This window comes from Haematobia irritans, chromosome 3 (assembly GCF_050003625.1).
Source record: "Haematobia irritans isolate KBUSLIRL chromosome 3, ASM5000362v1, whole genome shotgun sequence".
Lineage (NCBI taxonomy): Eukaryota > Metazoa > Arthropoda > Insecta > Diptera > Muscidae > Haematobia > Haematobia irritans.
This window is the reverse complement of record NC_134399.1, coordinates 220,217,281-220,478,046: the sequence shown is the minus strand read 5'-3', so window position 1 is coordinate 220,478,046 and position 260,766 is coordinate 220,217,281. Positions and strand designations below refer to the sequence as shown.

The window sequence follows — 260,766 nt, the reverse complement described above, 5'->3', positions numbered from 1 at the left end:
GAGATTCCCAAATGGGGGGCGCCCCCCCTAGGGGCACCACGAGGTTCCAGGAGGGGGGGGGGGGGGGCGCAGCGTCATTTTGGTTGAGCAGGTTTTATATCGTTTAATTTGTTAAAACAACAATAATTGTTAAGTTCAACAAAACATCAATAATGTACTAAAAAAATGTATACCATTCGCACATTTCGAAATGTTCATTTATAACCACAGTGGGAAAATAATAGAAGTTACATGCAATTCTATAATTTGTTGTAGGTTTTCCATTATTAGTCGTTGACATTATTTGCAACGGCTAAATTTCATGCTAAAATATCAGAACAAGTACCCACTTTTGTATTCACACATTTTAAAATGTTTGAAACCATTTTCGTCACTTTTAGACATTAAGTCAAAATATCTGCCTTGCCTTCATGTTGAAACTGATTTAAGGCGTACTTTATCAGTAATAGTACCAAATATTAAAAATGTAGCTAATGAAAGGAACAATTGCCAAATTTTCCACTAATTGATAAATATTAAATTTATATTAATATTCATTAAAATTTTTATTTTTAATTATTTAATTAGTTATTGTTAATCATCTTTTCAGCTTCTTTAAATATTTATTTCTGTTTGTTTGGGTAAACAAAATTTGTTTTAGGTTGGGGAAGCGCAACGAAATGGATACATTTTTGGGGGCGCGAAGAAAATTGGGTTGGGAAGCTTTGATGTACGATATGGATGTAAATGAAAAGCAACTTCCAATTACAGAGATCATTTTATGTTTCCTAGAATGTTAGACTAGCAGATGGGATGAATCGATCCATTTTAATGCCTACCAACATAACAATTTTTTTGAAATATTTCGAACAATCGATTTTATTTTTTAATTTTGCTATATGACTATATACCTATATACATATGTCGAATATTGGCAGATTTTTTTTTTCAATAGAAGATACAGTTCCTGTTTTTTTTTCAAAATTTTATATGTATAGAAAATTTTCTCAAAATTTTATTTCTATAGACAATTTTGACAAAATTTTATTTCTATAAAAATTTTGTCAAAATTTTATTTCTATAGAAAATTTTGCAAATGTTTATTTACTATATAAAAATTGTTTAAAATTTATTTCTATAGATATTTTGGTCAAAATTTTATTTCTATAGAAAATTTTGTCAAAATTTTATTTCTATAGAAATTTTTTTCAAAATTTTATTTCTATCGAAAAATTTCTCAAAATTTTATTTCTCTAAAAAATTTTCTTAAAATTTTATTTTACAGAGAATTTTGTCAAAATTTTATTTCTATAGAAAATTTTCTCAAAATTTTATTTCTATAGAAAATTTTCTCAAAATTTTATTTATATAGAAAATTTTCTCAAAATTTTATTTCTATAGCAAATTTTCTCAAAATTTATTTCTATAGTAAATTTTCCCAAAATTTTACTTCTTACTGATGGTCACTGATACTCACTGCTAAGTCGAAAACTTGTAAAAATGAGAAAGCACTATTCCTCTAATACATATCTATCGACTGATGAATCATAAATGAATTGTTGCGAAATTGCCTGTTTGCGAATCTGATTGCTGCTGGTATTGAGTTTCCATATTGATAATTGAGTGATTTGAGGATAAGTTTGTTCATGTTTGATGTTGTTTTTCGATATTTATTGCTTGATGGCGATTGATCCGGTCTGGTGTACGGAACATGTTCTACGTCGGGGTCACCAATTTGTAAGTTCACGTTTTGGATATTTAAAAATCAAACTTCTTTGAGTTTAAAAATGGAATGAAAATTCAATACATAAAAATTGACAAGAAAAAAATTCTATTACAAACATACGTGATTGATTTTAATTTCAAATTGTGTAGTGCAGGTTCAAGGTATATTTTTAGGAAGGTAGTTTCAAGCTATCAGATGATTACAATTTTTTCATTTGAGCAGAACTTTGATTGTCGGTATCTGCTTAATGGCATAGGCGTAGCTAAAGGGGTTTTATGGGTTTATCATCTCCCCCTACCAAATACCATTCAGTATTTCTTCAAATCATGATTATATATCATAGAATTAAATATGGTTTCTTCCCATCTACAAGTATTTATTTTTTCTCTTTTTGAGGTTTCTTCACAATGAGCACACATCGTAGCTTTTACCCCCTACGAAAATGTTGCTAGCTACGCCAATGTTTAATAGACAATTGTGACAAATAAAAATAAAAATTCAAAATAAAATTATTTTATACCAAAAATTTTGAATTTTCAATTTGCTTTAAATTTATGACAGAAAAGTATCGAAATAAATTATCCTCATAATTGATGGTAAGAATTACTTCAATTATTCTTGTAGACCGTATCATATTTCGAAGCATACGTCGATCATTTCCAGATTTTCTCTATTTTAAATTTCCAACTTGTTGAACATATTGCTCAACAAGTGAGAAATTTAATTCAATTTGACTGACAATCAAAGTTTCAATATGGCGACTGACATTTTTGTTTTTGTAATACTAAAACTACCTTACTAAATTTGCCTTGTACAGGTTCGTCGCCACAAAGTCTTAAAAAATATTTTCCAAATCAGGTCAGTTTTAAATGTTGGTTAATGGGAACATAAACCTTTATATAAAGCACTCAACAAATTTGAAGGATTTTAGATTTTATCGAAATGTAGATCTAAATACAAAGTTGTTATTGGTTTTTATATGTTAGTTATTGAGTTTTATATGTAAATAGTATATTTGTATATATCTAAGTTTCTGTCACACAATTCATTCGATAACGATATTTCAATATAAAATGTATATAAATATGTTGTCAACGAGCCTCTAAAATGGCATATGGTCGTTTTGATAAAAAATAAAAAAAATTCTTTGGTCCATTCATCACAATTCGGTTTATTTATTTATTTATTTACGACAATACAATAAGCCAGAAAGGCCAATAATAGCGCATTGCCTCTATAACTAATTAATTATATAAAATCTAAAATAAATTTACTATTTTCTTAGTTTTTATTGGATAATTTGAAGTACGTGAACAGATCTTATGTGGCGACACCAGGTATAAAACCCGTAACGTAGCGTTTGCGTATTAGTAGTTCCGTGGCCGCAGTAACTGGTGTCTAAATTGGCAACCCTTCAATATTCTTCAAATTGATCAAAATCGATGGAAGAAAAATAACATTTCTTTATTCTTTTTTTGCAAATATTTAAAAGTGCCCTGGAGGACTAGTGGTAGAATCGAAAGTATTACCACCGTGTGATATCATACGTGTGTCATATACATTTTTGCAAAACTGAAATTTTGTTTGTGAAACTAGGTATAGTTTCGTTGACGATGGAAAATATTTTGGCAGAGACACCAGAAACTGGCAGCACTAAACCAATTTTACATATTTTGGTTATAGGCTTCCATCACAAGCTTGGATGTCAGGTATGAACGTGATTATTTTGTGCTTCTGTAAAACTCTCTGATTTCATCGGACGAGTAAAAACAAATTATTGCTTAATTTACAGGTCGAGTTTTCATATCCTCCATTAGTACAGGGATCTAGTGGCAAAAATGAATGTCCAAGCGGTTGGAAATACCTATCTACATTGGCCTTGCCCGATGGCTCACATAACTTTGTTGAGGATACTGTGTTTTTCAATTTGCCCAGTTTGACAGATCCAACAGAGAGTGTTTATGGGGTTTCATGTTACCGGCAAATACCGGTAGAAAAGCTAAAAATACGAACTTCCGATGTAACTCGTTCGACAGTTCAAAAGTCGGTTTGCTGTCTGGCACGTTTACCTATATACGGGTACATTGAAGTGAAATTATCCTTAATTGCCGATGCTTTCTTCGAGGAAGGAGACTTTTCGTCGACGGATCTTCTTGTTAAAGCTTATCAGAATCTAAATTCTTGCCTCCTTGATGGGGAAGAATCTAGACGTGGGCTGCGCCATTTCCATGTAGGAATATCGCTTCGAGAAATTGTTTTACAGTGGAAGCATAAAACACTGCAGTTGTTGAAATTGTTTTTGTTACAAAGAAAGGTTATATGTTTTGGGTCACCAGTACGGGGGATGTGTGCTTTGATTCTTGGAATATCTTCATTAATACCACGTTTATTGGAAAAGGGTTTCCAAGAAGTCGCCTGTGTTCGTACATCGAGACCCCTTTCACCAATGCCTGATTATACCGACTCTCTTATAAAATCTGATGAATGTCAAAATATAGTAGACACACCAACAGAGGAGAAAAAATCCCCTGAAAGTCCCGACGAAGTTACTGAAATGGTTGAAGAAACTCTCAGGAAATGTTCAGATGCTTCTTTAAAAAGTAGCGATGTGTTAAGCAACAATAGCAGTTCATCTCCAACCTCAGGAGAGGATGTTGTTGCTCATCCAGATTTAGATTCCCAGCAAGAAAAAAATCTGGAAAGAAGTAGTTCCTTCACCAAAGATTCCAACATGGATGCCACAGGTAACTATAGTTGGGAGATAATGTTATGTAAAGAAATTAATCAATACTTCTTTTAAGCAACCCTTGCATTATTTACTGCTACTAACCCTAACGAATATCGTGCTCCAATCTCAATTTTTGCAAGTGGCAACTTGTGCTTACCTTACCTCTCATTGCCATATATGGATTTGCTTACGGATCCATCGGTTTTAAGTTATGTTATAGGTACATCTAATGTCCTATTTCAACAACGACAACACCTGGCCGACGTTTTAGTTGATATTGAAAATGGAAATTTGGACATACGTGATCCAGAACTAAGAAAGCAATTAATTTTGAGTACTGAGGACTTACGTTTTATGGATTACATTCTTCGACATGTTCAAGTGCCTAAGGAGGATAACGAAGGTGGCAGTGATAACTGGATAAGACAACAATTTCAGGGTTACCTATTGGCCCTACTACGAACCTCAGTTCTTGCCATAACTACAGAGGCGCCATTAAAAGAAGCCGACACTTTCAATGCGAATTTTATGTCTGCTTTTCAGAAAACACAATGCTACCAAGAATGGTTTGACGTAAGGCCAGAAGCATCGTTTTTTGAACCTCTTCCAATCGGTCATCCCTTTGCTGGTACAACTCTTTCAGTTGCAGATGTCAAACTAAAACTAGCACAGTAAGATCAATTTACGTTTTATTGCCGAGTATACATTGAAATATCTAATCGAAATATTTTAGGACAATGCAGAGTACAGAGAGTGGCCGTAAAATAAACCAAGCTGTTAACAACACAAGTAGAGCTCTATCTCAGGCCAAGGGAGCCATCTCATTTTGGTGGTCCTCAATGACATCTCCGCCAGTGGGATCAAGTAATAATACGGAAACACGTTCCTCAAGTTCAGAGCAAGAAACACAAGAAATAATTTCAGTTACATTCCAAAACGCTTCTAGCAGTGAAACTATCGAAGAGGGTATTAGTGTACATACAGAGGAAAGAGTAATTTTCTCTCGTAAAAATGGTCAAGACCATGACGATCTTGGGGACGATAGAAATGGTGATAAAAATGAACAAAAACAGGTGGAGAAGGCTGAAGAAATTATGGAAGGAAAGGAAATGGAAAATACCAAAACACAAGTTAGTGGAATTGTTGAAATCGGCAAAGAAGCCGAAGTACTCAACAAGGAAGAACAAAATGACACTGCACAGTCCACTACTAAGAGTAGTGGAGGCATTTTTGTGGTATAATAAAGTCCAAATCAGCCATAAACTAAAGGTTTACATAATATGTATCTATGTAAGAGTAAAATTGAGTTTATATGTTATTACAAATGCTTGTTCTATTTGAGCAGAGAGCCGCGATGAATAACATTATGGCTCGTTCGAATGGAACACAATTTTACTGTGGTTTACTAAAGAAACTGTCTATGATGGAACATCAGTATTTTAGAAGAACTAGGACAAATTTATATTTCCCATATTTTGTATATGGGACGTGTAATGTTCTATTCTACAACAATAGAAATATGCACATGCGACACATAAACCAAAAACAAAATATAATGTTTATTAAGTATAGCTTTTTATTTGTATATGTCAATTTTGTACGTGTAATCTGCTTTGTGTAATCGTTCGAAATAACAGTCTCTATAATTTTAGTACTTATTTATTTTGTAATATTATTTCTTGATATTAAGTGTTCACAGCCACATATTAATAAAAGGTGTACATTGATTCATTACATGCTCATTATTATCATATTCGGATGTCGACGAGGGTGGTCTGGTACGTACTTATACAAGATAATATAGCATCGAACTAGTATTTTAATTTCTATCACATGTGGGAGCATGAGTATCTTCATATTCTACATAAATGGAAAATGAGATAATTGCGTGCTGTTGGTTTCAACGTGGTCACACCTCGGTTTTCAATTAGCCATGTCCAGATACCCAGAAAGCGGTTACTTCAGAAGAAAAAAATACAAAAATCATCGGTATCGTCAATTGAAAATGAGACTGAGACAATAGACATTTCATATCCAGCGACAAAGGCATGAAATAGCTGTAGGAGCGAAGAGTGCCGCATGTGCTTACTCAAGACAAAAAAACAGACAATAGACCAGATTTTATTTTCTTCATTTTTTCTCAGTTGAGTAAAGAGGTCATCACTGCCACGGAGACCTTTTTTGCAGACTTTTCCTTATACCAATTTCTATCCCACACCAACAAATTTTAATAGACTATAAGAACTAGAACTACAAAGTGGGTACTAAGTTCGAATTTTGTCGCTAAAATCAAAAAAGGGTCTAAATAGTAACTTAACGGGGAATGATTCCAGCCATTTACATTCACTAAAATCAATTATTAAAGAAACGCAGTGGAGGAAGTATAAATATTTTCGCCAACCGGTCTATAAGAGGCAGAACTCTTGTAATTGAGCTTAACAAACTTTTTAAAATTTTGTCAGGTAAGGTATAGTGGATGTCTGTTATTTTATGATCTCTGAATGTTCAGCCCATTGTGACACTACAAGTGGTGAACTCTCTATTCTATGTATATACTCATGTTGCTATTTATGACGAAAATATTCCTGTTGATGTTCCTTCATTTAAGCTTTGGTTAAATAGAAATAGTCAAATGGAAAATATGCAATTGTTATATAACTTACCTCCAAGATTATTCGTCAATGAGAATTTTTTCCTGTTTTTTTAATAGTATGTCTAGCGGAATACCATTCGTTGGAGAACACAAGATATATTCCTCATGTATTACTTTAATACATACGCCAGATTATGTTTTATGTGTTTCAGCCAAATAGTGCGATCAGAAAATACGGCTTGGCACATTTTATTTTTTTATTTTATATATAGCATTTTCACTTCAAATGAAACCTTTTACATTTCAAATGAAACCATTTTCAAACCAAATGAAACCTTTTTCAAATCAAATGAAACCTTTTTCTAATCAAATGAATCCTTTTTCAAATAAAATGAAACCTTTTTCAATTCAAATGAAACATTTTGCAAATCAAGTGAAACCTTTTTCATTTCAAATGAAACTTTTTTCAAATCAAATGAATCTTTTGCAATTAATTGTAGAATATATTTATATTTGACCCAGATTTTTAGTTGAAATCATACTTTAAACCATTGATGGTTAGGGCTTAATTGCTATGTATTAGAGCTCGACCAAAGCATCGGCTCCGTCTTCGGCCAAAAATCGATAATCGGCCACGAATCGGACTTGGGCTTCATGAGGTCGATTAAGCGAAGCCGAAGCTTTTTGAATAATTTATTTGATATTGATTTGTCCAAGTGTTGAATTTATTTCAGTCCAAACACCCAGTACAAATAAAACGTTAAAAAATTATAAAATTTTTTTTTTGTCATAATATCAAACTACTGGACTGAATTGCCATTTATTGTTGTATGTATGCATTCTAAATAATTATTCTAATATTGAATAAAACACATCAAATTTCTTTAATTACAAATTTGAGGAATATCGGCTTCGGCCGATTATTGATTTTTTGTCGAGCTCTACTATGTATACTGTGTATACATGGGAAATGTTGAAAAAAAAAAAATAATTTCGTCCACAACGAAATTTAGACACTCTAATGTCATATGCGATATTTTTTTCGTTGTTAATTTTTTTTAATTTAGAATTTTTCGGTTTTTGCGCGTGTTATATTTAAATATATTTTTATATTTTGACTTAATGTCACCAAACCTATATTTTAAATGTGATTTCAATTTTTTATTATTAAATTTCGTGCGAAAACTGTTTACAATAACTCATTGTGGATTTTCGATTGGTTGATATTTTCGATGATAATATTAGAAAAAGATTATGCGTCTTCAAAAGAATTGTCTTTAAAGTCACCTTCTTGTTGTTGTTTACATAAACCGTTATTTTTCAAAATAGAAACTCATTGGAAAGATCAGCAGCTCTTTACATTGAAAATAAGAAACATTACATTAGTTGCAAATTGATACTACAATGGGTGAGACTGATTTTAGTTCGGGAAGCTCCGATTGTTGGGAGCCCAATCATAGTATGCCAGTCGAATTAGAAAACTGCATGTCTGACGTCGAAATCAATGAAGGGCGAGCAATAGCTGTTCCAAAAAGAAACCCAGGACCCTACTCAAAAATTACAAAAGACACAAAGATGCTTCTTATAAAATTATATGAAGAAGGAAAAAGCATTGGAGAAGCCGCAAAATTAACATCCATTAAAATAAATACAGCTAAAACGATTATATCACGGTATAAAAGAAATGAAGATTTGGTGGAAGCAAGAATGAACTGTGAACGAACAATTCAATTAAGAGAAAAGTATGCAAACGAATTTACACAATGGGTTCCACAGCAACGGGAAAAGTTAATCTTCGTCGATGAGTGTGGGTTCAACCTACATCTCAGAAGATCTCAAGCCAGATCAAGAAAGGGCACCAGAGCGGCAGTTGTTGTTCCAACAGTCAAAGGTCGAAATGTCACATTGATTGCAGCTATAAACAATGTAGGTGTGGTCCACCACATGGTCGTATCCAATTCTACGGTGAATGCTGAACGATTTAAAATGTTTATGACGCAGCTTCTGGAATTAATTAACCCGCAATTGGAAAATTCTTTCATTATTATTCTTTCATTATTTCATTATTGCTAACAATATAAATGTCACATATTAATGCTATTAACCAATATTAATAACTTTCTTTTTTATCGATGGCGTTATTCTGTTCAAATACGAAAATCCCAATTTGCAAATAAAAAATAATGTTAAAATATTTCAATATACATAAATAACATATAAATTATTTTAGTTTGTACATATGCTTCCAACTATAGATTTAATTATAGTGAAGCCAAAAATGGTTCACCGGTAATTGATTTGATTGAGAGCATTTGAATTGGTATTCTTCAGTCCGACACAAGGTAGCCAGTAGCTTTAATGGCAATTCATCAATTCGAATTAAATGACTTTTGTCATTAAACAATGGAAGAAATTCGATGAAATGTTTATTGTTATTCGAAAGAATATTATTTGTGTGTTTTATAACATTAACCGTCAATTATGGACAATGCACGTATCCACAAAGGCCAGGATATCGCAAACATGGTAAATTGCAGAGGATGTATCATAAAGTTTCTACCACCATATTCTCCCATGCTGAACCCCATTGAGAAAGCATTCTTCAAAATGAAATTCCACGCACGTTAAATCCTAAGCAATATAGGAATTGAACTTAACATTGTTAACGTTATCGAGGAAAGTATTCAACAATGAAATCAAACCGATTGCTCAAGTTATGTTATGGACATGGTCTTGAAAATTCCACAAGCCGCAAGCCGACAACCCTTGCACTTAATTAGTTATAAATCATGCTTTAAATTATTACACTGTTTTCTAATATTACATTATAATTTTAATATAACAATAATTCATATTTTGTAAGTTCTTATGAATTAATTGTAGTGAATTTAATTTCTTATAAACTTAAGTGCTAATCAATCGATGAATAAAATGTATGTATATATATTCAATTAAAAAGAGTCTTTATTTAAGAAGGTTTACATTCCTAAAAAACATTGAAAAGAAATTGTTAAGTATACACATAAGAAAATAACGCATAATCCTTCAACAAAATGTTTACAAAAAAGTGTAGTTTTGCTTTTAGTGATATAAAAATTTATCCGAAAATAATTATTGTTGGTTAATTAAAATTCATCCATCAGTAAGCACTCATTTGGTTTTAGAGATTAATTTGATTTGAAAAAAGTTTCATTTGAAATGAAAAAGGTTTCACTTGATTTGCAAAATGTTTCATTTGATTTGAACAAGGTTTCGTTTGATTTGAAAAAGGTTTCATTTGATTTGAAAACGGTTTCATTTGATTTCAAAAATGTTTCATTTGATTTGAAAAAGGTTTCATTTGAAATGTAAAAGGTTTCATTTGAAGTGAAAATGCTATATTTAACTCATTTTACAACCAAGCCGAAATGGCCATATACGGTTACAGAGATACTCATCACAAAAAAAATAAATTTTAGTTTAATAAATTTAAGACACATTTCTTATTGCATTATTAAAGTGATTGTAAAAATTGCAACTTCTCTATTTGCCACATGCCATATTTGAACTATATATCGATCTTTGGAGTAAACGAAAGACTTTCCGTAAAGGTTTGTGATTATTACTACACATTGATAGGTACGCGAACGGAGCTATTCCCAATAAACACAGGATGAGCGTTTTTCAAATGCAACAACTTTTCAGTTTGAGGGTAAATATAATTTTCAACATAAATTCAATTTGACTTGAAATAGCTCATCTTCAATATATCTTCAAATTGTTTGCGAATTACTTCAAATTTGCCAAAATGTTGACGAAATCTTTGAAAAGGGGTTGAAGATAATATGAGAAAACTTCGACAAAACACTACACTAAAATGCAACGAAAAAACCATGTGGTTTTCAATACTTCCCAATAAACACAGGATTAGCGTTTTTCAAATGCAACACCTCTTCAGTTTGAGGGTAAATATAATTTTCAACATAAATTCAACTTGACTTGAAAAAGCTCATCTTCAATACATCTTCAAGTTGTTTGCGAATTACAACCAATTTGGCAAAATGTTGACGAAAACTTTGAAAATGTGTTGTAGATAATTGGAGAAAACGTTGACAAAACACTACCCTGAAATGCAACGAAAAAACCACATGGTTTTTAATACTACTTTGGAAATTTTTTAATAATCAATTGAAATTGCTTATAATAATTGGTAAGTAAAACTAAAACACGAAATGAAAACTTTAAGGAAGTCACTAAACTCAAATCTCTTTGCAGAAGACTAAAATATTTGGATGCTGATTCTTGGACACATTAAGAGGCTGGCCGATGAACAATGGTAGTGGCTTATCGAGAAGAGAAAGTTTCCATAAATCAAAGTGCAACCAAAAAAAACTTGGTATTTATGCTTTTCCATATCAACAACTACTGGATGATAATTCGCATCACATCGATAGTTTAATTTACATCGCATCATCGGTTTAATTTGTTATTTTGTGAATTGAAATTGCTGGAAATTTATTCCAATTATCTGGTCATCAAGTTCCTGAAAATTGCCAGTATTTTAATAACAACAATTTTGTAACACCAACGTTCTTGAGGAAATCACGAAGTACGTGGTCAGTTGGAAGAAATACAAATTGGTAAGTCAAAATAAAAAGTGAAATGAAAACATAATGGAAATCACAAAACTCGATTGTTTTGCAGAAAACTAAAATGATTGGATGGTATATTCTTGGAAGATGTTGGCCGATGAAAAACCAATGAAGGAAACAACAAAGAAAAGTTTTCAGAAAACTTACAAAGTGCAACCAATTAAAACAAAGTGCAACAATTCCTATATCAAGAACTTCTGGATGAAAATGTGCACTACATCAATTTACATCCCGTCATTAGGTTGATATTTTGTGATTTCCTCTTGCTGGAATCTATTCTAACACAAAAGCCAGCAAGTTCCTCGATAGTAATTATTTCAAATTGCCAGCATATTAATTAATAGTTATTTGACACCAACATTATGGAGGAAATGGAATTATACGTGTAAAAATGTTTAAGATATTTACGCTCATTTTCATGAAGCTCCGTTAGTGCTCCGTTAACTAACGGACTTTTAAACCGTATTATGGACATAGCTGACATCTAGCGCATATATCCCATATGCCACTTAGGATCTTAACTGTCAAAAAATTTTCAGTTAAAGTTAACCGGAGAGAAGATATTTGGAATTTACTTTCTGCTAACCGGCAGTTAAAGCCTAACGGAGCTACATGAAAATGACCGTTAAAGTTGTATTCATAGTTTTATTTATTAATACGTTTAATAAGATAATCACATTTTGATTATCATTTTTATATATTATTAATGTTATTTTTAAGATTATTATATTTGTTAACGAAAAAAATAATAAAATTTACAAAATCCCTAGAAATTTAGTATTGACTTTCAGTTAGAACTAGGATTGACTTTCATACAAATTGTGGTTTGAAAGTATTCGCAACAATGCTAATTTTTTATTTTTCTCACGTTGAAAACTGTTTGAGAAATTATTGAGCAGCGGTGCATTTCAATTTGAGGATTACAATTGAGAAATTATTGCTATTGTGTTGAATTTTACTGTTGAGGGTAATGTCTGTTTTTTGTTGAGAACGCGATTTTCTCAACAATTTCTCAACTTGAATATTACCCTAATCCTTTGAAAAAATGTTTGAAAAATTATTGAATTTTAGTATTTTTCAAACGTTTGTGTTTATTGGGTTATTTGTGCAACGAAGTTCGTGGTCAATTGCAAGAAATAACAAATTTTAGACAAATAACCAAATAGTTTATAAAAATAGGTAAGTGAAAATAAAAAATGAAATAAAACTTTAAGGAAGTCACTAAATGTATATCTCTTTGCAGAAAACTAATATTATGGATTCTACGTTCTTGAAAACATTAAAAACTGACCGATGAAAAAATGGTGGACAATTAACTGGAACTGCTTCAAATAGTTTATAATAATTGGTACGTCAATATGAAAAATTAAATCAAAACTTTAGAGAATTCACTAAATTTAAATCTTTGGATGCTACATTCTTGCAAACAATAAGAAGCTGACCAATGAAAAATGAGTGGCTTATCGACAAGAAAAAGTTTCCAGAAACATTACAAGTGCAACCAATTAAAATTGTTAAAAACAACAAATTGTTGAAATCAACAACTTCTGGATGAAAATGGACATCACATCGTCAGTTTAATTCATACGCTTCTGCTGGAAATCAATTCTAACACGCGGTCCAGTACGTTCCTAATTTCAAATTGCCCGCATGTTAATAAAAGGAAGGAACCAAAAGGAAGGAAAACGAATTATCAATGCAAAAGTGTTTACTAATAATGTTTAAGATATTTAAAGTTTTGTTGTTTGTTTTTTTTTTTTTTGTCCTTTTTTGTTGATATGTTTAATAAGATTATTATTTATCAATTGGTATTGTAGTGTATTATGTAGTGTAGTGTATTATTATATATTTTATTTTTTATTTTGATTATACAAAATTCATAGAATTTTGGCTTTAACTTTCAATTTGAAGTGGGGATATCATTCATACAAATTTAGGTTGAAAAGTATTTGCAACGATGTTAATTTTGAATTTGACTCGCATCGAAAATTGTTTGACAAATTATTGAGTAGCGATGCATTTCAATTTGAGGATAACACTTGAGATATTATTGCTAATGTGTTGAATTTCACTGTTGAGGGTAATGTCTGTTTTTTGTTGAGAACGCGATTTTCTCAACAATTTCTCAACTTGAATATTACCCTAATCCTTTGAAAAAATGTTTGAAAAATTGTTGAAATTTAGCATTTTTCAAACGTTTGTGTTTATTGGGTTGTCAATCATGCGATAATTAACTGAAATGACACCTGCGTGAAGATAGCGACCACCAGTGCGTCCAACAGTTTCTGGAAAATTTTGTTCTACACTCGGCGTTTCCCAGATACATGTGGTATACCAAATTGTAGGTATTGATGCTCTCTATCAATATCCGTTGTCACTTTTGTGTACGAAGTCCATTCCTGGCCTCAGCGCTGGAAATACTGTCCTGACCACCAGTGCGTCCAAGAGTTTCTGGAAAATTTTGTTCTACACTCGGCGTTTCCCAGATACATGTGGTATACCAAATTGTAGGTATTGATGTCTTCTACCAAGTTCCGTTGTCACTTTTGTGTACGAAGTCCATTCCTGGCCTCAGCGCTGGAAATACTGTCCTGACCACCAGTGCGTCCAACAGTTTCTGGAAAATTTTGTTCTACACTCGGCGTTTCCCAGATACATGTGGTATACCAAATTGTAGGTATTGATGCCCTCTATCAATATCCGTTGTCACTTTTGTGTACGAAGTCCATTCCTGGCCTCAGCGCTGGAAATACTGTCCTGACCACCAGTGCGTCCAACAGTTTCTGGAAAATTTTGTTCTACACTCGGCGTTTCCCAGATACATGTGGTATACCAAATTGTAGGTATTGATTCCCTCTATCAATATCCGTTGTCAATTTTGTGTACGAAGTCCATTCCTGGCCTCAGCGCTGGAAATACTGTCCTGACCACCAGTGCGTCCAACAGTTTCTGGAAAATTTTGTTCTACACTCGGCGTTTCCCAGATACATGTGGTATACCAAATTGTAGGTATTGATGCTCTCTATCAATATCCGTTGTCACTTTTGTGTACGAAGTCCATTCCTGGCCTCAGCGCTGGAAATACTGTCCTGACCACCAGTGCGTCCAACAGTTTCTGGAAAATTTTGTTCTACACTCGGCGTTTCCCAGATACATGTGGTATACCAAATTGTAGGTATTGATGCCCTCTATCAAGTTCCGTTGTCACTTTTGTGTACGAAGTCCATTCCTGGACTCCACATGGGAAATAGTGTCCTGACCACCAGTACCCAATAATAACCAAGCTAAATATCATTGAACAGGCACATGTGGCACACCAAATTGTAGGTAAAGCTGTTCTCTACCATATTCTGTGTATAAATCGTTGTTTTTAAGCACGGAAATACATAAATTTCATTAAATATTCTGTCTGTCCGTCTTATATTAATTCAGTTTTTGTCGTCTCTGTGTCACCCTGTTATTTTTTCGATAACCCTGTTATCGAAAGTTAGCGACGTCGCTATCTTCACGCAGGTGAAATGACGATGTTTATAAATCAGTGTTATCGAAAAAACAGGGTGACACGCATACTACAAAAAATGAATGAACAATCTATGGAGCCGAGAAACATATTGGAAAATATCATTACCGTACAATTTAACGGGCCCCACGTGACGGCAATCAACCCCGACTAAAGCTATGCAATCTTGTGGTGGTGGTCGTGACACTGACAATGGAATTCACACACAAAACTAGTAACGGAACTTGAAAGGGGCCTGCAATGTGGAGACCTAGATAGTGTTTCTGACGTGGAGATTTCTTGTCTCTAGAGATCATAATTCACAGTATGCTCAAAATCTCGCTTGCTATACAAAAGTCGAAATGTAAAAAATTTGATTTCGTTTGTAATGTATATCGCTTTTTCGAAAGTTCAAAATCACTTTCCCATCCAAACTAGAAATTTCAAAAATTTCGTTAGTAATGATATGTACGGCGTTTATGTTTTAAGCCTAGTACTAAGATCACGTTTTCGCGCGAAAAACTGTTATACTTCATATAAAAAAAGTTAGCGCGGAATAAATGCGAAATCTTTGTTTTGATCATTTTAAAGAACATATTTATACAACCCTGGATTTTTCGCACGAAAAAGTAGCCAGGTATATTATTTCGCATAAATAAGTTAACATATCTGGTTTTGAGACCCTATTAACGGAGATATATGAAGATATTCGTGTTTCGCATAAACGAACTTAGTACTAAGCATTAAGGTCCGTTTTTTGCTTCTCATTTGTTTTTTTGTTTTTGTTTGGTACATGTGTCGCCCTTTAGTTTTTTCGATAACCCTGTTATCGAAAGTTATCTTCATGTAGAATTTGAAATGTAGGAAATGTTCATTTTGTCATTGTGTCATTTTGTCGTCGCAGCTTTTTATCTCGAAATCTAAGTAGTCGTAGTATTATTTAGTATTGACTAATAGACTACTTAGAAATGGGGCAGGTGAGTAAACAATACAAGAACGGATAAGGGAGGGCTATTAATTAATTGATGTGTAATATTTTATTGTTCTTAGGAAGTTAGCCGGACAGATTTCGAATGGGTTTATACAGAGGAACCTCACGCCTCTCGGCGAAAAATCATACTGGAAAAATACCCCCAAATAAAAAAGCTTTATGGCTGTGATCCAAAATTTAAGTGGGTAGCAGGGAGCATGGTTTTGATTCAGATATTATCTCTGTTTATTGTAAAAAACTTCTCGTGGCCACTTTTGATATTAACCGCATATATCTTCGGAGGAGTTATCAATCACTCCCTTATGTTGGCTGTCCATGAGATCTCTCATAATTTGGCATTTGGATTTAGCCGGCCGATGTCTAATAGAATACTTGGATTCATTTGTAACCTTCCTATTGGGTTACCGATGTCAATATCGTTTAGGAAATATCATTTGGAGCATCACAGGTGAGTGGTTTTTATGAAGGGCGTTGTCTTAATATTTACTGAAATCTCAGAAAGCATAAAATTGCCGTATAGACTAAATGCAATCCTTAAGCAAAATTGGGTGCAGAAGTTAACAACATTTTTTTCGGAATCTAATTTAATAATATAAAATATGTCCATATAAAAATAATTTATTGATAGCTTATCTTTAATTTTTTTGTATATGGGCGATAATCTTTTTAAATATAATACAAATTTTTATTTCTCAAGTGTGTTTAATTATATCCATACACTTCTGAATTGTTCGATTTATTTAATTATTTACCTTACCTTCAAACTCTTCTATTGAACGAAATTCAATGAAATGTCCACATTTATAAAGGCGTTGTCTTCATAACATTTACGTAGAAGAACCAAATTGCACGCTTTGCCTAGAAAAAGGGTCGGGCGCAATTCATTCTAGGATGAATTGTGATGTCATTGATATGTAAACAAATATAAATTTTACATACATTCACAAAAGTTTACCCTTTTGTTTAAACTTCTAACAAAAACTCTTCAATTCTAGAATCTTATCAACTGTAGTTGCAAATAGATTGCTTGTTGATAGTAAAGGTACTTTATTAAAAATAACATAGAAAAATAATATCACGTATTATGGTATGGTTATTTGTGAGTATATGTGTGTGTGTGTTTGGTGTGTACATTTGCTAACAATATAAATGTCACATATTAATGCTATTAACCAATATTAATAACTTTCTTTTTTATCGATGGCGTTATTCTGTTCAAATACGAAAATCCCAATTTGCAAATAAAAACTTATTTTAAAATATTTCAATATACATAAATAACATATAAATTATTTTAGTTTGTACATATGCTTCCAACTATAGATTTAATTATAGTGAAGCCAAAAATGGTTCATCGGTAATTGATTTGATTGAGAGCATTTGAATTGGTATTCTTCAGTCCGACACAAGGTAGCCAGTAGCTTTAATGGCAATTCATCAATTCGAATTAAATGACTTTTGTCATTAAACAATGGAAGAAATTCGATGAAATGTTTATTGTTATTCGAAAGAATATTATTTGTGTGTTTTATAACATTAACCGTAAATTCTTCGACTTTTTAAAGGGTACGACTTTTTCATTGGTACAAGTATTTTGAAAGGTAGTCTTAATTCATCAGGAAACTTTAAGAGGCTCAGCAAAATATCTGAACTTATTGTTGTAGTTTTAGCATGGTTTGCAGCGTTGCCAATTTAGCTTTTTTCCCGCTAGATTTGGCTTTTTTTGAAGACGTTTAGCGGGAAAAAAATGCACTTAGCTTTTAGCTTTTTTTCTGGCTTTTTTTCATGATCCTTTTAGCTATTTTTGGCTTTTTTTTCGGCATATTCCTATTGAAATGTGGATAAAACTTCGTTTTTATCTAATTTCTACTTAAAGTCGAGTCTGAATTTGAAAATTTAAGTTTTCGTTAGCACGTTTTTAAAGCACTGTGATAGCTCATGAAGAAAAAGCTGAGAAAACGAATAAATTCAAATTTGACTCGGAATCAATACAAAAATCATTAGTGTACAAAATCTTTGGAACCTAACATAGAAATAATTAAGGAAATAAAGTTTTGAATGTGGTATTATTTTTTTAACACCAAAAAATGCAATAAAAAATTCGTAGTGATAGGATCAAAACAAATCTGCTATTTATTAATGGGATGGATTTACATTTACGAAAATTGGACAACAGTAGGTTTGGGAAATTTTCGAATAAAAGTTATTCATTATAAACTTGCAAGACAGTTATAATGGGTTTTATTCTCTTGGGTAAAATTAGGAGAAGTGTACACGTTCACGAATTTATCATTAATTCAGTTAAAACGAAATATATAGATATTTTCTAATGCAGTTCTATGTGACATTTGCTAATGCAGTTCTATGTGACATGATTAACCAACTGACAATTGCAAGTTCACTGAGAAAAATGTTTTTACAAGGAAATATAAACGAAGGACTTCCAGTAAAAATTTGTGATAGTAATCAAAATGTATCGAGTACGCCAACAGAGCTAATATGACTTAAATTTTCTTACAGTCTCACAGAAATGGAATTAAATTGAATACAATTAAAATATTATGCTTTTTAAGTGAAATAAAGCCTTTAAGTTTGCTAAATTTTAATTCAAAAATGTGACTTTTGATACAAAAAAATTTAGCTTTTTTTCTAGCTATTTTTTTAAATTTTTTAGCTTTTTTTGGCTAGTTTTTTGGACAAATCTAGCGGTTTTTGGTGAAACAATTCTGGCAACGCTGATGGTTTGTAGTAGTAGTAATATTCGCCTTTATTACCCTGTAGGAAATAAGCTTCAACTAACCAAAAGTTAGCTCAAAGTGAGTTAACTTTATGGCCTGTTCCTGTATATCAAACGAAAGCTTTCTTTCGTATTCCAAACGAAAGAAAATTGATTTTTGTTCTTTTATTTCGAAAGGCAAGTCACTTCATATTTTGTTGTCGAGTAATAAACGAACATATACAATAAGTGTCAAGAAAAAAGTAAAAGCATTGTTAACATTTGAATGAATTCTCAGGCCAAAAATTTAAAAATACTCATTTTTAATAATCAATGTATTCTCATACATACGAATCGAACTTTCAAAAATAGAAAAACCCAAATTCATTCGAATTCGAGTGACTGCCTTTCTTTCTAACTGGTTTTCGTTCGATATACAGGAACAGGGCATTAGGCTGATAATATATGAGCATACTATGAGTTAGCTCTTAACTGATTAGTTTATGGTGAGCTATTTGTGGATAATAAAATATTTTGTTTTTGTTTTATTATTTTTGATTCATTCTAGTTTGAATTAATTAAAAATAATAATTCAGATTTTTTAAATTATTTTACAATAAATAAAATATAACGTAACTAAAAATTCGGGTAATATTAGTTTAGTTCATCTTGTCTTGAGTTTGAGTCTTGTCTTAATTTTCTCGTTTAACTCAGAGGGAGTTGTACCTACTTTTGTAATGACGCACACTGAATGGAAGTGGCATTCGTCAGGGAAGTCCAAAAGGCTTAAGTGTATTTCCTAATATCTTCGTCCTCAAATAGCCATTTAATACTTTTAATCGAAGTTTCCATTTATTCCGTCACTGATAATGATGGGTTCTAGTGGAAAAAATTAAAGTTTAATTATTAAATTGCATTTTAATTATGCATTTATATGTTACTTACCGCGATCCGTGGCAAAAAATTACAACAGTTATCTAAAATTACAAGCTAAATTGAAACAAATATAAAAAGCCAAATCTAAATTGACAATTATGGAAGTCAATACATATTTTTTGTTTGTTTATTTGAATTGTTTCCATGACTTTACCTTACTTAAATATGCATCAGCTTAGAGTGAATGAAAAGGTAACTCATTGCTGATCGAGAAAAAGTGAGTTTGGGAAAAATTCAACTGACTCAAGACTGCATAAAGTCGCCTCAAATTAGTTAGTAAATAGTTAGTTTGAGTTCGAGAAATTCCTACAGGGTATTAGAATCAAATTTTACATTTTCAGAAATACAATAATTCATTTATAAATTTTACATGCTCACAATATTTAATAAATTGAAGAAAATATTTATCTGAATTTTGACAATGGCGTGAGGTCGTCTGTCATTTTTGTGCTTTACTATATTGTTTAATTTTTCTATGTATTTTACAATTTTTGTCTTAAATACAATGTGTACTTGTTAGTTATTCAAATTCAATAATAAGAAATGTCCTATATCTTAGTGCCTCTTGAACATATGAACTTATATTATTCCAATCAAAGACAATAAACTTTAGGAAGGAACCATTTATGGTGTTAGTTTCATACTTTTCGTTTATCGAACCAAACGCGTATACGACAAGTATTTACATAGCAGTAAAATGTAAATAAAAAGAAATTAAGTGCACGAAATAAATTTCCATAAAGGGGAAAATGTATTTTTTTTGTTGCCTAAAATTTAACATTGTTTCATTAAGAAAATTAAGTTTTTCATTTAAAAAATAAAAACGGAGAAACAAATAAAAAAATTACAAACATGTATGGAACTAACAAGGTAAATGCAACATTTGGTATGACGCAAGCCAATTTCCTATCTTCCTAAAGTTTATTGTCTTTGATTCCAACTAGCAAATACCTCTCCATTCAAAATATCAATAAATTCTGTTTGACTTAAAATTGGTTTTCCTAAATGTCTGATTCTGAACTATCGCAGTATCGGACTTATATGGCATGGTTTGTAGTTCGACATAGTTCTGAGCTGTTGTATTTTTGGGACACTAAGCGTTGAAGAGTACTTGTACCGTGGACTTTTTCAAAATATGGAGAAATCGAATTTTCGACTTTTCAAAAAATTTTCGTAAAAAATATCCCCTTATCGACATCTTTATTTGAGATGATTAGCCGATTTTGGCCAACATTATTAGTCGAAACAGTTTCCAATCAGTAACATGACAATCCATATTCACAAAAGTTTCAATCTTTAAACCAAACATTAGCAGTATGAAAATGTCTTATTGTCTTGGGAGAATTTCTACTACGTGTTGCATTGTAATGGATATCTAACATTTGAACTGGCCAAAAATTAATTTGTATTAATTCATTTTTGACATGCTTATATTGACCAATATTTGCTAATATTGAAAGGTATATGCAAGTGTATCTAATAGAGGTGTGCACGTGAGTAAAATTTTGCTCACGCTCACGCACACCCACGACGGAGAAATCTTATTCACGCACACTCACACATGATATTTTTTGGTAGGACTCACGCTCACGAAAAGAAAATTTGTACTCACGCACGAAAATCTTTTAAATGTCATGACTCACGAAAAATATCGTGACTCACGAAAAACCTTGTGACTCACGAATAATTTTATGAGTAATTTACCTATAGAACCTGATTGAAAACGTGAGTATGATTAAAATCGAGAGCGTTTTAAAACTCTTTACATCTAGGGTGTCACTAAAATTATAAATGAATTCAACTCGTAAGCATTTTATGTTCGTACGCGGAATAATTTTCGTGAGTGTGTTTTTCCGAAATTCGTTACTCACGCACAATCACGAAGATATAATTTTCGTGACTCACGCTCACGCCGTTGCCGTCAGCGTGAATCACGACTCACGCGTGAGTCACGAACATTTTCGTGAGTAACGACAATTTCGCGTCACGTGCACACCTCTAGTATCTAAGCTTAAGTCCGTCATGGATGACATCTTAGTATATCAAAGAGCTACCAAAAGTACACTACGGAACAAAGTTAATACAATTATGTAGCCATTTTTAATTAATCGTTCAAACCCATTTAGGTTTTCCTAATAGCCCATTCAGATTAGACTCGAAATCTAAGTGTAATGTGAATGACGTATAATGTAATAAAGTGTATTTGTTAAGAAGATATGATAAGGAATTGAACATACAAAAAAAAAAAAAATATATATACCCAAGGGTTTACAATAATTAAAGAAATTTCGTAATGAATTTATCACGAATTTGATATTGAACCAAAATTTGGTGTGACTATAAATCGTGTGCACACAAAGAATTTCGTCATCCAAGACATACAAAAAAGTTTATCAAACTGTAGGTTTTGCTGGATGAAAAAATTAGCTAATAATGTTGGTATCTTATATTAGGTATTTTAATAAATCAATTGTTCCGGCGAATTTGAAATAAACAGTAGAGATTAAAAAATGTTTGAATTTGAATTTTAAGCATATTCCATTTTTTTTTCGAAGTCGAGTATTCAAATTTTATTTTAAATATGTTGATAGCTCAGAAATCCCAATTAATAAAAAATAAAATAACAAGAAAGGTCTTTACGGTAAAATCCAGCACGGTGAAACCTCTCAAAAGTGGGCACCCACGGTCGCCTAAATTTTTTCCACATTTGGAAGGTGTCCGCTTATAAGAAGTTACTTTTAATGTGATAATATATGTCTCACGAAAGTTGTCCACTTTTGAAAAGTGTCCGCTTTTCAGAGTGTCCAAGTTTGAGAGGTTTCGCTATGAGTTTTAATTAAGGGCTTGGGCATTATATGATAAAAAGGTCATTGTCTTTACTTTTGTCTTTGGAATGTTTGGAATTGAAGAGAAAATTTCACAGTTCTAGTTTTAATATCCAAGAGGGAGAGAGTCAAAGCTTTTTTTTTAATAATTTTAATATTTTTTCCATTTCATATTACTATTTTTTAACTTATATACTAAATATTTTTTACTTTTAGGTATCAAGGAAATGAAGTAATTGACACTGATATTCCAACTTTAGTGGAGGCGAAATTATTCAATACAACCTTTGGTAAATTTATTTGGGTTTGTTTGCAACCATTTTTCTACATATTTCGCCCTCTGATAATCAATCCTAAACCCCCAACACGTTTGGAAATAATAAACACCGTCATACAGTTGACTTTTAATTTCTGCGTTGTATACTTCTTCGGTTGGAAAGCTATGGCCTATTTGGTTATAGGTTCCATTTTAGCCATGGGTTTACATCCTGTTGCAGGTCATTTTATATCCGAACATTATATGTTTGCCAAAGGATTCGAAACATATTCGTATTATGGTCCCCTAAACTGGATAACATTTAATGTCGGCTATCACAATGAACACCATGATTTTCCTGCTGTTCCTGGTTCCCGCTTGCCAGAAGTAAAGAAAATTGCGCCCGAATTTTATGACACAATGCCCCAACATACAAGTTGGGTGCGTGTATTGTACGATTTTATAATGGATCCAGCTGTTGGACCATATGCTAGAGTAAAGCGTCATCAAACAGGTCTTAAGACATAAGATGTACCAGTATTTTGTATTTGTGTTTTTTTTTGTATCAATTACTAGTTTTCTTCTATGTCACCGAGAGCTAAAATGATAATCTCAAAATATTGCACTATTAAATAATAACAAACTTTATATTTTGATAAATAACATGTTCCTACATTTACTTGTATTGTGTACTAGGGTACACAGTAAATGCCATCACAGATCAAAGATATTCTATTGTAATGTGGCTTATTTAGTTGCGTGTCAACAATAACCATTATGGCTATATTAAATAATTGACTTTAAAAACACAGTGTACCTCAAAACTAAACATGTTGTTTAATGTACTATATATATATGTATATAATTTAATTCTGGAAAAATGGAATGGAAAAATAATACCCGAAATGGGTATTTTTTGCATAGGCCTTTGAGGACCTTTGAATGTTTAATAATAAAAGAAAGTAATAAATAAAAATAAAACAAATGTATGTTGTACAAGTAAACGTAATGATTTTCAATTTGAAAAAAAAATCTACACAGGGATTCATATAACAAATTAACACCAAACAAAAACTATTTAGCATGTGACATATTCCCAATGGCAATAGTTGTTAATTAAAATATTTGCAAACAGAACTCACACTGCATGTAGATATATACGTTATTGATAGATTTAGTTGATATTGTTCCTAGGTATTGGCATGCAAATTGCCTAATCTATTTCCAAGCTACGTTAAAACTACATTTATATGGGGTACAGGTGCAATGGTTTGCATGCACGCCATGAATATAAAGGATCGCCGGTTTCAACGGTGGTTTGTCCACTCTTGTTAATGCTGGCAACAGTTCTATGTGTTTCAAGGCAATCTCTAAGTGGTTTCAGCGTAATGTAAAACGCTGTTCGGACTCGGCTACAAGTAGATCTCTTTTAATTGAGCTTAGAATCGGGCAGAACTCATTGATAAGAGAACAAGTTTCGTTTCTTGTTGCTAAAGAGCTATCAAAGTAGTCTGCTCCAAAATTTGTAAATATTGAAAACAATTCTAATTAAATTCCCTTGACGAACTGCAATAAGAATGCATGCAACCATACAAAAAAGTCTGCGATCAGCAAACATTTTCTTTGCTGTTATGCCTCAATTTGATAAATATTCAGATTTTTGGGCAAATACCATCGATATTCATAGGATTACGATAGCGCTTAAGTTGACAAAGGGAGCCACCGTGGTGCCATGGTTAGCATGTCTGCCTTGCATACACAAGGTCATGGGTTCGATTCCTGCTTCGACTGAACACCAAAAAGTTTTTCAGCGGTGGATTATCCCACCTCAGTAATGCTGGTGACATTTCTGAGGGTTTCAAAGCTTCTCTAAGTGGTTTCACTGCAATGTGGAACGCCGTTCGGACTCGGCTATAAAAAGGAGTTCCCTTGTCATTGAGCTTAATATGGAATCGGGCAGCACTCAGTGATAAGAGAGAAGTTCACCAATGTGGAATCACAATGGACTGAATAGTCTAAGTGAGCCTGATACATCGGGCTGCGACCTAACCTAACCTAAGTTGACAAACTTAGGGGCTAAAACAGGTTTTGTGTAATCGAGCTTAAAAAATAAAAGACAATGTTTGCTATTTCAGCAAACAGTGACTGCTTTACGTTTTTCAGCAGACATTTTGCTGTTTTAGTGGACTTTTTTGCTGTTTCTACAAACAAATATCATTAGGTGTGGTTATGCACGCTAGCACAAAAATTTGTATTCTGTCATCACTATTGTTAGAAGAGTAATTTTGAAACACCAAGAGTAAATAACTTCCCAGCAAAAAAATTGGAAGTTCTTCTAAAGGTACAACTTTAAAAGCACTTCCAAAAATGTCCTCGCAAAGATGTTCTCTATTTTAACTATACAGGAAGTTCTTTTAATTCAAACAAATATCTTTAGGTGTGGTTATGCACGCTAGCACAAAAATTTGTATTCTGTCATCACTATTGTTAGAAGAGTCATTTTGAAACACCAAGAGTAAATAACTTCCCAGCAAAAAAAATTGGAAGTTCTTCTAAAGGTACAACTTTAAAAGCACTTCCCAAAATGTCCTCCCAAAGATGTTCTTTATTTTAACTATACAGGAAGTTCTTTTAATTCAATTTTTTATAACTCGCTTTTTTCATATTTTTATTCTAGAAAAATTGCGAATTTTTGAAAATATTTGAGGTCAAACGTTTCAGACAAGTGTTAAAATGCATTGAAAATCAAAAAAATATAAAAATTATATATTTGGAAAAATATAACATAATTTTTTATTTCACATCTAAAACACCGAATTCAGATCACACCTTAAGAAGTGATGCATATTCAACGGCTTTTGAAAAGGTGGACATCCGCCCATATTAAATTCATCGCTTCTGCGTCAATTTTGCACCACTTCCGTATCCAAAAAGAACATTTTCACTGCTTTTTCGGCGACGCTTTTTTTGCTGGGTTCCTAAAAAAAATTAGAAAAACTAAAAAATTATTATGCTTAAAAAGGTATTGTCGATCTCAAAGTGGAATAAAGTAGTGGTGGGGATATAAGTGGCGTCAAATTCAAAAAAAGTTGGCAGGGAGGTTATACAATAGAAATACTCCAAATTTTATAAATAACCTTAGATACATAAAAATATTGAAATAAAATAAACAATCAATATCAGTATTACGAATACGATGCCTTATATCATTCGTTATTGCGGGAGACATTTCCACCCAAACCTAAACTTTTTATTCAAAATATACATCAAGACAACTATATATTTATGTTTCAAAATTAATGGAATCAAGAAGTAACCGTGAAAATAAATTTGTTTTTGGCATTCAACGAGATGTGCATGGTTATTGTTTATATCAATAGTATGCGTAGTACTCGTCACCAATCAAAATGGATTAATAATACGTATGCGTTATATTCTAATAATTTAATAAATACATTAATGTACGTACACACATACTTGTCTATTTGAAATACTAGCTTTTCCATGTTATTTGACTTTACGCTTGTTAGTTATTGGCCATGTGTCATCTTAAACATTGAAGTATACATGTATGTATTCGAAAAGCCAAACAAATTTATTTTGTTTTTAGTTCCCACAAGTCATAATAGTTCCAGATAAGAACGATTATTGATACATAACATACATTTTAGGAACAAGTTTTTCCTATATGCTTATTTTTATATTTATATATATATCGGAAAATATCGGAATAATATTATAGGAAATTTAATTTTTTTGATCTAATTATAATCCCTATACTATAACCTAATGTAACCTCAGACTACATTTAGAATAACTTTCAAAAATTTAACAGAGAAGAGCAAAAATAATTGATAATAATTGGTTTTCTTGAACTTACCAAATAAAAGGTAAGTTCAAAGCAGACATATATTAGAAGAATGAGTCTTTTTTTCAATATATGTATAACAAAATATTTTTAATTTGTTTTGAATTTATTTCGGCATAAGCCGGCTATCAATGTAAAGCCTTTTTTCGGAGGGTTCAAGTGTGGTTTATTTTTGGGTTTAATGAACTGCCTGAATTTATTGTGATAATTGTTTGATTCGCTGCAAGTAGAGGATGCTGATGAGGAATGTGGTAATTCCGAAACGTGCGTCCATCCAACCATCTTGCAGTCTATAGGGCTTTGCCCAAATAAATTTGACAAACATTATTTTCCTCTGTTGGTTAAGCTACACTTGTAGTTTAGTCAATGTATGGTTTTAAGCTGCAATAAAAAACAACAACAATTTTTAATTTTATAATTTAATTTTTTAATTTTGAGAAGTGATATCTCTGAAGCATCTATGAAAATAAATAACTATTCAGATATTTGGAAATTTGCTTGCTTTTTTAAATTATAAACAGATCAAAAATTAACATCCTATTGATTCAAGCAGCTGTAAGACTTAGACCGACAAACGCCATCTATTGGGAATTGTTCTACATTGAAACGTATTTAAATGGTTGGCAACAAAGATGAGATACTATGTATCGTTATAAATATTAAATGAAATCGAAATTTTAAATCACCAAAAAATGGAACATAACGAATATTCTATCATAGAACGATTTAATGTTGTTTATATTCTATACCACGTTGTATGTATGTAATCTACAAGATTTTTTTCCTTATTATTTTCTTTATGGAGTAATGGTTTATTTCTATTATTCGATTTGTCGATTTTTTCTTCTTTGCTTGCAATGCTTTTTTTAAGTTTATTTCCATTCCATGTTAATAATGCGTTTATTTGATACAAAGAACATTTCTAAATATACGAAAAAAGAAAACTAAAGTGTTTTATTCTTTTAATTATATTTATTCTTTTAATTATATTTGTTCTGTTTGTAACGCATCGAAATATCGATTTCCGACTATATAACGTACATATATTCTTGATCAGGTAAGACGATATAACGATGTCCGTCTGTTGTAATCACGCTACAGTCTTCAATAATGAAGCAATCGTGCTGAAATTTTGCACAAACACGTCTTTTGTCTGCAGGCAGGTCAAGTTCGAAGATGGGCTATATCGGTCCAGGTTTTGATATAGTCCCCATATAAACCGACCTCCCGATTTGGGATCTTGGGCTTATAGAAATCGTAGTTTTTATCCAATTTGCCTGAAATTGGAAATCTAGAGGTATTTTCGGGCCATAAAGTGGTGTGCCGAAAACGGTGAGTATCGGTCCATATTTTAGTATAGCCCCCATATGACCGATCTCCCGATTTAACTTCTTGGGTTTCTAGAAACCGTAGATGTTATCGGATTTTCCTGAAATTGTAAATATACTGGTATTTTAGACACAAAAAAACGTATATCGGACTTAGTTTTTATCGGTCCATTTGGTAAGGCCTCCATTCTTGAGGGTATAGAAGGCGCACTGATTATGAAAATTGCTTGAAACTGAATTCAAAATTTCGAGATTTTACTTCTCGTAATCATTTAAATAATGGGGGTGAAAATCTACAGATTCTAATCAAGGCGTTATTTCATCATCTCTAAAACTCAAACAAAAATGGTTCTTATAAATCCAGAATCTGATATAGTCTTCATAGGTAAAATCTTTAAATTTATCTTCGGGAAGTGAAATTTCAAATTTCTGAAATTTCAAAGGAAACCCTAATATTTGGTAAGACCCGGCCGAACTTACTCCTGTATATACTTGTTTAGTCACGGCCACGGGAGTATGTGAGTTGTAATTTTTATTTAATATTATCAATATTTCGAGACATACTCCTGTCCTCAGGGAAATTCACAAGAGAGTATATTTATTCTTTTGTTAGCACTTTTCGTTATTTCTTCTTTAAGTTTTGGACTTTTGACTTTTTGGACTTTAAGTTTTGGAATTTTCTACAATTTTCACAATCTCACTAAAATTAAACGGGAATTTGGAATTCTTTTATCCAAATAAACATCGAAATATAATAACAAATAATATAACAAATAAATTTATAATAGAAATATATTTTGTTTTGGTCACTTACAAATTGAGTTGTTGTGTTGATAAGTTGATAAAGAATCTTATTTTTTCTATACGCCACCATTGTTTGGAGCGCTTTTATTTACAATATTTCGCCATGGCATCCGTTTATCGAAGACACAATCCATTGCATATTTTTTAAATAAAGAGCCAGAAACTATGCTACAAAAATCCAATTTAAACGGCAGAAAAAAAACAAACGCAATTATTATCAGACTTAAAAACTCGACATTTAGATTTGTTAAATTTTTTGAAAAATCTATTTTTGACACTTGCTTTTATTGAAAACACGACTTTTAACTTATACAACTTTATGATGAGGTAGATGAACATCTAATATTTAGGTGTTGGCTTGCAAGTGGTGATCTTGAAAATGTATTTTAATTTGGAGTGATATAATACAATTTTTTATACTCAGGAAACATTTGTGAATATATCTCAAAAAGAAAACGACAAATTCCACAAATTAAATCTTTGTCATATTTAAAATTGTTCCCCTCCCATCTTTATTTTGATACATTCTTATTATTATTTTACAGTTTGTAAGAGATTTTACGTTTACCACCTCCTTGATGCCTGTTTTCTTCTAAAACAAATATCTTTAAGCGTAAGTACTAACTGTAAAGCATAGACAGTTACATTATAAATTCAAAATGAAGTTATCTGAATAGTAAATAAGATTAGTCGTACAACCAAATTTACGTTTCATTCAAATCTTTTCAGCTAAATTTTTGCAAAATTGTTTTGATCGATTGCGGTTGGAAGGTTTAAAGTTTCGGATGTAAATCAACATTTTTGGTAATTAGCGGGTAAATTGAGTTGAGGCGGCGTCGACTGACAAAAAATGGCTGTAAGGTAATGCTGAAACAAAATATCTATTCATGCGATTAATTTCTTTTCAATTCGACCATATTGGTAACACTGGTCTTTGCATACAACAATTTAACACCTCCTTTGCTCTCATTAGTTTAGTTCAGTTTGAAATTTGTCAATGAAGGCTGTGGTAAGCTTCAAGTTACTCGCGCTGTTACCGCGACTAAAGTTGTCTGGAAAAGATGTAAGTTATGGTGAAATGCAGATAACCAAGACAAAAGGATTTATCCCTTTTTTGTTTGTTAAAAGTGTGTAAATAACCATTTGCTACTAAGTGTTTTGCCTTTGCAACAATAAAGCTTTTTCAATAGAAATTTCGAAAATATTAAAAGTTGAATGGAGTTTCAAGTGTTTTCTGTGTTAATTTGCATACAAATACAAAAATATAACCAGTGGCCACCACCACCATATAACCAGTGGTAGATTGTATCTTTTTTAACCAAAGGAGATCTATGTGAAAAAGAAAAATATATAGAAACGACACAAGTCATTCCAAATCAGGGGCTGTGTTGACGTTGCATAATTTGGAATATTTAATAAACTGCATTAAAAACAATTATTATGAGTTTATTAACAAAGTATGTATGTATACAAGTAAATTATATAAAATGTAATGATTTGTTGTCATCGAGAAGAAAACATTTGCTAAAAAGCATGGTTTTCTTCATCCATTGTTCCAGTTTGATGTCTAAGGATAATAAAGGGCGTTTTATTTGCCCCCCTCCCCAAGAACTCGTGCAGTGAATAAGGTTTTAGGGTATGTGTTCGCTCATTCTTATATGGCTGATACACAGACGACATTGCTATGCTTGTAGTGGTGAAGTCCATGGTTTTCCACGATTGCCAAGTTGCTAATGTTGTGCTTTTCAAGTTTTCGGGTAAAATCAATAGGAATCTATTTCAAAGTACTTTGTATGTAATTGCAAATGGCAAACAGCAACAACTGTTCTGCTACCAATTGTCAAACATTTTCGAAGAGAGACCAACGCGGAGAGCTAGTGTATTGTTTCGAAGGAGCGCTTGCATTGTGCGTGATATATTAGTGATGTAAAGAGAAACTAGATATATTTTATTGAGGAGAGTGTGTGTGTGTGTGAGAGAGAGCGAGCGAGAGGAAGAGCATAGCTAACATTTGATTTTATATGGTAATGTGTTTTGTGACGTAGTTGAGATACAATGTCCATAAACGTCACCCATTCTTCCATGTGTTGCTAGGATAAGTCATCTAAAACATAAGGCAATGAAACGTGTCACATGACAATCAGCTGATTCAATTAATATGTATGTAGATTAATTTCATGAATTTATGAAATCTTTGGGAAAATCAGTAGTTGATGTAAAAAAAACTGAAACATTATTTTTTTACTAGATTATCTGATATGTATAAAAAGGGGTTGAATGATTAGTCCCTTAATTTCTCTAAATACAAGAAGTGTGAAAAGGCTTTAATTACGTAAAACAAAAAATGGCATATATAACAAAGTAAGTTGTGATTGCATGTAAAAAAACAAAAGAATCTGTAGTATGTAAAGTGAAATCTACTATTTAGACCGAATAAACCGAAAAAGGTGGTATTAATATACGAAGTTTTGGAAAATATGAATATAATTCAGGTCCGAATGCCTTAAACTTTCTCACAATAAGAATGATGACAAATGTTAACAATATGGTACTCAAATGAAAGAAATTGCGATAATGGAAACTGACAAAACATATTTGGTTATTTAAGAGAACATGTCAGAACTCAAATAAAATAAATATGTTATTAACTTACGTTGCCTTTTGTTAATTACACGTGAAAAAAATCCCCACAGGAAGGGACAAACAACTTCGTTTAGCTGTAATGCAGTTTCGTGTACAGAAAATTCGAGAATCGTTTACATTAAATGGATGACATCTTTTTGAGATATTAATAAAGTTGCATCGTTTACTTGTTTTTACAGTTGCATTAAACATAAACAAATTGCCTTATAATTAATATTGCACATCTGGCGCAATTTCTGCAACCCTTAAATATGTCCTCTTATTTTTCATCCCATAAGGCCGGTATGCACCTCCAATGAAATTTTGGCTAGCCATAAGATATTCATTGCTATATCTGCTAAAGAAATTTCCGTGAGCGTTGTTATCGATTCTTTACATTTTGCTCCCATAAGAGATGCATGTAAGCACTGTATTATTGGTATTCCACACGAATTTTCGCAAGAGCTTGATACGGGGTTATAAGTAACATAAGGTAAAACTTTTATTAATGTATAGACAAGGGAACCGGGACATAGAAGCTTAGGCTTGGACACTCTGAGCCGATTGTGGGATTGGACTGTATTGTGCGGGCGTCACTGGAAACAACGTTGTCGGTAAAGAACTTTAAATACAGAAGAGGTGTTTCAAAAGTGGAACACTGTGTAGCATATGTGCTGCCTGTAACAGCACATAAAAGAAAATAAAAAGAAGCGGGTTAGAGTTTACAATGGGTTTTATTGAGACTGTTCATCAGATGCTCACCGTCGTATGTTCTGGATATAAATTCACCCACTTGCCACGAAATATCTTAGAACTTAATTCTAAATAATAATTCACAATAGGACACAAAATTCATTTAATTAGTGACAATTCAAAATAGAACTTAATTCTAAATAATAATTCACAATATGACACAAAATTCATTTAATTAGTGGCAATTCAAAATTAGTCAATGCAGTATCCAGTATCGTATACTATTTCACCAGAAGCATTGTTAGCAGTATATTTATACTTATAGACCAATTCAAGAATGTTTAATAACATTAAATAAAATAAACATAATACAAAAAATAAATAAAGAAGCAAAATATCATTGGCGCCAAATCATGAACATTTTCTTCTGCTTTTGTTTACATTGAACTTATTTGTTGGGAATCAGAATTGTAACCACGGTTAGTTCATATAAACTTGGGATAAGGGAACATTGAACATTGAACTTATTTGTTGGGAATCAGAATTTTGTAACTACGGTTAGTTCATATCAACTTGGGATAAGGGAAAATTGAACTTATTTGTTGGGAATCAGAATATTGTAACTATGGTTAGTTCATATAAACATGGGATAAGGAAAATTGCATTGGACTATGGAAAATTTCCAAAAAATAATATAATTAAGCTAAAACCAAAAATTTTGTTAACTATTTTCTTCTGCTATTGTTTACATTGAACTTATTTGTTGGGAATCAGAATTTTATAACTACGGTTAGTTCATATACACTTGGGATAAGGAAAATTGCATTGGACTATGGAATATTTCCAAAAAATAATATAATTAAGCTAAAACCGGGAGCCACCGTGGTGCAATGGTGGGTTCGATACCTGCTTCGACCGAACACCAAAACGTTTTTCAGCGGTGGATTATCCCACCTCAGTAATGCTGGTGACATTTCTGAGGGTTTCAAAGCTTCTCTAAGAGGTTTCACTGCAATGTGGAACGCCGTTCGGACTCGGCTATAAAAAGGAGGTCCCTTGTCATTGAGCTTAACATGGAATCGGGCAGCACTCAGTGATAAGAGAGAAGTTCACCAATGTGGTATCACAATGGACTGAATAGTCGAAGTGAGCCTGATACATCGGGCTGCTACCTAATCTAACCTAAAACCAAAAATTTTGTTTGCAATGAAAATAAGTTAAATTTCGGAACGAAACCTTTCGTACGAAAAAATCGAAAATCCATTGTTTGTTGGTTATAAATTGAACAGTTTTAAGCATTGGCAAAGTTTGTGTGACTTAGTGAATCTTGCTGTTAGATATACTGAAGAGATTTCCAACGATACTCCCAACCAGGGGAAAATTCCAAATACTGGCAACACTGGCTAGAAGTGCATACCGGAGGAGGAAATAAGGTAAGAAATGTCATCCTACTTCGCGGTTGCCTATCTCGCCGTCGGTAGTCCCTCCTTAGAAACATATAGTAAAACTGTCGCACAATTGGAAGAAGTAAAAATCCTTTAAAAATGTTATCGACTCTGTATGAAATAAACGTTTTTACGTTTAGCAGCACAGAAAAAATTTTCACGAAAAATTTTCCAATTAAAATTTTAATTGAGTTTTAAAAAATATTCAATTAAAAATTTAATTGAATCAAAAAAAATTGAAACAAAAATCAATCACGAAAATTAATAGTATCAATTAATTTTTTAATTGGATCAATTAATTTTTTAGTTGACCTTCAATTAATTTTTTAATTGATACTATCATTTCTGTGATTGAACACATTTCAATTAAAAATTAATTGGATCAAATAATTTCGTGATTGAATCAGAAAATTTTTTTTGTGTGAGTATTACAGGAAAAAAACGGATGTTCGGCTATGTTCCTTAAAGCGTTGTTATTGACTCTCTGTGGACTACAAGTTTTTAAGTAATTATACCCAAGGAAATGCATAGCAAAGATGTCTTGCCGGTATCCAAAATAAAATTTCTTCCTAGCGGGCATCAGGGTACTGTATAACCTGTACACAGACAAAATTGTTCATTCAAAATAATAGTTAATAATTGTCGCAGCGTATTAAATTATTCATGTTGATTTTTACTTTGTTTTCTCACACAGATTTATGAAAATGAATTAATATTTTCATAAATATTTATAAATTTAAAAGTTAACATTTATTGCTTAGTAATCTTTTGAATAACCCATTACTTGTATAACAGAGCTATATATGGTTTGAAAGCTCTTTATCAACATTTGTCTATATTTGTACGTTAATACTAAGCGTATCACGGTTCATCCAAAAGTACATACAATTCTCCCTACATTGTCTGAGGATGTAATGGAGACCACTTTTATCATTATTATAGCATTTGTTTATAACAATGTGTCAACTTATTATTAGTTTAGCTCTTGTTCTTCATATTACCATATGAAGCCCATTTTACACTATGGGGGAAATATGAGAGAATCCTGTACACGCAGAGAAGGGGTATGATCCCCCCAACATGATTCAAGAGCATAATGTTACTTTTTCACGGGTTTGTCACAAAATATATGCGAAATCTTTATTGTTTTGTTTTTGTTAATATTGGTGTCTTCAATCATCATTACTGTTTACAGCTTAAAATAAAATACAAACGTAGCTTAACTAATGTATGTTTATCAAATATAGTTGGGCAAAGTCCTCTGGACTACAAGATGGTTGAATGGACGGCCGTTTCGGAACTACCACATTCCTTAACAGCATCCTCTACTTACAGCGAAACTATAAACCATTATAAATTCGTATAATTCACTAAACCGAAAAAAACCTCCCGAAAAAAAGTTTTTTGATAGTCGACTTTCCTTAATAAATTTGCACACTCATATCAATTTTCCTTTGCCTTTATTCTTAGTATGCAAATAAGATTGCGGCCAGGGGTATATATCAGACTTATTCGCAGTACGCAGCTCTTCACACAAAGAAAACTATAATAAAATTGAGCCAAATCCATTCATGATATTTTGTGGTTAACCATAAAATGTACCCAGCAAAACAAAAATTTGGAAGTTCTTACAAAGGCACAACCTTAAAAGCTCATTCAAAATGTCTTCCCAAAGATGTTCTTTATTTTAACTACACGAATTCGGATCACACCTTAAGAAGTGATGCAAATTCTGAGTAACGTCTGTTGAAATGTTGAACATCCATCACATCACAAGCCCACGTTATATTCTGCGTCAATTTTGCAACATTGTCTTAGCGCAATGTTCATTAAGACGATACTACCGACTGCTTAGATTACCTCATTACATTGCAAAATTGCAAAAAGAATTTTCGCAAGAAATTCGTACCATGCGTAAATGGATAACAATAACCATCATTATCCGAAAACATATTAGGCTATGGTCGCTAACCATTGATGATTTGTATTTTCCGTTTATAATGTCTAATATGCTATCCAAAAATTTGTTTATATTTTTACAACGGAGAATTTTGTTTTCGTTGCGATACGGCAGCAAAGTGAATTTTTATAGAGATAAAATCCTGCTTTACAACCTAGTGCATGCAGTTAAATTCGTTACGCAACATTATGTTATGGCGAGCTGTATTATCGGCATGTAATTCTAATGAGAGCAAAACGACACAAGGTCATGGGTTAGATTCCTGCTTCGACCGAACACCAAAAAGTTTTTCAGCGGTGGATTATCCTAACTGCTTGTGACATTTCTGGGTGTTTCAAAGCTTCTCTAAGTGGTTTCACTGCAATGTGGAACGCCGTTCGGACTCGGCTATTAAAAGGAGGTCCATTGTCATTGACAGCGTTGCCAGAATTGTTTCACCAAAAACCGCTAGATTTGTCCAAAAAACTAGCCAAAAAAAGCTAAAAAATTTTAAAAAATAGCTAGAAAAAAAGCTAAATTTTTTTGTATCAAAGGTCACGTTTTTGATTGAAATTTAACAAATTTAAAGGCTTTATTTCATTTAAAATGCATATTATTTTAATTGTATTCATTTTATTTCCATTTCTGTGAGACCGTAAGAAAATCTAAGTCATATTAGCTCTGTTTGCGTACTCGATACATTTGGATTACTATCACAAATTTTTACTGGAAGTCCTTCGTTTATATTTCCTAGTAAAAACATTTTTCCCAGTAAACTTGCAATTATCAGCTGGTTAATCATCAACAAGTCAAATGTGCGATATATTGCACAATGTCACATAGAACTGCATTCGAAAATATCAACATATTTAATTTTAACTGAATTAATGATAAATTCGTGAACGAGTACACTTCTCCTAATATTTCCCAAGAGAATAAAACCCATTCTAACTATCTTGCAAGTTTATACTGAATACCTTTTATTCAAAAATTTCCCTACAAACCTATTGTTGTCCAATTTTCGTAAATGTAAATCCATTCCTTTAATAAATAGCAGATTTTTTGATCCTATCACTACGAATTTTTTTATTGCATATTTTTATGTTAAAAAAATAATACCACATTCAAAACTTTATTATTTTATTTATTATTATTATATTATTTCTATGTTCGGTTCCAAAGATTTTGAACACTAATGATTTTGGTATTGATTCCGAGTCAAATTTGAACTTATTCGTTTTTTCAGCTTTTTATTCATGAACTACCACAGTGCTTTAAAAACGTGCTAACGAAAACTTAAATTTCCAAATTCAGACTCTAAGTAGAAATTATTCTATGTATACGTTTTTAAAATAAAATGTTGAAAACCCTCTTCTATTTTTGAGCCCTATTTTGGTTTGTGGTCAAGATACAAAAACTCCACAAATTTAAAGATTATTTCATTAATTTTAAGAATTTTGTAGAATTGACCCTAGCCTTCTTTCATGTAAAGATACCCACTTTTAAGTTAAATCAATTAACTATAAGGACAAAACGACTTTATCGGCTTTTGGACAAGGAAAAAAGTTTATATAAGAGAAATTCACAAATGCTATTATAACCAAAATTCGCGTTCGTATTTTAAGGACATGAAATTCACAAATGCTATTATAACCAAAATTCGCGGACGTATTTTAAGGACATGAAATCTTTGCCCTCACGACAATGTTTTTTTAGTGTACAAAGCAATTCACATCTACTATTTTAGTTTAGTAATATCATAATAAATTTAGAATATTATAATAACATAAAAAGGATAAACGAGTCAAATGCTAATATTCCTAATAATTTAATGACAGTTTATATAAGAAATTTGTATGGTAATAGTAGATTTAAAGTTTACGATAACTTTTACGAATACGAGGAAAAAACTTTACAACAAGGTGTATTTGCTCCAAAAATGCCCGGATAATGGCTGGAATAATTATTAATGCTTCAATTGAGCTTCGAATTATTTCATATTTCAATAGGAACATGTCGAAAATAAAAAAGCCAAAAATAGCTAAAAGGGTCATGAAAAAAAGCCAGAAAAAAAGCTAAAAGCTAAATGCATTTTTTCCCCGCTAAACGTCTTCAAAAAAAGCCAAATCTAGCGGGAAAAAAGCTAAATTGGCAACGCTGGTCATTGAGCTTAACATGGAATCGGGCAGCACTCAGTGATAAGAGAGAAGTTCACCAATGTGGTATCACAATGGACTGAATAGTCTAAGTGAGTCTGATACATCGGGCTGCCACTTAAACCTAACCTAACCATGTTTGGCTTATGCATTTCTGTTGAATTTCTGTTAATTGTTGTAAGAAATTAATTTCAAAGGTCTTAAACATCTATATCATTTCATTAATAGGATAGGATTTAAAAGTTTTTTGTTTGTTTTTATTAATATTTTCATTACATTAAAACTTGCATCAAAGAGGTATAATTTTATATATAAAATAAGCGTGTCAAAAAGGTATACCTTTTTTACACGCTTAAGGCGCATTACAGACTATAAGTTTTTCCGAACGGAATGTGTGTGTTTGTAAAGAATCTTACAGTGTGTCCAATCAATACGACAATTCATTGATGACTAAATAATCGGTAAACGTGTTATCGATCCCATAAACAGTAGCAATCTCGATTATGCCTTCGGATTTAACTTAGAATGTGGCCAATATATGGGATATGTTCGACATGACCACTGTCGTCCGGATAATCGCAGTCTGCAAGGCGCATAAAACCTTCGGATCGGTGTTTCCTATTACTATCAGAATTTTTGTAAATATTTTAAACAAAGTAACCTTGAAAGTAAAGTGTTTTACGCTGCGACATAGTGCAGGTCTGTACATTAATTCATAATATCAGTTTATCCTTACGATAATGCACGAGTCAAACTTTTCATCCCAGATGTTGGCCACACCATAATTTGTGTTCGAGGACGTATCGATACGTCCATAACACGTTTATCGATTTTTTTACTTATTGCCGACAATTCTTACAGCTTGGTCACTCTGTAAGATCCTTTACAAACACATACATTTCGTCCGGATAGACTTATAATATTAACGGCGCATTAGAAGCATATGGTACACTGCATTACCGGCACACAAAACTGTCTTCCTGTCCTGCTCAGCTCTATATCATACAAACAAAATGTTTTTTTTTATCCAAATTTTCAACACATATCCCAGATGATGGCCACATCATAATTTGTGTTCGAGGACGTAATCGATACGTCCATTACACATTTATCGATTTTTTACTTATGGCCGACATTTCTTAGAGGTTGGCCATACTGTGAGATCCTTTAATCCTTTACAAACACATACATTTTGTCCGGATAGACTTATAATATTAACGGCGCATTAAAAGCATATGGTACACTGCATTACCGGCACACAAAACTGTCTTCCTGTCCTGCTCAGCTCTATATCATACAAACAAAATGTTTTTTTTATCCAAATTTTCAACACATATCCCAGATGATGGCCACATCATAATTTGTGTTCGAGGACGTAATCGATACGTCCATTACACATTTATCGATTTTTTACTTATGGCCGACATTTCTTAGAGGTTGGCCATACTGTGAGATCCTTTAATCCTTTACAAACACATACATTTTGTCCGGATAGACTTATAATATTAACGGCGCATTAAAAGCATATGGTATACTGCATTACCGGCATACAAAACTGTCTTCCTGTCCGGCATTCAGCTCTATGCTTTAGGAAACTATCTCAGCGCTGTGCTACCGTCATACAAACAAAATGTTTTTTTTCCGAATTGAGTAAACATTCTGATGAGACAACTTTCACCTTTAGTTGCTCAAAGTTCTTTTTATGTAATACACCACCATCAACCAAAACAAAACAAACGAGATGAGATTAACGACCTTCAAAGTGTGGAACGTAGCAACTCCATGGCCACCAATGTTAACCATAGACGCACAAACTTCACATGCAAATGAAAACCGGTAGCTTTTGTTTCGTGGTATTGGTATGGGGCTACATTGTACAGTAAATCATAGTCTGCCCTTATCGATGGCAATTTCGCACAGTTTGATGGTTTGTTTGGTTTCAGTTTGCCTTTTTTATTTTATCGATATTCCGCTTTATTCTTTATAATAAATAGAATAAAACAATAAGAAAAAAAATACCCAAGAGAGGACTGCGAAGAGTATGCAAGAAATGAACACAACAAAAATGTTAAAATACCAGACAGTTCTTTTAGTCAGTCTAACATTCAATTCGCTGAAGTAAAAATGTGGATTTCTTGTTGTTTTGTATTTGCCTCCGTCTGTCGTCCGTCCTTCCACAACGAGTGATTAAAGTGAAACTAAAATTAAACAAATACTATCCGGGATTGTGTATGAAAAAGACCGTATTGTAAATCTCAATAAAAGCAAAAGCCCTAGAAGGTATAAGATAATCTTTTGTATTTTAAGAAATTTAGAATTTCTTGCGGTAGATTCGAACATGATACTTGCATAGACGTTTTTTTTTGTGCGGTACAGTGGTGTGTGCAGTTGATAGCAAATATTACAGATAAAATTTAACATCAAATACAAAGAGTAAATGAGTTGTAATTATTTTTATTCAAAGTTTTCACTTTATTATTGACAACAACAGCAGTCACTGATTGTAATGGAAACTTCGTTGTTACATCGATCCTCTATACACATAAGCATAGACTACCATAAACAGAGTTGCCAATATTTTTTACTTTATTGAAATTCTGAATATACTTGCGAAAAATCCCATTGCAGAAAAAATTATCTTCAATCTCGAAATTAATTAATTTTTAATTGGAATTTCTTCAATCACAGAAATGATAGTAACATTCTACTCGCGCCGAGAAGTTAATTTCCTATGAAATGAAAATGAATTCCATCTCTAGAAGAGTATGGGATGTACATTAAAAGTAATGACTTAGGAAGAAGTTTCAAATTTCTTGATGCGTTGGTAATTTCGTATGAAATGAAAATGAATTCCATCTCTAGAAGTGTATAGGATGTACATTAAAAGTAATGACTTAGGAAGAACTCTCAAATTTCTTGATGCGTTTGTAAAGCAATGATATGTACTGTGTTCGGTATTCGTATTCGGTTTTCGTGATTACTTTTTTAATATTTTTAATTTTAAAACAGATATTTTTATTCAATTGATGAATATGGTATTTTCATCTAGATTTTACCAAAGCACATCAGTAACGTTTATATTTTACTTATACTTATAGTTTTAACTTATTTATGAAAATATTTTATTATTGAAAAATTAACCATGAATATATCGTGTTTTCAACTCGAAACCCGAACAAAAGTGTCCAACGGAGCCATAATAGAAATTCAATCAATATCAATGTGTTTAATAGTAAAGAAAGAGTATTACCTTTTCATTGATCATAGAATCGGACAGCACTCAATGATAACAGTGCATTTTTTATTGTAAACGATCAAAATCTCATATCATATAAACCAACTGAAAAAGACTTATTAATATGTTATGTGTAGTAGTTCATTGGAATTCGCTGAATTCGCCTTCTAAAGGTTATGAATTGTTTAAATGGAAAATAAGGGAGAATTTCACCACTGTGGTCAAAGTAAGCCTGAAATATCGGGCTGCCACTACACCTAACGTAAAGTGGACTATACGCGTTCAAATATCATTAAAATGAACAAGGCTTCATATAAACCAACTTATAATGTAGAAAACAATCTTGAAGCTACTTTTCCATTTTTGACGCTAACCATATCACAAATATCGTGAGGTATTGTCTTTAGAATAATTTATTTTAACATATTGTTTCAACGTTTTCCCCGAAAAGTCAAAGTAAAACTGGAATATCAGGCTGCCACTACACCTAACCTAAATAAAGTGGACTATATGCGTTCAAATATCATTAAGATCTAACTAAGACTTCATATTAAACAACTTATAACCAAGAAAACAATCTGGACGCTACTTTTCCTTGTGTGACGCTAACCATTACACAAACATTGTGAGGTATTGCCTTTAGAATAAATTATTTTAAAATATTGTTCCAACGTTTTCCCCGATGGGGTTCAAAAGCAAAGAAATATGGCAACATTAACTCTCAGGCGTAAGAGAAAAATATCAAAACGCATCAAAATGAAAGAGAGAGTTTATAAAGACATATGCGATTGTAAATCATTTTTTCGCTTTTTGCTGTGCCAGACTCTTTGGGATACCAAAACCATTCATAATTTCTTTTATCGTATAAAGAGCTGTGTATTTTTCGGCATTTGAAAAAATCCTCTTGCATCAAGGAAAAAATAACTTTGGAAACTTAAGTTATTATACAAGTAATACCTCATTCACATTACACTTCCAAAATCTACGTTAACTAGATTTCAACTGTCATTTGCCTTATAAAAAAGGGATTTCAAATCTACTTTTAGTAGATTTCGAGCCTAATGTGAATGAGCTATAATGTAAGATTGAAACACATGTGCATGGTTTTCTGTATCGTTTTTTTAAGCCACAACAAAATTTGTCAGCCACCACAAACTTCCATACTTAAGGTCTTAGACCCAAAAAAATCTCTCATCACTTTACAAAACAAAACCGCCACCCTAGACTATGATATTTAAGAGCTTAACATATTTTTATGTCAAAGTGTGATAACACTACGATCACTGTAACGGTTGCGACACGACAGCAACAAAAACATCGGGTGGCAACTAACTAAGATGTTCAGCAGAAATATCGTACTACAGTGAGTGTAGTGAAAATCGTAGCCATATGTACTTTATTGTACAAAAATAATCTACCAAAATTTGAAGAAAATTTTACGAAAAATCTAGCAAAGTTAAATAAACCGTCCGCCAAAAATATATTTCTAAAGAAAATATTGTCAAAATTTTATTTCTATAGATAATTTTGTCAAAATGTTATATCTATAGAAAATTGTGTCAAAATTTTATTTCGATAAAAATTCTATTTCTATAGAACATTTTGTCAAAATTTTATTTCTATAGATAGTTTTGTCAAAATGTTATATCTATAGAACATTTTGTCAACATTTTATTTCTATAGAAAATTTTGCCAAAATTTTATTTCGATAGAAATTTTATTTCTATAGAACATTTTGTCAAAATTTTATTTATGTTGTCAAAATTTTATTTCTACAGAAAATTTTGTCAAAACTTTATTTCTACAGAAAATTTTGTCAAAATTTTATTTCTATAGGTGCTTATCGCAAAATGTTATTTCTACAGAAATTGTTGTCAAAATTTTATTTCTATAGAAAATTTTGTCAAAATTTTATTTCTATAGAAAATTGTGTCAAAACTTTATTTCTATCGAAATTTTTGTCAAAATTTTATTTCTATAGAACATTTTGTCAAAATTTTATTTCTATAGAAAATTTTGTCAAAATTTTATTTCTATAGAAAGATTTGTAAAAATTTTATTTCTACAGAAAATTTTGGCAAAATTTTATTTCTATAGAAAATTTTGTCAAAATTTAATTCTATATATATAGAAAATTAAAGTACCTCTTAGTTGGAGAGGAAGATTTTGCAAAATCTACCAAAACATAAAAAATCTACCAAACAATAAAAAATCTACCATTTTTGGTTGAATCCTACCAACTGTGGCGACCGTTATGCTAATACCTTGGCGTAAAATGGGACAGTGCTGCCATCGTTTATCAAATTTTTGAACTCACTACTGGGTAGTTTTTTTCGCCTGATCCCGCAGAAATTGAAATAACTGAACAAACAAGACATAACATGTATTTATTCAACTTTAATGTTAAATATTGAAAAATCATGCTATATTGACAAAATCATGCTATATATTACTTGTTCGTCGCGGAATAATGTTTCTCCTACCACCGATATGGTTATATTTACGAACTAAGATTTCTTACAAACACAGACATTTCGTCCGGATAAGCTAATAGTATGAACGGCTCATAACGTCTGATATGACATATAAAATTGTAATAGGAATGAAATTTTATTTATTATTGTTACACCTTAAGATTTATCGTTCAACTTTAAATTTTTATCAATCGGTTGTCTACAATACATCTTGAACAGAGAATGAAGCCGCCGAGTCGCGCCGCCGATTTCAGTCGCCGCCGACCATTTTTTGCCAGTCGACGCCGCCGCCGAATATATTGACTCATCTCGACTCAAATTTAGCCGCCAATTAATCAAAAATATCAATTTAAATCAGAAAAATTTCTATATAATTGTCTTATATTTACCAAAATTTTGAACGCAATCAATCATTTTTAAGCTGCTATAATAATTTTGGAAAAATTTAGCTCAGAAAATTTGAATGAAAGGTAAATTTGTTTGTAATATTGGTTGTACAACTAATCTCATTACCATTCGAATAAGTACAAATTGATTTTATAATGGATAATTGTCCGCAGCCGAATGGACAAATTTATATCGACTCAGCCGTCAAGCCGCCGCCGCCGGAGGCAAAAATTTAGTGTCAGCCGCCGCCGACAAAAATGGGTCGGCTTCATTCTCTGATCTTGAACTTTGAATTTAACAATATTCTTCAAATCCAACAAAATGGATTTGAAGTCCAATTTGAATGTAATATAAAACATATACGAAATATATGCATGTAAATCTATCTGTTAATACAAACGACATCCACTGTACCGGAAAAATATTAATTATAGAACGTCACAAAATGACAAGTTTTTACGACATTCTAATACTTCTGCTTGTATTAACTCATCTATACTTGCATATGTTGATTTTTTACTTTGACATTTTTTCATATCGTTGCGTAGTAGTATTCATTTAGTTTGTAATTTGTATTTTTTTGGTTTTCTTTTTGCAGCATTCAGTTTATAGCAAGTGCCTAAATATTATTTTGCTTTTGTGACTTACGTTAAAATTGTCTGATATTTAACACCAATATGAGAAGACGACAAATTAGTAAGCCTACCATTTTTTTACCTTTTATTTTTGTATATTTAATATATTTAGTTTATAGTAAAAAGTAGGTACTAATTTTTATGCATTAATAATTATCATTTTCATTGTGATTATTAGTCGTGTTTTATTTGACAAAGTGTTGTTTTTGTGCTGTCTTCGTAGCTGAAGGAAAATAGGCACTTAGTCTTTTTTGTTTGTTGTCAAATTTACAATTAAAATGAAGCAATTGTAAAACTCACGGTATGAACACACTGGGCAAATATTTGACAGAAATCAAAAAAGAATTCGTCGCCGATGCCAATCCATCGAACATTTTTAGCTCATATTGAATTTATAGTATAATGGTAGGATTATTTTCCAAACCCGGCATCCAGATATTTCGAAGATGATCCTGGAAAAAAGTTTGGCACTCATTTTGGTCAAATATTTGCCTAGTGTGACCACACTCAAAAAAAGTTTACTTGGATCCAAAGATTTTGACCTTCCCTTAAGGATTTTGTTATTGATTCCGCGCCAAAGATGCGGCTTCTTTAAAATAATGAAATTTTTGTAGCGAACTATCTGGCTTTAAATCTAGGACAAATAATTTTTATTCTCTTTTCGCGATTTATTAATAAAGCTACTCATGTACTCGTACAATCAAATGCCATTTTAAAAATCCAAATTATAATGGATACTTCAAAGTAAAAAATGTCTTCTTAATTCCAAAAAAGCTTTGCACCAAAGACGCTAAATCCTCAAAATAAGTCTTAGCCTATATTTGAAGCGTTTTCATCTTAAATCTAAAGTTTCAATATTTCAGTTAATTTGAGGACAATTTCTTTAAATAAAAAATGTGTTTCATTACTTTAAGGAAAATTAGCCTTACTTCAAAGACATGTGACTTTAACGGAGGGACGAAAATTTACAAAATTTGTGTCCTAAATTTAATAAAAAACATTTTTGAAGCAAAGATTATAAACTTTATTTTAATTAAAATTTCATTATTTTAAATACATTTGTCCTTAATATTTTGTAAATTTCGCATCCTAAAATTTAGGTTGCGTAATCTTTATTATCACGTAAATAGTTTTTTCAGTGCATACCCTTTTAATGTCAATCGTAACTAATATAATGTTAGCTTTGTTTTAAGGTTTTGTTGGGTTTTGATGGTTTCGTTAGGTTTTGATGGTTAACATAAATACATTTTTCATCGTCTCTTATCCCGAAAATAAAAACGTTAAAAGAAAAACTCCGAGATGGGTGAAAATCCCCTATGGAAAACCCCTACACTTCTACACAATTTTTCCTCTCGAGCATCCCTTTTTGATATAATACGCTAGTTGTTAGATAAAACATGACTAATGTTTGCAATCATACACACATAAAATATATAAATTTGCACTCAGTTTGATTAGTTCTATACTCTATATATACACATTTTTATACGATTTATTTCGTTTACATTCATTCATATATATGTAAATTCATAACAGATAAGAATCACATTAAATAATTATTTTATTTATTTTATAAATAATATGCTGCGTCTAGGTTCTGGGATTTAGTTATTTGATACTGCGTATTTTTTGAGAAATGTTGGGAAGATGAATGTATATATGATTAATAATTGCAATTAATTTAATAAAAAAAAATATTATCATTCACAAAGTAATTAATAATATTTAGAGAATACTGTATTGCAAGTAAGTCAAATGTTTGATATATCATCACTTGATTGCTGTGATTTACTCCCGTAAAAAAAATTATATGTGCAACGTGTAAATTTATGTTCTAGTCTTATAAAGAACTTTTATTGAAAACATTTTATTTACACTTTTGTACGTTTCTTAAATACATAAACTAAATCTTTACTTAACGTTTACTTTGACAGAAAATATATACTTAAATTTTTAGTCAGAGAAAATATTTATGTGTGCAAAATTATATTTTAGCTATATGTCAAAAAGATAGTTTAATTAACTAATACGATATAGTATTGCCCTTCTTTATTAGAACTTGATGTAATCGGTGAGGCATAGAACATACCAAGTTTTTCAGAGTTGCCATATCGATTTTTCCCATTCTGTCGTAATTGCAGACTTCAGTTCCTTGGGTGTTGTACATTGCTTGGACTTCCAAATACCTTAGAGGATAATATGCCCCAGAGATCTTCTATAGGGGTTAGATCGGGACTTAGCGCTGGCCAGTCCAGTAAAGGTATATCACGAGACTTAAAAAAGTTTTTTGTGAGGCGTGCAACATGGATGGGAACATTATCTAGTGCAAATCGGATGAAAGATATATATGGGAGCTATATCTAAATCTGAACCGATTTCAATCAAATTTACCAAGCATTGGTAGAATGTCAATTCTACACTCTGTGCACAATTTCACGAAAATCGGTAGTAAACTTTGGCCTCTGTTGCCATATGAGTCTAAATCGGACGAAAGATATATATGGGAGCTATATCCAAATCTGAACCGATTTGGCTGATATTTTGCTCATCGTTTAGCATACCGATCATCTTAGAATTAAATTCTGAGTAGATTTAGGGTTGTCTCTCTGTCCGTCTGTCTGTCTGTTCATGTATTTTTTTGCGCAAAGTACAGGCCGAAGTTTAAGTCCGATCGTCCTCAAATTTGACATAGGGTCGTTTTGTGGAACAAAGACAATCGCTATTGATTTTGGAAAAAATCGGTTCAGATTTAGATATAGCTGTCATATATATTTATCCACGATCTGGTCATAATTGGCGTGTTCATCAACCGATGCTCTTCAAATTCCGTACATCCGAATATGTTATGAGCCTCGAAAAACTTGCAAAATATCAGCCAAATCGGTTCAGATTTAGATATAGCTCCCATATATATCTTTCGTCCGATTTAGACTCATATGGCAACAGAGGCCAAAGTTTACTACCGATTTTCGTGAAATTGTGCACAGAGTGCAGAATTGACATTCTACCAATGCTTGGTAAATTTGATTGAAATCGGTTCAGATTTAGATATAGCTCCCATATATATCTTTCATCCGATTTGCACTTATATGACCTCAAAAGCCGGAGTTTTGCCCTGACTTGCTTCAAATTTTGCACGAGAGGTACGTTTAACGCTGTGGTTATATGTGCCAAATTTAGTTAAAATCGGTTCAGATATGATATTTAAGTGTGTCAAGTTTGATGTAATTTGGTTCAGATTTAGATAAAGCCTCCATATATTCGTTTTTCCGGTTTATACAAATATGGCCAAAATTCCAAGACTTTACACAAAATTCTGTGATGATTTCCCCATATCTTAGTCATATCCTACACACTGTAATGCCAGAATTTCTACAGAACGGTTGAGTTTTAAATAAGGCTCCATGTCGCCTGACTTGACCAACTAATATATCACAACCCACACTTGACCACATATCTTGGCGAGATCTAACCAATATCCTTGTAAAATCGCCACTGATAAGTAGCAAAAATTGTAAATATTACTAAAATTGTCCTATATCTCGAATATATATGTATCGTCTGATAAATCATAAATGCTCTTTTGTACAATTGCATTAAAATTTCTCTCGCTTCATATGTCCCATATTTTTTTCCTAACATTGTGTTTCATCCCAGGGCGTTATCCGATTTAAATTTTGATTATAGAGATTTTGCAAAAAAACAAATTTTCTCCATTAAAAGTATTTGTGTCTGGAAACGCAAACCTTTATATAGCACCCAGCAAATTTGAAGTACTTGAGATGGTAACACAAATGTTTGTCTACATAGTGGTGAAGGGTATAATATAGTCGGCCCCGCCCGACTTTAGACTTTAGTTACTTGTTATTTCCTAACATTGTGTTTCATCCCAGGGCGTTATCCGATTTAAATTTAAATTCTAGAGATTTTGCAAAAGCACAAAAAATTTTCTCCATTAAAAGTATTTGTATCTGGAAACACAAACCTTTATATAGCACCCAGGAAATTTGAAGTACTTGATATGGTAACACAAATCTTTGTCTACATAGTGGTGAAGGGCATAATATAGTCGGCCCCGTCCGACTTTAGACTTTAGTTACTTGTTTTTTACTAACATTGTGTTCCACCCCAGAGGATTAGCCGACTGAAATTTTAAATCTACAGTTTTTTTAGAAGTCTACACCCATAGAAAAAATCATGAACGACGTGGTCATTTCAAAGCGATCCGTTCATGAAAGTGAATCAACACACATGTGTTGCCACACGGAGAACGGACGGGGTCAATCTGACTACGTAAAAATGACACCATGCGTTGTCAAAACAACAACCAGCGTTCATGATCTGAAAACGTAATGGTTACGAATATAAACAAAACTAAAAAAAAGATTTCCGCTACCGTGACTCGAACCTGTGTTGTCTGCACCATAACAACGGCTAGCGACTATTTTAAGACTTTTCATGGTCATAGATAAAAGAATGGCGTTCATAAAATCGTAAACGCCCATGGACCAAATCGTGAATATTCCGTTTTGATTTTTTGTGAACGTTTTCGTTTCATTTTGTCACCGTCCGTTCACGATTGTGAAACGCAATTTTTTGTATTAGTGTAACAAATTTTGTCCAGATCGAATCAGATTTAAATGTATGTATATAGCACCCAACACATTTGACGGAATTGCTATGGTTTCGAAAATGTGGATCTACAAAGTGGTGCAGGGTATAATATAGTCGGTCCCGCCCGACTTTAGACTTTCCTTATTTGTTTTTTTTTTTTTGCTGTTGGCTAACCATTGCTTAATTATAGTTTTTTGTGAATTTTGTTAATGTTTAACATGGTTTCAGTACTATTTTTATTTTGGACCTTATTTTATAATGCTAGATCAGTTGTAATGTTTTTGTAGAATTGGGATCCATGTGCGGGCTTATGGCTTCGATTCGAATAAATAAAAAAGTAAATAAACAACTTTGGTTTAAACAAACTCGTACGGAAGTTCTTTTAGTGGCTTGTAACCAAAAAAAAGTGTTACCCATAAAACAATTTCTAATTTGAAATATATTCATCATCATCATCACATCGGCATCACTTTATGTTAGCTACCTTCCATAATCTTATATATTAAATCGTTAGATTAACTTATTACATTAGAATATTATTCTAGATTTACCCAAATAGACATGTGTCACATACCTGTATTAAGAAATGCCTAAAGAAATCGAAACCAAACTGATATAGTCAAGTTACAGACAATATATTCACACATAGTTATCTACAAATATACCAATGTTAATGTCAAAACGTTGATTCTATAGAATGATAAGTCGACTAACTTGTTTTCTAAAAAAATACTTTTACCAAAAAAAAAATAAAATAAAATAAAATATAATCTTTAAATACAGAATAAAATTTCAATTTTGTTTTTAAAATTTTTTTCTTATAACTGGTGGAAGAATGATACAATGAAACAATTCAAAAACTTTATTTTGATTAAAACTAAATTACTAAAGAAAAGTAACAGTAACGACCATTTAAAAAATGCCTTCATATTCCAAAATCATATCGCCAATACTAACATCCAATGAGCAAATATAATATTTATTCATACATCTCTAAAAAAAAAACAATTTTGAATATTGATTTAGCATATTCTTGCATAAACCTATTAAACTTGTCTTTTGGTTTTGCTTTTCAAATCACAGGCGCATACAGTTCATCTCATTTTGAGATCAGGAGTAAATTTTAAACCTGCAGCCAGCCTCTAACATTTCTCGTTTGTGCTATTTTCAAATCAAATGTAGAAATTAAATGTGAATCGTGTTTAGTGTTAGTCTTAATGGAAGATTCTTCCAAAAACCCCCACGAAATAGCGATAAAAACAAGATTTAGAATTCCAAACAAAGTGGAAGACACAATTTCCATATTGACAAAAGTTCATTGTATTAAATTTGTTAAAATCACTTGTGGGAGAATATTTTCGATAAATGTACAGGTGTTTGAACGTGTAGTGTATGTGTAAATGTTTGGTCCACAGTATTGTGCAAAAGTGAGAAACCTAAAATTTTTCGATGTAGAAAAATAATGCTTTTATAAAAAGTTTAATAAAGATAACGAAAATCAATAGATGTCGATGATGTAAATATTTTACACATAAAATATGTGGTTCATAATTCGCGAGCAAATAACTCCCACTAGCATTTCATAGGGCATGGGTGAAACTCCTCATCACTTATCAATTATTGAAACCTAATTTTTATTTTTGTCATATATGATAAGAAACGTTCTTCCCATAACCGACAACGTAGTGCACTTTTAAAACAGTTTGTAATACACACACCCAGAAAAAGGGGCTCTAATGCCAACTGAACTTTATTTTAGTTCATGAAGATTAGTTGATTTTAGTTAAATTTTGCACAATATGAGTAAATGTTCCTTATTTGAATAATTTTTTGCTAACTTATATTACATGTTAGCCTGATACCGAAACAGGCAATTGACGTCCAAATGCATTATATCTAATTATACAATTATTTTTCGAGCTTTATGGACAGATATAGATTAAGGAACATGGTTAATAGAGCCATTGAAAAGAAAACGCCAGATACCAATCTATACACGCCTGGACTGTACATGTTTCGGTTCGGGCGAATGAACCTTTCCACAGCCTTTAGTATAGATCTGGCTGGGAGAGATAACTCAATTTTGGGCCCTTTATGCTAACTCCTTATGGAGAAAACATTTGGGAAATTTCCTCTTACAAATTGAATCATCTTTTCTCCCACTGTACATCATCTTTTCATATAACTTACGAGTCCCTTAATCTTATTTTTATTTCGTTTTGTTACATAGTAATGCAACTACACGAAATTTATTTTTAGAAAGCTAATTTGTTAGAATTCACCTAAGTGGTGAACAGTCGAACAATGCTTATTGTTTCTACAGTCAACTACAACATATGACAATTAACAGAAACTGGTTTCCAGGATACAACAACAATTCTAACGCGTACATTAGTCGTGTTTTTCCTAGTTTTACGACGGGCTCATCGTTGCTTATTATATTACATGTTAGCCTGATACCGAAACAGGCAATTGACGTCCAAATGCATAATATCTAATTATACAATTATTTTTCGAGCTTTATGGACAGATATAGATTAAGGAACATGGTTAATAGAGCCATTGAAACTTTAATGACGTGAACTAAAAATAAGAAAAAAGTTGTATACAAATATAGTGCTCAATTTTACTACAAAAAAAAAAAAAATAGTTCATATTTTCCTTAAGCAGAAGTTAGCTTAAATTGAGTTCATAAGTCTCTAAAATGAGTAAATTTTACTGAAATTGTACATGTCTTGAACTTCGTACAGCGCTAAAGATATTTTAACAATTTTTAAATCCAATTTTTTCTTTCAACATATGAAATTTTCTTAAGCAACAGAAAAAAATTAATTATTAAAAAAAAAAAAATCTTCAGTTTGACAAACAGTATTAACTTATTTATAACATGTTGCAATTAGAAAACTATTTTAGTTAAAATTTTCTAAAATAAACCTACATTTTCTTCCACGGTGGGTTCACTTTTTTTGTGTGCAGAAAGAGAGATGCCAACTATTTTCTAACTCAACGCATTCCTCCCCTAGAATTCCTACTTTGAACCAGAATTCCCAAATAAAAATCTCTAATAAATTAATGGAAAGTTGATGTGATAGAATAAACAAGATTTGATATCTAAATTTATGAACTAGCATACGGTATACGTTCGAGAAGACATTGCGCCAAGTCTAATAAATTTACACTCAAAAAAAAAAGTGAACTCTCTATTTCACTAAAGCCAATTTAAGTTTATATTAGTTCATGGAATTATTACATATGGAGAATGTTTCCTTTATTCTAATATTTTTTTGCGTACGCTAGTTAAATGAACTAAAAAGCGGGAAAAAATTATACATAAATGAAGTAAAAAGTTTTACTAAATTCTAACAAAATAGTTCATTATTTCTTTAAATTTGTAAATTTTACTACAAATACATCCATCATGAACTTCGTATATCACTAAAGACATTCTTGCAATTTTGAACTCCAATATTTTCTTTCAAACTACACAATTTTCTTTATATGTTATTTGCCCTCTCGATGGCTCTCAATATGTCAAGTTTCGTGCTTACAGAACATCATTTGCGGAAAGCTGGCAAACAGCTGATCCAAAGGCGACTAAGGAAACATTTTTGCACCGCATCGATACTGGTGATGAAAAGAGAATCCAAAGTGAAAAAAATCATGCCCAAACTTCGGCGACAAAACCGAATATCCACACTGAAAGAAGAGTTTTCTTTTCAAACAAAATTTTAGACAAACGAAGTATTCTTTTGACACTAAAAATTTTTTTTTAACGGCAAAAATGGTTGGAGGCAATCGCTGCAACGCCTTTCATAAATTTGGGTTTATTTGCTCTTAAAGAAAATACTTTTTAACAAAGGGAAATTTCGTTTTTCTTTGGGTGCATGGAAAGAAGCTTATGTTTGACTACAAAACCCAATATCCATGGAAAGAGGCTTATGCTTTGTATTTGGTGGGACCAGCGGCATGTGGTGTACAATGAGCTCAAACATTGTAAAAAATCATGCATGTTTAATTTGCGCTCCCAATATTGTTTGTAATTAAAGTTACTCCGATCAGGGTAATATTAATATCAATTAGTATGAAATAAAAAAAATTATTGATCCATTCAAAAATTTAATTGGTTCAATTTATACGAATAAATATATAATTATGGAATATATAATACGAATAAATATATCATTTTTATTTATTGTTTACAATTATTTTTATACCCTCCACCATAGGATATATATTAACTTTGTCATTCCGTTTGTAACACATCGAAATATTGCTCTAAGACCCCATAAAGTATATATATTCTGGGTCGTGGTGAAATTCTGAGTCGATCTAAGCATGTCCCTCCGTCCGTTCGTCTGATGAAATCACGCTAACTTCCGAACGAAACAAGCTATCGACTTGAAACTTGGCATAAGTAGTTATTATTGATGTATCGGATGGTATTGCAAATTAGCCATATCGGACAACTTTTACGTATAGCCCCCATATAAACCGACGCTCAGATTTGGCTTGCGGAGCCTCTTGGAGGAGCAAAATTTATCCGATCCGGTTGAAATTTGGTACATGGTGTTAGTATATGGTCTCTAATAACCATGCCAGAATTGGTCCACATCGGTCCATAATTATATATTGCCCCCATATAAATCGATCCCCCGATTTGGCTTGCGGAGCCTCTAAGAGAAGCAAATTTCATCCGATTCAGCTGAAATTTGGTACATGGTGTTAGTATATGGTCTCTAACAATCATGCCAGAATTGGTCCTTATGGGTTCATAATTATATATGGCCCCCATATAATCCGATCCCCAGATTTGACCTCCGGAGTCTCTTGGAAGAGCAAAATTCACCCAATCCGGTTGAAAATTGGTACATTTCGCTAGTATATGGCGGATTACAACCATGCCATTATTTGGGGGCTATATTATATATAGCCCCCAAATAAACCGATCCCCAATCACAGAAAAATCACGATTGCCACTCGAGCCAAAAATAATCTACCAAAATTTTATTGTCATAGAAAATTTTGTCAAAATTTTATATTTCTATAGAAAATTATTTCAAAATTTTATTTCTATTGAAAATTTTGTCAACATTTTATTTTTTTACGAAATTTTTTCAAAATATAATTTCTACACAAAATTTTGTAAAAAATTTATTTCTATAGAAAATTTTTGAAGCATTTTATAGTTGGAGAGGAATATTTTGCAAAATCTTTCAAAACATCGAGAATTCTACTAATCTACCAAACAGTAAAAAATCTGCCATTTTTGGTAGACTAGTGTTCATAATTGTATATACTCCCCATCAAAAGCGATTCTGGATCTATAATTACCGCATAAAAGTTCATATCGGTTCGTAATTATTTCTTCCCTATATATAACATACCGGTCAAGAACTGAATATACGTATTTAATCGACCTTTCTTTTGTCTACTATATATCCCGCATGAACTAACTTACAATTTAGAAGATGATGTTAAGAAGTTTTAAGATGGCTTGCCATCAGCCGCAACCCAAGTAATTTAATTGTGGATGACCGTTTCTACGTAATCCATGGTGGGGGGTACATAAGATTCGGCCTGGCCGAACTTACGGCCGTATATACTTGTTATTATTTATTTGCAATTATTTCATTTCTTCTTTATTAATTTAATTTACAAATAAAATTGAGTTTTTGAATTGGAAAAATATTTGTGATATTTTTTCAGTGTACGAATTTTCAAATATTTACAAAAATAATATGTTACTCAAATTTTGTACAATACTGTTGGCGTATAAAATAAACCTGTGTTTTGACTCTTCTTTCGGGTGTGTTTTTGAGAATACCTACGTTAAAAACAAATCCAAAACTTGAGCACCCGAAAGAGCAAAAAATTTAAAATCGAAGTTAGAAAAGTGTATATGTACGGGCAAAACAAAATAACAAAATGAATTAATATTTATTTTAAAGTATTTTTCAAAAAGAAAAGAAACAAAAACTCTACTATACACAATCTCATGGAGAATGAGAGAAAGATATTCCCGAGTCATTATATTGTTTAAGCATTTGTTTAAATTTCAATCGATTTATCTCAGTCTGAGGGTGTTATTAAATGACACTAGTGCCTATATAAATACTGGTCAAAATAAAAAAAGAATAAAAATAATAAGAATAAACATTAGAAAAACTCAAAAAAAAAGTAAAATTTCTCTGATAATATCTTATCCATGATAAATAGCTGCTAAGTTAGCAGTTCTTTACTTTCAAATGAATGGATTTTTAGGAATACGTTTTTCCAAAGGATACATCCAGTTGCCGGAATGTGAGGAAGGTAGGATAATCAAGTCCGTCATGTGACCTTATGAAACACTTTTTTTTATTTTTATTCTCACATAAATTTTGGTGATTATTTCTTAGAAAAAATATATATTTATTTAGTATAGCATAAGAGTACGTAATTCACACTCATGACAAGTAAACATTGCGTTTGGTTAATTTATATTTATTCTATTCGAGGAAACGTTTAAAATACTTTTTAATATTAAAACTTAGTTTTTGTTCATTAGAAAAATTTGTTTCTATGAACTAAAACTAAAAATCGTAATTTATGTAATGAGCAAATTCGCCTATGCTATGCTGATGAAAATTATACTGATCGAAAATGTTTGCTTAATTTTAATAAAACGGGTTCTCAGATTTATGAATAAAAAATTCAGTTTATTACTACTATGGATATATGAAGAATTTATTTCTATAGAAAATTTTTGAAGCATTTTATAGTTGGAGAGGAATATTTTGCAAAATCTTTCAAAACATCGAGAATTCTACTAATCTACCAAACAGTAAAAAATCTGCCATTTTTGGTAGACTAGTGTTCATAATTGTATATACTCCCCATCAAAAGCGATTCTGGATCTATAATTACCGCATAAAAGTTCATATCGGTTCGTAATTATTTCTTCCCTATATATAACATACCGGTCAAGAACTGAATATACGTATTTAATCGACCTTTCTTTTGTCTACTATATATCCCGCATGAACTAACTTACAATTTAGAAGATGATGTTAAGAAGTTTTAAGATGGCTTGCCATCAGCCGCAACCCAAGTAATTTAATTGTGGATGACCGTTTCTACGTAATCCATGGTGGGGGGTACATAAGATTCGGCCTGGCCGAACTTACGGCCGTATATACTTGTTATTATTTATTTGCAATTATTTCATTTCTTCTTTATTAATTTAATTTACAAATAAAATTGAGTTTTTGAATTGGAAAAATATTTGTGATATTTTTTCAGTGTACGAATTTTCAAATATTTACAAAAATAATATGTTACTCAAATTTTGTACAATACTGTTGGCGTATAAAATAAACCTGTGTTTTGACTCTTCTTTCGGGTGTGTTTTTGAGAATACCTACGTTAAAAACAAATCCAAAACTTGAGCACCCGAAAGAGCAAAAAATTTAAAATCGAAGTTAGAAAAGTGTATATGTACGGGCAAAACAAAATAACAAAATGAATTAATATTTATTTTAAAGTATTTTTCAAAAAGAAAAGAAACAAAAACTCTACTATACACAATCTCATGGAGAATGAGAGAAAGATATTCCCGAGTCATTATATTGTTTAAGCATTTGTTTAAATTTCAATCGATTTATCTCAGTCTGAGGGTGTTATTAAATGACACTAGTGCCTATATAAATACTTGTCAAAATAAAAAAAGAATAAAAATAATAAGAATAAACATTAGAAAAACTCAAAAAAAAAGTAAAATTTCTCTGATAATATCTTATCCATGATAAATAGCTGCTAAGTTAGCAGTTCTTTACTTTCAAATGAATGGATTTTTAGGAATACGTTTTTCCAAAGGATACATCCAGTTGCCGGAATGTGAGGAAGGTAGGATAATCAAGTCCGTCATGTGACCTTATGAAACACTTTTTTTTATTTTTATTCTCACATAAATTTTGGTGATTATTTCTTAGAAAAAATATATATTTATTTAGTATAGCATAAGAGTACGTAATTCACACTCATGACAAGTAAACATTGCGTTTGGTTAATTTATATTTATTCTATTCGAGGAAACGTTTAAAATACTTTTTAATATTAAAACTTAGTTTTTGTTCATTAGAAAAATTTGTTTCTATGAACTAAAACTAAAAATCGTAATTTATGTAATGAGCAAATTCGCCTATGCTATGCTGATGAAAATTATACTGATCGAAAATGTTTGCTTAATTTTAATAAAACGGGTTCTCAGATTTATGAATAAAAAATTCAGTTTATTACTACTATGGATATATGAAGAACAATGCAATAATAACAAAATGTCGCAAATAACATAAAGTTAACATTTACTCGTATTTGATACCCTGAAAGAAAGGTTTTCTTTTCTGAGAAACGAAATTTTGACGCTACACGCAGAGAAGAAACATGATTGTCACAATCATATTCGAAGAACAAAATAATATGATATGAGCAATTTTTGCGGCGACCATGTAACATTTTAACCTGCAACCATGTTGGCTCAGTGAACATGGCTCTAAGAAAAATGTAATTGTCCTCATCTAAAATGTTATTATATTGTTTGAATGAAAAGACAATGGTCACAATTTAAAATGTTATGGTATTCATTAAAAATGTTTTTCTCCTAGTTAAAAGAACATGGTCACAACCTAAAATGTTTTGATCTTTATGAAAAAACTTTTTTCATCGTCGAGAAAATGACGCAACTTGAGAAAAGAAAAGAAAATTTAACTTTATTTGTGTGTTTTTTTTTATTTATTTATTTATAAACTAATTCATTGTTTATTTGTATTTATAATGCTGTTCAAACAAACCATATATTTTTACACACTCTATTTTATTTCAATTTCAACAATAAGTAATTATTCCATATTTACATCGTGCCCATCAAATGTACAAACGCTGACATCATGTAACGGCAAATAAAAATAAATGATCCATATAGCAAAATGCAGAACATTTTGCTATATGGATCATTCACATAAAACCACGTGCCACTTCTGAATAAATAAATTAACACAAAACACAGTAAATCCGTATTCTCCGTCCATTCCAAGAAACAATCAACACACGACTGAGGCGCAAAATGAAAATCGTGTGTACCTGCTCAATGTTTTTATAAAATTCTTTTCGCTGCAAAAAAGTTAAAAAATTAAATGGTCACGAAAAAATGTAAATGGTCTTTATGGCCATGTAATGGTTCTACACTGTTAGAAAAATAGGTTTTTCATATGTTCCGATATAAACAAAATGTGTTTCGGGCACAATTTTGAAACACAATATATTTAAGTGCGAACATGTAATGTTCCTAAACTAACACTAAATGTTTGGGACATCTATGTTAATATGTTAGAATATATTATGTTTGGGGCATGAATGTTTCATAAAAATCATATGTGTGAATGCAAACATATATAAATTTACAAATTTCGACTAAACATACATATGTTGTGATATTTTATTCAAAGCGACAGAGAGAGTATAGAGAAAGAAATAGAGATGGAAACCGGGAGAGTTGTCGAAAGATATCAACATAACCCAGCAAAAGAATCAAAAGAGAACAATTTCTGTGAAACCGCTTGTATGTTGTTTCGGAAAACAGTTTTATGATAAGGCCAAAAATTTTATATGCTTATCAGTTTTTTGTTACAAAATTGATTTTTATCAAAAAATCAGTCAATTTCGTTTATATCAAGCACTGTTACTGACTATAAATCTTTAATAACCCACATTTCGAAGTTTCATTATAAAAATTTAATATAGTATAAATATACCTGTGTAAATAAAAAAAAAGTTTCGGTCGGAGCAGGGATTGAACCCACGACCCTTTGCATATAAGGCAGACATGCTAACCTCTGATCCACGTGGCAAACAATTGTATGTTTCTGTTAAATAATGTTATGTTTACATGGGCTCGTGGGCGCTGCAAACTATGCTATATAAATGTAACTTATAACGATAATTATCTAATGGTGACTATAACAGCTACGTAGCCCAGTGGATAGTGTGTTGGCTTACAAACGGTATGGTCCTCGGTTCGATTCTCCGTGCAGGCGAAAGGTGAAATTTAAAAAAATTATAAAAGTGAATAATTTCTTCAACATTATTTGTATTACAGAAAAAGGTGCCAAGAACTAAAATATTTCGTGGAAGTGAAAATTACGAGTATGTTAGGGAATGAGCACAATCGTCTTTGGGAAAAATTCTTCCAAGCATATAATATTTTTGGGCTCAAAATGCTTCCAAACATATAATATGTTCACATAAAGCAAACATATTAATGTTTCGGCAGTATCCAATAATATATGTGCTTCCTGCAAAATATGTTTGGAACATATGTTAAAGAAGCGATTTTTTTTGAGGGTGTAGACATGTCTATACTTAACCTATAAAAATACTTTTTTTCCCTGTAAAAAAGTAAAAAAATTGAATGGTCAGGTACATGATTTTCCCGACCATTTAATGGTCCCAAATTCTATCATTTAAATGATAGAACATGTTTGCGGTATTTGAGAAGCATTCAAATGCTTATTACCACCATACATTTTTCTCCGCTCGAAAACTATTTTTACAAAGAAAAAAATACATGGTTTTCGTAATTACATGCTCTAGGTAAGCATTAAATGGATGCGGAAACCATGTCCAAACATGGTTTTTCTGTGCGTGTAAAAAAAAAACAAACAAAAAAGTTTAGAGACACTGCTTGTAACGCATGTCATAATTTAGGATTTATTTGCTTTAAAGAAGGTGAATTTCGTTTGTCTAAATTCTAGTTCCGGAGGAAAGTAGTTTTTCATCGGATGTACCCATGGCATGAATTATGGCCTTCAAACAGGTGACAAAGCCATCACATGCTGCAAGAAAGTGGTTCTGGAGTATTTTTGCACATTGCCGGTAAAGCGCCATCTTGAGATGATCAGCACGTTGGTATTTTTAGTGCCCACCTTACTCTCCAAAATGCCCCAAGCGCAAGAGTACATCGGATTGAGATCACTGTTACCAATCATGCCAAAAATAATCTACGAAAATTTTACCACAAATCTACCAAAAAAATATTATTTCTATAGAAAATGTTGTCCAAATTTTGTATATATAGAAACATTTTGAACACTTTCTATAGAAAATGTTTGTTAACCATCTGTATCATAGTGTAGACTGTAGGCAACTTACCGTTCGAATGCCTCAATTTTAATAGAAATCACTTCTTTAGCTCAATCACGCACTGTATCCCGTGGTTTACATACTGAGCTAATAATCTTGTAAAAATAGAACAATTAGGTGGCACTACTTGCTGGAAATTGGCATTTCTTTATTGACTATTGGTATTTACGAAAAAGTGCCGGTTAGCTGTGACTTCAAAAAATAATCTTGATAAATTGGAGAGGTAAGTGTTTGAGCTTTATTGTAGAATGTTCTTTTTGAACAATTTTTACTTTTTTTTTTTTTGGTGGCAAATAATGTTTGGCAACACACTTAATTTGTGGGAGTTTCTCTTCAAATAATAAAAATAAATGAAAATTAAAAAATACGCGTATTTTATTTTTTTGTTATAATCTCCAATACAAAAAATCATACAAATCGGAGTTCTACAAAAAATTTTTGCAAAATTTTATTTCTATTGAAAATTTTTACAAAATTTATTTCTATTGAAATTTTGTTGCAAAATTGTATTTCTATAAAAAATTTTGCAAAATTGTATTTCTGTATTTTATTTTTGAATTTTATTTCTATAGAACATTTTTTCCAAATTTTATATCCATAGAACATTTTTTCCAAATTTTATTTCTATACAACATTTTTACATTTTATTTCAATCAATTTTTTTTTTTTGCAAAATTGTATTTCTATAGAAAACTTTTGTAAAATTTTATTTCTGTATTTTATTTTTGTCAAAATTTTATTTATATAGAAAATTTTTTAAAAATAATTTGAATGGTTTCTCATCAAAAAAAAAAAAAACAATTTTTGCATAGGGCACTTTCGTCCAAGCGAAGCAACTCCTTGGCTCTTTCCAGTCTAATTTATTTGGTGCATTGCTAAGCTCTTTCACTTTTTGGAACTTTAATGGAATGAGTTTCATCCATTCTTGTGATATTTTCAGCTTACGACCAAGTTTTATACTAACAAATTTCGAACAAATCTGGTCTTCAGTTTTCGGATAATTTCTGGGGTTGTTACCGTTAATTTTTTCACTTTTTGGACCCGATTATAACACAGCCAGTATCGCGGTAAGGACGGTACAAATAATGCTGGAGGGTTGTAATAATATCCACCTGCAAAGAATGAAGCCACCGCCGACCCTTTTTTGCCAGTCGACGCAGCCGCGGAAAATGTCGACTCATATCGACTGAAAGTTAGCCGCCATTTAATCAAAAATATCGATTTAAATCAGAAAAATGTATTTATAATTATTGTATTTTTTCCAAAATTTAGAACCTTCCACCCACAATCAATCATTTTCAAGCTGCTATAATAATTTTGCAAAAATTTAGCTCAGAAAATTTGAAGTAAATGTAAATTTGATTATATGATTGGTTGTACAACTAATCTCATTACCATTCGAATAATCTCAAATAGATTTTATAATGGATAATTGTCCGCGCCGAATGGACAAATTTATATGTTGGTCCTTAAAAATAACTTGAGCGCCATATTAAACCTTAAACTTTTTTCGAATTGTCGTTCGTTAGACTTCAAAGTGCAAAAAAAATATTTTTTTTTTTCATGAGCGCTCAGGTTTAAAATTGATATCTAATAGTACATTATTTACAAATTTATTAACAAAGGGCATGCCATTCCTTTGTCTTTATTTGAAATAGGAGGCCAATTACGAATGATAAAATCAATAAATTAAAATGCCATAAAAGTTATCACCTATCGGCGATAAACATTTAGGCTAGTAGTGACAGTGTTAAATACATGAAACATTCTCTTACCTACTTCCCATGCCCCATAGACAATAAATATTCCATGTCATTTATTCACATAGTGCTAATATATTGTATTTATTAAAGCAAAAAGAAGTGTTAAATTATGAATGAGTATTTCACATGGACTTTAGTTTGTATTTTTATTAATTATTACGTTTTCGTAATAACTGATATCGATACTTTGTCTGAGAAGTCTCAGACACAATTGCGAAGGCATCAGTTTTCCATGCATGCCATCATTACAAAATTGATTTGAGACTGAGATGTTGAGGCAACTGTTTAACTTTGATGTTTCTAAAGATTACGAAATTGTCATAAGTAATATTGATTGTTGTGGAGAATCCAATTTATGACTTTTACCTCATTTTCCTAATATTGACTTGTATTTACAATCTGTTCTATTGCTAATTTATTTATTGTATGACATTTTACATACACTCAAAAAAAAGTGAGCCAACCATAAATGAAAATATATTTTCATTGTAGAAAATTTTAACTAAAATATTTTACTAATTGTATTTTGTCAAATGGAAAAACAAATATTACAAAATTTTTTATTTAAGAAAAATACTTAAAATAAAGGAATTTTCAAAAATGTTTCAAAATTTAACTAAAATGAACAAACTTTCATGAACTACCATGTACACCGGTATGAAGTGAGCGGCAAGATACATATGTCGCGATAGGGAACATTTGTTATGAACGAGCCCTTATTTTTATGTTTGTATGAAATATTTAGTATACATCAAGTCATTGAACATACAACATCATATATTTTCATCGTGTTAACAATTTTGTACCAGAAGGTGGTGATTTGCGTGAAGCATTAATTTTTTGTTTTCGTTTGAAGAAAAATGCTGCAGAGTTGCATCGAATGCTTGTCGAGGCATGTGGTGATCATAATCTATCAGAAGCAATCTGCAATGGTTTCAACGGTTCAGGAATAATGATTTTGTTGTCAGAAATGAAGAATGTAAAGAAGACCACCAAAAAAGTTTGAAGAGCCGAATCGGATGGAGGTAATACTTTGAGTCAAAAGCAAATGGCAGCAATGTTAAATACACTGAAAAAAACAGTGAACCCACCAAGAAGAAAATGTTTGATTAATTTTAGAAAATTTTGAATATTTTTAGAAATGTTTAACTAACCATACTACAAGCGCTGGTACCACGCCGATATCACAAAAATAAGTAAATTTTTTTCGACAAATTCAAGAAAATTTATTAGACGTAGTTTGACGGAAAAAATTGGAGTTCAAAATTGCAAGAATGTCTTTGGTGACATACTAAGTTCATGATGGACGCTTTTGTAGTAAAATTTACAATTTACAAATTTAAAGAAATAATGAACTATTTTGTGAGTAATACGAATTTAGTAAATCTTTATGCTTAATTTGTGTATATTTTTTCCCCGTTTTTTAGTTCATTTATCTAACGTAGGCAAAAAATTATTGGAGTAAAGCAAACTTTTTCCAAACATAATAATTGTATGAACTAAAATATAGTTAAATTGGCTTTAGTGAAATAGAGAGTTCAATTTTTTTTGAGTGTATTGTACAAAAAACAATTTTTGACCGTTTAAAAGCTATGGAAAAGAAAAAATAAATACCATCACTATACACTGAAAAAATATTTACGTGATATTAAAGATTACGCAACCTCAATTTTAGGATGTGCAATTTACACAATATTAAGGACAAATTTCTTTAAAATAATGAAATTTTAATTAAAAGAAAGTTTATACTCTTTGCCTTATTTTTTTTCATTAAATTTAGGACACACACTTTTGAAAATTTGCGTCCCTTCGTTAAAGTTGCATGTCTTTAAACTAAGGCAAATTTTCATTTAAGTAAAGAAACACATTTTTGATTTAAAGAAATCGTCCTTAAATTAACTGAAATATTGAATCTTTAGATTTAAGATAAAAACGCTTCAAATATAGACTAAGACTTATTTTGAGGATTTAGCATTTTTGGTTTAATTTTTTTTTTTGAATTAAGAAAATATTTTTTACTTCGAAGTATCTGTCATAATTTGGATTTTTAATCTGGCATTTGTGTGAACGTGAGTAGCTTTATTAATATACCGAAAATAGAATGGAAATTCGATAAATGAGATCTGTATCCTAATTTTAATTTTATAGATCCTAGATTTAAAACCAGATACACGCAAGAAAATAATTCTTTCCTCCAAAACGAAATTTTAGACAAACAAAGTTCGTTACTAATTTGCTTTTCGCTGTAAGGAAGTTTATTTGGAAGAAAAGTATATAATGTTTGTGATAAACGTTTACTCTTTTCCAGGATGTAAAAACAATTTCATAAATACTAATTCAAAAACCAATCTTTTCTGGCTAATTGCATTTTCCCTCACATCTTTCTCACTTCCACGAGGTTTTTTAGTTCTTTGCGCCTTTTTCTGTAGTACAAACAATGTAGAAGAAATTATACGATTTTATAAATTTTTAAAATTTTACCTTTCGCCTGGACGGAGAATCGAACCGCGGACCATGCAATTTGTAAGCCAGCACACTATCCACTGAGCTACGTAGCTGTTATTGTCATCAATATCTAACTATCCATATAAGTTATATTAATATAGCATAGCTTGCGGCGCCCACGAGCCGATTAAACAAACTTTATTTAACAGAAACAAACATTTAGTTGGGCACCGTGGAGCAGTAGTTGCTACGTCCGCCTTGCATGCCAAAGGCCGTGGGTTCGAGCCCTGCTTCGACCGAACTCCAAAAAGTTTTTGTTTGTTTTTTTTTTTTTACATATATTCCAGATATGTTGAAAAGATTCCGAAAATATGTTCAACATTACATATTACTATATTAAATTTTTACTATGAACTGTAAAATGTGTCTTATTAAAGACTTAAAGTCAGAAAAGAACAGTGCTTGATATAAACGAAATGGACTGCGTTGTTGGTTCAAAAATATTTTTTTTATTGAAAAAATAAAAATTTTGGTACACGTTTTCCAAACGTTTTTTTTTCTTTGCGTGTAGATAGCAAAAAATCCTTATTTTAAAGAACCAGCTTTGGCTGGGAATCAATACCAAAATCCTTAAACGAAGGTCAACATCTTTGGATCCAAGCAAACTTTTTTTGAGTGCAGTTGTGGAGATATTTCCACAATAACACAAACGATTTTAATTCGGCAAAATTTTGTATATTCGTGTGCCCAGAATAGATATGTAAAGGGGTATCAATATTGCTGATTCATCGGCACATTTACCAAAAAAAAAAAAAATATGAAATGCCGATTTTTGTCTGCACACCGTAGATGGCTCTTTTTCGTCTGCAATTGAGTGATTTTTAAATTTGGCTTTAATTTGTTTTCTTTCGTTTGTTCTTTTGATGAAACACCAAATATTGGAAAAACATGTAAAACTCTATACATCCACATCTATTTTGTAATGCAAATTGACTGATTTGTACGGTAATTCTCGTTTTCCAAAAAGAAATTGAGTCACTTGACTGCGCACTGCAACATAGACCAAGGAAGGTATAGACGACGAAAGTTAATTCACAGCGCTGTAGTTTGTCTGCACACCGTAGATGGCTCTTTTTCGTCTGTAATTGAGTGATTTTTTAATTTGGCTTTAATTTGTTTTCATTCCTTTGTTCTTTTGATGAAACACCAAATATTGAAAAAGCTTATAAAATTCTATACATCCACACTTTTTTGTAATGCAAATTGACCGATTTGTACGGTAATTCTCGTTTTCCAAAAATAAATTGAGTCACTTGACTGCGCAATTGAGTGGAGTGACTGCGCACTGCAAATAAACAAAACCATGGTGAATTATCAAGGTATGTCTCTATATTTTCTTGGTCTATGATTGCAAATAAACAAGACCATGGTGAATTATCAAGGTATGTCTCTATATTTTCTTGGTCTATGGTCTCAGAGAGTCCCTTTGAGTCTGATGCCATAGACCAAGAAAATGTACATAGACCAAGGAAGGTATAGACATCTCAAGTGAATTCACAGCGCTGTAGTTTGTCTGCGCACCGTAGATAGCTCTTTTTCATCTGCAATTGAGTGATTTTTTAATTTGGCTTTAATTTGTTTTCTTTCCTATGTTGTCTCGTTGAAACACCAAATATTGTGAAAGTTTATAAAATACAGTCATTCCACTCAATTGCGCAGTCAAGTGACTCAATTTCTTTTTGGAAAACGAGAATTACCGTACAAATCAGTCAATTTGCATTACAAAAAAGATGTGGATGAACAGTATTTTATAAACTTTCACAATATTTGGTGTTTCAACGAGACAACATAGGAAAGAAAACAAATTAAAGCCAAATTAAAAAATCACTCAATTGCAGACGAAAAAGAGCCCTCTACGGTGTGCAGACAAACTACAGCGCTGTGAATTCACTTTCGTTGTCTATACCTTCCTTGGTCTATGCAGTCATCGCACCATAGACGAAGAAAGGTGTAGACGTCTTTTGATAATTCACAATGATATTGTTTATTTGCAGTGCGTCATTGCACTCAATTGCGCAGTCAAGAGACTCAACCTGAATTACCGTACAAATCAGTCAATTTGCATTGCAAAAGAGGTGTGGATGTACAGAATTTTCTATGCTTTTACAATATTTGGTGTTTCACCAAAAGAACAAAGAAAAGAAAACAAATTAAAAAATCACTCATTTGCAGACGAAAAAGTGTCCAATCAATTAACTTTTTAATTGAATTATTTTCCATATTCAATTAAGATTTTAATTGTAACAAAAAGATGGTAATGTTTTTTTTGAAGGATGAAAAACTAAACTAGTGCTATTTCAAAGTTAGTTTAGTATCATTTTAATTTGCCATATTTTATCCCCGATCTATATAAACTTCGAACTTGTGAGTCATCATTGGACAAATTTAGCTTTACAAAAATTTCAGGTCAATTGCAATATTATACTAGGGTCGATAAAGCAGATAATTCAGAGTCAAAAAATATTTTTTTGGATATGTAGAAAGATATTTTGTATTGCTTCTACTAGGAAGATCATAGTACATGTTGGTACAGATGAACTGGATTAGAGAAAGGTTTCCCCATAAAAAAAGAAGACGAGTTACAACTGCTTGGAAAGCAAACATTTTCTAAATGTAAGTTACAAAATTCAGTAATATTGTAATATAATTATTTTTATTTTAAATATTATTGGAATCAATTAAATTCTAAAGTGAATCCATATGGATTTTGTACTTGAAGTTGGATTTTTTATTTGGCTTCCGATTATTTTGTAGTACAAAAATTTAAATTTGCCCGATAGTAAAACCACATTTGTTTTCGATAAGGAAATTAAAATCATAACCAAAATAGGAATCAATAAAACGTGTATAAAAATCTCACATTCGGTGTTAAATTTCTTAGAAATAGAATCGCAATATACTTAAGACGTAAGTACCTTCTTAATATTGTCGATATCTCAAAGAACTATTATCACAACGTATTGAGTGAAGTGAAAAAATAAGATTTGGCAACTGATTATTGTATTCATGAAGAAAGTGGGCCTGAAGTTCGCAAATAGTGTATCTATAAAATATCTTCAAACTTTTTGATAACAATGAATTAAGCAATTTTTCTTTAATAGACACATAAACTGATATGACTAAAACAATTTGGTGGCAAACACTTAATTTAATATTCTACTATATTTATAGCGCTTATTTAATTTCATATTCAAATTGGTCTTTATCAATTAAAAGTGAGACATATATATATAGTAAAATGATATGCCATGGTAGAGGACCACAAATGCACAAATAAATAAAATATAAAATAGTAAATAAAAAATAAAAAACAATTTTAAAATTATAGATGCCATCAAAATTAGCGATTCGGTTTGACTGACAGTTAGAGTGGTTAGAAGCCTCTTATCTGGTGTACGTGAGTTCACGTGCAAGATTAAAAACCGCTCGAAAATAGAATCGTACAGTCCAATCTTGGCGGGTGTAAGGTTTCAAATAAATCCGTACAAACAAATAAAATATATACATAGATGGTTTTCAAGTACCTCCGCGAGGTATGATTTCAAGGCAGTTTAAAAACTGTCAATAAATATTTACATATATCAATGTATAATAAAGAGTAATTTGCGTCAACCGATTATCTGCGTTTTTATTTTCAATACAGCACTGCAAAAAGGCTTACTCAGTTCTTATCTACTGGTGTTGGTTGGGAGCCAAAGATATTGACCAAGAGGAATTTTTAAAGTGATTGAACGTGATTCTATGAAACAAAGCCTCTATGAATGGACGAACCCTAATTTAAAGTACTAAATTCTAATGCAATTCGAACTCAAGAATGTGAATATGAGTTTGAATTTGGGAAAAGGACGAGGAAAGATCCAATTGTATGAACTATCCAGGAGCCACCGTGGCGTAGTGGTTAGCATGCCCGCCTTGTATACACAGGGTCGTGGGTTCGAAACCAGTTTCGACCAAACACCAAAAAGTTTTTCAGTGGTGGATTATCCCACCCCAGTACTGCTGGTGAAATTTCTAAGTGTTTGAAAGCTTCTCTAAGTGGCTTCAATGCAAGGTGGAACGCCATTCGGACTCGTCTATAAAAACGAGGTCCCTTGTCATTGAGCATAGAATTGGGCAGTATTCAGTGATAAGTGAGAAGTTCACCACTGTGGTATCACAATAGGCTGACACTATTCCTAACCTAACCTAACAGAGTTATACTGGTGTTCCATTCAGAATATCTTATACTAAGAGAACTAACATCTCTTTACATATCTCAAGTGTTCGTACTGGCAAATATCTACATAGATTTCGATCACTTGCGGATTTAACAGTTGTTTTTTTTTTTGACAGACTGAAAAAGTATACGTGGGAGATTTTTACAAAATAATAATATTATTATTTTAACATAAGCGATTGGCATAAACAATTGAATTCGTTTTTTTACAAACATAAAGTATTCTCAATTATGTGAAAACACAAATAAAGCCATAAGTGCAGACCAAGACTTCCAATGAAATTTCAAGAAAACCCGTAAATTTTTTCAGAAAAAATCATCACTTGTATTTTAATACACATCCCGATTAAGTCATTGTCAATTTTGGTATTAAAAAGTTTGAGTTATTCTTAGTTTTATTTAGGTTTACCTCAAAACCGAAATTAGAAAAGCCAAAGTGCGATTCCAAATGTTTTATTTCCGAATTTTTTTTTTCCAAAAACTTTTCAAATTTATTTCAATATTTTCAAAAATGTATTCAAAATTTAAAAAAAATAACTCTCTAAACTCTGAGTCTAAATATTGCTATAATTTTCTAAAATAAAAGTAGGAATTTCTTTAAAAATATCTATAGGGCAATATCGTCATTTCGAGGAAAAAATCGGAAAATTTACATTTTTTTGAGTAAAAATAGGACACCAAAATTGCAAACGCATATATACATACATCTACAATGAAAATAGCCATGTTATTGCAAAAAGCGAGGTTTTAGTACAAAAACCACAGTAAGAGCTAGCTAAAAATGAATCAACACACATGTGGTGTCGAACGGAGAACAGGCGGTGTCAATCTGACAACGATAAAGTGGCACCATGCGTTGTCAAAATAACAACCAGCGTTCACGGTCTGAAAACGTTATGGTTACGAATTTATAAACAAACCCGTGACTCGAACCTGCGTTTTCTGCACCATACGCGTTAACAGTCGCCTTAGCACATTGCACCACCGAGGGAGTTGCCATAATAACGTCTAACGATTATTTTAAGACTTTTCATGGCCAAAGACAAAACGATTGCCGTTCATGAAATCGTGAACGCCCGTGGACGAAATTGTGAACATTCCGTTTTAATTTTTTGTGAACGTTTCCGTTTCATTTTGTCACCGTCTGTTCACGACTATGGAACGTAATTTTTTCCATTAGTGTAGCAAATAATTTTTAATATTTGAACAACTTATGCATTAAAAATTATTAATTTCACTTGTTATTCGTCTTCGTATATGGTAATGAAATGGTCTATGGTAATGACATAGACCAAGAAAGATATAGACGCCTCAAGTCCCTTCAAAGCGTTTTAGTTTGTCTGCACACAGTAGATGACACTTTTTCGTCTGTAATGTAAATTAAAGATAAATTAAAAAAATTATCTTTAATTTGTTTTCTGTCCTTTGTTCTTTTGATGAAACACCAAATATTGTAAAAGTATATAAAATTATATACATCCGCACCTTTTCTCTAATACAAATTGGCTGAATTGTACCGTATTTCTCATTTGAGTCACTTGACTGTGCAATAGAGTGCGATGACTGTGCACTGCAAATAAACATTGTGAATTGACATAAGGCGTCTATACATTTTTTTGGTCTATGTCTTTATCATAAAAACATAAAACATTTTCTATTGCTTTAAGGACAATTTTCCTTACTTCCTACCTAAACGAAGTTTATAAAATTTCAAAGAAATTTATTTTCAGACAATATTTGTTCAGTGTATCTATTATTTAATTTGCTTGTTTTCTGTCACTCTACAATTAAAAGCGATTGTAGATCACCACTCAAATGGCTCTAAATTATTTCCATTGGCATTTAATGTTGGCACTATAATTTTATAATATAAATTTTATAAAGTCATCGTAACATCACATTACGGAAAATTAATCGTGCACGCACATACTACTGGCCTTTCCAGAAATTGTGATTGGAGGAGATAATAAGGCTAGTTTCACGATGGTGACATTATCATCATTACCATTGTGATTGATAGTCCATTCATAACTGTTGTATTGACTTAAGTACCTAAGTATGGAGGGATACACTTATAAATGGGGAGAACATACATTATACATATTTCAAAAACGTAGATAAGATCATATAGACGTAAATTGAATTATAAAACATTTTTCAGTTTAAAATATTTAATTTTTAATTTAATTTTTTGTATTTATTCTTGAAAAAAAAAAACTTGGGCTTGTCACGTGAATCGATTCACGTGAGATTGCCACACGCAGAAAAGGAATATGATCACCTGTTGTTTTCTCGCCCAACCAAAAATGGTTGAATAATTCAGATACATAATTTCCGAGAAAATAAAATTGTTGCGACAAACATGTTACATGTTCACATTCCAAAAATAACATTTTTATACCCACCACCATAACAGGTTGGCTGATAAGTCCCCGGTCTAACAAAGAAAAACACATTTTTTGGCCAAAATTCGTTTTTATTATTCAAGATAGTTCCCGTCAAGAGCGATACAACGATTATAACGACCTTCCAATTTTTTGATACCATTTTGGTAGTACTCCTTCGGTTTTGCCTCAAAATAGGCCTCAGTTTCGGCGATCACCCCTTCATTGCAGCCAAGTTTTTTCCCTGCGAGCATCCTTTTGAGGTCTGAGAACAAGAAAAAGTCGCTGGGGGCCAGATCTGGAGAATACGGTGGGTGGTGAAGCAATTCGAAGCCCAATTCATGAATTTTTGCCATCGTTCTCAATGACTTGTGGCACGGTGCGTTGTCTTGGTGGAACAACACTTTTTTCTTCTTTATATGGGGCCGTTTTGCCGCGATTTCGACCTGCAAATGCTCCAATAACGCCATATAATAGTCACTGTTGATGGTTTTTCCCTTCTCAAGATAATCGATAAAAATTATTCCATGCACATCCCAAAAAACAGAGGCCATTACTTTGCCAGCGAACTTTTGAGTCTTTCCACGCTTCGGAGACGGTTCTCCGGTCGCTGTCCACTCAACCGACTGTCGATTGGACTCAGGAGTGTAGTGATGGAGCCATGTTTCATCCATTGTCACATATCGACGGAAAAACTCGGGTGTATTGCGAGTTAACAGCTGCAAACACCGCTCAGAATCATCAACACGTTGTTGTTTTTGGTCAAATGTGAGCCCGGGCGGCACCCATTTTGCACAGAGCTTCCGCATATCCAAATATTGATGAATGATATGACCAACACGTTCCTTTGATATATTTAAGACCTCTGCTATCTCGATCAACTTTATTTTACGGTCTTTCAAAATCATTTTGATGTTTTCGTCGGTAACCACCTCTTTCGGTCGTCCACTGCGTTCACTGTCCTCCGTGCTCATTTCAACACGCTTGAATTTTGCATACCAATCAATTATTGATGATTTCCCTGGGGCAGAGTCCGGAAACTCATTATCAAGCAAAGTTTTTGCTTCCACCGTATTTTTCCCCTTCAGAAAACAGTATTTTATCAAAACACGAAATTCCTTTTCTTTCCATTTTTTCACAATAACCAAAGTTGCTTCACAAAAGACGCTTTATCTCACAAACTAAATGGCTTACAGACGTCAAATTTTGACACGAATCATTTGAAGGTTTGTAGTATATAAAACTAATATGCATTTAACACTAGCGACGCCATCTTTGTGTCAGACCGGGGACTTATCAGCCAACCTGTTAAAGATCTGCAAATATCACAAGGAGGGATGCAAAATACCGCGTGTGAGCAAAGATAGTAAAACTACTAAAGGCAACTCCATGCAAGTTCCAAGAAGTACATGAAGGAAGGAATATGATCATCTCAAACATGTTTCAAGAGCAAAATGTTATTTTTCGACGGGGAACATGTAACATGTTTGTCGTAAAAATGTTATGTTCTCGAAAATTATGTATTTTACTTCGGCAACCATGTATATATTTGCCGAGAAAAGAACATTTTTGCGACAAAAATGTTCCATGTTCACAGTCCAAAAATACCATTTTGCTCTTGAAACATGTTTGGCGTGATCATATTCCTTCTCTGCGTGTAGAGTATTCAGTCCATTGTGATACCACAGTGGTGAACTTCTCCCTTATCACTGAGTGCTGGCCGGTTCTATGTTCAGCTCAATGACAAGGGACCTCCTTTTTATAGCCGATTGCGAACGGCGATCCACATTGCGGTGAAACCACTTAGAGAAGCTTTGAAACACTCAGAAATGAAAAACTTTTTGATGTGTGCTCGAAACTCGAAACCTAACCTAACCTATACCAAAAAAGTTGGACTGGAATGAATGGACAACCTTTCTAGCGAAAATTGTACGACTGAGGGTCATCAAACTCTTGTAAAGACAGATATAATTCGCATTTGATGTATGACCAAAAAACGTGCAAATAAATTTATTGACATATAAGTGGGACATACATTTTTTATTTTAATTTCAATTTTTTTTTTCGAATTTTCACATGTCATACCAGATGAAATCTTTAAATAATGAGCGAAATTAATTGTAGACATTAAGTACCGATGTAAATATGTTGTGTATCGGATGTTAAAATATTAAAAAGATGTTTATAAAAGTATCTACAAGAGTGAAGGTGGACAAACTTAATAGAAAAATTTAATATGATTTATAATAAACATAAGAAATACATTAAACAAATATTCGTGGGTTATTTTTTGTAATCGAATAATTGAAATAATCAACAATTAATATATTAGGGGTGTTCACGTATTAAAATTATTGAGAATACAACTTTCAAAAATTTTTCCTTTGGATATGTGTTTTGCTGCCTGGCTTACGTTTTCACCATTAGTATAGTATATATTCTCTTTGACGCACACTCAAACAAAATTGAATCAACCTCCCTGTAGGAAATTGAGGTGACTTTAAGTTAATAAATTGTTAGTCATAACTGAGTCGCAGGTGACTCAAATCCAAACTCATTTCCCATGTAAAATCCTATTCAGTTTTAACACGTGTTGTCATTGGAACGAGTCAGTCCTCACTCAAACCAGCATAAGCTTCAGCTAACCAAAAGTTAGTTCAAAGTGAGTTAGCTGTAGGTTGATAATATATGAGCATACTATGAGTTAGCTCTTAACTGATTAGTTTATGGTGAGCTCTTTGTGGATAATAAAATATTTTGTTTTTGTTTTATTATTTTTGATTCATTTTATTTTGAATTAATTAAAAAATAATAACAATTCAAATTTTTTAAAATTATTTTACAATAAATAAAATATAACGTAAGTAAAAATTCGGATAATATTAGTTGAGTTCATCTTGTCTTGAGTTTGAGTGTTGTGTTAATTTTCTCGTTTAACTCAGGGGGAGTTGTACCTACTTTTGTAATGACGCACACTGAATGGAATTGGCATTCGTCAGGGAAGTCCAAAAGGCTTAGGTGTATTTCCCAATATCTTCGTCCTCAAACAGCCATTTAACACTTTTATTCGAAGTTTCCATTTATTCCTTCACTGATAATGATGGGTTCTAGTGGAAATAAGGAAAGTTTAATTATTAAATTGCGTTTGAATTATGCATTTCTATGCTACTTACCGCTAACCGGGACAAAAAATTACAAATGTTCTCTGAAAATAAAAGCTAAATTGAAACAAATATAAAAAGCCAAATCCAAATTGACAGTTATAGAAGTCAATACATATTTTTTGTTTGTTTATTTGAATTGTTTCCATGACTTTACTTCACTTAAATATGTATCAGCTTAGAGTGAGTAAAAAGGTAACTCATTGCTGATCGAGAAAAAGTGAGTTTGGGAAAAATTCAACTGACTCAAGACTGCATAAATAATGAGTTAGCTTAAAGTCGCCTCAAATTAGTTAGTAAAAAGTTAGTTTGATTTTGAGTGAGTTCGAGACATTCCTACAGGGCTATCACAAAACTGATAGAAGTTCATTTTTACTACGAAATGTTATATATCTAACACGATAAAAATAACGTCATTTATTGGAGAAAAATGGATCGTTTTGCTACACCCGACATTGGAGACATCTCTGAATCGAATCATTTGAAGTTCCAAAAAGCTGAGGCCCCCTAATCTTTGTCACATAGTGTTGACGTCAATGAAAGTTTCTACATCAATGTTATCCACACCGCCATCAGTGAAGGCTTCAATCACTACACTTCATTTATCCCTACTACCACTTAGGTAGAAAAATCTGTGCGATAACTTAACCATATCAGCTTGAAATTTGAAGTAGGCATTTCTGAAATAGGGGGAAAATTAGCAGTTGTTTCTTTATATGGCCTTGGGGACACATTGAACTTGTGCAAACAAAACATAAACATTGAAATTGAAAACTTAGAGGTTCTTCCTAAGATAATGAAACTGTTGACCAATGACAACTGATCTGTCTGTCCAAATCAGTCCAGGAAGACATAGACTCAAGATAATTTCCCTCATTTCTTGCTAATTGTTTGTTGCATCTTATTTTCTTACTTGTCGTTGTTCAATTCCAATTATCGTACATTTGGTTTGTTTCGGCGGTAGCTTCTTTAATTGAGAGCCTCTTTAAAATGTAATTAGAAACCTTTCAATTGTTCCGAAATCCAGAAGATCCAATATACAAAAAAACAAAACACTAAGCAATTTAAACATTTATCAGTTATGGATTCAATTCCTGTATTTTGTTGTTAGTAGACGACAAACTAAGTACAACGCATTAAACTTTTTTTTTGCAAATAAATTCCAAGTTGTTTACTTTCTCAGCATGTTTTTATCGAGTGCTCAATTCATTGTAATTGAGGTGATTACATTTCAAGGACCTGATAAATGTCAGTGGAGAAATTTGGGAAAATATCTCACACATGAACGATATGTAATTTACCTTGACATTGGCTTATCATTGAAGGGTTATTTTGTGCGATATCAGTGATGTCCTCTACTACCCAATATACAATATATTAAACTTTTGGAGTAGTTAATATTTTATCGAATGAAAATAAGAGTCAATCGGCATGGGAATTTGCTAATTGAATTTCCAACAAAAGTAGATTCATAAGAATTTAAAAGTGTAGTAAATAAAGTCATGAGACATTTGTATCATATCGTTGTACTCGTTATATTTTCGCAGCATTTCATAAATGCAAACCTCATCGGCATTGCCAGCTTGAATTTTCTGTCTCTGTCTCTGTCTCCAATTCACAATGGGATTTTATTGTGATTAATGTTATCAAATAATATCATAGACCAAGAAAATATAAAGACATACCTTGATAATTCACCATGGTTTTGTTTATTTGCAGTGCGCAGTCAAGTGACTCAATTTATTTTTGGAAAACGAGAATAATCGTATAAATTAGTCAATTTGCATTACAAAAAAGATGTGGATGAATAGTATTTTATAAACTTTCACAATATTTGGTGTTTCAACGAGAGAACAAAGGAAAGAAAACAAATTAAAGCCAAATTAAAAAATCACTCAATTACAGACGAAAAAGAGCCATCTACGGTGTGCAGACAAACTACAGCGCTGTGAATTCACTTGAGATGTCTATACCTTCCTTGGTCTATGATAATATGGAATAAAAGCTTTCGTGTTGTAAATAAAGCAGAAAATATTTATTAAATAAAATATTTATTACTATATGAACAATGTAAACATTAATTAATTTATACATTAATTACACTTTAACGCAAAATTCAACTTTTTGGCTCCAAACAAAAACTCACTAATCCCTGCCGAAAGTACTCGATGAGAGGAGGAAAGTAATTTCTGGATTTTGCCAGATTGGTTGCCGTTTGGTTTTTTTTTAGCCTCTATAGTTTTGTTGCCAAATTCGATTTTGAGCACTTTTTTGCAATTTTCGTATGGTTATAGCTCAAAACATGCTCTGAATTCATTTTTGAGGTATTAAACAAAGTTGTAGCTCTTGACTCGGCCAATAAAAGTGTTCACGGCTTACGCGTCAGTCACGACAATTTCGTGTCACGCGCACACCTCTAGTTCCGAACGAGAGAGTATGCTGCAAGTAAAAAAATGGAAGTAACCAATCTGCGCTTTAAAAATATATACACACAAAGAATCTTTTTTCTACCAGTGTTTGCCTAAGGTGAAACATAATATGTTTGAATAATACAAACAATATTTTGTTTGGACCAATCCTGAAAATACATATACTTGAAGCGGAAAGTGTTTGCGAGTATATATTACAGAAGCGATTTTTTGAAGGTGAAGAACAATTTGTTTCTTCCCTAAATGGAGTCATTCGATTAAGCGTGTAATCGATTCAATAATTAACACAGATCGTAATGGTTCTACCCTCCTTAAGGTAATTTTTATGGATCACAACTTGTTAATCCCAGAAAACGGTGGCCGTCCCTATTCGGCAGATGAGAGAGCTCCGCTTTCTTTTCGATAAACAAATTAATAAAAAAAACAACTTCCCGCTTTCGGAAACATAAAAAATACGGATCCGTTAAGGTGGATACTATGTTCGGTTTTCGAGCCGAAATGCTGCTTTTTCACGCGGTTCATTTTTTGTATCGATTAATTAAAAAAAAATAAATTGTACGCAATCTATATTTTACTACTTTTCTACTTTTTTATAAAATTTGGTAAAACAAAACATAATTGGCATCGTATATAATTTCACATTCAATTTACAGTTTTGGTGGAAAAACTACACCCTCAAAAATCGTTTCTTTAACATATGTTCCAAACATATTTTGCAGAAAGCACATATATTATTGGATACTGCCGAAACATTAATATGTTTGTTTTATGTGAACATATTATATGTTTGGAAGCATTTTGAGCCCAAAAATATTATATGCTTGGAAGAATTTTTCCCAAAGACAATTGTGCTCATTCCCTAACATACTCGTAATTTTCACTTCCACGAAACTTTTTAGTTCTTGGCACCTCTTTCTGTAATACAAATAATGTTGAAGAAATTATTCACTTTTATAATTTTTTTTTTAATTTTATCTTTCGCCTGCACGGAGAATCGAACCGAGGACCATACAGTTTGTAAGCCAACACACTATACACTGGGCTACGTAGCTGTTATAGTCACCAGTAGATAATTACCGTTATAAGTTACATTTATATAGCATAGTTTGCAGCGCCCACGAGCCCATGCAAACATAACATTATTTAAGAGAAACATACATTTGTTTGCCACGTGGAGCAGTGGTTAGCATGTCTGCCTTGCATGCAAAGGGTCGTGGGTTCAATCCCTGCTCCGACCAAACACTTTTTTTTTAATTTACACATTTATATTTATACTATATTAAATTTTTATAATGAAACTTCGAAATGTGGGTTATTAAAGATTTATAGTCCGTAACAGTGCTTGATATAAACGAAATTGACTGATTTTTGGATAATATATTATTTTGTTATTGCAAAAATAACAATTTTTGTAACAAAAAACTGTTTTTGGAAGAAAACTTTAAAATTTGGAAGGAATTCAAAAACTCTAACAAAAGAAGAACGTAGAGTCGAGTATAATCATACATAAATAATTTTATAATATAAACATAAATTTATTTAGGCGTGAACAGTTTTTTACTAGCATTTAACACCATCGCTCTAAAATGCCTTTTATTTTTCTTTAATAATTAATTTTAAAGAAAATAAACTTTTTAAATTGTTTTAGCTGCAAAACTCGAACTTAATGCCCGCTTTTATATTTGAAGGTGTCCGTCAACTCCTCCTGGACTACTTATTAATAAAGAGGAACTAAACTTTGTTTTTATACATTTTACTGTGTAATTTTTCATTATATCCTCCCCAGCAAAAACTAGGTAACCACATCTCATTACAATTGGGATTACCAGGAGTGAAGCTGTAATTATACGTTGCATTACATTGCGGTGAGTTATAATGACTTACTTGTAATGAAAGAAAAATATAATGCCTAATAATTTTCGAATTGTTATTCTCAAATTTTTAGGCAGTTGGCTTAATAAAATAGAATTGAAAGGATTGAATAATTCTTAGTACGAATGAACTGAAATATTTTTCTATGCTAAGTGTTATTCGTATGAATGATACACCCAGAAAAAAGTGACCCCTTCTTTAAGTTAAAATGAACTCATTGTGAAGAAAGTTGAACTTCGTATAGCGCCAAAGACATTTTTATTTGTTTGAACGATAGGATTTTCGTAGGTAGAATGCATTCCATATATTAGTTAAGATTTTCCTATATTTATGTACAACTATACTACAGAATGAAACAATTTAACTGAATTGAATTCATATATGGAATGATTTTATTGAACTTTTTTCATTCATTTGGACAAATCTTACATATTTGTGGTAAACTTTTTACTTCAAATTTAGAACTGCTTACCTTCGTTTTTAAATACAGTTTTATATATTTATATAAGCAATTTTTTCTTCAATAAAATACACGGTTTATTAATATATTAAATATATTTATTAAGAATCAACAGCATCGACTGGCCTTGAAATATTAGTTTATTATTCCACTATTTCCAATTTCCATGTAATGTAATCAACTGTAAAACGCATTTTTCCTTCTTCTTGTACATTTCACTTTTAATAAGTTGCTGCGTAACGAGTTTGTCCTCCTTTTACAATTTCAATACTTACAAATAAAAAAATCATAAACCAATTTTTTCACAAAAGGTTAGCGTCACTGAATGTTACCTGTTAATTGAAGATTCCAAAATGAAGACGAATGAAGGGGTTGTTATTCTGTTTTCTTTCTTTATACACCATCACGAACATAGTTTTTTCTCACTAATTTAAAATAACAAATATTTTATATATTTTACTTATTATATTGTTTTACTATATTATTTTTTAACAATCCCTCCGTATACCATAACAACGCGATTCCAACTAAAAAAACAACCCACGCGCAAACATACCGATTACATCGATGACAGTTATCGATTACAGGTAGATAAAGGAAATATAGGAAAATTTCCTATATTCTAACAAGTGTGTCTCCTTAAGTTTTAGAAGGATTGAATAATTCTTAGTACAAATGAACTGAACATTTTTTCTATGCCAAGTGTTATTCGTATGTATGATAAGTTTTCTATAATAAAGGAAGTCAGAATTATCATTTTATAAGAAATTTTACTAAATTTGAGGAAACTTGGTTGTAGTTTTGTTTATTTGTACGAATGCTTTGTTATCAGTGAATAAAATTTTCTTGTTCAGTAGTAAATTCTTATACCCAGCGAAGAAAACAGTATTAGTAAAATTCCATGCCTTATTCTAGTTAATGAACTATTCCTAACTGCTTTAAGTTTAGGATTTTTTTACTGAAGCAAGTAAATTTTATTATTTTAAACAAAAATTTAACTTAATGGAAATAAATTAGCTAAACTAAATTGATGAACATTTTTTCCTTTAGTTCCGAAGGCACTTTTTTCTTAGTGTAAGCTTTCTTAATAAAGGAAGTCAGAGTTATTTTTTCGGCGTGTTTTGTACAGTGAATAAAATTTTCTTGTTCAGTCGTAAATTCGTATACCCCGCGAAGAAAACAGTATAAGTAAAATGCCATGCCTTATTCTAGTTAATGAACTATTCCTAACTGCTTTCAGTTTAGGATTTTTTTACTGAAGCAAGTAAATTTTATTATTTTACACAATAACACTAGTTTCCAAAAAAATAAATAATTAATGTACACTTAATGAAAGGCAACTTTTCTTATGTATTTTGATCTGCTGAATTCGAAAAAAATTAATTGTTTTTTTATGGGACGACATTTTTCGTTCGTTTTTCTTCTAATTGATCTTATTACTTACGTTAGAGTATCATCTATACGATCATGAACTTCTCTTCCAGACGTTTTTTCAATGGTTTATACTTTTCTGGCGGAAAAGGTCCTTTGTAAATTTTTTGAAAATTTGGCTTTTCGCATCGAACATTTTTGAACCACTTAACTTATCACAGATCCAATTATACGCGATTATTCATCATCTTAATACCTTTCATTTAAGTACCAACGATATAATCGGACATTTTTAACTCGAGATATAATTTATTTAGAGAAAAAAGAGCGAAAAAATAAAAATAACATCAAGTGTACATTTTCAGTGTAAACTATTGTAATTTAACTTAATGCAAATAAAATGGCTAATCTAAATTGATGAATATTTTTTCCCTTAGTTTCGAATGCACTTTTTTCAGGGTGTAATGCTCCTATTACAGCATTACTCGCCATATTTTGATCCATTGTAATCGGCGATAGAAATCAATATTTTCGAGATTTGATTGCCTGAGACAATAAGTGGCTATTTTACAAGCTTTGGTGTATCTACGAATAAGTGATTACATATTAGGTTATTATATGCTTTAAAAGCACTACTTATTTCATGGCCGAAAGTGTGCCTGGGGAGAAGTACTTTCCTCCTAGTACATGCGTATGTAAATGTAATCCGGAGCGATGTCAATTAATAAGTGGTTATTATTTTTTAAAACGGCTTACCTACAAGATTACCGGGTAATGAGAGTTTTTGCTGGGTCCTTATTTCATTTTACTGTCCCAACTCTAAAAAGAGTATAGTGCCCTTTCGTTATTTTTATGAAGACCCCTGATTTCTTTTAACGAACTAAGAAAAAAATTGTGCCCATAATGGTTAGGTTAGGTTAGGTGGCAGCCCGATGTATCAGGCTCACTTATACTATTCAGTCCATTGTGATACCCAGCAAAAAAACGTCGCCGAAAAATTAATGAACATGTTCTTTTTGGATCCGGAAGTGGTGCAAAATTGACGCAGAAGCGATGAATTTAACATGGGCTTGTCATAGGACGGAAGTCCTCCATTTCAACAGCCGTTGCACTGAATTTGCATCACTTCTTTAGGTGTGATCCGAATTCAATGATTTGGATGTAAATTTAAAAATTCTGTGATATTTTGTCAAATAAATCATGTTTATAATTTTTTATAATTTTTAATGGATTCTAACGCTTGTCGGAAACGTTTGACCTCAAATATTTTCAAAAATTCACAATTTTTTCAGATTGGATTTTGCATTTTTTTCGACAAAATTGAAATGATTTGTATCATTTTATGAATTCTTACTCTGTCTTTAACCTATTTGAAACAAAAAAAGTTAGAATTACCCATTAAAAGTATGAAAAACCCAAGTTATAAAAAATTTAATCAAAATAACTTCCTGGGTAGTTAAAATAGAGAACATCATTGGAAGTGCATCTTCTGGAAGTGGTTTTAAAGTTGTGCCTTTGGAAGAACTTCCAAATTTTTTTACTTGGATACCACATTGGTGAACTTAACTCTGCCCATAATGCCAAAATGATAAACAAAACACATGTCCACACATACATAAAATGCTGCTCTCAAGGCGAAAACATATGCTGTTTGTTTTTCAAATGTCTATTCTCTTTATTCAAATTAAATAATATTTAGACTTAAGCATATAAAATTTTTGGCCTTATCATAAAACAGTTTTCCGAAACAACAAACAAGCGGTTTCACAGAAATTGTTCTCTTTTGATTCTTTTGCTGTGTTTGAATAAAATATCGCTTTGAATAAAATATCACAACATATGTATGTTTAGTGGAAATTTGTAAATTTATATATGTTTGCATTCACACATATGATTTTTATGAAACATTCATTCCCCAAACATAATATATACTAACATATTAATATAGATGACCCAAACATTTAGTGTTAGTTTAGAAACATTACATGTTTGCACTTAAATATATTGTGTTTTAAAATTGTGCCCGAAACACATTTTGTTTATATCGGAACATATGAAAAACATATTTTTCTAAGAGTGTAAACATAATACTCACCTTTATGGATGCAATTTGATCAGAATGTACTAGACAATAGTAATTCGCTTTCTCGATATTCTTGCCAATGACGGTGGAGCTAACGTCTAAAATGTTTCCTTATAGAAAACTATCTTATATGTGGTATCAGAATATCTTAGTGGGTCTGTTACAATAGGCAGTTATCATATCAAACCTATCCTAACAATCAGAGAGATAATACAAAAATATACCTATTTGAAATTCAAAAATGAGTCAAACATTTGCCTAGCAAACATTTGACACTTTTCTATTGCAAAGTTTTTTCGTCGAATCAATTTTTCTTCAAAACATTTGTCCACTCGAAAAAAAAAATATTTATCAAAATTTGAGATCCCTATCTTTTTTATGTTGTTACAGCCAAATATTTAATTAATATTCACATCACGTCGATAATTTAAATACGTTAAACAAACATACATGTTCGCAGATCATCCAGGTATATCATTTAATCGTTCGATAAATATTTAGTTCCCCTTATGTGGTGATTCCCATCTGGTGAGACAATAGCAGTGTATTTAAATCTTGGGGATTTTCTTTTATTTCTCTATAAGTTATGGACAGAACCACAATAATTGTCACAGATAAATATATTTTAAATGAGAATTGTTGCAATTACCTAAATATACATCATATGTTTGGGTATTCACTGAGTTGTGTCACCCTACAATAAGATATATCAATAAAATATAATACAGTAGGTAACAGATATAAGAAATTCAGAAAAAGAAAAGTTTTTTGTTATACATAATCATTTTTTTTCTTATAGGGAATTATTGTTTATAAGAAAAAGTTTCTTTAAAATATATAAGAAGAAAAATATATAAGAAAATAAGAATTACATATATATGAAAATTGTTTCTTTTTAAATGAAAAATCGGACTTGAAAAAATATTAAAAATTAGTATAGTTGTAAAATATTTTTATTTAAAAAATATTATAATCATTAAAACATATATTATTTTAAAAACTGTATATATTTTGCTTGACTTACTTCTAGTGTCCGAAATCTCTTCTTCATATTCCTGTTTTTATATTTCACTTAGTACCGAACTCATTCTCCTCGCAAACGGAATGGAAAATATAATTGTGTTATAACCAAAGAAACAAAATGTTACATTCTTTTTAACGAAAATGTTCATAGCTTTTATGAAGAACTTTCATACATTTAATGAAACTTAATGAAGATTATACGAAGAACAGTTAAAGTGAAATATTTCGGAAGAGAATTCATTCAATGTAGTCGTCGAAAAAGAACAATGAATATTCAACGTCACATCATCACATTTTTACGAGTTTTATTTTAATAGGATTGTGATTTGATGGACATAACTGTCAGATTGTTCTTTTATACTTTTTCCTATAGAACACATTTTCCTTTAAAAAATCACTAGCAAGGCATGACGTTTCTCTAAATTTTCTTATACCTCATACACATTACACTTGCAAAATCCACTTTAACTAGATTTCAACTGTCATTTGCCTTATAAAAAAAAAAACATTTCAAATCCACTTTTAGTAGATTTCGAGCCTAGTGTGAATGAGCTATTATATGCGTTTTTTCTCATATGAAATGTGATTATATCCGATCCTCCTGTATTCTCATGTAGATTTGTTATTTCAGACAAATGTTAAACGTTTGTATCGTACTATTTTGTAAATATTAAGGCGAATGCTCCTAGTGGCACCAGGTTGCGTTTTCGAAGCTAAAGGCTGGCGTAACTCAGCGACGAGCGGCACGTGTTAACGTCGTTTAATCGGGCTCAAATTTTGGCTATCCCAATATCTGGAAAGGGGATTCGTTTTGTGGGGTTAAGGCGAACAAGATTCCGACATTTTTTTGCCCCATATAAGTTGCGGTCACTCTAGTAAATATGTTTATTTCATTAGTTTCACACGTGCGCAATTGGGTCAAAAAGTTTCTCTCGTTCTCATATTTACAGCCAACGGAGTTAGAAAGTATAAACTCTGACATAAATCAACCGATTCGTTGAGTTATTCTATAGGGCAAAATTCAACAAAAACAGATGGATTGCTTATATTGATCCATACGACTTTTCGACTTTTTCTATTTAGAGAATATTCTAAATGTAGAGAAGTCGATTTTTTTTGCGATTATTTGTTGCCACGACTCTTGACTTTTCATGAGTTGTAAACATCACAGCTACATCACATTTCCCTATTCAATTCTCATAATGAATGATATGTATGCGAAAGTAAATGAAGAGGAATTACGTTTCGACTCGACCGCATATACTCAATTAATTTTTAATTTTTTGTTTTTTAATTTGCAAAAATCCCAGTAGGTTCTTTTATAAATCAATAAAAATCCCATACACACTTTCAACCGGCTTATGCGAAGATATAAACGTATTTATGTCTTAGTGTTTGTTTATATTCATTATAAACTTCACTTAGATTGACAGTTAACTATATATGACTGATTATAACCATCTGATTACTGATTACTCCCTGTTGCTGCCGATATTACCTTGGCTATCGATAACAGTAAGCGAACTTCATAGGGGTACAATTCAATCAATATACATACACACATGTATGCATGTTTGTGCCTATGGAGGCGTTTAAATACACAAAGATTAACATGCTTTCAGTACCGTTAACTACTATCAATAACAAATACAAACATAACGATGAGAGTATTTTCATCTTTGTTGACCAATAACAGGTGGTGCATATTGTTATTGTTGTTGCCTATCCAGTTCATTCATTGTTTACTGATTGTGATATCACTGTTATTGATAACACGTCTATGCTTACACTTTCTCAGCTGAGAGCGAGAGATGAAGAGATTAAATCAACAACAAAAATCAAATACTTTTGCGGCTTAATTATTTCGGCTATTAACCGTTATTTCAATGTATCTATTTGGGCTTATAAAAACCCAAGTCGTTGTCAACATTTTCGCCAACGTAAACGTATTCGTATATGCGACAATGTAGGCGCTTGCGCTAGCGTTAACGTTCGTTTGTTTTATTCTGACCACTTAACAGTAATCAATCGCTGTTGTTGATCAACACATTCGTTTCTGCTATATTGTATACGATATGGTTGTTGGGGTAGTCGCTACTAACGCCAGAGCTTCGCCAACGTCTTCGTATTCTCGTTTTAATCTTGTTCGATTGATCGTCGTGTGGCTGAAATTAAGACTTATCTTCTTTTTGATACCACACTCTCTTGTGAGTGTTTGGACTCACTGATTGACTGAATGGCTCGCTAGCCAAGTTTAAATTATGGATTATTGTTGATTTTTTTTGGCCTGACTACGTTCGATTGATATTTGTTTCGGGGGAGAACTACGTTATATTACCAGGTGTCGATAGTCTTCGGTCATTCAGTACGCGGCACATTGATGTAAAGTGAAGACGGGTCGTTTTGTGTCCAATAAAATTCTCGTAGAAAGATTTGCGCTAGTGTCCGCGTCCGAAGAAGTTACTCGGGGTAACGTTCATAGTAAATAATACGAAAATTTTAAGTATCTAAATTGAAAAAAAAAATTAACCCTGAATTTGTTGAAAAGCTAAAAAAAATCAAAAATTCCAAGTTAATTTTGAAAAAGTCACAATACAAATTTACATGAACAAGCTTTGCTGCAACAAAAAGGGAATGCAAAAAAGAATTGTGTGGTCTACCAAAAACATCAAAGTGAATTGTACCAAAAGTTTTGAAACCTCAGCAACATAACGACGCGACAGACGACAACAAAAACAACCAGCAAAAAGTAACACCAATCTTTGGTTTTTTTTCCTCGTCCCCCATGTAAACTCAAGAAAAATCTGATACATGTAAGCTGCAGTGTAAAAGCCCTTGAATTGATGAATCAAGACAAGAAAAAGCATAATAATAAAATCAACCAACCAACTTGAAAAGAGAATGCAATTAAATATATATATATATTTTTTCATCTATCAAAGACCAGTAACATAGACAACATAATAAAATTGTATTGGGCCCAAAACATTTTTTCTTTTCGTGTCATTTATAAAATTTCTTGTAGCCTAGCTGACCATTTGTTTATGGCAAATAAATGTTGACGGTTAATTTACTTAGTTACCCTACCATAATTCATTAACTACACTTTTGTGTACGATGAATTGGGGGTACTATTTCGATAACCTTAGTAAGCTAGGTTTTATTTTGTTTTTATTTGTCGATTTTGCTTTGCTTGAATAGCATGCTAGTTATATATTAGTGATTTGTTTGATTCTTCTAATTTATGTGTTCTTTATAAAAATAGTATGTTCATGGCTGAATTATGATTGAATTCTTTATGGGAAGACATATTTATAATGTTTAAAGGTGGCGGTAATACCTGAAAGAATAGTGTGTTGAAAAAAAGTTTGAACTTCACAAAGGTTTAGAGTTTTTTCAGGGAACAGGGTCCCGTGATTTTACCATATGAATTTTTCTTCACGATATTTTATATAAAGTATTATTATGAATAATATAAACATTTGATTTTGGTATCAGTGGATTTATTTATTCTTAGTAGAGAAGAATACATAGATAGATAATACAGACTCCGCATTATATACGTATAACTGAAATACATTTATTTCATTTTCCAACAAATTTTTATGGTACAAAAATTGGAAATCCAAGTAAACTAATGGCATTTTCTTTTCTTATGAAAAATGCGCACTTTTTTTGCATTTTGGCCGGAAAATGTACTTTTTAGGTTCTTTTCTAAAAAAACATGCAAAAGTGCGAAAAGGCTTCGAATTCTGTTGTGAAAATAGTGCCACGCATAGAGGCAAATTACGGGCATTTTCAGCACTGCCAACAAACGAGAGTGCTGCGATTGCCCTGTTTCCTTCTTTGAATTCTTTTCTGCCCGCTGAAATGATAGCATTTTTTTAGGTTGCTGGTAACATTTTAAAAATGCGCATTCTGTACAGACAAAATGACGGCAAAGCACTTTTTTCAGAAAAGAAAACACCATTAGTGTTCTTTTGAAATAGGTCATAACTCTTTACAATACTATAGTGCCCTAAACTTGATTTGGATAATTTATTCAAATGTAGACTCGTTTAGTTTGATTTTTGAGCTAAAGCAAACAATTCAAATAGTGAATAATTTAATATATCAAGTTATAAATTGACAAGAACATATGTCAGATTTCCCCTACGGGAAATAAATCAAACTTATGAACGGTGGAGAACTTAGCCTCTCGTATGCATAGACGATTTAGGACATGCCTAGGACACATTCCAAGGGAATCGTACAAATTAAATCAAATGTATTTTTTTGTTTTTTTTTTCAAACCTAGGGTACGGAAATCAAATATTTACGGGCCTGGTTTTTAGCGTGCAAAAAGTTTTGCGATACGTTCATATATAAATAATTCAAATAATTGTAATTCCCTATGGAATTGTAAATATGAACGAGATTTTTTATAGCCGACTTTATAACTTTATTTTAGTTCATGAAAATTTGTCGATTTTAGTTAAATTTTACCAAATGAGAAAACATTTTTCTTTCTTTTAATTATTTTTTGCTAACTTTTATGATGTGAATTTAAAAGGAGAAAAAAAGTGAAATATATAATTTTTGGTAAATTTGAAAATAGTTCATATTTTCCTAAAATGGGTGAAGTTTACTTAAATTGCGTTCATAAGACTATTAAATGAGTAAATTTTCATTACATTTCGTCTATTTTGAACTTCATATAGCTATAAAGATATTTTAACAATTTTTAACTAATTAATTTTTAACAAAAATTATAAATTTATTTGTGTTATGTTGCAATAAATAAAATTTTTAGTTAAAGTTTTCTGAAATAAACCTAAATTTTATTTTCATGACGGGTTCATCTTTTTCTGGTTGTGTGTTATGTCAATAAGATTTTAATATGAAGAGAGTACAAAATTTAATATAAGCGGATCAGCGCTTCTAGTCCTGTAACAAATCCGTTAGTGGTAACTAAGATTTTATTGGACGTTAAAATTTCTTGAATAGGAAATAAAAATAATTATAGCTCTTAAAGACACCAACACATTTTAGTTATTATTTTCTTTAATGAGAATAAACATTTTGACAAAAAAAAATCATTGTCTTTAACGGCCATTTTCATGTAGCTCCGTTAGGCTTTAACTGCCAGTTAACAGAAAGTAAATTCCAAATATCTTCTCTCCGGTTAACTTTAACTGAAAAATTTTCGGCAGTTAAGTTCTAACTGGCATATGGAATACATACGCAAGATGGCAGCGATGCCCATAATACGGTTTAAAAGTTCGTTAGTTAACGGAGCACTAACGGAGCTTCATGAAAATGGGCGTAAAACAGTTTAAAATTAACAAAAATATCACAGTGCAACACAAAAGATCCAAACAAAAAATCATTTATCCCAGCCGAAAGTACTCGATGACAGAAGAAAAGTAATCTCTGGATTTAGCTAGACTGGTTGCCGTTCGTCTTTTATGAGCCTCTAAAGTTTTGTTGCCAAATTCGATTTTGAGCACATTTTTTTTGTTTTTTTTTGAGACAAAAAGTTGAATTTTGCGTCACAGTGTATTTGAACATGAAAAAAATTCTGTAGTTAAACTAACGCTAAATTTAACTTATTTTTATTGGAAAAAAATATTTGTTTGTGGTTAAATTTTATTATTTTTATCGAAATTTTCCACAGCTTAATGAAATCTTACTTCTTTTAAGTATGTCTCAAAAATTTTATGAACTAAACGTCAATATAAAGTTCAATGACATATCACATAAGTTCAATATGAACTAAAACAAATGAAAATCTTCGTACGATTCCCAAAAAAAGTAAGAATGAACTACTGTATGGTTAAAATGGTCATGATTTGGCGCCAATGATTTTCTTCTTTACTTAGTTAATTTTTTCTTCTATGAGATGATGTAATTTCGTGAACTGCATTTAAAAAGTACAACAGGGCATTAAAATTTCTTGGTTTTAACAACGCTTTGTGGAAATCTCAAAATGTAGAGTAAAATTTAGTTCAATTTTCGTGCGTGGTAGTTTATTCTTCCTATAAAACAGTTCACTTTTTTTTCGGTTTAATAGTAAATATTTAGTGTAATTAAGAATAAAAACCATTTGGTTTTTTAAATGTCTTAAGAATAATTTTTTTCATTAACGAAAATAAACATTTCACAAATATTCAATTTAGAATAGGAGAATATGTTTTAGATTTAATGACACGTTTTTAAAAAGTCCAACATGATATGGAATATAGTTCAAGTTTCCCACGAAGTTATTCTTTGTACATTTCCCATGCTTCGCAATAATATGATTGTTTTCACTGATCGAGTTACACAACCCCCCAAATACCTTTTGTTTTAAGGATCAATTTGTTGCTCTCTTATTTTATTTTGTTAACTTTACCAAATTTTTAAAATGTTTAGATTTAAAAAAATTTTCAAAAGTTTTTAGCTCTAATGTTAAAATCAACAGTCGTAAATGTACACCCAGCGAAAAAATATTTTCGAGACAAAATTCATCAGAAAAGAAAACTCTTCCTCATTGTACCTTTTCATAATATAATACATAGTATTTTAACATACAATTTTAAACTATTGTTGTACTAGCATGTATTTGAAATATCTCTATTAATTTCATAATCTGAAATTAGATGATGTTTTAAAATATGTTCTTCCGGAATTATTCACAATGTTGGTAACAATGAATTATTGTATTTACCTATTTAGTTATTTTTTTTATTTTTATATTTATTTTCTATTTCGATTTTCAATTTGTTAAGATTCATTTCAAGCAATCCATATCAATCCCGCGCCTAATAAAATACCTTAGAAACTCTAGAAAAATTCGCTATTTTTTCGTTACTATGGCCTAGTTTCTCACATGAACTCAATTAATACAAACTAAACCAAACTAATCCATTTTTATTACCTAAATAATACTGTCCAATTATTACTACATTGTATATTAAAAGTACCTTTAAGAATGCACGTCCAAATTATCAACCCTTTAATCGAATTCCCTTATCGGTAGTATATTCCACAGGTATTATCTGAAACTATAATAAAGTACTAATTTTTCTCTATGGATTAATAGAAATACATTAAAATTGAACGTGAAAATGCAGACATTTTTCTAGGTTGTTGCAATAAAAATTAATAATACTTTAAATAAGTAAGGGATCAGACATACCTGAATGTTGGTATAAAATTTAATTGTTCATAGTCTTGTCTGGAGATTATGGAGTATTATCCAAAGTTCAGAATTAATGATAGGTTATTTGAAATACTTACTATTACTAAAGCTATTTACAACAGCTTTGTTTACCATAAAACAAAAATTAAAAAGGATTCAAAAATTTAGCACGATTTCTTTCTTTTACCCAAAACCACTAAATTGTCAAGTTTTAGTAACTTTAACTGATAGATTATTATATGGATTAAACGGTTTTCATTTGTATAGAAAATGCACTGATCGACTTCGATGGGATAGAATATTTTTTTCAATAAATGCAAAAATAAAATAAAAATTACATATCCAAATCTTAAAACAGTTGAAAACCCAACAAAGAGAAAGAAAAGACGTCTGTTTTCAAAAAGCTTTACAAATATACGTATCATAAAAAAAAGAGTTTGAATATTTAGTCTTACATTCTGATTAATGATCCCCAACAAGCAACCTCTATTCTGGACTTTTTTTGTCTCCTGTCATACGTTTTATTGATTTTGTCCCTTAACTTTAATTATTTTCTAAAACTATTTACTTGAAAAATATATTAATTAATTTTATTTTATTTTATTTAACATTAAAAAATATAGTAGTAACAAAAAAAAAATAATAGGACAACGCCATTGACATTGGTTTTAATTTTTTTATTGTATTCCGATGATTTCCGAAGGAGATCGAAATAACGAATTTTAAAAGTAAATAAAATGAAACTTTGACCTCAAGCTTGTTTCTTCGAAACAAAACATAATGTATAAATGTAATTTTCTCTAAACTAATTGTATATTATAAGCTTTGTTCGAGAACACGATAATTTTTGATAATTATTAAAAATTTTTACCGGAAGTCGTTCGTTTACACCAAATAGCCGGAGAGAGACTACATTTGACAGTTATCAGATAGAGAAATTGCAAGTTTTTGCTAGAGATTTTTTCCCCAGTAAAATTTTGCAAACCGTAGCATACTACAGCTGGTTGTTGATAACAAACAAAACACCAGTACAATGTATATGTTCCCCAACTACAATTGAAAGTTTAAGAAACAGGATTTGTTTTCTGTTTTTAATGTTTTAGAATGTTAAATTTTGAATATGCAAATAGTTACTGGATGCCGTTCGCGTACTTTCCAGCAATTTTAATCATAGAGAGTAAAGTGCACTCTTATTCTCTTGCTAGTTTCTACTGGATATTTTTTACAGGAAAAGTACGCGAACAGACCTATTGACTTGTATATCCCTTATATCACCGGTAGCTAAAACGGAATTATCTTTTATTATAAACGCTTCATAGTGTTGACAATTGTATGTGTTCAATAAACTTCAACATTTTTAATATGTAATAAAATAATAATATATTAAATGGAATGAGTTCACGGAAATTTCCATAGTCATGTAATTTAATTTGCAACATTTAATATTTCACAAAGGAATATGTTGAGGTAAATATAACTATGTAATTATGGGGTTAATATCACGGCAATGATATTGTATTGTTTTAATATCCTATAACACATCAAGGATTATTGAAAGTTGAGTTAAAGGCCAGCTAGTAATAATTATAATTATAGTAAAGGGCAAGAATTCAATATCTATAAATATTCAAGGTATTTTCTTTTATATTGTTATACTATCAAATTTCCTTTCCTTACTTGCTTCAAAGCTTTACAATAGAGTTTTTTTTTGTTTTGTGTGCATTTTAACTCTTCAACATTCATATTACTAATAATTTTTGCATTTCTGGTCAATAATTCATTAATGAAAAAAAAAACTCCTGGTACAAAACAATATACCAATGCAACAAAAAACTCATTCATTCAAGTTGAGTGAACTTGAACTTCAAAAAAATGCAAATGTTTTTCGTCGATTTGTAATAACGTGAGCCACTCGCGAATACCCTGTCTTTGCCTTTTAAACTCTCTTCTTATTTATGTATCTTTAGCACTCTGCAACAAAAATTACGTATATTCACAAATGTTATTCTAGACGTTGTCTCAAACATAAACAAGTTTAAATTAATTTAAGTGCATAATTTTTATTAGGTGTTACCAGATTTTTTTGTAAACTTTTACAAAATTTTTGGGGCAATAAATATTATTGTACGATAATAATGAATGTTATTCACAATATCTAAAATGCTTAAGACAATATCAGTCAGCGTAAATTCCGTTAAATTAAATCAATATCAAGTTAAATAAAAATAAACTAAAATAAATTCAAATAATATATTACAATAATATACAGTGAAATCTCACATATCTGGACATTCTGACACCTTTCAAAAGCGGACAATTATATATATATGAATATGGACATAACGCACTAAATGGTCCATGAATCTTTCATGGATGTCCAGTGAGGTGGTTTATTTACTGACCTCCTAATGATATAGTGTTTTTTGTGCCAGTATAGTGGATTTGTTGTGGAAAATATTATATTTATAGTCAATTACTCATAACCGAAAATAATGCTCTGGTCTGAATTTTTTTTTATAAAAAATTCCGCTGTTTGTAGAGTTTCAGTCGAATAAAACGTTGAAATATTCTTCAATCTCACTATGAAATTTAAACTCTGGCAACTCTACAACCGTTTAAACGTCAATCAATAACCAAAACTAATAATCATTAATATGTGTGTGATTTTTTATACAATCCACCATAGGATGGGGGTATATTAACTTTGTTTTCCTTTTGTTTTGCTATATAGTGTTTTGATTTTAGTTTTATTTTGTTGCCAACGTACACTTGTACCGGACCTCATTCGGTCAGTTTAAACCACACAAATCGACGAAAGACTCTAAATCGAATGGAATTAATCAAGATCAATTAACGCCATCAATGATGATGATGATGATGCATTCCAAACGGTTAAAATCAGTTGTATGACGCTATAGTACTTATTATTGAGTTTGTTGTAGTTTATTTCTGGGGTAGGTTGTACCAGATTAGAGTAGTTAATTAAATGCCGTTATATCAGTGTACAATCATCATATAACGGTTGCTTATATACAGAGTATATGCAAAACAAAAGGACCAAAATCGATTGATTGCTATGCATATGTGTGTGAGAATCATATGTTTTGTTCGCTTTCTCTCGTTCTCACTAATAAACTGAACTGTAACGTTTGATTGATGTACATACAGGCATAAACAATAAACAAACCTACTGGCAACTAGACTAATCTACTATAACTTGAGGCTCTCTTGACAAACTTTTGTTGTTGTTGTTTTTATGTAAATTATAAAGGCATACAAATGATCAAACGAACAGTAAACGAACAACAATCGTAATGATACCGACCAATATAAGCAACAACATTGCCACAGATATAAAATATCGCAAACAAGTACAACAACAACAAAAGTGCCAACAATTTAATTAAAATATATTTGTCAAATATAAACAAATTTTGAATTGTTGTGGAAATTACAACAATTTAAAATCACACCTACACTAGAGAGATACCATATTATTGCACATCCCTACAAAATGTGGCTGCTTGACGTGTCGTTACTTGAATGCGGTAGAGGATTTGTCATCATCACCATCATCATTATACCATGTATAAATCAGATTTATGATTATAGTTTTGTTACGTTTCACACATTTAAAGTAATGACATGTATATAAATATAAAATAGCAACAAAAATACAATATATACAGATCGTTGTACGTGCATTTACATATGCTTGCATGTAGTTCTGCTCTAATTTATTCAAATAGTTAGAATCTTAGATGTCTAAAACCGTTATACAGCGATTTGCTGAAAAGTCGTAAAGACCTGAGGAAGTCGAAGGGTGGTCCATTACTATTACATGCGATTGCAGCAAGTCAATCGCCTGTAGACTATTAGGTGAAAACATTTTCTTACGTGTTTATCGTGTTCTCGGTTACATAGTTTTTTGCGGTACACATTTTTACACTTAGCTATAATACTGTGGTAAGCTAAATCAATTATTCACACGTTAAGTAGAATATGATTTCAAGATTTTAAATTTTGGAATGCATATTAAAAGATATTGGAAGTTTATTTGTGGATAACGATTATTTCATGAATTTAGTTTCAATTAATCCATATTCATTGTATTTATTCATAATAAACTATTATTAATAATAAAATTGGGTTCACTTGCATTTCATTATTTAATTATATTATTGATGGTATTACAATTGCCGAAAACGAATTGCATGCTGGCGTAAATGATTTTCTATTTATTCAGTAGTACGCTACTATTTAGGTACGTGACTGTATACTACCTATGGGGTAAAAATTGTTACATTTTTACTTTTGCGGTGGGTTACACGACGTTTATTGAACGTTCACATATGGGTTGATTATATTAATCAAAATCATAGAAACGGGTACATAAAAAAAGGAAGTACTAGAAAGAGTTAAACGATTTAGCACATTGTTTATTGCACAAAGAATTTATTACAGGAAAATTGAAGTACCTCGTGCGTGAAGTAAATTGTACTCCAATATTTGAAATTTCCACAATGCCTTAGGAAAAGAAGGAAAATGTAATTACTTCTAACTCATATTTTCGAAATTGCACCTTTTCATAAAAACATTAACTAAAAGTAATGTATCTCACTAAAATTGTCTTCTGCTTTATGTTATATTAAAATTATTTGTACGGTGAATGAACGTTATACCCATGTTTAGTAAATACAATTTTTAAGACATGCTTGGGGTAAGGATAACAACCTTGTACTGTGGAACAATTCGAAAAAATATAATGAAATTAAATTAAACCCGAACAATTTTTTGAAATAATAATATATTAAATTTTAAAGGTTTAACCATGTATATTTTAATTTGTACTATATTAAAATACTTGGTTGTTAGTACCTTTATTTTGTATTTATTTTCATAATTTATGATGATTTTATAATTTATAATTGTTATAAATCCTTAGGAATAAAATTGTATTATATATAAATACGATTTCAACGTACGTTGTGCCATCGTAAAATTATTCACAGGTAGTTGCAGTATTACAAAAAAAAAAAAATAATAAAAACTACAAAATTCAAGTACATCCAGATGTCTGTTTTGTTTACAAATTTAATGTTAGTAAACAAAATATATAAAATATTTTAAATTTGTTTTGTTTATATTTTAATGTTAGTTACCAATAGTAACCTATGTAACCAATAGCTACCAGTAGTAACCTATATAACCAATAGTAACCATACATGTTTTTGACAATTGTAACCTGTGGAATGTAAAATGTAACCAATAGTAACATGACAGGTTTTTTACAGTTGGATTTACTCAGCTGTAAACAGCTGAATACAATGTAGTACCTTTAGTAGTTGTATCATGCGTTGTGCCTTAATGAATTGTCGAAAACTAAAGGAGTGACGTGGGGATTTTTCCTACAATAGATTCATAATTTAATTCTCTATTGTCATTTTAATTATAGTTATACATTTGTATGACATCTCATCAGACGTTAGCAATTAAATTATATTTATTTATCTTTGTTTTTAATATTTTTATTTGTATTAACCAAGATGAGTTGTTAGAAATATTACACAACTGTTCCAGGTATAGGCGTATTGTTCCAATAACAAGCTGCAAATACACTGAGGGAAGAGATTTCTTTTCTGAGGAACGAAATGTTAGACAAACGAAATTTTCGTTTTAAAGTGGGTATTAAGCTCGAGTTTAGCCGCTAAAATTAAAAATAAATCTGTAAAAGCAGAATAACATTATAACTTTTTTTTTGGCAAATTTTATTATAACTTGGTGGGGAATGATCCAAAGCAACAATTGAAAACGTTTATTTTGTTTAAAATGAATTATTAAAGAAAAGTAAAAAATATCTATTTTAGCGCGATGCCAATTTAATACTGACCTTTATGCTAAAGAATTTTATTTAAATGTTAATAAGAAATATTAGAGATGAAATATTAGATATAGAGACAATTGGTTGGTATTTTGTCATAAATTCGATTTTATTTACTCTTAAAGAAAATACTTTGCATTAAAGGTGGGTATTAAGTTCGAATTTAGCCGCTACACCCACCTCAAACATGTTTTAAGAGCAAAATGTTATTTTTGGGTGGTGACCATGTAACATGGTTTTCACAACCATATTATTTTCTCGGAAATCATGTATCTGATTTCGGCAAGCAGGTTTTATTTGACGAGAAAGTAACATTTTAGTGACAAACATGTTACATGGTCATCTTACAAAAATAACATTTTGCTCTTGAAATATATTTGAGGTGAGCATATTCCTTCTCCGCGTGTAAAATCGTCATTTTTCCACGATTACTTTTCTTTAATAATCCATTTTAAGGAACACAAACTTTGTGAAAATTTGCTTTGGGCTATTCCCCATCAAGTTATAATAAAATTTGCAACAAATACATATGTATCATTTTATGCCTTTTTTACTGATTTAGTTTTCACTTAGCGTCTAAACTCGAACTTAGCACTCGCCATAAAGGGGAATTTTATTTGTCTAAAATTTCGTTCTATCAGAAATAATTATATTAGAAATGAACCACAAATCCAAAAAGATTTTGTTTTTCGTCAGAAATATTTTTGTACATTTGACATTTAAATGTCAAATATTGTAGTAAAAACATTTGTTTTATAAGAAACAAGTCAATTTTAAATTGTGGATATTTTTTTACTGGAAAAAGTAAGCGACCAGACCTAATAACGTCTGGTCGCGTACTTTTTCCAGTAAAAAATATCCAGTAAAAACTAGCAAGAGAGTAAGAGTGTATATAACACTCTTTGCTTAAAATTGCTGAAAAGTACACGAACGGTATCCAGTAACTATTTGCACATTGAAAATTTCAGCTGCTAAAACATTGAAAACAAAAAACGAATCCTGTATATTTCTTCCAATCGTAGTTGCCGAACATGTACTTTGTATTGGTACTTTGTTTGTTATCAATAACCAGCTGGAAACGTATGCTATTGTTTGCAAGATTTTACTGGAAAAAAATCTCTAGCAAAAACTTGCAATTTCTCTATCTCATAACTGTCAAATGTAGTCTCTCTCCGGCTCTCTTTTGCTGGCGTTTTGGTGTAAACGAACGACTTCCAGTAAAAATTTGTAATAATTATCAAAAATTATCGGGTTCTCGAACGGAGCTATTGAAGATAAAATTTTTGAAATTCATTTCAAATGATTGAAAAATCGACAGAAAGGAACATGGGAATAATACAAAAAATCATTTGCTGCAGCGGTTAGACTTTTGAATCAACATTAACTTCATGTTTTGCGATAATAGATATACACATCTCAAAGCCGTGTGAACGTTGAAATATTTTACACAAAAAATGAACATAAACCACTGTATGTAAAAGCTTTTTCTATTCCCATTATAATTTATTTGTAAAAAAGTGTTAAAGTTGGAATGCCATCTATTAGATAAAGTTGAGCAATTATGACCCTATTACTTTCCCTAATTAAAATACAGCATACGATTCCAATTATGAAAAGAATAACAATTAATTTTTAAATCAATCTCTCACCATAGTAACCAATCGATGTTGAGATTGTGTAATAGTTAATGGCTCGATGAACAGATAGACAAGTGTCTAGAGACAGACAAGTGTAATAACAATGTAATGTTTAAGTTTATTGTAATGTAACATCTAGAATGTTATACATTTATAAAAATAAAGTTTTAATTAATATAGAATATACAATTTGTATAATAAATAGATAAATTCATTTATTGCTTGTTACAATTTATTAGTATTTTATACATCTCTATAGAGTCACCAAGAAAGTCATAGTACAAAACGACATAACTAACAAATGATGTATAATAATATATTGTCAAAAAAAATTTTTATGGTCCTAAATTTAATTACTTCTTTCTTCAGTTATACAATTATTAAAAAAAAAAAAAAAAACAATTATACATAATATTCAACTTAGAAAGATTTGATTATGTTTGTAAAAAAGCAATGACGTCACTCGCAAAGCGTATTAATATTAAAATTCCTGGTTCTCCTTTGGTTTTTTTTTTTTTATGGACCAAAAGAATATTAGAATGAAGTAAATGGGCAGAAGAATATATAAGTCTATTGAAGAAAATTTTAAGACGAGCAATATAGCTATAAATACAGATAGAGAAGTTCATAGCATACGTTAATCTCTATCACAGGTCCATAAAAATTCAATAATCAATTTATTTTGCTATTACTTAAAAACAAAAATCTTCTTTCGAGAATCTTCAATTGATTTCCAAAATCACTATTGTTGTCCATTAAATCCATAAATTTTAAATAGCTTTTAATTGCAAATTATTAGCAATATTTTTTTGCATATCAAAAAATCGAAAATAAAGGTACGTTCCCAAACCAGTTTAGCCATCTTTTTTAATGTCGGCCAAGAGTATTTGGGTAGTTTCATCAACAGGTATATTAATATGGATATATAGACTTACGTATTTAGGGGATATTGTCAAGACGCAAGATAGATTATAAACACACGTCAAAGGAATATGTTATTATTTTTACAATCGCCTGATACAGGCTGGTTGTTTACTAAGTTAATTTGTTATATTTAAATTGATTAAAAACTGCAGGTTTATTAATTTAAATTAAACAAATTTAATTATTCAAAATGAACAACTCCATTCGCCACCGATAACTCCACAGCCACATTATTTACATACCAAATGTGGTATGCTTTGTACTAAAAACAATATTTGTAGAAGTTTTTCGAAATATCGTTGTACTAATGGTCTATCCAGTTGTTGTAACTACTCCAATAGATGGTCCACAGTCTTTGGATAAGGAGAGAGTCTTTGTATCGACACAAGTATGTTGGAACGACTACATTAAGGGTCGCAGAAACCCAGGGAGAAACCGGTGATTTTCCATACAAACAGCGTTGGCACTTTTTGAACGGTTTCTGACTCTTTAATTGCATTTTTTCGTTTGTCAGTTATTAGCTGTCACATGAGATTGCTTTAGAAAAAAAGTGCACTTAATTTTGTTTATATTTGTTAAGGTTTAAAACACTCTAAAATGTATTTATGGAATCGAGGTGCCACATCACAGTCAGCTATTCACAGCTGAGTACATCCAACTGTCAAAAACATATCTTGTTACTATTGGTTATATTTTACATTCCACAGGTTTCTATTGCCAACATGTCTGGTTACTAATGGTTACATAGGTTACTATTAGTAACAATTGGTAAATGTAAACAAAATAAATTGTTAATAAAAAATATCTTTTGTTTACTAACATTTGTAAAAAAAACTGACATCTGGATGTACTTGAATTTTGTTGTTTTTGCTTTTTTTGTAAAACTACAACTACCTGGGAATTATTTTATCATGGTTTCAAAATATAAATTTTAACCCTCAGAAATTTGACATTTCTGAGGGTTTCAAAACTTCTCTAAGTGGTTTCACTGCAATGTGGAACGCCGTTCGGACTCGGCTATAAAAAGGAGGTCCCTTGCCATTGAGCTTAACATGGAATCGAGCAGCACTCAGTGATAAGAGAGAAGTTCACCAATGTGGTATCACAATGGACTGAATAGTCCATTGACTGAATAGTCCTGATACGACGGGCTGCCACCTAACCTAACAATTTAGTAACTAAACTATTAACAAAGTAAAGGCCTGGCTATGTATCTAAAAATTTAACATTGCCGGCCCGTAACTTAACGGCAACATATTACGTTTTGGCATTTAGCCTAATTGAAAAAGGTTTAACTTTTAAGGTGAGTATTAAGTTCGAGTTTAGCCGCTAAAATCGCTAAAGTGAAAACTAAATCAGTAAGAAAAATGCATGAAATTATACGTATTTGTTGCAAATTTTATTATAACTCGATGGGGAAAAGCCCAATGAAAATTTTCACAAAGTTTGTATTCCTTAAAATGGATTATTAAAGAAAAGTAATCGTGACAAAATGACGTTTTTAGCAGCTAAACTCGAACTTAATACCCACCTTTAAAATGAATGGATGTGAATTCTTCTTCTTTCATTGTTTTTTGATACGAAAACGGGACGAAAACTTTTGTTTTTCTGAATCTTACGAAACGTTTACGTTTTGCTAACGTCAGACATTTGTATGGTCTCTCGTATATCAAAAACAAACAACTGACACGCAACGGTACGTTTAGGAAGAGTTTTGGGATGCATAACCAGGCCTTTACTATTTGTTTCACTAAATTTCAATATGGCTCTCCTAACAATTGTGACGGCAAAATAGTTTCTCAAATTTTTGGGACATTTCCCATTACAGTTAAACACATAATTAATTTTTAAAAATTAAGTTTTGTACTTTAAAACACCAAATTCTACAATTGCACATTTTATAAGTGTCATGGATAAATTTGTTCTAAGTTTTTGTTTATTTATTTCTATAAGTGATCCTTAGTTATTTTTAATAGCAAATTGTTATAAGATTTCTTGAATAATTGCAATATATGTATAAAATGTATTTGCAGCTAGTACACATTATTCCACTGTTTCCATCTCAGTGTGGGAAATTCTATTAATTTTACTTCCATATAAACAATTAAATATAATTTTGTTATCTTCAGTACTATGTCATATAAGACATATATGTGAAGTATTATGCCAATAAAATTATAAAAGTCATATTTACGATTGTTACCGTCATTTAGTACGGATTGAATGGCATTATTAATTTCTTTTGAGTCACCTTTTTTCTCTTGGTCTATTTGTTGTTTATCTAATCTGTAATATATTTATTTAATGTATATCTTTGTTTATTGAGAAAGTACTTTGTCTAGTTTTGATTGTTATGGGTTCTTTCGAAATAATTATGAATAACCTGCAATAATAAATGAATTTGAAAGTTCAAGATATTGTAATAAGAGGAATTTTTTGGATTGTTTCAAATTAAAAAATTAATACACGAATATAATAACTTGACGGCAAACTACCCGATATGTAAATGAATATACAATCAGAAAGTCTTGTTTACGAACATTTTTGATTTAAAACACAAAATCAGCCATATCTGTCGCTAAAATAAAATCCGTTCTAAATTATTGACGTTAAAAGACATAGTGTTGCCACTGATTTCTGTTTTATTAAAATCTATTAACCATTTTGTATTTCTTTTTTCACTATGTTGATTTTTCTATCATTATGTGAATAACATGTACTTCTCATGAGAATAGGTTAGGTTAGGTGGCAGCCCGATGTATCGGGCTCACTAAGAATACTCAGTCCACTGTGATACCACAGTGGTGAACTCTCTTCTCTTATCACTGAGTGCTGTCGGATTCCATGTTAAGCTCAATGACAAGGGACTTGCTTTTTATAGCCCAGTCTGAACCACATTGCAGTGAAACCTTTTAGAGAAGTTTTGAAACACTCAGAAATGTCTCCAGCATTACTGAGGTGGGATATTCCTCCGCTGAAAAATTTTTTGGTGTTTGGTCGAAGCAGGAATCGAACCTTGTGTATGCACGACGTGCATGCTAACCATTGTGGGAATGTATCTTACATGATAAAATAAACCAAATAAGTATGGTAACACTACACATTTTCAACAGTCATATCAGATATTAACAAGATCCGTAAGAGTGGTTTGCTACGGAAAAAACACTCTTATTATAAGAGGACCTTGGTATATTCTCATTCATTTGGCAACAAATATTTGCGAATCTAATTTTTCACTAACAATGTAACTTGATGTAGGTACATTATTAATTAGTAATTGTACTTGAATTATGAAATGGTGATTTTTTCTTATTTGACTTTTAATACAGTATATTTAATTAGAAAACTGAAGTGGTCGATTTAATCATTTTCTGTCACCGTTGGAATACTTTACGCATTAAGGAGATTTTAAGAGGTGTAGAGTATTTGGAATATTTTGATTCTTGATTCAAGATATTTTACCCCTAAAACCTCCAAGTTACCTAAAGTAACCCCTCAAAAAGATCATCAAAATTCCAAATCTGGCAACTCTGGACAATGCACCAATAACGTGAGAAATCGTGAGAAGTCAAAAAATTAACTCATAGAAAAAAGTTTGCTAAAAACAGCAGTCGATGTCTGCTGTTATATTTTTGTACTTCAGGGCCTAATGAACAACAATTTATAAGATTTTTAGGTTATAAATTTTTCCCCAGAGCATATTTAAGAACCAAACGTAGTTTTTTGGTATATTTTTGCACTGTAATATACTTACAAGCTCCTAAATACGATCAGCAAACATTTTGTTTGCTGTTATGTTAATTTTTTTTCAAATACTATAGATATTCATAAAATATTGTTTTAATGATGTTAGGATAGCTCCTAAGTTGACATTTTTATTTGTTTTAGCCAAAATAAAACATGTTTTAGAGTAATCGAACTTCAAAAATAGCAGGAAATGTTTGCTATTTCAGCAAACAGTGACTGCTGTCCCTTTTTCAGCAGACTTTCTGCGGTTTTAGCAGACTTTTCTGCTGTCCCTACTAACAAATTTCTTTGAGTGTAGTTATAGGAGAAATATAAACATAGATGAAAACATAGTTCTAGTCCCACTTATAGATGGAAACAAATAAAAATAAAAAAAATTAAAAAATAAACATTTTCTATAGAAATAAACTTTTGACAAAATTTTCTATAGAAATAAAATATTGACAAAATTTTCTATAGAAATAAAATTTTGCCAAATATTTCTACAGAAATAAAATTTTGACAAAATATTCTATAAAAACAACATTTTGACAAAAATTTCTATAGAAATGAAAGTTTGACAAAATTTTCTACAGAAATAAAATTTTGACAACATTTTCTACAGAAATAAAATTTTAACAAAATCTTCTATAGAAATAAAATTTTGACAAAATCTTCTATAGAAATAAAATTTTGACAAAATTTTCTATAGAAATAAAATTTTTACAAAATGTTCTATAGAAATAAAATTTTGGCGAAATTTTCTATAGAAATAAAATTTTGACAACATTTTCTATAGAAATAAAATTTTGACAAAATTTTTTATCGAAGTAAAGTTTTGGAAAAATTTAAAAATTTTAAATTTGGTTAAGACCTCCATACCCCAATCTCTCTCTCTCTCTCTGCCGAGATTAATGGCAAGTTTCTTTCTATTATTTATCGTGCCGTTAAAACAGCTGATCGCATACAAAAATTGTACTAATCGGAGGATGAGACATCGGCCATTAAACTGTATATTTTAGTTTAATAATTTATTCCATATATGGGAACTTTTCTTAGATGATTCAACGACCCAAAACTGTAGTAGTAGAATGTTTATGCATTTTAAATATTCCCCTTTAACTCTTTATATTTCTCTCTTTAAAGGTATCTTAATAATCTAATTAGCATTAGATTTCACTAGCTCAACATACATATGTCGATGTATGTATGTATGTCAAACACATTGGATTTCGAACAAAATTTATTGATTTTACCAGAATCGCGAGTTTGCAATTATGCCTACAAATTTTCTTGTTTTTAAATCGGACCAGTTTTCATTCAGTGAGAACGCATTTATTATACCATATCTAGATGAAACAATTTTCTGAAGGCATATATCTATAAAATAAAGAAAACTACTGAAATTATTCGGGTTTTTAATATAGACGTTTGCTTATATTCTCTAGCTATAGTTGAAGGTTATTTAGGAAATAAATTAAGGGATGTTAATACTAAGAGATAATTAGTTAGAAAAAGTTTTTACGCAAAAAAGATGTCTAACTACATTTATGTTATTGAACTTTATTCGCCAGAGAGTAGGTATGGTAAATTGTTTAGCATTTGCATACAATAGATGGTGTGTCTGGGATAGAACGGGGGAATAGATAAATTGGGTAAGATTATTATCTATTGATGCAGACTTACATCAAATGTTTTTCCATTGTGTACTTATTAAGCACAATTTTAATTTTCTGAGTTGGTTAATATTTTCCCGAAAAAAACTGGAATAAAAATACACAGATTAACATTTCGATGTACTAAAAACTTGCTAACTCGAGTAAACATTGAGAGATCTAATTTGATACAATTAGATATGAGTAGATCCGAAAAATGGTAAGATCTAATCATATATAATTACTATGGAATTAGATCTGATCAGATCTCAATATTGGCCTAGATCTAATTTTTTTAAATATAACTATATCTATCGCTATATATAATTGGATCTGATGTTGGATCTTGTCATATATTTTAATTTCGTGATTGAATCAGAACAAAAATTTTTTGTGTGTGGTGACGAGAAATGGCCACTTTTATTTTATTCTGTGGGTCACACACTCGAAACAAAAGAAGTGGGTTGAGAATTTTTTTTTACAATTAATATTAATATCATTTTTTACAATTAATATTATAATTATTACAATTAAAATTATATTTAAATTATACTTATTAAATAAAAAAAAAATAAAATTAATTATTAAAATTATAATTATTACAATTAATTAATTATTCACCATGAATTCATTCTATTGTAACATTAGTTTCAAATTTGATATATAGAGGGCGCTCGTGTTGTACTTCTATAACGAAATCCATTGTAAATTGTTTTCACACACTCACATTAATCGCATAGCACTTTGCTATTGAGGGTTTTGCATTTCGTGTCTTTTGTTTGGCAATAATTGAAACATATTACCAAATTATAAGAATCGTCCACATATGGGCATTTCAATATTAACCATTTGTTATTCTCTTCCGCATTACTCATACACATGGGTGAAACAGTAAAAACGTTTTATTCGAAGTTAAAATCAAAATGGACAAAACGTGATAAGAAATATTAAATAGGATATACAAATTTTGGTAGTAGATTTTATATTTGGTATAATAAAGATGTAAGAAATGTCTACCGCTTGTGTAAACAAAATCGTGGTAAATAATGATAAGTGAAATATTTTTCGGCTACAAATGAATATTGTATTCCTTTCTTACGCATCTGCTTGGTGTGAATGTAATGTTAGTTTTTTTTTTTTACATTGCACATTTCAAATTAATATTGTGTCTTTTACTGGATCTACAAGAGATTAAAAAACAAATACTATGTTCACACTAGGAATGTAGTCTCGATTAGAGCACTAAAATCTCAAATATCAAATGTTCATATTGGCAAACAATTGAGATTTTCTTCATTTACGGATTTAACCGCTGAATTTTGTTCACAAGCAGAAAATGTAAGCATTAGAAGAACATTTATTTAATATATTTAAATATTATTATTTTAACATGAAATTAACAGCGCAGCCGTTACTTTTGATTTGTTTGGCGAGAAAATAATATTTTTGCAACAAAAATGCTCAATGTTCCCCGTCAAAAATCGCATTGGACTCTCAAAGCATGTTTGAGGTGATCATATTCCTTCTCTGAATGTTCACGCAGAGAAGGCATATACAGACAAAAAAAGTTAACGTTATATACGGTAAATTTAACCATAAATAAATATGATTTGGCTTCTACGTTATATAAGGTTAATTTAAACATTGTTAATTTAACTATACCTATAGGTAATTTAACTATTCCATGGTTAATTTTTTAACCATGAAAAGCTGATTCACAACTCAACAATCAGTGAAGCTAGAAAACAGAGACCGGTGGTAGGAAAGGCAATCGCATTCGTTGCAACTTCGTGTAACTTACTATTGCAAATGTTTGTCGAAACAATGTTATGATTTCGGACATTATGTGTGGCGATAAAACAACATTTTTGCGGCAAAAATGTTCCATGTTCCCCATCAGAGAACGCAAAACGGTATGGATTTATATCTACCCAAAATACCTACACAGTCTCACACAAGTTTACATACGGTTAAATAATTTATATTTTCATTAAATAATCAAATTTTAAAAAATATGCATATATATACTGTCGTTTTAGTAAATTAATTTGAAAATCAAGTTAATTGTTAATTTTCAAAAAGATTTTTTTGGTATGGGTTATAAACAACAACAAGAAACATGTTTAGTTAAGCGGTAAAAAACTCAAGGGTATGTAAACTTATGTGAGACTGTGTATGTCGAAGGGAGTATAACAGTTAAGCTGACACTTGTAACAGTTAAGCTGACACTTGCTCTCACTGTGAATGCCTAACAATTGAGAGAGTGAAGATAATGCTTAGATATGGGAACATATATACATACAATACTAGAACAGATACGTGAGTAAAGCAATGAGGATTGTTTTTTTTTTCTTATGGGATTGTAATCGGAGCCGCCAATAAAATTTCAAGAAAAATCTCCACTTTTTTCCGAAAAATCGTCATAATCGGCACTTGCATTTTAAAAATCGTAAAAAAACAACATTTTCAAAAATATTAAAACAAAACATAAATTACCTAACTTTTTGGCTGCATATTTGCTGCATATTTTTTAGTTACGAATCCCCACTAAAATAACATTTTGCCCTAGGAGGTTATCATATTACTTCTCTGCGATTAGGAACCGACAATTAGTCAAATAATTAAATGTTTACGTCTTTAAACAGGCCTATTGGTTAAACCACGACCTATGATCTTATCGCTGATGTTCTTCTGTTAACTTGTAGTCCATATTTTAAGTTGGAGTTTTTGTATTTTTTTTTTTTTAATATTACTATATAGCAGAAGTATTTGTAAACCCCCTTTTTAATTCAATGTTAAATTTTGAAAGAAAAATATCACCATTTTGCAGTGGGTCTTGTTTTCGCACCTTTTTATTTGTAAACAAAACAAAACCAGATGCGTCAAGTTACTGTCAGTTTAACTTTCTTGCAAAAACCAATAGCATTGGTAATTCTTATTTTCGCTCAAAAATGTATCCAAAAAATATATAAATTAGAATCTTAAAACACCCATCCAAATATTCATCTTCGTCATTCTAGGAAATACATATGCAAAAGCTACTAATTATTTAGATTGGTGGTTGTTAGACAAAAAAAAACTACAGAAAACAAGAAATTAACAAATGATTTGATATAATCGCAATTGTGTATTATAAACATTTGAAAAATACATTTGGTTGTTTGTGAGGTGGTGTTCGCTCCGCGATTCGTTTATCCATACTCAACGAACAAAAGTAAGGCATGCTAGTATTATAATTGAAGCCAACGGCGTTTTACATTTTAGATAACAAATCAAAATAAAACAAAGCTCAAAATAGGTTTAAATAAGCGAAAAAAACTTTTTTTGTCTCTTCTAAAAATTATTTAACTTTGGCGCGCTTATTGTTTTCTAATGGGTGATTTGTTAAGAGCTTGATAACTTTAAAAAAAAAAAAAACGCATAAAATTTGCAAAATCTCATCGGTTCTTTATTTGAAACGCTAGATTGGTCCATGACATTTACTTTTTGAAGATAATTTCATTTAAATGTTGACCGCGGCTGCGTCTTAGGTGGTCCATTCGGAAAGTCCAATTTTGGGCAACTTTTTCGAGCATTTCGGCCGGAATAGCCCGAATTTCTTCGGAAATGTTGTCTTCCAAAGCTGGAATAGTTGCTGGCTTATTTCTGTAGACTTTAGACTTGACGTAGCCCCACAAAAAATAGTCTAAAGGCGTCAAATCGCATGATCTTGGTGGCCAACTTACCGGTCCATTTCTTGAGATGAATTGTTCTCCGAAGTTTTCCCTCAAAATGGCCATAGAATCGCGAGCTGTGTGGCATGTAGCGCCATCTTGTTGAAACCACATGTCAACCAAGTTCAGTTCTTCCATTTTTGGCAACAAAAAGTTTGTTAGCATCGAACGATAGCGATCGCCATTCACCGTAACGTTGCGTCCAACAGCATCTTTGAAAAAATACGGTCCAATGATTCCACCAGCGTACAAACCACACCAAACAGTGCATTTTTCGGGATGCATGGGCAGTTCTTGAACGGCTTCTGGTTGCTCTTCACCCCAAATGCGGCAATTTTGCTTATTTACGTAGCCATTCAACCAGAAATGAGCCTCATCGCTGAACAAAATTTGTCGATAAAAAAGCGGATTTTCTGCCAACTTTTCTAGGGCCCATTCACTGCAAATTCGACGTTGTGGCAGATCGTTCGGCTATTCATGATGAAATGTCAAAGCATACTGAGCATCTTTCTCTTTGACACCATGTCTGAAATCCCACGTGATCTGTCAAATACTAATGCATGAAAATCCTAACCTCAAAAGAATCACCCTTTATATTCGTATACAGTGTTGGTAAAATTTTTAGTCCATTGATGGAAAACTTCAAGTCATACCTATACAGTAATCAATCCATTCTTATTATCAATATATTTGCTTACATTCTCTCCTGATCTACAGCCAGTGAAGGAATATGATCACGTCAACCATGTTTCAAGAGCATAATATAATATAATGTTTGTTTGGGATCGTTTAATATGTTTTTGGCAACCATGTTATTTTCTTGGAAATTATGTATCTAATTTTGGCAATCATTTTATGTTCGCCGAGAAAACAACATGTTTGAGGTGTTTATATTCCTTCTTCTTTAGCTAATGAGCGACTCACTCTTTTTCTATGTGTGTATTTTTATATTCACTAGTAACCCCTATATTTTATTGTACCATGACCAACCCTAAAGTGTTAAAAAAGAGAAGTTATTCGAGATTGTGACACTCTGACGTGCAGTCGGTTGTATGATCCTTTAGTGACATACAACCACTCGTGATAGTCAACTGTTTTGTTTTACTCTCCGTAGATTGCTACTGTTTTGTATATAACTGTCTGTTACTATGTTCATTTCATGCAAATGTCTGGGTATGGCACATACATACATACACATAACGATTTAAAACGTCAGCTGGCTGTCACATCTAAGCGGCATGGTTATCTTCTTCTTCTTCATTATCATCGTAACCGGTCTAAATAAAATTGATTTGGACAATTTTGTCGCGGTATACTTATTCACATATATAAAGCCCCTCCAACCACAATTGTCTCCTCACTACGAATTGGAATTGCAAACATATTGAATGGAAATTTGCCCCCAAGCCACATAAATGTATGTATGTGGGTTGGTTTGCCGCTAAAAAAATATGTAGAAAAAAAGTATAATTAATTAGTTGCCAATATCGTACAAGAAGAAGAAGAATGTTAAATGAATTGATTACTGTTTAGTAATGCGAGAGGGTCATTTTGTTATATTTAGGCTATTAATATATTTTTAGAGCCTATTAGTATAGTTTTATTTGCATATATGTATAGCAGATAATAAGATATTTCTAAATTAATTTTTTAATATTGCTATTTATGTTAAAGGAAGTCTATTAGTACTGAATATATCGTTTGTCTGACATATCTCTTTGTACTGTTATTATATCCTCTTTGCAGTGATGTTACATCAATAACATCCCTTGAGAGAACACAGAGAGTAGGAAAATACAAGAGAACGAAACTGTGTGTCAGTAGGTGGGACAGTCATGGGGAAATATGAAATAAATTTCTCTAATGTTATGCAGTATTTGTCGGCGTTTCTCTCAAAAATACCATACAGTTTGCGTTGGCGTCACCCAGTTCTGTTCTATGGCATTTATGTGGGTTATTTAGTTTCTAAATCATATGTTCTATATATTATATAAATTATATTTTTTATAAATGTTTTCATTCTATTAAATTGTTGGCAGATAATTTGAAATTATAACTGCCAATGCTTCCATAACCAAATTATCAAACAGCGCTTCGACCGCAACGCTGTGGTTGACATTTGTTTTCTTTGCAGATGAGCCATTTTCTTCCTCTTGTATTTCCCACTCTCTTGAGAACAGCTGGTCGGAATTGCCAGATTGAAATTTCATAAATGGACCTTCCTGAATTTATTGAGATTAACTTGCATCAAAAGATGGAAATGAAACTAGCATTCAATGATTGTGTTTTGACGTGAAAAATAGATTCTAATTTTTTTCAAGCGAATATTTAAAAGCCTACATTTTCTATTTCTATAATTTCGTCGTTTGACCTGAAACCAAAATAACCTTAAACATTTCATTATGATCTAAATTCATTTACGATTTATTTTTATTCACTTTTTTTCTTTGTGTTATATTACACAGAAAAAAAAATTCCGTAGTTAAACTAACGATAAATTTAACTTATTTTTATTGGAAAAAAATTATTTGCTAGTAGTTAAATTTTATTATTTTTTTCGAAATTTTCTACAGCCTAATGAAATCTCACTTTTTTTAAGTATGTCTCAAAGTTTTATGAACTAAACGTGGGTATAAAGTTCAATGACCTTACACATAAGTTCAATATGAATTAAAACAAACGAAGATTTTCGTACGATTCCCAAAAATAGTAAGAAGGAACTACTGTATGATTAAAATGGTGATGATTTGGCGCCAATGATTTTCTTCTTTATTTTTAGTTCATTTTTTCTTCTATGAGAGGATGTAATTTCGTGAACTGCAGTTAAAAAGTACAACAGGGCATTACATTTTCCTGGTTTTAACAACGCTTTGTGGAAATCTCAAAATGTGGAGTAAAATTTAGTTAAATTTTCGTGCGAGGTAGTTCATTCTTCCTATAAAACAGTTCACTTTTTTCGGTGTATAAATATGTATATGCAAAGTATTTTAAGTGAAACGTTTTTTTGTAAAACATTGTTTAATACAATTTAAAGTGATTTATTATACAACCACTTGATTTGTTTATTGCGTTTTTTTTCTCAATATTTGATTTTTTCGAAAATATACAAAGTTGATATCCTCAAGTGTTTGCTAATCAAAAAGAAAATAATAGTAATATTTGTTCATTGATTTGCATTTTTAAATCAAATTTGATTTGGAACAAAAAAACAAAACAACTCAATGAGTGATAAAGCAATGTTATTTATCAACGTAGGAATATTGTTTTTGTACTTATGATAGATTAACAGCCAATTTTTCATACCCGAAACGAACGCTTTCGTTTGCCTGAAATGCAAAAAACAACTGATGGGCATCCTAGTCGAACGAAAGCATTCGTTTCGGATATGAGAAATTGGCCGTAAATTTGAAAAGAAGTATAGAATAATAGATAAAAGTAAGAGAGAGATACCAGCATGAAAGAATAATGATTTAAACCTCAAATGGAGGAATAGAATAATAGAATATTTTCTATTAGCACTGATAGCCAAGTCATGACAGACTAAAATAAAACACTGAACTTGTTTATCCAGAATAAATATATATCTTTTTTTTATTTTCAAACTGGTCGCTTCTTATCACCGAAAACCAAATTCGGTACCTGGCCACTTTCGGGCAAGCGAAGCAACGTTTTGGCTCTTTCCAGTCTAGGTTTCTTCAATTCAACTTCAATGAGTTTTGTCAAAGCTCATTTTTCTATGTGTGTTGCTTATTAGAAAACGTTCATTCGAAGCTTTCTTTACAATTCTCCTTTGAGCTTTTTCAACCGTGTGGACGTAGAAAGGTTTTGAGGTGCTCTAGGGGTTTTCCTACCACCTGCCTTGGAACTTGTAGTCAGACCGCATGGGGATCAACCATTCATCTGGGGATTCTCCTACAAAAACAAATTACTTCAATTGGTAGAACGATTAACCGGAATCCACCTCCTCCGGAATCCTATAAGATTAAAAAACCTTGTGTTGTTGAGCATTGAAATATTAAATAAGTAAATGTTTTCGCGATATGTTCAGTACACGATCAAGTGTTCTAAATCTCGCCTTCATTGTAAAGAATAAAAATAACTGTCGCTTGCAATAAATCTGTCAGCACCACATATAAGCCACCCTAGTATGATAAATGTAAAAATTATTCTTTTTCCCAGAAACGATATTTTTAACAAAGTTTACCTTAAAGTTTGTAGGACAAATCATGTCTGTCTTAACATCACATTGTCAGTTTAAGCAAATGCTATTGCCGGTGGTGTAGCAAAAGTATTGTATCACTAATCGCCTACAATAAAGGATCATTTGGATGTTTACCAAACATTTTGCGATGTTTTAACAGTCATATATGTCATTAAATATATTAATTTACTCTCAAACCCAACGTAATGCTAAGTATATTCATAATATTTTTCCTTTCATTAAAATTCTCTTCATATCTCATTTATATATATGTATTAGCTTTTAAACTTATCAAGATTGGAAAATGGTTCAGTAAAAGCCTTAATTTGCAAATAAGATAGCAATAAAAACAATACAATTCACTCTAAAATATAATTGGCTACAATTTATTCAAAGTTTGGGGATGTTTGTGCTATAACAAAGTAATTTCGTAAAGTTTGAGAAAATAAAAACAATTTTAAATGTTGGAAATAACGAATTGAAGGAATTTACATGGTCAAAATTAGTAATTAGGGGGTATATGTTAAAGCGTAGTATGAACTTGCTTACCCTTCCACATGTATAAACATACAACCCTTGTGTGAATCATATTCACCCACAAGAAATGTGAAAATTTCCAAAAAATATTCCTTTATTAAGACTTTTATTTAATTGCAATATTAACTTAATATATTAACACAAAATGTCAATATGTCAATGCTTATCGGACAAATAGTATTATTATTAATTCACACTTTCCATTTATCAGCCACTGTCGATTTGTTGATAAATTTTTATTTGATTTTACATTTGTTTAGTTCTTTGTGGTCTATTTTGTTTTTAACTGCAACGTGTTAAAAGTCATCAACATAGTGTGATATCCAAAAATCAAATAATAAAAGAATTAATAGCATCGTATTAGGTTACCAATATCATAATTCAAAACATATGGTGTACATATGATTAATTTTTTAAGGGTGGAGTATTACAATCAAATTAGTTGATCAACGCTGATTACATAGACCAAGAAAGGTATAGACATCTTAAGTGAATTCACAGCGCTGTAGTTTGTCTGCACACAGTAGATGGCTCTTTTTCGTCTGCAAATGAGTGATTTTTTTAATTGACGTTAAACATGTAAAATTCTATACATCCACAACTTTTTTGTAATGCAAATTGAGAGATTTGTACGGTAATTCTCGTTTTCCAAAAAGAAATTGAGTCACTCCACTCAAATGACTGCGCACTGCAAATAAACAAAATCATTGTGAATTATCAAACGATGTCTTTATATTTTCTTGGTCAATGCTGATTGTTGGAAAATACCATACACCAAGGAAGGTATAGACGACGAAAGTTAATTTACAGCGCTGTAGTTTGTCTGCACACCGTAGATGGCTCTTTTTCGTCTATAATTGAGTGATTTTTTAATTTGGCTTTAATTTGTTTTCATTCCTTTGTTCTTTTGATGAAACACCAAATATTGAAAAAGCTTATAAAATTCTATACATCCACACTTTTTTTGTAATGCAAATTGACCGATTTGTACGGTAATTCTCGTTTTCCAAAAATAAATTGAGTCACTTGACTGCGCAATTGAGTGGAGTGACTGCGCACTGCAAATAAACAAAACCATGGTGAATTATCAAGGTATGTCTCTATATTTTCTTGGTCTATGGAAAATACATCTAAATGGCAAATACACAAAAATAGGGTGTCATATTTTCATAAAAAATAAGTATAAATTGTATTTGAAGATCAAATGATATCATTTTTAAATATAATGTTAATCAATCACAATAAATAGTTATGGTGAATTGAGGACATTCACTCTATCAAAATTGAATCTGGCAACATTTGTACTGACGAGATGTTCTGAATAGCATACCTGTGCAACAAAGTTCTGGATAACTACTACAATGTTGCATCTAGTACGAAAAAAAACAAAATTAATATAAATACAAGAAATTTAAAATTTGTAACATATAGGGTGTAATGTAATCCAATCGACTGCAATAATTCCACCAAACAATATCAATCTAATATTCAACATTTCTCAAAACTGATGATGCAAAAACACGCGTAACTCTATATGTGTTTACAAAATTAAATTCTTTCAACTGAATTTATCTGTCCGATAAACCATTGCATTATTTTATACACGCGTATTTTTCCTGGAAATTGTCATCAGTGGGGGATTTACAAAAATCAAAATTGATGGGACAACATTGAAAGTAATTTAAAGTCAAAAACTGACTTAATTAACATTTAAACATTTCTGAAAAATAAATTTGAATTTTATCAAAATAATTAATACAGGTTTCCCAAAGCAAAGCCAAATAATGATTACATATTTTTTATTAATATTGCCTCTTTAGCTATATGGACGCCTATATAATAAAAAACTAAACCAGATTTATTCATCGTCTCTAGTTTATTTTTTACGCGATGCAAAATGTTATATTAAAAAAAAAAAAAAACAATTTTGTTTTATGTAAAAATAAAGCAAATTTTTTCTAGATATTTTAGTAGTTAGGGGCTTCAAAAAACATATCATATATAAAATTATTCACAATAAATTGCTATCGTGAATAGAGGGTACTTTATTTACAACCAATTTCTCATATCCGAAACGAATGCTTTCGTTCGACCAGGATGCCCAAAAAAGCAGAAATTATAAAGAACAAGTATATACGGCCGTAAGTTCGGCCAGGCCGAAGCTTATGTACCCTCCATCATGGATTGCGTAGAAACTTCTTCTAAACACTGCCACCCACAATCGAATTACTTAAGTTGCGGTAACGCTTGCCGATGGCAAGGTATCTTAAAACCTCCTAACACCATCTTCTAAATTGTATGTAAGTCCATACGTGGTATATATTAAATCAAAAAAGATCGATCCAATACGTATATAATTCAGTTTGACAAAGTAGACATAAAATTTTGACAAAATTTTCTACAGAAATAAAATTTTAACAAAATTTTCTATAGAAATAAAAATTTCACAAAATTTTCTATGAAAATAAAAAATTTCACAAAATTTTCTATAGAAAGAAAATTTTGACAAAAATGTTTACAGAAAAAAAATTTTAACAAAATTTTCTATAGAAATAAACATTTGACAAAATTTTCTATAGAAATAAAATCTTGGTAGATTATTTTTGGCTCGAGTGGCAACCATGATTATGAACCGAATAAAATTTGAACAAAATTTTCTATAGAAACAAAATTTTGACAATGATGAAAATTTTATTATGAACCGAATAAAATTTTAACAAAATTTTTTCTAGAAATAAAATTTTGACAACATTTTCTATAGAAATAAAATTTTGGTAGATTATTTTTGGCTCTAGTGGCAACCACGATTATGAACCGATATGGACCAATTTTTGTGCGACTGGACCAATTTTGGTATGGTTGTTAGCGACCATATACTAACACCACGTTCCTAATTTGAACCGGATCGGATGAATTTTGCTCCTCCAAGAGGCTCCGGAGGTCAAATCTGGAGAACGTTTTATATGGGGGCTATATATAATTATGGACCGATATGGACCAATTTTTGCACGGTTTCTAGATACCATATACCAATACCATGTACCAAATTTCAGCCGGATCGGATGAAATTTGCTTCTCTTAGAGGCTCCGCAACCCAAATCTGGGGATCGGTTTATATGTGCGCTATATATAATTATGGACCGATGTGGACCAATTTCTGCACGGTTGCTAGAGACCATATACCAATACCATGTACCAAATGTCAGCCGGATCGGATGCAATTTGCTTCTCTTTGAGGCTTCGCAAGCCAAATCTGGAGATCGGTTTGTATGGGGGCTATATATAATTATGGACCGATGTGGACCAATTTTTGCATGATTGTTAGAGACCATATACCAACACCATGTACCAAATTTCAGCCGGATCGGATGAAATATGCTTCACTTAGAGGCTCCACAAGCCAAATCTGGGGATCGGTTTATATGGGGGCTATATATAATTATGGACCGATATGGACCAATTTTTGCATGGTTGCTAGAGACCATATACCAACACCCTGTACCAAATTTCAGCCCGATCGGATGAAATATGCTTCTCTTAGAGGCTCCACAAACCAAATCTGGGGATCGGTTTATATGGGGGCTATATATAATTATGGACCGATGTGGACCAATTTTTGCATGGTTGTTAGAGACCATATACCAACATCATGTACCAAATTTCAGCCGGATCGCATGAAATTTGCTTCTCTTTGAGGCTCCGCAAGCCAAATCTGGCGATCGGTTTATATGGGGGCTATATGTAATTATGGACCGATGTCGACCAATTTTTGCATGATTGTTAGAGACCATATACTAACACCATGTACCAAATTTCAGCCGGATCGGATCAAATATGCTTCTCTTAGAGGCTCCACAAGCCAAATCTGGGGATCGGTTTATATGGGGGCTATATATAATTATGGACCGATATGGACCAATTTTTGCATGGTTGTTAGAGACCATATACCAACACCATGTACCAAATTTCAGTCGGATCGGATGAAATATGCTTCTGTTAGAGGCTCCACAAGCCAAATCTGAGGGTCCCTTTATATGGGGGCTATACGTAAAAGTGGACCGATATGGCCCATTTTCAATACCATCCGACCTACATTGATAACAACTACTTGTGCCAAGTTTCAAGTCGATAGCTTGTTTCGTTCGGAAGTTAGCGTGATTTCAACAGACGGACGGACGGACGGACGGACGGACGGACGGACGGACATGCTTAGATCGACTCAGAATTTCACCACGACCCAGAATATATATACTTTATGGGGTCTTAGAGCAATATTTCGATGTGTTACAAACGGAATGACAAAGTTAATATACCCCCATCCTATGATGGAGGGTATAAAAATCAACTGTATTTGACATTTCAGTCGAACGAAAGCGTTCGTTTCGGATATGAGAAATTAACTGTTAAGAAATTTCAAGCGGATAAACTGGCTAAAATCGTTAAATATCGATTCTTTCTCTACTTGATAAAGTTATTATATACTCCTCGTATAAAAAGCATATAAAATGTTTATATTATATCAAATATTATTTGATTTGATTCTTTATTTCACTTACTTTTTGGCATAAAATGTCTTTCGTATATTTGTTAAATTTGTTTAAATGTTTAATATTAATATAATTGATTAATATTTATTATTGCTATTAGCTCTAATGACTGAATGATTTGCATGGATTCATTTCTATTTGTAAAAAAATATGGTATTTGAGTATACAAAGCCAGTGAAATGTCCCATGACTTTTATTAACACGAATTTAGAAATAATTGTAGAGGTCAGTAATATTTTTTTAATTAATATTTAATTGATTTCAATTTTATGAGTTTTTAATTGTAAGACTAGAAAATTAAATATTTCAATTAAATGCTCATGTTTTGTTCCTTTTCTTCCGATAGTTGTAATAATGAATTAAATAAAATATCTAAATTAAATCATGTTGACCAATCAACTTTGATTATTTGTGGCAACCTTAATAATGTGAATATCAGAGAGTATTAAGAAAACAAGAGAACGAAAATTTCTCTTCTACAAAAACAACAAATGTCAACCGTATAGATGTCGCACAATGCCTGTAGCTTTGGTATAACCGACGTTGCGGTCGAATGTCTTTACTAAACTATTTTTGAATGTGAACAAATACTGACTATCGGAATTTTTCCAGCAATTAAAAAATTTTAATAAGCTGATACCTTGAAATTACCTTCCTAAATATGCCTAGGTATTGGGATTCCTATTAGGTTACTCTACGAAGGCAAAAATAAGATAATATTTTTATGTCTTATTCTATTTGACGAATATACATACACCAGCTCTGAACACCTGTTTGTGATACAAAACACTTTAAAAACTCTATGTATGTAAATATGTGATAAACTACGTTAAATATCAGGGGGTGAATCTATAAAAGTTTACGAACTTAGGGAGGCAAAAGAAGCATTTGATAATGTACTAAAAAGTAATTTTGTATTATATAACAAAAATAATAATAAAAGCATTACCTCGATTCAAGTTGGTTTTTTTTTTGTTACTTTTTGTGTAAATGTCATACGGTATTCTCTATAAGACTTTTCTCTCTTTTTCTTTCTCTCTTTTTTCCATCTCTATAAATATAGCCATATCAACGGTCCGGTGACTAAAGCCTTTGACTGCGATAGTCAAATGAATGAGTAGCGAATTGATTTCTCAGTAAAAAAAAAAAAAATAAAAGCCCCTAAAAAGAATACATTCCATGTACACTAACATCACCTTTACGCACATCGCACCCACACAATCAACACCTACAATACACGCCTTTACTTCTTCCCCCCCAAAAACAAAATAAACCACATTTGTAAACCTTAATATGTAAGAGGTAACGCAGGCCCACTTGCTACAAACGAAAAAAAAAACAATAAATTATAAAAAAATAATAATATTAAGTAAAACAAAATAACTATATAATTCTAGCATCTAGTAATTATAGGTATTAAAATCATTTATATTAATTAATTTAACTTAATTTTTATTTAAATATTTAAACAACAAAAAAATTGTGATATTTCCCCTATTCCCCAACTAAGTTCTTGTCCAATACCAACTTCGTTTTTTTTAAGTATTTAATTACTGTAGAGAAGATACAGACAGACCCAAAGCAAACAAAGAGAGTTCCAACTCTGTAATTGTACAGCATAGAATTTTATAAAACAAAAGAGATTAACATACGATATTGTTGTATGTCAAATGATCTGTCAATTTAGTATTGGCATAGGAAAATTGTATTATTGTTTTAATTTCGCAGTTAGCTATAGACACACATACACACGTGAAGGCACATTTCAATTGCAAACAAATGTAAACCGTTATCCTTCCTCTATTTCCAAACGTTCATATTCGTTTATATGTAAATAGGAAAAAAAGAACAGCTCACATAGCAGCAACATTGCTATTTTTATGCCGTAGCTGCGTGATTGCTTTGAGTCAGTCCTTCTTGTTTATTATTTTTATATATTCTGTTTTGTTTCATTCCTGTATATTTCTTTCCTTTTTTGTATTTGCGATCGAAGTAACCCAAAGTATTATTACAAACACATACACATTCCTATATAGTACGATTTGTTTTTTTATTATTATTTATTATTATTAAAAAATATATATATTCTTAAGATCACAACAATTAAGTGGATAATTTGTTTTTTTTTTGTAACTTATTCAAATGTTTAAACATTCTTAATTACTTATGAAGCAAAACGAAAAGAAACATTTATCGAAACAAAACAATGCAAAAGCATACAAATTATTTTAGTTTTTTTAAATAAATCACTTAAGTCTATACAAACACACACACACGTACACTTTGTATAAATCCAAAATTATTATAATTAAAATTAATTAAAATTGCAAACTAAATAAAAAACAAAAACAAAACACCATGTCGCTCAACGGTAGAGAAACCGAAACGCAGCATCAATGGCAGCAGCAGCAGAATCAGCTGGAGAGTAATAACAATGAGCTTCACAAAGATACCTCGTTTGTGCCAACGACGCCGTCGTCGTCAATAGTCCAACCAGTAACGGCGACGACAATAGAGGCTTCGACTAAGGCGGCGTCAACGACGGCAAATACAAATTTTCCCAGTCAAAGCAGCAACAGCTACAACCACAGTGATAATCATAGTAACAGCAACAGTTTAAGTAGAAGATCGCTAGATGTGCCGCACACATTAGATATAAATGAAAAGCCTTACGATGACAACAACCAATTAAATAACAGTAGTAGTCTTAATCCACCACCACAACAACAACAACTTGCAACAACACCCATAACAGATACAATAACATCAAACTCAATACCCCATGAATACACCAGCAACAATGGTGTGCAACATGGTCATTATCGTTATACTCTGCCACCCTTATCAAACAACAACAACAATAATAATAAAAATCACACCAATATAATACCTACCATTCAACATCAACCATCGCAGGACGATACATTTAAATTATTTACAATTTACGGAAATGGTGAGTTTAGTAATCCTCTTTGTACACCGAATTGCGTCAATTTTGTTAACCACTAGGTTGTTATGAGGAGATTTTAGCAATAGAATTCTTTTTGATATTAGTTATTTTGTTACGTGATTTGTTTTATATACTCTCTTCTTCTCCTTGTATCGATTTTTTTTAACCATATGTACGGTAACTTTTCTTTTTGCCCACAATATTTTCTCCTGACCACCCCGTTGACTTTGTTAAACACCATCCTGTATTTAGTACCACTATTTTATAAGAGATTCTTTTTTGGTAAAAACGTTTGATGTAGATTTGGTTTGAAAATTGTTTAATCATAGCATTGGGTTATATGTAATGTGGTAAACTCTTTGGGGAAAATCTTAACGGCGAGCTAATGAAATTATTGCTACAAATTGAAATATCGGGGATGTCAAAGTCGATAATAGACTAATCAGCGGGTTGACAAAAAAAATCGACTAATCATACTTTTATGTTAGCCAGAATCTACTAATCGACTTTTAACGAAGAAAATCCAAAGGTTGGATTTGCTTGGAAATGGAGCGTATTGTACATCTTTTTATGCTGAAAATTGGTAAAAAAAGTTGGAAGTCGCGACGTCAAAAGTTGGCCCTTTTAAAACTCGAACAATAGAAAATTTTGAAAAAGTTCAAATTTTGAAAAAGTCGAAATGTGGACTTTTCCATTTAAAAAAAAAAATAATATATAAAATTCGACTAGTTATTTATTTGATGCGAGGTCACGTTCTGAAATGTCTCCACTCAAAAAAACGTGAACCCTCCGGGACACTAAAGCCAATTAAACTTTATTTTTGTTAAAAATTTTCCCAATCTGAGAATATTTCCTTGACTTTAATATTTTTTCCTAAAATTTATAATTTTTACCAAAAAATGCGTCCATCATGAACTTCATATAGCGTTAAAGACTACTTCTTTTGCCTTCAAATCACGCAATTTTATTTAACATGTGAAAAAATTACTATGCCTAATACATTATTGGACGATCTAAAGTTCAAGACAAATATTTTTTATAATGACAAGTCACACCCATTAGTTCAACGACGTAATGAAAAGGACAACCATTTAATTAAAAATCAGAGGTTTTCTATTTACAACCAAGGCCCAATTATACAGGTTAAGTCATTAGTACAAAAACAATAAAACCATATATCGTGTGAAACTTCTTTAAGCTTTTTATTGTTTTGAAAAAAAAAGTTGACTCTAACAGCCGTTAAATATAAACTCCTTACATCGATATAACTAATTTTTCAAAAACCAACAAATTCAACGCTCAGAAATTTTTACAAAAATTCTACCTCGTTTTAGACTTTTCTCGACTTCACAAGACTTCACAACAACTCTAATGCATAGAGGAACGGATCACTAACTCGACAAAGAGATGATATAGCCCATGAATGTTTACCTTCAGTGGCGAAAAGAAAGAAGTACAACTTCAAAGTAGAGTGATCAAAACACCGGTTTATTTAAGTCGATTTTTCTCGGTTCTCAATAACCGGCCCAAATGGTTTTTCCCAAAAGTATCAAAAACGCTTAATTTAATATAAGTGAAGGAAAAATATTTCAATATTTCAATGTTAAATTAAATTCCTTGGCTTTAATTGCGGTAACAGTACCGTGAATAAACATTAAAATGTTGGATTTTTTAGTTTTTTTGTCCCATTTGCTTTTTGTGAATATTTCTTTAATGTTAAACACGTTGTTAAGAGCGTCGAAAACTAAAAATGTCCTTGTATATACTGCATTTGGCTTTCGAAGAATTATTTTGTTGTTTAAAATTTTAACAAACAGAGCTCATTTTCTTCAGAAAAATACACCATATAAGTCGAATAATAATAACGTAAGTAATATCATAGATTTTGTTGATAAAATATACGTTCCTAATTGAACAAATACGAATTGTTTATATTCCATTGAATTATCTCTGGGATTTCTTTAGAAAACTAACATATTTTACTTGACAGCTTAAGCGAATACTATGGTGGAAGTGTTCGGAAAAGATTTGGAAGTGCGCAGAAAACACTTTCGGGAAATTTTCTCATTTAATGGTGTTTTCTTTTCTGAAAAAAGGGCTTTGCCTTCATTTTGTCTGTACAGAATGCGCATTTAAAAATGTTACCAGCAACCTAAAAAAATGCTATAATTTCAGCGGGCAGAAAAGAATTCAAAGAAGGAAACAGGGCAATCGCAGCACTCCAGTTTGTTGGCAGTGCTGAAAATGCCCGTAATTTGCCTCTATGCGTGGCACTATTTTCACAACAGAATTCGAAGCCTTTTCGCACTTTTGCCTGTTTTTTTTAGAAAAGAACCTAAAAAGTACATTTTCCGGGCAAAATGCATAAAAAGTGCGCATTTTTTACAAGAAAAGAAAACACGATAAGTTTACATTGAAAATAAATAACCGAAAACCCGGTTTTTTGGTTTTATACAAAACCGGGTTTTCGGTCGGCTTTCACCGACCGGTTTTGATCACTCTACTTCAAAGGCCATTTTTCAATATATCTTGTCCTTAAGTGTCTATCTAGTTCTAAAGTCTAAAGAATTCCTATTCAACAAAGAACAAACGTATATGCAATATTACTTTGTTTCTAATCTCATTGAATATTTTAATTCTTAATAACTTTAATAATATCCCATAAGTTATTTATAAATCTGCCTATTTCCATTGTATAATATGCCAAGCACTACTTGATCATATACAGTAGTCGCTTATTGTTATTGTATAAAAATATATATAATAGTGTCACACTTGCGTGTCTTATTAGTGACTTCCTAAAATTTCTCCTAATAATCCGTTATAATTGCTACCCTAAATTTAAATAGAGTTTTCCATTCCATATTAGTATTTGCAATACGCATATTCATAATTTGTGGGATGAAAAGATTTGAATTCAATTTTGTTGGTTGTTGGTTCACATAACCGCCCATAAAACATAATGACAACAAAAAATATTTAAAAATCTACAATTTCATTGTGTCTCTCAAATATTAGATGATAAGGGCTTTTGACCTAACTACAAATAGTATCTAGAAATTACCGTTATTTCTCATTGCTATTTCGAACACAAACTTGGCGGCTGTCGACATGGAGACGTATCCGAGATTACTTTATAGTATACAAAAAATTTATAAAGAACTATTTGGAGAAATTATTGAGTTTTATTCCCATTTATTGACACAACAAAAGTCAATTGTATATATATTTCACAAATTGTAAAACATTTAAAAAATTAGGTAGGTTTCGAAAAACTTTACTACCGATTTCGAAAAGTATATGGAACAATTGAACTACATGTGCGTTCTCTTGTTCGATATTTTTTTGGTACTGGTGCTGGTATAGATGGGTGTAATACCGTACGTTTTGTAATGGGAGCCAATTTTTCATGTTTTCATTGAAGACAATATATGCTTTAAAAAATTTCGAACCAGCGATTTACCTGAAACTTTCAGAGATCGTTCATGTGGTGAAAATAGGGTACCTCATTTTTTGACACCTGGTCGCGGAGGAAGACCTCCCCTTTGTCGGACTTTTTTAAAATTGGACCAAAGTTGACCGATTTGCTTGAAATTTTGAAATTGAAGGTTGGGGTTGGCATCTAGACAAAGATCCGCTATTTTATATTTCGACATTTGGTGGCGAAGGGGGACCTCCCCTTTGTTCGATTTTTTTTTAAGTACAATGAAAAAACTAAAATTCTCTAAATTATCTGAGATTTACAGAGAACATGCGGTGAGGTTATGGAATTAATATGGGATACCTGATGATTGCATATGTGAAGGAAAGTTTCAAGAATTTTCAGGGAAGGTTAGGGGTGCTATTCACTACGGCGTTTGTCGATATTGTATCGGGGACAGTGACATCCCTTTAAAACAATAGAGCAAAATTTAAACATCTCCGATCTACTTGAAATTTACAAGGAACGTGGGAGGAGGTGATTAAATTTATACATGATTTTAAAATTAGTGCATGATTTTTCGATATCTGGTTGGGGAAGGGGAAAATTGAAATAAACTTTGTCGATTTACTTCGATAGAATTTAGAGGGACCATTGTGTAGTTGTGAAATTAATATAGGGTACGTGATAGTCCGATATAAGGTCGGAGTGGAGCGAAGGTGGGGAGAGGGTTCTCTTTTGTCCGTTTTTCTTGTCCGTAAATGGGAACTCGGTACATAATTTTATGATTTTTGCACAGGCTTCTGCCAGACTTCTTTTTAGTAAAGAACTTAAATTTACAAGAAATTTGCAACGTAGAGGGTGCATCATTTCCCAACATTTTAGCAAATGTTAATGTGGTATAATTTTTTACTACTTTTGCTTTTTATTGGATGGGAAACAGTAATTCTTTGTATGTTATTATAATACAGTGCTTAATTTGCAGATATGTTGAGGAGAAGGATACCTTTCCTTGACAAACCACACTTAAAATTTACAAGAAATATAGACGATTGTCCAACTACTTGAATACAGAAAATTATTTAAAAAATTTGGAGAAAAGGGTACACCCTCCCCCGCCGTATTTGTACCTATAAACGAAAAAGCAAATAGTCCGATTTGTTTGAAAGAATTCAAATCTTTTCGAATTTGTTTTCAGCACGAAGGATATGATTGACTAAGTTAATGCAAAATGTTTCTAAAATACGCTTCGGAAGGTGCAGCGAAGCGGGCCGGGTTACGCTAGTATTTCAATAAATCTAGACTTTTTTTAAAAAGCACACAATTTTATTGTATAACAAGTATATACGGCCGTAAGTTCGGCCAGGCCGAATCTTATGTACCCTCCACCATTGATTGCGTAGGAACTTCTACTAAAGGCTGTCATCCACAATCGAATTACTTGGGTTGCGATAACACTTGCCGATGGCAAGGTATCGTAAAACTTTTTAACACTGTCTTCTAAATTGTAAGTTAGCCCATACGGGGTATATATTAAACACAAAAAGGCCGATTAAATACGTATATAATCTAGTTTGACAAAATTTTCTATAGAAATAAAATTTTGACAAAATTTTCTATAGAAATGAAACCTTGACAAAATTTTCTATAGAAATGAAATTTTGACAAAATTTTCTATAGAAATAAAAATTTGACAAAATTTTCTATAGAAATAAAAACTTGACAAAATTTTCTATAGAAATAAAATGTTGACAAAATTTTCTATGGAAGTAAAATGTTGACAAAATTTTCTATAGCAATACAATTTCGACAAAAATTTCTATAGAAATAAAATGTTGACAAAATTTTGTATAGAAATGAAATTTTGACAAAACTTAGTATAGAAATAAAATGTTGACAAAATTTTCTACAGAAATAAATTTTTTACAAAATTTTCTATAGAAATAAAATTTTGACAAACATTTCTATAGAATAATCTTTTGACAAAACTTTCTATAGAAATGAAATTTTAACAAAACTTTCTATAGTAATAAAATTTGACAAAATTTTCTGTGGAAATAAAGTTTTGGTAGATTACAAAATTTTCTATAGAAATAAAATTTTGACAAAATTTTCTATGGAAATAAAATTTTGACAAGCATTTGTATAGAAATAAACTTTTGACAAAACTTTCTATAGAAATGAAATTTTGACAAAACTTTCTACAGTAATAAAATTTGACAAAATTTTCTATGGAAATAAAGTTTTGGTATATTATTTTTGGCGATATGGACCAATTTTTGTGTAATAAGTCATCGGATATATATAACTAAAGACCGATATGGACCAATTTTTAAATGGCTGTTAGAGGCCATATATTGACAAAATGTACCAAATTTCAACCGTATCGGATGACTTTTGCTCCTCCAAGAGGTTCCGGACGTCAAATCTGGGGACGGTTTATATGGGAACTATATATAATTATGGACCGATATGGACCAATTTTTGCATGGTTGTTAGAGACCATATACTAACACCATGTACCAAATTTCAACTGGATCGGATCAATTTTGCTCTTCCAAGAGGCTCCGGAGGTCAAATCTGGGGATCGGTTTATATGGGAGCTATATATAATTATGGACCGATATGGACCAATTTTTGCATGGTTGTTAGAGGCCGTATACTAACATCAGGTACCAAATTTCAACCGGATTGGATGAATTTTGCCCCTCCAAAAGTCTCCGGAGGTAAAATCTGGGGATCGGTTTATATGGGGGCTATATATAATTATGGACCGATATGGACCAATTTTTGCATGGTTGTTAGAGACCATATACTAACATCAGGTACCAAATTTCAATCGGATCGGATGAATTTTGCCCCTCCAAGAGGCTCCGGAGGTCAAATCTGGGGATCGGTTTATATGGGGGCTATATATAATTATGGACCGATATGGACCAATTTTTGCATGGTTGTTAGAGACCGTATACTTAGACCACGTACCAAATTTCAACCGGATCGGATTAATTTTGCTGCTCCGGGAGGCTCCCCAAGCCAAATTTGGGGATCGGTTTATATGGGGGCTATACGTAAACGTGGTCCGATATGGCCCATTTTCAATACCATCCGACCTACATCAATAACAACTACTTATGCCAAGTTTCAAGTCGATAGCTTGTTTCGTTCGGAAGTTAGCGTGATTTCCACAGACGGACGGACAGCCGGATAGACGGACAGACGGACGGACGGACGGACGGACATGCTTAGATCGACTCAGAATTTCACCACGACCCAGAATATATATACTTTATGGGGTCTTAGAGCAATATTTCGATGTGTTACAAACGGAATGACAAAGTTAATATACCCCCATCCTATGGTGGAGGGTATAAAAAATGCAGCAAAACGTATAAATTAAATATTGAAATGTTGCGTATACTTAATGAATAATTATTATACATTATACGATCCCATGGCTTATATGCAATTTTTTGTTCTTCCCCTGTAGCGTATACGTAACAAAAAAAGTTTACAACGTATACACACAATGGCATTCAATTTTATCAAAACCAAAATTTTACCACCAATAGCACAGATCCTTGAAAATATTTGAATCTAAATATTTAAAGATCATTTATGGGGGAGAAAATATACTTATTGAAATTTCAAAAACATTATAATATTGTAATTACAAATCTATCCATATCTACCATATATCATTATAAATTATCATAAGTTCATATTCATAATCGTTAAATCTTCCTCCTATTCTATAAATTTTTAAACAAATCAAACCTTTGTTATTGTAATGGGTTAATTTAAAATTCAATTTTACTGGTAAAGAAAGAAAATTGAATGTTAATAAATATATATGCATGCTTTGAATAAATATTTTAAGGTTTATATTAACTATTTACATATTTCGTATTATTTTTATTATAACTACATAAAGTATAAGTCTTATGTTTTTAAATATATCATATAATATTTTTAAATAATATTCTAATTTTTTTCTTAAATACTAATGGATTTTGTATTTCATATATCTTTTTTTCTTTTTTCTTCAAATAAACAAAAACCAATACATCTTCTTCATAGATACCGACAATGACAAATTGTCCGGTTTACCACATTCGACAACCGGTTCATTAAGCTCAATCATCACGACGTCCATAGCATCCTCAGAACCTGATCCTGGTGCGGGCGGAGGCGGTGGCGGTGGGGGAAATGGGGCTGGCGGTAGCGGTGGCAATGGCCACGATGGACAGAATGGTGCAGATGAGAAAATGGCTCTTAATCGACCGGGTATCAAACAAGAAAAATGGACAACTATCTTATTACAGGTTTCAATACCTTTCTTTTTGGCTGGTATTGGTACAATAGGAGCTGGTATCATTTTGGGTAGAGTAGAGGTAAGTTCATATCCATAGAACATTTTAATTTAAAAAAAAACTCCTATATAAATACCAAATGTAAATGATATTATCGATTTTTGAAGCTATAAAAAAACGATCATATGGAAGAATGCTAACGTTTTCAAACGAACGCATTTTATATATATATTTTTTTTTACATTTGTATTTTGAATAAAATTTGTGGATGACCCTAAACTTAACATATTTGTAAACAGTATCGTGTTTCTCATTTACTTTCGATATTCTTGCCATTTCTTACCATATTCAGACCTATAACCGTAAAAATGTCCGATTTCTCCATTTAGACCCCTCTACGAACAAATACAAAAGCTTTGTCGGCACAAATTTCCTATTTTCTTGCCGAGTATTTTTGATGTCAATATAGCGTGATTTTTGATGACTTTTCACATGGCTAGGCAACAGCAGTTCAAAAATTGATAAGTTCCATTTTACGCTAGAATAGAATTATAATTTGGCGAAACGCTGTCACGTTATTCCCTCGCCGATTTTGGGCTTCCCATAAAAAATGCACGTTCGCCTATCGCTATGGTTATGATTACACACATAATCTCTTCATTGTTTAGGCCGGTACTATATTCGGTTTTCGATTTGAAAATCGCTTTATTTTCGCTGTTATTTCTATAAATAAAAACAAGCATAAAATTTTACCCGTTTAATCTGGACAAAATTTAAATGAAATAGAATCTCAAAACTCTGTAAGTTTTATCGTATAAAAACTACTCAGTCCATGATTTACGAATAAAGGGTACCGTTTTGGGTTGATTAATTTAGGAAATCAACACGGTTGGGAAGGTCTTAGAGTGTCGGTGGCAATTTAAGACCTAAAGTCACCAATTTGCACTAGTTTCGACGAATTGCTTTCTATCTTTCTATAAAAATCTTCCTCGCTATCCAATTATTTTGAATACTATCTTACTAAGTTTTCTTAAAGGGTGATACGGTCAAAATTTGGACAAGGGAAAACGCGTGTAAATCGGTGAAATCGTTTATTTAAAAAATCAAATTAAATTTCTTTTTCAAGTTCATTAGTATAAAATTCAGGAAAAATATTCAGTTAGGCTTTCGCTTTTCCAAATCCGAATTGCCGGGCCTCACGCTTGACACCTGCCATCAGATTTTGTACAGCCACCTTGTCCAGAAAGCCAGTTTGCCTTGAACTGCTGCTCGTCCTTAGCAGTTTTTTGGTCTTCTTTAGGTTCCGCTTGACAATAGCCCAGTATTTCTCAATTGGACGGAGCTCTGGCGTGTTGGGAGGGTTCTTGTCCTTGGGAACCACCTGCACGTTGTTGGCGGCGTACCACTCCATGGCCTTTTTATCGTAATGGCAAGATGCCAAATCCGGCCAAAACAATACGGAACAACCGTGTTTCTTCAGGAAAGGCAGCAGACGTTTATTCAAACACTCTTTCACGTAAATTTCTTGGTTGACAGTCCCGGAAGCTATGAAAATGCTGCTTTTCAAGCCACAGGTACAGATAGCTTGCCAAACCAGATATTTCTTTGCGGACTTTGACAGTCTTATGTGCTTGAAAATATCTGCTACCTTTTCCCTTCCTTTTGCCGTATAAAACTCCTGTCCCGGAAGCTGCTTTTAGTCGGCTTTGACGTAGGTTTCGTCGTCCATTACCACGCAGTCAAACTTCGTCAGCATCGTCGTGTACAGCCTCCGGGATCGCGCTTTGGCCGTCGTATTTTGTTTATCATCGCGATTTGGAGTCACTACCTTCTTGTAAGTCGATAGTCCGGCTCGTTTTTTGGCTCGATGCACAGTTGTAGACGATACACCCAGCTTATTTGCGGCATCTCGGAGAGAGAGGTTAGGGTTTCGCTTGAAACTACCGGCAACTCTCTTTGTCGTCTCAGCGGCTTCCGGTTTTCGATTTCCCCCCGATCCAGACTTCCTGGCTGTCGACAAACGTTCCCCAAACACTTTAATTACATTTGTAACGGTTGATTTGGCAACTTTTAGCGATTTTGCCAGCTTTGCGTGCGAGTAGCTCGGAATTTCGCGATGCGCGAGCAAAATTTTGATACGCTGCTCTTCTTGCTTGGACGGCATTTTGACAACTGAAGAGTGAATTCCAAAATCAAAATAGGAGCAACATTCTACACACACACCTTCAAAATGAGGGGTGTTCAGGTTTTTTTAAATGCAAAATTGAAAGAAATACGTCAAGTTTATATTGACCAAATTTTGACCGTATCACCCTTTATATGTAACAATCCCAAATCTCCATCAGATGGAAAAAGAACTTCCCTAGGACTAAGCACGACCGGAAGCGATAAGGTAGCTCTTTACCGGCGAATTGAGAACGGCGGAGAAACGTTACTTAAACTCAATGACGTCCAACGTGGCTGTACTGCATGAATTTCGAATTCTATATGACTTTAAAATGCATACCTTTTGCAATATTGCAAATCCACATCATTTTCTTTTCTATCTATGAATAGGATAAAATAATCTTTGGATTTTGAAATCTGGATATTTCTAGGATCAACCAAGATGATTTTGGCCTATTTTTCTTCATTATACCCACCACCATAGAATGGTGACGGGGGTATAATAAGTTTGTCATTCCGTTTGTAACACATCGAAATATCGATTTCAGACAATGTAAAGTATATATATTCTTGATCAGGGAGAAATTCTAAGACGATATAACGATGTCCGTCTATCTGTCAGTCTGTTGTAATCACGCTACAGTCTTCAATATTGAAGCAATCGTGCTGAAATTTTCACTTCTTGAGGGTGTAGAAGGCGCACTGATCATGAAAATTGCTTGAAACTCAATATAAAATTTCTAGATTTTACTTCTACAGATTTAAGATTTCAAATCAAGACGTTATTTTATAATTTTCTTGCACACTTACAAGAGATGTTAATGCTTCCTCTAAAACTCAAACAAAAATGGTTCTTATAAATCCAGAATCTGATATAGTCCTCATAGGTGAAATCTTTAAATTTATCTTAGGGAAGTGTCCTCAAGTCCTCAAGCCCTCCTGAAATTTCAAAGGAAACCCTAATATTTGGTTCATGGTGGTGGGTATTTAAGATTCGGCCCGGCCGAACTTAGTGCTGTATATACTTGTTTTTATCTTAAATCTATCCTTTATTGGATTTCTTGGCCGGGATTAGCAAATTTTGTTGAGACTTGTTTACACATCAATTGAGTTAAATTATATGCTTTAAATCGATCAATTTAAATAAAGTAACCGCGAAAATTTCAAATACAAAACCGAACATTGTACCGAACTCTTCGCGGATTTTTGTGTCAACATACCCCGTATGTTGTAATTTACGTATGCGCAAAGCGCTACATTTTCAATTGTCAATATCTCGTGAACTATTCACTAGCTTTAGAGAAAAAAATTGCATCTTTATAGTTCGAAAGGGAACATTTTGCCTTTTTTTTCAAAATTCGTAAACCATATCATCTCTGCTATGCTGTTAGTTTTTAATATTCGATTTTCCAGTTGAATAAAAACCTCTAATTTCTTACCATTAGTTATTATAATTTGTTGATTTATTTGTAATTAATTAACAATGCATAGTAGTGAGTTCAGAAATGCAGCAGTGTAAGGTAACTTAAAGTATACTCTGTAAGTCTTCTTGCATAGTCGTAGCTCATTTTTCACTTCCCATAAGAACTTAACAAATGTTGACAGTGACTGTGATTGTGTTTGTGCACACTTAATGCATCTATATAACAGCTGTTTGTGGTAGCAGCAAAATGCCAAATAGCGTCTCTCGGAAAAGAAATTTCTTAAATACACAATCTTATAATGGAATTTCGCCAAACAACTTTGACCATTTTCACGATTAATTCGTGCGTCATAATATTGATTGAATGTTACGTACTTTTTTTATTTGTGTTTCCAACCTACCGACAAATTATTGTGTTAATTGAAAGTATTTTAATCGTACATTTAAGTTCAAAATGTCCAAAGCATGAACTTAAGGCTCACTTAAGTTCAAACGCCCAGTTTAAGGTTTTATATTTAGATTTTCGAGCGATTCGCATTCGTTTCCCATGGCAATATAATAAATTATTGTTATCTGTTTAATAATTTAATTATTATTTTTGGTTAGTAGAAAAAAATTCAATGACACCAACCAACCGGGCAAACCTGACATGCATGCAATATTTGTTGTCTGTCTAATATGTATGTATGTATGCATGTTTGTTAATTATTATTGTAGTTTAATTAAACCCCTATTCCTTTATCCACTTCCAGCTGATGTTTTGTATATGTTTGGTTTAGAATTTTTGTTTTTGTTTCGAGCAGCACGCCTAATATGTTGTATACGTCAAAGACAGATGTCAACAAATAAACCTAGTATGGTTTATGCAAATATATTAGTTATACACATTAGGGATGACCGATGTTATTTATCGTAGGCGTTTGAAAATATATTCAGCTATGATCATGTATGCATTGTAATTTGTATAACCCTTATAACTACAGATCTACTTTCGCTAACATTTTTTACGGAGTGCTGTTATCGACTTTTTAGGGAAAAATTTCCAGTCAAAAATTACATTATTCGCGCCGCCGATTTTATTCACCTACAACTATTTTTTCTCATTTAGTGCCACCACCGGTAATGAGGGCTCATTTTTAATTCATTTGTTAAGTTATTTCAAGAAAAAAGAATTTCCACGTGACCAGGCAATAACAATGTGGTGAGTTTGATAAGCGTTGGCAAAACAGACCCATTTCCGCCAAGGAATTAGAATATATTTTAATATGACGACAAGCCGCTAGCCGCCACGGTATTTCGTTACTGATTTTGGGCTTCCCATAAGAAATGCACGTAAACAAGTCTTTGCTACACATAAGAAATGCATAGACACATTTGCTACTGATATTTTAGTTAGGCGACGTTATCGATTCTTTTAATTTTTTCGCATAAGAAATATATGGCAAAACCTTATGGCATGCCAAAGATAATTGAGAAAAATAAGATTAAGCCTTGTGCTCTTATAAAGAGAAAACAAATGTCAAGGTGTAGAGGGCTACAAGAAAAAAATTGTTTTATTTGTCAATTTTTTTCAAGGCAGCTCTGCCCAGGAATAAATTTAACCCGCAATATTCACCTAAAACCATAATAAATATTCGCTTTGTCATACCCATAAGTTTTATTTTAATTTTCTATAATCGTTTTGGTATTGCTTTTGTGGGTTTTAATTCAGAAATTTATAAAAAACACAAATGTTATGATATTTCCGACGCAAATGTACATTTGAGAGACACGTCGACGCAAACTTCATGATATTTTGTTGGCAGAGTCCTCTGGTGCTTGAGTTTTGCTATGACAATACTGTATCAGTTTTGCCAGGTGATTTTTGATTCTTCCCCCCAAATCTTAAGAAAAAAATCCTAAATTGGTCTAGACTTTTTTCAAAAACCCCCAAAAATTTAATAATTTTAATAAGTCAAAAAGGTGTCCCAAATTTCGTTAAAAAATCCTGCAGTGATACACTTTACAAATTAAATTTAACACAAATATATATACTGATTTTTTTTTTCTGAAGAACAAAATTTCTTTTGAAGTAAATAAAAATCAGTAGCTAACATCATTATACCACTTTTCACAAATTCGGGTTTATTTGTCTAAAATTTCGTTCCTGAGGAAAGTAATTTTTCTACGGGTATAATAATACAAAATGTATATCAATATAAAGAGCAGACAAAACAATATAATTCAATGTATAAATCTTTCAAATCAAATTAATTAAAACAATGGCTTATAAAGTACAAATAATAGAAATAAAAAATAAACAAAAATTAAAGTTCAGTAAATATATACATTATAGGCGTGAAATTATGAGACCAATAATTTAATGTTACAATACCATTTCTTAATTTGTTTTTAATTGTATCAAATATTAAAAATGCCCCTTCAACAGATGCGTTTAAAACAGAATGTCATTGCTTACTTGCTTGTATTTAAGAACATGGGTTGACTTCCCTCATTTTTTCATTTTAAATTCATGCCAGAATTGTTCCAAATTTTGTTGAGTATTGCCAATTGGTCAGTTTCATTCTCTGATTATGATGGGCTTAAGACCGAAATGCAGCTTCAGCGAAATTTCCGCTACCAATAAGAAATGCATAGACTTTTTGCTACGGAAATTTTCGTTCGAACGATGTTATCGATTATTTATATAGATATTCTCACATAAGAAACGTATGGCAAAACCGCCTTATGGCAAGACAGAGAGATTGAAAACACAAGAGAACGAAACTGTGAAGCGAAACTGCTTCAGTAGGTAGCAGTCATGAGGAAAATTTCTCTAATATCTTGTAGTTTTTGTCGGCGCTTCTCTCAAATATCATACAGTTTGCGTCGTCGTCACCCAGTTCAGTTCTCTGTCGGCTTTAGGATTTACATCCTACTTTGTAGTAACAAATGTACTTTTTTATAAATGTTTTCATTACATTTTTTGGCAGACGATTTGAAATTATAACTGCCGTTGCCTTTATAATGAATTTAGGCTGGTAATGTGGCAGCCCGATGTATCAGGCTCACTTCGACTATTCAGTCCATTGTGATACCACAGTGGTGAACTTCTCTCTTATGACTGAGTGCTGCCCGATTCCATGTTAAGCTCAATGACAAGGGACCTCCTTTTTATAGCCGAGTTCGAACGGCGTTCCACATTCCAGTGAAACCACTTAGAGAAGCTTTGAAACCCTCAGAAATGTCACCAGCATTACTGAGGTGGGATAATCCACCGCTGAAAAACTTTTTGGTGTTCGGTCGTAGCAGGAATCGAACCCACGACCTTGTGTATGCAAGGCGGGCATGCTAACCATTGCACCACGGTGGCTCCCTTATAATGAATTTATCAAAACAGTGCTTCGACCGCAACGTCGGTAATACCAAAGCTGCAGGCAATGTGAGACATCTATACGGTTGACATTTGTTTTCTTCGCACAAGAGAACTTTTCGTCCTCTTGTGTTTCCATTCTCTCTGGGCAAGCAATAGAAATTTTCGCCAGGAGCGACATGTTGAGTTTCTGCCTCCGACGACAAAAATGGGTCGGTTTCATTCCCTGATTATGAGGGCGGTATCCAAGAAATGTGTAATCACCTTTGGTAGCACGATGTTATCGATTATTTGAAAAGCTCAAGAAATAAAATTAATCCATCGATCCATATGAAGGCGTTGTTAAAAATAGGCCGATGTGGACCCTATTCATCACATCTATATTTATGGGATATATTGTCCAAATCATTGATTTACGCAGATGAGGGGACAACATTTCGACTCGGGTCCTCACGAAATGAGTTCACAGTAGTAAAAACAGGTCTTCGCCAAGCAAAGTAAAATGAAATTTAGCCCAAATAAAATCCTGCGTTTTTTTACCGTTTTTCATTCACCGATTTTGATTACTCTGACTGTAATGTAGGATATTAAAAACCAACGCTATATTGGCATTTTTAAATTATTTTATAAAATTGCCCAAACATTTTTAAAATTTCAATACTGCTGTTTAAAATAGCATAAATAACATTTCGTTGCGACCCTCCCTAATGTATATACATAACATTGGGCAAATGTTTAGACCACTCACATGTTCATGTATATATTCGGAAATAAACCATTAAAGGTGTGTGTTCTGTTGAGCAAAACTTCTTATGGTAATATTAGTTAAAATAAGAGGGAAAGTATCGGAACCAGCTGAATAAAGGTTTGGGTCAGCTGATAATCTATAAAAACATCTAAAGCGTATTCCCTACATACAGAGAAGAAATATGATCATCTCAAACATGTTTCAAGAGAACAATGTTTCTTTTTCATGGGGACATGGAATATTCTTATTGGAATATTAATATTCCATTATTATTTTCTCGCCAAACATATATATATATTTACCGAAATCAAATACTTAAGTTTCAAGAAAATAACATGGTTTCGATAAATATATTACATGTTTCCATAAAAAGTAACTTTATGCTCCTGAAACATGTTTGATAATCTCAAACACATTTCCTTCTCCGGGCGTATTCTTTCAAAAATGTTTTATGTTATGCAGCTCTTGAGAAAATGTAGGGTGCCTGCCAATAAGGCAGTTTTGTAAAAAATATAAATAATCGATAACAACGCCTCCACGAAATTTCGGTTAGCAAATTTAGCAATGCCTATTTTATGGATAGCGGAAAATTCGTTGGAGTTGTATACCGATGCTAAAAAAAATTTGACAGCCGATAACATTGTCCTAACAAAAATTTTCGCTATCAAAAATCTCCCTGGATAATAATTTAATTTTTAAATATAATATTTTAGTATCTAAATTTCCCTTGTTAAAACATCCTAAATAATTATATTTCCTATTAATTTTCAGAAATGGCGTGTCTTCAAATCAGTTAGCGAACTCTTCATTTTAGTACCCGCCCTTCTCGGACTAAAGGGCAATCTGGACATGTGTTTGGCCTCACGTCTTTCCACACAGGTTAATTTGGGCAATATGACATCACGGCAAGAAGTTATACGGATGATCGTTGGCAACATAGCATTGGTGCAGGTGCAGGCCACTGTAGCATCATTCCTTGTTGCCATGTTTGCCATAGGTGTGGGTGCTGCCATGGATGGCAATTTCCAATTTGAACACGTTATGTTATTGACTGCATCGGCGATGTTTACGGCAACATCGTCCTGTTTTGTATTAGATTTCGTATTAGTGGCTGTGATATTACTATCTCAAAAGTATCGATTGAATCCTGATAATTTGGCTACACCCTTAGCTGCCTCCATAGGTGATGTGGTATCAATTAGTTTATTATCATTTATAGCTTCGCTGCTTTTCGATCACATAAGTAAGTCGAATCTCTGGCCTTCAAATGCAAATATTTATAATAATTTTCTTGATTTATTCCAGAAACACATTTATGGATAACATTTGTGGTGGTCGCTTGCTATTTGGTCTTATTGCCCATGTGGGTCGCAGTTGTATTAAAGAATAAATATACTCGTCCCGTGCTCAAGAGCGGTTGGGTTCCTGTGTTATCAGCCCTGTGTATTAGTGGGTAAGTAGAGGAAAAAATTTTAAAATTGTAATATTCATAGCCTAAAGTCCAACAGAACCTGTTGAAGTGTTTGATTGTCAAAGGAACTGAAATTCTACATTATGTTTTTATCGACTATTTCCGCTGCCTTTAAGAAATGCATTGTTATATTTGCTAACGAAAATTTTAAGAGGCGTTATTATCGATTGTTTACAAATTGAAGACTATATTATTGACACACAATATTTAAAATTATTTGTCCAACCATTGGCAACTCGCCTTGCAAACGCATACTACACTGTCTTATCGACACTCAAATAAATATCCATTACAGCTTGTCGTCATTTATTTAAGATTTCGGCAAAGTTTTTCCAATAATATTTTATTAGTAGTACACAATGCCAAGGGTTAAACAATTATTGTGTGTGATGAATTTCAACCTAAATATACATAATTTTGAAATTTTGTGCAACCGGAAGCTAAAATTAGTGAAGTTTAGATAATAAAATTGTCGTTTTCGTTGGACTTGCATACCTCTCATACTTTATCAAGATTCAGCTCTTGGAGTTCAGATATCAAGGATTATTTTCATTTTGTGCCGATAATACAGTTTCAAATTTCTCTAGAAATACTATAGACTAAACTTTATAGTATATGTTGATGCTCTATAGTTGTAGGCTATTCCTTTTTCTAACAAATACCCAATGACTACAGTATATTATATACAAATAATAATAATTCTTATATTCTTTTTAGATTGGGTGGTCTTGTGCTGGATGCTGCCGTCGAAATATTCAATGGTTTCGTTGTATTCCAGCCTATTATTAATGGCATTGGTGGTAATTTGGTTTCAGTGCAAGCTAGTAAAATATCAACGATGCTACATCAAAGTTCAATTATTGGTATTATACCACCACACACCAAAATATTTGAATGGCCCTGGAAGGCTCTCTTCAAAGGAGGTTTGTAAAGCCTAATGGCCCAATTTTACAATGATTGTTCACAATAAATTTTATGTTTTCTAATTTATTTTACTTTTACAGTACCTTATGCTAAGACAGCTCGTTTGTTGATTTTCATGTCGATACCTGGTAATATACTCTTCATATTTGTTGCCGATTATATTCATATGTCCCAGTCGACGGTTACATTTGCCTTTGTAATGTCATATCTGATAGCAAGTTTGATACAGGTAAGAACAATTAATAATTAAGTTATTTTGAAACTTTTAATGAGCGATTCATACTGTACTTTTATTTGGACGACTTTTTGTCGATATGTGGCAACGCTAGTTTGAATTAATGCAGAGAGTATTAAGAAACCAAGAGGACGAACATTTCTCTTCTACAAAAACAACAAATCTCAACCGTATAGATCATAGACCTTTTAATACATAGATGAGCCATGGGTGTCAAACTATGTTTGACAGTTCCGAAAATTAAGAATAATAAGAGAAATAAGAGCACGCTTACAATCTCTTTCGTTTTCCTTTTTGTAGTTTGCCAATTTTACACAAAATTAGAACGTTTATGATGCAACAGAGGATTTATAAATAAATTAATTTATTAAAAGTTCATATTTGAACAAAAAATTGTGACCAAAATCGCGAAAATACGAAATTTAGTTTTGAGCAGCATTGCTCTCTACGAACAACACAAAAGCAAATGCAGGAAAATTAATGTTTGGGACGGTGACGCCGACGCAAACTGTATGACATTAGATAAATTTCCTCATGACTGTCACCTACTGTCGCAGTTTCGCTTGACAGTTTCGTTCTCTTGTTTTCTTAATACTCTCTGTTAATTGAAATCAATTGGAGTAAAATCAGCGTTGCCAAAGTATTTTCATTAATTTAATATTATACCAAATAAATCAGAGTATGAGTGTGTAAATATAACCATAGCGATAGGCGAAACATTTTTCCGCGACGAACAAATAAAACAACATTAGGGCAGTTTTCTTTTAGTACTGGACACCCAAGCAGCGACGGACTAAACGAAAAGAGTGTCCTCGTTTATCCAGGACATGTCGAAAAATGTGCAACACTGTCATCAGCTGTTTAAAAACAATCACAGAAAACAAGTGAAATATTCAATTTTTAATGTATGAAATGCGCAAATAGAAATAAAAATGTAATTCTGTGATTACTTATGACACTGTACCAGCTTTAATTTCATGTTATTCGATAAATTAGTCACAATAAATTGCTTTTGTGAATCGAAAACTTTACACTTTATGAAAATGCAATCTGACTATTTTTAATATATCTTTTTTGCCTTTGAAAACAACATTTAAAAACATCGCCATTGTACGAGTATATAATCTAAAGAATGCAAAATATATAACATATTTAACACACATATAATAACGCATTTAAAGAGTTTACTTACCACTTACGAATGCAGGCGCAGATCCAATTCGTTAAGCAGAGACTTTAATGATGTTTTTTTTTATATTTTCGTATTTTGATTTTTACCAATTGACAACAAACATATTGTCAAGCATTTTTATTGAGAATGCAAAGTACAAAAGAATTGGCTTAAATTTGTTTTCGCATGCGTGATTTATGCGACTTGTAAAAACCATTCGAAGCCGCTTTCGTGGGTATAAATTCTGTGATTTTCTGCATGATATTTGGTTACAAATTTCGTCTTCTATAAGTTGCCATGACAGAGCAAAATAGAACGAATATTTTTTTACTTGCATAGATGTAGAACGACTAATATTTGGTCGTGTGTACTACCATTTGGTACTTTTTTGGTTATACTAACAATCAGATCAAAGAAATAACTGACAAATAGTCCACACAACTAAATAATATGAGTTCCAACAATCTATCTGTTATTCTGCTCGAATTCCAACCAACCATTTCTCTGGGTGCAACGTCGGTAATACCAAAGCTGCAGACATTGTGCAACATCTATAGGTTGACTTTTGTTGTTTTTGTAGAAGAGAAATTTTCGTCCTCTTGTGTTTTTATTCTCTCTGCTTGCCTTGATGAGATGTTCTGGATAGAACACCAGTGTAACGATATTCGGATAGCTTATACAAATCCAGTACTAAAAGAAAACGGGCATGTTGTCGGTAAATATTTCCTCTTTTCTTCTGCTATTATGCACAGTAGAGATGAATAAAATGTAAATTGCCAAATTTTTTATAGAAACGTAGTGTTATGCGCTTTACAGACTATCAGTTATTCCGGACGACAGCGCTCGTGTCGAACATATCCCATATATTGTGCACATTATAAGTTAACTCCGAAGGCATAATCGATAATGCTGCATGTTTATGGGATCGATAACACATTTACCGATTATTTAGTAATCGCCGACAAGTCGTATCGATCCGACACACTGTAAGATTCTTTACAAACACCGACATTCCGTCCGGAATAACTGATAGTCTGTAAAGCGCATTAAATTAGTTTGGTACATAAAAAATTTTAATTATACAATTTTTCAAATTTAAAGAAATATATTTTGATGAAGAGGCGAAGGCGTCGATTATCCAACAATAGTCGGCGGCGCGACTCGGCCGCTTCATGATGTTAACGACTATAAATAAATTATTTGTACAACCTACAGTTGATTCGCGCCGCAGATTTTAGTCGTCGCCGGAAATTTAGCCTCCAATTAATAAAAACAATATTTTCTTATAAATCTGAAAGAAGCTCTCCACCTTTCTGCAAAAATATCGTCCACCTAAATAATTCAATACTACGTATCTCCAATAATTTAACAAAAATCACACAACTGAAATGCAAAACGGTAAATTTGTTTTATAACTGGTTGTACAATTAATCTGAAAGCGGTTTTTATCTGCGCCGTCTAAGCCGTTCATCACCGATGGCTAAAATTGGACTATTATTATTTTTTTATTGAGTATATATTTATGAGTTAATAAATAACGATCAAATACTTTATCTTTTATAGGTCATGCTCTTACTGTACATTGCCCACATTATTGTACACGCCATGTGGAAATGGAAGATCGATCCAGACAATTCATCCATTCCATATCTCACAGCTTTGGGTGATTTACTTGGTTCCAGCCTGTTAGCTTTAGCGTTCATATTTTTGCTTTCGGTTAACCGAGAATATGGAGCGGGTTATGAAGCACTAGATGCCTCCAATTAGTTAATGTGTACAATAGTCACGATCATTGGGTGGATGTTTCTACCCAATGATCATATAGAAGCCACTATCACCACCACCCGCCTCTTTCCATAATTCTTTTTAAGAATTATAGCCATAGTGATGCATTATAAACTAAATAGTATAAAGTTCGATATCTATTGAACATAACTTTGTAGTTATGGTGACGTTTACAATACAATAAACACAGAAGATGATGATGATGATTACGAAGATGTAAAAGAAGAAGACTAGTGCTTAGACTAGTTCATTCTCCAAAGTACCTTAATGGAAGTAAATTAAAAGAAATTTAGATTATTATGTGTGTATTTTAATTTATTTTAATTGAAATTAAGTAATTATGTATGTATGTATCAAAGCAACTAAAAGAAAAGTAAAATATAAAGTGTCCCCCAAATATCCTTCAATCCCAATCCATCCTCCCATACTCATCCTTTCCTATCCCTATATAAATAATTATATGTTCATTTAAATTAGGAAATTTAATTTGATAAAACAAAACAAAAAAAAAATAATAAAATAAATTGAAAATAAAAATACAACAAATTTGTTCGAAAATTTAAATGTCTTCTAAATTTAAAAGGCTAATTGAAAAGAGAAAGTGCAAACCATGCGATGCTTTGGATTTTGAATTTTCCATGTCTATATTTTAAATAAAATAAAATCAAGCTTTTGTAGACCAGCAATATATGCGACTACGAAAGACCATGCCACGTGAGATTGCGTGGTCTGGGACAAATATTGCTGATGGCAACATTTTCGTATGAAACCGATCCATTTTTGTCGGCGGCGGCTGACAATTATCCATTATAAAATCAATTCGAAGTTATAGGAATGGTAATGGGATTAGTTGTACAGTTAATCTTACTATCAAATTTACATTTCATTCACATTTTCTGAGCCAAATATTTGCAACATTAATATAGCAGCTTGAAATTGATTGATTGTGGGTGAAAGGTTAAAAATTTTGGCAAAAAATTAACAAAATTGAACTTTTTTTGTGTAACTTGAAAACGGTTCACCAAATAAAAAATCCGAATCTCCCAAACAATATTCTCTTTAAGTCGTGCTTACATTGTTGTTGAATTTTCCTATTAGTTTTAGAGTTATCGTTCCAGTTTTGAAAAAAATACAAATTTTTAACATTTGTTTTTTTTGAAAAATTTTAAATTATTTCCGAAACTTTAACGATATCTCTAAAACTACTTGGAAAATTTAAAAATAATGTAAAGACGGCTTAAAGAGAATATTCATGGCTGAATAAATTCACATATATGCAACCTATGTCCAAATAATTACCGCGAGCGCAAAGGGAAAAAAATGTTTATGTTATTTTCACATGTCCATATTCTTAAAAGCCTTTGTTTATTCTTTTTTTTTCTATGAAACTTCCCTGCCAGCATTTCAAAGTTCAATTTCATCCTCATCGCTACCACAGACTCGTAAGTGACACTGCAACAATCGCCAACTGTGATGGGGGGAAGCGTATGAAAAAGTATGAAATATACATGAAAGTATTTTGCCATCACTATTGTTACAAGAGCCATTTTATATTTTGTGAAACACCAAGCGCAACTAGCTTCTTATAATTTATTTAAATAAAAACGATAATGAAGTGCTGAAAACATAGTTATTTCGCTTAAAATTGTGAAAGGTATAGGTGAGTATTAAGTTCGAGTTTAGCCGCTAAAATCGCTAAAGTGAAAACTAAATCAGTAAGAAAAATGCATGAAATTATACGAATTTGTTGCAAATTTTATTATAACTTGATGGGGAAAAGCCCAAAGCAAATTTTCACAAAGTTTGTATTCCTTAAAATGGATTATTAAAGAAAAGTAATCGTGAAAAAATGACGTTTTTAGCGGCTAAACTCGAACTTAATACCCACCTTATATTGGTGAACAATTTTTGACTTTCAAAATGGAATAAAGTGATAATTTTTTCAAATATTTTTCCAGACACTTTTGTTTTGAACTTGTTTTTTAGTATAGGCCGGTACTCTGTTTGTTGGTGCGAAAAAAGTTCCACTCAATCATTGTTTCGCGTTGAAAAATGGTAGTGTTGACAATATATTTTGAAGGAAAAAAACAGTCATTTTGGAACTTTTTCGCGTTTATTTCATCGAAATGCATTGATAACATCGCAAAATGTCACGAAATGATTACATATACATAGGCAACTAGTGGCTCGATATACACACACTCGCATACATAATAATTAAATTGAAAAAGAAGAAACAGAAGTTATTTTACAAATAACTTTGGATTTAAAAAATCTAATTTTACAATGCTGCATTTTATTTTTTGGAACATAGCAATTAACTCTCGTGATTCCATTCATTGCTACCCCGGTACTATACATGTTGGTTAAAGTTCTAATGCTTGGTTGGTTGAAGTCAATTGCTGTGCTCCTTCCCAATAAACACAGGATGAGCGTTTTTCAAATGCAACAACTTTTCAGTTTGAGGGTAAATATAATTTTCAACATAAATTCAACTTGACTTGAAATAGCTCATTTTCAATACATCTTCAAATTGTTTGCGAATTACTTCCAATTTGCCAAAATGTTGACGAAATCTTTGAAAAGGTGTTGAAGATAATATGAGAAAACTTTGACAAAACACTACCCTAAAATGCAACGAAAAAACCATGTGGTTTTCAATACTTATTTGTGCAACGAAGTTCGTGGTCAATTGCAAGAAATAAAAAAAATAGAAAATTTTAAACAAATAACCAAATAGTTTATAAAAATAGGTAAGTGAAAATAAAAAATGAAATAAAACTTTAAGGAAGTCACGAAATGTATATCTCTTTGCAGAAAACTGAAATTATGGATTCTACGTTCTCGAAAACATTAAAAAGCTGGCCGATGAAAAAATTGTGGATAATTAACTGGAACTGCTTCAAATAGTTTATAATAATTGGTACATCAATATGAAAAATTAAATCAACACTTTAGAGAAGTCACTAAATTTAAATCTCTTTGCAGAAAACTAAAATCTTTGGATGCTACATTCTTGCAAACATTAAGAAGCTGACCAATGAAAAATGAGTGGCTTATCGACAAGAAAAAGTTTCCAGACAAGAAAAAGTTTCCAGAAACATTACAAGTGCAACCTATTAAAATTGTTAAAAACATCAAATTGTTGAAATCAACAACTTCTGGATGAACATGTGCATCACATCGTCAGTTTAATTCATATGCTATTATCAGTTTAAAATGGATATTTTGTGAATTCCTTCTGCTGGAAATCAATTCTAACACGCGGTCCAGTACGTTCCTGATTTCAAATTGCCCGCATGTTAATAAATGTTAATGCTGTTTTATGACACCAAAAGAAGGAAATCGAATTATCAATGCAAAAGTGTTTACTAATAATGTTTAAGATATTTAAAGTTTTGTTGTTTGTTTTTTTTTTTGTTTTGTTCTTATTTGTTGATATGTTTAATAAGATTATTATTTATCAATTGGTAATGTAGTGTATTATGTAGTGTAGTGTATTATTATATATTTTATTTTGATGAAAATTAATAAATTATACAAAATTCATAGAATTTTGGCTTTGACTTTCAATTTGAAGTGGGGATATCATTCATACAAATTTAGGTTGAAAAGTATTTGCAACGATGTTAATTTTGAATTTGACTCGCATCGAAAATTGTTTGACAAATTATTGAGTAGCGATGCATTTCAATTTGAGGATAACACTTGAGATATTATTGCTAATGTGTTGAATTTCACTGTTGAGGGTAATGTCTGTTTTTTGTTGAGAACGCGATTTTCTCAACAATTTCTCAACTTGAATATTACCCTAATCCTTTGAAAAAATGTTTGAAAAATTGTTGAAATTTAGCATTTTTCAAACGTTTGTGTTTATGGGGTTTTGTTAACATTTTGTTTTGTGTTTATTATCCCGATGCCCAGTACAAATGAAAGGATTGTAAAATATAATTCGCCAAATAAAACTTTTATTTTGTCAACATTTGTGATTAAATTTCATGTTTTATACATTATTTATGTTCTACAATATAGTGGCGAGCGGCTAGTTTATTACGGAAATACAACTCCATGTTATACTTTGTTCAATCGATCGGATTACATTTTTAAATAATAATCCGATCCACTTTTGCATTATAAATTCACCAAAATCTGTTTAATAAATAAATTATTTCTTAATTCACATTGCAAATGGCGCCATGTTATGAAAATACTGACTGATCGATTTACGTCAGTTTTTCAACTCGAAAAAAAAAACAAAAAAATTAGCTAGTTTTTCGCATTTGTTGGTTTTGTATGGAATTCAACCCGCAAACCGAACAGAGTACCGGCCTTTAGAATAGCCCCTATATTAGTTTTTTTGTTTCAGCTAATCTAAACCCCGTTTTAATGTAAACGCGATTAAAAAATAGCAGACAAATTTTGGTATTTCAGCAAACAGCGACTGCTTTTCCTTTTTTAAGGACACTTTTAGCTGTTCAGCAGATTTTTCTGATGTGTATTTTAACAAATTTCTTTGGGTGTTTCGAAATTTTATTTGTGTCTTCTTTCGCTGTGAAAATCACACTTTTTTATTTATTAATTTATTTGAAATAATGACTATATCCGGTAAACGCAAAAAAAAATTATAACAACGTACGGTCACCTGCAACGTACAACGCAAACGTATTTATTTAGTAGCCCGTACGCAATATGTTTAGGTGACAGCTAACTTTGCATTTACAGCACTGAACGTACACTCCACCAAAACAAAACGGCGTTTTTTTGTTTGACCGCCTTTTGCAGGTTCGAATTTTTTTATTTGATAGTATTTGTTTTGTTTACTTACATGTATTATGTATGTGTATCTATTTTATATGTATGAGTAAAATTAGTATTTTCTCAGAGTATTTTATTTCATTTACAAATTAAAACTCATAATAATTTCCAATTAATCATAATGCAAAGACCAAGGCGTACATCCGAATTTCACGAAGATCCTAATGGTATTCGACGACAGTCAAGGTTAGTATGGCTCTATCATTCAAGCAATTCTCTATGAATGTCTTCTCTTTGATATCATTAGGCAAAAGAGTATAGCACCGTCACCAGGAACTGCTTCAAAATTCCCTGCAAGGTAAACGACAATTACATAGTTAAAAAAATCATTAATATAATATAATTGAATTAATTAATTAATAGGCAAAGTCGAATAGCTGTTGCCACCAGATCAGCCTCTGCCGATCGCAATACCAATGCTTTTCTAACAGTGCCAGGAGCAGCAGCCAGTTCAACGAAATGTACGCCAGTTCGATTAAGCAAGCCTGGTACAAGTCGTGTGTTGTTTACGGCAGAGAAACATCGTGGTGGAAACACCGCAGCCAGTGGCCCATTACACAATGACAAAAAATGGGTACAAGAACAGTCGCAACGCATTACAGAGTATCTTATAAACCAAACGAGCATTGGCGGCATCAGTACAGATTTCCTTCAAAAAGGTTTGCGGCAAATGTCAATCAAACAGTTTGTGGCAATAGTCAACTTTTTTCTCAACCACATATGGGGCAAAAGATATGCCGTCGGTAACAATCATGTAGAGGATATTTCACAGATTTTACAAAAGCTGCAATATCCCCATCCAGTGAGTAAGTCTTGGCTAAAGACCCCAAATACTCAACATTCCTTTGGCAATGTTATAGTGCTATTGGATTATTTAATGGAGTTTGTACCACTACATACACTCGAGGATATTGAACCCCATTGTATTGAGTACTTTGAGCTTCAAGACCCGCAAGATGTTATGAATAGTTCTCGTATGCCAGAAGATGTGCTTAAAATTCCCGATTTGGAGTTTCAACGGGAACTATTGCTTAACACCGAAGATGGTTTCATGTTGTGGGATACCCAAAAGGATGAAGAATTCAATGCCTTGCAAAAAGAAACTTGTAATTTGCTAATTAGTAAAACCTGTAATTTTCCAAATTCCGAAGCTATTGAAGCAGAAATTGAAAAAATGAACGAGCATCTCAAAGCTATACAGGATGTGCGGCCTAAGGAGGACAAAGATTTGGTGAGATTGCACGCAAATCTTACTGAAGAGTATGAGTTTTTAAATAAAGATTTGCATGCTATGAAAGAAGAACATCACAACATGAAACGGAACTTGAAGCAATTGGGTCGAGAAAAGGTACAGATTGAAGCTGATTTCGAAGAAATGGAAAAAGATGTGGCAGCATTACAAGAAAAAATTGATAAACAACTATGCACTGTTGAACAAAGGGATCAGTTGATGGCCGATCTTCAACATCTGGAACATTTACTGGCCATAGAACATCGTACTTTACGAGATTTTGAAAATCGCAATCACAATCAGCAAGTGGTCTACGCTCGAATATTAAAGCAGTTCACCGATACAGTAGAATCGTTTAATGTCTCCATGAGACAAATAGTTTTTTCCGATTTACCACAAGTGAGGAAAATTTCTTCAGAAGATTTACAATTGCCCTTGCGCCCAGATGATAAACTGCAGAATGTCATTCCTTTATTAAAACAAATAAAAGAAGTCACGCTAAAAACCATCACTGAAAATAAAGAGAATGCAAGGCGATTTCAAGAGAAGACCCAAGAGCTAATGGATGATATTGATACAAAGTTGGAGACAAAATTAACTTCTTTGAGACAATTAGTAGCTGAGACTGGAAAAAGTTACGAGAAGGCAAATCAAAAGTTAAAAAATCAAATTGCTAGTTTGAATTTGAAATTGGAACAAATGGAGAATGAGATATTGAACACGGAGAATTCTATACAGCAGCTACAGCAAGGGCTAGAAGAGAAACGTAACAAAATTCATAGTCTAATGGAAGCAAATGAGTCCACCATGAAACAGGCCGAGGAAGAGCATGACAAACATTTGGCAAAACGACGAGAATTTCTAAGAGCTTATGATAATATGTTGGAAGAAACTGTACGTAGTGGTGTTCTCAGGCAATTAAATGATCAAGTGGAGTTGCAGGAAAGACAATTGGAGATCCTAAGGAAGGAGTTTAACAAGGAAGAAGAGAAGGAGAATTAATAGAAGTCTATCGCTTATTTTCTAACAGCTTGTTAGTTATGTAAAAATATCATTGATAATTGTTATAAGAAGTCATGAATAAATTATTGTTTTCCCTTTTTACTTTTAGAAAAACATCTTTAAAATGCAAAGAAATTATTTCCACTTGTTTTCCAAAATGAATGAATTGCTTTGTTCACTTTTTACATTTAGAACTTCTTTAAAATGCGAAAAAATTGTTTCCACTTGTTTTTCAAAAATTATTAATAAATAATTATTAAAAAAAATATATCTCATATATAAATATTCCACTGAAAACTTTGGATCCACTATAAAGATTCAGTTTCTGGTACAAATTATTTCTTGCTTCAATAAACTTTTTTTACAAATATTTAAATTTAGGCCAAAACACCTTTTGGCCCTCTATACCTTGTACATTTTTGATTGCTTACTGATACGGCTATTGTACTGGCAATGGCGCGCTACAGGAATTTCGTTAGAGCTACATGTCAGCCCGCTATGTACCCCTTAACGGAATTTGCTCTACCTTAAAACAATATTTTGGTAGAGAAATTTTCGAATTTACAATGTTATCGATGGATTATATTTTCTTCAATAAGAAACGCAGCAAAACTGCCTTATTGGCATGCAATAGGAATTTTCGCAGGAGCTTCATTCCGGGCTTAAGGCGGATATGCAGCTTTAAAGAAATTCCCGCTACCCATAAGAAATGCATTGGTATTTTTGATACCAAAAATGAGCGTTGTTATCGATTGTTTAAATTTTCTCCTATAAGAACGGTATGGTAAAACTGTATTATTGGCATGCAACAGGGGCTTTAGCAAATACCGTCGAAGCTTCGTTTAACGAATATCCTATTTAGCGAAAATCCAATTTAACGAACGTCCAATTCTTAACATTGAGTACTCTAAATAACGAACGGTTGAACAAAAAGTACGTTCGATTTAACGAAAATGCTTTTAATCTTAAGAAAATAAACACAAAAAATGGCAATATTTGACGATTGTGAGAATGGCTTAATTCCTTAGGAAATGTCCACAAAGTACGGCATTCCACACAAATTTAGATTCCCTCAAATGTTTGGAAACACATATTCAATGGCCGGGTAACTAGGTAAAGTTAGGTTAGATAGAGTGGCAGCTCCGGTACAAGACTACTCCCTGGAGTGAATAGACCAGTCTCAGCTCTGGTCGAAACGTATGGAAGGACCGGTCACTTTAACACGGATTTGTCATTGACGGGGGTATATGTACACTGCAGGACACGGCTTGGACTCATTCCAAAATACATGACCTGGGAGAACTTAGCAGGACTAGACAGGTCCTCATGAAAGAGTGAGAGGACAAAAAAAAAACGTTTGGAATATGTTGACACATAGGTAAATGTCTAGATGTTACTATGAACAGTTCCAATGCCTGGCTCATCTTGGAACCAGGGACTGGAAACAAATTAGGCAATTCATCTAAGAAGTTGCGATTTAAAAAATTTTTCTAAATAACGAAAACATTAAACCGAGCTTCGACCGTATATCATAGACTTGCATTATTGACTTGGAAACGAAATTTCCGCTGAAGTGCATACAGGCCTGAACGGGAGCTCCCTTATGGATTACTTATATTTTCTCTAATGAGAAACACGTTACAACAACACAATTTTTCTTATGGAAGGACTATGTTAAATAGAAAACATATTTAGATTTTCTTCAATTTAAGTGTGGTATGCAGGTTTACCAAAATTTATGCTACCCCTAAGAAATGTATACGCAATTTTTATTATCAATTGTTTACATTTTTTTCCATAAAGCCCGGTATGCAGCTTTTGCGAAAATTCCTGTTGCATGCCAATAATACAGTTTTGTCATGTATTTATTATGGGAGCAAAATGTAAACAATCGATAACAACGCCTCATGTAAGTTTTGTTTGCAAATATGCATTGTTATATCTTATTGGTAGCAGCAATTTCCTTAGAAGTGCATTCCGGCCTTAAGAAATAAATACATGACAAAACTGTCTTATTGACAAGCAAAAGGAATTTTTGCAAAAGCTGCATATCGCGCTTAAGGGCCGGTATTCACCGGATTTAAAGTCTGGCATACAGTTCAAACGAAATTCCTGTTGTGTGCCAATAACGCAGTTTTCCGTCTATTTACAATCGATAACAACGCCTCACTAAATTTTCGTTAGCAAATATTGTAATGCATTTCTTATGGGTAGCGAAAATTTCGTTAGAGGAAATTTGTCACGTATATGCGCAAACATAGAAAATTTTTTGAAAATCATACCAACCTTAAAAGACCAATATTCTACATATTCTTCACATAATAAACTCAAGACAAAACTGGCATGCCTCTAGAGAAAAGTTCACATAACATATATTTACTTATGAAAGCAAAGTGTTAAATATCGATAATAACGCTCACGGAACTTTTATTAGTAAAGCAAATGAATGAAATTTCTTGTTACATGCCGATAATGCACTTTTGTCATGTAGTTCTAATGGAAGCAAAATGTAAACAATCGATAACAATTCCTCACGGAATTTTTGTTAGTAAATATAGCAATGCATTTCTTATGGTTAGCAGAAATTTCGTTAGAGGTACATATCGGCCTTAAATATAGCAATACATCCAATAACAATACAAACAAAATGCAATTGTTCATTGTTTAGTGTTTTATTCCTTATTGGAAACCCTACATATCCCAATTAAATCCAGCGCTTTGGCATTTGTGGTTTTATTAGCAACACTGAGTTAACGGTACGTTAACGTCAGTCTTCAGTTTTCGTTTTGAGTTGCCGCGATGGTTTCATTTATTCAGTGTTAGGTTTTTGTAATTTAAGGACGTACTATTCGTGAGAAAAAACAAACATTTTAACTATTTTTAATGTAAGTGCATAACAAACAAATTGGAGAATTACCTGCGATCGATGAAATACATTTCATTTTTCCTTTGTATATCTTTTAAGATTATAAGCTTATTTGTTTTATCATTGTGTTGTTTTCCATTGTCCTATGTTTCTTTTATTTATAACGGCTATTCTGCATAGATTCTATTGGTTGGAAGAAGAAAGAAAATAAGACCTTGAATGCAAAAGAACCATTTTTAGTGTTGGAGACGAAGAAAAAAAAGCTCAACTCTCAGGCAAATGAGATGTTAGTAAATAATTGTGAAAAATTCAAATTCGTAGATATTTCGTCGGTCGAGTACAGTTGCGCATTCTCCTTTAGTCATACATTCCTGTGTGTGTGGAAAAGTTTGTATAATCGTATACATCTCTCTTGTCTTGTTTAGATTTGGATTTGTATGTATGTTTAGCCCAATAAACCTGTGCAGTAAGCCGTACTTTCGTTTAGACCAATAAACCAACAGCTCCTACCAGAATCCATTCGAATCTACTTTACCAAATATGCAACAAAGGCAATTTACATCGGGTAGCCGCCAGGCCCCAGATCCCTATGACCAATTTCTAGAGGAACATCAATTCTATCGCAAGCATACGGCGCGGGATGCCTCCTGCTTGTTTCGAGTGATATCTGAACAAATGTATGACACCCAATTACATCATTTGGTCATACGGGAAAAATGTGTCACGTATATGCGCAAACATAGAGAATTTTTTGAAAATCATATCGAACGGGATTTCGATGAGTATCTTGATGATATGTCAAAGCCCAAGACGTATGGAACATTATTGGAGCTGCAGGCAGCTGGTTCTTTGTTCGAGTAAGTATGATTTTTAAATTTTTCTTAGCACGCACGGATGGAAAAATTCAATAAGAATTTCCTAAGACCGTCCATATTGTGGTTTACGAATGCGCAAAAAACCAACAACGCAAATTTTTGAGCTGTTCCATATTTTGTCCTGGATTTTTTTCTGATGAAATAAGGAAAATTTAGCGTTTTTCGAGTTCGTAATCCAGAATAAGGGGAGTAGTCCAATTTTTAAGCTGGATTTTTCGGTTTTTTTGTCGGAATGGTCTATTTTTGTAGTTACGGGCCCAGAAAATGTTCATTATCAACGCAGTATCCAAATAAAACTTATAAATAAAGCGTTTTTATAATTCGATTAAATAAATGTAGTAACCGTGGACGCGGAAAGATCCTTGACCATAGAAAGTGTTCACACGTTCCCATACAAGCAATATGGTAATCGTACGAATTCCTTTGGTTCGCCTTAACGCTCATTGGAACCTGTCCATAAGAGGAAGTATTAAAACCCCGCCGATTTCTATTACACCCATCACTTTTTGTTTCGCATTAGCCCACTTTGCTGTTTTTAAATTTTTTTGGTTTGGGTTTCACTTATAAGTATGAAAATTGTTGACCGAATCGGGGATAGACCGCTTACCTTCTAAGATCTTATATGTGCATCATCATTAATTTACTAGAGTATAAAATATAGATTAATTTTATTACAAATTATCTTTAAAGTTTAAATTTCTATGACATTACGGCAAGAACCAACCTAAATGGTTCGGACATCAATTTTACATTCCGGATGTATTTTAATTTCATTATAGGAAACAAAATTTTCAGATTTTTCTTATTTATTATAAAATATTTTATTGATTTATAATTTCAGACGAAATGTCATTCTTTTTGAACCCTTCGATTTGGGCAAATATTTTAACGAGCACCGATCATATTTTAAAGAAGTTTTTCGTGTTTTTTATACGCCTGAGAGACATTTTGATTCTGTTTTTACATCAGAATACATCCAGGAAGCTGCTATATGCCAATGTAAGTGAGCACATTTATTTTATATACATAAAATAAGGAATACATAACTTTTAAGAGGGTTCGTATTATTTTCCCGATTTAATATATTACTATCACAAAAAAAAAAAAAATATGTCCAATTAAAAAGGAGATTGAAGCTGATAACTTCAATTAAAAAATTAATTGATGCAAATAACTTTTAAATCCAACTCGGAAGACGAAATCAGTTAAAAAAATGAATGAAATTTTTTTAAAGTTGTAATTAAAAAATCATTTTAAACAATCACTTTTTTAATCAAACTAAAGACACTGAAAATAGTTAGGTCTTTATTTTAAAAAAATGAGTTTTGTAATCGACATCAATTAAATTTTTAATTGAATCAATCAAAAGATTAATTGTAATTTGCTAATTTAATCACTTAATTTTTTAATCAAGTATTTTTTTATGCCCAAATAAAACTGTCATTGGTACTACCGTTTTCGTAATTGAAGACATTTCAATTGAAACATTACTTGGACCAATTAATTTCGTGAATGAATCCGAAAATTTAATTTCTGTGTAGCCATAGAGGCCATTGCACACTATTTCAAAATTGAGATTTTAATGATATTTTTATATCGTTTAGAGAAAACGCCACATTTATTACAATTGAAATTTACATAAAACATTATAAAGTGTATGATAAAAAAATAATCATTAAAAAAGTAATACATATACACATTAGCGTAGCTAGACAATTTTCCTAGGGGGGGCTATAGCCCCCCTAGCTAAAAATTTATAGACTGAACTTATACGTCCAATTAATGTTTTATTTCATAAAATTGAATAAAAAATTAGACATCAAAATAACTTTAAAAGCACTTCCAAAAATGTCCTCAATTAGTTTAACTACACTGGAAGTTTTTTTACTTCATTTTTTCATATTTTAATGTGTAATTTTTTGTTTCCTTTTTTTTTCAAATAGTTTAAAAAAAGAGAAAGAATAAATAAATTGCTACAAATTATTAAAATTTTGCCATAAAACTGCTAAACCCATTATAGAAAAATCGATAATTTTGGAAATTATTCGAGGAAAATCGTTTCAAACAAGCGTCAGAATGCATTAAAAATCATAAAAACAATAAAAATTATTTATTTGTGAAAATATCACAAAATTTTTTAATTCACATTCAAAACACTGAATTCGGATCTCATCTTAGGAAGTGATGCAAATTCATTGCAACGGCTGTTGAAACGGTGGACATTTGTCCTATGACACGCTCATATTACATTCATTGCTTCTCCGCCAATTTTGCACCACTTCTAGACCCAAAAAGAACATGTTCACTACTTTTTTGGCGACGCTTTTTCGCAGCATTATTAAGATATTAATTTATGAAAGAATAGTTTTAATATCAATTACTATTTATTTAATTAAATTGACTAAACTAAATCAATCAAAAGGTCAACCACATCTGTATTTCATAAATATCTGACTTCAAACATTGCCATCGGCAACTGCTACCACAACCCAAGTAATTCGATTGTTCATGAAAGTCTTTAGCGGAACTTTGTGCGATTGAATATACTTGTTTAATTGTTATAAAAATTAAAAAAAAAAACTATTGACATTTATTGAAAAATGGAAAATCATAAGTAGAGTTTCAAATTCTGGGGGGGGCTAAAATTTTTCTGGGGGGGTCTAAGCCCCCTCCCCAGAGGCCTTCCTACGCTTATGCATATACACCTGCAAAATTTATACTAAACTTCTTGCCATCGATTATCTACCTTCCTTACTTAGATGTCATTTGACTCCCATTCCCGGGAAGGCTGCTCTTTTTTCCTTCAAATTCTTCCTTCAATATGGTATAAATTTTACACATTTAAACAAGTAAAAAATCCCAACCAAAATAATCTACACGCCTTTCAAAAGAGCACAATTAAAATTTTCTAAAAAAAAAAATGAAAAACTTAATTGAAATTTAGTTTCTACGTATAACCCCCATTTTCATAAAGCTCCGTTAGTGTTCCGTTAACTAACCAACTTTTAAACCGTTAACTAACCAACTTTTAAACCGTATTATAGACGAAGCTGTCATCTTGCCTTTATATTCCATAGGCCAGTTAGGAATTTAACTGACGAAAATTTTTGAGTTAAAGTTAACTGGAGAGAATATATTTGCAATTTACTTTCTGTTAACTGGCAGTTAAAGCCTAACGGAGCTACATGAAAATGGCCGTAAGTCTTTAAAATTCTATAGAAATATTTACAATTAGCTAATAATGGATATAACCACTTATGTATCCTTCTTCATAAGTTATTTTGAAGGCAAATTGAAGTATCAAGTATCCATTGTTGTCATTGTTCGAATATTGCCTTTAAAGATATGTTCCCAAAAAGATGATAATTATTGACCCACAAATTATCCTACATATTTATTCTGTAATACAAAAATCTATTATATCATAACAAAAATACTGAGCAATCGATAAGAGAACTGATTTAATTGGCTCCCCACTGATGCTTTCTGCACACAATTTTTTCCGATTCAATCACGAAATTAATTGTTCCAATTAGTTGTTTAATTGAAATGTCTTCAATCACAATAATGATACTATCAACCACAGTTTTAATTGGGGGGAAAAATACTTGATTAAAAAATTACTTGATTTCATAAACAAATTTCTTAAAACTTAAACTTAACTATTTTAAATTATTTTCTTAACTGACTTTGAGCTTTTAGTTTGATTAAAAGATTCATTGTGTGTAATAAATTTTTAATTAAAATTTAAAAAAATAAAATCATCACCTTTTTTAATCATCCGAGTTTGATTAAAAAGTCAATTGGAGCAAATATTTTTTTAATTAAAAATTTAAAAAATTCATTGATTGACTTAATAAACTTAATGTTTCTATCTTGATTAATTGTATCAACTAATTTATTAATTGACAAATTTTTCAACTTCAATCAATTTTTGTAATTGGAAACATTTTGGTGAACACCGAAAATAGTTGAATGAATTTTCATGATGAACATTAACGATTGTTTTTTTTCGAAACAATCAGTTCACGAAAAAAATTACTATGTTGAACATTTGTCTTTAGGGTTCCTATTACTAGAAGCAATACCACAATGACCCAGGATTTGTAACGATTATCGACATTTTTCGTATCAACTGTTAATGCATAAAATTCGAACTAAATTATAATTTGGTCTTATTTAATAGCTTTAAATGGCTAAATAAATATTAACGATATTTTACCGATCGTTTGGTTTCCTCGCTATTTCGAATACTCAAACGTTTACTTAAAACATGAAATCAAAGAATCGAATCCACAAGAACATAGATGGAGATTTATTATTGTTACTATTATCTTCATTTGTACCCAGCAAAACAAGCGTCGCCAAAAAAGTAATGAGAATGTTTTTTTTTTGATCCGGAAGTGATGCAAAATTGGCGCAGAAGCGATGAATTTAACATGGGCTTGTCATAGGATGGATGTCCTCTATCTCAATAGCCGCTGCACTGAATTTGCATCACTTCTTAAGATGTTATCAGCATTCAGTGTTTTGGATGTGAATAGAAAAATTTTGTAATAGTTTTTTTTTATTAGAAATTTTGATTTTATTCGATCTTTCTTTTATCCAATAGAAAATAATTAATCAAGCTTGAGATCGTAGTTTTTTTTTTATTATTTTTAATGAATTCTAACGCTTGTCTGAAACGTTTGGCTTCAAATACTTTCGACAATTCGCAATTTTTCAAAAATGATTTTAGAAATTGTTTCGACAAAATTTTAATAATTTGTACTATTTTATTAATTCTGTTATTAACCAATTTCAAGCAAAAAAAGTTAAAATTATTCATTAGAAAATATGAGAAAAGCGAGTTATAAAAAATTGAATTAAAAAAACTTCCTGTGTAGATAAAATAAGAAACATATTTGGGAGGACAGTGCTTTTAAAGTTGTGCCTTTAGAACAACTTCCATTTTTTTGCTGGGTCATTTAAAGTCTTAAAGGCCAATTGAGGTAAATTAATATAATTACTAAAAAATAAAGCCTTAAAGCACAATGTTTTACTTATACTTTTAGATTATATATATTCCCACATGTTCCCATATTCGGAATCAGAAATCACAAGTATTTAGTTTTCTTTTAAAGAAAAATTGAGATACTATCGTAGAGTTAAATTCAATTTGTATTTGAACTTCTTATTAAAGAGAACTATGTTGTTAATATTTAAATTTATATGTTTTAATAGAAAATAATTATTCAAGCTTGAAATCGTCAACATTTCTAATTTAAATCATAAAATAATCAATATATTCACAAAACGTCATTGTCATATAACGGCCCAATTTAATATGCTTCCATATATTTTTCTTCCCTGCCAATTAGCGATTTGTTATGAAATTCTTTATAAGGATCTTTTCAAACTACCAGATGTGGCATTCGCTGTTGAACAGATGTTGCATGGACCTAATTTTGAGAATATGGAATATACAACAGAAACAAACGATGAGGGTTATGCGACACGTATTTTCCTTAGTGATGGCCGTGAATTTGAACTTGATTTGCCCCATAATACGAATTGCATTTTGGAAAATTTTAAATTATGTCATTTTCATTATACAAACTTTCCAAGATTTTCGGATGATTTACAGCGGGGACTTAAAGAGGCCCACCACGATGACAACGAGAAGAATACGTTAATTATACAACGTACCACTGAGTCATTTTTACCCAACAAGTACATGTCTTGTGTACGACAATTGTTACAAGAGAGTAAGTTGGAGAATACACATAAAAAAATACCATCAAAAATTTTTCAATTAAAATTATAATTGAATTAAAAAATATTCCATTAAAAATTTAATTGGTTCAACGATTTTTTTAATTCAAACAAAAATCAATCACAAAAATTAATTGTATCAATTAATTTATTAATTGGAACAATTAATTTTCTAATTGACTTTCGTGATTGGTGCTTCAAATTCATATATCATATCTGTGATAGAAAATATTTCAATTAAAAAATAATTGGATCAATTTCGTGATATATATTTTTTTCTGTGTAATAAAGAATCTAATGAATTTTTACTTTAATAGCTAACATTCATTGCTATTTCTTCTTAGGTATAACACCATTTCCCTATAAAGTGGCCAAAGCCTTGGATCCTAACATGTATCGGAATATTGAATTTGATTCGTGGAATGAAATGCGAAAAGAAATTAAATTACAAAATTGGTATAATGGCGATTCAAATTTTAAGGTAATTATGATTATTTTTTCAAGATGTAATCTTCGATTCCCCATGTGCAATTGCGCGTTCGGTATTATTTTGTTCTAAGTAATCAAGGGGGATTAAACTGTTTATATATGAGTAATTTATTCATGTAAGATATTTGTCAAATACTGTGTGGAATGTCTGTCTCTCATCAATTAAAAGTAAACGGGACTACTTAACAATAGAGAAGATTTCTCTCTCATGGGATGTTGGATATAATATTAGTAGACATTTTAATTAGGTTCCTCAAGCAGATTTCCTATTTACTAGGATGTTCATTCTGGTAATAGTTATAGCACGACCCAACCAGAAATCTCTTATTACCCTTAATTGTAATCAGTTTTCGCCCTGTACTATAAAAATATAATAATTTAAAAATTTATAGTTTCTAGAGTTAGTTCTTATTTTAGGTAAATCTGCTTCCTAAATACTCAAGAAGTAAAATTGGGATAACTTTATATGTGGCGGGATATGAGTAATTTTCACCATTAATTGCGGCTTCTAGATGCTAAAGATTTAAAATTGGTCTCTCTATATAGTGCCTGTTTCAAAACTTAGACCAAATTCAATAATTTTTAGCACACATATGTAAGCTCAAAAGAACACCAAAAAACCATGGACCAATATAGATCATCCTCCCAATTGATCTTCCTATATAAAGGGTGATTAAATTTTCAAGGGCCGATGTTGATTTTGAATAAAACACAAACTAGGAAATTATTGTAATTTTATTTTATTATGATATATTGGTATTACTCAATTATGTATGGAACAAAATATAGGCCAAATGGGCGCCGCGACCTCGGTGGCACACCTTCATCCGTTGGTCCAAATTTTCGATGACGCTGTGGCATAATGGAGGTTCTATGCCGTTAATGTGCCGAATTATCCCATCCTTTAGCTCTTGATTTGTTGCTGGCTTATCGACGTACACCTTTTCTTTCAAATAACCCCAAAGAAAAAAGTCCAACGGTGTCAAATCACATGATCTTGGCGGCCAATTGACATCGCCATTACGTGAGATAACACGGTCATTGAATTTGTTGCGCAAAAGAGCCATTGTTTCGTTAGCTGTGTGGCAAGTGGCACCGTCCTGCTGAAATCACATATCGTCCACATCCATATCTTCCAATTCGGGCCATAAAAAGTTCGTTATCATCTCACGATAGCGAACACCATTCACAGTAACTGCCTGACCGGCCTCATTTTGGAAAAAGTACGGCCCGATGATGGCGCCAGCCCATAAACCGCACCAAACAGTCACTCTTTGTGGGTGCATTGGTTTTTCGACAATCACTCTTGGATTTTCATTCGCCCAAATGCGGCAATTCTGTTTATTGACGAATCCACTGAGGTGAAAAAATGTGCCTCATCACTGAAGATGATTTTCTTCGAAAATTGATCATCCACTGCTGTCATTTCTTGGAACCATTTAACACGTTGTTGGATTGTGTATCTCTCCATGGTTAAAATTGAGTAAGTCTGAAATAGAGAAATGCCAAATAAAATTCGGAAAAAACTTGGCGTTTAGGTGTGGTCCACATTCAACATCGGCCCTTACAATTTAATCACCCTTTACAAACATAGAATCTTCGCCACGATATGAAACTACTGCTCTCTTATTAAAGGTTTTAACGTGATTTTTTCTTCCTATAAGAGTTGAATGTTTAATTCTTCTAGATAAATATTGAATTAACCAGATTTGCAATAAAGATTTGTGGAATGTTATGAATGCATTCCAAACTTTCGGCTAAGTCGAAAGTGTATTTTTCTTTTGTTTATGTCATAAAAAATAATGTATGTTTTGTAAATAATTAGTTTTATGTTGTTGCTGTTGCTTTTATTTTTGTCTTGGGATCGTCTCTCTATATATATTCCATGTCTGTGTGTGTGTTTCTGTGTCTTCTATTATCAGTTAATACGTTACCAGACCAAACGAGTTCGCAAAATATTCCAGGTTGGAGCCAAGTGCCATGTTAAACTTCGCAAATCTGAACAAGATCTCTACACCTGTCATATACAGGAGATTGCCGTGGACAAAGGCCAGTGTATTGTTTTTGTGGAGCAATTGGGCGAAAAACGTTTAGTGCCCTATGAAAATCTTACACCCCTGCCACCGGATCAATTTAAACCTTGGACTGTTCCATATCGTTTTCAGAGACAAATGCAAAAATTCAGCTCTGTGCGCTTTACGAGGCAGTATCGTTTCAAGTTCAATTCGACCACTGAACACCATCACCACCAATTCCATCAACAATTTTGCGGCAGTGGCATTGACAATGATAGTTGTGCCAATAGCAGTGATTACATTATTGATGACGATCCAAAACGTTCGCTTTACAAATTGAGACAGTACACTCACTTGGAAAATTTTCGCACTCAAACAACGGAATATTGTACAATGCCATTTTCTACCAACCACAATGGAGGAGAATCGATGGAGAAAAATATTGGTCAACAGCGAGGAGGTGACTCAAATGATAACAATCGTACAATTTCTCGGTCAACCAATAATAATCATTGCGAAGGTGGAGCTACCATAAAGACGGAACCAAATCAAGGAGAAGTATTCCAAGGATCAGAAGATCACATGGGTATTGTTGCACCCGCTATGGGATATGCCGTACATCAGGGTGATGGAATTTATGAAATCGATCATTATAATCCCAATGCCGGCACTGCGATGTATTTACCAGAAATGCAAAGTTTATATCCCATGTATCCTTATGCTCCAGCAGGTTCACATCCCGAGGATTACTATGGTTATTGTGGCTATGATGGTAGCATAGCACCAGCACCAGCTTATATGTCGACTGTTAATAATGTTAATGGTTACTATTATGTTTGCAGTAATGGTCCGGCACCACCAGGTAGTTTTGTGAGTACTTCGGCGGGTGCTAATCAATTTATTGCAGCACATCAACCCATTGGCATACCAGCACCAACTCAAAATCTTGCTGTTTATGCCCAGGCTCCTCCACCGCCATTTAATTCGTCTAGTGCAGCTACAAATTACACTGCAGTTCAGGTTAGTGGATCCACTTTACCAAGCAATGCTCAATCGTCCAACCAACGCCATACATCATCACCTCATGTATCACGTGGGGGAAATCAAAATTCTGCAAACACACCACTGAGTGGCCGAATAAATTTCGATGCACGTAAATCTTATAAAGCTACTGGAGCGGATTTGCCAAAAGATACTGCTACATTAAGATATTTTTACAATCTTGGTTTGGAATACTATCATCAGAAGCAGGCGACCAAATCACAAACGGCCAATGAAGCCAGCGAATGTGAGTACTGATTTCAATACAAAAATTAAAAATAATTATAACAGATAAGAGGGAAAGATAGCAGTAACAACAAATTTCTTTTACCTACAAAATAAGGGAAAACGGTCTAGTTTGCTTGCACTTACATATTTCGATTTTTTTCATGTTTTAGGGACAGAAAACTATTGACGCCGCTAGACAACAATGCATCACATATGAAGCAACATTGAAAATTTAGTTGTTTTCGAGTTTTGTCTCTTGAAATAGGGAAAACAGTTTCATTTGTTTCAGCAAATAGGTTTTTGTAGATTTTTTTTTATTTATTTCTGTTTTATCCTGCTGTGGTAAATAACGTTAAAAAGTAAGAAAAAAAGAGGGCACTGATTTTCCATTTTGTTTTGCTCTCGAAAGTTATTAAAATGGTTCGGATTTTTATATTACGTCGTTAAATGAATAGATAAATAAATAAATTAGACATAGAATATTGCCTTGTTTGCTGAACATCGTCTTTAGTTTCGGCAAAAACACTCCGTTCAAGCTCTAATTGATCTGAAGTTGATTTCTTATAAAAAAATATATATCCACATATTTTATTATCTGTGCTCAGTCGGTTTTTGCATTTAATAGGAGAGTTTTTTTAATGTTGTTTTCGTTGTCTTTTGATATTTTATTGTATTTATAAAACAAGGAATTATAGATTTTTTGAATTTGAAAATGTTTTGTAATACTTTGCAAATCTATGACAGATTTCGTCCTTATCATTGTCATTCTAATTTGATTTTTTTTCTTCTGCAAATGAAGCCTCTTTTGTGGCAAGGTATAGCTTAAATTAAAACTGACATATATTATTTTTCACCATACTTTATTCTTTTTAGAACTTTTTAGAAATATATTGAACTGAAATATTTCCAAATTCTTACTAATAAATTATCATTATTACAGCATCGAAAACCACCGACGTGGCAAATGATGAATTGGAAGCTTTAACAAACGATATGCAAAATATACGTCTGGATGAGAATGCTAATCAAGTGAGTACTACGACTAAACAGGATGCAAATAATAATAATGTCGTTGCCGATACCGCCGGCGGTTCGACCACTGCCGATAAACCCCGACCCTCAGCACCAGCTCCACAACAAAATCCAAACCAAAATAATAAAAATTCTAATGCTGGAAATTCCATGAATGCTGGAGGCAATAAGAATAACCCTCGGCGTTACTCTTCGCGTTGTTTCAATAATAAAGATCGTCCAATGATGCATCAACACCAGCAACAACGTAATCATATGAATTCGAATCTTCATGTGCCTTATTCTAACGGTCACAATCAACAGTATCAATCGTCTCGAAATAGTGGGAATACTGGTAATAACAAGAATGGCTCAGGCAATATGGGTGCTGGTGGTGGGGGTTATCAAACATCTACCACGCCGAATTCATCACGCAATGTTCAAAATCAAAATTCCAATGGTCCCTCGGTACCGCCACCACATCCAGGACAGCTGCATCCACCGATCTCTGTATCGGAGCATTCAGCTCAATCTTCACCAATGACGGGATACGATGAGGCGTTGATGATAAACGATACCCATAATTGTAATGTAAGTGCATTAAATCTATATGCGATTAGAGGGTTAATTTATGTAATATTAGTTAGCGAAAATCGGAAATTCTAAACATACGAAGTGTAAATGTTAGATACCCTAATAATTAGGAAAATTAACGAAAAAAAATTATAATTTGATTGCAATATTTTTTTGACTTTTTAAAAATTATCTTTCGATAATTGAAGTCGAGTCGAAGTTGACAAGAGGATGCGATGTAGCTCTCTTTATTGAACAAATTTACCAACAAATCGGAAAGCCTTCTACGTCGTGACTTTCGAATTTTTAGTGAATTCTTGTAATAGAACGAGCTACATCCACGGTTGCCACAGTTGGTAGAATTCTACCAAAAATGGTAGATTTTTTACTGTTGATTCTTGAAGAATTCTTGATGTTTTGGTAGATTTTCTATAGAAATAAAATTTTGACAAAATTTTCTATAGAAATAAAAATTTTACAACATTTTCTATAGAAATAAAATTTTGACAAAATTTTCTATAGAAATAAAATTTTGACTTTCGAATTTATAGTGAATTTTTTTGACAAAATTTTCTATAGAAATAAAATTTTGAAAAAATTTTCTATAGAAATAAAATGTTGACAAAATATTCTATAGAAATAACATTTTGACAAAATTTTCTATAGAAATAAAATTTTGACAAAATTTTCTATAGATATAACATTTTGACAAAATTTTTATAGAAAAAAAAATTTGACAAAATTTTCTATAGAAATAAAATTTTGACAAAATTTTCTATAGAAATAAAATTTTGACAAAGTTTTTTATAAAAATAAAATGTTGACAAAATTTTCTATAGAAATAAAATGTTGACAAAATTTTCTATAGAAATAAACTTTTTAATAAATTTTTTATAGAAATAAAATTTTGACAAAATTTTCTATAGAAATAAAAGTTTGACAAAATTTTCTATAGAAAATAAATAAAAATAGAAATAAAATTTTGACAAAATTTTCTATAGAAATAAAATTTTGACAAAATTTTCTATAGAAATAAAATTTTCACAAAATTTTCTATAGAAATAAAATTTTCAAAAAATTTTCTATAGAAATAAAATTTTCACAAAATTGTCTTTAGAAATAAAATTTTGACAAAATTTTCTATACCAACATTTAAAATTCGACACACAAGTCAAGAGATATGTATTTATACACCCAAAAAATTGTCGCTAATAGTATCATAATATATAATACGTACATAGTGAAATAAATTGCAAAAAAGAACATTTTGTTTCGAAAAAAAAGAACAGATTTTCGGTAAAATTTTCTTACATCACTACATCACATCCCCTTTCAATTTTTGACGTCGATTTTTAGTGGATATTTGTAATAAAAAGAACTATATCACATCTCCTTTCAACTTCAACTTTTAACTTTTCTTCTAATAGTCGATTTCGACTTTTGTATATCTACCCAGCAAAAACTCTCATTACCCGGTAATCTTGTAGGTAAGCCTATTTAAAAATTAATAACCACTTATTAATTGGCATCGCTTCGGATTACATTTACATACGCATGTCCTAGGAGGAAAGTACTTCTCCCCAGGCATACTTTCGGCCATAAAATAAGTAGTGCTTTTAAAGCAAAATAGTCACTTATTGTCTCAGGCAACCAAATCTCGAAAATATTGATTTCTATCGCCGATTACAATGGATCAAAATATGGCGAGTAGTGCTGTAATAGGAGAACTACTTGAATAGAAATAGAATATTATTATTAACTACAACTGCCTAAAAATTTGAGAATAACAATTCGAAAATTACCGAGAAGTATTTATTTTTGTCATTACAAGTTAGTCATTATAACTCGCCGCAATGTAATGCAACGTGTAATGACAGCTTTAGTCCTGGTAATGTCAATTGTAATGGGATGTGGTTACCTAGTTTTTGCTGGGTAGTTTATACCTTCGAGAGTTATCATTACAAGTAGGCAAACGAACAGACAGACAAACGCTCCATCACTTACGTCTTTTATCATAGATGCTCATGAGCATAATGATCCTAGTAGAGTATGTTCATTTTTTTCCTTATAGCTATATATACGATTTTGTTTTCTATCTTTTAGACGCCTACATCGAACAATTCCAATGCTAATCCCGTAGTCCCCTATGGACCATATGTTGGTGCTGGTGAACAATTGAACGATGGTATGTGCGGAGGACCATATGGAATTCCTTTGACTGCTAATGGGCTATTCGTACCCATGCCTATGGCTTCGACAACAGGTCCTCCACCCCCATATGGACTATATGCAGCCCATCCACCACCACCAACGGGCTATCATTCAACATCTTCGGCGGGTGTACATGGGAATTTTACGAATGGTGGACCTACTATGCACTTTGGACCACCTCCACCGTTACCACCTGGAGTAGCAAATTCAACAGCTTCTGGCTCAGATACAACTGAAACTAATGCTGCGGATGTTATGAACAATAATGTTGGTGTAATCAACGTTGGAAACGGGCTAGCACCTTTTCAATGTACAAGCTATCCTCCACCACCACCAATGCCGTATTATTATACTTCTGGTGGAATACCTCCTGGCAATAATACTGTAGCTAATGGTGGTGGTGTTCATTTGGTAGCGCAAATGGCTCCACCTACTCCAACAGGCCATGCATCAATGCAGCAACCATATGGTGCAGCTCCACATCCTCCAATGGGTCATCAGGTATGTAGATTATGTTATATGGTATAAATTAAAGTATAAAATTGTGTGTCATTATGTGTTTATGCAGATAAACTACAAGTAGTTACATATTTTTGATCAATAAGTTCGTAGATAGTACATGTTTTAAGATACTTGATAGAAATTACGTTTTATTGCTGCAGAAATTGCCGTAAGACTTATTACACATCCCAGCATGACGCTAGTAGATATATTACATTCCGAAAGAAAATGTTCGTAAAGACTTATTTGCAAATTTATTCATAGATGGATATCTAGAAAAACGCTTTATTGTGCAAAGTTCAGAAACATTTGCAAACCAATTATGAATTGCTAAAATTGTATAATGAAATGTAAACCAAATTGTTTTGAAAGTCACTTGAATTTTCCACCACAAGATTTCTGAGTAGAGTCCTAATCAGTATTACTAAAAATTAATTTATTAAAGACCAAAAATTATGATTTCTTTGTGAACAAGAATATTGAGTCCATTACTGATGTTGTAAAAACGCATATTTCGTTAATGAGCTAAGGGTCTGTTTACCGGAGAAGAGATTTGAGATGTATGTATGTCATCTTGGAATATAGGTGAGGAATACACTTCAGACTGTTATTCTTTTCATGTGTTGTAATGCGCCTGATATTGGGAGGTAATACTATTCAACAAAATAGAGGTTAATTTGCTGCTACACCCGAAAGCGAAACAGTCAAGCGAAAACTCTTTGCTGAAATAGCAAACAATGTCTGATATTTTTTAAACTCAATTACACTGAAACATATTTTAGTTCTCCAAAACAAAGATGGTAGCAAATTTAAAACCATACACAGAAAAAATATCAAGAATATTTTTTCAATTAAAATTTTAATTGAGTTTTATAAAAATTTTCAATGAAAATTTTAATTGATTCAACAAAGTTTTAAAATAAAATAATGGAAATAAAAACCAATCACAAAAATTAGTTGTATCATTTAATTTTTTAAATGGATCAATTAATTTTTTAATTGACTTTGGTGACTGATATTATAATTTCTGTTATTGAAGACATTTCAATTAAAAATTAATTAGATCAGTTAATTTCGTGATCGAAGACAAAAAATATTTTTTTGTGTACAACAATAATAAGGGTTGTATTTGTTCAAGTTTTTAAATTTTCTCCAATTAAGGCGTAACAGCAAAGAAAGTGTAAGCTATAATTCCTTCACGCATGTAAAATATTTTTGCCACTTTACGATAGTCCAAAAGGAGTATAGCGAAAACACCCTAATAACTAAAGTCACAAGAAGGAGTTATACACGTTTACTGTTGGAACCGTTCACTAGAAACATCGACAATTATCATATAAAACCTGGAGGCCAAGACAGAAAAAGATTTCCAATTAAAGTCTTGAGTTAAAAAAAAATATTCAATTAAAAATTTAATTGATTAAACAAATTTTTTAATTGAAATAAAAATTAATCAGAAAAATGAATAGTATCAATTAATTTTTTTAATTGGATCCATTAATTTTTTAATTGACTTTCAATTAATTTTTTAATAGATACATAAATTTTTAATAGATAATTTGTGTGATTGTTTAACATTTCTGAATTAGGACATAGAAGCAAACAAAATGTAAGCAATAATTTCTTCACACAGGTAAAATTATTTTGCCCATTTTACAATAGTCCAAAGGAGTACAATGGAAACACCATTATTCCGTTAAGAAGTCAGATGAAGGAGTTGCACACGTTCATTTATTATTACACGCACTTGTGACGTGAAATGTTGGTGGGGCATATTATGCAAAATCTAACAAAAGGGCAGGAATTCTACCAATTTACCAAACGGTAAAAAATACCAAAGGGGAAAAAACCCAAAATTTTTTGCAATTCTACCAACTGTAGCAACCGTGCTCTAGAGATATCGAAAATTCTCATATAAAACTGCTTTTGACCTATGAGGAAAATGATCTTTAACTAAAATTAAAAAGGATGCAATCAATGTGAAAATGTTATTTATAAAAGAGTATTTAAAAGATTTTTCATGATCGATGCTGTAAATATGGTCACAAGAAATGTACAAACAGTTCGTAGTTTTTTTTTCTAGCAGATAATATAAAAAATTAAACGAAACGAAAGAGCATAATGAGGAATATCTACAATGTTTCATTAGAAATGAGAAAAGTTTCACATGACTTGTAAAAGGTTGCAATAGTTTTGAAAAAAAAAAGTTTCATTTGATTTGGTAAACGATTTTTCATTTCTTTAAAAAAGGTTCTTTTGAAATGTAAATTATTATTCATTCAATTTGAAAATTTTATTTAAAAAAGAAAATTTAAAGAATTTGAATTTTCGCTTGTGACTCTCACTTTTCACTCTGCTATTTATTCACGAAAAATTTACCCTTTCGGCGGCACAGGGCCTTTTTAGGCTTTGATTTCTAATTTAGAGCGTACTTGCGACGTACCAATGCACTATCATACGGAGAACACCTACGTTCTAATTTAGAAAAGTCCACAAACATCTATCTACAAGTATTTGTTTATCAACTTGAATGATATTCATTCTAGCTGTTTTCAAATATTTTTACGCATACCAAATTTTTAGTTTTCAAAATGGCTGAGGGAGCAAACGTGAGGCAAAATTTACAAAACATTCCATCCATATTTGAAATTTCGGCCGCTGAAACTTTGGACAATCTCATCTATCCTGCCTTGAGTAGAATTTTTGATTTTTTGGGCTTACGAGTGAACTTTAAACTCACCGATACAAAGCGAATTAGGGAAGAGTTATCACCGGTACTTACATGGATTTTACAATATATGTATTTACGAAAACGGGGTTCCTCATTTGGCGAAAGTTTCTACGGTTTACAAAGGACACATACTACAACTGGGGAATTGCTAAGTAGACAACAAGAAATCATATCAGCATCATTGTTAACTTTATTGCCCTACATTGAAAGAAAATTGAGAACAAGGGTGCAAAATGAGGAAGCTTCGCCCTGGGAAGAATATGCCCTGAAATTATTCAATGCCTACAAAGCTAGCAAGGCTATACATACTTTTATGTATTTGATTAAATATGCAGGTAGTCATTCGCCCATATTTCGGGCATTGAAATTAACACTACGCTATCCCTCACAACCTCCTAAAGAAGATAAGGCAACGTATATTGTATTGAAACTACTGGAAGTATTAGCTTTCTTTTTGCAATTTATCCAATGGTGGTATTCCAATGATCAAAGGCGTAAAATTGGTGGAACCCTACGTAATCCCAAAGCCATCGAAGAGACTGAGGAATCGGTTAAACAATGTGATGTGCCCGATGGAGATTGTCCCATTTGTTTAATGAAAATTGATAATCCCACAGCATGTGGCGTTTCCGGTTATGTCTTCTGTTGGAAATGTATAATAACACGTTTGAAAACGCATCCCACCTGTCCCGTAACTGGTTATGCCATTAGTATTGATGATCTAATTAGAATCTACGAATCATAGTATTAATTAATATTAATGATTGTTATATTTAATAGGTATATGTTGGTGAATTTGTATTTTATTTATAAACAATTAAGAAGGAATGGTTACCTTTTTAGGTATATAATTACCATGAACGTGGGTTTTTTATTTGATAGTCTTAGATATATGTAGGTTTGAAAAGTCGTTCAGTTTATTTTGTATGGCAAATTGTCATACCATTAGCCTTTGGTGGAACTCTGCGACTAAAGCGGAATGTGTCTAAATTGAGTCGGGTATGTTTAGCATATCAGCTTCGTTTCTATCAATCAAAAATAAATAAAAATTGAAGGGACTACATTTGCATGATCTTAGTTGGGTCTTTGGGGGTCTCTTTTTCTCCGGTTCTCGGACTCCAAGAGCAGGACAAACGTTGTAGCTCCCCCCACCTCTTAAGCTACAGTACCCTCATGATCAGACAAGCATGGTATGATGCCTAGATCTCGCGTTCTAGAAAATTAATATTTACCCTTCCATTCTTTTATGGCGTTTGTTTGGAGATATTGATTTGAAAAAAAACATACACAGAAAAAAAAAATTACACCAAAATAATTTCTATTAAAATTTTTATTGAATTGTTAAAAAATATTCAATTAAAATTTAATTCATTCAACAAAATTTCTAATAAAAACAAAATTGCATCACAAAAATTAATAGTATCAATTAATTTTTATACTTTTCATTCCGTTTGTAACACATCGAAATATTGCTCTAAGACCCCATAAAGTATATATATTTTGGGTCGTGGTGAAATTCTGAGTCGATCTGAGCATGTCCGTCCGTCCGTCTGTTGAAATCACGCTAACTTCCGAACGAAACAAGCTATCGACTTGAAACTTGGCACAAGTAGTTGTTGTTATTGATGTAGGTCGGATGGTATTGCAAATCGGTCCACTTTTACATATAGCCCCCATATAAACGAACCCCCAAATTTGGCTTGCGGACCCTCTAAGAGAAGCAAATTTCATCCGATCCGGCTGAAATTTGGTACATGGTTTTGGTATATGTTCTCTAATGACCATGCAAAAATTGGTCCACATCTGTCCATAATTATATAAAGCCCCCATATAAACCGATCCCCCGATTTGGCTTGCGGAGCCTCTAAGAAACGAACATTTCATCCGATCCGGCTGAAATTTGGTACATGGTGTTGTTATGTTCTAATGACCGTGCAAAAATTGGTCCATATCGGTCCATAATTATATATAGACCCCATATAAATCGATTCCCAGAATTGTACTCCGGAGCCTCTTGGAGGAGCAAAATTCATCCGATCCGGTTGAAATTTGGAATATTGTGTTAGAATGTGGTCTCTAACAAACACGCAATAATTGATCCATATCGGTCCATAATTATATATAGCGCCCATATAAACCGTTCCCCAGATTTGATCTCCGGAGCCTTTTGGAGGAGCAAAATTCATCTGATCCGATTGAAATTTGCAACGTGGTGTTAGTATAAGGCCGCTAATATACATGCCAAAATTGGTCCATATCGGTCTATAGTTATATATAGCCGGTCCCCAATCACACAAAAATTGGTCCATATCGGTTCATATTCATGGTTGCCACTCGAGCCAAAAATAATCCACCAAAATTTTATTTTTATAGAAAACATTGTCAAAATTTTATTTTGTCAAAATTTTATTTCTAAAGAAAATTTTGTCAAAATTTTATTTCTATAGAAAATTTTGTCAAAATTGTATTTCTATAGAAAATTTTGTCAAAATTTTATTTCTATAGAAAATTTTGTCAAAATTTTGTTTCTATAGAAAATTTTGTCAAAATTTTATTTCTATAGGAAATTTTGTCAAAATTTTATTTCTATAGAACATTTTTTCCAAATTTTACTTTTATAGGAAATGTTGTCAAAATTTTATTTCTATAGGAACTTTAAACTTAATTATATACGTATTTAATCGGCCTTTTTTAGTTTAATATATACCACGTATGGACTATGTGGTATATATTACGGTGTTAGGAAGTTTTAAGATACCTTGCCATCGGCAAGTGTTACCGCAACCCAAGTAATTCGATTGTGGTTGACAGTCTTCAGTAGAAGTTTCTACGCAATCCATGGTGGAGGGTACATAAGCTTCGGCCTGGCCGAACTGGCCGTATATACTTGTTTTAATTGGATCAATTAATTTTTCAAAGCTCTAAGTGGTTTCACCGTTTAGATTCGGGTATAAATAAAAACATACCCAGCAAAAACTCTCATTACCCGGTAATCTTGTAGGTAAACCTGTTTAAAAATTAATAACCACCTATAAATTGGCATCTTACATTTACATACGCATGTCCTAGGAGGAAAGTACTTCTCCCCAGGCATACCTTTGGCCATGAAATAAGTAGTGCTTTTAAAGCATATAATCAACTAATAAATAATCATTTATTCGTAGATATACCAAAGTTTGCAAAATAGCCACTTATTGTATCAAGCTACCAAATCTAGCCGATTACAATGTATCACAATATGGCGAGTAATGCTGTAATATGAACATTACTTGAATAGAAACGAATATTGTAGAAATAAACAAAAATGTAACAAATCATCTAAATAAGATTATACGCAAATTAATTTCACACTTAAAATAGAAATAAATGTTATTGTTTAAGGGAGTTGGATCCGTGAATTACGTTATAATATACCTAATAGCCCATTCGCATTATGTTCAAAATCTACTAAAAGTGGATTTTATATATCCCTTTTTATAAGCCACATGACAGTTGAAATCTAGTGAAGTCGATTTTGAATGTGTAATGTGAATGAGGTATAATAACATTTATTTAAAACATAATATGGTCATGTCATTAATTTAAAACACCATTATTATGAAATATTCGTGAAGAATACTCCTTAACGGAAAAATCTTCAGAATTTCATTTCATTTCATTTCATTTCATTTCATTTCATTTATTCATAAATTATAATACAAAAGCCTATTGGCCAATAACGTATTACAAAGCAACATCATACCTAAGTAATATAAAATAATTCTTTGTATGACAGAAAAAAATGTATATATATATATATATAACAAAAAATATATGTCTTTAAATTTATATATAAATAAATCAGTGATAACTTTAGTATTGGTTCCCCAACCAAAATCAAACAAGTAACAGTATCTAAAATTTCTAGACATGAATCCACAAGAATTAGAATAAATGGTCCAGATAGTTCGTGCGTAGATATCATAATATATTATGATGAAGACGTATTAAAATGTTCAACTAATTTAAGACGGAAAACATTATTCGTATGGGAAAAAACCCGTAGAGAAAGCGGTAAAAAGTTCCAGCATCTCGCAATTCTTACAATAAAAGATTTATCATAGATTGAATTCCGAATTCTCGGAATAAATATTTGGGGATTACGTGTAGATCTACAGAAAGTAAAGCTACGGCAAAGTGCTGCAGGAATTCCACTTTTCATAGTACAATGGAATAGTCGAAGTAAACGAGTATTCACAAAGTCACTAAAAGAGCAATTCAAAAACTTCCTAACGTACCCAGAAATATGTTCCCTCCGACGCACCATATATACAAAGCGAACAACTGTATTAACCAGCCTTTTTATAGTCAATAGAAAGCTCCCATGAGTTCCAGAGAAAACCTCCAGGCCATATAAAATGTGGGACATCAAAAGCGAGTGTGCAACAGATCGCCTGACAAATAGAGGCATATAAATATTAGCTGAATAAATACGTCTTAAAGTACTCCACACCCTACCACAAATCATGTCAATATGTGCACTAAAGGAAAGTTTAGAGTCAATCACAATACCAAGACATTTAATCCTCTCAACAATTTCAATATAATTATTAGAAATAGATATATTCAAAGGTAAATCATTTCGCCCAGGGTATCCAAACAACATTGCCTTTGATTTAGAAGAATTTATACATAAGGAATTGTTCATGGTCCAATCTACCACCCGTTCCAACGATGCATTAATGTTATCAACCAACAACTGTGGATAATCTCGGCTTGCAGAAAATAAAAGAAAAACATCATCAGCAAAACAGAAAACTTCACATTGTCTATTTGATAAACAGTTACATAAAATATTCTTTTTGAGTTTTTTTTTTTTTAAGTAAATGCTCAATTATGTGAATAATTATACCTAATGGTACCATCATTTATTATATTTTATTAAGTCATTAACAGCCAAATGCATTACATTTTGAGAATATCAATTCGATCAATTATTGTTGTCATTACAAGTTAGTCATTAGAACTCACCGCAATGTAATGCACTGTGTAATTACAGCTTTACTCCTAGTAATGTAAATTGTAATGAGATGTGATTACCTAGTTTTTGCTGGGATGCTTTGTGATAGAATTAAAAATACAAACAAAAATACATTTTTTTGATTCAATCATGAAATTAATTGATCCAATCAATTTTTAAAATGGAATGCCTTCAATCACGAAAATGATAGTATCAATTACAGTTTTAATTGGACGTAAAAATACCTGATTAAATAATTAATCGATTTCATTATTTCAATTATTTTTTAATTGATTGAAATTAAATGTTGACAGCAAAACTCAATTAACTTCTAAATTAATAAAATTGATTGTTGAAATAAATATTTAATAAAAAAAACATTATAAACAGCCCATTAAAATAAACAAAAATCTGATAAAAACTAAGTGGTAATAAAAAGACAACAAAAAAAAATCCATCACTTTTTATACCCTAAACCACATAGTGGTCAGCGTATAATAACTTTGATTTACCAAAAAATGTGCATATCAGAAATATTGAATTTAAACCCAATAAAATATATACCGATCGACTCAGAATCGCCTCCTGAGTCGATCTAGCCCTTGGTGTCCGTCCGTCCATGTATTTGTTGTTCGCAGGATTCCGGTCGCAATTATTAACCGATTTTGATGAAATTTGGTATGTGGCGCTTTTTTGGCACAAAGACGAACGCTATTGAATTTGGAAAAAATCGGATCAAATTTAGATATAGCTCCCATATATATGTATCGCCCGATTTCGATAAATGGGTTCAGATTACGCTCATTTACTAACCGAACGGCGTTAAATTCGTCACAAAGTAATCCAATTGACTACCCTTTAAGTGTGCCAAATTTCATCGAAATCGGTTCAGATTTAGATATAGGTCCCATATATATGTATCGCTCAATTTTTCCAAATTTGGCGACAAGTCCCTTATTTATCAACCGATCTAACTCAAAAATTGGCCAAATCAAATTTTTTATAGCACATACCGTATGTGCAAAAAATCATTGAAATCGGTTCAGATTTAGATATAGTTCTCATATATATGTATTAACCGATTTTGCCAAATTTGGCCATAAATCCCTTATTTATCAACCGATCTAACTCAAAGTTGGCTAAACCTAATCTTCTATAGTACTTACTATATGTGCAAAAAGTCATCGAAATCGGCACAGACTTAGCTATAGATCCCATATATATGTATCACCCGATTTTCCTAAATTTGGCCATAAAACCCTTATTTATAAACGGATCTTACTCAAAGTTGTCCTACTCTAATATTCTATAGTACTATATGTGCCAAAAATCATGGAAATCGGTTTAGATTTAGATGTAGCTCCCATATATGCATCACCCGATTTGTCAAAATGTGGTCATAATAGCCTTATTTATTAACCGATCCTACTGAAATTTAGCACAAATTAACTTTTTGTGGTACCTACCAAACCTGCAAAATGTCATCCGAATCGGTTCAGATTTATATGCACCTCCTGTATATATATATATGAAGCGCCCGATTTTGAATTCATTAATTTTTGACTTCATTTATTAACCGATCATACTCAAATTTAGCACAAAGTAACCTTCTGTGGTATCAACCACACCTGGAAAATTTCATCCAAATCGGTTCAGATGTAGATATAGCTCCCATATATGTGCATCGCTCGATTTTCCCAAATTTTGGCCATAAGACATTTATTAACCAATGTTACTCAAATTTCTAATATTGAAGTATTAGCCGATCTTAGTTAGACTTACATTTAGCTCTTACATAAATATATTTCCCAAGTTCCACAAATTTTGGTTAATAACCACACTAATTTACCGATTTCCTCTTTTTTTAATAATGGACTCAATATTAGTGGCATACTAACTCTGTAGGTTCAGAACCAATTATATCTCCTAATATCAGACATTTCTGTTCAGATTGTGATACAACTCCCATGAACATGTACCCCTTAATGTTCTTAAATATGGATTATACTCCAAATCTATGGTTATGTTTACTAATTCAGTAGGGGTGGTTTAGGGTATGATATAGTCGGCCCCGCCCTACTTTCTACTTTACTCACTTGTTTTCACTAATTTTGTCTTCCGAGTTTGATTAAAAATTTAATTATATTAAATAATTTATTATTTGAAAACTTTTTTAACTTAAATCACCTTTTTAATGTTGAAAATGTATATTATGTAACACCTTAAATTTACTAATAAAGAAATAATAATAATAATTAAAAATATTTTGGTGATATTTTTTTCTGTGTACACAGAAAAAAGTTTTTGTCTGCTGAAAAAGGGAAAGCAGTCAATGTATTTATTTCAACAAACTTCTGTTAGTGGAAAGAGCAAATCTTTTTCTCTGCTGAAATACAAAAACAAATACTGCTGATTTAAGTCGTAAACATAAGTGCGTTCTAATGATTATTGACAATTCGTATCAGCAGAAAAATGTCAGTAAACTACTGACTTTCAGCGGTATGTGCATTGTTCCAAAATATCAAATTGTTAGCTGTTTTCCCAAAAAATGCTATAACATTAGGTCTTTGTCTGCTGAAACACAGCAGACAGTGTTTGCTATTAAATGTCGATATATTTTTCTATTAGTGTGTATGTTTTTCCAAGTCACCAGTGACTGGTCCATTGCAAGGTTTCCTTGTCCGCACCCCAATTAGTTCTCCAGAAGCTACCTACTTCTGAAATTATGAAAAACTCCTTTAACAAGTGACATTTTTTGTTATTACTAATTTTTTCTCTAGTGTATATTTCAAGCAATGCTAAGGCAATAAATGTTTGTCTTTATGTTTAGAGAAGTTTCAATTAAAATATTATTTATATCAATTGATTAGTATTTGAAGCCAATAATTATTTGTGCGTGTTTATTTATTTATTCATTTATTTAATCAACCAACGCTCTTTAGGACAGCGTGTTGTTAGAATTTAGTACAATTCAGTAAAAATTTGTTTAAGATAAACTATTAACCTATACTAGTACATAATATTTTAATAAAAATTAAGTATAATATACAAAAAATTGTTGCAGCAAGAAACCCGATTGTCAGTATGAAGGTCCTAAACAGATCATTCCATGTTTGAGAAATATACAATCAATTTGCTTTTAAATAATGAAGGATTAATTGTTGTGTTAATTGACAAAAATATAAATTAATGTGAAATTTATATTCGTTTTTGTGATTGTTTATGTGTGTTTTGTGTGCAAATGATTTTTTTCGATAACCTTTTTTTTTTAATTGTTTATTTTCTGTGTCATAGGGTTATTTCTGTCTACCCCCACCGCCACCTCATGCCCAACAAATGCCACCTCTTCCACCACCACCTCCGATGCAGCAGACTTCCACAACAAACAATCCTAACAATAATTGTGCTCGACCAGATATCTCGACACCTAACGAATAAAGGATGTTTCAACATAACCACAATTTCAGTTATATCCATTTCATAGGAAATACTGACTGATAATTTATATATCGAAAGTTTTTCATAAATGCGTACACTATAAATCTGTATGCAATATATATCATTTACATATATAAATAGACATTTTATATATTCACATAAATGTTAAGGCTTTCACCGGCAATTGAGAGCTTCGTAGAAATTCGATATTTATACATGTTGATTGAATGCTTGAGAGTTATTTACATAATTTTCGTTTTACGAAATAAAACCTAATACATAAAAATATATACGATTTACTAAGTTTATACCACTGGTTTAGTTGTTTAGTGCGTAAATATATCAACGTTGAACGTTGTTATTATTCTATTAAACCCCAAAATTCAAATCAAAGTGAGAAACAAAAATTTCCATAGACATTCGACCAACTATAAATCTCGTTTTGCTAATTTCATCAAATTTGTTTCTAAGCGAAACAAGGGTAATTATTAAGTATCATATTTTTTCTAATGTATAAACTCCTCTTTTTTAACTATGCCCCCATGTATGTATCTACAATTATCATCATCAATAACTATACACTTTAATAATTTTGTTAATTTAGCAAAGTTTAGATTTTAACACTGTTTTTTTTTTTTATTGGGTCCAGTTTTAGCGTCAATCCTCAAATATGCTTAAACATCTTTGTAACAAAATTTAGGAAAAATCACAATCGGATCATGTCAAGCACAATAATTCATGTAAAATAACTTTATTGCTAAGAAAATAGTTGATTTGAAAATTCATAACAATTATTTCTCAGTCTATGCATGTGATGTATGTTCCAAAAACTTGAATGTATGCATCACAAGGGACACTTTCTTTATAAATTTCCAAGTGATCATCGAAATTGTTTTGAATTTTCAATCAATGCTTCTCTTTTTTGTTATTTAAATCAACTAAAACTTCTCATAAAACTATGTATATTAAATTGTTTACATAAAAACCCATATTTTTTAATCTAAAGATTTTAGGGTTAAAGTAAAGAAAACTTTTGCCTAAATTTAACATATAGACATTATCCTTACGATTTCCACTATTTATGATATGTATATTTTTCCATTATTTATAATAAAATCTCTATTGCAAATTATAATAGGTGATTGTTTTTACTTGAAATTCCTCACAAATTGGGTATTCTTTACATATTTAAAAATATATAAAAAATGTTTCAAACATTTCTTTACCAATGCATCAATCACTCCAAAGAAGAAGTTAGTAACGACAGCAAACAGTTGTTTCAGCAGTTTTTGTTTGTCTCGATAATTTTATATCTATAGAAAATTTTGTCAAAATTTTATTTCTATAGGAAATTTTGTCAAAATTTTATTTCTATAGGAAATTTGGCAAAATTTTATTTCTATAGCAAATTTTGTCAAAATTTTATTTCTATATGAAATTTTGTCAAAATTTTATTTCTATAGAAAATGTTGTCAAATTTTATTTTATATCTATAGGAAATTTTGTCAAAATTTTATTTCTATGGTAAATTTTGTCAAAATTTTATTTCTATAGAAAATTTTGTCAAAATTTTATTTCAATAGAAAATTTTGTCAAAATTTTATTTCAATAGAAAATTTTGTCAAATTTTTATTTCTATAGAAAATTTTGTCAAAATTTTATTTCTATAGAAAATTTTTTCAAAATTTTATTTCTATAGAAAATTTTTTCAAAATTTTATTTCTATAGAAAATTTTTTCAAAATTTTACTTCTATAGGAAATTTTGTCAAAATTTTACTTCTATAGGAAATTTTGTCAAAATTTTATTTCTATAGAAAATTTTGTCAAAATTTTATTTCTATAGAAAATTTTGTCAAAATTTTATTTCTATAGAAAATTTTGTCAAAATTTTATTTCTTAAAAATATTTTTGAGTGTTGTTGACCTATTTTATGTTTATTCTGATTATTAGTTTTGTTCGGCTTGAGGTCATAGAAACAATCGATTATTGATTTGTTTTAATATTTATTTCCAATATTTCGGTTAGTGCCACTAACCATCTTCTGGGATTTTGTATCTACATAAAATACAAAAATTTAATTACTTTTAATGTTCACAAATCACAATATTATTTTAGATATAATATATTGAAAATAACTAACGTGAGTTCGTGTGATGCTTTTCGTTCTGCAAGTCACCGTACACTAAGCTTCGTGTGTGTCGATGCTTGTTTATGATGTGTCGATACATTCTCGCGCATTCTTCCGTGTCTTTTTTGAAATTCATTCTCTTGTCAGGAGAGAGATCTATTATATTAAGCATCTCAAGAGTGTATCTACGCCTATGATTATTCTCTTGAGCAAGTATCTCGACGTCTGTGAAGTTGGGCTTGTGTCCTGTTGTTGCACAGTGAGCTGCAAGTGCTGTTTTTTGCTCTACTGATTTGTCTACAGCTTTAAGGTCTGATTTATGCGACGAAAGTCTTGTCTTAAGTTTGGTCATTGTAGTGCAAACATATGCCATTGGGCATATGTTGGACTTGTCTCCATTACATTTCATTTTGTACACTATATTACTCCTGTCCTCATTCTTTATTTTTGACTTTGTGTTGCTGAATAATTCCTTTACTGTTCTCGATGTGCGTGCAGCAATTTGAATCCTGTCCTTTTTATATACGTCCGATTTGAAAAAACGCTCTGAGAATCCTTCAACGTAAGTCATGGGTTTGTATGACTTATCCTTTTTATGTTCCGGCTCTTCAATTGTCTTATTTTTTATGTTTTAGTCAAGTGTTTTATTTTTAACGCGATTTATTCGTCTGCTTATTATTCTATTTGGAAAATCGTTTGTGGTCAATATTTGTCTTATCTTTATTTCATTCTCCTTGTGGAATTCTGCATCACTTATCCTTAAGATTCCATCTATAAAATTGATTGCTGTCATATGTCATAATCGAAATATTGGAAATAAATATTAAAACAAATCAATAATCGATGTTTCTATGACCTCAAGCCGAACAAAATTAATAATCAAAATTTTATTTCTATTTTATATAGAAAATTTTGTCAAAATTTTATTTCTATAGAAAATTTTGTCAAAATTTTATTTCTATAGAAAATTTTGTTAACATTTTATTTCTGTAGAAAATTTTGTCAAAATTTTATTTCTATAGAAAATTTTGTCAAAATTTTTTTATAGAATATTTTATCGAAATTTAGTTTCTATAGGAAATTTTATTTCTATAGAAAATTTTGTAAAAATATTTCTATTGATAATTTTGTCAAAATTATATTTGTTTAGCAAATGTTGTCAAGATATTATTTCTATAGAAAATTTTGTCAAAATTTTATTTCTATAGAAAATTTTGTCAAAATTTTACTTCTATAGAAAATTTTGTAAAAATTTTATTTCTATAGAAAATTTTGTTAAAATTTTATTTCTACAGAAAATTTTGTCAAAATTTTATTTCTATAGAAAATTTTGTTAACATTTTATTTCTATAGAAAATTTTGTCAAAATTTTATTTCTATAGAAAATTTTGTCAAAATTTTATTTCTATTGAAAATTTTGTCAAAATTTTATTTCTATAGAAAATTTTGTCAAAATTTTATTTCTATTGAAAATTTTGTCAAAATTTTATTTCTTAAAAATATTTTTGAGTGTTGTTGACCTATTTTATGTTTATTGTGATTATTAATTTTGTTCGGCTTGAGGTCATAGAAACAATCGATTATTGATTTGTTTTAATATTTATTTCCAATATTTCGGTTAGTGCCACTAACCCTCTTCTGGGATTTTGTATCTACATAAAATACAAAAATTTAATTACTTTTAATGTTCACAAATCACAATATTATTTTAGATATAATATATTGAAAATAACTAAAGTGAGTTCGTGTGATGCTTTTCGTTCTGCAAGTCACCGTACACTAAGCTTCGTGTGTGTCGATGCTTGTTTATGATGTGTCGATACATTCTCGCGCATTCTTCCGTGTCTTTTGTGAAATTCATTCTCTTGTCAGGAGAGAGATCTATTATATTACGCATCTCAAGAGTGTATCTACGCCTATGATTATTCTCTTGAGCAAGTATCTCGACGTCTGTGAAGTTGGGCTTGTGTCCTGTTGTTGCACAGTGCTGTTTTTTGCTCTACTGATTTGTCTACAGTTTTAAGGTCTGATTTATGCGACGAAAGTCTTGTCTTAAGTTTTGTCATTGTAGTGCAAACATATGCCATTGGGCATATGTTGGACTTGTCTCCATTACATTTCATTTTGTACACTATATTACTCCTGTCCTCATTCTTTATTTTTGACTTTGTGTTGCTGAATAATTCCTTTACTGTTCTCGATGTGCGTGCAGCAATTTGAATCCTGTCCTTTTTATATACGTCCGATTTGAAAAAACGCTCTGAGAATCCTTCAACGTAAGTCATGGGTTTGTATGACTTATCCTTTTTATGTTCCGGCTCTTCAATTGTCTTATTTTTTATGTTTTAGTCAAGTGTTTTATTTTTAACGCGATTTATTCGTCTGCTTATTATTCTATTTGGAAAATCGTTTGTGGTCAATATTTGTCTTATCTTTATTTCATTCTCCTTGTGGAATTCTGCATCACTTATCCTTAAGATTCGATCTATAAAATTGATTGCTGTCATATGTCATAACCGAAATATTGGAAAAAAATATTAAAACAAATCAATAATCGATGTTTCTATGACCTCAAGCCGAACAAAATTAATAATCAAAATTTTATTTCTATTTTATATAGAAAATTTTGTCAAAATATTATTTCTATAGAAAATTTTACCAAAATTTTATTTCTGTAGAAAATTTTGTTAACATTTTATTTCTGTAGAAAATTTTGTCAAAATTTTATTTCTATAGAAAATTTTGGCAAAATTTTATTTCTATAGAAAATTTTGTCAAAAAATTTTTTTTATAGAATATTTTATCGAAATTTAGTTTCTATAGGAAATTTTATCGAAATTTTATTTCTATAGAAAATTTTGTAAAAATATTATTTCTATTGACAATTTTGTCAAAATTATATTTGTTTAGCAAATTTTGTCAAGATATTAATTCTATAGAAAATTTTGTAAAAATTTTATTTCTATAGAAAATTTTGTCAAAATTTTATTTCTATAGAAAATTTTGTAAAAATTTTACTTCCATAGAAAATTTTGTAAAAATTTTATTTCTATAGAAAATTTTGTTAAAATTTTATTTCTACAGAAAATTTTGTCAAAATTTTACTTCTATAGAAAATTTTGTTAACATTTTATTTCTATAGAAAATTTTGTCAAAATTTTATTTCTATAGAAAATTTTGTCAAAATTTTATTTCTATTGAAAATTTTGTCAAAATTTTATTTCTATAGAAAATTTTGTTAACATTTTATTTCTATAGAAAATTTTGTCAAAATTTTATTTCTATAGAAAATTTTGTCAAAATTTTATTTCTATTGAAAATTTTGTCAAAATTTTATTTCTATAGAAAATTTTGTCAAAATTTTATTTCTATTGAAAATTTTGACAAAATTGTATTTCTATAGAAAATTTTGTCAAAATTTTATTTCTATAGAAAATTTTGTCAAAATTTTATTTCTGTAGAAAATTTTTTCAAAATTTTATTTCTATGGAAAATTTTGTCAAAATTTTATTTCTATGGAAAATTTTGTCAAAATTTTATTTCTATGGAAAATTTTGTCAAAATTTTATTTCTATGGAAAATTTTGTCAAAATTTTATTTCTATGGAAAATTTTGTCAAAATTTTATTTCTATGGAAAATTTTGTCAAAATTTTATTTCTATGGAAAATTGTGTCAAAATTTTATTTCTATGGAAAATTTTGTCAAAATTTTATTTCTATGGAAAATTTTGTCAAAATTTTATTTCTATGGAAAATTTTGTCAAAATTTTATTTCTATGGAAAATTTTGTCAAAATTTTATTTCTATAGAAAATTTTGTCAAAATTTTATTTCTATAGAAAATTTTGTCAAAATTTTATTTCTATAGAAAATTTTGTCAAAATTTTATTTCTATGGAAAATTTTGTCAAAATTTTATTTCTATGGAAAATTTTGTCAAAATTTTATTTCTATGGAAAATTTTGTCAAAATTTTATTTCTATAGAAAATTTTGTCAAAATTTTATTTCTATAGAAAATTTTGTCAAAATTTTATTTCTATGGAAATTTTGTCAAAATTTTATTTCTATGGAAAATTTTGTCAAAATTTTATTTCTATAGAAAATTTTGTCAAAATTTTTTTCTATGGAAAATTTTGTCAAAATTTTATTTCTATGGAAAACTTTGTGAAAACACAAAACATCGACACATCATAAACAAGCATCGATCGCTTCTGTTGGTGTCCACTAGTCGCCTAAATTCCACTTAATATGATATTCAAATTTGTCGCTCCAAACATAAAAACTTGTTTATTACTAGAATCCTCGCTTGTGCTCATAACGTCTCACTTATGTTCATAATGTGTAGAATAAATTCAAAACGAATGATTTGATTTGGGTGACCATTACTGACAAAAATAAATATTTATTTTTTCGTGTAATACTCACCCGTTTACCTCCTCTATAAATAACAACATTTTTAAAATTGTATACATACTATTTAAAATTTTTAATACAGGCTACGAATTATTTAAGAAGGAGCTCCTAGTTTTCGTTTACCAAATTGTAGTGTATCGAAGACACCTAATATGAGTTCTAAAAATGATTGTGGAGCTTGCATTTGGGTAGCGTACCGTTTGGACCATGTGTTTCTTCGGTGTCGTATATATTCCTTGTTTGGTATTGGACTGGGTAAGACTGTTGTTTCGTCCAAAATATTGACAGCCGTCTCAAAATGTATTTCTAACTTTAGGGGCTGTGCAGCAATACAAAAATTCAATTGATTAAATGTGTCTTGGGAACAATCTCTTAAATCTTACATTGGAGTAGGCTCTACTAAGCAATAACATCAAGAATAAACAACCAAGGACTGCCTCACGGATTCTCATACTTGATAGCGGGATAAAATAATGTTTCTAGTGTAAAATGTATGTTTTAATGCAAATTATTTTCAATGCTCCACGAATTGACACAACCGTTTGATTTTCTATTGAACAAACATTGATGTTTTATTACTGAAAAAATCCATTGTGATAGAGTTCAATTGCAAATATGCAAGCTAATCAACGGAAGTTGCGTGCACATTTGACATTAACATTTACGCTTGGAGGAGGAATAAATTATGGTATCCAAGTCTTTTAGGAAGGGCGCATAATTTGTATTTGTGTATTAGGGTGGGCTTTGTAAACTGCACAACATACGTTTTTTCTAATTTATATTCAAAGATATATGTTTGTAGATAATACAGCAGAAACACAGACCTTAAAAATTTTAACGAACATGTTTTTTATCATGCCTGTTCTTGGTCTCACTGCACTGTACACCACTCAAAAAGTTAGTTGTTCTGACTCATACGTAAGAACACTTGTTTAGGTTTTCTAATCAATAAATGTAAACAGTTAATTTTTCTGAAATGCTTTTTATTTTGCAGACAGAAACTATATTTTTTATTTATTTGTTTAAAGTTTCTCCCTACAAATAAAATGCATTGAAGAAAATATCAGCTGTTAACATTTTTCGATCAGGAGCCCGAAAAAAGTTTTCTCACGTATGAGTCAGAACAACTAACTTTTTGAGAGGTGTGGTGTAAAGAGCTGTGAGACCCATAACAGGCATGACTAGCACTTCTATTACCCGATTGGCAAATGTTACTTCGACTGAAGCTTGTAATTGCATTTGTCTTCGGAGGAACGTCTTATATTCAGCTCCTTAATTTGTTATGACACGGTCAGCTTCTGGTGAATAGTGAGAGGCTACACATTAACACCCATGTTCCGATATCGACTTCAATTCCACTTCCACTATTCACGTCAAATCCACGAACGTGAAAATTTGGTGTTCTTAATTCCACGTTCTTTTTTGAACTTTTCTGTAACTAGCTGGGTTGCACAAATCACCCAAAAATTCACTAAGGCGGAAATCGAAATAAGTGGAATCAATAGACTTATTGTAATTTATTATTGTTTTAATTAAAAATGACACAGTTTTAATAAAACTCATGTATTAACCCTGTAATGCCCAATCCCGCCTTTAGGCGGGCTTCATTAAATCAAGAAGCATTTAGTAAAACGCACCTTAAGACAACAAAAATGGGTAAAATAAAAAGAAAACTTAGTTGAAACTGTTCATGAGGCTTTGTAGCATATATTTACTGAATTTTACCGTACAAATTTTTCTTCTTTAGTTTTCTTGCTTTTGTATTTAACATTGAATATTTAATCAGCTGGCAAAAAAATTGGAGCATTAGAGGGTTAAATATAAAACATTACAGATTTTTTACGCGAGTACTTTTTTAACCGGAAATACACCCATCTTGGACATAATTGAACTTTCACCAAGACTTTTGCAAGTGAATTGATTTCACGAAAATTCCGGTGAAAGTGGATTGTAGGACACCAAAATCGTGGAATAATGCCCATGTTTCCAAATTTATGCCCATGTTTCCAAATCCACTTCACCTGGAAGTGGATTTGGAAACATGGGCATAAAGCTCGACCGAAAACTCAAATTCGGCATTGAACCAAAAATATAAACCGAAGCTTTTTTTAATTTTATTAGTGGTGGCTTAACGTTGGTTTTAAGAAAGATTCGCTTTTGACCGATATTCCCCTTTTTGCCGACCATCGTTTTCGGCTTCAGCCAAAAATACCCACTTCAATCGACGTTTATTGTACGCGATTACTACCATAAAAACAAACGTTGAAAAATCGATACTAGATTGCGAGTTCACCGGCGGTCCAGCATAGCCTACCAATTTCCCATAGATATCAGTCTCTGACTTATACCATCTAGCCGCTTTATACACACTTCAGAAATAAAACTGCCGAACTACTACGGATATAGAAGAAATAGATTTTTCTTAATAGTTTTTAATTGATAAAACCAATATGACTCGTAAAAAAATACATTTACCAAAATATATATATGTATGATATATTGCAACTAATACTAACACAGAAAAATATAGATGTCGATGAAATAGTAATATAGCTTATGATTTAGTTATGCTGAGATAGACTTAATCTAGTTTTACTTAAAAATATAATTGAATTGTTTTCAAATCTTAAAATAAAAGCAATAAATTTCATTTGAGAATCATATAAAATTAACGCCTCTAATAGGTCAAATTCAATCGGTAAACATTTGTATCATCTTCTGCAGTCACATCAGAGATTGTGCCCTCATTTTTAACATCATTGATTAGAGTGGTTATACCAGGTGCAACAGGTTCATTTTTTTTAATTAAATTAAAAATTAGTTGTTGAATCAAAACCCAGACATTGAAACAGGATTTGGGATATCGCATATTCATGGTATGGAAACATTTAAAACATACCTCCACAGCTCTTAGTGGATTATCAAACTTTATTCTTAGTCCCACAATATCCACATAGGCATGACTAATTACTTGTTCGCTATTCCCAATAAAATAAATATTTGGATCACTTTCGCTTTTTGAACGTTTCTCATTAGGCGTTTCAAATGGATCGGTCTATAAAAAATAGATTATCGAATATAATAAAATTGAAAATTAACTTCTTGAAATTTTACCTGAGTGTGTGTTACAAAGCACTCTTGGACCTCTTGTCTTCGTTGCTTTCTAGACTGTGGCAATAGGTATGGTATTAATAACAATGCTATAGCCAATTTCGCATCTATGTTAAGGACAACATTTTAAAATAAAGTCAAATTTTTTATTTGGTTTAAAACATTTTTAGAACTCACTTTCATCGCCATTTCGTTCTGCATCTTCGATATTTTTAAATATATCCTTAATACAATTATCTCGAACATTTCTGGCTCTATCCATTACTTTATCGCAATAGTTTTTCCAATTATAAATGTCCTTTGCCTTGGGATATAACATATTAAAATCGATTTCAATCTGAAAAAAATAAATGTTAGTACGAATCCATATTTTGTCACTTTTCTATAAAAACTTTTTTGTATTAAAATCAAACTTTGACGAAATCTTCTATAAAAATAAAATTTTGACGAAATTTTCTATAAAAATAAAATGTTGACGAGATTTTCTATATAAATCAAATTTCTACGAAATTTTCTATAAAAAACTCCAACGAATTTTTTTATAAGAATTAAATTTCGACGAAATTTTCTTTAGAAAATCCAATATTTGCATAAAATTTTTACGAACTTTTATATAAAAATAAAATTTTGACGAACTTTTCTATAAAAATCAAATTTCGACGAAATTTTCCATAAAAATTAAATTTCGAAGAAATTTTCTATAAAAATGAAATTTGACGAAGTTTGATTTTTTTATAAAAATCAAATTTCGACGAAACTTTCTATAAACATAAAATTTCGACGAAACTTTCTATGAACATAAAATTTCGAAGAAATTTCCTATAAAAGTAAAATTTCAAAGAAATTTCCTACAAAAATGAAATTGCGACAAAATTTTCTTTAAAAATAAAATTTCAATGAAATTTCTAACAAAACAAAAATTCAAAGAAATTTTCTATCAAAATAAAATTTTGGCAAAATTTTTTTAAAAATAAAATCTTGACTTTTTCTATACAAATCAAATTTCAACGATATTTTCTATAAAAATCAAATTTCGACGAAATTTTCTATAAAAATTAAATTTCGAAGAAGTTTTCTATAAAAATGAAATTTGACGGAAGTTTTTTTTTATAAAAATCAAATTTCGACGAAACTTTTTATATAAACATAAAATTTCCACGAAACTTTCTATAAACATAAAATTTCGACGAAATTTCCTATTGTGGTATTCTCATAGTTTTATACAACACTGTTAATAACATACAACACAATGTAAAATGCATTAATGAGAGACGAATGTTATTATTAGTGAGTAGATGCGCTCAGAGTATAAATAGTATAACAATTATATTCTAAATCCCTCTTAGATTATGCATAGTATAACAGATTGAATAGCACATAAGCAAAAACCTGTTTTATGTATATAGCATAACAATGTATGTATATAGCCCTTTTATGCACATATGCCTTCGATGGTAATTAGAAAACAATTTACAGATCACTTGGATTTTTGCCGTTCTTGCGTGCAGTTAAAAATAAAGTTAAATATTGTATTAGACAAACTCCGGTCTTTTATTTAATATATCACAGTGGCGACGAGTTAAAATAAAAATTATATATTTTTTGTAAAATGACTGTCGACAACGTTACTCCAAGTCAAAGTGCAAGTAACGCACCAATAATTGGAAGAGTTCCATTTTTCGACCATGCCGAAAAATCTTGGAAAATATTTGTGGTGCAAATGGAACAGTTTTTGGTGGCTAATGACATAACCAATGAAGCAAAAAAGAAGGCAATTTTGATTACATCACTGTCGGAAGGTGCTTATATGCTACTGCAAAATTTACTATCGCCTTTGCAAGTGGAAAGTAAGACCGTAAAATTTGAAGAATGTATGAAAGTTATGAATAGTCACTTCAAAACAGCAACGAGTGGTTTCGCTGAGCGTTGTAAGTTTTATAGCGCTGTTAAATCACAATCAGAAACTATCAACGAATGGGCAGTGAGAGTAAGATCGTTAGCTGCTAATTGTGAATTTGGAACAGATCTTAATACTGCCATTCGCGACAAATTCATTATGGGTTTGGAAAAAGGTCCAGCCAAAGACAAAATATTTTTGGAACCGGTAACGGCATCTTTTGAAAAAGTTCTGGAAATCGCCAACAATGCCGAATACATACTTCAGCAATACCAGAAAGTGGAGGTGAAGAGAGACGCCGATATTAATTATGTGAAGAGACAAGGTATGCGAAAAAATGTGGAAGAGACGAAAACACATGGTCAAGGTGGCGAAAAAAGAAATGGAAGGCAACAACAACAGCAATGTGCCGTGTGCGGATTTACAAACCACAGTAGTGCTGCCTGTAAGTTCAAGAATTATAAATGCAATTTATGTAAGAAACGCGGGCATTTAAAGAAAATGTGTAAAACGCAAAAATTAAATTTTATTAAAGAAGAGGAAGAGATAAGTTTATTTTCTATGAGAAGTATAAAAGATGGTCCGATTAAAATTAAAGTTTTAATAAATGAAAAAATGTTTGAAATGGAATTAGATACAGGGTCGGAATATAATGTTATATCTAAAGAAACCTTTTTATCAAAATTTTCAAATTGTGAATTGAAACCGGTGAAAGTATTATTGAAAACATATAACGGTGAAAGTATTATGCCAATTGGTATGTGCGAAGTAAATGTCAAATATGGTGATAAAAGAAAAAAAATGTCCATGCTAATTATAGAAAATGGCGGACCACCATTATTGGGTAGAGATTTTTTAAGAACATTCGAAGTTCAACTCGCTAATTTCAATTACTCTGAAAATATGGATTTAGAAAAAGGAAAGATTTTAAAGAAATTTTCTGACATTTTTGATGGATCTTTGGGTTTGTTTAAAAAAGGCAAGGCGTGTCTCAATTTAAAAGAAGGGTCTCAACCGAAATTTTTTAGACCCAGACCAGTTCCTTTGGCCATTAAAGAAAAGGTAGAGATGGAAATTGACAAATTAGTTTCAATGAATGTGTTAGAACCTGTTGATTTTAGTGAATGGGGGACACCAATTGTACCCATTATAAAGAAAAATGGGGATATCAGAATATGCGGGGATTTTAAAGTAACAGTGAACCCTTGTTTGAATATCGATAAATATCCTCTACCTCGAATTGAGGAGATGTTTGCAAAACTATATGAAGGTGAGGAATTTTCAAAATTGGATTTAACAATGGCCTACCAACAGATTGAATTAGAACAGGAATCAAGGAAGTTTACTACCATATCGACCTCCAAAGGCCTTTTTCAATACACTCGACTTATTTACGGACTAGCTTCCGCCCCTTCCATATTCCAAAGAATTATGGATTCTTTATTGATGGGTTTGGAAGGAGTGGTAGTTTTTCTAGATGATGTACTGATAACAGCACCAAATAGGAAGAGTCATATTGAAAGGCTTTATAATGTTCTAAAGTTGTTAAGAGATAGTGGTTTTAAACTTTCTATTGAAAAATGTGATTTTTTTCAAAATAAAATTCAATACCTAGGTCACATCATCGACAAAAAGGGTCTGCACATGAATCCGGAAAAAGTTTTGCATATTCAGAAAATTAAATATCCAACGAATGTAAAAGAATTGCAATCATTTTTAGGGATGATTAATTTTTATAGGCGGTTTGTACCGGATATAGCCACACTTTTGAATCCTCTTTATTCTCTCCTGAAAACAGATTGTGAGTTTAGGTGGGACGATCTATGTTCACAATCAGTGGACGAACTAAAAAACATTTTGATTTCTGACATTTCTTTGGCACATTACAACCCCGATTTTAAAACAAAGTTGATAGTAGATGCCAGTCGCGTGGGTGTGGGTGCTATTTTAACTCAGATTAATAGTGAGGGAGTAGAAAGGCCCATCGAATTTGCTTCGAGAACACTATCTCAGGCTGAGAAAAACTATTCCCAATTGGATAGGGAGGCCGTTGCAATATTGTATGGTGTGAAAAAGTTTCACCAGTATTTATATGGTCGTCAATTCACTATGGTTACGGATAACAAGCCTCTTCAGCACATATTAAATCCCAAGAAAGGTATTCCACAGATGGCTTCAAATAGGTTGCAACGAATAGCTTTGTTTTTGTCTGGCTATACATTTGATGTAGAGCATATAAAATCTAATGCAAATGCCGCTGATTATTTTTCAAGATTTCCAAGAGAAATCAATCAGTCAATATTTAAGTCCACCGATATATACGTTAACTTCCTCAAACAATTGCCCGGAGACAGGAAATATTTAGATTTTGAAACCATTAAAATGGAAACCAGCTCCGATATTTTGTTGCAAGAAGTTATTAGGTTGACGATAAATGGATGGCCAGATCGATGTTCAGATTCGAATTTGAAGCCATTTTTCCTTAAAAAATCTGAACTCTCCGTGGAAAATGGATGTTTGTTTTGGGGATACAGAGTTGTTATACCAAAATCTTTAATTCCAAATATTTTAAAATTTTTACATTCCACACATATGGGAATAGTCAAGATGAAAGCAATGGCGAGAGAGTGTTGTTGGTGGCCCAAGCAAGGTCAAAGCTTGGAGGATTTAGTGAGAGGTTGTGAGGCATGTTTAATGACTAGGGCAGACCCACCACGCCAAGAACTCATTCCCTGGAGAAGGGCGGATGATGTTTGGTCTCGCATACACATAGATTTTTTTGGGCCATTCATGAACCGTTGGTGTTTAATAATAGTAGATAGCACCAGTAAATGGGTTGAGTGTATTGATATGGCGAAAAATACGACTAGTAAAGCAGTGATTGAGGTTTTGAGGGAAACGTTTGCGCGTTTTGGATTGCCTAGGTGTGTTGTTTCAGATAACGGAACTTCATTTGTTTCCAAAGAATGTGAAGATTTTTTTAAAATGAATGGCATAGAGCACAAAACAATACCCGTAGGGAATCCCTCAACAAATGGTCAGGCTGAAAACATGGTAAAAACAGTTAAAACTTCACTAAAACGTAATCTTTATAAAGTAGAATCATATGATTTCAATAATGCGTTAAACCGATTTCTTCTAGATTATAGAAACACAATACATTCTAGCACAGGGGTTTCGCCTGCTTTTCTAATGTTTAATGGAAGGTCGTTAAGAACAAGATTAGATCTAATTAACCCCAAACGGCATGTAAAATTTCAAAGCAAGGAAAATGTTAAAACGAATGTTGAAAAGCAGCAACAAAATCAAAAGAAATTTTACAAAGGATCTAAAAACAAAACTTTTGATTTGAATGCTCCAGTAATGGTTAAAGACTACTCATTACCTGGCAAGGTTTCTTGGAAAAAAGCAACAATTCACAAAAAATTGGGAAAACAAATTTATTTGGTAAAATCTCATGATAATGTCATTTGGAAAAGACATATAAATCAAATGATAGAATGTAACTCAAATTATGAAATTCCAAGTACACTTTTAGATCCTTTGCAAAAAATATCAATTAATAATTATGAAAATCATAATGAAATCAATACTGAAAATGTGAAACAAATACAAAGATATAATTTAAGACATAGAAAAAAACAATGAATTTCAAGATTGTTATTGTATTACTTAAATGATTTTTTTTGTATTATTAGCATACATTGTATTTTCTAAATTAAGAAGGGGGCATATGTGGTATTCTCATAGTTTTATACAACACTGTTAATAACATACAACACAATGTAAAATGCATTAATGAGAGACGAATGTTATTATTAGTGAGTAGATGCGCTCAGAGTATAAATAGTATAACAATTATATTCTAACTCCCTCTTAGATTATGCATAGTATAACAGATTGAATAGCACATAAGCAAAAACCTGTTTTATGTATATAGCATAACAATGTATGTATATAGCCCTTTTATGCACATATGCCTTCGATGGTAATTAGAAAACAATTTACAGATCACTTGGATTTTTGCCGTTCTTGCGTGCAGTTAAAAATAAAGTTAAATATTGTATTAGACAAACTCCGGTCTTTTATTTAATATATCACACCTATAAAAGTAAAATTTCAAAGAAATATTGACAAAATTTTCTATAAAAATAAAATTTCAATGAAATTTCTAACAAAACAAAAATTCAAAGAAATTTTCTATCAAAATAAAATTTTGGCAACATTTTCTTAAAAATGAAATCTTGACCTTTTCTATACAAATCAAATTTCAAAAATATTTTCTATAAAAATCAAATTTCGACGATTTTTTTAAATCAAATTTCTATAAAAATTTCGACGAAATTTTCTATAAAAAAATTCAACGATATTTGCAATAAAAATAAAAATTGGACGAAATATTCTATAAAAATAAAATGTTAAGGCAATTTTCTATAAAAATAAAATTTCTACAACATTTTCTTTACAAATTAAATTTTGACATTTTCTAAAAAATTAAATTTGGACGAAGTTGTTTACACAAATGGAACTTCAACGAAATTTTCTACACAAATGGCTCCCCCACGGTGCAATGGTTAGCATGCCCGCCTTGTATACACAAGGTCGTGGGTTCGATTCCTGCTTCGACCGAACACCAAAAAATTTTTCAGCGGTGGATTATCCCACCTCAGTAATGCTGGTGACATTTCTGAGGGTTTCAAAGCTTCTCTACGTGCTTTCACTGCAATGTGGAACGCCGTTCGGACTCGGCTATAAAAAGGAGGTCCCTTGTCATTGAGCTTAACATGGAATCGGGCAGCAATCAGTGATAAGAGAGAAGTTCACCAATGTGGTATCACAATGGACTGAATAGTCTAAGTGAGCCTGATACATCGGGCTGCCACCTAACATAACCTAACCTAACCTACACAAATGGAACTTCAATGAAATTTTCTATAAAAATGAAACTTTGACGAAATTTTCTATAAAAGATGGAACTTCAATGAAATTTTCTATAAAAATAGAATATTGACGAAATTTTCTATAAAAAAGTTTTGTCGAAATTGAATATTGACGAAATTTTCTATAAAATTTTTTTTTCGAAAATTTCTATAAAAATGAAACTTTGACGAAATTTTCTATAACAATAAAATTTGGACGAAATTTTCTATAAAAATGTCAACGAAATATTCTATAATAATAAACTTCGACGAAATTTTCTATAAAAATTAAGTTTCGACGAAATTAAAAAAAATAAAATTTGGACGAAATTTTCTATAAAAATGAGCTTTCAATAAAATTTCAACGAAATATTCTATAATAATAAAATTTCGAAGAAATTTTCTATAAAAATAATATGTCGACGAAATTTTCTACAAAAACTGCAATGACATTTCCTATAAAAATAAAATTTCAACAAAATTTTCTATAAATATGACATTATGAAAAATTTATGAAATATGAAAAATTTTCTGTAACAAAAAAATTTGGACGAAATATTCTATAAAAATTTCGACGAAATTTTATAAAAATTCAAAATTTCACAAAATTTTCTATAAAAATCAAACTTCAATGAAATTTTCTACAAAAATTAAATTTTGACGAAATTTTCTATAACAATAAAATTTAGAGAAAATAAAGTTTCGACGAAATTTTTTATAAAAAATCGAAATTTCACAAAATTTTCTATAAAAATGAAACAAATGAAATTTTCTAAAAAAATTAAATTTTGACGAAATTTTCTATAAAAATAAAATTTTGACGAAATTTTCTATAAAATAAAATTCCAACAAAATTTTCCAATAAAATTAAATTTTGACGAAATTTTCTATAAAAATGAAATTTCGACAAAATTTTCTAAAAAATAAAATTTGGACGAAGTTTTCTATAACAATAAAATTTCGACGAAATTTTCTATAAAAATAAAATTTCAACGAAATATTCTATAACAAAATTTCGACGAAATTTTCTATGAAAATAAAATTTGGACGAAATTTTCTAAAAATAAATTTACGACGAAATTTTTTATAAAAATAAAATTTCAACGAAATTCCTTATAAAAATAAAATTGCGACGAAATTTTTTATAAAAATAAAATATCGACAAAATTTTCTATAGAAATACAATTTCGACGAAATTTTCTATAGAAATAAAATTTCGACGAAATTTTCTATAAAAATGAAATTTTGACGAAAATTTCTATAAAAATCAAAAAAGTAATAAAGCTTTTAATATTGGTTATTTACTTACTAGTTCATGCCATTTTGCATTCAATAGAATACTATATTCAACTATATAAAGTGTTGGCTGCATATTTCGAGTTTTTAATTGATTTTGTCTATAACGATGAGATTTCTTCCACGTTGTTAATACTGTATCCCATGATTCGTTCTTAGAAGGATTTAGCAATTCCAACTCCTTAGTATCAAAATCGTCAACTTGTTCCTCTTCGCTGGAACTGGACTTTTCCACAGCTTTAAAAAATAGTTTCAATCAAAAAATATCATTTAGACATTTCTAGTAGAGTTGCTCTTGATGTTAAGACTTACAATGCTGATCTGTGTCGAATTTATGCCGTCGCTTTATTATACCAGCAGCTCTGAGTCGTGTCCTGCTTTGGTTATAGGCATCATATAATTTACCTTTTTGTATTTGTTTTTTAATGGATGGTACATAATATGTTTCTGGTATTTCTAATGGAAAAACTTCCGCAATAGATTTAGCCAGTTCCATGAAATCTTCTCTTGTCAATCTATTTTTAGGAGGAATTAGACACAAATAAATAGTTGATGAACTCATCTATGCTTGGTTAATCAATGTTCTATGAGAGAATAATTTTTTATCAATGTTTGATATCTTTTCAAATTGTATGATAATATAATTTTACAAACAAATTAAAAGTTTGGAGGTTATATTGTTTTGGACTTTTAGTTGCGCAAAATTAAATTAATTTTCTTTTAAAATACGATCGAATTCGTTTCGTTCAATGGAAACAATGTTTGCTTGTATACATACGTTGTCTCTGGATTGGGGAACTGTATATATGCTATTATAGACTTGGCAATTTTGACCCGATGTTTATTTTCCAATTTTCGTAGTCTTAATAATCTACGAATTTCTGGCATTTGGCACATGTCCTGGAAATTTAATGAAATTAATTTTATAATTAATACTATCAACGATAAAAATGTATGCAATCAAATTGTTATATACTTGTGAGCTAGGTAATTTACGAGCACTATTTGTGCTATCACATTGGGCATAGAGCTCTTGAGAATCGGAATCGCTGGGATCGTTAAGATAGTCTATGGTAATAATAAAAAAAAAAAACATTCAGACATTTGAAACATCTTTCATCTTTCATAAAATATGCTTACAAGCAAATCTTGACGTAGATGAAGTTGCGCATTCACTTGAACTGTTCATGTAGTTGTTGTAGGTTTCAAATAATTTGAGTTGCATTTCTCCCTTGTTCAATCCTGGAATAATATCCGCTATCATTTCAGCTAATTGCAAAATTTGTTCTCGGGATAACCTAAAATGTGTATGGCGTAGTTAATATATGAGCGGGCATATTCAATGTTAGTAAGAATCAATATTTTGTCCAATTTTCCTATAAAAGCTTTTTTTGTATTAAAATTAAATTTCGACGAAATTTTCTATAAAAATTAATTTTCGACGAAATTGTCTATAATAATGAAATTTCTACGAAATTTTCTACAATGAAATTTTTACGAAATTTTCTATAAAAATTAAAATTTCACGAAATTTTCTATAAAAATTAAATTTCAACAAAATTTAAAAAAAATAATTTTTAATGAAATTTCAACAAAATTTTTATAAAAATTTGATTTTCTATAATAATGAAATTTCTACGAAATTTTCTATAAAAATGAGATTTTGACGAAATTTTCTATAAAAATTAAATTTTGACGAAAATCTCAATAAAAATAAAATTTTAACAAAATTTTTTATAAAAATTAAATTTCTATAAGGCTGACTATGTACCATATATAGCTGATGTTACAACCTCTATCAATAATCTTAATAATATACGTGTATGTTCTTTTATAACCGTCAGAATAGTCTACAGAATTTTCCAAATGACCGGATGCCAAAAAGTTTTCCAGCGGTTGTGTGTTTCAGAGCTTTTCTATGTGGTTTCACCCTTCCCTCCGGCCTTGAAAATAGAATGGAGGTCCCTTATCATTGAGCTAAACATATAATCGAGCAGCTCTCAGCGTTAAGAGAAAAGTTCACCACTGTGGTAACTCAATGGACTGAATAGTCTAAGTGGGGCTGAAATAGCAGACTGGAACTATAGCAAACCTAGGTTAGGTTAGGTTGCAGCCCGATGTATCAGGCTCACTTAGTCCATTGTGATACCACATTGGTGAACTTCTCTGCTGTCAGATTCCATGTTAAGCTCAATGACAAGGGACCTCCTTTTTATAGCCGAGTCCGAACGGCGTTCCACATTGCAGCGAAACCACTCAGAGAAACTTTGAAACAGCCAGAAATGTCATCAGCATTACAGAGGTGGGATAATCCACTTTTTGGTGTTAGGTCGAAGCAGGTATCGAACCAGGCGGACATGCTAACCATTGCATCAAGGTGGCTCCCCGCTATCCTAATGCATTAACTACAGAACAAAACTATTTTATAAGGAATAAATTTGGAAAGGCTTCCACGAATAAAATATAAGGAATAAATTTGGAAAGGCTTCCAGATTGTTTCCATGTGCTGGGTGTTAAGGGATAATTTTCAAATACGTTCATGATAATTCGAATAATTCCCATGGGCTACGACCCTCACTGCATTCAGACCCACATACCGTATATGTTCAGATTACAACCCATTACAACCAGAAATAGTTTAGATTATATCTAACTGAATTTTACAAAATTCTACACCTAGGAATAAGGTTAAGTCAGATTATCTTGTCCATTGTCATATCAAAGGAGGTGAACTTCTTCCTTATTCTATGTTTAGCTCAATGATAATTTCCCTTCTTCTTATAGCAGAGTCCAAACGGCTATGAAACCACTTGTTTGACAGAAATCAAAAGGGAATTCCTTGCCACAGTTAAACCAGCAAACATGTTTAGCTTATATTGGATATATCACATCATGATATTAGTATAAATCGGTAATATCGAAAATGGCCCTGAAAAAAGTTTTGAGACTTGCCTAGTGTGATCACACACTTCGATAAGCTTTGGCCCACTTAAAGATTTCAGTTAGGAGAGGTTAATGCTATTTTCACTTATTCTACTTACTTTCGATTTGATTCCTTATTAACCACATATTTTACAATAGTCTGTGCTATTTGGGAAAGATATTGGTTGGCCATCTTGGGGAATTTAACCAGTTCATGTATTTCAGGTAGTTTCAATATTTCCTATAGAAAACGCAAAAAGATAAGTAGATTAAAAAACATTTTTTGTAGTTATGTGATTACAACAAATTTTAAAATCATGTAATTTTTTCCAAAGCAATTAATTTATGGGATGCTTGTACCTGAGCCTTTGGGGTACTTATTAAGAAAGTTGCATTTCTTTTGAATTAGAGTGGGATAGGTGTAATGGTAGCCCATTATTTTAACCTCTCTGAGGCCATTCAATACATTGCGACACCACCCGAGGTTAAATTCTAATTAATTGCTGCATGATGCTATGTTTAGCTTTCCTATTTATATAAAACTGGGAATGAACACAATTTTCAAAATTAGTCCTACTTACATCTTTAGTGGGGAAATGTTGATAAACGTTCTGTTTTTTGTATGAACAGCTTTGAGTAGGAGATTGCGTTTGTAGATCTGAAGACATTAAAAATTCTTCTTCGTCTTTTTCCCCATCGTCAATATCCAAATGTTCATAGTTTTCCTCTTGCTTTATATAAGTATTAGAATTGGATATAGTTTCGGCGATCAATGGTTGCTGAATTGAACTTCGAAGTACATCTATAAAATATCGAAATTATTTTGCCTTAATATGTGGAACAATGATCTCAACTACAACATTTTGAAGTTCTATTCATATTTACCTGTGACTTTAATATCCAATATAAGATCTATATGATTAATATATTGACCAACGAAGGCTTCAAACAGATGTGGTTTTAGTAAGAAGCCCGTAGAAAGAACTTCAATCTGAGCATTGATAGGAATATTATAAGCCTTCTTTACTATTTAAAGAAATAGAAATAATTATATATTCTTTAATAAATTACTTTGTTTAGGATATAATTACCTGCATCCACGAAAGCATTGTAGGGATTTTCACTACTAAAATTTACAAGAACAATTTCCTTTTGATCTTTAAATGCTGTTTTCAACAATTTCACCCCATTCATTTTTAGATTTCAGTCAAAAACAATTAACCTAATGTAGTTTGTTATTAGACATTTCTTTTTTTCACCAATAGTAAATGACAAGATTGATATCCTTCTCCCCAATCAAGCCTTTTTAATAATAAATGCTAAGGATTCCTTTTGAAATATAAATATAAAAATATACATTCCAAATTGATGCGAAATTAACAGCTGATTGTATTCGTCTATCTGGGCTATCTCTAATTCGAGGCGGATGTATGTACAGTACAAGAGCGCATATGTTACACACAGAACACATACATATTTAAGGTAGAAGTGTGGCCATTGTAGCATTTTTAAACCCACATAATTTCAAATATGTAAGTACTCGTTAAAGTAATAAGTTCCTTAATTTTTATGTAACATTCAGAACGGAGCGGTTTGAAACCCATAGTTTAGTATATCAATCGTCTCAAAAGCAAATTTAGACATCTCCGTATGTATGTCTGCCAATGTATTATTGTCTTGAGAGCATAGTTCCTTAAATACAATCCTCAATTGTGATAAAGTTGCGTACTTCAATTTGCACAACACTTGGCAGATTTTCATATACAATAGATTTAGATTTAGCTCCCATATACCCTGCCAGCATTTCAAAGTTCCATTTCAACCTCATCGTTACCACAGACTCGTAAATGTCACTTCAACCATCATGAAAAGGTACATCAAAAAGTACATGCAAGTAATTTGCCATCCCTACTGTTAAAAAAGCCATTTTTTTTGTGAAACGCCAAGCGCAACCAGCTTGTTATATTTTAATTAAATAAAAAGAAAATAAAGTTCTGAAAACATAGATTATACGCTTAAAATTGTGAAAGGTATATTGGTGAACAATTTGGTGATTTTCCAAATGGAATAAAGTGATTGTTTTTCAGATATTTTACAGACACGCTGCCTCCATGGAATAAAAACACTGGTTGATAGACGCAGCAACATGTAACTCGCTACTTGTAACTTAACATCATCATTAATGCCAAAAATTATGTTAAATGTAATGTGATAGTGGTATAAATGCTATATTTTTAAGAATTTGTAAATGTTTAATCAAATTAATAAATATCTAAACAAACGTGTTTTACTCGACCACAATGATTCTTTTACAACTATCTTAAAATGCACTTTTTCTGATTGTTTGGAGGGTCCCTTATTGGCGTCGTTCTAAATTGATCTATAAAGGCACCTAATAATTGCACTCATGCGAAACATTTTTGTAGTAACTTGGCGTGGTACAACTTCTCAATAGTGACGGCGCTTTTCCGACGAGTTTTTGATGTCGTATATGATTGTTTTCGACGTAGTGGGGATTCTCAAAAGAGTCCCCAAATTCAAAAAATGTTGGCAGGGTATATGCACTGATCTTCTTTATCACCTAATTTCATTAAAAATTGGCTCGAACCTAAGAACTTCAAAAAGTCAGTAAGATTAAGATTTCCAAGTGAATCTCCCGTAAAAAAGGTAACATCCCTGCCAACATTTTTGAATTTGAGGGCGTTTCTGAGAATCCCCACCACGTCGAAAAAAGTCGTATACGATATTTAAAACTCCTCGGAAAAGCGCCGTCACTATTGAGAAGTTGTACCACGTCAAGTTGAGAAGTTGTACCACGCCAAGTATCTCATGAGTGCAATTATTAGGTGCCTTTCTGGATACATTTAGAATGACGCCAATAAGAGCCGCTTCAAACAATCAGAAAAGTGCATTTTATTTTTTTTATTTTTTAAAAGTCGAATAAATTACAGATGTTTTATTTTATTTGATCACAATATCAGAACAATAAGAATTATATTCTTTTATAATTCAACATAGTAGTTTAGGAACACATAGTCATAAGATTTATATAAAGTCTAAGGAAATATTATAGTATAGTAAACAAGACAAGATATATAATAAATAAAAGAAAATATATTTTTCCAAAAACAAAAACACTAAAGAAGAAGCAATAGCGAAGTTAACAATAACAAAAAAAAAAAAAAAACAAAAAAATATATATATAATGACCACCATATATTATAGAATTTAAGAAATTTTAAGATAATTGTAAAAGAATTATTGTGGTCAAGTAAAACACGATTGTTTAGATGTTTATTAATTTTATTAAACAATTATAAATTCTTACAAATGTAATATTTACACTACTATCACATCACTTTTAACATAATTTTTTGCATTAATAAAATAATGATGTTGAGTTACAAGTAGCAAGTTACATGTTGCAGCGTCTATCAGCCAGTGTTTCTTATTCTCGATGGAGGCAGCGTGTATGGAAAAATATCTGAATAACCATCACTTTATTCCATTTGGAAAGTCAAAAACTGTTCACCTGCTTAAGTTAACGTTTTCCAGGTCCGCCAGTAATCTAAAGCTATATGCTCCTAAAATTCGCTTACGCCTTACACAAAAAGCAGGACACTCACACAAGAGGTGTTTAATTGATTCCTTTTCCTCCACATCATGACAGCTTATACAATAGTCATTATACTTCGCACCTATAGTTTTTGCAAATTCGCCTATCAGGCAGCGACCCGTTATAGCAGATATCAGAAGTGCTATCTGACGCCTTGAGAACACTAACATATCTAGTGTGCGGTTTAAGTTTAAATGGGGTCATATTTGCTTGGTGTCGTTACAACCCTTGCAATTCTCCCATCGAATATTGACCATCATAACAACCTTCTCACGCAGTAAGAGCTTGCAGGTGGCCAGAGGCATACCAACAGATTCTAGTTTCCCCTGGTCTTTAGAATATACTTCGAATCCCACTTGTCCATCCAATTTGGATCCATCAGTGTAGAAATCTATATAACGTTTATTCCCCGGAGTCTGTGTGCACCACGCCTTACTGTTGGGAATTGGAGTTTCAAACTTTTTGTCGAAAAGTGGTTTCGCCACTACGTTTGGCACATCTGACAATATTTTGAGGATTGAACTGTGACCGTACCTTTTTTCTGACCACAAGCGATAGCTCCCGCAACCGCACATCCGTTGTTGCAGCTGACTGTTTGGCCAAAATGTCTAATGGCAATAGATTCAGCATGACATTAAGGGAATCTGTTCTTGTCTTACTGAATGCGCCTGAGATACACAAACACGCCATACGCTGAACTTTTTCTAAACCGGTTAGGTTAGGTATAGTGGCAGCCCGATATTTCAGGCTCACTTAGACTATTCGGTCCGTTGTGATAACCCTGAAAGCAGTCCGATTCTATGCTTAGATCATTGACAATGGCCGGTGAACTATGTTCCGGTTAACCCTAGCTATGGCACTAATTTTAATCTACATTACCTCTAGTCGGAGGGTAAGACACCGACCAAAAAAATTTCCCTGGTATGTTTGTAAATTTGGCCTTACTATAGGTTACAGTATAACACCGGATGGCTATGTTTTATTTTTCGTAAGTGCCAGTGTATATGAAACTCAAAGATTTCCATTTAGTAAAAAAGGAACACTAGTCACTGTTCGCTAAAATGATCGTACATGTAATGTTTCTCAAAAACACGATGTATTAAAATTTATCAAATAGAAATATATATTTTTTAAATTTATTTTTATTTAAAATATTGCAAAACCAATGTGGCTCATTAAAAATATTGTTGAAATAGTTATATACACACATTTTATAGTTAGAAAATATCTTAAATTTATGTTACCAACTAAACTTACATATTGCGGTAGCCCCAAGGTAAATAGGACATTTTGTAAATGCTGTAAGATTATGTATGATCCACGCGTATAAATCATGACCAACTTGATTTTTTTTACTTCAAAAAAGTGCCATTAATATTGTTAGATTTGTCCAAAAAAGATTATTCATTATTCAAATCATTGATTAGTGTTGTGATTTTAGGTAAAATTAGATCATGTTTTGTATCTACGTTAAAAATAAGTTTTTGTATAAATATCCAGATGTAGGAACAGGTCTTCGGATATCTTATATTCATTGTCATGAAACATTGAAAACACACCTCGACAGCTTTCATGGGACTCTCGAATTTCATTCTCAAACCTGCTATTTCAACATAAGCATGGCTTATAGATCCTTTAGTATTGCCAATGAAATATATTTTGGCATCATTTTCATTTTCAAGTTTTATGCGTTTTACATTCGGTTGATGATCATCATCATCGTCGTCAAAAGGATCAGTCTGAAAAAAAGTTGTTTAGTGAGATAAATACTATGCAAAAAATAAGATCTATGCTAATAATGAGATTTACATTACTGTATGTGGCAAAACATTGTTGTATTTCCTGTTTGCGCAGTTTTCTATTAGGTAAGAGATATGGTATTAACATTAATGCGAAACTCATTTTGCTCTCTGAAAAAAATAATAATAATAATAAATGCTTTTGTAATATACTATAGGTGAATTAATTTAATTTGTTGCTAATTTTCACCTTCATCATTGCATGCGTCATCGATATATTGGTGTATATCCTTGATCCAATCTCCTCGTATATCTTTAGTTCTATTTATCACTTTTTGATAATAATTTCTCCATTGATAAATATCGTTAATATTCGGATATAACATTTTGAAATCAAGTTCAAACTGTAAGTAAAATAAAAAAATTAAAGGCACATACATTCAGTGTTGCCAGTATTGGGGATTTTCCCCCAATATGGGCGTATTTTTTCATTAATGGGGACAACATTTTTGATTTGGGGACTTGTGGATTTGGTGGGGAATTTCCATAAATTTGGGTGTTTTCGTGGGGATTTTTTCGAGAAATCGGTTTGATCTCTTTAACAAAATGTTTTTTTCTATAGGAAATTTTGTCAAAATTTAAATTTTTTCAAAATTGTATTTCTATAGAAATTTTGTCAAAATTGTATTTCTATAGAAATTTTGTCAAAATTGTATTTTTATAGAAAATGTTGTCAAAATTTTATTTCTATAGGAAATTTTGTCAAAATTCTATTTCTATAGAAAATTTTGTCAAAATTGTATTTCTATAGAAAATTTTGTCAAAATTTTATTTCTGTAGAAAATTTTGTCAAAATTTTATTTCTATAGAAAATTTTGTCGAAATTTTATTTCTATAGAAAATTTTGTCAAAATACTATTTCTATAGAAAATTTTGTCAAAATTTTATTTCTATCGAAAATTTTATTTCTATAGAAAATTTTGTCAAAATTTTATTTCTATAGAAAATGTTGTCAAAATTTTATTTCTATAAAAAATGTTGTCAAAATTTTATTTCTTTAGGAAATTTTGTCAAAATTGTATTTCTATAGAAAATTTTGCCAAAATGTTATTTCTATAGAAAATTTTTTCAAAATTCTATTTTTATAGGAAATTTTGCGAAAATTTTATTTCTATAGGAAATTTTGTTAAAATTCTATTTCTATAAAAATTGTCTTTCTATAGAAAATTTTGTCAAAATTGTCTTTCTATAGAAAATGTTGTCAAAATATTATTTCTATAGAAAATTTTGTCAAAATGTTATTTCTATAGAAAATTTGGTCAAAATGTTATTTCTATAGAAAATTTTGTCATAATTTTATTTCTATAGAAAATTTTGTCAAAATTTTTTTCTATAGAAAATTTTGTAAAAATTTTATTTCTATAGAAAATTATGTAAAAATTTTATTTCTATAGAAAATTTTTATCAACATTTTATTTCTATAAAAAATTTTGTCAAAATTTTATTTCTATAGAAAATTTTGTCAAAATTTTATTTCTATAGAAAATTTTGTCAAAATTTTATTTCTATAGAAAATTTGTCAGATTTGACAAGCATACTTTTCCTCTGTTGGTTAAGCTACACTTGTAGTTTAGTCAATGCATGTCTTTAAGCTGAGATCAAAAACAACAATAACGATTGAAGAGAAGCCAACAATAACAAACAAAACGAATGAAGATAGAGGAAGAACGCTCAAAAACAAACCCAGCCATTTACATTCAAATCGATGATTTGAGTTTGGCAAAGGAAAAGAGATATGCTTGCAAATTTGTTTTAGGCAGTAGCCGACTATCAAACCCCTTTTTCGGAAGGTTCAAGTGTAGTTCACTTTGGGTTGAGTGAATTACCAGAATTTATTCTGATAATTGGTTGATAGTTTTGCTGCAAGTAGAGGATGCTGATGAGGGATGTGGTAATTCCGAAACAGCTGTAAATCCAACCATCTTGCAGTCTATAGGGCTTTGCCCAAATAAATTTGACAAGCATACTTCTCCTCTGTTGGTTAAGCTACACTTGTAGTTTAGTCAATGCATGGCTTTAAGCTGAGATCAAAAACAACAATAACGATTGAAGAGAAGCCAACAATAACAAACAAAACGAAAATTTTATTTCTATAGAAATTTTTGCCAAATTTTATTTCTATAGAAAATTTTGTCAAAATTTTATTTCTATAGAAAATTTTGTCAAAATTTTATTTCTATAGAAAATTTTGTCAAAATTTTATTTCTATAGAAAATTTTGTCAAAATTTTATTTCTATAGAACATTTTGTCAAAATTTTATTTCTATAGAAAATTTTGTCAAAATTTTATTTCTATAGAAATTTTTTTCAAAATTCTATTTCTATAGAAAATTTTGCCAAAATTTTATTTCTGTAGAAAATTTTGTCAAAATTCTATTTCTATAGAAAATGTTGTCAAAATTTTATTTCTATAAAAATTTTTTTCAAAATTCTATAGAAATTTTTGTCAAAATTTTATTTCTATAGAAAATTTTGTCAAAACTTTATTTCTATAGAAAATTATGTCAAAATTTTATTTGTACAGAAAGTTTTGTCAAAATTTTATTTATATAGAAAATTTTGTCACAGTTTTATTTCTATAGAATATTTTGTCAATTTTTTTTTCATATAGAAAAATTTTCCATTTTTTATATAGAAAATTTGCTCAATTTTTTTCTATATTCATTCATAAATACAAGGAACTCCGAACTCGCATTTTCATGTCTCTAGCATTTGAAAGACGATCACCAGTCTCATAGTGTTGTGGTTCGAAATCTTGATCTTATTGCAGCTTGCAGGATTATTATTACTGATTTTCTAAAGCAGAGCCTGTTGCTTTAGTTTTAAGTTCAAAAAATTGTCAAAAATGTATTGGGGATTTCTGTGAGGAATTTAAATTGGGGATTTTTGGACACTGCATATTTAGAATCGGCCTAAAACATATTATTTATTCGGAGTTCCTCTTCTAAGAATTTCGCTACCGAAAATTGAATTTATTGAATTTTAAAAATTGGGTAGTGTTTAAGATCCCAAAAAATGAAAAAAACTAAACTTTAATATTTTTTCATTTTTAGCCTAAAGTCTAAATTTTAACAATAAATTAATCCTTTCCTATATACTTACCAACTCATGACATTTTTCATTTAATAGCACATTATATTTTGCTATATATTCCATTGGTTGCATATTTTCATCCTGTAATTGTTTTTGTCTATAGTGAAAAGACTTTTCCCACATTGTTAAGACTTCATGCCATGCTTCAACTTTGGAAGATTTCAAAATTTCCAATTCCTTAATATCAAACTCCTCAACATTATCCCCTTCGCTGGCTGTAGAATTGTCCATGGCTTTAAAAAGAAATGCTAATGGAAGCATTTAGAGAAAATTATTTATTTACCATAAGACTTACAGTTATCTTCTGTTCTCGCTCTGAATCCTCGCTTTATTAAACCAGCTGCTCTAAGCCGTGAACGTCTATTGTTATAGGCATCATATAATTTACCCTTTTGCAAATGTCCCTTGATACATGGCACATAATATGTTTCCCTTATTTCCGTGGGGAAAAGTTCCACAATATATTTGGCCAATTGTATAAAATCGTCTCTTCCAAGTCTATGATTACATATAAGTGTGAATCATTATTATTTTTAATGAATTTTATTTTTTATTTAAAATATATACCTTCTTTCTGGATATGGTTCGAGTATTCTTGCTATAATGGATTTGGCAATTATTGTTCGATGTTTATTTTCCAATTTGGGTAAATTTAAAGATTCACGTATCTCACGAATTTGACAGATTTCCTGTAATATTAATAATTCAGTTTTATTTATATGTGGTATTTTTTTAACTAAAACATCAGCAAATCAATTGATATAGGAAAAACAGGCATTGTCTTCCAGAAAAGAGAAATATTCATTTGTAAAATTTTTTCCAGCTAGGGTAAAATTTTTTTACTCCTACTATGAATGCTATTTTCAAAAGACTTATTGCACTATTGCAACAGACATATATTTGAATAGTTTAAAATAGTTTTGGTAAAGCAAATCATGATGGTAATAAATTAGAAATTGAATAGTTGGCAACACTATGACTTGCTAAACGTGCTTTAATACTCGTCTTAAATTGGAATTAAAATATTCTACTTTGTTGTGCGCAATTGAGATTGAATTGTACATAAAAATAATAAGCAGTGTATAAATTTTACTGGTTGAATGAAGTTTTTTGAAACGATTGCTGAAAATCTTAATATTCATATCAGATTAAATATTGTGCATTTGGAGTGTCTACCGTTGATGTTGTTGCATTATCACATTGGCATACACACAATTGAGAACGCACATTACTGTAAATGCTCTCTTTTTAATTATTGCCATCCACCACTCTTCGGTTGCGTTGGCGGTAATCTCACATCACCTGCTTTGAAAGCTATTCATAATTACATCATAAAAAAGATGACTTTTCCCTGTGGTATATGTAACCAGGAGACTTCTGGAACAAAATGCTTACTATGTCGATCGTGTAATATGTGGTTTCATGTGGACTGCGAGAATGTTTCTAAAAGCTTATTTAGCATATTAGACAAAAACCGTAACCTTGCTTACACTTGCACGAAATGCATGGTAAATCCTCCTGATAATTCGGATGCAGCTTTTAAACTTGAAATGAGGAGAGAGTTTACAAGTTTTAAAGATTCCCTACGGGTTCATGCTGAAGAGATGAAGAAAGAAAATATGGCATTAAAAGCTACATTTGAGGCTACAATAGCAGAAGTTAGAGGAGAGCTGGCAAAAGGTCTTCAAGAAATAAAGGTTGATGTCACAAATTGTAACAACTTGGTTGCTTCTCATGATATCGCCAACAAACAAAAATTTTTTGATATGGAGCTTCAAAATCACGTTCTCCAACACCGATTGAACAGACTTGATGTGGTCATCACAGGCCTCTCTGATAAATTAGATGGCCTTAAGGACATAATTGTGTTTTTGTGTGCACACTTCGAAGTTGATGTTACTCCAGCGGATATTGTAAATGTTATGTACATCAGGCAAAGGCATGCGATTCTCGTGAAATTTGCTGATATTGGCAAACGTGACCAATTAATGGCTGCATATTTCAAATCAAAATCTCTCAGGGTGTGTGATGTAGTTGGTGGGACCGATGAAACCCGTATATATTTGAACGATAATCTTTCCACTCTGGCTATTAAATTACAACAAACGTGTAAAAGGTTAAAAAATTCTAAAAAAATAACCGGCTACACCATAATAAACCGTGAGAAACTTAAAGCCAAAATAGTTACGAAAGATAATGAAACCAAGTACTTTAGTTACCAACAATGTATAGATATGTATCACACATAGAGAATCTGGTAAAAATTTAATCAGTAAAAATTAAATTTATTTTTCCCTTTTTTTCTAATTAACTAACTATGTATATAGTATCAATTAATCTAGATATAAATGTTTTTCGTTTATTCATACATCTAGTACCTATATAATGAATTTTATGTACATAATAATTAATCTATATATTTTTTTAATACGCACAAATCATATCCCATTTAATTTTTTTTTTTTTTTTTGTAGCATTAATTTCATTTAAGGCGAATATACATATGAATTTCATTGAAACTATTATTATAATGAATCTTATAATTCAAAGTGTCATTAGGTTTAAAAATTGGATCCCCCATCTGCTTGAGTATTGTTTGATAATAGATGACCCATAATTACAATCTCGGACCCATAGCCAGCGATAACTCCGTACTGAAGAACTTCTCCTCCTCCTTTTCAGGGAACCTTAATATTGGTCATGTAAATGCTCAAAGTTTGAGTCCTTCTAATTCTAATGCTAAAATTGAAGAATTTAAGAACACATTTTTTGATTCAGGGTTAGATATTATTGGCATTTCTGAAACGTGGTTCAAACCTGATATCTTTTCGAGTTCTTTGAACATGCAAAACTATAATTTGGTAAGAAATGATCGGCCTGACAATATTAGTGGAAATTTGCATCCCAGAAGAGGAGGAGGCGTATGTCTCTATGTTTCAAAAAAGCTTCGCTACAGGATAGTGTATCGGGGTAAACAATTTGGCTCTTGTGAATCCTTATTTATTGAGGTTTTTGGGAACAATGCTTCTGTTATTGTCGGAATAGTTTATTTGCCCACGGGTAGGATTGATATTTTTGAGGATATGCATAATTGCCTATTTGACCGGTTTACGAATACAATTGTCATGGGAGATTTTAATGTTAATTTATTTGATCCTACAAAATCATCGAACTTTCGAGCTATGACATCCAGATATGGCCTTGAATGTGTGCATAACAGTTTACCGACACATCTCCATATACACAACAATAGTACATCTTTACTTGACCTTTTTCTTGTTAGTCAACCATCTCTTATAGCACATAAAGCTCAATTGCAGTTTCCGTTTTTCTGTTCTTATCATAGTTTCATTTATTGTTCGTTTAAATTTTCACCCACTTCTCATGAAACTTACATTGAGTACAAGGACTATAATAGGATTCATTTCGATGTCTTATTAAATTATTTCAACCAGCTTCAGATTTCTTCCATTTTTAATACGAACGATGTGGATTTGCAGCTATCGGTTTTGAATTGTGTTATTGATGACTTGCATAGTCTTATTCCTTTATCTAGGAAAAAGGCTAATACTGATGACTGTGGTTGGATTAACGACCGGTCAATTAAAATTGCTAGGCGTGAGAGAGATGTCGCCTATGGTGAATACCTTCGAGATCGTTCGGAAGGAAATTGGAAGATATACTGCAGGCTGAGGAATAGGGCTAAGGCTACCATCCGAAAAGCTAGATCGAGACATGGACGTGCTATTTTTGGTGGGACTGATAATTCCCTTATTTGGAAGAGAGCCCGTGAGCTTGGATTTGTTGGTAGGGATATTCCCGATATGAATGCTGATGAAATTGAGTCTATTGCTACAACTTTTTTGGACAATCTTGTTCCTAGCAATGATAGTTCTAATATTGATTTTGACGAATTTGTTGAAAATATTGAATCATTCTCCTTTCGATCTGTCTCAATTGATGAACTAGTTTCTGCTGTTGATGCTATAAAGTCAAATGCATTAGGCCATGACGCCATTCCTATTAGTTTCATAAAAAAGATTTTTCCACTAATTTCTCCCATGCTTCTTCATATTATCAACACCATATTTACGGTTTCTGAATTTCCTTCGAAATGGAAAATAGGTAGAGTAGTGCCTATTTCTAAAAATGGAAATCGGATGAGCAACGATTTAAGACCGATCACTATTCTGCCCTCTATGTCGAAAATACTTGAGAATATAATGAAATGTCAGATCCTGGAGTATTATGATCGTTATTCTTTTTTCCATCCTTTCCAATTTGCTTTTAGGAAGAATTTTAATACGACTTCTGCACTACTTTCTTTAACTGAAGCAATTAGGGAAAATTTGGATAGGAATCATTTTTGTACACTAGTCTCTTTGGACCTTACTAAGGCTTTCGACCGTATTGATCATATTACCCTGGCGAAGAAATTGTACCACAAATTTAACTATTCTAGAACGGCCTGCAAATTAATTTATTCTTATCTTTCTGATAGAAGGCAGTATGTGTCATTTAACGGGGTTAATTCTAGTATCGGCGTTGTTACATCAGGCGTGCCTCAGGGGTCCGTTATGGGACCAATATTGTTTCTGTCCTATATTAATGATATCATATCTCAGATAGAGAATACATTTTGTCAGCCTTATGTATTCGCTGACGATATCTTTATTTTGTTAGGACCAAATGCTTCTGAAACTTTAATCAATGATCATATTAATAACTTTATAGGAATAATGAATGATGATGGTTTAATGATCAACCCAGCTAAATCTAAAGCTATGCATTTCCACACAAGAACTCGCAATGCTTTATGCCCTCGAATTGTTATCAATAATCAGATAGTTGATTACGTGGATTCTCTTAAATGTCTTGGGGTTATGCTTGACCCGAATCTAAATTTTGATGTTCATTTAAATTATTTATCAAATCGTATTTGCCTCACTTTAAGAAAGTTATACCAATTGAGGGCTTATACTCCGAGATATATTCGTAAAAAATTGGCCCATGCTTTACTTATGTCTCTTGTAAACTATGGCATTGAAATATTTTCTGGAACGTGGTCTTACAATTTAGATAGGCTAGAGAGAATTGTCCACAGAATTGTCCGCTATATATATGATGTTAAATGGTATGATCATGATCGTATTCATGCATGTACTTCTGATTTTCTTGGTTGCACTTTTCGAAATTACTTGAATTTGCGTACTGTTCTTCATTTTTTTAAGATTATGCAATCTAGAAAACCAGAAGTTCTTGTAAATAAATTTTCATTTATAAATTCAACGCGTAATGTTCAAATTGATGTCCCTATGCTACATTCCTCGATATATGAAAAGTCTTTTTTGATTCGAGTTCTTCGCTTTTGGAATCATTTGCCTAATTCACTAAGAAATTTTTCCTTTTCTTACCAATCATACAAGAGTAATATTTTGGATCATGTAAATGATACACATTCTTAATGAGTTACAATTTTCTTAATAAATGTGCTGGTTATTGGGTTTTTATATTATTTAATTTTGCAATACTTTGTGGTTGGGGGACCAAGTTTTAATTGTAATGTATTTATCATTGATAAGAAATTTACCATTAAATTAGTTATACTACAACTTAGTCGTAGTAGTTAATCTTACAATACATGTATTATAGGCCTTATTAGGCTTCCTATGTATTGATGTTTGAAATAAATTGAAATTGAAATTGAAAAAAAAATACACTTATTAGATCAATTATTTATGACATACCTGGAGCGTGGGTAATCCGGTAAATAACATAAAGCTATTCGCTTCTGTGAAAGTCTCTTGAGAATCAGAATCGTAAAGATCATTAGGAGATCCTTTTTGAATACATGTAAAATAGAAGGGATATAATTATTAAAAAAATATATTGATAGAAGTACAATTAATAATTCATACATAAATTTTCAAATGTTACCCTTCATTATAGAACTAAAAAATTTATTTCGAATAATATGACAATGGTAGAACAATTTTAAAAATTTTCATTTCATTTATTATTCCCCAAAGTAATATATACAAAGCCAAACCTGGCCCAATTAACAATATATTACAGATTTATGCAGTGATAAACTAACTACAATAACAGGATTATTAAGAAAAAATATTTATTTATTATTTACAAAATATATTTCATAAAATAAATTTATAAAATATAATTGAAAGGCACCGGATAACAAAGATCATTTGTGCCTGTTGGATTGTTGCAATATTGGTTTAAATGTTACTTATCTAAATATTATGAAAAAGTTTCTAATTAATACCGATATTAATACGGTTTTTGAGTATATAAAAAGAAAAACAAGTTTATATGTTTGAGATTCCATGAATTCTAAGGGATTCTCGTATTTTCGGGATCATTATTTTTAAAGAGCAGTCAAGGATGCTCCTAATAGGTATATTAATTCTAGATGATGGACAATCGGAAAGAATATGTTTCACAGAGAGGTAATCGTCACAAAAACTACATTTGACGGGTTCAGTTTGGTCATAATAGTGTTGTGTATTGAAAAGTGTTTTATTCACCCTAAGACGAGCGAGAAGAATGCATTCAGATCTACTAAGGCGGGGGTTGTAGTTAGATCTACTAATAGCTGGGTCTATCAAGCTAAGGAATACGTTGGAATCGCACCAATTGCGAGTGTTAATGTAGACCTTTTTGGACAAAAAAAGGTGTTGTTATAACCTTGTGAAAGGAGGGTGGAGTGAATTTTTGATTCGAATTTAAGGATCTCTTTGCAATCTCGTCCGCATATTCATTACCGCTTATATCGACGTGGGAAGGTATCCACATTATTATAATGTCAGCTCGAGAGGCGTGGAAAATTAAGTGGTCGAAAACATGGCCCTTATTGGATTGTATGGCCTTTGCCACACTAAGACTATCGGTACAGATAAGTGTCCTACCAGGTTGCCCCGAAGCATATGCTACAGCAGATGCAATGGCAGCCAACTCAGCAGAGAGTATGCCAACTCTGTCCGGTAGTCGACATTCCTTTATAATACAGAAGTTCTGGCCAGATCGCCTTATGACTGAAAACCCAGTACGAATTCCATCAAAGGAACCGTCTGTATACAATACGGTTTGTGGGTTATAAAAGGTCATTTTTTCAACCAACAGTGTCTTGTGTACATGGGGAGCAGTAAGATTCTTGTTGTATTCGCTTAGACTGTCGTCGAAAAGAATTTTGTCGTTAAAGTCGAATAGTTTGACGGGTCTATCCGGAATAGAAATGTCAAAGTCTGAGAGCAAGTTCTTAATTCTGCCTATAGCAGACACTGGTAATCGAGGCCCATTTTCGATATGTTCCCAAAAGGACTGATGGAGCCCATCCCCGATCATGGTGATCGCTCGAGAGGCCAAGCATATACAGTATTTCTCATGTAATTCGCTAAAACATTTAAATTTACCCTCATGCCTTAACGACTCGATCGGTGTCGATCTCAGTAGACCAGTAGCCGTAAAGAAAAAATATATATTACTCAAATTTTCCTCAAATAACTGACTTTTTGTACGTCAATGATTACAAAATAATATATATATATAACTTATATAAAAAAAAGCTTTAGTTGCAATAAAGTTGTATGTAATGTTATCCGACAACATATTTAATGTAAGAAATAGCAAGAAAAAATATTCTACTTTATAAATACACGCATTTTAATGCTATTTTGGATGAAAATTTTATAATATAATGTCATCCAATTGATTTAGATTACTTGCGTTTGCTCTAAAATATTTAGAGAATTTTTTCTCCAATTAAGATTGAAGAACACCTTTACAATCGGAATATTCTCTAAAGGAGCTAAATCGAAATGAAGAACATGGGCGTATATTTCAAATTTAAGGCAATGTTTAATAAATTAAATTATGATATAAATAACCATCACAATATGAGCAGATACCAATAGTCGCCAGTATACGACTTAAAATTTAAATCGGCTAATGCCTTGTGGCGGACAAGTTTTCGACTTAGTAGTGCCGATGTTTTTTTTTTAACGAACGGTCCCATCGCCCACTTTCCCGCCCCTTCCGACCGTGAGGGCCTCGTCCCTATGACGTAGGGACAGCGTACACACCATCATCCGGACCATGGCAGGGTGGAGGCAGAGAGATTTGACCAGCTACAGAGAATGACTCATCAGCCGGATATATTAAAATACAAGATCAAATATTAGGTTATTCAATAAAACTAATGTATTAGTTATCCAAATATGCTAAAATTCTAGACTTCATCATATCAATACTAAGGTTAGTGGCAACTAGATGATAGATTGAATTAAAAATAATGCACATCCTACGAATAGGCTCCACAGAAGCATAATTCGAACGTTGAAAATCAATGTAAAGAAACTGGTAATTCCTAGATGCCCTAAAAGGAACATTTATCCTAATCTTAGATATCAATTCCGAGCATGGAATATCCCCACTAACTAACCTATACATCATCATGGAGCCCAACATCGTCCGTCGGCTCCGAAGAGTAGGCAAATTAATCAGCATCAATCTAGAAGTGTCTGAAGGAAGAACAAAATCACAAGGAAAATGTGGGTATCTTGGCCATTTTTAAGATATATATACGAGCTATATCTAATTCTTAGCTGCTTTTGACCAAATTGGGAGTGCATAATTAAACTGTTAATTTTACTAACTCTGTTCTCCTAAATCGGAGAACAGTTTTGGCCTCTGTAGTAATAAGAATGTAAATCGGGCAAAAGATATGCTAACTATTTCTAAATCTGAACCAATTTCAAACAAATTTGCCACACTTGACTGCACTATCAAATATACTCTTTGTGCAAAATTTGAAGCAAATCTGAAATTTTGAGAAAATTTGCTATAGAAATAAAATTTTTTAAAAATATTTTTGAGTGTTGTTGACCTATTTTATGTTTATTCTGATTATTAATTTTGTTCGGCTTGAGGTCATAGAAACAATCGATTATTGATTTGTTTTAATATTTATTTCCAATATTTCGGTTAGTGCCACTAACCATCTTCTGGGATTTTGTATCTACATAAATTACAAAAATTAAATTACTTTTAATGTTCACAAATCACAATATTATTTTAGATATAATATATTGAAAATAACTAACGTGAGTTCGTGTGATGCTGTTCGTTCTGCAAGCCACCGTACACTAAGCTTCGTTTGTGTCGATGCTTGTTTATGATGTGTCGATACATTCTCGCGCATTCTTCCGTGTCTTTTTTGAAATTCATTCTCTTGTCAGGAGAGAGATCTATTATATTAAGCATCTCAAGAGTGTATCTACGCCTATGATTATTCTCTTGAGCAAGTATCTCGACGTCTGTGAAGTTGGGCTTGTGTCCTGTTGTTGCACAGTGAGCTGCAAGTGCTGTTTTTTGCTCTACTGATTTGTCTACAGCTTTAAGGTCTGATTTATGCGACGAAAGTCTTGTCTTAAGTAAAGTAATAAAATTTTGACAATATTTTCAATAGAAACAAAATTTTTGAAAAATGTTCTATAGAACCAAAATTTTGGAAAAATGTTCTATAGAAAAAAAATTCTATAGAAATAAAATGTTAACAAAATTTTCTATAGAAATAAAATTTTGGGTAAATTTTCTATAGGAATAAAATTTAGGCAAAATTTTCGATAGAAATAAAATTTTGGCTAAATTTTCTATAGAAATAAAGTTTTTTAGAAAATTGTCTATAGAAATAAAATCTTGGCAAAATTTTCTATAGAAATAAGATTTTGGCTAAATTTTCTATAGAAATAAAATTTTGGCTAAATTTTCTATACAAATAAAATTTTGGCTAAATTTTCTATAGAAATAAAATTTTGGCTAAATTTTCTATACAAATAAAATTTTGGCAAAATTTTCTATAGAAACAAAATTTTTTATAGAAATAAAATTTTGCCAAAATTTTTAATAGGAATAAAATTTTGGCAAAATGTTCTATACAATTAAAATTTTGGCAAAATTTTTTATGAAAAATAAAATTTTGGCAAAATTTTTTATGAAAAATAAAATTTTGGCAAAATTTTTTATGAAAAATAAAATTTTGGCAAAATTTTTTATAGAAATACAATTTTGGCAAAATTTTCTATAGAAATAAAATGTTGGCAAAATTTTCTATAGAAATAAAATTTTGGCAAAATTTTCTATAGAAATAAAATTTTGGCTAAATTTTCTATGAAAAATAAAGTTTTGGCAAAATTTTCTATGAAAAATAAAATTTTGGCAAAATTTTTTATAGAAATAAAATTTTTTTCATTCGTTTTTTTTTTTGTTATTGTTTGTTTTTGTTCTTTAATAATTGTTGTTGTTTTTTTTTATTTCAGCTTAAAACCATACATTGACTAAACTACAAGTGTAGCTTACCCAACAGAGGAAAATAATGTTTGTCAAATTTATTTGGGCAAAGCCCTATAGACTGCAAGATGGTTGGATAGACGCACGTTTCGGAATTACCACATTCCTCATCAGCATCCTCTACTTGCAGCAAAACTATCAACAAATTATCAGAATAAATTCAGGCAGTTCATTAAACCCAAGAATAAACCACACTTGAACCCTCCGAAAAAAGGCTTTACATTGATAGCCGGCTTATGCCGAAATAAATTCGTACAAACATCTCTCTTTTCCTTTGCCACCATCAAATCATCGATTTGAGTGAAGTTTGGCAAAATGTTCTATAGAAATAAAATTTTGGCAAAATTTTCTATAGAAATAAAATTTGGAAAAACTTTCTATAGAAATAAAATTTTGGCAAAACTTTCTATAGAAATAAAATTTTGGCAAAATTTTCTATAGAAATAAAATTTTCGGCAAAATTGTCTATAGAAATAAAATCTTGGCAAAATTTTCTATAGAAATAAAATTTTGGCTAAATTTTCTATACAAATAAAATTTTGGCAAAACAAAATTTTTTATAGAAATAAAATTTTGGCTAAATTTTCTATAGAAATAAAATGTTGGCAAAATTTTCTATACAAATAAAATTTTGGCTAAATTTTCTATAGAAATAAAATGTTGGCAAAATTTTCTATACAAATTTTGGCAAAATTTTCTATAGAAATAACATTTTGGCAAAATTTTTTATAGAAATGAAATTTTGCCAAAATTTTTAATAGAAATAAATGTTGGCAAAATTTTCTATATAATTAGAATTTTCTATGAAAAATAAAATTTTGGCAAAATTTTTTTATAGAAATGAAATTTTGGTAAAATTTTCTATAGAAATAACATTTTGGCAAAATTTTCTATAGAAATAAAATTTTGGCAACATTTTCTATGGAAATTTAATTTGGACAATTTTTTCTATCTATAGCTATATGGTCCTAGAATAGAGTCGAGCAAAATTTTTACGACTCTGACTCCAGCAAAATCTTCAGACTCCGAGCCCTGGTTCTAATAGCGTATCAAGATCGACATCTGCTATTGTAGGAGAAAGTGGATTTCCCATGGTCATGCCATAAATTTGGTTGTACATTGGTTATCATAATTGAGTAGAAATTTCCATTGAGTCATTATGTTTTTTATTGCTAAGTATATAGGTATGTTGGTGAACAACGATACCATGTCCATGGATATTAAGATGTCGTCTTCATCCAGAGATACATCCTCTAATCGGGTTTTTATTTTCATTGAGTTTCTTTTACATTATATTTCTCCAATATAATGTTGCTCAAAATGTCACCAATATATTTTGATAGGTTGTGACATTGGACTTCCACTGAGGATGAGATTGGCCATAGAGGCATATGGGGTTTGTGGATTTTCGGAAGTCCATAAAGTCTGGAAGATGTGGCAGAATGAGACGTTAAATGATATTTTTCTTGTTTTGTGGTGTATTCCGCTTTAAATTAATCTATTAAAATTCTATTTTTTTCTTTGTAGTTTTAGTGTTGAGTCTTCTCTCATATGTACGTTGACTTGTCGTTTAGTAGTTCTACTATTCCAGTTTTGTAATCTTTCTAATCTGATCTAGTTACAAATATATCCTTCTGTTTTCTTAAAAATGTTTTGTCTCATCATATATGTTAAGGATGCATTTGTTCTTTGGATTGTTCTTCATATTCCTTCTGGTTAAATTGTTTACTATTGTAAACATTTAAAGAAATTTGTCTTCGTACGATGTACCATACCAAGTAGCAAGTATGTATACTTACTTTCACTCTTTTTAGGGATCAAACCAGCCTGTCTAAGTTGTGTCCTGCAATTATTATAGGCATCAAATAATTTTCCCATTGCAGCATTATTTGCTGTACGTGGTACATAATAGGTTTCTACCAATTCTGTTGGAAATATTTCCACTATGTTTGTTGCTAACTGAATAAAATCATTTTTATCCAAACTAAATAGAGTTTAAAAATAAAAGGTGAGAACAAAATAGATTAAAATTTGTCCCTTCTGAAGAATATCAAACTACTTACAGCATATTGGGATCAATATTTTGCATATGTTTTATAATGGATTTGGCCAATCGGGTACGATGTTTATTTTCCAACTTGGGTAATCTTATCAATTCCTGAACATCACGAATTGTCAATATTTCCTAGTAATAGCAAAAACAAACAAAAAAACTAAGAGTCGAAGGAATTTTTATTTTCACTTAGCCTACTTACGTCTCTTGAAGGAAGTTTTTGACCCAACATTGGTGATGGGAAACTATAACTGTTATTACTTGGATTTGCAAATGTGACCTCGTCCATTTTAAAACAAGGTCTTCTTTGCTCCATAAGCTGTTGTGCACCGTAATCATCATGTTCTTCCTTAATAGGTTCCGGTGAAGGTGTAATAATCAAGGGTTTTGGTGACGGTGTAATAATTTTTGGACCTATAAAGAATATAAGAAAAAATTGAAATATATGTTTCATTATTCAAATATCAAGAGCCCCAATGTAACATTATGAATAGGTCTGCTACTATTTACCTGTATCTTTAATTTCTAAGAAAAAGTCCAAATTCCCAATATATTGGCCAACAAAATCTCCAAATATTTCTGGTTTCAAAACATATCCTGTTGAAAGAACTTGCACCTCAACATTTGGTGGTATATTGTAGGTATTTTTCACTGAAACAAAACGTATAACATTAGAGCTAAACACTATTCTGGGTGGCTATGTATATTTCATTACCTTCAGATACAAACGATCTGTAGCTATCATCGCCAACACCAAAATTAAATCGAACAATTTCTTTTTTATCTTTGTAGGTAGTCTTCACAAGTTTCATGCCGCTCATATTGACTCGTTTTCTTTACTTTTTACGCTATTTCGATTAAAACCTTGAACATTTAATGAAAAATGTCAATCATCTACACAACTATAAATCAACAATGAGAACATTTTCTGCCAAACATTGCATTTTCCCGTAGTCATAAGCCAATGGGAAGCAACGATGTATTTTTTATTGCTAAAGCACTAATTTTGATACTAAAATACCATTTTTAGTACCAAAATCAGTTTGTGGTTAACAGCTGATTGTTGTTTACCAAGTAAAACAATAGGTCAATTCGTGTACCTAATAGCTTTTTTTAAAGGCCGGCATGAACCTCTAACGATTTCCACTACCCATAAAGGGCGGTATTCACCTCTAGTGGAAATTTCGTTTGAATGCCAATAATACTGGTTTGCCATGTATTTCTTATGGGAGCAAAATGTAAACAAATAATAAAATAATTTTCGTTAGCAAATCTATAGCAAAGCAGTTCTTATGGGTTGTCGAAATTTCCGCTGGAGGTGTAAGAAATGAGTTGCTATATATGCTAGGAAAAATCACTGAGACGTTGTTATCTATTGTTTACATTTTGCTCCCAATATTATTATTGCTATACAATATCGATATAGGGCTTAACAGCCAATACCTCATACCCAAAGCGAAAACTTTCGTTCCTTTATAAATTTAGCAGTTTTGGGCATCCTTAGTCGTTTCGGATATGAGAAATTGGCTGTAAGTAAGAAAGTCTGGGAGTAGTCGACTTCAAGGACTATTGCAGCAATGGGACGCATTTGATTCAGTATTCTTAATTACCAATTAAATGTATACCTAAGAAAAAAACTAAATAAATATTGTATTGGAGCCATCGTGGTGCAATGGTTAGCATGCCCGCCTTGCATACACAAGGTCGTGGATTCGATTCCTGCTTCGACCGAACACCAAAAAGTTTTTCAACGGGTTTCAAAGCTTCTCTAATTGGTTTCACTGCAATGTGGAACGCCATTCGGACTCGGCTATAAGTTCATCAATGTGGTATCACAATGGACTGAATAGTCTAAGTCGGGCTGAAATATTCATATTGCTGATAAAGGTTTTAATTCTTTTACTTCATCGTTGAAAAAATTTTCTATTACATCAAACCTAATCTATCACTAACTTTTAAGACTTTATATTCTGGGACTTCGAAAATATTGTTGTGGCCCTAAACAGTGATTGGCGTGGAAAGATTTCGTTGTACTTGTTCGACATCACCTGGTATGTATGTACTTTAACCCAGATATGCCGACGGGCCGTTATATTCTGTAGCACACCAACAAGTAGATTAGAAAATGTAAAGCACTGTAAACGCAGAAACCTGAACATAACAGGTGTACTACATGTAGTACGGTCGGCATATCTGGGTTAAAGTGGCCTTGTTAACTAAGTCCATAGAATGAAAACTCATCCAATCAGGGCCGGCATGCTCTTTAGAGCCAACAACGGCAACGGTGGGTGGAAGATACGTTGAGAAGTATTGTTGTTGTAACAATTTTAATGTAGTTTCATCCATTTTGTTCTAGGCTTAGCTAGTTAAATTTGTAGCCAGATTAAGAAACTCTGAGACAAGAATGGGATGGAATGGGATCCAGAGTGATCTGGTGGTGAGACGCGTAGACTTAGTTGAGCAAGCGAAAAGGTGACGAGTGTCATGTGGCCCTTGATTACAGATGGGACACACGTCGGCTACGCTGCTACCAATCACTGATAAGTAGGAATTGAGCCGGCGGCACTTGGCTGATCTTAGTTGGGCCAATCTCACGGCGCGGGTTCTTCGTACCAGATTGAGCCGATGGATCCCGCCCACTGGCCAGCGGCTGCCACATCAGTGTACGTTAAGAAGTATTAAAAAGCGCTACGGTGGAACGATATCGAATTTTTTTTCCCAAAATAAAAGAGCTTGGCTTGCTGGAGACATTTCAATTGCCTCATTCCACTCAGCACGAGTAACAATGGATTTATTAAGAGGCATATTCGGTGAACATTTCATTTCACGTTCAAAACCGGTTGTCAGGCATTAGTTTGCCCTCAGTACAAGCTGATTTTCGTATTATGTCACTACAGTAACAAATAGGTGTGAAACCAGCATGACTCACTGCCAGCAGGAGCAGGTTGGAAGTGTTCAACCCACATCTGTCTGACTTTGTCATTCTATAATACCCAAGCACAATAGGCCATAGTCGTGTAATAGAGGTCATGGCGAAAACTTGAATTCTGGCTACGGATATCCAAGGGCATTACAACTTAGCTCGTCGGATGAAACACAGGCATATTTCTCTATTGAATACGACGATGATGCGTAGTTGGGGCTGATGAAGATGTCACTAAAGAAAAAAAATCATTCGTATATGCCACAATTTATTTGTATTTTAGGCCTCCATTTATTGTTTCTATATAGTTTTTTTTTCGAAATAAAATGTTTCGAACCTATTTTATAGTATGGAGGAACGATAGTTGGGTTTAAATTCAGAACTTCCCAAATACATTGAGTAAAAACAGGACTCCTTGGATTAGCTTGTCCCGGCAAATAAGACAAAATATTTATATTGAATCTGTGGATGATACATGTTGTTTATGTACCATTTAATAAAATTTGAGAATTTTTGAAATTCTTATGATTTTAGCTGAAAAGCAAATAAACAATTGAAATCAAAATTTTTGTATTTGAGTTTTGAATAGATAGCAACGGTAAGTATGAAGCATCTTTATGTACAATTTTTGTATTTTTTTAAATAATACTCAATTTTTGAAATAATACTCTTGCTAACTAAAATTTAACACTCATTAACCCTTAAATGCACAAGATCAACGATCACGGTTGCCACTCGCGCCAAAAATAATCTATCAAAATTTGGAGAAAATTTTACAAAAAAACTACCAAACAAAAAAATCTTGTTTTGTCAAAATATTATTTCTATAAAAAATGTTGTCAAAATTTTATTTCTATAGAAAACTTTGTCAAAATTTTATTTCTAGAAAACTTTGTCAAAAATTTATTTCAAAAAACTACCAAACAAAAAAATCTTGTTTTGTCAAAATATTATTTCTATAAAAAATTTTTCAAAATTTTATTTTTATTTCTCTACAAAATATTGTCCAATTTTTGTCTCTAGATAATTTTGTCCAAAATTTATTTCTATAGAAAATTTTGTCAAAATTTTATTTCTATAGAAAATTTTGTCAAAATTTTATTTCTATAGAAAACTTTGTCAAAATTTTATTTCTAGAAAACCTTGTCAAAATTTTATTTCAAAAAACTACCAAACAAAAAAATCTTGTTTTGTCAAAATATTATTTCTATAAAAAATATTTCTATAAATATTGTCAAATTTTTTTCTCTAGATAATTTTGTCCAAAATTTATTTCTATAGAAAATTTTGTCAAAATTTTATTTCTATAGAAAAGTTTGTCAAAATTTTATTTCTATAGAAAATTTTGTCAACATTTTATTTCTATAGAAAATTTTATTTCTATAGAATTTTGTCAAAATTTTATTTTTATAGAACATTTTGTAAAAATTTTATTTCTTTTTATGAATTGCAAATTCTACCAAAACACTAAAATTTTAACAATCTACCAAGCAGTAAAAAATCTACCTTTTGGGTAGAATGCTACCAACTGTGGTGACCGTGACATCGATTCCTCCGAAAAAATATATAATATGCAAAAAAAAAAAAATTTCTTTTTTCTGTGACAGTAGCACATCACTTTATGTTTTTCATGATCATTTTTCCAACTTTCATTCATACACCAAGATTGAGAAAACTGCTCAATAAATTCCATTATTAATCGAAACAAAATATATTCTTGTTCTTATATATATTTGAATATATAACAAAGCCAATATGACGTACTATTTACTTAAAACGTAGACTTAGTTTATACAAAAAGAATTTCTTAAAATTAAAAGGAATATGCTAAGTCTTAAATTTAAATGAAAATATTGTGATATTTAGAAAAATTTACACTTTGCTCTAGTATCATGTAACAGTCATATGACGATAATACTTATTGATGTTTCATAAATAAATAATTACATATAAATCAATAGTATTACTCGTTATTTAAATCATTGATGAGAGTTGTAATGTTGGGCAAAATTGCATCATGTTTTACGTTAAAAATTAATTGTTGAATAAATATCCAGACATAGAAACACGGCCTGGGATATTTCAGATTCATTGTCATGAAACATTGGAAACAAACTTCCACAGCTTTCAGGGGATTTTGGAATTTCATTCTTAGGCCTCCGATATCAGCATAGGCATGACTGATTATTTTATCTTTACCAGCTATAAAATAAATTTTTGGATCATTTTCGATTTTTAGACGTTTTACAGCAGGCTGGCATTCATCTTCGTCCCCAAAGGGATCAGTCTGGAATGTAATTGAAGAAAACGGATTTAGAATTTTCACATATGTTACACTGGAGGGGGGGACCAAATGATTAAATATCTTACCGGAACATGTTGTATGAACTCTTCTTGGACCTCTTGTTTTCGCCTACTTCTCGCATTTGGTACTATATACGGTACCAACATTAAAGCAATAGCTAATTTGGTATCTAAACGCAAGACAATACATTTGATTAATTACAGACATTCGATTAAAATTATTTTAGGAAACACCAACCTTCCTCGTCATTGCAGTCAGCTTCTTCAATATTTTTAAACATATCCTTGATCCAGCTATCTTTCATATTTTTAGTTTTATCCATAACTTTATAATAATAATTTCTCCAATTATAAATATCTGTTGCATTGGGATATAACATTTTATAATCGATTCCAATCTGGAAAATAAAATACAATATTTTATGAATATTTGAAAACTTTAATAAAAAAAATGTCATTAGTATTTACCAGCTCATGACACTTTTCATTCTGTAGTACTTTATATTTATCAATATAATCCAATATATTCATTTTAGCATTGTGCAATTCATTTTGTCTATAGCGATGTGATTTTGTCCACGTTGTTTCTACCACATCCCATGAAGAATTTTCAGGATACTTTAGAATTTCTATTTCACTCTCGTCAAAAGTAAATTGGCCACTATCCCCATCATATAGGGTGGAATTGTCCATGGCTTTGAATATAATGAGAAAACCAAAATGTTTATAAATATATGTAGAACAATAGAGGGTTTCTTTGTAATAACTTACAGCTATCATCCGGATCCGCTTTGGCACGACGACGTATTACACCAGCAGCCCTTAGACGAGTTCTATTATTATTATAGGCATCATATAATTTACCCTTGGGTAATTGTCCCTTTGCAAATGGTACATAATAGGTTTCTCTTAACTCTGAGGGAAAAATCTCAACAATGTATTTGGTCAATTGTATAAACTCTTCTCTTGTAATTCTGTAAAAACAAAAAATATACAATATAATCTAGAGATTGTTAGACTAAAAAATTATTTTTAAATTTAATTTGAAACATCACTCTACGTATACCAGGACGGACATTCTTACTAACCTCTTAGAGTGATGAAAAACGGGTTTTTCGAAAATCGGTTTAAAAACCCAGGACTATTTTTCATAAAAGCGAATAATTTTGAAAGGAAAATCTTAAAATTGCAAATCTGGTTAAATTATTCTTTTTAAATTTAATTTCTTGTGTCTATCTTGTCTTTAGAATCAGTTGGTAGAATTCTACAAAAAATGACAGATTTTTACTGTCTGGTAGATTGGTAGAATTCTTAATACTTTGCACAATATTCCTACAAAAAGAGGTACCCCACAAATTTTCTATAGATATAAAATTTTGACAAAATTATCTATAGAAATAAAATTTTGATATTTTATATAGAAATAAAATTTTGACAAAATTTTATATAGAAATAAAATAAGCACAAAATTTTCTATAGAAATAAAATATCGACAAAATTTTTTATAGAAATAATTTTTTATAGAATTTCAAACTCAATGCGTTTTAATTTCTTGTTTGCTATGTATAAAGGGTTGTGCGTTAGGATTTTAATTTTAAGTTTTTTTTTTAGTTTCGTTTTAATTATAAGGTTAAGTTTTTATTTGGAATACTAGAGCTCTATTGATTGAATTTCTATCAACATGTTGTCCAGAAGGGCGTTGGTTGATTAAATAAATAAATAAATAAATAAAAAATCGACAAAATTTTCTATAGAAATAAAATTTTGACAATATTTTCTATAGAAATAAAATTTTGGCAAAATTTTCTATAGAATTAAAATTTAGACAAAATTTTCTATAGAATTAAAATTGAAATAAAATTTTGACAAAATTTTCTATAGAAATAAAATGTTGACCAAATTTTCCATATAAATAAAATTTTGACCAAATTTTCTATAGAAATAAAGTTTTGACAAAATTTTCTATAGAATTAAAATTTTGAAAAAAATGTTTACAGAATTAAAATTTTGAAAAATTTGTCTATAGAAATAAAAATTGGACAAAATTGTCTATAGAAATAAAATGTTGATGAAATTTTCTATAGAAATACATTTTTGACAAAATTCTATAGAAATAAAATTTCGACAAAATTTTCTATAGAAATAAAATTTCGACAAAATTTTCTATAGAAATAAAATTTTGACAAATTTTTCTATAGAAAAAATTTTTCGACAAAATTTTCTATAGAAATAAAATTTCGACAAAATTTTCTATAGAAATAAAATTTCGACAAAATTTTCTATAGAAATAAAATTTCGACAAAATTTTCTATAGAAATAAAATTTCGACAAAATTTTCTATAGAAATAAAATTTTGACAAAATCTTCTTAGGAATAAAATTTTGACAAAATTTCCTATAGAAATAAAATTTTGACAAAATTTTCTATAGAAATAAAATATTGACAAAATTTTCTATAGAAATAAAATTGTGACAAAATGTTCTATAGAAATAGAATTTTGACAAAATTTTCTATAGAAATACAATTTTGATCACTCTATAAATATTGCACCACAGTCAGCGCATATTTAAAAATCAAAAGACCTATCTTCTAAGATACATTTTAAAGAGACACAGTTACTTAAAAATTGGATTTTCGACTTATTAGCCTGTTATTTCAGATTCACTTAGACTATTCAGTCCATAGCGATACCACAAGTAGTAAACTTCTACCTTATCAATGAATGCTATATTTAGCTCAATGAGAAGGGACCCCTTTTTATCAGAATTCCGGCATTTCACATTGCGTATAATCTCGTATATTTACGCTTATAATAAAAACATTTGCTCTCGCTATTAATATCAATCATGGGCTCATACATACATTTAGGTATTAATGGATGAGTGTAAAGCTCTAGGTTATGATTTATAAGATTATCCCTTACAGGAAAATTGGTAGAATCTTAATTTAAAAATTAATAATTAAAAATCAATTAAGTAAATAATTCAATGTATCCTCTTTAGCACACTTTTCTAAATTTTTAACAAAAATAAATCAATGGACTTAGTCCAAATAGCAGATTAAAACAAGTCGACCTGGATTGAAAATCATTGTACACCTTTGGTTATATTTAGATTTTTAAATTTAAATTATAATTATAAAAAATATACATACTTTCTCTCTGGATCAGTCTCCTGTATATAGGTTATTATTGCCTTCGCTATTTTAGTCCGATGTTTATTTTCTATTTTTGGTATTTTGAGAATTTCCTGAACATCACGAATTCGGCAAATTTCCTGTAATAAAAACCATGTTTTTGTTTCTTTTAATAAATTAAACAATTTCTTATTGTTTCTTACCTGAGGTGTTGGTAAATATTGTACGAAGAGCCGGCCGTCAGAATAAGGGTCCCGAGATTCAGAGTCATTAAGCATTCTAGGAGAGCCTAAAAAGTATAAATAAAATAATGCGTTTCAATTTTGTCCTTATTAATCAAATACAAATAGTACTTTTCGTTTTACGATGTTAACATTTTTTCGCCAAATTCAAAATCAATTAGTCGACTCTGACCAACATAAATTTCATTAGTGGAAACATTGGCGCGGAAACGATAAATTTAATATGGGCCTGTCAAATATTTTCAATAATTTGCAATTTTTCTAGAATGGATTTAGAATTTGTTTTCGACAAAATTTAAATAATTTGTACCATTTTATTAATTCTTACTCTCTTTTTAATCTATTTTATACAAAAAAATTAAAATTACTCCTTAAAAATATCAAATAAGCGAACGAGGAAAAATTGGATTTATAAAGAACAGTTTTAAAGTTGTGCCGTTAGAAGAACTTCCAACTGTTCTTATTACTGGGTATTTATAAATATAAAACATTTCGTAGATTTTATCCAACAAAGAAAGCTTGATTCAAGTCAGTTTCTAAACCCGAAATTTTCAATTAACAGTCTACTTGAACGTTTTTGGTACAAACTTGATTATACGAATAGTCCGATTTATGTATTTTTTGTTTCCTCCTATAAGAAAAACGTTTAATTGAATTAACATATATTAATATACTTACTGCAATAGTCATCGGTATTAATAAGGCTACGTCTTGGAGGTATTAAGCCTGCCGCTCTTAATTGTGTCCTGGCATTATGGTAGGCATCAAATAATTTGCCCAATGCCGCCCTGCCATTGACACAGGGCACATAATAGGTTTCTCGTAATTCCGATGGGAATATTTCCACTATGGTTTGAGCTAATTGCAAAAAATGCTCCCTTACTAACCTGAAATTATGATTAAAATGCAGATAAATTAAAATAAGTTTGATCGGCGGGTGTCTTTAATATTTATTGCCTTTGTTAAAGGCCAAAGATTGCATTTTTTAAAAACCAAACCAATACTTGAAATGAAGTGCATTTTTCTATTTGAACCATTTTAGAAAGCAAGTTAAGGACTATGGATTCTTATAAGTAGCACATTGCACGGAAATGGGTCAAATGCCGGATGATAACATTGTAGATTGCAACTAGTTTTTTGACCTACACAAAGCAAAAGAAATAGAAAGAGAAAATTTCCCAAGGAAAAAATTGACAAAGAACCAAAAATTTCTTCTTCACTTAACCGAAGCCAGGCAAAAGAATGTAACAGTACGGACGGACAAATAATTGGCATCACAAATGGTAGTAATGGGAGCTGTGACCGTTGATGACTTTCCACCAAAGTAGCCATCGATCCTCGCCTCGCGTCAATGTACGTGCGGCTTATCCAAGAAACACGGCATCGTCATTTAAAGCATGTGTAAAACATGAATGGCTAAACAATTTTTTTACACTCAACTTCATGGCGTCTAGTGCCAATTGGATGAATTTTTTCTATTTGAACCATTTTAAAGGGAAAGTTAAGGACTAATGGACTATGCATTCGAATAAGTAAACCATTGCACGAAAATGTGTCAAAATGGTGGCAGCTTAACATACATTGTAGGTTGCAACCTGTTATCTGATCTACTCAGAGCAATAGTCAAGGTAGGTTAGGTATAGTGGCAGCCCGATATTTCAGGCTCACTTAGACTATTCAGTCCATTGTGATACCACTGTGGTGAACTTCTCTCTCATTACTGAGTGCTGCCCGATTCTATGTTAAGGTCAATGACAAGGGACCTCCTTTTTATAGCCGAGTCCGAACGGCGTTCCACATTGCAGTGAAACTTTGAAACACTTAGAAATGTCACCAGCATTACAGTGGTGGGATAATCCACCACTCAAAAGCTTTTTGGTGTTTGGTCGAAAATGGGCTCAAACCCACAATCCTTTGTATGCAAGGCGGGCATGCTAACCATTGCACCACGGTGGCTCCATATAGTCAGGGTAAATGTTGGGTGTATCCAGCAAACAAGGATGGATGCTGTAGTTTAGAGATTACTTCACATATATTTACCCTTCAATATAAATTACTTACTTCACATTTGGATCACTATTTTGTATATAACCAATTATCGCTTTTGCTATTCGTGTCCTATGTTTATTTTCCAATCTTGGCTGCATCAAGATATCTTGAATTTCACGAATTCTTCTTATTTCCTGCAAATGCCATCTACTTTATAACTGCAATTTATTGCGCTAATCCATTAGCTACTTACCTCTCTTCCAGGAAGTTCTTGCAATGTCACGGAGGGATTATAGTAGCTAGTAGTAAAGGCTTGAGATATTGATAGAAAATCATTGTCTTGTGTCTCGCCTTCATCTTCATACTCATCGTCATCATCATTACTGTACTCTGGCTTCACGTAAACTGTAGGATCTGGTGTTGGAACAATTAAAATTGGGTCTTGATCTCCAACGGGCACTGTCTCCTGTACTCTAATGGGAACCGGATCTTGAGCCCTTATGGCAACCGGACCTGTAATGGCGAATAATTAAATACCATTTAATGATAGAACAACAATAATAATAATATGTTTGCCAAAAAATGAGCAAATGCCATGCGCATTAGAGATTTGGGGCTTTTGCTTTTTTTTTTTTGGTGCTGTGAAACAAATATTCCATCACTATTACTATATTGCATATTTACTTGTCACTTTGATATCCAACACAAAATTTAAGTTATCAATATATTGTCCCACGTATTCGCCAAATATATCAGATTTAAGAACAAAATCTGTGGTCAGAATTTGAATATCAGCATTTTGTGGTATATTATAGGTCTTTTTCACTGAAATGATATACAAGAAAAAAAAATGGGTTGAAACAAACGCGTTATGTTATTTATGGCTATTAGTTGGTTTTTGTTATTGTGTCTCTGTGTATACCTTCAGCTACAAACGAATTGTAGGGATCACCATTAAAATTAACTCGAACAATTTCTTTTTGATCTTTGTAAGTGGTTTTTATAAACTTGAAGCCATTCATTTTGACCCCACTGCACTAGGTTTTGTCTTTTATTTTTTGTTTTCTTTTTCACTTTGACAAAATTGTAAGCGTTTACAGTCAGAACTTAACAATGGCAGAAATATGTTTGGCGTCAAGCATTGTATGATTCGTAATTGTCAGCCATGACTACATTGAGGGTTGAGTGGAATAATGTACTTTTTTGTAGAATCACAGTACGAAAAAGTACGAATTTTTTTAAACAGTGCTGGAATTAGGGGTTTTCTTGCAGTCTCATAACGCGTAAATTGATTTTTAAATTGATTTTTTCATGTGTAATAACCGGCTTCTCAATGGCAAAACAAAGGCTTACGTTAATTATTAATAGCTGATTTTTGAATTTAATTTCATTTGATGTCAACATTGAAAATTCCTCGAAAAAGACTTATCAAAAACTAGATGCGTGGGCAAAAACCCTTTCGTTTGTCTGTGCTTTTAATTGTGGATTTTCTCTATGGGTATTTAATTAATACATCAATGAAAAAAGTGAGTACCATCTGGCATATCTTCCTACTTGATTTCAACAACATCTCTTTCAAAATGCCCTGCAGTATGCAACTGTGGTTTTAGTACTAAAAAATACGCTTTATGCAACCTTGCCCATTGTAGATGTAGGTGTGGGTTCGTGTGTACATATGGTTATGTTGTGTTCTGACATATTTCACACATGATAAAATAATTCACAGGTAGTTGCAGTATTACAAAAAAATAAAAACAAATTTCGAGTACTTTTTTCACGATAATTTTTCTTTAATAATCCATTTTAAGGAATACAAACTTTGTAAAAACTTGCTTTGGGCTATTCCCCAACAAGTTCTAATGAAATCTGAAACAAAAATGTATACTTGTATGCCTTTTTTACTGGTTTAGTTTTCACTTTAGTGAAAAAATTACGATTTTTAGGGTAGGTTCGGTTTTCGAGTTGAAAACCACTTTATTTTCGCGATTACTTTTCCTTAAATAACCAAAATTATAAATGAAAACAAACTTATTCCTGTAAAGTCTTGCCGAAATCTAGAGGAACAAGAAACTACGCATCAATTTAGTTTATTTGTCTGCTTTATATTGAACTGTTTTAGTAAAGTAACCACGAAAATTTCAACGCGAAAAGCGAACATAGTACTTACCTTTAGCGGCTAAACTCTAACTTAATAACGTGGGTATTAAGTTTGAGTTTAAGGTGAGTATTAAGTTCGAGTTTGGCCGCTTAAATAGTCATATTTTCACTAAAGGTGGGTACTATGTTCCGTTTTCGAGTTGAAAATTACTTTATTTTCGCGATTACTTTTCATGAAATAATCAAAAATATAAATGAAAACAAACATATTCTTGTAAAGTCTTGCCGAAATCTAGAGGAACAAGAAACTGCGTATCAATTGAGTTAATTTATCTGCTTTATATTGAAGTATTTTAATAAAGTAACCGCGAAAATTTCAACTCGAAAAGCGAACATAGTACTTACCTTAAAGTGAAAACTAAATCATTAAAAAATTGCATAAAATTATACATAATTGTTGCATATTTCATTATAACTTGATAGGGAATAGCCCAAAGCAAATTTTCACAAAGTTTGTATTCCTTAAAATGGATTATTAAAGAAAAGTAATCGTGAAAAAATTACGTTTTTAGCGGATGAACTCGAACTTAATACCCACCTTTAGTCGCTAAAATCGTCACTTTTTCACGATTATTTTTCTTTAATAATCCATTTTAAGGAATACAAACTTTGTGAAAACTAGCTTTGGGCTATTCCCCATCAAGTTATAATGAAATCTGAAACAAAAATGTATAATTGTATGCCTTTTCTACTGGTTTAGTTTTCACTTTAAAAGTGAAATCAGTAAAAAAGGCATAAAATTATACATATTTGTTGCAAATTTTATTATAACTTGATGGGGAATTGCCCAAAGCAAATTTTGCAAAGCAAAGTTTGTATACCTTAAAATGGATTATTAAAGAAAAGTAATTGTAAAAAAATGGCGATTTTAGCGGCTAAACTCGGCGATTTGAGCGGCTAATGCGCTTTACAGACTATCAGTTATTCCGGACGGAATGTCGGTGTTTGTAAAGAATCTTAAGGGCACCTTATACGGTCGGATAAACCCTGCGACACAACACATTGCGGCGACAAATCCGCTAGTATAAGGCCATGTTCGCGTGTTGCGGGGACGTGTTGGCATAAAATCAAAACAACTATGATTTTTTCCGGTTGGGAGGCACAAATCTTCACGTGTAAGAGAATGTTCGCATTATCTGCCACCATTTCAAAGTTCCGTTTCATCCTCATCGCTACCACAGACTCGTAAGTGACACTGCAACAATCGCCAACTGTGATAGTATTTTGCCATCGCTATTCACATGAAAGTATTTTGCCACCACTATTGTTACAAGAGCCATTTTAAATTTTGTGAAACACCAAGCACAACTAGCTTCTTATAATTTATTTAAATTATAAGAAGTGACGGCGCTTTTCCGAGGAGTTTTAGATATCGTATACGACTGTTTTCGACGTAGTGGGGATTCTCGGAAGCGACCCCAAATTCAAAAAATGTTGGCAGGGATTATATGTAATCTGTCAAATGGTATGAGCATATTACTTATTAGGTCTGTTCGTGTACTTTTCCAGTAAAAAACATAGATTATAGAATATAAATAGATGATCCACTTCCACTCCGGGAAAAAATTTGTCAGTTCCAAAAATAAATTTTCTGACATTTCGTTTTGATTTTTTCGTAAAGAGTCAGTCCCCGGTATTTGCTTTTGTGTTGTTCGTAGAGTGCAATACTGCTCAAAATTAAATTTCGTATATTCGCGGATGTAATCACAATTTTTTGTTCAAATATGAACATTTAATATATTAATTTATTTATAAATACTCGGGTGCATCATAAAAGTTCTAATTTTGTGCAACGAAATGTCAGAAAATTAATTTTTGCAATTGTCACATTTTTTCCCGGAGACAAGTGGATCATCCATCTATATTCTATAATCTATGTTTCAAACTGGCAAAATAACGAGATTTCGTTGATCTGAGTATTTAACAGCTGCATTTTGTTTACAAGTAGAAAAAGTAAACATTGAGTACTTTTTAGTTTACGGTAATGTAAATTAAAATTAACTGTTGATCTATTGATTTAAGTTAAGTTTGGAGCAATTGAGTTCCATTCGTTTTTGGCCAACATAAAAACTGTTCAAAGACATGATAAAACTACTAGAGATACTACATCATAGTCAGCTGTTCACAGCTGTTCACATCTGAGTACAATAGACCAAGAAATTTTATAGACGCTTCATGTCACAGTGCTATAGTTAGTCTGCACACCACAGATGACACTTTTTCGTCTGCAAATGAGTGATTTTTTAATTCGGCTTTAATTTGTTTTCTTTCTTTTGTTTTCGATTATTTTTACCAATCAAGATTCGACTATTCGATTTTTCATAATCGAATTTCATAGAAATAATGATTATATAAAATATTCGATTTCATGTGAAAAAAAAATGTAAATATAAAATTGTTAAGATGTTACCGTACATTAAATGATTCATTATTTTGCACTTCCAAAAATAGTTACCCGTATAAATTCAAGGAAATTGAAAACACAAAAATTCATTTCCACCAATTTGATATTTTATTTAATCAAATCAGAATTTTTATTCTTATTGGTAATAAAATAAATAAAAATTAAGAAATATGTGTTCGTTACCCGGGATAAATCCCGTCCCGAAATCCCGGGATTTTTCGGGACCCCGAAAAACTAATTCCAATTTGTAAATTTGTGACTTTTTAGCATTATTTGTTAACAAATTGGAGTGTTCATTCAGTGCAAACGGTCCTTAGATTTCATACTCGACAAATTGAGTTAATAAAGTAAACCTAAGTAAACCTTGAGTAAGAATTTCTTACCCTGCCAACATTTTTTGAATTTGGGGGCGCTTTTGAGAATCCCCACTACGTCGAAAACAGTCGTATACGATATCCAAAACTCCTCGGAAAAGCGCCGTCACTATTGAGAAGTTGTACCACGCGAAAAGTATTGCATGAGTGCAATTATTAGGCGACCTTCTGCATACATTTAGAAGGACGCCAATAAGAGCCCTTTCAAACAATCAGAGAAAGTGCATTTTAAGATAGTTGTAAAAGAATAATTGTGGTCAAGTAAAACACGATTGTTTAGATGTTTATTAATTTTATTAAACATTTATAAATTCTCATAAATATAACATTTATACGACTATCACATCACATTTAACATATTTTTATGCATTAATAAAAGATTGATGTTGAGTTACAAGTTACATTTTGTAGCGCCTATCAGTCAGTGCTTTTATTCCCAATGGAGGCAGCGGTCTGGAAAAATATTTGAAAAACTATCACTTTATTCCATTTGAAAAATCCAAAATTGTTTACCAATATACCTTTCACAATTTTAAGCGAAAGAACTATGTTTTCAGCACTTCATTACTTTCAAGCGAATAGTGATGCCAAATTACTATCACAGTTGGCGATTGTTGCAGTGTCACTTACGAGTCTGTGGTAGCGATGAGGATGAAATGGAACTTTGAAATGCTGGCAGGGATGCAACGCACGATGAAATAGTAACCGCAGCTTCCTTACTAAGTAGCCGTAGCTACCTGAAGACATTTCCAGACCATACAGATGGGGATAATAATCCCATGCACAAGAAGCTCCTTCATTTCAGTTGGCAAAAATAGATTCAATTTGTACAACTTTCGTAACATATATTTTACTTTGGTAATCACAGAGTCTATTTGCGTTTTTAACTTTTAACATATTTAGATTATTTTTCGGGATCCGAAAAATCCCGGGATTCACAAAAAAAAAATACCCTGAATGACAGCCCTAGTTAGTACTCACAATACTTGAAAAGCCCCGAAAAACTGTGATCCCTAAAAAATCCCGGGATTCAATATTTTGAAGTCCCGAATCCCGGGATTTATAATACTCAATCCCGAATGACATCCCAAACTAAAACCTTACTACTGCTTCGATCAAGGATCAAAGCACTGACTGTCAGACACTCGAACCTATTTCTTATGGGAAGTCTAAAAGGAGCTAAATTCATCTGTGGATACATTATTTGTTGTTATCTATTTAAACATTGGCGGGTTTATTGTTTTAATTTGTTCTTCCCTCCATGTTATAATTGTTGGTTGTTTACGTTTGCATTCCCCACAGTAATAGAATTTGTTACCGTCCTTTGTATATACGTAAAAAATATGAAATTTTTTTTTATAATTTAAACATTTTTTAAAAAAAGTTTATTAAAAGTACAAAAATTCGGTAGAAATGATAGGACAGAATGTTTGTTTTTGACAAACTTTTTCCAATGAATTCTTCAGCATTATGCCAAGAATCGCTTAATGGCTTTTTAATAAGATGGGGCAGCATAAGAGTTACCACCGTAGTGATGACCATGTTGCTCATGATGATCATTGTGACCATGACCATGACCATGACCGAAACCGTTGAGGTTAGCCAAAGCAGCCAAACCATTGGATCCAGGCAACAATTGGTAACCGTTGTGGGCACCATCAGCGGAGGCAGCGGCAGCAGCACCGGCACCAGCACCAGCGGCAGCACCGTTACCAGCGGTAGCGGGGGCGAAAGAGCCAGGAGCCAAGTTGACGGGAGCGTAGGCGGATGGGTTGGCAGAGTAGTGTTGTTGTTTTTCGTTGACAAAGTATTTTTCTGCTGGGGGCTTGACAACATTGACGTAGACAGGTTCAACCTTGACTGGGCGGGGGTGGTGCTTGACGACGACCTTACGCAAAACGACTGCTGGGGGTTTGTGCAAAACAACTGGGGCGGGCTTAACGACTAGTGGGGGATGGTTGACAACGACCTTGGTGGGTGGGCGTTTGACAATGATGGCGGCGGGACGGTGGATGAGGATTTCACCTTTGTTGTTGGGGTAGGTGATGGATGAGCTGATGCTGTTGCCTCTGGTGTTTTGTGGGGCGTAAGGAAGGTTGTGGTTGCTACCGAAAGTGGAAGCTCCAGCGTTGGCGGTTTGATCAGTGTTGGCGGTGGCGGCGGCTCCGTTAGCGGCAGCATCGGCACCATGACCGTGTCCATGTCCGAGGCCATGGAAATCACCGGCGCCGGTACCAGCGGCGGCAGCAGCAGCGGAATCAGCAGCGGCACCTTGTTGACCGTAGTTGCTGCCCGAGCTGTAGCCGGAGGCATTGGCCATTGCCTAAAACATAAAAAAGAGGAAACGGAAATGGTCGATTAATCAATGCTCATTATCACTGCTCTCTTTTTTTATGTATTTGTAAAATTATTTTCTCGTTGTTCAATTCTCTTGTATCGTCTCCCACTCGAGAAGAGAATATCACAACAATTTTGAATTAGAAGAGGAATCGGATATACATACAATCAATGCAATGGTAAGGGTGGCTACGAAGAATTTCATCTTTGCGCTGTTTCTTTAGTCACCAAGTGTTGCTGAAGCTCTACTCGTTGTACTTGATTCTCAAGGCAACTTCTGTTGACTGATGCATGCAGCTAACCTGCATCTTGGATTTAAATATGATTTCACGTAGCAATGCTCCAGCGGCTTAAACACTAGACAACAACTTCATTTCCAAATACGTGACATTTGCTCCAAAATTGGTTCTCAACGGCACCCCGTCTGCTGCTGTTGCTGCCTCCAATCCATCATCATCATCATCGTCGTCGTAGTCTTCCAATCATCCATCACCTATGTTATGTTTGATATCTAGACGCAATTTTTACTATTGTGGCGATTCCATTATCGTAAAATGTCTTTTTATTCTACTTCTCTTGTCGATGACGGTGATAGAGACCCGCTATCCCCTCCCCTTGATATTGGCATCATTCAGAAGATTATGGAGTTTGATTAAATTCATATTGAATTGAATTGTCCAAATCTCTATATTGGGTTTCACTGTGACAACAGACAATGGCCTCAAGACCATATAGACCAAAGAGCGGAAAACTTTTGTTTGTTCATCGATTTTGGCCAATAGGTATGGATCCATTTTCCAGATATTTCCCAGTGACATTGTTACCGCTGCAGACAATCATCGGTCAAGAATTAGGGAAATATGCCAACGGAATCTGGAATTTACGGAAATATAAAGCACTTAGTTGTAGCTTTCAATGATTTCCAGTGAAAATTCAGGGCTATGTGTTTCAGATTAACTGCCGTGCATGATGTGAAACCTCCAATGTGTTGCATAATCAATGAAAGCTGTAAAGAATTCAAGAACGAAATTTTCAGATTACTATTATAGCATGGGTAAAATGTTTTGCTGTGAATTCTTAAATCATTTTCGAAATACTGGAAATCTTTGTGTCTGATGTCATGAAAAAAAAAGAAAGAAAATAGGGTACTACAAAACTAATGAAACCTTTTGTGGTTGGAAAATAGTCTATTGCATCCTAAATAGATTTCATTTGTCATCATTGGAAAGCATGGATAAATTTACAGATTCGCTTTGGTTTAAAGGCCAGTAATATTTTCAATGAAGTCGAAATTGGTCCAAATTGACACTGATGGATATATATCACAGGACTGGTACAGATGTTCCAGTTTCTCGCAAGTTCTAAATTCTTTTATAATTTATTATTTTCTGTACTCTCTTGATATTAAAGTATCATTGGATCTACACATTTATTGAAATACAATTATTACAATAATTCATCGTTCAAAATATTTTTCTTTCTGGTGCGATTTGGATGCAAAATAAACAGGTTCCTATTAATCGGTCCTGGGACGTGCCCAAGACGTTTAGTCCAAACTTGCTAAATTAAAAATAAAAAAAAAAAAAATTAATTATTTTTTGCTTACTTTAATGGCGTGAACTCTAAAAATAAGAAAACAAGTTTTAAACAAATGTAGTACACAATTTTACTAAATATGAAAATAGTTCATATTTTTCTAAAGTTGGCCGAAATTGAGTTCATAAGTTTCTCCAACGAGTACATTTTACTTAAATTGTGTCCACCAAAACTTCGTATAACGCTAATGACATTTTAATTCCAATTTTTTCTTCTAAAATATGAAATTTTATTAAACAACAGAAAAAAATATTATTTTTAACAAATTTTCTCTAATTTGGGTTAATCCATTTTCCTTTGGGGTGTTAAAATAGGAAGCGTCTTTCAAAACTTTTCGGTTAAATATGTACATAATTGTAAATGGAATAGAATTAATTTGTATTTACACGGATGAAAAAGGCTGTTTTTCATATGTTTGGCTAGAAACATTATATGTTTGGAACACAAATTTTTAAACACAATATTTTTGAGTGCAAGCATATAATGTTCATAAACTAGCATAACATGTTTGGGACATATATGTTAATATGTTAGAACATATTATGTTTGGAACATAAAATGTTTGTAAATATAATATGCTTGGATGCAAACATATATTAATTTAGAAGTAGCCTATAAACATATATGTGTTTAGTAGCTTGGAGCGCTATTTAACAGGGAGCGATATTGAATTAAGTTGGTGGTTGTTGCTTGTTATTACAAAATTAACATTTTATTTTTCCTTGGGCAATTGATCAGCTACTTCTTTGATCCTTACAAACTGTGTGGTCCGCTGTTGGAATCCCCGTCCGGCAAAAGGTAAAATTAAAATAAAAAAAAATCATACAATTGAATAATTTCTTCTACAATGTTTGTATTACAGAAAAAGGTGCTAAGAACTAAAAAATCTCGTGGAAGTGATGTGGGGGAATATACATTTGGGCAGAAACAAAATTTTGAGCATTCAGGTCGAAAACCTATGTTGTTAGCATAATTTTTTTTATTATTTTGGTCCGTTTATTAGTTCCTAATTTTTTCCATATGATTAAGCTATCAGACCTAAGGTTGTTTTCCGCAAATAAAAATACTTATTTAACATATTGCATTGTTCCCAACGTTTCGACAATTTTTGTTGTTTTCATTTTTTGTAATTAAAATAATTTTTTGTAATTAAAATTAGTTACATTTATCATTAGTTAAACTACGGACTTTTTTTCTGTGTACACGCTCACAAAAAATCGCTTCTGTAACATATACTCCCAAACATATTGTGCTTCAAGCATATACATTTTTGGGTATTGCCCAAACATTTATATGTTTGATCTCTTCCAATATATAATATGTTTGAAAGCATATTGGTCTAACCAATATATGTTTGGGTAGTCTAAGTTCCAAACATTTTGTATTTTTTCATCCAAATTCAATAATGTTGTCTTCCAAAAAACAATATGTTATTATGTGAACATATAATATGCATTTTGCACCCAAAAATATTATATGCTTAAAAAAAATTCTCCCAAACAATATTGTGCTCAAAATTTTATTTATTTATTTATATATTTACAATCATAATGAATTATGAAAATAAACAGGTAATATAGGTGCTAACAACATAGGTTTTCGACCTGAATGCTCAAAATTTTGTTTCTGCCTAATTGTATATTCCCCCACATCTTTCTCACTTCCACGAGATTTTTTAGTTCTTAGCACCTTTTTCTGTAATACAAACATTGTAGAAGAAATTATTCAATTTTATGATTTTTTTCTTATTTTAATTTTACTTTTTGCCGGACGGGGATTCGAACAGCGGACCACACAGTTTGTAAGGATCAAAGAAGTAGCTGATCAATTGCCCAAGGAAAAATAAAATTTTAATTTTGTAATAACAAGCAACAACCACCAACTTAATTCAATATCGCTCCCTATTAAATAGCGCTCCAAGCTACTAAACACATATATGTTTATAGGCTATTTCTAAATTAATATATGTTTGCATCCAAGCATATTATATTTACAAACATTTTATGTCCCAAACATAATATGTTCTAACATATTAACATATATGTCCCAAACATGTTATGCTAGTTTATGAACATTATATGCTTGCACTCAAAAATATTGTGTTTAACAATTTGTGTTCCAAACATATAATGTTTATAGCCAAACATATGAAAAACAGTCTTTTTCATCCGTGTACATAAGGCCAAAGTGAACTTATGAAACAAATGCAATTTTTTGTATGTTAAAATTGCAATGATTTTGTATCAATGTTTTCATTATTTTTAATTAAATTTTTCTTCTATAAGAGGGTGTACTTTCGATACATTTTCAGTTCAATTTTCGTACAAGTTAATTAGTTAGTAGTTAATTTTTCATCAAACGGTTTACGTTTTTCAATCGTTCATTAAATTTTGATTCAAATCCGATTGTAATGGGAAAATTCGTAAGAAAACTCTGAAGCAATTTCAATTAAAACATTAATTGAATAAAACAACTCTATTACGTATGTGTAGTAGCTTTCCGAAATTCTGTTGTTATTACACAGAAAAAAGTCAGTTGTAAAATTGATGCTAAAATTAACTTATATTTATTTATTTTGTTTTAGTTTATTTTTAAATTTTGTAAGAAATTTCCCCCAGCCCAACGATTTTTTTCTTTATTCCAAGTGTGTCTCAAAAATTGTATAAACTAAATGGCAGTAAAATTTCAATGACTTAAAAATAAGTTCAATTCTAACTAAAACAGAAGAAGTTTTTCGTGCATTTCTCAAAAATTAAAAAATTAATTGAATAAAACAACTCTTTTACGTATGTGTAGTAGCTTTCCGAAATTCTGTTGTTATTACACAGAAAAAAAGTCAGTTGTAAAATTGATGCTAAAATTAACTTATATTTATTTATTTTGTTTTAGTTTATTTTTAAATTTTGTAAGAAATTGCCCCCAGCCCAACGATTTGTTTTCTTTATTCCAAGTATGTCTCAAAAATTGTATAAACTAAACGGCAGTAAAATTTCAATGACTTAAAAATAAGTTCAATTCTAACTAAAACAGAAGAAGTTTTTCGTGCATTTCTCAAAAAATTGTGATAAGGAATTACAGCGTGATTAAAATGGGAATGATCTGGCGCCTAAGATTTTTTCTTTATATTTAGTTAATTTTTTGCTTTTCTAGAAGGATGCATTTCGTAAATGATGGGTAAAAATCACAAAAAAATATTAGAAAATTTTGGTTAATTTAATGAATCTGAAAATTTGGAATACAATTTAGTTCTATTTTCGCACGAGATAGTTATTTTTTCCACAACATAGTTTACTTTTTTTTTCTATGTACATGTACAAAATTGTGCAACACTGGCATCTAAATTTGTAATGCATAAATTGTTCAAATGGTAGCAAATAAACACGAAAGACACTCTATGTTATATCTTTTAAATTCAAATTATTGGATACATTATTCACTAAAAATAGCCATTGTGAATCTAAGAAACGCCACTTTACCTAAATTCAACATGGCAACACTGGCGATATTTGCACTAATCAGATATTATCGATTGAACACGAGTGCATCTATAGCAGGGCTGCCAATTTTGCCGATTTATCGGCATTTTGACGATTTTTACTCAAAAAATAGCGGTTTCCGATGTTTGCCTCGAAAATGACGATTTTTACTCTGTTCAAAATTTTGGGAAAATCGAGTGAATTCGAAATATGAACCGATTTCGATTAAATTTTGCTTAATTACCTTGTATTAAATTTGAAGGCGACCAGTTAGTGTGTAAATATAACCATAGCGATAGGCGGTAGGCGAACACTTATTTACGTGTATTTCTTATGGGAAGCCCAAAATCCGCGACGGAGTACCGTGACGGCTAGCGGCGTGTCGCTAAATTAAAACTTATTCTAACTCCTTGGCGAAAACTGGTATAGTGTTGCCATTGCTTATCAATTTTTTTAACTCACCACTAGGAATTGCTGTTGCCTGGACACGTGTAGTTTATTTTTTCTTGAAATAACTCAACAAATAACAAGCCATTGTATGTTTTTATTCAACTTCATTGTTTAATATTGTCAAAACATGCTGTATTGACAACAAAAACGCTAGGAAACGTGAAAAAGGGAATTATTCGCCGTCAAGCTTATTGTATTTGCCGTTGCGGCAAAAATGTTTCGCCTACCGCCTATCGCTATGGTTATATTTACACACTTAGTAAATAGGCTCAATACGACCCCATTTTTGGAAATCGGTCGATACATATATATGGGGTCTATATCTAAATTTGATCCGATTTTTTCCAAATTCAATAGCGTTCGTTCTTGTGCCGAAAAAGTTATTATATCCTCACCACTATATGGGTTAGCATATAAAATCTGGATGTATTTATTGTTTTTAATGTTTAGAAGCTGAAATTTAGAAAATGCAAATAGTTCTGGATGGTGTTCGCATACTTTTCGGCTATGACTTACTCAGAATGCGTAATATAAACATGTACTAATTATAATAGAATGGTGTGTTTTTATATGAAATGAAAATTTTAATATTATTTAAATGACCGATTTTTTTTTGACGATTTTTAAAATGCAAGTGCCGATTATGACGATTTTTTCGGGAAAAAGTGACGATTTTTCTTAAAATTTTATTGGCAGCCCTGGTCTATAGGCTTGTTTTCTTTTAGTACTGGATACTAGTCTTGGGCAAAATCGTTTACCGTAGTGATTCGGACTCATCGTTCCTTTTGTACAAAGGAACTAGTTCCTTCAAATCGTTCCATCGTTCCTTTTCGTTCCGGATTTGTATATTTGTCATCACTGTCATTTACTAAAGAAAGACATTACATTGTTTGTGTATTTTGTGTAACGAAGTTCGTGGTCAATTGAAAGATACAAAAATATGGAAAATTGAGTGAAATTTTATAGTTTATAGTAATATATATAGTAAGAAAAAAAAAAATTAAAGGAATGGAAAATTTAAGGAAGTAACTAAATTCAGGAAGCCACACTCTTTGGATGGATTTTTGGATTGAATAACACTATACTCTGTGCAAAATTATTCATTGCAAGAAATTACGATTTTTTTGTCGTTTGTGAAGAGCCTGTGATGGAATTAATGATTCTATTAAATAGCAGCATATCAATCAATGATTTAAATACATACGCGCCAAAATGAATGAATTGGCTCAAACAGAAGTAAAAAAATCAAACTGTGATCCGAGGAACGATGGAGCGTAAATTGAAAGTAAAACTAATTGACAAAAGGAACGATGAGAACGAAAGAGATGGAACTAGTGACAGTCGTTCCTTTTAGTGAACCGCTCATTGGAACTAGTTCGTTCAGGAACGACACAAGACTACTGGATACCCAAGCCGTGACGAACAAAAAGACAACAGAATACTCGTTTATCCAGGACAGGAAATCTTACTCTTATCTCTCAAATAGTAATAAATATTTACTGCTGTGATTATTTTTAACACTTTAGCACTATTTATTTCACATTTCACAGAAAACGTCACTTAAACAAAATGCACTAGATTTGTATGGGCTATTCAGAATATCGTTGCACTGTTGTTCTATCCGGAATATCTCATCAGTGCAAATCGCGTCGGTGTTGCCAGATTGCATTTTGATAAAGTGACGCTTTTTGGATTCATAATAGCAATTTATTGTGACTAATTTATCGAATAACATGAAATTCAAATTGGTACAGTGTCATAAATAATTGCAGCAGTAAATATTTATTGCTCTTTGAGCATTTCATACATTAAAAATTTAAGATTTCACTTGTTTTCAGTGAGGCCTATTGGCCTCGTTATATGAACATAAGAATACAATATTCTTTATATCTTTCATTCTGAAATATATGGGAACATATAATTTAATGCCTTATTTACATTACGCTTCCAAAATCCACTTTAAATAGATTTAAACTTTCATATATTCTATTAAATTATACAACTTTACTAAAATATTTTCTTCAGCAACCTTTGTATATGCAGTGAAATCTCTCAGAATAGGACAGCCTCGGTCGCCTAAATTTTGTCGACATTTCGGAGGTCTCCAGCAGTGTTGTCAGATTAGGGGATTTTCCCCAAAGTGGGGATTTTTTCTCGTGGTTGGGGATATTTTTTCACTTTGGGGATTTGGCTGGGGATAACGTCACATAGTATTAAATTTCTTATAGAAAGTGTAAAAGCGAAGTACAATAAGACTTATGGACCAAACCGCGTTCCTGTTTACCATCGCAGCTTCATATTTATGTAACAAATTAGAAGAAGGCCCAATTTCCATTATTATTTTGGGTTATATATCTGTCCGGTCTTACACAATTCTTTTTAAGTACCATGAAAATGTTTTCTAGTTTCATTTCGCTTTCGCTTCGTTTTTTTCCTACGGTCGGTCATCATTAAATGTTTTCCATAAAACATTCCCCCATGTTCTGGTTTACGAATTCGCAAAACGCAAAATTTTCCTTAGCCTCTATTGTCCAAACAATAAAGATATATACTACGAAAATTTCACTGTTCGCATTGATAAGGAAATTTATTGGCAAAAGATGGAATGGTTCAGGAGTTATGGAGAATCAAACATTTTGCGTTTTTCGTAAACCAGATAATATTATAGGTTAGATTAGGTGGCAGCTCGATGTATCAGGCTCACTTAGACTATTCAGTCCATTGTGATACCACATTGGTGAACTTCTCTCTTATCACGGAGTGCTGCCCGATTCCATGTTGAGCTCAATGACAAGGGACCTCCTTTTTATAGCCGAGTCCGATCGGCGTTCCACATTGCAATGAAACCACTTAGAGAAGCTTTGAAACCCTCAGAAATGTCACCAGCATTACTGGGTGGGATAATCCACCGCTGAAAAACTTTTTTTTTGGTGTTCGGTCGAAGCAGGAATCGAACCCACGACCTTGTGTATGCAAGGCGGGCATGCTAATCATTGCACCACGGTGGCTCCCTGACAGACTTGCTGAAGTCCTTTAACGAATTCGATAATGTGATATTGTTTTTTTTTCTTTTTTTATAGAATTAAATTTACATACATACAATAATTATATGAATTTTTTATGGGGAAAAATATTTCATTTGGGAATTTTTTGGGGATATAATATCGAATTTTTGGGGATCTCTCTCGAAAAAATCTGGCAACCGTGGTCTCCAGTTATCAGAGGTTAATTTTAATGAGTTAATATAGAAATCGTATCACAACAAATGTCCACTTTTTGCGGCTTTTCGGGTTTTCATTGACCATTTTAAAGATATCGGCAATTGAGTTTCCAGAATGATAGAAAAACAAACATATACACATTTATTTTGGTTTTAAAAAAATACTGTATTTTATGGGTAACCCTGTGTACTGCACGAAATTTGTTTATACGGAAAAAAGTTTTCTTTCAGTGTCATTGAAAATACCTTGACATTGCATTGTATTCAAGTAATGCGTAATATTTTGTATCTTTTTTTTTAGTTTGCAAACATGCAAATTTTTATTCTGAAATTTATGAATTGTTAAAAAAGAATGAAAGAACAAAAGAGTAAAACTGCGTATATATGTTGCAACGTCAACTCATACTACATTGAGAAAAATATGTTGTAAGATATGCAGAGCATCGTTGCACTGGTGTTCTTTCAGTGTCAATTCATCAGAGTGTATCCCTCCAGTATTGCCAATTTGAATTTGATGTAATTTTTTTCGTCTCAAAACATTGTCTATGGTGCATGAAAAAATTTTATAAATTCAGCGAATGATATTTGCTAAAATTAAGGCGAGCAGAGCGCTGTGAATACCCTTCTTGTTATATACCAATAGAGAATTGATTCAGTACATTAATATAACCACAAAACAGTATAATATACTCGTATAGAATATAGTATGCTACCCGACCAATAAAATGTTTAAGGAGTCATAAAAGAAATTCTTCAACGCATTTGGTGTTAATAAAGTCAAGTCGTTTGGTTAACTTTATGCACTAAGTCTCTCATCTTACTATCCACTGATTTTTGATTAATATTTGATGACTTTCATTATGAGGTATTGATATTGTTAATAATTTCTATAGAATGTTGTTTTATAGTGTATTACATTACCTTGGTGTAGGACATGTATTGTGCCACAGTTTAAGGATAATTGTGGTTGCATTGTTTTGAGGAAAATATTGTGCCACAGTTTAAAGATTTGATCTTTTAATGTCCACAGTTTGGGGACAATAGCATAGGGCAGTTACATGTTTCAGTAAAATTGTTATCAGTATAGACGTATAGGACCAGTTTGAGGACATTAGTTCCCTTATTAGAGGACATGTATTGTGCCACAGTTTGAGGACAATTGTTGTCCCATAGTTTGAGGATAATTGTTTTTGCATTGCTTGAGGAAAATATTGTGCCACAGTTTAAGGACAATTCTTTGCTATTTTTAATGTCCATAGTTTGGGGACAATATCATACATGTTTCAGAATAATTGTTCCAGCATAGACGTATAGATTAAGGACCAGTTTGAGGACATTAGTTTAAAATTAAAAATGTTTAAATTGTTTAAATACATTTGTTTAACTTCAATATTCTCTTTGGTGGAAACAGTATATCGAAGGAATAAAACCATTTTTCCAGTTTTACTAAAATACACATATTTCTCCAATTTTCCCCTTAAAAAAGAAGGTATAACATTTTTTCAACTGTACAAAGATCATCAATTTAGGTATGAGATATGATTTTTTTTTTTTATTTTACTTAAGTTCTCATCAACGTCATAAAGTTCTCCTAATTGTAATTTCATTATAAAATTGAAATTAAACATTGAAATATTTTTTTTATATAAAATTCTTTATTGAGTATAAAAAATTTGGCATATTCTAGATATAATTGGACATCCAATCACTGCATTATTCCAAACGTAAATAATGTCCAATGTCAAATTAATTTACGATTTGTGAATTATGAACCTAATAGGCAGGTTGGGCACCATAGCCAGCTGGGGCAGAGTAAGAGTTACCAGCATAACCAGCATCGCTGGCAGCGGAGGAAGCAGCAGAGGAAGCAGCACCACCATAAGCTGGAGCTGGGGCATGATAGGCAGGAGCAGCGACGGGAGCATCGACAGCCTTGCCTGGTTTGTATACTTTAACGTAGACGGGGTTAAGGCTAAGGGGAGTGGGGACCTTGTTGATGACTTCTTGTTGGTAGATGACGGAAGGCTTCAATTTGTAGATGATGGGAGCGGCTCTGATGACAGATGGTGGGCCACTGCTGACTTGAGCGACGGGAGCACCGGGTTGGTTGACAACCAAAGGTTGGAGGGGTTGGGTGGCAACGACATTGTGGGCGTTCAATCTGCCGGGCAACAAGAGGGAACGGAAAGCGGTTTGTCCGACAACATTGGGGGCAACAACGTTGATGTTACCTTGACGGATGTTGCTGGCCAAAGCGTTTTCAGCCAAAGTTTCAGCGATGGCATCGGAGTTCTTGAGGTTGTTGTAGGCGGGGCTGGCGTTGAGGGCAGCCAATTGAGCGTTGGCATGAGCCAAACCGGGTTGGGCAGATGGTGGGGCAGATACATCAGCGGTGGCGGTCAAAGAAGCGGCACCGTGGTGTTGGTTAGCAGCGGCGGCATTGATCAATTCTTCAACACCGTGGGAACCACCATAAGGAGCTGGTCCGTAAGAAGCAGCGACAATCTAAAATTCACATTGATAGAGAGGGAAAAAGTTTCAACATCAGCATTTGTGCTATTCTCTCAAATATTTTGCTATATTCCATTAGGAAGACCACCTACCGGTAACGCAATAGCGCAAATTGTGAACACAAAACGGAACATGATTGTTTTTTCAGAATTCACAGAGCGTCTATGTTATAGGCTCACTAGAAAAAGCCACAAAATCAACTGGTAACACCAAACGCTAAACCCAACGCTTTTATATAATGAAATGCGAGCAATTTGTGAATGGTGGTATGTGGTACGTGACGTTTGGACGAAATATACTTGAGACAGATTTTGTCAGTTTGTGATGGAGTTGTTATCATTCCACCGATTGGATTCTCTTTTTCTTTTCTGCCACTTAATTGATAGTATGTATGGTACGCTGGAGCTGGCTGAGGTCATAAAAAACTATCTCTTCCGTTTACTATAACGACGACAACAATGACGAACGAAGATGCTATCTACTCTATCAGACATTTCAACTGATTTCCAGGTTTTTTGGAGTCTTTCGATATTTTGGATACTACCAAACCAAAAATATTGTTGCCATAAGATCATAGATCATTTGTCCATTTTGCATCACTCTGATGAGTTGGTCTTTAGCTCCATAGCTATTGTATGCTTTGCGATCGACAGGTAAGCGTTTTCAGCGAAATAAAGTTGTATTTACACCACCACCGCATTCAGCATTCTTTTGGTATTCGAAGTGGAGTGCAGAAGATCATCGGAAGGTTGTAGAATGTCAAATGGTATGTATAGTTCTGATGACAAAATGTATATCTCATACACGTTAAAAGATTTTCTAGATGTTGTATATGTGCACAGGTGATAAACTCGAAATATAAGCCACTCGGAGGTATGTATAACTTCAAAACTATGCGTGAAAAGATTTCGTTCTAATTTCAAAATCCAAATGATCAAATCCGTCTTCATCTTCAGTATAAGATTTTTGGTGTAATTTTCATTTCACTGTCACCGCACTGAAATATATTTGTTTGCATCACTTTAGAACTGCTAACATAATCCATTCTCTCATTTTGAACATAACGTCGAGCATACGAATTCTCCACATTAACATTTTATCTCTAAAACCGAATAACGCCGGTCATTGGTAATACATAATTCGGTATTTGATACAGTGAACAAACGCGAGAGTCTAATTTGCATTGTTCTTTTTTGAACATATAATATGTTCGGAAGCTTCTCCCAAATAAAAATGTGTACTCAAAATAAAAATTATTTTCGTAAGCTGTATATCGACATTAATATATTTCCATCGCATCATATAGCTCTTTATGGGCAACCATTCAAAAGTATTTTTTGTAGTTTCCCAACAAGTGTTTTTTTTAAATCCAAATATAAATTTATTTAGAAGTAAATTATTTTTTACTTGCATTTAAAGATAATTTCAAAATTAATAGTTTTTTCAAGAGCTTTGCTTATATAATATTTACATAGAACCAAAAACTGTCTAACACCTAAAACAAATGTTTTGAAAATTATGTATCATATCGATGCCCTCATTCCAGAGTACGCTAAGTCGACTTAGCATGTTTTGATGGAGTTCGCTGTTTTTTATTCGGATTGGTGTGAATTGCATCCTTTCAAAAGTTCGAATTTATTGGATACTTCCATCAAAAGTTATGGTTAATATTGTACTTAGCCTGTGTCTAAAGTTTTATAAAATGTTCAATCCAAAAAGGGCAAAAAGCTTTGTTCGGTCTAAAGTGGTCTAAGTCATTTTTAGCCATGTTCTATTATCACTATTTTGAGTTCGTACATACTAAAAAAAAATTATAAAAAATATTATTTTGAGACCAAAAATAAGGAAATTACGATCTTATACGGGTTTTTAAAAAATTTCAAAAAACAAAAGTTGATTTCTTGTTTCCTGTAAAATTCACTTTTTAGACTTAGCGCACTTTGGAATGTAGACATCGATATGTACCGGTGTAAGAAAAGTTCAAAAATATAACGTTCCAAAACTACCATAATATATTTTAGAAATATATATTAATATATATTGTGTCTGAGATATACACACACAAAATTTTTTTTCTGGTTCAATCATGAAATTAATTGATCCAATTAATTTTATAATTGAAATGTCTTCAATCATAGAAATGATAGAATCTATAAAAAAAAAAAATTAATTGAATGTGAATTGAAAAATTAATTGATCCAATTAAAAAATTAATTGATACTATTAATTTTTGTGATTGATTTTTGTTTCAATTAAAAAATGTTTTGAGTCAATAAAATTTTTAGTTAAGACTTTAATCGGAAAAATTTTCGTGAAATTTTTTTCTGTGCATGTTTCATTTAGAAATTTCGACTAAACATATATATGTTAGAATATCTTATGCAGAGAGAGAGAGAAAGAGGATAGCGTATAGAGAAATAAATAAAGATGGAAACCGAAGGTTGATGAAACACATCTACATAGCACAGCGAAAGAATGAAATGAGAGCAAATGGCGGTTGCTATGAAATTGCTTGTATGCCGTTGACCCAGTGTTGCCAGGTTATTTTTACTTGCATTTGAACATTATTTCAAAATTAATTTGTTTAGCATCACACTCCCCCAAACCATTCAAAAATTACGTCTAAATATAACAATGCTCAATTTAAAGAGCTTATAATACTTACATAGATCCTAAAAAGGATTAGAACATCCTAATCAGAGAGAGGGAGAGAGAGCGTATCGATAAATAAATAAAGACGAAGACCAAGAGTTGACGAAAGACATGTACATACAGTGTTGCCAGTTGGTTTTTGAACCTTATCCCCAAAGAAAAACTCCTAAATTGTTTTTGACTTCTTTTCAAAAACCCCAAAAAATTTTTAAGAATGTAAATAGGTAGAAAATGGTTTTCTTAATTTTGAAAAAAAATCTCCTTTATTGATACACTTATACACAATATTTATATCAATTAAGAACTTAGGTTGACCTCCCGCATCTTGTTTTCTGCAACTTCATGCCGGAATTGTTCCGAATTTGGTTGAGGATTGTTTCACGTTATAAGGTGTAAGATATTTTTTAACTCTAAAAATCCCCACACCCACAAATAAATGTTACGCCTAAAAAATGGTTAAAAAGCCCCCCTAAATTTGGGGAAATCCCCAACCTGCCAACACTTTGTAGGTTAGGTTAGGTTGCAGCCCTATGTATCAGGCTCACTTAGACTATTCAGTCCATTGTGATACCACATTGGTGAACTTCTCTCTTATCACTGAGTGCTGCCCGATTCTATGTTAAGCTCAATGACAAGGGACCTCCTTTTTATAGCCGAGTCCGAACGGCGTTCCACATTGCAATGAAACCACTTAGAGAAGCTTTGTAACCCTCAGAAATGTCACCAGCATTACTGAGGTAGGATAATCCACCGCTGAAAAACTTTTGGTGTTTGGTCGAAGCAGGAATCGAACCGACGACCTTGTGTATGCAAGGCGGGCATGCTATCCACGGTGGTGTTGTGTGTGTAGATGACACAGCGAAAACATGTACTTTTTTGCCAGGTGATTTTTGACCATTCCCCTAAGTTGTTCCAATTTTTTTTCAAAAACCCTTAAAAAAATTAGAAAAGTTCATGGGTACAAAAAGGATTTCCAAATTTTGAGAAAGATCCAATCGAAATCCAAAAGCAACTTAACATAAAACAAGTAAGTAAAGTCTAAAGTCGGGCGGGGCCGACTATATTATACCCTTCACCATAATGGACCATAGACCAAAATTTGTGTTACTAAATCAACTTCTTCAAATTTGTTGGGAGTTATTATCAAAATTTATATTTACAAATATTTATGTTATATCTGAAACGATTTGGAGACAATTTTTTGTACAAAATCGCTAGAATTAAAAATTAAATCGGCTAACACCCTGGGATGAAACATATACATATACATATGTATTCGAGATATAGGACAATTTGAGTAATATTTAAAATTTTTGCTACTCAGCAGTGGCGATTTTACAAGGATATTGGTCAAATCTCGCCAAGGTATGTGGTAAATTGTGGGTTGTGATATATTATTTGGCCAATTCGGGTGATATTTCCACAAGTCGGAGCTTTATTTAAAATTCGACCATTCTGTGGAAAGTTTGACATTACAGTGTTTAAGGCCGGTATGCACCTCTAGCGAAAAATTTCATTCCCATAAGAAATGCATTGCTATTTATGCTAACGAAATTTTCGGTAGCGTTCAATTTCGTAAGCTGGTACGCACCTCTAATGAAAATAACAGGGTTGCCAAAAGCATATTTTGGCAGCAAACATTTAATTTATTACAATCATTGTGTGCGTAAAAGTTTTAAAAGGTCTGTAAATAATAAACAATTTATTTGAGGAATATTTGGAACATATATTAACAATTTTTAAAAGCGATTAGCTGGTTTAAAATTTGTGTACACAGCCCTGTTTTTTTGTTGTAGACTTAAATAAATTTTTGCTACCGAAAATTTCGCTAGAGGTGCATACCGGCCTTTAGGATATGACTACGATATGGGGAAATCATCACAGAATTTTGTGTAAAATGTGGGTATTTTGGCCATATTAGATTAAGATGACACGCTTAAATAGCATATTAAATATATTCTCTGTGCAAACTATCGAGTCAATTGGAGAAAACTCCCATTGAAAATGGGTCTAAAATATGAAACATTCTACCATATTTCTCCTACTCTGGCGTACATATATATGGGAGCTATATCTACACGGATGAAAAAGACTGTTTTTCATATGTTTGGCTATAAACATTATATGTTTGGAACACAAATTTTTAATCACAATATTTTTGAGTGCAAGCATATAATGTTCATAAACTAGCATAACATATTTGGGACATATATGTTAATATGTTAGAACATATTATGTTTGGGACATAAAATGTTTGTAAATATAATATGCTTGGATGCAAACATATATTAATTTAGAAATAGCCTATAAATATATATATGTGTTTATTAGCTTGGAGCGCTATTTAACAGGGAGCGATATTGAATTAAGTTGGTGGTTGTTGCTTGTTATTACAAAATTAACATTTTATTTTTCCTTGGGCAATTGATCAGCTACTTCTTTGATCCTTACAAACTGTGTGGTCCGCTGTTCGAATCCCCGTCCGGCAAAAGGTAAAATTAAAATAAAAAAAAAAAATCATACAATTGAATAATTTCTTCTACAATGTTTGTATTACAGAAAAAGGTGCTAAGAACTAAAAAATCTCGTGGAAGTGAGAAAGATGTGGGGGAATATACAATTGGGCAGAAACAAAATTTTAAGCATTCAGGTCGAAAACCTATGTTGTTAGCACCTATATTACCTGTTTATTTTCATAATTCATTATGATTGTAAGTATATAAATAAATAAATAAAATTTTGAGCACAATATTGTTTGGGAGAATTTTTTTTTAAGCATATAATATTTTTGGGTGCAAAATGCTTCCAAACATATTATATGTTCACATAATAACATATTGTTTTTTGGAAGACAACATTATTGAATTTGGATGCAAAAATACAAAATGTTTGGAACTTAGACTACCCAAACATATATTGTTTAGACCAATATGCTTTCAAACATATTATATATTGGAAGAGATCAAACATATAAATGTTTGGGCAATACCCAAAAATATATATGCTTGAAGCAAAATATGTTTGGGAGTATATGTTACAGAAGCGATTTTTTGTGAGCGTGTAAATATAAACCGATTTTGACCAAATTTGACATGCATAGTTAGAATAATAATCCTGCTATCTCAGCAAAAAACGTAAAGGGGAGAATAATTTTGGCCTCCGTGATCATATGGGTGTAAATCGGGCGAAAGATATATGGGAGCTATATCTAAATCTGAACCGATTTCAACCAAATTTGGCACACTTAACGATACTATTAAACGTACTCCTTATGCAAAAATTGAAGCAACGCTGGCTTTTGAAGCCATATAAGTGCAAATCGGACAAAAGATATATATGGGAGCTATATCTAAATCTGAACCGATTTCAACCAAATTCAGCACTATTAACAATACTATTGAACGTACTCCTTGTGCAAAATTTGAAGCAAATCAGAATAAAACTCTGGCTTTTTTTTGTCATATAGGTAAAAATCAGACAAAAAATATATATGGGAGTTATATCTAAATCTGAACCGAAATTTGGTATACTTAATTATGCTATTAAACGTACTTCTTGTGCAAAATTTGAAGTAAATCAGAATAAACCTCTGACGTTTGAAGCCATATAAGTGCACGCACAGAAAAAACATGTTTGGACATGGTTGCCGCATCCATTTAATGCTTATTTAGAGTATTTAATTGTCGCGAAAACCATGTATTTTGTCTTTGTAAAAATAATTTTCGAGCGGAGAAAAATATATGTTGGCAATAAGCATTTAAATGGTTCTCAAATGCCGCAAACATGTTCTATTATTTAAATGATAGAATTTGAGACCATTATATGGTCAGGAAAATCATGTACCTGACCATTCAATTTTTTTTACTTTTTTGCAAAGAAAAAAGTATTTTTATAGTTTACGTATAGATATGTCTACAAGCATTACATGGCCATAAAGACCATGTACATTGTTTTCGTGACCATTTAATTTTTTAATTTTTTTGCAGCGACAAGAATTTTATAAAAACATTGAGCAGGTACACACGATTTTCATTTTGCGCGTCAGTCGTGTGTTGATTGTTTCTTGGAATGGACGGAGAATACGGATTTACTGTGTTTTGTGTTAATTTATTTATTCAGAAGTGACACTTGGTTTTATGTGAAGACAAAAAAGGAAAGTGTAATTGAAAAAATGTACCTGGTTTTTGTTCTGCATTTTGACATATGGTATAATTTATTTTTATTTGCAGTTATATGATGTCTGTGTTTGTACATTTGATGGGCACGAAGTAAATATGGAATGATTTCTTATTGTTGAAATTGAACCAAACTAGAGTGTGTAAAAATATGTGAAGTTTGCTTGCACAACATTATAAATACAAATAAACAATGAATTAGTTTATAAATAAATAAAAACAAATAAATAAAGTTGATTTTGTGTTTTCTTTTCTCAAGTGGCGTCATTTTTTCGACGACGAAAAAAGTTTTTTCATAAAAATCAAAACATTTTAGGTTGTGACCATGTTCTTTTAACTAGAAGAAAAACATTTTTGACGAATAACATAACATTTTAGATCGTGACCATTGTCTTTTAATGGAAACAAAATTCTTTTTATCAATATAATAACATTTTAGATGAGGACAATTGTATTTTTCTTAGAACCATGTTCACAGAGCCAACATGGTTGCAGGTTAAAATGTTACATGGTCGCCGCAAAAATAGCTGCTATCATATTATTTTGCTCTTCGAATATGATTGTGGCAATCATGTTTCTTCTCTGCGTGTGCAAATCGGACAAAAGATATATATGGGAGCTATATCTAAATCTGAACCGATTTGGCTGATATTTTGCATATCTTACGAGAACCCCAAAATATTTGGCTACCCGAGAAAAATACGTTTATAAATACGTCAATTAAGACCAGATCGGTGATAAATATATATGGCACCTATATCTAAATCTGGACCGATTTTTTTCAAAATCAATAGCGATTGTCTTTGAGCCAATGTAAACCTCTGTGCCAAATTTGAGGACGATCAGACTTAAACTGCGAGCTGTACTTTGCACACAAAATTACATATACAGACAGACGGACATCGCTAAATCGACTAAGAATTTATGTCTAAGACGATCGGTATACTAAACGATGGGTCCCTGACTTTTCCTTCTTGGCGTTACATACAAATGCACAAACTTATTATACCCTGTACCACAGTAGTGGTGAAGGCAATTTTACATCTGAAGCAATTTTAAGGAAACTTCGCAAAATTTTATTTATGATTTATCGCTCGATATGTATGTATTAGAAGTTTACGAAAATTAGAGTCATTTTTACAACTTTTCGACTAAGCAGTGGCGATTTTACAAGGGAAATGTTGGTATTTTAACCATTTTTGTCGAAATCAGAAAAGCTTGTATATGGGAGTTATATCTAAATCTGAACCGATTTCAAATTTGGCACACATACACGCAGAGAAGAAACATGATTGCCACAATCATATTCGAAGAGCAAAATAATATGATAGCAGCTATTTTTGCGGCGACCATGTAACATTTTAACCTGCAACCATGTTGGCTCTGTGAACATGGTTCTAAGAAAAATACAATTGTCCTCATCTAAAATGTTATTATATTGATAAAAAGAATTTTGTTTCCATTAAAAGACAATGGTCACGATCTAAAATGTTATGTTATTCGTCAAAAATGTTTTTCTTCTAGTTAAAAGAACATGGTCACAACCTAAAATGTTTTGATTTTTATGAAAAAACTTTTTTCGTCGTCGAAAAAATGACGCCACTTGAGAAAAGAAAACACAAAATCAACTTTATTTATTTGTTTTTATTTATTTATAAACTAATTCATTGTTTATTTGTATTTATAATGTTGTGCAAGCAAACTTCACATATTTTTACACACTCTAGTTTGGTTCAATTTCAACAATAAGAAATCATTCCATATTTACTTCGTGCCCATCAAATGTACAAACACAGACATCATATAACTGCAAATAAAAATAAATTATACCATATGTCAAAATGCAGAACAAAAACCAGGTACATTTTTTCAATTACACTTTCCTTTTTTGTCTTCACATAAAACCAAGTGTCACTTCTGAATAAATAAATTAACACAAAACACAGTAAATCCGTATTCTCCGTCCATTCCAAGAAACAATCAACACACGACTGACGCGCAAAATGAAAATCGTGTGTACCTGCTCAATGTTTTTATAAAATTCTTGTCGCTGCAAAAAAATTAAAAAATTAAATGGTCACGAAAACAATGTACATGGTCTTTATGGCCATGTAATGCTTGTAGACATATCTATACGTAAACTATAAAAATACTTTTTTCTTTGCAAAAAAGTAAAAAAAATTGAATGGTCAGGTACATGATTTTCCTGACCATATAATGGTCTCAAATTCTATCATTTAAATAATAGAACATGTTTGCGGCATTTGAGAACCATTTAAATGCTTATTGCCAACATATATTTTTCTCCGCTCGAAAATTATTTTTACAAAGACAAAATACATGGTTTTCGCGACAATTAAATACTCTAAATAAGCATTAAATGGATGCGGCAACCATGTCCAAACATGTTTTTTCTGTGCGTGTAGCTACATGCTAGTTCTACTCCCTGTGCAAAATTTCAACTAAATCGGATTTAAAAATTGGCTTTCGGGCGAAAGCTATATATGGGAGTTATATCTAAATCTGAACCGATTTCAAGCAAATTTGGCACGCATAGCTACAATGATAATTCTAGTCCCTGTGCAAAATTTCAACTAAATCGAAGCAAAAAATTGGCCTCTGTGGTCATATGAGTGTAAATCAATAGGGTTCTATTCTGAGCCAAAACACATACTTGTTCCAAATTTGAAGTCGATTGGACTAAAACTGCGACCTAGAATTTGATTACAAAAATGTGTTCACGGACATATGGACATGGCTATATCGACTCAGGAGCCCACCCTGAGCATTTTTGCCAATGACGCCATGTGTCTATCTCGTCTTCTTCTGGGTGTTGCAAACATATGCACTAACTTATAATACCCTGTTCCACAGTGTGGCGCAGGGTATAAAAATTAATATTAACATATATGCCGAAAACATGTTATGATAGTTTATGAACATTATATGCTTGCACTTAACAGTAATGTGATAAAAATTTCAGTCCAAACATATAATTTTTAAACCCAAACATATAAAAACAGTTTTTTCGTCCGTGTGCAATCTTTTGATTGGTCTCAGTTATCTCGCACACCTTCAATCAGCTTTCTGTCAATATCAGATCGTGAATGTTTGTCACTTTATCCCATGTTGTAGACTACTTCGGGCCCCAAAAATCCGACGGAAACGATTGAATGAGGTTAAAGGGTGATACGGTCAAATTTTGGTCAATATAAACGTATTTCTTTCAATTTTGCATTTAAAAAACCTGAAGGTGTGTGTGTGTAGAATGTTGCTCCTATTTTGATTTTGGAATTCACTCTTCAGTTGTCAAAATGCCGTCCAAGCAAGAAGAGCAGCGTATCAAAATATTGCGCGCGCATCGCGAAAATCCGAGCTACTCGCACGCAAAGCTGGCAAAATCGCTAAAAGTTGCCAAATCAACCATTACAAATGTAATTAAAGTGTTTGGGGAACGTTTGTTGACAGCCAGGAAGTCTGGATCGGGGGGAAATCGAAAACCGGAAGCCGCTGAGACGACAAAGAGAGTTGCCGGTAGTTTCAAGCGAAACCCTAACCTCTCTCTCCGAGATGCCGCAAATAGGCTGGGTGTATCGTCTACAACCGTGCATCGAGCCAAAAAACGAGCCGGGCTATCGACTTACAAGAAGGTAGCGACTCCAAATCGCGATGATAAACAAAATACGACGGCCAAAGCACGATCCCGGAGGCTGTACACGACGATGCTGACGAAGTTTGACTGCGTGGTAATGCACGACGAAACCTACGTCAAAGCCGACTACAAGCAGCTTCCGGGACAGGAGTTTTATACGGCAAAAGGAAGGGGAAAGGTAGCAGATATTTTCAAGCACATAAAACTGTCAAAGTTCGCAAAGAAATATCTGGTTTGGCAAGCCATCTGTACCTGTGGCTTGAAAAGCACCATGTTCATAGCTTCCGGGACTGTCAACCAAGAAATTTACGTGAAAGAGTATTTGAAAAAACGTCTGCTGCCTTTCCTGAAGAAACACGGATGTTCTGTACTGTTTTGGCCGGATTTGGCACCTTGCCATTACGGTAAAAAGGCCATGGAGTGGTACGCCACCAACAACGTGCAGGTGGTTCCCAAGGACAAGAACCCTCCCAACACGCCAGAGCTCCGCCCAATTGAGAAATACTGGGCTATTGTCAAGCGGAACCTAAAGAAGACCAAAAAAGGTGCTAAGGACGAGCAGCAGTTCAAGGCAAACTGGCTTTCTGCGGAGAAGAAGGTGGCTGTACAAAATCTGATGGCAGGTGTCAAGCGTGAGACCCGGCAATTCAGATTTGGAAAAGCGAAAGCCTAACTGAATATTTTTCCTGAATTTTATACTAATTGAACTTGAAAAAGAAATTTAATTTGATTTTTAAATAAACGATTTCACCAATTTCGTTTCCCTTGACCAAATTTTGACCGTATCACCCTTTAGTCACCGTACACAGCATCAAAGTGGTCTTTAATTTCGCTGGGTGATTTATCCTTAATAACATTTTCCATCCGCGGAAAATCCCGCTACCACACGGAGGGAATATATGTTATATCTCCAAATTTTAATTAAATTAAATTTCTTTCCATATCGCATATTATATGCATCTTTACTTTAAAAGTAGGCGAGTAATTCCCTGAAAATCCAGAGAAATTCCCTGAAAATCGAGAGTGTGTACATGCGTTTGAAAGATTTCATCAATGAAATCTTAATGCTGCAATATGATAGCATAGTCCAAATAAACAACATTTTTGAATGTTAACATACCAACAATAAAACCATACCGGCAATAAATGCAGATTCGGAAGTTTCACTTGACCTACTATAACAACAATGCCACATTACATAAAGACTCAGTAGACGTTTGTAGATAATTGTGCTGATCTTATTAAAATCATATTTAGAATAAGATTGAAGTTATATACTAAAATTATTATTCCATTAACACGACATTAGGGTGTCCCTTACAACTAATAAAGATATTTTCATTTATTTGAAGTGCAAATTTATGTTTGGACAGTTAAAGTTTACAAAAAAAAAAAAAAAAAAAAAAAACAAAGAATATAAATAAAAAGTAAAAATAATAATAACATAATATAAATTCCATCCCTGCTAGGATTTGAACCTGTGTCGCCGTTTGACTTTTTCACTTCCATGGAAGTTCTTTTGAGAAGGCTTTGCAAATTATGATAATTTTAATTTTTTTTGTTGATTTTTAATGGAAAAAATATATGCCAAAATTTAAAAAAAAAATATTACATAAAAAATTATTTATTAGAAAAATATTTGATAAAAGAATTCCGCTGGTGATATTTGAACTAGCGTTCTTTATTTTTTCATTCATAATAATAAAGAACATCTCCAGTAGTAGTAAGAATGTCATGCCGCAGTGTCATATTAGGTTTATATCACAAACATTTGAATAGACGTTTTGATGCATCGTCTTCAATGGTGTTTGTGGCTGTTATGGTGCCAATAGACCCAGGATCAAACCCCGATTTCAATTTGAAGAAGTTTTTCAATTTGTAAAAGCTAGATAATAAGAAAATAAAAGTGTAGCAAAAAACACTGATAAAACTAAAAGAGAAATTCGAGATTTTTTTTTGTTTTTTAATGTTTTTTAAATTTCTTCATCCAAATGAACTTCTAAAACAATGCAATGGATCCAAAAATTGAGTACATACTTCGGTCCCATGACAATCGCATGTAAAATTCATTCGAGGTGATCCAAGTTTGCACTACTTGGGGATCCAAACTACTTCTTTGGAAGCTCTTTTTTCACTGGGTTTATATGAATAATTATGACTGTTTTCTAAATTTTAGTTCGGCTAGAATCGGAGTCGATCAAAATTGTTACGATTCCGACTCTAGCAAAATTCTCAGATTTTGCACAACCCTGATGTTTACTACATCTCTATATATAAATGTAAAAAAAATAATTGTACTTACCACACATCATTTTAATT

The 260,766-nt window shown here is 31.6% G+C and overlaps 11 protein-coding genes and 5 long non-coding RNA genes across 25 annotated transcripts; 10 read left to right on the top strand and 6 right to left on the bottom strand.

The window, feature by feature from the left end:
* The first annotated feature begins 3,122 nt into the window (after positions 1-3,122).
* LOC142232276 (late secretory pathway protein AVL9 homolog) lies at positions 3,123-6,167 on the top strand. The gene is made up of 4 exons (XM_075303019.1): positions 3,123-3,414; positions 3,498-4,449; positions 4,507-5,104; positions 5,167-6,167. The coding sequence occupies exons 1-4, from the start codon at positions 3,319-3,321 to the stop codon at positions 5,672-5,674; spliced, it is 2,154 nt and encodes a 717-aa protein (XP_075159134.1). The 5' UTR covers positions 3,123-3,318; the 3' UTR covers positions 5,675-6,167.
* A 4,492-nt stretch (positions 6,168-10,659) lies between these two features.
* LOC142232275 (uncharacterized) lies at positions 10,660-12,417 on the top strand. Its single transcript, XR_012721075.1, has 3 exons — positions 10,660-11,215; positions 11,281-11,645; positions 11,710-12,417. It is a non-coding gene; the product is annotated as an uncharacterized LOC142232275 (long non-coding RNA).
* Positions 12,418-12,756: 339 nt separating this feature from the next.
* On the top strand, positions 12,757-13,227 carry LOC142232274 (uncharacterized). Its single transcript, XR_012721074.1, has 2 exons — positions 12,757-12,836; positions 12,901-13,227. It is a non-coding gene; the product is annotated as an uncharacterized LOC142232274 (long non-coding RNA).
* Positions 13,228-15,975: 2,748 nt separating this feature from the next.
* ifc (delta4-sphingolipid-FADS-like protein ifc) lies at positions 15,976-23,884 on the top strand. Its single transcript, XM_075303018.1, has 3 exons — positions 15,976-16,133; positions 16,207-16,595; positions 22,841-23,884. Exons 1-3 carry the CDS (start codon positions 16,125-16,127, stop codon positions 23,406-23,408), a joined length of 966 nt encoding a protein of 321 aa, XP_075159133.1. The 5' UTR covers positions 15,976-16,124; the 3' UTR covers positions 23,409-23,884.
* Positions 23,885-29,843: 5,959 nt separating this feature from the next.
* On the top strand, positions 29,844-142,016 carry LOC142232271 (solute carrier family 41 member 2). 6 transcript variants are annotated; one of them, XM_075303013.1, is made up of 8 exons: positions 29,844-29,943; positions 118,566-120,455; positions 127,951-128,264; positions 136,644-137,115; positions 137,178-137,325; positions 138,061-138,266; positions 138,348-138,496; positions 141,237-142,016. In XM_075303013.1, exons 2-8 carry the CDS (start codon positions 119,861-119,863, stop codon positions 141,438-141,440), a joined length of 2,088 nt encoding a protein of 695 aa, XP_075159128.1. In that variant the 5' UTR covers positions 29,844-29,943; positions 118,566-119,860; the 3' UTR covers positions 141,441-142,016. The 6 variants fall into 6 exon arrangements, with proteins under 6 accessions (XP_075159128.1, XP_075159132.1, XP_075159131.1 ...); XM_075303017.1 differs by lacking the exon at positions 118,566-120,455 and adding an exon at positions 44,430-44,527 and having other exon boundaries at positions 29,890-29,943; XM_075303016.1 differs by lacking the exons at positions 29,844-29,943; positions 118,566-120,455 and adding exons at positions 39,835-40,015; positions 44,430-44,527.
* On the bottom strand, positions 31,658-32,337 carry LOC142232272 (uncharacterized). Its single transcript, XR_012721073.1, has 2 exons — positions 32,265-32,337; positions 31,658-32,180 (listed from the first exon to the last, which is right to left on the bottom strand). It is a non-coding gene; the product is annotated as an uncharacterized LOC142232272 (long non-coding RNA).
* A 1,695-nt stretch (positions 142,017-143,711) lies between the features above and the next one.
* Positions 143,712-145,012, top strand: LOC142232270 (uncharacterized). Its single transcript, XR_012721072.1, has 2 exons — positions 143,712-144,381; positions 144,447-145,012. It is a non-coding gene; the product is annotated as an uncharacterized LOC142232270 (long non-coding RNA).
* A 1,224-nt stretch (positions 145,013-146,236) lies between these two features.
* Positions 146,237-148,774, top strand: Ndc80 (kinetochore protein Ndc80). The gene is made up of 3 exons (XM_075303011.1): positions 146,237-146,459; positions 146,521-146,571; positions 146,637-148,774. Exons 1-3 carry the CDS (start codon positions 146,395-146,397, stop codon positions 148,504-148,506), a joined length of 1,986 nt encoding a protein of 661 aa, XP_075159126.1. The 5' UTR covers positions 146,237-146,394; the 3' UTR covers positions 148,507-148,774.
* A 2,471-nt stretch (positions 148,775-151,245) lies between these two features.
* On the top strand, positions 151,246-178,373 carry otu (ovarian tumor). 3 transcript variants are annotated; one of them, XM_075303006.1, is made up of 10 exons: positions 151,372-151,391; positions 151,553-151,658; positions 151,798-152,229; positions 153,089-153,246; positions 157,608-157,994; positions 158,346-158,482; positions 160,413-161,793; positions 162,715-163,376; positions 165,462-166,070; positions 177,095-178,373. In XM_075303006.1, the coding sequence occupies exons 3-10, from the start codon at positions 151,913-151,915 to the stop codon at positions 177,236-177,238; spliced, it is 3,795 nt and encodes a 1,264-aa protein (XP_075159121.1). In that variant the 5' UTR covers positions 151,372-151,391; positions 151,553-151,658; positions 151,798-151,912; the 3' UTR covers positions 177,239-178,373. The 3 variants fall into 3 exon arrangements, with proteins under 3 accessions (XP_075159122.1, XP_075159119.1, XP_075159121.1); XM_075303007.1 differs by lacking the exon at positions 151,553-151,658 and having other exon boundaries at positions 151,246-151,391; positions 160,455-161,793; XM_075303004.1 differs by lacking the exon at positions 151,553-151,658 and having other exon boundaries at positions 151,246-151,391.
* Positions 168,569-169,662, top strand: LOC142232265 (peroxisome assembly protein 12-like). Its single transcript, XM_075303008.1, has one exon. The coding sequence runs from the start codon at positions 168,662-168,664 to the stop codon at positions 169,544-169,546; it is 885 nt and encodes a 294-aa protein (XP_075159123.1). The 5' UTR covers positions 168,569-168,661; the 3' UTR covers positions 169,547-169,662.
* A 7,798-nt stretch (positions 178,374-186,171) lies between the features above and the next one.
* On the bottom strand, positions 186,172-199,318 carry LOC142232263 (uncharacterized). 2 transcript variants are annotated; one of them, XM_075303002.1, is made up of 12 exons: positions 199,016-199,318; positions 198,810-198,950; positions 198,506-198,726; positions 198,044-198,165; positions 196,143-196,300; positions 195,979-196,070; positions 195,781-195,902; positions 195,315-195,517; positions 195,016-195,239; positions 187,068-187,227; positions 186,894-186,997; positions 186,172-186,834 (listed from the first exon to the last, which is right to left on the bottom strand). In XM_075303002.1, the coding sequence occupies exons 1-12, from the start codon at positions 199,116-199,118 to the stop codon at positions 186,457-186,459; spliced, it is 2,028 nt and encodes a 675-aa protein (XP_075159117.1). In that variant the 5' UTR covers positions 199,119-199,318; the 3' UTR covers positions 186,172-186,456. The 2 variants fall into 2 exon arrangements, with proteins under 2 accessions (XP_075159117.1, XP_075159118.1); XM_075303003.1 differs by having other exon boundaries at positions 198,810-198,945.
* A 399-nt stretch (positions 199,319-199,717) lies between these two features.
* On the top strand, positions 199,718-200,225 carry LOC142230419 (uncharacterized). Its single transcript, XR_012720679.1, has 2 exons — positions 199,718-199,954; positions 200,012-200,225. It is a non-coding gene; the product is annotated as an uncharacterized LOC142230419 (long non-coding RNA).
* A 2,439-nt stretch (positions 200,226-202,664) lies between these two features.
* LOC142232258 (uncharacterized) lies at positions 202,665-219,820 on the bottom strand. Of its 2 annotated transcripts, none has more exons than XM_075302997.1 (12): positions 219,566-219,820; positions 219,361-219,501; positions 219,053-219,264; positions 218,861-218,982; positions 218,597-218,781; positions 212,180-212,271; positions 207,000-207,121; positions 206,728-206,930; positions 206,442-206,680; positions 203,530-203,683; positions 203,350-203,450; positions 202,665-203,279 (listed from the first exon to the last, which is right to left on the bottom strand). In XM_075302997.1, the coding sequence occupies exons 1-12, from the start codon at positions 219,669-219,671 to the stop codon at positions 202,941-202,943; spliced, it is 2,016 nt and encodes a 671-aa protein (XP_075159112.1). In that variant the 5' UTR covers positions 219,672-219,820; the 3' UTR covers positions 202,665-202,940. The 2 variants fall into 2 exon arrangements, with proteins under 2 accessions (XP_075159112.1, XP_075159113.1); XM_075302998.1 differs by having other exon boundaries at positions 206,442-206,665; positions 219,566-219,819.
* A 3,667-nt stretch (positions 219,821-223,487) lies between these two features.
* On the bottom strand, positions 223,488-230,600 carry LOC142232255 (uncharacterized). The gene is made up of 12 exons (XM_075302993.1): positions 230,366-230,600; positions 230,128-230,268; positions 229,697-229,956; positions 229,516-229,637; positions 228,133-228,341; positions 227,416-227,501; positions 227,231-227,352; positions 224,849-225,051; positions 224,546-224,772; positions 224,316-224,475; positions 224,144-224,247; positions 223,488-224,060 (listed from the first exon to the last, which is right to left on the bottom strand). Exons 1-12 carry the CDS (start codon positions 230,463-230,465, stop codon positions 223,737-223,739), a joined length of 2,058 nt encoding a protein of 685 aa, XP_075159108.1. The 5' UTR covers positions 230,466-230,600; the 3' UTR covers positions 223,488-223,736.
* A 4,978-nt stretch (positions 230,601-235,578) lies between these two features.
* Positions 235,579-237,040, bottom strand: Cp38 (Chorion protein 38). The gene is made up of 2 exons (XM_075302991.1): positions 236,882-237,040; positions 235,579-236,701 (listed from the first exon to the last, which is right to left on the bottom strand). Exons 1-2 carry the CDS (start codon positions 236,918-236,920, stop codon positions 235,874-235,876), a joined length of 867 nt encoding a protein of 288 aa, XP_075159106.1. The 5' UTR covers positions 236,921-237,040; the 3' UTR covers positions 235,579-235,873.
* A 10,052-nt stretch (positions 237,041-247,092) lies between these two features.
* Cp36 (Chorion protein 36) lies at positions 247,093-248,220 on the bottom strand. Its single transcript, XM_075302992.1, has 2 exons — positions 248,061-248,220; positions 247,093-247,962 (listed from the first exon to the last, which is right to left on the bottom strand). The coding sequence occupies exons 1-2, from the start codon at positions 248,100-248,102 to the stop codon at positions 247,231-247,233; spliced, it is 774 nt and encodes a 257-aa protein (XP_075159107.1). The 5' UTR covers positions 248,103-248,220; the 3' UTR covers positions 247,093-247,230.
* Positions 248,221-260,766: the final 12,546 nt, after the last annotated feature.

What these genes read in the sequence shown, in the direction of transcription:
- LOC142232276 (XM_075303019.1), top strand. Translation starts at nt 3,319, where the DNA reads ATGGAAAATATTTTGGCAGAGACACCAGAAACTGGCAGCACTAAACCA. An exon ending in ATCACAAGCTTGGATGTCAG is followed by an intron (nt 3,415 to 3,497) that starts GTATGAACGTGA and finishes CTTAATTTACAG; the next exon opens with GTCGAGTTTTCATATCCTCC. An exon ending in GTCAAACTAAAACTAGCACA is followed by an intron (nt 5,105 to 5,166) that starts GTAAGATCAATT and finishes GAAATATTTTAG; the next exon opens with GACAATGCAGAGTACAGAGA.
- ifc (XM_075303018.1), top strand. An exon ending in TATCATTTGGAGCATCACAG is followed by an intron (nt 16,596 to 22,840) that starts GTGAGTGGTTTT and finishes TTTTACTTTTAG; the next exon opens with GTATCAAGGAAATGAAGTAA.
- LOC142232271 (XM_075303013.1), top strand. Translation starts at nt 119,861, where the DNA reads ATGTCGCTCAACGGTAGAGAAACCGAAACGCAGCATCAATGGCAGCAG. An exon ending in GCTGCTTTTCGATCACATAA is followed by an intron (nt 137,116 to 137,177) that starts GTAAGTCGAATC and finishes GATTTATTCCAG; the next exon opens with AAACACATTTATGGATAACA. An exon ending in TGATAGCAAGTTTGATACAG is followed by an intron (nt 138,497 to 141,236) that starts GTAAGAACAATT and finishes TATCTTTTATAG; the next exon opens with GTCATGCTCTTACTGTACAT.
- Ndc80 (XM_075303011.1), top strand. Translation starts at nt 146,395, where the DNA reads ATGCAAAGACCAAGGCGTACATCCGAATTTCACGAAGATCCTAATGGT. An exon ending in GGTATTCGACGACAGTCAAG is followed by an intron (nt 146,460 to 146,520) that starts GTTAGTATGGCT and finishes TGATATCATTAG; the next exon opens with GCAAAAGAGTATAGCACCGT. An exon ending in GCTTCAAAATTCCCTGCAAG is followed by an intron (nt 146,572 to 146,636) that starts GTAAACGACAAT and finishes ATTAATTAATAG; the next exon opens with GCAAAGTCGAATAGCTGTTG.
- otu (XM_075303004.1), top strand. Translation starts at nt 151,913, where the DNA reads ATGCAACAAAGGCAATTTACATCGGGTAGCCGCCAGGCCCCAGATCCC. An exon ending in GGAAGCTGCTATATGCCAAT is followed by an intron (nt 153,247 to 157,607) that starts GTAAGTGAGCAC and finishes CCTGCCAATTAG; the next exon opens with CGATTTGTTATGAAATTCTT. An exon ending in ATCCTCCAATGGGTCATCAG is followed by an intron (nt 166,071 to 177,094) that starts GTATGTAGATTA and finishes TCTGTGTCATAG; the next exon opens with GGTTATTTCTGTCTACCCCC.
- LOC142232265 (XM_075303008.1), top strand. Translation starts at nt 168,662, where the DNA reads ATGGCTGAGGGAGCAAACGTGAGGCAAAATTTACAAAACATTCCATCC.
- LOC142232263 (XM_075303002.1), bottom strand. Translation starts at nt 199,118, where the DNA reads ATGAATGGGGTGAAATTGTTGAAAACAGCATTTAAAGATCAAAAGGAA. An exon ending in GTAAATTACCTAGCTCACAA is followed by an intron (nt 195,903 to 195,978) that starts GTATATAACAAT and finishes TTAAATTTCCAG; the next exon opens with GACATGTGCCAAATGCCAGA. An exon ending in TTCCCCAATCCAGAGACAAC is followed by an intron (nt 195,518 to 195,780) that starts GTATGTATACAA and finishes TCCTAAAAATAG; the next exon opens with ATTGACAAGAGAAGATTTCA.
- LOC142232258 (XM_075302997.1), bottom strand. Translation starts at nt 219,671, where the DNA reads ATGAGCGGCATGAAACTTGTGAAGACTACCTACAAAGATAAAAAAGAA. An exon ending in CAGATCGTTTGTATCTGAAG is followed by an intron (nt 219,502 to 219,565) that starts GTAATGAAATAT and finishes GTTTTGTTTCAG; the next exon opens with TGAAAAATACCTACAATATA. An exon ending in CCGGATTACCCACGCTCCAG is followed by an intron (nt 207,122 to 212,179) that starts GTATGTCATAAA and finishes TTAATATTACAG; the next exon opens with GAAATCTGTCAAATTCGTGA.
- LOC142232255 (XM_075302993.1), bottom strand. Translation starts at nt 230,465, where the DNA reads ATGAATGGCTTCAAGTTTATAAAAACCACTTACAAAGATCAAAAAGAA. An exon ending in GAGACTGATCCAGAGAGAAA is followed by an intron (nt 225,052 to 227,230) that starts GTATGTATATTT and finishes TTGTTTTTACAG; the next exon opens with AATTACAAGAGAAGAGTTTA. An exon ending in TGACTGCAATGACGAGGAAG is followed by an intron (nt 224,248 to 224,315) that starts GTTGGTGTTTCC and finishes TCTTGCGTTTAG; the next exon opens with ATACCAAATTAGCTATTGCT.
- Cp38 (XM_075302991.1), bottom strand. Translation starts at nt 236,920, where the DNA reads ATGAAATTCTTCGTAGCCACCCTTACCATTGCATTGATT. An exon ending in CCCTTACCATTGCATTGATT is followed by an intron (nt 236,702 to 236,881) that starts GTATGTATATCC and finishes TTTATGTTTTAG; the next exon opens with GCAATGGCCAATGCCTCCGG.
- Cp36 (XM_075302992.1), bottom strand. Translation starts at nt 248,102, where the DNA reads ATGTTCCGTTTTGTGTTCACAATTTGCGCTATTGCGTTACCG. An exon ending in TTTGCGCTATTGCGTTACCG is followed by an intron (nt 247,963 to 248,060) that starts GTAGGTGGTCTT and finishes TGTGAATTTTAG; the next exon opens with ATTGTCGCTGCTTCTTACGG.